The sequence below is a fragment of the Cynocephalus volans genome, chromosome 12 (genome assembly GCF_027409185.1).
Source record: "Cynocephalus volans isolate mCynVol1 chromosome 12, mCynVol1.pri, whole genome shotgun sequence".
Lineage (NCBI taxonomy): Eukaryota > Metazoa > Chordata > Mammalia > Dermoptera > Cynocephalidae > Cynocephalus > Cynocephalus volans.
Genome location: NC_084471.1, coordinates 34,455,141 through 34,743,498, shown reverse-complemented (window position 1 = coordinate 34,743,498; position 288,358 = coordinate 34,455,141). Strand labels below are relative to the sequence as shown.

Sequence of the window (288,358 nt, the reverse complement as noted above, 5' to 3'; positions counted from 1 at the left end):
AAACTAAATACAATAATCCCAAAAGAGTCTGTGCAGCACAAAGAATAGACAGATATGTATTTCTTATGACCAGTTTCTTAAATTCCTGTTAGGCCAAACTAAAATAAGGGTAAATATTAAATAGGCATAAACCAACAAAATACCATTGGCTCAAACTGAGGTGAGAGTGAACTAAAACTTGCAGTCACATTACTACTATTAATTTTGTATTAATATTTTGTATTGTGACAATTCATTTCTATCCCAAAACACCAGTGCTTACCTTCATCCCATTAAATTCCATCTTGTTTGTCTCAGCCTTGTATTCTAAACTGTCAAGATCATTTTGAATCTTTATTTTACCATCCATCATATTTGTTATCTCACCTAGCTTTTTGTCAGCCATAAACTTCAGTAGCACAGTTTCTGTCATGCTTTCAGTTATTGATTAAAATGTAGATGGTTAATCAATATTTCTTTATTGCTAAATTTGCTAGTCCAGCTCCGAATTGATCTTTGATTTGACCACTATATATGTATATTTTTACAATGATAATAAAAAATATTTCATCATATTCCTCACATATCATCAGCTTCGATCTTTTAAGTGAGGTCTTCTATAGTTTTTTCACGGTGAAGTTTTTGTGATAAAAAAGATAGAAACCAAGCAAAACTGAGGTATGAGTCTTAACATAAACGATAATCTGTTTTAACACTTGGAAAATACATTTCTCATATGTATCTAATAAAAATAGAAGTTAACTCCATTTTGACCCAAATAAATATTGATTTTTATTTTTAAATGTCAACATTTCAAATTTAGATCCTAATTTAAATCACTCACACATTTTGCTGTGTCGAAGGAAACAAAGATTTTTTAAAGTTTAGAAAAAAATAAAGAGGAAATTATTTAAATCACAAGTGACTAATTTGAATTACTTTTTATTAGTAAATATGAAAATCTGAAATAAATTGAAAATTTTCTGAGAAAATATGGCTCACCGAAACTGACAATAAAAGGTAGAAAGTTTATAAAGAAAATCCCCCCAAAAATACAATTTTTAAAACTATCAAGAGATAATGCACCCTCCAAAAAAAAGCATAAGTCCAAATACAGTATAAGATTGCTTCACAAGAAAAATCACCTTGCAATTTAATTTATTCAGGATCACAAGAAAGGAGAAAAACTTTCTAATATTTTTGAGTTGTGTCAAAAGTCAATTTTCCTTAAATTTACAAAGAACAACCACTAGCAATAAATAATAGGAGAATGACTGCAATTAAAATACTAGCAATGACTGAGTGCTTAGGAATAATCTTAAGTTATACTACAGTAATAAGTGCCCCCATATCTTACTGGTTTACAAGAACAAAGATTTATTCCTCATTTATATTTCATGTTCTTGGAGACTTGCCTGCTTATATGTTCCACAGTTTGTTTGTTGTTTGTTTGTTTGCTTGTTTTTTTTAATTTTGGGACACAGGTGGAAAGAGCATTACCTATTAAGGACATTTTGCCCTCATGACAGAGGTAAAAGGTTGATGTTTCTTAAATTTTCTGTCAATGAATAGCATATGTCACAACAACCCATACAATCAAAGAAAGTGACAAGACCAAAACTGATGTCAATGGAATGAAGAATTATTATCTTTTCCATGGGTGGATAGTAAATAAAAATAAAGCAACAATAAAATCAATTGTAACTCTGAAAATAAATCTGATTTTAAAAAATATATCTCCATACCAGCCAGCCAACAAAAATATATATATATATACATATATACATATATATGTGGTTGTATCTCACATATAAGTATCAATGCAAATAATTAGGGAGACTATTGAAAGTCTTCTGCTTCATAACCAAGTGGAGTTTGTCCCAGGTCCTATTAATAAAACTCATCTTATTAATATACCTAGAAAAAGTGTGATCAACTGCATAGACACTGAAAAAAGCATTTGACAAACATTTAACACTCATTTTTTAATCTTTAAAAAAAACCTTACAACAGTATGCCAGCATTATATCAAATGGGGAAATACTGGAGGCATGAAGCTAAAAACATTAGTAAGGCAAACAGGCGTCTGACAGCACTGTAATGTAACATTCTACTAGAGGTATTAGACAATGCACTGATATAAAAGAAGAAAATTACATATATTAAAAATTTTAAAGTAGAAGAAATCACTACTTGCAGCTTAAATTATTGTGCACCTGGAAACCAAAGAAAATCAACTATAAAATTTCCACAAAAATAAGAGAATTTAGTTTGGTAGCTGGGTATTTAATTAACATCAGAAAGAAATTGCCTCCAATATATACAAAGAAAACCATTAGGAAGCAAAGCCATAAAGGAAGCAGTGACTGCAAGTATAATGGCAGCAAATGATAAGGTACCTAGAAGTGAACACAACAAGAAATATATAAAACCTATTTGAGAAAAATTAAAAGTTCACAAAAGTAGATTTAAATAAATGATAAGGTTTTTCATATTTGTAACTTGGAAAACTCAATCAACCATATGATGACGTAAATTTTCCTTAAGCTTATAAATTTAATATAATCCCAATAAAAATATCAGTATGTTTTAATGAAACTGGAAGTTTATATGGACAGAAAATTTTAACAAGCAAGAGTAGCAAGAAAAGTCTGAAAAAAGGAGAACAACAAGGTGGGAATAACTGACTAGATATTAAAATACATCATAAAGTCTCAAAATTTAAAAGGGCGTGACACCAGATGAATGGACAGGCAGAAAAGTAGAAAGGCCAGAAAACTTTTCAAATGCATACAGGTGTTTAAGATATTTGAATGATTTGGGGCAATTGATTAGTCATCTGTGAAAAGAAAAAGATAGATTTTTACCTCCCACTAAACAAAAAGAAGCCCTAAATAGATCAAAGATTCAAGAATAAAAATAAAATGATAAACTATTTAGAGGAAAAAATAGAAAATAAAGATTAAAACTTGAAAAAATGCCCTTGTGTAGTCAGGATATGAAGAAGTAGTGACTTTCCAATTTGGGGGATTTGGGTTTTGGCAAGGAACCACTAGAGAAAGAGAACCCAGATGATAGATGACAGATAAGTAAATAGATAGACAGATGATAGGTAGATAGGTGGATGGATGGAAGGATAGAGAGACAGATAGACAGCAAAGAACTGGCTTACACGGTTGTGAAGGGTAGGAGCGCCCCAAATCCAGAAGGCAGTGCATCAGGAAGGGCAGCCTGGAAATGCTCAGGGGAGCTGAAGCTGCAGTTCACAGGTGGCAATTCTTCTTCAGAGAGACCTCATTTCTGTTTCTAATGTCTTTCAACCGATTGCATCAAGTCCACCTAGATTACTGAGCATAATATCCTTTAAAATCAACTGATTATGAACTTTTATCACATCTAAAAAATGTCTTCACAGCAACACCTAGATTAGTGTTTGATGGAATAACTAAGAATGATAGCCTAGCCAAGTTGATAAAAAAAAACTCACCATCACAGCGGGAGAGACAATGTCCTCCTAGGAGGGCTGCTCTGAGAAAGTTCACAACACATCATGTTAAAGTTATTTGAAAAGATTAAGAAATTCTCTTTTTATATCTCTCGATATGCTGTAACATTTATCTCGGGCAAGTAAATAGGACAGAAACTCCAACAACAGAGCCAAACAAGTGATTAAAAAAAAAAAAAAATCTTCCAGTTTAAGATAAGAGACTGGACTCAGTTAACAGCTGCCACTCTTGTATTCTGACTCCATTAAGACTTCCATTAAAGGAATTCTTTAAAACAAACAAACAAACAAGCAAAAAACACTCCTAGTACCCATTAGTAAAACAGAAACAACTCTAGGTATTTCAAACTTAAAGGGAATTAATACTGAAAAAACGAAGCTCACAAAATAACTGGAAGGGCTCCAAAAGCAAATGTCAGGAATAAACAGCTATTAGTTCTTTAGGTCACACAGCAGCAGACTGCAATCACCAAGTCATGAAACTGTCACACAAGTTCACAGAGCCACAGTTGCTTCCAGCCCCCAAGACAAGACTGCAAGTGGAATACGAAGTTCAGCTGGCTGCTGCAGAAGCACTCATATGCCAAAGCCTAATGCAACTACAGAAACAGTGGTTTGTGCTTCATTTTCACTTTACTAATCTTTCATCTGTGCATCTCATTAGAAGAACATAAATTGCATCAAAAACCAAGAAATGTAGTTTTCAGACTTTCAGCCCCTTGAGATAGAGTAAAAAGCATTGGAAACAGTGGAAATAAATGCTGATCACCAAAAAAATATTTCCACAACAGCAAAAAGATTGAGAGAGAAGTCATCATCAAGAGATTTCAACAAATTTATAGAAGACGGAAATAAAATGGAAGGGTAATGGTAAAAGAAAGGAAGTAGAAAAGGCAGAAGTCTAGCATATGCAAATAACTGGGCTACAGTTGATGCTGTAGCACACTTTTTCAGTGTAGTCATGGACAAACACTAGCCTCAGGTTAACCAGGTACAGAAGATAAAGAAAAGGTATAAGTACAGAAGGGACAGAAACGGAAGGAGAGATTAATTGAAGGCTTTTTAATTAACCACTGAGTTAGTTGATCCTATCTGCATAAAATCAATAAAAAACAGTTTAAATTAGGTCAAAAATTAATCTCTTTTCTCTAAATAAATAGAACTATTTATGTGAGGGTAAATTAAGGGAACTCTCATGGGTGTTAACACTCCAGAGCAGGTCGATCATAATATTATTTGGTAGGCAAACAACCTTTAGCATATTAAAAAAAACATGGCTACAATATTTCACAGCTCTTCCTTTTGGAACATAGAATCTCTTTTTCTATTCCTTGAATCTAGACTAACTTGTGGCTTATTTTGATCGATGAAATGTGGCAAAAATTATACTTTGGAAGTTCTAGAAATTTCTGTCTTCATTCTCTTGGAATACTTCTGTCACCAGATGAAGAAGTCCAGCATGTAAGACCACATAAAAAGAGGGGCCCAGGTATGTGAGGCTCAAAACTTGAGACCATCTTCTGTGGATTGATTGAATTGTGTCCCCCAAAGTTCATATATTAGAAGCTTAATTCCCACTGTAACTGTTTAGGGTTGGAAATCCTATTATGGCAATTGAAAGGCAGGGCCTTGAAGAGGTGATTAGATTGTAGGACCATGCCATAGTGAATGGATTAATAATGGTGGTCAGAGGGCAGTTCTGAGGTCTTTAAAAGGAGAGCACATGAGAAATTATCTCTCTGCTCTGCCATTTTCTGCCATGTGAGAACCCCAGGTCACTGCAACCACCACTAAGACCTTCACCACATATGCTTCCTGGACTTTGGACCTCCCAGCCTCCAAAACTGTAAGCAATAAATTTAATTTTTTACAAAGTACCCAGTTCCAGTTATTTGTTATAAGCAACAGAAACAGACTAATGCATCATCCATCACAGCCAAGCTGCCAACTCAATGAATCTACATAATCCAGGCAAGGCTAGCAGAATACCAGAAATATTATGTTGTCATCATTGTCAGCCACTGAGTTTGAGGGTGTTCGTATACAACAAAGGTGAACTTTAACATCACCCAACAAATCCCAGTTTCCTGCACCCTTAATAAAATGGAAGTCTGTCTATAGGTATGACCTGCCCACAAACTCACTACTCTTTGCCTCATTTCCTTTCAATCTTGTGCAAATATACCTACATAGCAAGGTCTTTTCTCACTTCTTTTTAAAATTGTAATTGAAATCCCCACTACTCTCTTACACTCCCTCTCTGTTTCATAGATAGAGATTTCTGTTTGTTTCATTCACAGCTGCTTCCTCAGTACTTTAAACTGCATCTGCCACATAGTAGGCACTCAATGAATATTAGTTAAGGACATTAATAAGATAATTGATGGAGTGTAACTAGTAAAATATCAATTCTAGGAACATTCACCCTTGAATTAAAGGATCATTACTTTGGACCTGGGAGATAGAATTGCAATCCTGGCATCCCTGCAGGGCTCAACAGGGAATAAAATTTGTTTTGTGAATATAATATGACGCTATAGGCTGGTTTTTATATTTTAATTAATTCATAGGTAAAGAATAAACTATGATTATAATTGTAAATGTTATTAGCTTCAACAACATAAAAATAAAATCCTCACTAATAGATATTGGAGAAAAAAGTAGGGGGAAAATGGTGCTAAGATAACTTTATTGTACAAAATGGGGAGAGGAAGAAGCATTGTCTAAAGCCAGTGGAACAAGAATTGGGGTATTTAATAAGGCTTTAAATTACGAAGATGACTTGTAGGAATAGTAAAAATAATAACTATCAAAACCTGGGAAGATAGTAGAGGCCAGGTTGAAATAGAAGAGACAGATTCGGGAGTACAAAGTTAATTTTTATCTTTTCAGAGAGAATTTGATAAGTTGCTAGAAAAGTAGTATAAACATATGCTACCAGCAACCCAAGTTCACCGCTGATTTACTTAATGATTTATAGCTTCATTTTTTTCAGCAGTTTTGCAAAGCTCAAGCAAGCTAGTGAAGAATAAAGACTCAAAATGTTTGTGCTTACATGATAGCCGTTCTTGGTAAGTTGGAAAAGTGATTTGCTTTTGCACGCTATCACATGTTGTTTAGATTTTCAAAGATAGCCACCAGAAGAACCAAAACAGAAATGGGTGAAAGAGTTTACCTCTGGGGGATGTCCTGGGAGGGAGGAGGAGAATCTGTTTTGTTGTTGTTATTTAATGAGTTACATTGTAAAATTTAATTTTGTTTACTGGACACGTAATTTTCTTAGATTTATTGAATTTTTTATTTATTGTTTGAATTGAAACATAATTTGTTATACATATTTATGGGGGATAGATTGACAGGATGTGATGATCAAATCAATATTATTAGCATGTTCATCACTACAATCATAATTATTCTTTGTGTTCTTTACCAAATTACTCTCTAATCCCCCTTTCCCTCTTCCTTTCCTGCCTCTAGTAACCATAGGTCTGTTTTCTCCATCTGTAAGTTCAATGTTTTCTTGTGGTCTTTCCTTCTTTTTCTTTCTTTCTTTTTTAGCTCCTACTTGTGAGTGAGGACATGCAGTATTTCTCTGTCCACGCTCGTCTTGTTTCACTTAGCATAATTTTCTTTAATCTCATACATGTTGCTGTGAATGGCAGAATTTGACTCTTTCCTATGGCAGAGTAGTATTCCACTGTGTGTATATAACACATTTTCCTCATCCGTTCATCCATTGATGGGCATTTAGGTTGGTTCCATATCTTGGCTATTGTAAATAGAGCTGCAATGAATATGGGAATACAGGTATCCCTTTGACCTGATGATTTCCATTCCTTTGGGTAGATACCCATAAGTGGGATTTCTGGATAGTATGGTATTTCTGTCTGTAGTCGTTCAAGAAATCTCCATACTGTTTTCCATAATGGCTGTACTAACTTACTGTCCCACCAATATTGTAGAAGAGTTCCCTTTTCTCCACATCATCACCAGCACTTGTTATTCTCAGTCTTTTTGACAATAGGCAGCCTAGCTGAGGTGAGATGATATCTCAATTTGATTTTGTTTTTTATTTCCCTGATGAGTGATGTTGAATATTTTTTCATGTACCTGTTGGCCATTTGTATGTCTTCCTTTGAAAAATGTCTATTCAGCTTCTTTGCCCATTTTTTAATTGGATTATTTGTTTTTTTTACTGTGAAGTTGTTTTAGTTCCTTTTATGTTCTGGATATTAATCCCTTGACAGATGTGTAGTTTACAAATCTTTTTTCCCATTCTCTAGTTTGTCTTTTCACTATGTCAATTGTTTCCTTTGCTCTGCAGCAGCTTTTTGTTTGATGTAATCCCATTTGTTTATTTTTTTCTTTTGTTGCTTGTGCTTTTGGGGTCTTATTCATAAAATCTTAGCCTAGTCCTACATCCTGAATTGTTTCCCCATGTCTTCTTCTAGGAATTTTATAGTTTAAGGTCTTATACTTAAGTCTTTAATCAATTTTAAGTTGATTTTGGCATCTGGTGAGAGGTATGGGTCTCTTTCTTTCTTCTACACATGGATATACAGTTTTCCCCAAACCATTTACTGAAGAAGCTGTCCTTTCCCCAACGTATGTTCTTGTTGCCTTTGTCAAAGGTCAGTTCGTTGTACATATGTGAGTTGATTTCTGGGTTCTCTATTCTGTTCCATTGGTCTGAGTGTTTTTATGTCAGTACCATGCTATTTTGATTACTATAGCTTTGTGGGATAGTTTGAAGACAGATAGTGTAATGCCTCATTTTATTTGTTTTGCTTAGGATTGTTTTGGCTATTCAGGATCTTTTGTTGTTCCATATGAACATTAGAATTGTTTTTTTCTATGCTAATAAAATGAATGAAGAAAAGTTTTCTTTAAAATATAAGAAAATAAAATGTTTATCCTGGGGAAAGTGAAAATTCATTGAATGTCAATTCACTTTGCTAGACATTATTGTACAGCATAAACCTTCATAGCATAGTAAAATCAAAGGGAATCCCATTTATGAGCTGCTAAAATTACATGAGGCACAAAAAGTTTGGGAAAATAAAAGAGACAGTGCCACTAAACATCTTGCTAATCTTTATGGTGTTTACAAGTCATAAAACTGAAGCAATGTGAGGAGTCCCATGTAAAAAGTTTGCAGTGTTCCTGCTAACATTTGTAACTGTATCCCTTATCTAACTCTGATTTTGTAGTTCTTAAGTTATTTCACTTTGACTTTCTACAAATAAGAAAGATTTCAATCTCTGTAAAGACTGTGAATTTATAGGACAGTCATCAATCAGAGCAATTTACTTCTATCTTGGAATTATAAAACATGTTCCTGGAATTTTAGAGGAAAAGTAAATTTTTTCTCCTAGGTCTTATGATGTTCAATTGTCTTATGAGTTTTAGAAGAATTGATTATCTTATTCTCCCTTCTGAAAGATTTTTTTTCTGATTTTGCATTTCAGTGGAAAGAACCTACGTTCTCAAAAATCAGCAGAGCTGTAAATTTATTTAGTTCAACTGGTATAAAAAATATTTTTTAAATCACAGTAATTTTGTTGAAATGACTAAGAAACAGGAAATAAATAGGAAGAGGGAAAATGGCAAAATCGTATTATCTCTATTTAGTTAGAAGAGTTGATTTAAAATTCAGGAAATCACAAAATGGATGCACCACTAAATGCAAGACAGTATTTTGGGCCAGACCCAGGAAAATGAAAAACACATGAGTGAAAAAATTGGTGAAATCCTAATAAAGTCAGAATTTTAGTTAATAATATGTCAATGTCAGCTTCTTAGTTTTGAAAAATGTACCATGTTTATATAAAATATTAACATCAGAGGAAACTGGATGAAGAGTATAAAGAGACTTTACTATCTTTATCAATACCTGGGGAAGGGGAAAGGGTGCAGGAACTAAGTACTAGCGGGGCTTTGTAAAAAAAATATTTGACACAAGGGCAAAGTGATTTACCTGTCAGATCTAATAGAAACAACAAGCACAAACTTTCTTGGCCAGACAGTTACACCTGTTCCACTTAATGTATACAATAAAAACCTTGAAAAACAAAATCTCTTATGTAGAAACATTTATGTTTTCCCATAGATGATAATCATCATGAAGCTTCAGATCTTGTTCACTGCTTGATATGGGGAACAGAGTAGGATATGTTAATATGTGATAAACAAAGAATAAATTAAATAATTTCTCATTGATTATTGCCTTTGTGTTCATAGTGCATTAAAGTTCTAATATAAACCGTTACCTGGAATGAAGTGACTAAATGGAATTAGCTGGTTCTGATTTGTACAGTCACACCATGGAGACAGAGTTAGTTATTACACATTATAATCACTAGTGAATTCACATCTAGATAGGGTGGTATTATCAGGAGTTGTTAATAGTAACAACAAGCTTACCTGAAAAAAAATTTCTCTACAATCGCTGCTTTCTCCATTGTAAAGTCAGTAGCAAAAAGAGTCTATGTAGCCTTATAAAAATTCTTCCCATGCTAGTAAAAAAAAAATATTAATAATTTTTAAATATGAAAGGATTTAGTTTTGTAGTATACTAATAATTTATTACTTTAGACTGAATATTAGCACATCTATGAAAAGTAACAGTACATGTTATTACCAAATAATATATCTATAATTTGATTACCTTTGTTAAGAAAGCTGACTTTGGATTCTGGAAAATCACTTCTTGACTAGAGTTAGACATTTATATACTTAAAACTACAACATTTAATTTAATGTACCCATTCAGAAAAATAATAGGAAGTATCTAGTTTTGCAACCATTATAACAGTTTAATTATTCAGAAGATTTTTAACAGTGGAATATATTTCAATGAGATGAAGATTATTAAATGTTTTAATGGAGTCATTCATTTGGAAGAGAGACTTTCGTCTTACGATTAATTTCCCAGTTACCAAAATGTTAAATTAATAAAATGATCATATCTTTTTCATGTAATTAATCATGTAACTGAAATTTACAAAGCTCAATGTCTAATAATGCATTTCTTTTTGCATGTTTTACATTCTGATTGGACCAAAAATATACGGCTATGTATGAGAAATTTTTAAAATATACTTTTTACTGGAAAGTGAGGCTCGCTCACTCTCTGTGGTTCTTATTTTCTTGACAGATCAAGTCACCTGTTACAGAATTTATGCCCATTCTCTCTTATCTTATTGCTGTCTTTATAAGTGAAATTCTAAACTATTTGAAATAAAATATTGCTACTACTAGGTACTTGCAGTGTTTGGAACCCCCCCCAAAAATTAGCACATAAAGATTTTTGATAAACATTTTAGAAATGTATCTTTTCATTTCTTTCCTCTAAGTAAAACAATATCCATTTGCAACAGAAATTCTACCTCTGATGAAATGCTTTTAGACAACATTTTAAGTGTTGTTTTTTGTTTTTTAACCAAATAACTAATTTTGATGGCTCAGGTCTTTATCCACTAAAAGTAATACTTAAATACAATCACTCCTAGTCTTTCCTGAATATACTAAAAGAATGAAGTTGTACTCTTAATTACTGGATGTCACAATTACACACTTTATGGTCCAAAAGTTAAAGAACACAGCAGGGTTCCTCACATTTTTAGAAATGTGCAAGTGTGCAATGTAAGATATAAAGACGTGTAGATATCATTGGAGGAAAATAAGTGAGTATGGATCACCTAGGGAGTTTAAATGACTTCAGCATTGATGAAAGGCAGTGAATATAATTTAAATGCAGTATCCTTCTTTAATTCTGAAAATGAAAGCTCTTTCAAATAAGATAAAGATAAATACTGAAAGCCAGAAAGCTTCTAAAGCATCTTAGGGAAAAAGTAATGAAGAAAATTTTAGATCTACGGGTCCTATGTTAGTTTCCTAGGGCTGCCATAAGAAATTACCACAAAATGTATGGCTTGTAAAGCAGAAATTCATTCTCTCACACTTCCAGAAGCTAGAAATAAGAAATTAATGTGTCATCAGGCCATGCTTCCTCCAAAGACCATAGGGAAGGATACTTCTTTGGCTCCTCCTAGTTTCTGGTGATTACCAGCAATCTGTAGCTGCATCTCTCCAATCTCTGTTTCCATGTTTCATGTCATTCTTCCCTGTATCTATGTCTCTGTTTCTCCTTGTCTCTATGTCTCTTTTATAAGGACATCAATGATTGGATTTAGGGCCCACCCTAATCCATTATAACCTTACCTTAACTTACATCTTAATTATGTATATCTGCAAAGACCCCCTTTCCAAGTGAGATCAGATTCACAGGATTAGGACTTGAACACATCTTTTAGGGGGACACAGGCTCTGAGGGAAAGTGACATCCCAGAGCTTTTTCTTAAGAAAAATGCAGTGTACCAAATAAAAATAAACTTACAGATGAGAACCATTCTGTTCAAATCCTTTACAGGAGGTAAGAAGATAATCTAAGGAAATAAATCAAGCCAATGATAAGGTAATAATGGAAGTGTTAGAGACTCGAGAAAACTGGAGTGCCCTGTCTTCAGGGATGGTGTTATTCAACTGTATCCTACTATTGTCATGCAGGAATACAGAGCTAGTGCTACTAGGCAACCCATTTTTTTAAAAAAGAAGTAAGAAATTTTATTTTAACATAAAAAATCCCTGGATATATATTTTTAATTTAATTTTTTTTGTTGTTAGACATACATGTGGGGTACAACGTTGATTTTCAATAATTGTGCACAATGTGTGGTGTTTCGATCAATATAGTTAGCTTATTCGTTATTACAATATGCAATCATTCTTTGTGTCTGTTGACCAATTCCTCATTAGTCCCCTCCCTCTTTCCCTCCCTTGCCCTTTTCCACCTCTCATTTTCCTGATATTTAAATAATAAAAAGTAAATTTTAAAATGCTTAACCTACGACATGATTCCACGTACTAAGTCACTAATTTGCAGTCTCTGATTTGGGCCCACCTGATTCCAGTGCATCTTCCTCACATGATGTGAAGTAGTTTTTTAAGAATTTTGACCTTAAAAAGGGAAAACTGGGAAATCCTTAACCCAAATGATGGCATAAACTATATACCTTCTACATAAGCATGAGCACACACTAGTGACTTGCTTTTTATTTCACTGCAAAAATGAAAGTAATCAGAAGAGAATTCCTCTAGTGCTTACCACAAAACTGCCATCTGTCCCTATTTTTCAATTTCTTCTGCCTTCCCTCCTGGCACAATGGATGACTGATTCATGTTCTTCTCTAAGGCCAACCCTTCCACATGTGTCATGAATCATATCCCCTTCTTACTACTCAAAGGCACTGCCTTTGAGATGTAATGATCTCTCTCTCTCTCTCTCTCTCTCTTCCCGCCTCCCTGCCACTCCCCATACAGCAAAATTCCTTGGAAGTTTTGTTCTTATTCAAAGGTCTTCTCTTCCTCTTCTCCTGTTATCACTTAAACACACTCCAATAAAAATTTTATTTCTAAAACTCACTGAAAATGCTGATATCCAAGGTCAGTGATGGCCTCTACTTTGCCAAGGCAATTCCCTGGCCTCATTTTATTCAGTCTATCAATACATGTGACATAGTTCATCACCCCTTTTTAAACACATTCACTTGATTTCTGTCTTACCACCATCTTTGTTATCTTCCCATCTCTTAGTCTGTGTAGACAGTTTCTCCTTTACATGTCACAGAGTATTTGGGGACACAAATGTTCAGCCACATCCTTGACTTGCTTGGAGCCCAGGACTCCTGTGGGTAAAAAACTTGAACACAGCCCATAAATGAAGAGAGAGTACGTAGAGACCTATCTAATGAACTAGGAACCCCAATGGAGGCTGATTTGGAAGGACTAAAAATTCGGAAAAGAAAGAAAGTGCCATGAATGAAGAAGTCTGGCAAAATGGCTAAGATTAGGCAACAGGGAAAAGAAGGAAGAGTGATTCCAGGTCCAATATGAGGTACTACTTATGTCCTGACCCAGCACCCTCCTGTAACACTCTCCCCACTCCACAATTACAATGAGGAAGAACAGAGAGCTCAGGCATAAAGGGGGAATAGTAGACATGGAGGCTCAACAATTCTGCCAGTGGGGACCTTCTAAATAAACTGAGTAAATTCTCAAGAAGCAGAAGGCCAAAGGCCATGGAGATCAGGGGTTTGGAATAAGTTGGTCATACCAGGGTAGCATTTCAGGCAGCCACCATAGGGGAGAAAGCAGCACCTTTCAGTGGAGCAGAAGAGCTAGAGAAGTAGACACTAGAGAGATAAAAGGCAGAGCAGAAAGTAGCAGCTCTGACTCCTATGGACAATTTCAACTAAGGATTCCTGGAGAGAAGAATTGGAGAACAAGATGTGAAATAAAGCCTGGGCTTCCTATTCACTGACTTTCCTGTAAGTCTGAAATTTTTTCTGTTAAAAAAAGAAAGAAGTCCAAGTAAGATCCACATATTAGATTTGGTTTTTAATCTCTTAAATGTTTTTTATTTATTTTTTTAATCTATGAACAGAAACTTTCATTTAGAGCAATAGTAATAAACAGTCTCACTCCATTTTTGAAGTTTGAACCCTGAAAACTTTTAGGCCCTACCCTTGCCCCTTCCCCTCTTGTTCTACACCTGGGCAAGCCAATAAGAAGGTCCAGGTGCTCCTTCTCTTGGTGACAGTGGGAAGTTCAAATGACACAAACTTTAGGACATGCACGGGAACACTCACAGTGGTCCCACACTCTAACCACAATAGAGACCAGAGCCATCATCCATCTCTCTGCTCCAGCCACTTCAGATTGGCTTGGGTGTCTACTCTGCTCTCCCCAGAAAGTCTCATTATGTGACTAATAAAACCTTTTCCTAATCTCTTGTTATATGTGTGGCATCCTCAGCTTCCACATCAAAACAAATATTGGGTGGGGAGGATCAATCCCACACCCTTTATGGGCAACCACAAAAACATCAGTATTATGATAGAGGGCACCAAGAAGTCCCATAAAATATAATATTCCAAATAACAGGGAAAATACAAAGAAACTGTGACAGAAACTAACAATGTCTGGCAGAAAGTGGAATATAATGGTCAGTCCTCAAAGTCCCCATCTCTTACCATTTCTGAACAATATCTTATGAAACTGTACCCCAGTTACTAGTATTAAAGTCTTGGAAAGTTTTCCAGTGAGCTCTTATAAAAGCATCCTTCAGGAATTCACAGGATATTTTCACTCGTATGCCATCAATGTTCATGAAACATTAAAAAAGAAACAATATGTAATGAAATGAACACATTGAAATATTTTAGTGCCTTAAGAAGCATTTCCCTTTCATCTCTAGCATGTAATCATTTGTCAGGTGCTATTCAACACAAAGCACTCTGATTTCTGAGAATGTTCAGAGACTCTTTGCATATGATCACAATCTATACTTACCAGCTGACAATTGTTGCAGAAATCTTGCTGTCTCTATGGAGGACAGAGCAAGCACGGGGGGAAAAAATAGCAAATCTGATTAAAGGCTCCTCGCCTAAGGGAAGAGAGAAATACATTGACAAATCCTTAGAGATCATTGATTTTTTAGGTGAAAGACCAAACAGAAGAAGAAAAACAAAATTTTAAAAAAACAAATAAATAAAAGAAGGAGAGAGCAAATTAAAGTGTGAAAACAGACATGGAACATTGTGTGTAGAAAATACTCATAAAGTCAATCTCTTGAGGCTAAAATGTCACTGGCTTTGGATGAATTCTTCATTTCTCAGAGACTAAAAATCCAGCATTCTGTTTGTCATGAGCTACATACTGAATTTTATTGACTACTTTAAAGTTCTGACATGGTTTTGATCTTTAATTACTTAGATGTTAAAAGGATGTCTGAACAAATAGCAGGGTGAAATTCACTGTTTAACCTCTGGAACTGAATCGAGATTTGGTAAAACATTAAATCTAGGGCAAAAACAACTTGAAAAGTCATTAACAATAGTCCACTAGTTAAAAGCATCTTTAGAGCTCTGGCAGAATGATACACTGCATCTGGAAGAGAGAAAGTAAGTAAAATAAATAATATCTTCCCTCCAATTTTTATTTTGCACAACTGGAGAATTCTAAGAACTTGAGGACTTTTCTGAGGTAGCATTTCATTCATACAAAAGCACTGAAGTCTTTGCAGCACCATAAATTAGACATGACTTGAGCTCTCAAGTACCTTATATTTAATTAGGGTAATTTATACTAATAGCATATGTATCTCACACACGATGCCTTTATCAGATAAGAAATTACTTTCTAGATGTTCTCAAAGGCCTGGATAGCTCAGTCGGTAGTACATGAGATTCTTAAATGTTCTCAAAGAATAGCAATAATGGGAAAGTGCCTAGCTTAGTATTTTGAAAATAAACAAGTTCTTTATAATAACACGTAATAGATAATAGAATGCTAACAAGCAAAGAGTAATATGGTGGATTAGTTAAATGCTGCACTCCTTTAACAACTCTTGAAAGAACAATACATTGTATGGTATTACAATAAATGCGGCCATTGGAACATCCTTCGGAAAGCTTCCCTCTGGATCTTTTTTCCTACTTGATAGAATCTGGGGATTTGGGAGAAAGCTATTTCAGCTGTCTCTCTTTTTCCTGGTTTAGTACACCACTCTCCATACTTGTGTCAGCAAAACCAAATTGTAGTTGTGGGAATTAAGGAGGAGGAATATAGGCTTTTACCAAGGACTAAAACTAAGATATTTCTGTGTCTCTGGACAACCTTTGATGGGAGAAGAGGTTTGCCTGACATCTCCATCAGCCAGACATGACAAAGAAGAAAGAACGAGAGGGAAAAACAGGAAACTATTACAGAAAAGAAGATCTACTGTTCCAGGGTAAAAGTTGTCTCGCCTATACACAGATATTTCTCAATGTGTTTTGTTTTGTTTACCAATTGAACTACAGAAGCAAGATTAATAAACTTTTCTAGGGTTCTAAAAGGGAAGAAGAGCAGACTAGTTTGAACAACAAATAACATTCGGCTATGGGATTGCTTCAGATCCAAAAGAAGCCAGTGTGTGCCTATTATTGGTCACAAAGCATGACGTTTGTTGGCACCTCACCACCACTTCAAAACTTTCCTTTCCTATTACTTCCCAAATTTTTTTTTAGAAGGGAAGTAGACCCAAGAAAATGGATTACAACCCTTGTTCTAGGCTTAGAAATAAGTTCATTGCCTCCTACAGGGCAAAAGATTTAGTTCAGGAGTAGGCCCATGACCAAACCTAATGCATTAATGAATGATTTTTCTCAGCCATGTCCCAGGAATTCTAGATCCAAACCTGTTCCTTTGGTTTACCAGAATAAAAGAAGGACATCCATAGTTCCAGTAGCTACTGGGAACCATCTGAAAACTGTGGGGGAATCATTACTACAGAAATGTTGACCATGAAGAAAGCTGGGCTGAGAGAGAGAAACTGGTCCTTGGTGATATCTGAAACCTGCTCCACCTCTGGATTTTTCAGTTAAATGAATCAATATGTTTTCATTATCAATTAAGTGTATTTGAGATAAGGTTTCTGCTATTGCCACAGAAGTGTAGTGAGAGACTGTCAACACAACTGTAATCAAGTTTGTCCAAAAAATCTTATTAATTCAGCATTTATTTATTACATGTGCCAAATCCTGTGATAAGTCCAGAGGATGTATTAATGACAAATAAACATGACAAACATAGTCTTTGCCCTTTCAGAATTTAGAAGCCAGTGAAGTGTTTAGAGAATAGGCATGATAATATGGTAAATGCCATAATGAGGGAAGCAAAGAACCATAGAAAAAATTAGAAGGTACATTATAGTGGACATTTGTATTTTGAAGACTCTTCCTTTATTCCCTTCTTAAAGCTCTTGGATGTCCTTTTAGAGAATCAGCTTTCCACAAGAACTGTGGTTACTGGAGGCAGGAAAGGAGAAGCGGGTAGGGAAATAGTGTGAGCTTGGTGAATACACACAAAACTGCTAAATATGAAAAATAAGTTCATTGATACAAAGTTGAGCAAGACATCTATATCAACAATAATCTACTGCATGTTATCAAATGGCTACAAGAGAAGCGACCAAATGTCCACATCACAAGAAATGATTAAGTTTTGCAATGATGAATATGCTAATTACCCTGATTTGATCATCACACATTGTATACATGCATTGAAATATAACTCTGTACCCCACAAATATGTATAATTGATATGTTTCAATAAAAGAGAAAAGATACCTAACTCATACCACAGAAATGAAATAGTTCAAGTTCTTTCTTTTCACAGTCCAATTAATTCAGGGCATGGACGTATTATCTCAGCTCAGCTAATCTGCCACTCTTTCCCAGAGCATACATCTTGAATGACCATCACAAATATAGAAAAAACAATTGAAATTCATTATTCATCCCCATGAAGCAGCCAAAGCAAATGGTGCTCTTGACAAGGTAGTTGAAGAGCTTCCTGCTTTCATACCCTCCAATGCTTTTTTTCTAATGGTCTGTTCTGAGAACCTTAATAGTCATCTCATAAATTCTGCTGTGCTTAAAATAGTCAAACTTAGTTGTTCGTGTTTGCAACTAAGGAACCCTAACCTGTACTTTGGAAGTCAAGGAAGACTCCTGGTGGAAGTGACAACTAGACTGGGACCTTTTTGTTATACAGCCAATGAAGGAGTTCATTAAAGGACTGGCATGGCTAAAATTAATTTGAAGGGAACCAGAAGCAATGTGTAAAACTGTAACTTTAAGAGTTTAAGCAAAAGGAAAGAAGCAAAGGAAAACAGCATCTTACTCAAAGTAAGGAAATGCAATATATACAGAGCTCAAGGATATGTCATATTTGAGAGATTTTTGGGGGGTGGTATTTCAAACTGTAAGCTTCTTTTGTATGTCCTAGCTTTTCATATTTAAATCTCTAGCCATTTACTGAAGATATCATTCATGCAATGCATTACTCCAGGTGCTAAATGACAGTGACTCCCCAATGTGAATCACCAACTTGGTGAAAGCTGACTGCATCTAAATAACCTTGTAAGCCTTTAAAAATACAGATTCCCAGGTCTCTGTGAAGATATTCTGACTCAGAAAGTCTAGGGTAAGTGGGAGAATTTGCATTTTTTAAAAATCTCACAAGAGATTTGAATAATATAAGGCTGTAAGTTAGTCAAGGATGTAGATGACATGGTTTTCTCTTTAGTCTGTTTCTGTGTTGCTGTAACAGAATACCTGAGACTGGGTAATGTATAAAGAAAAGAGCTTTGTTTGGCTCATGATTCTGGGGCAGCTGTGTCTGGCATGGGCCTCAGGCTGCTTCCACTCCTGGCGGAAGGCTGAAGGGCAGTTGGCATGTGCAAGGAGATCACATGGTGAGTGAGGAAGCAAGAGAGAGGAAGGGGAGGTTCCAGGCTCCTTTTAACAACCAGCTCTGGCTGGAACTAAGAGAGAGAGTGCTCACTCATCCTCCTCCCCAAGGGAGGGCATTAATGTATTCATGAAGGATCTGCCCCATGTCTCAAACACTTTAGACTACACCCCACCTGCCAATGCTACCACATTGGGGATGAGATTTCAACATAAGCTTTGGAGGGACAAACATAACCAAATTATATCACTTTTAAGGAATTTACAATCTGTTTATCAAAGTTCACTACATATTTTCATAATCAGATTATGGGAAAACTGTGCTATGCACTTTAAGAGAATTATAACTGTATCTCTGAGTTTGTAATCTTTCATATCAGACTTTTCTTGATTTCCTAAATAAGTGCTCAGGAAGTCCCAAGAAGTTCATGGACATAGTCAGGAGGTTCATTTCAGGAGGGGAAAATAATTGCATCCTTATTTTTGTTAACTTCTGCCTGAAATTGTATTTTCTGCAATTACTAATGTGGGCAAAAAATCCACAGTATTATTAGTAAAGTCTGAAATCACACATAGAGATCTCAAACTATCATTTAGTCTTATCAGGACTCCAAAGTTGCAGTATTTATTATTACATAACGTATTACCAAAAAGCACAAATGTTACTGCACAAATATTTTAGTATTTTAGTAACTACATGCTGATATGACCTTTTTCCTTCAGGATTATTTGAAATATCCATAGGCTTCATGAGATTGCCAAAGAGATAATGGCTGAAAAACGAATAAGAATCTCTGCTCTTTGATAAAAATCACAGAACATTAGAGCTATAAAGGATATTATCAATCATTCAATCCATCTTCTTCATTTTATAATTGGAAAATAAAGTACAGTGAAGACTGTGGTTGACTTCCTAATACTCTCTCTCTTAATGAAAACTAGCAGTGCAGTTTTTGTAATTGACCTCAAATGAAGAGGAAAATCTGATTTCTTAAGGGAAGTATCAACCTTCCTATCAGTGATTCTTCTGGAATAGGTTAGTACCATTTCAGTGGAGAGGAATGCTGTAGTTTTCTGGGAAAATTCTATATTATCCTTTAAATAAGAGAGAAAGTATACCATTTTCTCTCTTCCTCCTTAAAGAGTATGGGGAAATGTTTCTTTACTTTTGCTGGCAATCTTTCAATTATGATAGGAGCCATCTGTGTTAGTTCATTTTCTGTTGCTTATAATGGAATAACTGAAACTGGGTGATTTATGAAGAAACGAAATTTGTTTCTTGCCATTTTAGAGGCTGGAAAGTCCAAAGTTTAGGGAACTCATTTGGTGAGGACCTTCTACTGGGATGCAGGGTGTCACATGGAGACAGCTGTATTGTAGTATGAAGAAAAGGACAGCAATAACATTAATATAAATCTTCTGTCTCTCAAGAAACTTATTATGCTCTCTAGAACCTTGAGGAGTGTCTGTCTTCCTCTCTATTTTGCTCATGCATGTAAATTCCCTGAGAGGAGACTACAATTGAAAGTGAGAATTCTCTTGCATTTACTTAAAATGCAATAAATGTTTTTATATAGTTACAGCATCTGCAATGTTCCCACAGGAATTGCTGTTTTGTGATGCAGGAACACCTGGACATGATATAAATTAGAAAGCCACATTCTGGCAACTGAGAGGTTTCATTGAGATAAGGTTTAATTAGTAGCAAGGGGGGAAGATGAATCAACAGCAAGCAATGGCCAGCTCCCAGATAGGGATGTGGTAGGTCCAAGAGGTAGCAAACAATGTTTCAATGTATGAAAAGTTCTGAGAACTGAGCTGTGGGAAAACAGAAAACCAACTGCTGAGCCGTGGACAAGTCATCAGACCTAGTTCTGGACAATTCCGTCAACAGTGAGTAACTAATGTGGCTCTACAGGCAGACTAAAGTGAGTACATAAAACTCAATCATATGTTATCTGATTAAACCAGTGTTTCCTAACTTATTGAATCATGAGACTTGCAGGGATTATTTGTTAAAATAACAGATTCCTAGGTCCTCCTTTATAGATCTTCACACAATTGGTATCAGAGAGAAACAATTTTTTTTAAATTCAATTTTATTTATATTTGTGAGGTACATTATCCTACTCTATACTTCTTTAAAAAAACAAAACACAAAGATCAACATCCTTACTGCAAAAAGAACTCTTAAAAATGAATTACAAAAATCTAAGCAGAAATTTGATGAAGGACATGAGCAGATAAGTCACACACCCCAAAGAAAGACACATGGTTAATAAGTACATTCTAGGACCTGGCTGCAGCTGGGGTCAGGGCTGGCCCAGGGCTGAGACCCACAGACCCTCTCTCTCAGAAACCCTGGGTGGGCATCAGGCTGGCTTCATTGCTGGCCTGGATGTATAGCAGCGGGGAGAGGGTTGAGACCCATGGCCCCCCAGAAACATTTGTTTTTAAACAAATGCCCATAATAATGGATCTTGAAATCTGGCAATTTTAGGAAGCACTGATTTTAGACTAATCAAATCACAGAAAGGAGATAGTGGTCATAACTATAAAATGAAGGATGCATATAAATCAGTTCAGTGGAGATTTATTCATCACTCCTTTTGCTATAGAAACATAGACAACCTTCATTCACGAGATATTTATTAACAACTTAGTACATGCTAGTCACTGTGCTATGTGTGAAAATTTATTGATGAAGAACTTGTGGCATCTCTCTCCAGAAGTGATTAATCTATAGGAGAGATACACAAGTCAATAGTCAATTATGATATGCTTTGATAAATTCAATGTTAGAGTTAAGCATACAGTTTTACGGTGGCAAATAGAAGAAGCTTGTGACCAAAATTTAGTAAGCCATACCTAAATTGAGAGTGAAAGGCAGATGGGGAATGAATGGATATGTGCAAAGACTGAAGCAGACATCCCATGGGGCAAAACAACACGTGAGTTAGGAGCAAAGTAGCCAGAAGCAAGCAGGAAGCAGATGATGAAGGGTCTTCAGAAGGTATGTAGAGTCACTGGAGAGATTTAAGCAAAGCAATGATATAAGCAGATTTGTGTTTTAGAAGGAACAGCGAATACAGAAAAGAGTGAATGAATCAGAGCAGGGCCAAATTTATAGTCAAAGAGGTCAATTAGAAATCTAGAGCAGTAATTCAGCCTTTGGTAATAGACACCTGTTGAATTATCTTTCTTTTGCTACATAATAATGTTACCACAAACTTAATGGCTGTAAACAACACATCTGTTTCTGTGAGTTAAGAGTCTAAACAGGACTTGACTGGCTTAGGGTCTTATATGGTTGCAATCAAAGTGTCAACAGGTCTGGGTTCTCATCTAGAGGCTACACAAGGGAAGGATCTGCTTCCCCACTTACAGTTATTAACAGCCTTCAGTTCCTTGTGGTTGTAGAAGTAAGAGCTTCAGTTTTTGCCAACTGTTGGCCAGAAGCCACCCTTAGGTCCCAGAAGCTCCCAGTAGTTTTTTGACACATGGAGTTCTCCTATATGGCTGGGATCTTGGTAGGATCCCAATATGGTAGGAGCATCTTAAGATCTGTCACCACACCTGAGTTAAGAAAAAATTAGTAGAGATAGAAAGAAGTGGACAGGTTTGAGCTATGTAAGATGGTCTTGGATATGATTACATTGTTTATATCAATTATCATTACAATTGGGCCACCTATGAACCTGCATCATATTTGTTAAAATGAAAAACAAAAATATCTGAACTTTCTCTTTTGGAGGAATATTTGTTCTGCAAGTTCTGAAATTATAGAGTAATTGTCTTTGCTCCCACCAATGATTATAAATTAGGTATTTTCTCTAAGTAGAGATAGACTTGGGAGGAAAATTTCACCCTATGGACGACGAGTTTGAAGACATTCTTTAATTAGCAAGAAAAGATACCCAAGAATGGCACCCTTTCCAGCAGCACTAACAGCAGGCATTAGTTACAATCTCGGTGCATGAGCAGATGCTAAAGCCCTGGAACTTCACTTGCAACTGGTTAAAACCAAGCACGTCATTTCAACATGTCATAGTTATTTGACATTTCAGGAAAGACATCACCAAATAGTTTAAGAATTTAGCCAAAATCTTAAGAAATTTTTCCAAATTCTTTCCATCTTGCAGCCTTGTCCTGTGTCTCCAATTTTTACTTTTCCTATATATTTCCCAGGTGTGTTATTATTCGGAGAGATCAAAAGCCTGTTCAGATTATTCACAGAAATCTCATTAAGTTCTAGGAGTATCCTGGACAGTTACTAGGTCTAAATTAGGAATTTTTCATTTATCTTCAGTTCTGAAAGTTCAAATTCTCAAGTGTTCATCCAACAATAGATTGCAAAGTATTCCTCAACAGTCATACAGATCAAACTGATCTCCCAAATCATTGCTAATATGTAAGAATACAAATGGTTATTTCATTGGTATTGGCACTGCTGGATGATGTAAATTTGAATTTTAAATGCATTCTTGATCACCAGTGTGTTACATCAGACTGCAAACTGGATTGGCCCACATGAGCGCCACCCCAGCAGGTAAGTGCAAATGGGAGAGAGAATGCTGCCCACTGGCGTGTTGGCACTATACAGAGCAGCTGCCAAATAGCTTTGTGCTTGCTTCCTTTATTAGAGTTTTATTTTCTCCAGATTGCTGCTCCTTCAGGCAAGACACATGGGTGAGGAAAGCAAGTGATACTTTTAGTCTACCAGTGTAAATTAGATTACAAAGAAATAACATATGTAGCTAATAAAATAACTATAACAATGTTTTATATTATTCATTGTAACTTAATGAATGATAAATGTAATATTGTAAATGTAATTGTATGATAATGATAGCTAATAATAATAATAACAGATAATATTTGTTGATATATATGGGCAGGTCAGGGTGTCATGGTCATTAACCACCCTAAGCTTATTCTCATCCCCATTTTAGAAAAGAAACTGAAGTTTGGACATATTCGAATTGTTTTATCCAAAATATCTTATTCATAAGTGTCACAGGCAGAATGCACATTTGGTTGTGTCTTCTTTGAAGTTCCTTGAAGTTCTTTAAGATATACATATGGCCAATTTCATTCCAAGCATGTGAGAATATAAATAAATAAAATGACAATCTGAATAAACTGGTTGAAATAAAAGAGAATTTTTTTTGAAGAAACATGTGTTTAAGTATCAGTTTTTACTGCCCATCATCTTACACTATTACAAAAAATACGGCATTGGTTTACTGGAAATCACAGTAAAACAAGAGTGTGATGCCCCATTCTGTGGTTCTGATAAATGGATCTGGTACACCATAACTAACTCGTTATTCATTCTTTTTATTTTCCTACACTGCATTATTTCCTTTTACATGTTTGAAATGATATATTTCCCAGGGTTTAAAAATAAGTTTGATTTGGTCTATTGGGTTGATTGTACCCTGCTCCTCTTTATTTTCACTCCTAGTACACAGCACACAATAGACTCTTTATTATCTACAGCAAAGAACACTAGCCAATGAAACTGATACCTCCTAATCTCGATAAAATCTAAGGCTACTGCTCTCAGATCCTGATTTCTTTTCTTTTTTTCTTAGCTTGAATTCTGGACACATAATCCTGCCATTATAAATACTGCCTGTGGGAAATAAGAACGCAGAGCCATTTGTGTGCTGCACCAACTGACTTGCCAGATGACAGCCAACTGCATAACATTTAGGCCAATAAAACAAACAGAAACCATGTTGAGGTTTCCATGTGTGGAGGAGAATTGCAAGCATATGCTCGCCATGCTTTTCTTAATCAAAGGTGCTCAGCTTATTTTAGGTATTTTATGTATCATGCTCTACCCGGAGCACTACAGTGGCTGTGAGACACTATATAAATATGGAGAAACTGTATGATGTTTGGGAAGTGGGGTCAACCTGCTTTGTGAAATGACTCCCTTTCTTTTTTCTCTCATTTTCTTCCATTCCCTACATAGTGGGAACATGCCTAACTAACCTGCAATATTGTCTCAAGTTAAAAGTGAAGTCGCTGACTACCACATATCTAAATCTCCCTCCTAAAACCTTTCCTCTTTTCTTACTTTTTCTGTTCTTCACTCTTGGATAATCTAATGGTCCACAGCACAGTTGAGAAATACTGTACACTCCTTAGTACACAATTATCATTTTAATATAATCAATAAAACAGAACAGAGCTTTGCAGGGAAAATAATTGTGCCACTTATTCAGTTATTGTCTCAGCTCTAAACCCACCCTCTCCAACTCTGTTTTATGATGGGACTGTGAACCACTTTTCTTATACACAATCTACTGCCCTGTTAAGCTCTGACAGTGAAGGGGTGCTAAAGGAGACTGCTAGGCTGGATGAGGAGGAAAGGATTTGCTCTTTCCTGTTCTCCCATGGGCTTCTTGATTGCTGTGGTTCCTTACAGTGTCGTATCAACAAGGCTTCTTCACCCGGGCAGAGGCAGTTCCTTCCCATAGGAAGATAGAATACCAGGGAGCTGATGATAGAAAAGGAGACATGCTCCCTTGATATAGGTCCCTTGTGTGCTGCTTCTGGGAATCCTGTTTGCTTTAGTTGCTTGGGAGCATCAACCCAGCAACACATCTCAATCCTGGCAGAGGCACTTCCTTCCCATAGCAGCAACTAAAAACAGTTTTCAGCTTTCCCAGCACTCACAGAATGAGCTTCACTGGTACCAGCACCATATGATTGGCACCGCCTTCTCAAAGGTCTGGGATGCAGCCCCATATGACCCCTCCTCTGAGTTCAAGTATGGCAGCACCAGCTGGGAAGAAGTTCTTCAGAGAGGTGTGGCATGTTAGATCCAATCTTGCCGAGGCCCACAAGAAATATGACCGAATGGCAAATTTTCAGACTCTCTCCATAAACTCTAAAGAACTTCAAGCTTTTGTGGAGTGTGCTATTAGAGCAGATGGGATATGCAGGTCATTGCTTCAGAGGTGGAGAATTAATTTTTCAGATGCTCCTAGTTGAACATTTTCGGACTCTATTTTTAGAGCTCATTATATTGTTGTCTTTGCTAATTTTAACTGCTTTATTTTTCCTAAGAGCTTATATACCTTCAAAGACCAATATTGTAAGCTTGCAGAGGGTAGGAAACTTCTGTTTTGTCTGCTCAGATGACAGCCACAAAAGGATTGGTTGGCTTCTGCAGTTTGTGTGTGGCAAACAGCAGGTTGCCAGAAAGGCTCTACCTCCAGTGTATAGAGAGATAGTGTTGTCACAAAGGAATAGAATGGGAACTTAATAACAACATTAATTCACAGTGTCAGCAGGAAAGAGAATGTAAGTAGCAGCAAGAAATGGCAAATTGCAGCTCTACAGGGCAAAGGGGGAAAAAGCCAAACAAAATAAAAAGCTCAAGAAACTCGAGAGAGTTATGGTAAGATTGCTTCAGTACAGCCTTCTAAAAGCAGCACTCTCTGGGGCTTGCCTATTGGCATCATTAATATCACAGGCTAGGAAAAAATGCTGTGAAACCCTGTGAAGCTACCAAAGAGGGGAGGGAAACTGAAGGGGTGAATAATACAATGAAAGCCCAGAAGTGCTAGGCTTATGAGGCTGTTTATTCTGCAGCAATTTTATCACAGAGCAAGCTGATAGCTTTTCTAATGCCTTAAATCAAACAGCAGGTATCTACAGCCTCAAACGAAGAAATATTAAGCACTAGCCAACTTTCATATTTGAAACATTGCAGAGGCGGAAATGGAAGATTTTTGAAGGTGTTTTCTCTCCCAAAGTTTTCCTTTTTTTTTTTAGCTTCATATTTATTTGTTTATTTATTTTTTTCTTAATATATTTTTTATTTTATTATGTTCTATCCATATACAATGTAGTTGATTTTCATTTCCCTTTACCCATTTCTTCCTCCTGCCTCTCTTTCCCCCTTCCCTCCCACAACATATTTGTTCACTTGTCTTCATTCTGGTTCCATATCCTCCTGTTGTGGATTTCATTGTCATATTTCCTGTACAAAAGAGGACAGTTTTCATATGAGTCATGGCCTACGTTTCAGTCTAAACCAATGTAAGTATTTTGGAAATGTTTACACTCAAAACCACTTATGTTTCTTTGTTATTATTATTAAGGTAAGTATAAAATGGAGATTCAAAATCAAGACAAAAAGGGCTATGGTACTTTTACCTCCTCTTAGAGATAATACATTTTAGGTGGTATTGGCAATAGTTCTGGAGAAGTTTCCAAGAGAAAGTGTCCTAGACGCCAGATTCGTACAGTCATAAAATGCCAGTATTTGAAGGGAACCAAAAGGTCATCTAGACCAGGAGACAGCTAACTTTTTCTGTAAGGAGCCAGATAGTGAATATTTTAGACTTCGTGGGCTATAGTTTCTGTAACACTATCCAACTCTGCCACTGTTGCTTGAAAACATGGTTGTGTTCCAATGAAATTTTATTTACAAATACAGGCAGTAGGCCAGATTTGGCTCATGTGTTATAGTTTGCTAACCCTTGATCTAGACTATCCAGCCATGAGATGAAAAAAGAAAACAGAAAGAAGAGAGTCCTTTAAGCTGGGAAACAAAAGGGGTCCTGCCATTATGAAAAACAGTATGGAGTTTCGGCAAAAAATTAAAATTAAACTACCAAATGATCCAGCAATTCCAAAACTGGTTATATACTCAAAGGACATGAAATCAGTATGCAAAGAGATAAATGCACTCCAATGTTCATTGCAGCATTATTCATAATAGCCACAATATGGAATCAGCCTATAACTGTCCATCAGTGGATGAATTGATAAAGAAAATGTGGTATATATACACAATGGAATACTATTCAGCCTTTAAAAAGAGGGGAATTCTGTCATTTGTGACAACGTGCATGAACCTGAAGGACATTACACTGAGTGAAATAAGCCAGCACAGAAAAATGAATACTGCATGATCTCAATTATACTTACATGTGGAATCTAAAACAGTTGAACTCATAGAAGTAGAGAGCAGAATAGTGCTTATCGGAAGCTGGGGGAGTGTGGGGGTGGGAAGACATTTGTTAAAGAACAGAAAATTTCAGTTGAACAGGAGGAATACGTTCAAGAGGTCTATTGTACAACATGGTGACTATAGTTAATAACAATGTATTATATTTTGAAAACCTCTGAGAGGAGATATTAAGTGTTCTGACCACACAAAAAATAAGTATGTGAGATTATTCATAGTTAATTTGCTTGATTCAACCATTCCACAATTTATACATATTTCAAAACATCATGTTGTAGAGTATAAACATATACAATTTTTATTTGTTGATTAAAAAATAAACAAGAGGTCCTCGAATCTGACCTCCACCTGATTATTCATCATTTTATTTTTAGGCATAATGTTTCAACTGTTAAGAGTATAAGTCTTAAGTGTACAGTTTGATACATTTTTACATAAGTATATGCCACTGTAAACACCACCCAGATCAAAACGTAGAAAATTCCCTACACTCCACTACGGCCGTCTTGTCCCCATCACAATCAGTTACACGCACGGATAACCCCATTCTTACTTCATCAATAAAAGTAAGTGCTGCCTATTTTTGAGCATCCTATAGATGCAGTTGGGCAGTTTATAATTTGTTGCATGAGGTTTCTATTGCTCAACACTATAACTAAGGAATTCTATATCATTTTATAAAACTCTTACATTTTCAAATATGTTTATTATAGCATTATCTATGTCAATACCCTAAATATCTAATGACAGCATAGATTCTTTGCATCCACTGTCCTTATTTATAACTCAAATTATACTACAATTGGCTTGAGCACCCATCTGTCATATTGGCAAAAGATTTATTATCACACTCTTGGGGCTTCCCCTCTTTCCATCATCCCTTGCTCTTTACTCCTCGTCCAAGATCCATAAGGGCTTGGTACAAAAAAAGCGTGAGTCAAACTTCCTTTTCAGAATAGGAAGACATCTAGTGTCACCTGTCTGCAGATGCCATCACTGTAGTTAGTCCTCCCCACCACACGGGTTGTGCTGTGGAGAATCTAGAACCCCAGCCCTGCTAGCCCATGCCACAGTGAAGTCTGTTTCCAGGTCTGTCTAAGTCTGTCTAACCAAGCTCCCTGACCATGACCCTTTGAAAGAGAATCCCTCTACCAGCAACACCATTCTCTCCATTTTAGGCTGGGCCACAAGTGACCCTCATTTAAGGCCCCAAAGCTTTGTAGTGCTAAGTTTTTTAGGCATCCACATGAGTATTTGATTCCTCAGAACACCATCTGAGACTAGAGTCAGGACTCTGACAAGCAGTTGGGTGTAAGAGTTAACATGATTTACTTAGTAGCTGTGTGACCTTTGGAAAGACACTTAACCTCAATGTGCTTATTTTTGCATGTGCAAGATGGAAATTGTAACAGTACCTACCTTATAGGATTGATATGAGGATTAAATGAATTCATGCACATAAAATGCTTGGAATAATGTCTGCCACATAGTAAGCTACACTGTATAGTAATAACAATTAACTCTAAAATGCAAAGCCTTCCTGCACATCAGTCTCCCTTAACAATCTAGATATCATTATCTTAAGCCTCTTAGAAATAACACTTAGTTGCCCAGATAGGTCTAGTCAAAGATTCCAAACTGGACTGACACAGAAATAAACAGACCAAACACAAAATTTAGTATATTGTATAATTTTTAACTGCAAAGAGATATTCATAGAAAACATACTGGAAGGAAAGATATGAACATGTTAACAGTCATTGCTGTAGTTTGAATGTCTCTCCAAAATTCATATTGAAGCTCAATCCCCATTGTAACAGTGTTAAAAGGATGAGAAATCTGACTATGGCATTTGAAAGATGAGGCCTCTGAAGGTGATTGGATCATGAGGGTTCTGCCCTCATGAATACATTTATTCATTCATGGATTAATGGATTAATGGATAAATGGGTTATCACGGGAGTGGCACTGGAAGCTTTATAAGGAGAGCAAGTGAGCAAGTTAACATGTTCTTTCCCTTCTCGCCATGTGATGCCCTGAGCTGCCTCAGGGCTCTGCAGAGAGTTCCCACCAAGAAGAAGGCTCTCACCAGTTGTGCTCCTTAGACCTTGGACTTCCCAGCCTTTACAACTATAAGAAACAACTTTGTTTTCTTTATAAATCACCCAGTTTCAGGTATTCTGTATAAGAGGCAGAAAACTAAGACAGTTGTTATCTCCAAACTATGAGATTATGGATAACTTTAATCTCTTCTTTATATATTTTTATAAATTTCAATATAATAAGCAAAAGTAATTTTTAATTTTAACTTAAAAAATAAAATTGTCTTTGTGTGTAGCTTATTTTAAATAATGATAACACTTGTATTTCAGTGCCAGAACTTCATACAATACAGGTATAACCATGGGATGACTCAACTAACATCCAAATTTTGATTTGCTAGTATCTAAAGTAAGAATAATATCCCTACTTCAATTGGTTGTAGAAATTAAATGAGAAATTATATGAAGAAACTCTTTTATAATGTAATATGCTATACAAATGTAAGAAATTTCATTGATTTTATTATCAGGTTTAAAAAGGAATATAAGGTAATATTTTCAGAAACTCAAGGTGTTCATTTATATTCAAGCCATTAGGGGAAAAAATGAACAAAAATTCCAGCTAAGTAAGTGACTTAAAAGCTCATTAAGCCATTGTCTTTCCACTTCTTTGTGAATGGACATGGCAGGTTGTTGACTGGCTCGTGCCTGCATGAGAGGAAACCCACAGAAAAATACACCAAGAGTGATAAGAAATTTTCAATACCAGAAAAATTGATTGAAAGCCTGATATGAGCCAGCCATTGTACTAGCTATTAGAAATATATAAATGAGTAATACAGATAGATCATTGTCCTCAAGAATTTCAGTGTAAAAAATCAGGAGACAATTTCATGCATTTTTATGTTACCTTGATCTAGGATTGTATATATTAATTCTTGTGCAATGTTATCTTGATTATTGTAATTCCTGTGGCTTTTCACAAATTTTAAAAATTGACTGGGGACTGGACCCCACCCCCTAATCAGGCACACTGCCAGCACCCAGGAGCATGCCAAAAACATCATCTGCATGTGGGCAGCCCACCCCAGCCACCACAATAACCACGGCTGCCACAAAAGCAGCTAGATGCCACAACCACCACGCACATGGTCTGCCAACCACCAGAGTGCATTGACACAAAGAGAGTCACCAGCAGAGACCAAAGAAAAGAAGAAGATGTCTCTCTCCACAAAGCCCATTGACAGAAGAAGCATCTGCTCTATGATAATATTGGGGGACCTGAACACACCTCTCAGCATTGGGCATCATCTAGGCAACAAATCCACAGAGTAACTATTACTCTTTCAGAAGGAGAGAAGAAATCTAGGGTAATTAGTGGGGAAAGGGGGAAGGGAAAGGGGGATGAGGAGAGATTGGACAAGGGGCATAAAGAATAAGTACAATTTGTGACAATATATATGCTAGTAATATTGATTTTATCAACATATGTCATTGTTGAACCCCAAAAATATGTATAATCAATTATGATTCAATAAAAAATTGTTTTTAAATTGACTTGGATATTGTACACTCACACCCACCCTTATTGTTTTTGATTGTTAAAGTTATCAGATCAGCAATTCCGTTCCTTTCATTGTGCAATTTCAGCTCTTAAGAACACCAGTTTGTTCAACAATAAGATGGTGAGTCTAGAAAGTAGTTCATAGGAGTGAGTCAAATAAAATACATTTCTCAATTCCTTTTACTCTAATTTTCTAAACTCTTTAAAGACTTCTCCCTTATTTGGTGTTCTTCTATTTGCCCCACAACCAACTGTGAAGACACTGAAATTTAAGACTAAGGATTTGAGAAGGGATTAAAATAACAACTTTTGTTTGTTTTACTAAACGCCACATTACCTTTTCCCACAAACATGTCATCAACAGAAGTAGATGAGTCTCAGAAAAGTATAGTCAAAATGTAGCTGGAGGACCGCACTTCACCAACTGGGGAGACATCCTGAGTTAGAGGGAATACTTTTGCACACAGAGTCACCAGACATAGGTCCTGTGGTTTCACTTTGATTAGCTTTCACTCACTAGCTGTGTGAATTCAGTGGTCTCTATGTTATCTCTAAGCCTTAATTTCCTTTGCACAAAGTGCGGAGCTTAATAGATACAGTATGCTTTAATGCATTTTTCTTTTTTTGTTTTTTCTCTTTGGCAGCTTGCTGGTATGGGAATCCAAACCCTTGACCTTGGTGTTATAACACTACACTCTAATCAACTGAGCTAACTGACCAGTCCCATAAAGTATTTTTGTCTTAGCCTTATCCAAATCAGTCTTTGGCAGTGTACATAAAATACTCTTGTTCATCCATTTCTCTTATAATGGAGTTAAAAAATTGAAAGGAAGGACTTAAAAGAGCTGGACTGAGATCCATTTACCTCCTTCATGGGGAAACACCTTTTGGGGAAAAGAAAAGGAGCAGGGGATCCAGTCAGTTTGAACTCCTTGTGAATTGAAACTCTGGGTCAATAGAATATTAATATGTGCTAAGAAGAAGAGATTTTATCTCTGAAGTGTCCTTATATTTCATAGATATCCCTGATATTTCTGGATAAGGATTACCTATAGTGTATAGGACCCAGGATCTAGGAGGCATAGCTTCCTGAAGGATGTCATGTAAGCTATGCAATTGTCTGAGGTAGAGAATAAAGATGTTCTGTAATTGCAAGCATTCCTCATTGTGTGAGCAGCCAGCAAACCACACTTAGAGACTCCATCTGTTCTGGGCCAGAGGGGGACATCTGCCTCAGGAAGGAAAGTCTTCCAGAAACATGCTTGATTTCTCAGACCTCTCTCTGCTTTTTCTTTGCTTTTTGATGGACTTCATCCTCATAGTCACATAGCAAACACTGATACTGGGTAAGGTCTCTGATTCCTGTGAATCTGATTTGGCAATCCAGTCAAATATGTGAGCAGAGAAATACTTCAGAACTACTGTATCAATAGCAATAATTGCAATAATGATAAAAACTCAACCATCATTTCCTCTGGGAGAATTCTCTGACTTCACAAATGTTTGACATCATTTCATAACAGTGAAGACATCCCTTCTTTTCATCAGGCTCTATGTTAATTAGTAGAATTATGCTACGGTAACAATTGAGCCCCCCAAAGTTCAATGGTTTGAGTAACAAAGAATATATTTCTTTCTCTTGTAAGGGTCCCAGGGAGATGTCTCCTGTTGGAGTAGTGTGGCTGGTGTGGGGGATGGGGGCTTGCAGGGGCTGCTTCATATAATTATTCAAGGATCCAGACTAACAGAAGTTCTGACATCTTCAAAAAATATGGTTTCCAGTTTCAGCCTGGGGTTTGTTATCCTGTTCAGCCAGGAAGAAGGGAGAGCATAGGGGCAACTTGGAGTACTTTATGTGCCAGGCCTAGAAGCGCATCCATTCTGGTCATGTCTGTGACCTAGAGCTCAGTCACATGACCTCGTGTAGCCGCTGTTAAATGTTGTCTAGTGTTATGCTGGGACAGAAAGGGAAAATAGATTTCAGAGGACAGCTAGCAGTCTCTGCCACAGGACCTAAAGAGAGATTGATCCTATTCTAACGTTGTAAGGCAAATAATCAGACCATTAAGAAAGATCAGGAAAAGGGTTTTTTGATCAGTCTTTCTTATTTTCTATTCAAGATAATATTCAGTAAAATAATATATCCTCTCTACTGATTTCTTAGCTCTCTGTTGATAAGGCTTTTTCACTTTTTTAAGTGGCTGAGGAGTGTAAGCTTCCCCCCTTTACCCCCCACCCATCTTAGACAAAAAGAGAAATACAGCAATAGTCATATTCCTGATATTACCTGGCAGCTGCATCCAAAGAGAGAAAGTATTCTCAGTCCTCCCAATACCCAAGCCTGCCTTTCATAAACTGGTTGATGGGTGATAAGAACCCAAAGCAACTTCTTTTCTATACCCAAAGCACTTGAGAGACAGTACATTGTTTCTGTTCTGTAATGGAAAAATCAAAAACCAGCAAGTAGAAGACACAAATTCTAAAGAGAGAGATATAGGAATTTAAAAGAATATTACTCCTTCCTATTTTCTCCCCTTGTTGCAACATGTAAAAATTATTTCTTCAGATGGAACAGTCAGAACCTATAGTACTTGAGTCAAGGTACAATAGTGACCATTTTTTCAATGCTGGAGATGAAGGAAGAGCTCTCATAAGGCAAAGATACAAAAGGCTTCTTTTTAAAGAAGAAGATCCCATGAGCCGGATCTTCTAAGGGCCCCTTAGAATCCAGAAGTGATTAAATCCTTTAGTTATATGTTATAATTCTGTGTAGCTCTCTTTATGACAACCTCAAAAGTATGATTTATTTGTGGTTCTTTAATTTGTGTCTTTCACATCCCTAAACAATAAGCTATATAAGAGCAGGGACCTGTTTGTTTGGGCTCACTATTTAACCCCCAGTGTCAAGCACAGAACTGGGCATGTAATAGGAGCTCAATAACATTTGGTAATTAAATAAAGGGCAAAACAAGAGATAATAATGGTTAATATTTATTGAAACTTTCCTGTATACCAGACACTGTGTGAGCGGTTCATATACAGGTGCCTTATGACATAGGCACCTCATTATCTCCCTCAGTCAGGTGATGAGACAGGCTCAGTCACTTGCCCAAGTGACCTTCACCCAGCTAGAAAGGTATTTAGCTGGTGGGGTACAAAAGTTAGCCCAGGTTATTCTGGACCCATGTCCTATCTACTCTGTTCTTTGTTCTTATTTTCTTTTCTTCTCACTGATTAGTAGCCCCTTTTCTATTGTAATAGCACAGTAGAGAAAGAACTGATTGTCAGATTTCATAAGAAGTTTTCACATTGAGAAAAGTGATTTCAAGCTGTAATATAGGTTCTTTCCTAACTGTCTATAAATCAGAAACAATCCTGAACAGTGAGACAAAGAACTCAATCCACCTGGCATTCTCTCTGAAAACCTGAGGCAACAGACACATTGCAGAACACTGGTACAAGGAAGTTTTTTCACAAGAAAAGGACATAGTATGCCCATAAGTATCAACACTTAAGTATAAAGAGCAAAAGCAAAATTCTGAAACCAAGGACCATTCCAAAATGAATAAAATTCACAATTATAAAGATGAAACATTTGGAACTTCTGTCTTCTACAGTTTGTTTACCAGGCTCAGTATTTACAGAAATATAGTCATCTAGCAATACTTACATTATAGCTTATATAGCTTATTTTTCCATGCTTAAACAACACTTTGTGATAGGGTTCCTCACCTTCAGTACTGTTGACATTTGAGACTGGATAACTCTGTTGTGAGGTGTCTGTTCTGTGCATTGTAGAATGCCTAGCAGCACCCACTATATGACAGTAGTACTCACCTGATTGCAATAATCAAAATGTTTCCAGACATTGCCAAATATCCCCTGGGGAAGAAAATTCCCCCCAACTGATAATAATTCATTATTGAAGGAGAAGAACAAACTTGGAGGACTGACACTACCAAATTTCAAGACCTGCAATAAAGCTGCAGTAACTGAGATGGCGTGGTACAGGTGAAAAAACAGAAAAATAGATCAATGGAGTAGAATACAGAGCCCAGAAATAGACTTACATAAATATAGTCAACTGATCTTTAACAAAGAAGTACAGGCAATACAATGAAGAAAAGATAGTCTTTTCAACAAATGGTGTAGGAACAACTGGACATCTATGTACAAAAACATGTATCTAGATACAGACCATACAAGCTTCAAAAAATTTAACTCAAAATGGATCACAGACCCAAATGTAGAATGAAAAATTATAAAATTCCTAGAAGATAACATAGGAAAAAATGTAGATGACCTTGGGCATATTCAATGAAAAAAATAATTGATAAGCTGAACTTCATTAAAATTAAAAACTTCTATAAAAGACACTGTTGAGAAAATGAGATGACAAGCCACAGACTGGGAAAAAATGTTTGCAAAAGACGTATCTGATAAAGGACTATTATCCAAAATATACAAAGAACTCATAAAACTCAAGAAAATAAACAACCCAATTAAAAAATGTGCCAAAGACCTGAACAGAAACCTCACCAAAGATGATATACAGATGGAAGTTAAGCATATGAAAAGATGTTCAACATCATATGTCATTAGAAAATTGCAAATTGAAATAACACCAAGTTATAACTACACACCTATTAGAATGACCAAAATTCAGAACACTGACAACACCATATACTGACAAGGTTATGAAACAACAGGAACGCTCATTCACTGTTGGTGGGAATACAAAATGGTAGAGCCACTTTGGAATACAGTTTGGTGGGTTCTTACAAGACTAAACATACTCTTACTATACAATCCAGCAGTTTCACTCCTTGGTATTTACACAAAAGAGTTGAAAACTTATGTTCACATAAAAATCTGCACAGTGATAGATAGAGCAGTTTGATTTATATTTTTCTAAGACTTGGAACCCAACAAGATGTCCTTCAGCAGGTGAAGAGATCAGTAAACTGTGGTATAGCTAGATAATGAAACATAATTCAGTGCTAAAAAGAAATGAGCTATCAAGTCTTGAAAAGACATGGAGGAAACTTAAATGTGTATTACTAAGTGAAAGAAGCCAATCTGAAAAAGCTACATGCTTTATTCCAATCATATGACATTCTAGAAAAAGCAAAACTATAGAAGCAGTAAAATTTGAGTGGTTTCCAGGAACTAGCAGGGAGAGAGTGAGAAATAGAGAATAGAGGATGTTTAGGACAGTGAAACTATTCTGTATGATACTACAATGGTAAATACATGTCATTATGCTTTTGTCAAAACCCAATAGAATGTACCACACCAACAGTGAGCTCTAACATAAACTATGGACTTTGGGTGATAATGATGTGTCAATGTACATTCATCGATTGTAACAAATGTAGCATCTAGATGGGGGATATCATTAGTCGGGGAGGGTGCATGTGTGGGGACAGGAGGTTTATAGAAACTCTCTGTACTTCCTGTTCAATTTTGTTGTGAACATAAAACTGTTCTAATAAATAGTATACCAATTAAAAAATAATATAAGCCATATCGCATCCCTCAAGAGCTAAGATCTAACTTTCAAAGAGACTCAAACTAAGGAGAGATCTGTGGTTACTAGAGGAGGGAAAGAGGGAGCGGGAGGGCGGTTAATGAGAAATTGATTAATGGACACAAAGAATACTTGTGTTTTGTGATGATGAATTTGCTAATCATCCTGATTTGATAATCGCACATTGTACACAGGTATTGATATTCAACTCTGTACCCCACAAATATGTATAATCAATTATGTTTCAATAAAAAAAAGTTTCAAACTAATCAAATAAATTAACTTATACCACTGAAAGCATTCTATATTGCATTGAATAGTTAGAAAATAGTCAGGGGAGGACAGTCAGTCAAATGATTCTTCATTGCAAAAATGAAAAATGCTATATTAGCTATAGGGGTAATAAGAAAATGTTGAGAAAGAGGCCTATCAATGACGGTCACACAAAGGAAAAAGAAGTGAAATAAGAGTCACAAAGAAAAGAAATGAAGTTTCCTATAAATATATATACAAATACATGAAAGAAGATATCATGAGAGGTGAGACTGAAGTGTCAGCAAGGCGATTTTGGAAATAGCAACAGAAATGACTTTATGAAACCTTTCACTATTTGTTTAAAAATTATAAATTTTTACATGTAACATTTGACTTCTCCAATCCTTTTATCATATATGTAAAGAGAGAATAATAAATGTCCTGTCTTTCTGTGTTATGAGCTTTAATATTGAGAAAATACAAATTTCTTTAATTATAGCACTTACTGAACAGCACTGTAATTATTTCTTCTCTTATTTGTCTACCTAATCTACTTGAGTTTCTTGGGGACAAGGGACTACGGTTCTCTTCAGCTCTCTAATTCTACCATCTAACATAGCGTCTGCCATATACATAGTGGGCTTCATAAATATTCATTGAATACTAGAAGACAGGAGAAAGGGAGGGAGAGAGGGAAGAAGAGAGGAAGAAGCAGGAAAGGAGAGAGAACGAGAGAGGGAGAGGGAACAAAAGAGCAAGGAGGAAGAGAAGGGACAGAGGGAGGAAGGATTGATGGAGGAAAGAAGGAAAGCTGGCTTTAATGATCCGAGTAAGAAAGAGTAAGTGGAAGAAAATTCATCAGTATCTTAAAGTCCAAGTCAAAATCCTATGTCTGGAAGTGATAGGGGACTGTGGTTGAAAGGAGCAAGGATATATAATCAATTATACAAATAAATAAAGCAGGAAGAAAAGGGGACCTTCGACTGGGTACAGATAACGAGCTGTATTTATGGTGCTTGGTAAGCACGTGTACTAATTTGCCTTAATACTTTTTGGTTCATTTAGCCCATTGTCTTTCAGGTTTTCAGGACAATAGACGATAACTTCCTGTATTCCTATAAAAAGATTCCTATAAAAAGCAAATATTTATATGTTTCTCTATTCCAGTAATTTTAACACATAATGATGTCATTCTCTGAGCATTATATTTTTAAATAGCATTGTCAAAAAGCATCTTGATTGAATATATTTCTAGCTAAGAATAGCGATTTAACAGAGGATGAAGCTGACGAAAGTCTCTCTCTCACCCACAGACACATACACCTTTTCAAATTGTTTATCAAAATAACTAAATTTCTCCAATAGATGATCCCCTGCACCCCAAATTTTAATCTACTTTGTTAGCCACTGACAGTTTATTTATCCAGGTCAGCACCTGCCCTATTATTTTTTAACAAAAATCATTATATTACGAGTCTTACACAATTCTATGTTCTTTTCACTCCTGTTGAAATATTTGAAGTTTTTCTTATCTTTTTTGCAGATTCTAAAGTTTTATTTGTTTTTCTTTAACTCTGCACTTTCTTCCTTTATGCCCTATTTCTTTTCTCATTTTATTTCTTGCATCCTCCCCTATTCCCTTTCGGAAGGAAGACGATCATCCCCTACTCAAGCACTCCTGACCTACTGGCCCCAACAGCTACAACTGATTTAAGTAGGGCCCCCGGCAGCAATGTCACCTTTTCCAGGAGACACAGAGACCCAAGCTACAGCTTAGACCATGAGAGGAATATCAGAATTGAACTGGGGCAACCTGGACTGCTGTCTTCTCTACCCTGATGCAATTCATCACTGCCAGCCTGATTTCAACAAGGGCAGCAGCAGAGATATGCCTTGGAGTATCCCCTGCTCCAGCTGTCTTTATGCTTTTATTTTCAAATACTATAGAAGCCCCTAGCTACATTATAGTCTCTCTGGATCCTTATAAATTTTTTTAAATGGCCTTTTTCCCTTATAAAATGTCTTCGACGAGAAGGTTATGCTTTGTTTATTTTCATTTCTGAAGACTCCTGCTGCCAGCATCAGTGAGTTAGAAGTAAATGTGCCCATACAAAATATCTTATTGGGAGGGCTTTCTAGATTCATGTTCCATTCCTGTGATAGTGCTGACCTCTAGAGTTCAGAACACTGATATTTTCTTTGACTTTATTCTTATTTATTATTTTCAAATTTTCTTCACGGGGTTGGCTCTTCTATTAGTGAAATCTGATTTTTTTTAAAGTCTCCATTCAGTAGCAAATAAATAATTGCACTTTAAGAACTGAATATGAGAATTAAGGTTTGGGGACTTTTGAAAATGTGAGATTTTTAAAGAGGTATAAACATTTTCAATTGTCATCATTGGCATTCCCTGTGAAGCATCTCAGACTGAATATAGTCCAAAACCTAAACCCATACTCTGTTTACAGTGGCCAGTCTTCCATTTGTTCAGTCTAACAGTCTTGGTGTTAACCTTGACTTCTCTCACTCTACAAATCCATGAGAAAACCTGTGGGTTCTACTACTAACATGTCAAAATCCACATTGTTACCGAAACCCCAAAGGTCCATTTGCTCTCTGCTCTATAGCCAATATTCAGGAGACAAGTGTTGGTGTAAGGAAAGGTAGCCTTTCATTGGGAAGCTGGCAGCCTGGGGAAATGGTGGACTTACGTCTGAAAGACCATCTCCACCTTTCCTAGACTTGCCAGGGTGTTTTATAGGGACAGGCAGTAGGGGCTTAGGGACATGCAGGCATAATCATAAAATTGCAGATAAACATCAAAGAACTTGGGTCTGAGCTGATCCATGGTGACCATTCTCCATGAAGTCACATCACGGATTCAGTTCCTGTTAACCTCAAAAAGATCTAGTTAGTAAGCTAGTAAAGAATGGCCATCTGGGTTAATAATTTCTTCTACAATTATTTTGTGTACAATATAACCAAAAGTCATTATGTTCTAGCAATCAGGTGAACAAAAATTATTGTATTCTAACATCCAGCTGCAAGCTATGTGGTTCAGATTATAAGAGTAAGAAAAAAAAACTTTTTAATTTAGAACTTTAACAAAATAGAGTCACTTCTGTTCAGGCTGTTATAACATGTGAGCCACTTCGCAGCCCCTGCCACCACCATCTTGATCCAAGACACATGGTCTGCCACCAGGATTATGGTGATAGTCTAGCTGGTCCCTCTGAGGCTCCAGCTCTCCACCTACATGGAGTCTATTAGCTTCAGCAGCCACCATAGTCCTTTAGAAAGGGAAAGCAAATCGTGGCATTCTTCTGCTCAGAACCTTCAAGTGATTTCCCACAGCTCTCAGAGAAAAGGCTGAAATCTGGAGATGGCCTACAAATCCCTGTTTGATCTTGCCTCCACATCCCAGCTCTCTAACCTCATCTTTTACAAAAATCCCTCTCTTTCTTCCTAAACAAAAACACTGACCTAGATGGCCTTAAAGTTCCCCTCAGCTTGACTAAACGAGATAGATTTCGTCTTCCCCCTGGGCCCCCGACTTCCCTTTTCTTAGAGCATTTACCTTAGAACACTTGTCTTCCTAAATTCTTTCTCTGCCCCTTTGAGATGTAAATATTCTTATAAGCTTTTGTTGGTTTTAGAATTCAGGAATATCTTTCTTAAGAACCTGGGATTCGTCCCTTTGAAATGTAATCACCAAGGAAAACAGCCCTTATCTCTCAGTTTTAACTTCTTTCTTGTTCCCCATTGTAACACAACCTCCTGTCCTGAGGATCAAGAGAGTTTACTTTCCTTTGGGTAAGTCCAATTAACAGACACAGGTGGTCTATGATTTCCCCTTCATCCTAGTTCTTCAAAATTTCCATCCCTTTGTAAATAGCCCTTTATAAATCTCCCTTATTACAATAGTCTCAAATAAAATCTCCTTGCCTCATTTAACTTTGGTGCAGTATTTCTTTGACAATGCCAGGTACACTAATTCCTCAGGGCCTGGGTATTTGCTGTTTCCTCTCTCTTGGGATGTGCTGACCCCCAGGTATGTCTAGGTACCATGCACTAGTAGGTATATCTGCGTGACTTACTCCCTCACTTTCTTCACAGGCCTTTGTTCAACATGTCACCCTGTCGGTGAGCTCCCCTGCCCTACCTAAAACAGCAAACTTCAAGCCTCTCCTTACCCACTGTCCCCTTAACCTGCTTCATCCTTCCCCACTGAATTTATCACTGTCTAGACTTATTGTATATTCTATATTCATTGTCTGTCTGTATCCCCCTAACTACAATGGTAACTCCATGGGGGCAGAAAACTTTTTTCTTTTTTGCTATTTTGTTCACTGCTATATCCCTGTCATCTTATTTATTTTTTTAATTGACAAATGAAACATTGTATACATTTTATGGTATACAGTGTGATGTTTTGATATATGTATACATTGTGGAATAATCAAATCAAGCTAATTAACATATTTATCACCTCACAGCTTTAGCATTTTTGTGTTGAGAATACTTAAAATCTATTCTCTTAGCAATTTTCAAGTGTACAACATATTATTATTAACTATAGTCATCATGCTGTACAGTAGATTTTCAGAACTTATTCCTCCTGTCTAACTGAAATTTTGAGCCCTTTAACCAATCCTTACACCCTGCACTCCCTGTCCTGGTAACCACGATATGACTCTCTGCTTCTATGAGTTCAGTATTTTTGGATTCCACATGTAAGTGAGGTTATGCAGCATTTGTCTTTCTATGCTTGGCTTATTTCACTTAGCATAATGTCCTCCAGATTTATCTATGTTGTCACAAATCACAGGGCTTCCTTACTTTGAAAGGCTGAATAGTATTCCATTGCATATACATACCATATTTTCTTTATTCATTTATCCACTGATAAACAGTTAGGTTGATTCCTTATCTTGGCTATTGTTAATAATGCTGCAATAAATATGGGAGTGCAGATATCTCTTTGACATACTGATTGTATTTGTCTTGAATATATACCCAGAAGAAGAAATACTGGATCATATGGTGGTTTTATTTTTAATTTTTTGAGGGTCCTCCATACTGTTTTACGTAGTGGCTATACTGATTTACATTCCCATCAATAGTCTATGAGAGTTCCCTTTTCTTCACATTCTCATCAATGCTTGTTACCTTTTGTCTTTTTTATAAAATCCATTCTTACTAGTGTGTAGCGATATTTCATTGTGGTTTTAATTCGCATTTCCCTGATATTAGTGATGTCAAGCACATTTTCATATACCTATTGACTTTTTGTATGTCTTCTTTTGAAAAATGTCTATTCAAGTACTTTGCTCCTTTTTAAATTAGGGTATATGTTTTCTTGCTATTGAGTTGTTTGAGCTCCTTATATATTTTAGAAATTAGCCCTTTATCAGATGTATGGTTTGCAAATATTTCCTCCCATTCCATAGGTGGTCTCTTCAGTCTGTTGGCTGTTTCCTTTGTTGAACAGAAGCTTTTTAGTTTAATGCAATCCTATTTGTCTATTTTTGCTTTTGTTGTCTGTGCTTTTGGGAACATATCTAAGAAATCTTCGTCAAGAAATATTTTCCTTATGTTTTCTTCTAGCATTTTACAGTTTCAGGTCTTATGTTTAAGTCTTTAATCCATTTTGAGTTGATTTTTGTGTACAGGGTGGCATAATGGTGCAATTTTGTTCATCTGCATGGATATTCAGTTTTCCCAACACCACTTATTGAAAAGACCAGCTCTATCAGTCATTTTCTGTTGCTTATAACTAAATACCCAAAACTAGGTAATTTATAAAGAAATGAAATGTATTCCTTACAGTTTTGGAGGTTGGGAAGTGAAAAGTCCAGGGAACACATCTGGTGAGGGTCTTGGCAGTGGCTGTATAGTGATGCAGGGTATCACATGACAAAATGTTTCAATTGCTCTCCTTTTAAAGCCATGAGAACCATGCCCATTACTCCAGATTGGATCAATCCATTCACGAGGACACAGTCCTCACAATCTAATCACTTCTTTAAGGCCCACCATAATAAGATATCCTACCATCTTAACACTGTCACAGTGGGGATTATGTTTCAATGAATTCTGGGGCGACATTGAATCCACATCACTATCCTCTCCCCATTTTGTGATCTTGGCACCTTTGTCAAAGATAAGTTGACTGTAAATGTGTGGATTTATTTCTGGGTTCTTTATTTCAGACCAATGGTCTACGTGTCCATTTTTGTGTCAGTACCATACTGTTTTGATTACCAGAGGTTTGCAGTACATTTTGGGACCAGATAGTGTGATGCCTTCACCTTTGTTCTCTTTTGCTCAAGATCACTTTGTTTATTTGGAGTCTTTTGTGGTTCCATACAAATTTTAGGGTTTTTTTTCCTATTTCCGTGAAAAATGTGACTGGAATTTTGATAAGGATTGTATTAAATCTGTAGATCACCTTGGGTAGTATGGTCATTTTTACAATATTAATTCTTCCAGTCCATCTACACAGAATATATTTCTATTTTTTTGTGTCTTCAGTTTCTTTTACCAGGGTTACAGTTTTCAGTGTCCAGATCTTTTCCTTCCTCGTTTAAGTTTATTTCTAAGTATTTTATTCCTATCATTTTGATAAAGGTAGAATGTACTCAAATATTTGTTGCATGAAAGAACAAAAATGAGTTAAGAAATAAATGGTGATACAGAACCTTTTTCTCTCCATAGAAGCAGAGATTGATTAATAATTGAGTTATCCAAATCAGGATAAGTGCTGACTTAAACAGGCTGAGCACCTTCACTGGTATAATCTATAACATATGTATGTGAATGCATTCCAAATAGGATTTTACCTAGGACTTAGAGAGATATGAGGTAAAACAAGAAAAATCAAAGCTAATAATAAAAAGTATATTCCATTAGAAAAAAACATACACTTGGGTTTATCACTTTTCTTTGCTTCCTCTGAATTTCTGATTCAGCAACTCTGTTGAAGAATCTACTAAATGACATTTTAGAGGACATAGCAATGAATAACATGCAGTTCCTATTATAAAAGATGATGTTCTAATAGAAAGAAAATAATTTCAAAATGAAAATTAGGAAGAGAGCTAACTGCTAATAGTAATTGAAAGGAATAGCTGAAGGATTATTGGAGCTGCATTTTATTTTATTTTATTCTGTTTTATATTTTATTGGTGGGGGAGTATTTTAAAAGAACTTGTGAACTGCTGGCTAATGGGAAGATTTGGGAGAAGATATAATTTTGAGGAGAGAATATTTACTGTGCCTTGTTAAAAAGATTATCTCTTTCACCAAACATTAGTAAGGCTCCTCTGGATCCTCTTCCCAACTAGACCTTGACTTTTGGACTTTCATGTCCTTCTTTGCAACCACCAAATTTCAAAAAAAACTTGTCAAATCAGTTTAGCTTAATTCACCATCCTTGATACCTAATCACCCCCTTATCTGATTGGGTTCCTCATCCTCCACCATCACCAAGAAGTCTGATCACCCTGGGCTGTCTTTAGCAAGAATCTTGTTAGGCCAGTTTAGCCAAAATCCTCCCATACTCCTGATGTTTCCTCTTAGTAATTTTTCATCCACTGACTTTCACCCTACTCCTTGGCTGTAAATTCCCACTTTTTCTTGCTGTATTTGGAGTTGAGCTCAATCTCTCTTTTCTACTGTGAAGCCCCACCACAGTAGTTCCTATACCTATCCTGATAGTCCTGAATAAAGTCTGCCATACTGTTTTAACAAGTCTCAGAAAAGTTTTTTCTTTCACACTTGACCTACACCCCCACCCCCAACCCTATAAAATAATACTATACTTCAGAACAAAATACCATGGTCAGCAACTTGGTAACCAACCTATACAATACTGAAAAATTACTCTCCCTTAACTTAGGTTGCTCCAATATTATTAAAAACAAAAATAATAAAAGCTGGCTTATATAATAGAGTACTTACCATGTGCTACTTACTATTTAAAACATTTTACATGGTTAATCCTATTTACTCTTTTTAATTCTATGAGGCTGTGTTATTAATCTCTCTATTTACTTGCCAAAGGTCATATGGCCACTAAGTGACAGAATCAGAATAGTTATAGGAATCAGGTTATGTTATTGGATAAATTATCACTAAAAATTGTATAGGTACTAAATTATAGAATAAGCAATAGTTAACATTAAAACAAATGGATAATTACACTATTTTCTATCATAAGGCTCCAAAATAACTGTCTAAAGAGAATTATATCGTTAATATCTCCTCACAGCTTGTCAGTGAATTCCTGAGACCCTCAGGAATGAAGATGGTTCACGACTCCCTCCTTTTAAAACTGATAGTCAATTCATTCAAATCCTGTGGACAACTCGCAGCACTTTGTAGAGATCCTGTTGTCAATGGTAGAGTATGCTTTACTTTGAAAAATAATCCTAATTTCTGATCTCACATTTACACATTGCAAAGCATCTAAATGAAAATGTGAACTCTCCAGGACTTGAAACAACAAAAAGGAGAATTAGTGTTTAGAACACCGACTGAGGTTAAGAACATAAATCCTAGAACAGAAAGACTTAGGTTCAAAATGGAGCCTGGCACTTATTAGCTGTTGACTTGAGCGAGTTACTGAACAATTTGGAGCTGCGTTTTCTCAGTTATAAAATGAAGAGGTAAAAATAGTCCATATTTAAAAGAATATTATGAGAGTTAAATTCAGTATTACCTGTAATTAACTTAGCATATTTCTGTCATGGAGCAAGCACTCCATAAATGTTTGCTATTACTGTTGGTGTTGTCATTGCTATTCTCTGCAGAATCTCAATCAATGTATAACATATCAATGAAATATAACTTTTGCTGGAGATACAAATTATTATTAATTATAGGATTGTGGAATTTATTACAGTTTAGTTTTCAATTTTAGAAAAATACTAAGGCTTGTTAATTATAATATGCTGTAGTTTGTTTCCTTAAAAACTATTTTGTTTAATTTTCTAATAGACTGTAAGCTTGTTGAAGTTTGAGTCTCCAACATATGATTCAACAAATTTTTATTCATTGCCTGCTATGTTTCAGCCATCATTCTAGGTTCAGAGAAATCAGTAATGAACTATAAAGAGTTTTTACCTGCATGGGGATATTACTTTTAAAGGTAAAAACTGACAAACAAATATACAATATGTATAAGATATATATAGTTGGAGGGATATGCCCAATATCTTGAATAGAAGCTTGTTCACAATAGGCAATTAATATGAATTAGATTTAGTTTGATCTCTTTAAAGTATGTCATTATAACACGGGGAATATGCAGAGACGTGTTCGAGTAAGCTCTTCCCAATTCAAGTGAGCCAATTGTGTGCATTTCTTCCTAATTTCAAAATCAGTGACTTCATTTTAGTAGCTTTAAATAATCCGCTTTGGGAGTTTTTTCACTATGGAAATCAGCAATGCTACAAACAGTAGCTTTTTCTTTTTTTTGAGAATTAGTTGTTAAGCATTTACTAGCACACCACTGAATAAAGTCTGGCAAAGAGTAAAGCCTGAATTTTACACACTTCTAAAAATAAATAACCCATAACATCTCATATTAATATATTAACATATATTAATATAATAGTGCAATAAAATACTACGTTAATATATTTCAAGGAGCCAAATTTACAAATTATTTAGCACAATGTTAGTCTGAAGATGATTCACAAATACACACCTATGTAGATACAATTATTCTCTTCCAATAATCAACAACCATCTCTTGATTATTTAGGCCCACGGAAGAAGCATAACATGCACAACCCAGACCATCAACCAACTAATAAATGCTTTCTATTTAATTTAAAATATGCCTTTTTGATAAAAACAATTTATGTTTCTATTAGAATTTATTCAGTATCATGTTAAGCAATTTTATATCTTTTAAACATAATAACCCACTAGCTATAAAGAGAAAGAGAAATTTCTGAGTTAAAAGGAAGCACATTTGAAATTATTTCCCCATGGAAAAACCACATAAAAATCATTTAGTTGACTATATGCAGAGCTACAATGCCCTGGGCTAGAAATTTCCCAGAACTGAATGTGTGGGGAGTATAAATTATTAAGTCAGAATTTTAAAAAGAGAAATGAAAACACATTTGAAATTCTGCCACAACATGCGTTTTATTGCTTAATTTTTAGTGGTGTAATGTATCAATTTTATTTTGTTCTTATGTTTTAAAAATGTATTCTCATTCAAATATTAGATATAGATTTGTTTCTGAATCAAAAATGTAAGAAAGGGAAATATTCATGCATCCTGTCTCCAGGGGATCTCATGGACAAGGAGCAAGTGAATGTGAGAATTACATATCTGTTCTCAAAAACATCTTCAAACTGTATTTCTAACCCATGCCACAGCAGAAACGTCCAGATTTTATATTCAGTTGCTGTTTAATACCGTGTAAATTAAATACCAGATTAGGTCCTAAGATTGTGGTCACATTATTTCTCTTATGTTGATCAGTAAGTGGTGATAACTTGTCAGACATTTCTCAATGACAATAAAAGAGCACCGTTTATCAAAAACCACCCCTATCCCAGGCACAACCCTTGACACTTCATATATTATCTCTAATGCTCATAACAACCCTGTCAGGAAGTTATTACTGCAAATGAGGAAATTCATGTTCAGAGAGATTAAGTATTTCCTCCAAGGTCAAACTAGTAAATGGCAAATCCAGGAGCCTAAGAAATCTCCTTCTGGCACCAAAGCTCAGGGGAGTTTATTGAATTTATTGGCAATTATCCAATATTTCTCCTAATCGCCTTTAATCTGTCCTAAGGCAGTCTTTCCCCTAAGGGAAAAGAATGTAAACATCATCCTGGCAATAGAGGCAGCTATCTCCACAAACTCAGCGAAGCCAACTCAAAGCAGATTGAATCAGAACCCAAAGTTCTCCATCCCTTTCTGTGGATGATTAAACTTACAAACAGTACAAATTATCCTTTTGAGCTTATGCTGGGAGATAAGTAGAAGTTGCGGTTTTTATTTTTACTGGGCAGTTTAGACTTCAATTCGTGACAGATAATTATAAGTTAAAAAGAAACTCTTTCATTTCCAGATCAAATGGCAGCCTCTGGTAAAAGGACCTAAACACATTTTCAAAGAAAAGGCTGTCTATAGTAAACTTTTCTTAAAGGTAATATAGCCGTATTCTAAGACTAGAGTTGAAAACAAGCTAGTTGGATTCCTCAAGTTAACCTTAGAGAAGAGAATTTAGGTAAAAATTTTTAATAGTTGTATTGTGAAATAAGTTATTTACAACCAGGAGTAACAAATTAAGAAGGGATATGTCGTGAAAACGGCCCCATTAGTGATAAATGCAAGAGGACTAGTGCCTAATTGCTAATAAATATGCCTTTGTTTATTTGGAAAGTTTATTTAAAGGGTTCTATGTGACTAGGAGTGGGACTTGGTGGCCTGCGTCTCTGTCTGCTTTCCTTCCTTCACCCAAATGTTGGCAAGTGTAACAATAAATTAAGGCTTAAACTTTTCATTCACTGGTACATTTCTAAATTGGCTGTGACTCATATATACATTCACCAAATAGGTTTTGTAAATTTTAAAGTTTTGCCTGTGATATTTAACTGTTCAATTCATCTGAAATTTATATTTTGTGTGAAATTAGGAATTTATTTTTTCCATAATGAATACCCTATTTCATCAACACATTTATTTAATAGTCTCCCTTCCTCAATTTGGCAGCAATGTAGTTTCCCTTTTCTTGCAGTTATCCTAGAAATTTTAACATGCATAATTAATTTAACCATGTCTCAGATAATACTGTATTTTACCCCTTCAGGTTTTCTGTGTACATCTGCACAGGTAGAGCACTGTGTTCAGGTTATGAACTGCACCCTCTTGGATGTGTACAACACATGCTATACACCTTACATGCCTGACAATACAAGGAACTCAAGTTGCCTTAACTCTGGTCACCTGTTGTTACAAATTATATGCAATTGTGGTCAAAGACTTTAGTTCTATCTTGATTTTTTTAAGCTTACAAATTAGAAAGTACTGCTATTGCTTTATATAGTCATTGTTTTCTTAAATGAAACCATGTGTTCATCATGCTCTTTGACAACCATTCTTTGTGCCCCTCAGATTATTTTTGTAAATCACTTTCCTTTTTTCAAAGAATATTATTCAGAAATAACCAGTAATTTTGGCAAAGATGTCAGTTTTGATTTGTCTAAGAGGTTTTTATTTCTCTAAAACTCTTGAAAAATAACTGGATATTTTTTCTAGATTGATGATTATTTTCGTTCAGTGCATTGATTACTCCATCGTCATCTGGCGCTGTTGCTCTTTAGAGTTCAAATACCAACATGATATTTCTTCCTTTGTAGGCAAACAAGACTGTATTTTCTCTCTGACTGCTTTAAAGATGATATTTTTGATGTAGTGCAGTTTAATGATAAAAGGTACAAATGTGGAGGATTTTTTGGTCCAGTTTTGGGGTTTTGTTTGTTTGTTTTGTTTTGTTTTTTGTTTGTTTGTTGGTGTTGTTGTGTTGTTCTTGATCTAATGGGCTTCCTGAATCTGAGGGTTGTGTTTTCAACACTTGGAAAATTTCCAACAATTCTCTTTATTATCTCTACCATTTGTGGTTGGTACCCTTGAGGGAAAGTTTAGAATGTCTTAGGGACTGGTTATGGTGGCGAGCAGAATGCTGAAAGAAACATGGAGTGTAAAGACCATTCTAAGGAGGTCTCAGATAGAAATAATGAGTTTATTGGAAACTGAGGCAAAGATCAGCCTTGATGTGAACTGGCATGGAATCTGGCTGCATTGTGTCCACGCTCTAGGACACTGTGGAAGATGGAACTTAAGAGTTGTGAACCAGAGTATTTGGCAGAAGAAATTTCTAAGCAGCAAAGCATTAAGGAAGCTGCATGGCTACTTGTAACAGCCTACGCTGAGTTATGGCAGCAAAGGAATGACATAAAGTCAGAATTTAAAAGGGAAGCAGAGCATAAAGATCTGGAAAATTTCCAGCCTGGCCATGTGATAGAGAAGAAGAATCTTCAGAAGAAAAATTCAATGGTACTAAAAAGGTTAATACAAAAGAACGGGATTATCAAGAGAAGGGAAAAAAGGCCCTGAAGGCATTGAAGAATCCTCTGGGGCCAACCCTTCCATTTCAGGCCCAAAGACCTAGGAAAACAATATGGTCTTTGGGAACAGGCCTGAGGCACCTTCCATGGGTTCGCTGTCCAGGGCCACCTTGGAATGCTACTCCTCACACCAGCACCGCAGCTGCTTTGGCTGCTCCAGCTGTGGCTAAATTGGCCCCAGGTGTGGCTGTACATCAGCTTTGGAAAATACAAACTTGAAGCCCTGGCAGCATCCATGTGGTGTTAGGTCTGTAGGTATGCAGAATGCCAGAGCTGTGGAGGCTTGAGAGCCTCCACCCCTATTTCAAAGGATGTATGGAAGAGTCTGGGGGCCCAGGAAGAGATCAGTCATAGGAACAGAGTCACCCCAGACAGCCACGACTAGAGCAATGCCAAGCAGAAATGCCTAGTGGAGCCATGTGAGCAGAACCGCCATGGAGACCCCAGACTTGTGGAGCTACCAGAGTGCAACACCAACCCGCAAGAGCTAAAGCATCACCTGAGACCAGGAAAGTCATAGGAGCGAAGCTGCCAGAGGACTTGGGAACCCAACCCCCACAACAGCATGCAAAGGATGTTGAACAGGGAGTCAAAGTACCTGACTTACCAGCTTTGAGATTTAATGCCTGCCCTGCTGGGTTTCAGATTTGTTTGGGACTTGTTACACCTTTCTTTTGGCCTGTTTCTCCCTTTTGGAATGGGCATATGTACCCTATGCTTGTCCCACCATTGTATCTTGGAAGTAGATAACTTGTATTGATTTCACAGATGGGACTTTGAACTTTGGACTCTTGCGTTGAAATAAGTTAAGACTTTGGGGATGAAATGAATGTATCTGCATGTGAAAAGACATGAGTTTTGGGGGGCCAGGGATGGAATGTTGTGGACTGAATTATGACCCCCCCAAAATTAATTGAAGCTTGAATTGTGTCCTCCAAGTTTTATGTATTAGAAACTTAGCGCCCACTGTGACTGTTAAGAGGGTGGGAAATCCTATTACGGTAATTGAAAGGTGGAGCCTTAAAAAGGTGATTGGATTGTAGAACCGTGCAGTACTGAATGGACTAAAAAATGTAGTCAGGGGCGTGATTCTGAGGGCTTTAAAAGAAGAGGAAAGTCTGTCTTTCTCTCTCTCTCTTGCTCTCTTTGCTTCCACCAACTTGCAGTGTGAGACCCCTCAGTCACTGTCGCCACCACCAGATGGACTTTGGATTTCCCAGCCTCAGAAACTGTAAGCAATAAATTTTTTCTTTATAAATCATCCAGTTCCATGTACTTTGTTATAAACAACACAAAAGGAATAATACAGTACCCCTACTCTATCCTCCATCTCTCTTTACCTTTCTTTATATTTTCCATGTTTCAATTTCTTTGTGATACATTATGGACAATTTATCCAAATATATCCTTTAGTATGTACTGTCTCCAGCAGTTTCTAATCTTTCTTTATCCTACCCTTTATTAGTCCACCTATATTATTCCAACTATTTTATTTTCACTTTCATATGTTCTATATGGTTCCTTTTCAAATATTTCTGCTTAACATCAATAGCTTCTTATCAATTCTTCATATTTTCAATGTATTCTTTATGCTTTAAGTATTTTTTGCTTGTCTGATTCTGTCATTTATTGCTACTGTTGACTCAATGGCTGTTTCTATTTAATTTTCTGTATTATTATTAAATCCATTTTAATATAAATTATTATTTAATAATTAATAATTATTAACTATTTAAATAGTTATTAAATAATAATTTATTATTATTAAAATGGAATTTTATCTTTGGTTATTCTTCCAGTTCTGCATTTAGAGACCATACACACCAGAATGATTTACCTTTGCCTCACCCAGTTGCCTGGGGTCACTACCAATTAGAGAATACTTTATACTAAATTTTTGGCTTAAAGTTTGTTGGAACATTTTGACAATGTGGATTCAAGCCTAAATTCACCTGAAAAAATAACTTTAGAAATTCTAAGAGAAGATATATTTTAAAACTATTTCTATCTGCAACGTAAAGTTTCTTTTTCTAGCTTCCTCCTTTTTAGTTCACCCTTAAGGGGTCCTAAATTTTTATAGAGTTTTCACTCCTACGATGGATGCACCCTGTTTACGGCCCAGACTTTGTCTCTTATTCCCCCACTTATGGGCCACCAAAGCTCAAACAAGGCAGGGCTTTGCTTATATCTCAGGGCAGATGCCAGCTCTAATGCTTCCTTGCTCTTCTGGACTCTCTGTCATTTTGGCCTCTGAGGAAATCCCATTATTCCCCATCTGTTCAAACATGTATTAAAATAGATACTTTCGTTGTATATTGTTTTGTTTCAAAGCATGGCATATTCCAGGAAGTATTTCTCTAAATATATAGTTTACCATACTGCTGGAAACTGAAGCCTCATATTTTCACTCTTTACAACCAATTGTTTTTTTCACAGAAGCTTCAATTTATTGGGTAGTTACTATGTGCCAGGCACTAAGTTCTGTCTATCTATCTGTCTGTCTGTCTGTCTATCACCTTATTATTAAAACAAATAGTAACGTGACACCATAGGAAAGTAGCACGGAAATATTTGAGGGAAAAAAAGACCAGTTAAGAGATTCTATTACTGTCCCTAGAAATATACTACAAATATATTCTAGATTTTAGTTTTATTTTGCTTTAGATTTTTTGTATTAGAGATTAGAGGACAGACTAAACACGTTTGACTGACTTGTTCAAATCACTCTTTGGTTAATAGCAATGAACAATGGCATGCATTAGTTTTCATAGAAGAGTGCACAGACCTATTAATTTTGCCCAAGACTTCCTTAACAACCACATCAGTTCCATATTACAATAATCCTCTAAATTACCGAGGCAGTGTAGTATAAAGGAATGGGAAATTACATAGAAATTATACTATCGTCTGGACCATTCTCCATCAGAAATATTCTAAAAATGTAATTAACACTGCTCTTTCCAGTCAGCCTATCCCCTTTATTGTGATGACAAATCCTTGACAAAAGTCCAGACTCATATTAAAGCTGGTACCATCCTTTTTGTTCTGTTCAGTTTGCATAATAAAAGAAACCCCCCAAAAATCCGTGTTAAGATCCCAAGTATTACAGAATTGACAGGAAAAATGAGAACTGGGGAGAAAGTGTTGCTCTTTCGCTTCTGTGTGCTAAATGGACTAGAATCATCCCAAATATTTGCAGAGCCCAGGGCAAGAGTAGATGTGAAGACTTACACACCATATATCTAAATATTTAAAAGTTATAAATCAAGCTGACAAATATACCTGTGAGTTTATATAATGAATATACCTCATGCAAAATAACATAAAACACCAGGTTTGTATTTAGAATTCTGGGACAACTCAGAATTCTAAACTAGAAGCATGAAAACACTCAGGCTCCTGAAATGAAATGTATCCTGCTTCTCTTCCTATTCTCTGCCATGTCCTAAGGCTCAAGAGACCCCATGCACATGTATGGACAGGACAGCCCACGTTCTCCGCCTTCATCAACATCTTGCAGCTTCCCCATCACCACCCTTCTGATAGCAAGATGCACCCTTTGGAAGATTATCCTGGGGGAGAGGTCCATACAGCCCTCGAAATAGCCTCAGGGTTATTTCAACAGCAAAATTTAGCACCCCAGATCCTAAAGCATGCTCCAGGGCCTAGCATGCACTGGCCTTGTAAAGTCCTTGCCCAGGGCAAATCTCTCAAAACACAAGGTTTGCTGCAATAGTCTTGCATTGCTGGTCTGAGAGTTGTACTGATTGATTCAAAGAAAAGAAAGCTCAGTGATTGGCATTAGACCATTCAACAAATATTAAGTACCAAGAGCAAGGGATATAAGGAAGGAAAGACATTGCTTTTTGCTTGAAAACACTCATAACCTAATAGGAGAAGAAATAAGCTAATCATTATGCATAATATAATTGCATGACAGAATGCTGGTGGGTGTCCAAGTAAAAAAGTTCACACTAAAACTAGTATTCTCAGTGACACCTCTCTGGGAAACACATGAGCACAATTTTTCTGTTCTGAAGCAGAAGGAAACTGCTCCTCAACATTGAACAATTCATCTTTCATTCCACAGTGGTGCCAGTGTGGGTGCTAGCCACATGCAGTGCTCTGGATTGGCTCTCCCGCTCATAAGGAGGAATGCTAGCAGTAACAAACTGTTTAAGAAATCTTAGGACCACTCAGTGCCAAGCTAGAATGTCAGTTGAAGCATCTGTGAGGGACACAAGTGAGGAATGCAATTCAAGCTTCAGTGAGTTTTGGGGGGACATAATTCAATCCACTACAGTCATCTCCTATCTTTTCTTATTTGGGGGTTTGCTCTCCCTCCTCAATTAGTAGTTTACCCCCATTTAAACCAATTGCCTTTTCCCTAAATCACAAATATGAAAACACGATGAGCTAATGCCATTGTTTACTTAGTCCTTTAGACAAAGCTCATCATCATAAGAAATTTTCATTTATTCAGGAACAACATGTGTACAGTCACACTCAGGTTTTCCTTCAGATTTTTCTCAATCCTCATGGATTCTTCAGCATTCAACATGCAATAAAGATGCACACTAAGAACCTGTACTTCAAGGAAGATATCTTGGATTGCCTTCTTGGAACCCTTCACTCTTCATCCCTAGTTGAATGTTATAAGGACACAGATCTGTTTGTTAAATTAAATTTATATGATGTCTCCTTATCAGCTTCCATTTAGACAGAGCCCAACTCAACTATTTTCGTACTTCCCTCTCAAATCTATCTCACCAAGATATTTTTCTGGCACAGTTTTCATTTTTATCTGCTCTGCTTGTAAAAACAAAATGACTGTATCCCTATGCTCTTAAAAGGGGTGCACAGAGCACCATTAGAAGCCAGAAACCAGAGTTTATTACTCCAAAAATTGGAATCTCATCTTATAAAATATTTTAAAATAAAGTATTCCTAAGAACCCCGATTCCTTCCTCTTCAATAAATATTGAACAAAAGTCTATCAATGACCACAAGATGCATGGAAATATAAATGAGGGTGTCCCAAAGTCTTAGTGAAGTTCAAAGCATTAGTAAATTCAGAAGTATAAATGCCACAAACTTCAAAAACAGCATTTGAAAGGTCACTTATATGGCTTTCATACTTGTATTTAAGTTTGAAGCATAAATTTTTAGCTTTTTGTTTCACTCTGCAGATGGTTAATTTTGACTGAAATCTTAAAAATTAAAAATGTATGATTTAAAATACACAACTCTAAACAAATGCAAAGGAGATGGAAATAAGTTTTCAAGCGATGTCTCTCTTACATTTGTCACCATTTACTTATAATTCTGGAGCTACTAACACCTTAAAACTTCAGTAAGACTTTTCGGACACCATTGTATTAATTTACTATTTTCTTAAACATGTCTATTTCTCCAATATGATCGTAAAATTTTTTATTTTCATGGTAGGAAAGTGTCTATTTTTCAATTTTGAATGTAGCATATCTCAGCACATAGATTTTGTAGTTGCCAATTAAAAGATATTGTTTAGTAACTGCCCTGCATAATAAACCAATGTTTGTCTTTTTCAAACACACATCAAAGTATATTGAGATTTCTCATCATCAAACTGTAACCTTGGGACTATACTGAATTTGTTTACACTTTATGTGTTATCATTGCTGAGGGCCCAGCTTAAGATCCAGGTGAAGAAAGAAAAAGTGAGGTTTCTTCCATAAAGAATATTGCAAAACAGAGATCAAAGGCGCAATTCTAATCCTCAATCTGTGCAATCTAACTTGGTTTACAATTAAAGAACGATTTTAATCGTTAAACTTTTAAATTTTATTAAATGTTTGTGGTAATGCACCAAATGAATTACAGACGTATATAAATACACAGGCAGCTGTTTGTAATTTGCATTTTTATCAGTTTTGAAAGAGCACAATGTACTTCCTGCATCCTATTTTCAGAATTCGCATTTTTATCATCTTTGACTATCCAGTATGTAGTATGGAGGACTTGAATATCTCTTTCTTTGAATTTTCATTTTTGATTGTAAATCAGATGATGTCTGGCACTTTTCTCTTTTCTAATTTTTCTCTTCTCTCAACTCCGATTTCTTTACTTACTCCCATTTCTTCTTGGCTCTAATAATAAAATACACAAAATACTTCAATTATTTTCTATTTCAGACTTCTTTGGCCACCAGCATTTTGTATTTCTTTTGCTAATTACTTGCCACAAATCTAAAGGCAATACAAAAACTAAGTTTATCATTCTAATTCATATATTTTCAAAATGCCAAACTTAATCCACTTCTTTTTGATGTTTACTGTGTTTTGAATTTAGATGGAGGATTGGAAAGGAATGGAAATGATACTATATATAATGCTGCACTGCAGGACACCCAGAATGAACAAAATGAGCATTTCACTAGATGGGGACAGGAACCTCCATTCACACCAGCTACATCTCTATCAGAAAGGACATGCGGCCTCAAGGGAAAGGCAACAATGAGAATGACCCCTCTAGTCCCTTTAGCTCCTGCCCTCAATTCCCACGGATGCTCGCACTTTCCTCTCCTATTATATTATCTTCAGAGCATCCAGCAACATTTTCCCAAAAGGCTCCTCTCTCCATTAACATTTCTGTGGCCTTGACTGCCAGAGCCCTCGAGGAACAGACTGGCTGCAGCTTGTGCTTTGTGCCTCCATCCCTCCAGCAGTCCATTTGTCCACTGGGAAATGGTGAAACTGCTGTTCTGTGCCCTAGCAGAAATATGTGGGCGGAAAAACACGAGCTAATCTTCCTCTTCCTATTCTGGTGATGACAACAACAATTAGGAAGGATAAGAGTTTCGCTTTGATGTTACAAAGTTTTCAGTCAAAAGCTCAGCAAATAAGAAAACACTTTGTTTTATTATAAAATCGATTTAATTTCTTCACTCTAAGTTTCCATTCTTCCTGGCATAGAAAACTCATTTAGTCCTTTGCACATAAATTCAATCCAATTCGGTGATTTCTTAGTCCCTTCATTTTATATTTCAGTCACATTCGGATTTAAAATTCTTTCTCAGGGTTTTCTCCCTACTACTGATCCTAAATTTCTAAGGTTGGGACAGGAGAATGGTTGCCGCTGAGTGACAGCTAGGAAGAGAATATAATTACAAGTCTTAACACGTCTGGATCTTGTGCTGGGCTCTTATTTCCCTTGAGTGGTGGCCCAGATCACCTAGTCTGTGGTTTCTCAAACTTTAATGTGCATCCTATTCACCAGGGTATGTTGTTAAAATGCAGTCTGACTCAGCAGGTCTGAGATGGAGACTCCACATTTCTAACAAGCTCCCAAGTGATGTCACTGCAGCTGGTCCTCAGACCATTCTTTAATTAAAAAGGGTTTGGTCAGTGGTTTCAACTTGGCTCTCTGGTAGAGGCAATCTATTGAGATTACAGCTAAGTATCCCCTGATACACAACAGGTATCAACAACAAGAGCATCTTTCTGATGCTTATCCCTTCAGTCCCAGCCAGAAGACCCTGTGTCTACCCATTGGTCCTCTCTCCAAGGAACTCTATCCCACTTGAGGTTCACAGGAATGTGTGATACCCACCCATGCAATCTTGGCACTTGGAAATCTTAAGAAGCCGTTTCCAGCCCTCCCCTAATAGATATGGTTTGCCTTCTCCCCAACACAGCTAACACTGACAAAGTCTCTCCAAAGTTTCATTGCATCTGGGAAATGCATTACAGCCATACATGGATGGTACATGCTTTGTGTTCTGGAGTGACCCTTCCTTCCCCAAATCCTTCCGTGATTAATGTTTAGCTATCTGGCATAGAGGAAGAGAAAGCTACTGGAATACAAGAGCAGTCACTGGCACAGGGATGGGGGAGGAACACATCCTTTAATAATCCAAATGTTATCCTGACCATAAGGAAACCATAGGAGTAGAAGCTGTAGCTCAACAATTTCTCGTTTCATCCAGGCTTTTTAGAAACTCCTTACCTCCTTCTCCCCTAAAGTTAAGTACACATAAAGTTAAGAGAAAATATAGTTGTTGGGAAAAGAGAATAATTTAATCAGACCCTCTCTCCTTAGGTCAGGTTGGGGGTGGTTCAGTAAACAAATTGTGTGTGTGTGGGTGGAGTTGGTGCACATGCCCAGTGTCACCACCTTGGCTGGCATCTGCCTCAGGCATCCGTTCCACGCAGCCATGCTTTACAACCTATGGCTTCCAAGGATCTGTTTGCCAGTTACTTAGCTCATGGACCTGCATGTAAGGGGTCTGGTGACCCAGCCTGGTGTGTGAGGGGTTTGTGACCCAGTCTGTGAATGGGCTTGAGGGGTCTGTGAAAACCAGACCCAGCCCTAGCTCGACAACTGGCCCGGCTGGCAGGATTACAGGCAGGTAAAAGTAGCCAGACAACTGGCATGGTTGTGCAGCTTTACAATTGGCAATGTCGACAGGATTAAGAGCTCTACAATTGGTGTCACGAACTGGATAAAGTAGCATGACAATAGTCAATTAAATAGCACTGCATCAGAGTTCTCTTGCAGTACAATATGATCTGGGAAAACATGGGGGGGAAAGAAAAACAGTTGTCTCCACTCGGTTCATTCTGGGAAGCTCTGGTTTAAGAGTTCATGGATTTCAGATTATTCTGATAGTTCTAGGCTACTTATTTAGGTAGGACATTCCTATCTGGAACTTTTTCTGAAAGGTTTAGTTGTCTGAGAAGTAACTGAAACCATTTTATCTTGTGTGGTTTTCCAAACCTACTGAGACGGCCCAGGACATGCAAGGAGAAGACACCAAGCTGTTTAGCAAAAGAACAACTTGAGATCAGGGTTACCGCAAACCTCCCCAGGATCTCCATGCCCTTCCAGAGCACACGGTATAACAGTCACTAGGAACCTCCTGCCTGAGAAACTTCATCTTGGATGCCATGTCAGCCTGCTCCAGCCAATATTTGTCTATGGTAGACATAGTAAGGCTTTAATATTTATGTCAAAATATAGTTTTACATATTTGCATTGTAGTGCAGCAAAGAATGCATCTTAATATATTATACGATGGCTGCAATTACTATGCTTGTTGCTGAGGAGAGAACAATACCAAGAGGTTTTTTGGTAACATAAAAATAGATAGAAAGGAACATAATAAAACAAAGTAAAATTAAATTGCTTGTAGACAGGTATCTACTAAACTAATTCAGTGTGTGTATATACCTTGAAATTTTTATTTATTTTAATGTTTTCTAAAATATGTTCCTTGAACTAAAAAACTTGTCATTCACATTTTCAGAATTGCATGATATATAAAATCACCAGTAAATATTTACCTGTATATATCTTTTCAGTTTTTGAATATGTTTTTGAAAAAGGAATTCTTTTTCGCCAGGCTGAAGCATTATATGATGGGGATGCATATTTGTCTGAGAAAAAAAGAAGACTGGAATTAAATATTTTATAACTTAAAATCATATTCCAAAGGTGTTTCAAAGTTATAAACATCTCAGGGGTGAAGCTACTCTTTAAGTAATTCATTTTACCATTTCAAAGCTAAGGCATCAAGGATACAAGTGAGTTTATTAAGCCATTTAACTTATTAGTGGACATGGTTACAGATCTCTTAACTGGCCATCGCATTCCTCAAATAAGGCTCACTCCCCTGAGGCTAAGACAGAGGAGAGTATGATATCTGAACATAATCAAAATATTTCACTGCCTTGCTTTACTAGGATTTTATGTAGAATTCTGCTAATGTTTATAGAGCTTTAAAAAGAAAGAAAAAAACCTATGAAGTACAGCCCAAGTCTATTTCCTTCCATAAAGTGACTTTCATGATTACTCTGAAACAGTGAGTTCACTGCCCCACAAAACCAAAGCATTTATGTACTGACCTGGTCCTTAAATACTTTTCTCTGACATCTCTACATTTCAACTATTACCGAACAATATTATACTCGTGTTTTCAATTATTACTATGCAGCTGTGGTTCTCAAGGCGTGGTTCTCAAGGCATGGTTCATAACAATACCAAGAATTTGCTTTTTTCCCTGTGTTGACATTTGCACTAAAGTTGTAAAAGCAACATAGGGTATAACCACTGGCACCTTCACACAAATACAGACTTTAGCAAAAACTGTTCTAGTACTCCTTGTATTCTTCACAGCAATCTACTTGCAGTAAAATAAAAACATTAACAATAATAAATAAAAGTAATGGTAAGATATAGAATTAAAAGCCTGTTTCACTAAGAATATCTTTATTTATATACATGATACCTATATATCATTCTATTCTAGAACAAATAGAAAAATAATGTAAATAAAGCTAACTTCTACTCAAATCATAAAAGCAAGAAACGAGGAAAGACATAGAGTCTTTACTTATATTTCCCAAAGTACACAACTGGGAAAATACAAACACACTGTGAACTGGGAAAATACAAACACAGAATTATACAGAATTGAGTAGCATTTTGTTAAGTTGAGAGAACTGAAACCCAACTCCAAAAAAGCTAAATTCTGAGAAGGGAAGAAAAAGAGATTTGGTTTCCTTCTCCCCTGTGGCCTTGTATTTCCTGACAATATACTATGACTTTGCCTATTACATGATGAAATGATTTAAGAGCAATCTGTGCATGGTGGGAGAAATGAGAGGTTGACAAAAATATTGCCATTAACCCCCAAACTAACCCTTTCAGACAGTAATCACAAAGGCCTAAAGAAAAGCCACGGCACTAGACTGACAATAATAATTGAACAATGCAGTTCGTGGAACAAGAAAATGTCAACCATTTAAAAACAATCCTCCACAATGAAATAAAGCTATCTGGGGGGAACAGAGTGCAATGCTCTGAGACAGAACCCTAGGAAGGTACAATGTCAAGTCATCTGCACCCAACATGAGTTTTCTTCCACATCCTTTAAATCATGTGCACTTCTGTACACAGAAGAAATCCTCTCCCTAGCCTCCAAGATGTTATGGTGGTGATGTCCTAGGAAAAGAAGAAGGGGGTGGATAGCAGTGAAGATTAGTCAAGCCATTGGGAAACTCCATGGGAATGCAAATCACAGACAGGAGTAAACCACATCAGTAAAGAGCCTCACCTGGACAGAGGTTGAGTTTGGGTTCCTTGTTTACAACAGCATTATTATAGGACCCATTTGTGGGTCTGCTGCGGGAAGGCGCATTCAATGAGACAGTCCTGACAGCATTTTTCTGAACATGGATATAGGATGCATTTTCAGCATTTCGGTTTTTATTATTGCGATGGTAACTCACTTTATTTTGGGGATTTGAAGCCTGTTCTGCTGCAAAAGAAATCAGGGAGAGAGGGAGGGATAAGACAAACGAGTTTCACACTCATAGATAACATATTGCACTTTAAGTATTTGATAGCACAATGGAAGATAATGTAAGCTAAAAATTAAGTTTGGAGGAGCTGGGTTGACATCTAAAATAACATTTATGCTGCATGACAATGATTTATTTTTCAGGTAAAAAATATTTGCTATTTAATCTCTTTTCAAATTATAATTTAGAAATATCAAATACATGGATGCTTTACCTCTCCGCATTCCAGGACCAGGAAAGTTCTTTGGTTCATCATAAATCCATTTTCTTTTCTTCACACCTTTAAAATGAGGCTTCCTCACTGGCTGGACATTGTTCACTTAGAGAAGATATACATTTTTACAGTTTTTTAAGAAATGCATTCATCTGAAAATTACTGTAGGTGATAATTACATATCTGTGCATTCACATGTCAAACAAGAGAAGAAACTAAATGTACCACCCTAATACTTTATTTTCTAGAACAAAGGGTGATTTATTTTTAAGTGCCAAAAAAAATCAATCTTGGAAATAGATTGATGAGAAAACCTTCAATAAGTAGCTTTCCTCAGAGAAAAATTCTTTTCTCCAAAGGAATGTGTGGATTCTTTTAAAAGAACATAAAATTGCATTCTAAATATAATTATAAATCTCATTATAATGTTATTCTTAAGTAATTTTAGAATTGTTATTTTCAACATAAATCTTTTTGTACTTTTTTTAGGCAAAACTACTTTTCTTAAGATATTGGATTAAGGTAAAATAGTGAATTTTACTTTATATTTTTAAGGTCTTAGGAAGTTGAGTGTACAGATAGTTTGGTCAAACAAGACAGAACAATGAGAATTTGTAAGTGCTAAGATCATTAAGTTTTTTACTTTTTACTTGCAGATTTTTACATCAAAAATTTTATATGCATTCTCAATTTTCCAGGAATTCTAAGGTACATTTCTCCAGAGAATCTTAAAACAATTTGGTAGAGGAGGGCATTCTGTTATTTATCCATGTGGGGCTCCTGAACATTCACCAGTGACTACTGCACAGAGAAAATAAACATCAAGTGCACATTAGCTCTCTACAACGGACTAAGAAATCTGTCTTTACCCTCGCTCCAACCTCAGCTTAAGCTTTAAGCCCTCGATGAAGTGCTAATAATTCACCTCCTCCTCAAACATCATGTGCCACCTCCATTTCCAAGCTCCCAGTTCCAGGATTTGGAAACCGTATTTTTAATAAGCACCACAAAACTGAACTACCTGGGGGCAAGCCGTCATGGTTCCCTTCAGTGCCTGGCTGAGATCCAAGAATATTACAGGTGTTCAATAAGTGAATAAGGACTGAAGAAAGGAGGGAAGGAATCAGGAAGATTCACAAGTCTTAATTGTATTGAGAAGTAGCTCAGAATGTCAAGGACAAGCCAAATCAAGAAAAATAATCCAAAACTAAGCTGTCAATATGTTCCTCTATGGGTGAAGTTTAAAATATTATACTAGTGAAGTTTCCAAGAAGGAAGAATATTATTAATTTTAATAACTAAATTAAACTAGGGGGAAAGCATATAATTTACTAGGACCTACATTTCAATTCATTATCAGAGTTAGTAGAGAAATATTGTGTCTTTAATTCTTAACTCTGAATAATTTTCAAATCATTCTTTTTTCTTTTCTTTTTAAAATTCTATTTTTAATAAGCAAAAGAGATCCATTGATAAGATGAATATATGTAAGGCCAAAAAGTGATAGAGCTAATGTCTCACTTGAAGAAGAGTCCTCTCTGCACTTCATACTGATATTCTCAGTAGCATTTAATACATGGGTTGTAGATACTAGTCGGGTAGTTAGGGAACACTTTGCATGAGGACTGTCCCTGTTATCTTTTAAAGCAAATTAAGAAAATAAAATGTCAATATTAGAAAAAGAAGCATTTCAGTTGGTATTTCACTATTAAACATTACATAATGGGCACACCTCTTTAAAATATATATATGCATATTAATTTTTAAAAATCATCATTAAAATTCCCTAGTTGCCACATTGATCCCCAAATTCATCACTAACAAAACTTAAAAATTTAGAACTACAGCCTTTATCTTCAATATGCAAATGATTTAGTCACAGAAATATTTTTAATATCTCTGTACAAAAGAATTAAAAGGTTATCAATTTTATAACAAATGGATCCATGTAAATTGGGGTTCCGAAAATATTTTAAATATATTAACTTTCATTTGTTCTATGCTTTGTAGCAGGAGTATTCAATAAGGGCTTTCCACAGTGATGGAAATGTTCCAACTCTGTGCTGTCCAATATGGTAGCCACTAGCTACATGTGGCTACTGAGCACTTGGAATGTGGCTAGTGCAACTAAACAATGGAATTTTTAATTTTATTTAATTTTAATTAACTTGAATTTAAACAGTCACACATGGCTGGTGGCTACCATCTTAGTATAGCTTTAGAGTTTCTCCGATGGAGTAGGCAAAAGTTTTCCATCACTGAGTGGCAGAGAGAGAGAAAGAGAGATGTATATAGTATTTTACATAAAAATACTTTAATTTGATCATGAGCTCCTTGTCCTATGCTTGAGAATATTTAACAGTAGGGAAAACGATAAATGAAATGCGTGTGTACTTTGATGGAGAGTATATGAGGCCCTCTAATTACAGGACAGCTATGCTTTTAATCTGTGACTGAGAAAGGTGCCCACAGAGAGGTACCAGCTGAAGTATTCTAAGCACAGTAAGGGCGTAAAACTACAGAGGACGTATTTCATCATATCTATCTCTTGATTATTCATAGATTATATTTAGCAATAATTATAAAATAGGGAAGCCATCACAAGATTAATATTGTTCAATGTGTTCACAATGTTTCTAACGAAATGTAGTCATACTTATATTATTAGTAGAAAATGAGACTGAAAAAGACTTGGTATTACAATGCAAGATAGCCAATGACTTTAGAGCTAGAAAGACTCCTAGAAATTATGTAGTACAACAGGATAATTTTCAGATAAGAAAACTAAGGCTAAAAAGATGAAGTCCCATGGTCAAACAATAAGGGACAGAGCCAGGACTGGAACCTTAGGGCTCTTAACTCCTTTTCAGCGTATACTCATGTTTTGATTTATCACTGTTCTTCTTATATTGGATTCTACAAGACCTAGCTTCATGTTTAACTTATCTGTCCAAATTAAAAATCGATCAAAACTATAGAAAAATTATTTACCTTTAGTATTTGAACATTTTGACTCGGTGATTTCTTTCTCTTCAGTTAAAGCTTCACTTTCATCTACTCTAAGAAATATGATCCTCCGTGGAATGTAACAGTCACCTCCTACGAAAAAACCTTACTGTCAGTGGCAGCAATGGCAAAAAGTGCTACAAAACTGCCTTTCAATACAGGAAGATTCTCTACAATATTTCTTTTGTTCACTTCGGTTTAAACACTTCTCAGTAATACCATTCCCATCTCTCTACATATCATATGTGCTTAGATTAATAAATGTGTGTTAATATATACATGTATGTCAATACCTAGTATGTAAACTAATTGCAAGAATGTTCACATATTCAACAAAATTAATTTTCTTTTAACTTCCAACAATCTTTAGTTCCACTCTTTAGAGATACTCAAGAGTAAATGTAACTTATCTTTCATATAACACCTTCAGATTTCTGAAAGTAGTTTTCATTTTCCTTAAAAAATCTTCTTTTTCTCAGGAAAAATCTTAATAGCTGCTTTAAATATTACTTATGTACAAACTTTCCAGATCCTTCATTATACAAGTTACCCTTTTTTAACATAAAATATTTGTTTCAAATAACCTTCTTTAAAAATGTGAACTAACTTGTGGAGGAATCAGTGGATCTAGTCTAGTAACAGTTGACATTTATGCAGTATTTTTATATGTGCCAAACCCCCTACTGAGTATTTTAATTTTGTTGTTGCTATTGCTGTTGCTGCTGTTTGTTTTTGGTAGCTGGCCAGTAAGGGGATCCAAACCCTTGACCTTGGTGTTATTAGCACCACCCTCTAACCAAGTGAGCTAAGCAACCAGCCCTCTACTAAGTATTTTAAATGGCTTATCACTTTTAATTGTCTTCCTATACAACTAATAATTCAATGTGAGTTTACCTTAACTATTTGGTAGTGAAAACACATTACCGAACTGTTTTGAAACACAGTGGCCAACAAAAAAAACACTTTTTTTCCCTCACAAACTATATCATGTCAGGTTTTTTCCAACTTGAAGAAAAGCCGCCATTACTGTCTTGAACCTAAATGAAGACTTTATGTTCATCACTGACTTTGCCTTGTTATATTTGGCTAGTTGTTCTAACAAATCAATTCCAGACGTCTGTAAATTTTATAAACATGTCTCTATTCACCCATTCAAGAGATTTAGACATGTAATCATTTATTCTACAGTATTTACTGAGTGCACATCATGTGTCAGACATTTTACTACAGAGATTTACTTATAGTAACTGATTATATATGGTTCCTGGCCTCAAGGAGCATACACAAAACCAATGATTAAAATGTCAGAATGAGTTTTGGTTTCAGCCATGACCAAATGGTTTATGTCAGAATAACTTTCCTGCCCAAAACAATTATAAAATACCAAAACAAACTAATAGGAAAATAACCCAATGCATGCATGGGACTGTAATGCTGAGAGCAACGGAGGCGCACAAAGTAATTTCCACATTCACATTCACCCTGGCTTTTTCCCTGACTGATTTACACACACTCACTGCAGATTTTTTTCATGAAACATTTCTAATTCATTGTTCAGGGAAATACGTATATCCCAAGCAGAAAGGGACCAACCAACTAAGCTAAAAGAAACAACCCAAAGTTTGGGTTGCCTAAGTGGCTTGAACTTGAGGGAAAAGTCTGAAAGAGGAAGATAAAACAAGAAAGTTCTCCTGAGATATGTATAAAATTCCCTTTAAATTGTTGCCTGACTCCCACACTTTTCATGCACAAAGTGGGGCCCTCAGAAACTGGCAAAAAGAGCATGTGGACACTAAAGAACTGATCAGAGATTTCAGCAGCAGCATACTGCTGGGGAGTCAAAATTTGGAGTTCAAGCTTCACCAGGGTAAGGAGATCTTAGCAAAAACATCCCGGGCTTTCAGTTGATAATCTGAAAAGGCAAAGTTTTAGGAGTAAGGGCCTTGTCCTAGGAATACGAAATAGACCTGCAATGAAAGGGCAAAAAGCACATTGTCTACTACATCATCCCTTATAAAGCCTAAAATCAGGCCTTGACAGAAAAAAGGTGGCCTGCTGATAGTCTAGCTGCCTGCCAAAATAAAAAGTTTCTTTATAGGAAAACAATAGCTTTCATACACTACATAATTTTTTATTCATAATGTCCAGCATCTAATAAAAAATTAGAAGGCATACTAGGAAACAAAACAACTGATCAAAAACCAGAGGAAAATGAAAGAGATCCAAGGATTATCAAACATGAATTTAGAAAAAATAATGTGACTAATATCAAAATAAAAGACTAAAGGGGACTTTAAGAAGGAAATCCATTAAAAGGTCAAATAGAAATTAAGAATTTAATACATGGATTTAAGAGCAGAGAGGAAGAAATTAGTGAATAGGACAGAGAATTGGCAGAAAGTGTACAGATTTATCCAAACTAACTAATAAAAAGACTATTACAAATGGGCTAGAGACTTAAAAACACACTGGACAAAAATGAAAATATCAAAATGGCCAATAAGTTTATGAAAAGGTGCTCAACATTATCAGTCTTCAGGAAAATATAAATTAAATTACAGTGAGATACCACCAACCACCAACCGGAATGGCTAAACATTTAAAGGACTGAAAATACTAAGTGTTGGTAAAGATACAGAGCAAGATTACCCCAAATAAAATGAATGCATATGTCCTTTAGAAGGCATGTACAAGAATGTTAATTATAGCCCCAAACTGGAAACAATGTCCATCCAAGCCCATATATGCTCATGGTGTTCACAGTCTTTTGTAAACATATGCAGAGTGGTAAAAAACTTGGGTCACTGGACCCACACATTCCTAGCTAGGGTACAAAAAGGTAATATGATTGGGATTCTTGTTTCAGTTTTCATACAGAGATGACCAGAGAATGGAGACAGTAGGGGAAAGCACAGGATAGTACAGAAACTCTGGCTCTGGGGCCAGGTGGATGAAGTTTGAATCCCAGCTCTGACACCTATAAGTGGAACAGCCACAGGAGAGTCACTTTAACACATCTGAAATTTGTTTGTTTTCTCTTTTGTAAAATAAATAAAACCTATCAGGATGAGTAATTTCTAGGATTTAAAATTATAATCTATGTGTGATAAGTATGTGTATTACGTGTGTGTGTTTGCGTACATATTTCCCCTAGGAGCAATAGTTCAGTATTTACTAATTCAGTGCTCATGTCAACTTTACAGAACATAATTATGGGGAAAAATGAGAATCAACTGTGTGTAGATGTGTGTGCATCAACTGTGTGCATGTATATATTTTTTTACATATATAGAAAGAGATGTGTGATATACACACATATACACCATATATCTCTATGTCTCAACATAAAATTATATAGCAATGTAAAAGAGCTACTGCTACAATCAACAACATGGATCAGTCTAATGCTGTTAAGTAAAAGAATCCAAACTAAAACAGTTCAAACTGTAAATTTCCACCTATATAAAGTTCAAGAAATGCAAAATTAACCTATGATAACAGATATCAGAGTAGTGTTTACCATTAGGAAGGGTCTCTTCACTTGGAGAGGAGAAGCCTTCTGTATTACTATAAGTATGGTTATATTGATGCATATGCATGTAAAATTTTATAGAGCTATATACTTCAGATTTGTGTACTTTATTAAAATCAAAGCTCAATAAAACATTGAAATAATATTAAGACTCAAAACAATGCCTCAAGTGTTTTCCTTCAAGTTGAATATTGAGTCATTAATTATAATTTTAATTTTTGATTATCTTCCTTTCAAAAATGTCTTATTAATACAGGGATCTAAATATGTTTATGTTGCTCTCATACACATATATAGGAGATTCTTCTATCCAGTGACTTAGAGAATATTACAGTGCCTGGAAAATCAACAAGCCTGACTATGCCAGAAACACAGTATCCCAGATGATGGAAAATTTTAACATTCTTTTGCTATGGTTCTTCAACCAGCTTATTACTCTAACAAAATTATTTAAGTGTAATAACATTCTTACTTTTTCTAAGTCATAACAAAGTAGGAAATATACTTATTGATGTCACAACGTGAAGGAAAGTTTGTTTTTTATACAATAGCATCGGTTATTAGTGGTTGAAATAGCCTTTTACTAAACAAAAAAGCAATATAATTTAATGATATTTCACCAAAATGTACAATTAGAACTGGCCAGGTGAAGTGTATCACAGTTTTGTTCTCTGCTAGGCTGTACAGACAGTATAAACTCCACTGGGAGAATCTGCCAATGTTTCTGATTTATAGCTCAAACTTACCGCTTCAAGGCAACCAAACAATGACAGCTAGTCTAAAACTGCTGCCAATTCAAGAAAGGAGAGGAAAGAATCAAATTACTTCGGCACCAGAAAAAAAAGAAAAAAGAAAAAAGGTAGACAGAAGAAAATGGCTGAAACTGAATGAAACGGGGATGGCAGAAAGCATCACTGATGAGCCTCAGGCATATTGGAACTTACTGGGACCTGCTGTCAACCTCCTTCTCACACACATTCTTCACATCAGCCACATCTTTTTCCTTCCTCACAAAAATATATTTTTTTCAAACAAAGGCTTAGAATTTTCTGTGAAAGGATAAATGTTCCAAAATGCTTATGCCAAAAAGCAGTTTCAAAATGTTTAAGCTATAATACATAATTAGGATGCGATGCCTTGGCATAACTGATACACATATTTGAACACAACTGCCTTAACGTAGACTTACTCAAAGGATTTCCTAAGCGCCTCCTCTGTTTATAGCTCTATAGCATATAACAGCATATTCCTGATACCTGATTTCATTATAGACTGGAATTGAGCCTAAACATACACACACACACACACACACACACACACAAATCAGATTTTTCATAAAAATATGTGAAATGGAATGTCTTGCACACTGAAAACAATTTTCCACAAGGTGTTTAGTAGAGATACTAGCCTCTGAAAGCATCTGATTTTGTGATGTACCTCCAACCCCCTGAATTAAACATGAAATAGATAAAAAATAATAATGGAACAAAATTAGTTATGAGAGAGAAAATTCAGACTCATTTATTGTATGGTGATATGTTCAGGATCAGCCTGTAATAAATTAACTCACCTCCATTTTCAAAAGCAGCAATGTCAGTTCTCGGTTTCTTATCCAATGATGTTTTTATCTCACCTTGCCTTTCAAATAGGCTTAATTTTGTTGGAACTGTAAGACCATCCCCTAAAAATGAGAGGAAATAAAAGTCATCCCAGGAATCATTAGATGCATAAATAAGACATTTATGATAGAATTCATGATGAAAGCAAACAACTTTTAAAAAGTTAAGGCAAATATTGTTTACGCAGTGATCTGAAGAATAATAAATTTATAAGTACATGAGGTTTAAGCAAATTTTATAATTTTCAACAAAGCATCAAGCAAGTATATCATTCTATTTGGATTATTTATCAAATGACAGTTTTTAAAAAATTAAGCAATCTAAAACTATTGTCCGTTCATAACACATTCAGCTTATTTGATGTTTTTCATGTAATGAATTTTATATTTCTTTTCTTTTTATCTATTCAACATGACAAACTTAATAAAAAGTGTTAAGAGTCACCAATGACTAAAAAATGCTACTTATTCTGTGATAATTAAATTATTCTCTCGGTTTTCCTTATACATCTCTGGATAATTTTCTTCTAAAACAAACCATTAAAAGCAGAATTAAAAAGTCATGACATCCCAAGATGGGCAACTAAAGAGGTCCGGCACTAGTCCCCTCCCCATATAAAGAGACCAAAACAACAGATAAATATATTTTTACTGGAATGACTGAGAAAACATGTTGCATAACACCAGGAGAGTGATGACATCCATGTGAAGCATGGAGGAAGGGAACAGCACCTTAGAGAGCAGAACAGAGCATCCAGGCTTTGCACCCCCACAGGGACTGGCCCAGAACCAGGCAGAGAGAAGAATACTTTTACAAGAAAGTCTCCCCCTTCAAAAGCCACTCCTAGAATTAAAAGAAGTTACTGAACCACCACATGCTCAGACATCAAAGATATGACATCAGAGATATGAGAAGCATGAAAAAACAGGGAAACATGACTCACCCCACAAAAGACTACAGTTTTCTAACACCAGACCCCAAACAATAGGAAACTGATGAATCACCCGAAGAGGAATCCCAAATGCAATACTAAGGAAATTCAAAATGATGGATGAAAAAATAGCTAGAAATCACAATGAAGTTAAAAAGAAATTTCACAACCTGTATGAGAAATTCAACAAAGAGACACAAACAATGAAAAAAAAAAAGGAATTCAGGGAAAAATCCTGGAATTGAAGAATTCATTGAAAAAAATTTTTAAAAACACAACTGAGAGCATAAGCAGCAGGCTAGAACAGCAGAAGAATCTCAAAACTAGAAGGCAGTCTTTTAGAACTAATACAAAGAAAAAGAAAAAAGAATTTTAAAAAAATGAGGAAAACCTACAAAATCTTTCTGATAACCTTAAGTGTACTAACATCCATATTATGGGTGTACCAGAAAGGGAAGAGAAAGGAAAATGCATTGAAAGCTTGTTTAATGAAATAATAGCTGAAAACTTCCCAAATATTGAGAGAGATATGGCCTTACAGATCCAAGAAGCTCAAAGATCCCCAAACAGATTCAACCCAAAAAGGGCATTATACATTATAGTCAAATTATCAAAAGTCAAAGACAAAGAAAGAATTCTAAAAACAGTGAAAGAAAAGCATCAAATCACCTGTAAGGGAATCCTCATCAGGCTAACAGCAGACTTCTCAACAGAAACCATATAGGCCAGGAAAGATTATGATGACATATTCAAAGTACTAAAAGAAAAAAAGCAGCCTACCAAGAATACTATATCCAGCAAAGCTTTCCTTCAGAAATGAAGGAGAAATGATATCTTTCCCAGACAAATAAAAACTACAGGAATTCACCACCACAAGACTGGCCCTTCAACAAATCCTCAAGAGAGTCCTATATCTGGAATCAAAAGATGTATGTCACCATAAATACACAAGAAAGAATAAAAATCATGAGAATATCAGATAGGCAAATGAGAACGAGAAAGAAAATATATTTTATCACTTATGAAAAAATAACAGCAAAGATAAAGAGAAAGAAAGTAACAAAAGAAATATAAAATAACCATAAAGAAATAAATAAAATGGCAGGAATAAGGCAATATCTTTCAATAACAACCTAGAATGTAAGTGGTTTAAATTCACCACTTACATGATATTGACTGACTGAATGGATTAAAAAAATATATCCAATTATATTCTGCCTGCAAGAAACCCACATCATCAATAAAAGACACACATAGACCAACAGTGAAGGAATGGAAAAAGACATTCCATGCAAATGGAAACCAAAAACAAGCAGGGGTTGTTGTACTTATGTCAGATTTCAAACCAAGATAAAATAGATTTCAAACTAAAAGCTATAAAAAGAGACAAAGACACACACTAAATAATGATAGAAGGATCAACGCAGCAAGATGATGTAACAGTCATAAATATACATGCACCTAACATGGGAGCAACCAGATATATAAAGCAACTGTTATTGGATATAAGGAGAGAGATAGACCCCAACACAGAAATAGTTGGAGACTTTAACACTCTGCTCTCAGCACTGGGAAGATCATCTGCACAAAAAATTGGCAGAGAAATATTGGATGTAAACAGTACATTAGACCATATGGACTTGGCAGACATATACAGAACATTTCATCAAACAATAACAAAATATACATTCTTCTCTTCAGCACACAGATCATTTTCCAAGATAGACCACATGTTAGGCCACAAATTATGTCTTAACAAATTTTAAAAGATTGAAATCATACCAAGTATATTTTCAGACCACAATGGAATAAAGTTAGAAATTAACAAAAAAACCATTTGAAACTATACAAATTCATGGAAATTAAACAACATGCTCCTGAATGACCAGTGAGTCAAAGAAGAAATAAAGCAGGAAATCAAAAATTCCTTGAAACAAATGAAAATACAATTACAACTTACCAAAACCTATGGGATACTACAAAAATAGTGCTAAGACATAAGTTTATCGCAGTAAATGCTTACATCGAAAGAATAGCAAGACTTACAATGAACAACCTAAAGTTAAATCTCAAAGAACTAGAAAAACAAGAACAATCTAATCCCAACACAAGTAGACAGAAAGAAATAATTAAGATCAGAGCAGAACTAAATGAAAAAGAGACTAAAAGAACAATACAAAAAAAATCAATGAAGTAAAAAGTTAGTTTTTTGAGAAGATAAACAAAGTAGACTAACCAAAAAAAAAAAAAAAAAAAAGACAGAAGGCCCAAATAACAAAAGTCAGAAAAGAAAAAGGAGACATTACAACTGATATGAAAGAAATACAACGAATCATTAGAGACTATTATGAACAACTATACACCAATAAATTTGAAAATCTGGAGGAAATGGATAAACCTCTGGACACATACGAACTACCAAGACTAAACCAAGAAGAAATACAAAACCTGAACAAACCAATATCAAGCATAAGATTGAAGCAGTAATCAATAGTTTCCCAACAAAGAAAAGCCCAGGAGCAGATAGCTTCACTGCTGAATTCTACCAAACCTTAAAAGAAGAATTAATACCCATCCTTTTCAAAATATTCCAAAAAATTGAAACAGAGGCCATTCTCCTGAACTCATTCTATGAGGCCAGTATCACCCTGAAACCAAAACCAAAGACACAACAAAAAAAGAAAGCTGTAGGCCAATATCCTTGATGAACATACATGTAAAAACCCTCAACAAGATATTAGCAAACAGAATACAACAGCACATCAAAAAGATTATCCACTATGATTGTGATCAAGTGGGAGTCATCCAAGGGATGCAAGGATGGTTCAACATACACAAATCAATAAATGTGATATACCATATCAACAAAAGCAAGGACAAAAACCACATGATTATCTCAATAGACACAGAAAAAGCATTTGACAAAATTCAGCATCCCTTCATGATACAGACCCTCAACAAATTAGGTATAGAAGGAAAGTATCTCAGCACAATTAAAGCCATGTATGACAAACCCACCAACAACATCATCCTGAATGGGGAAAAACTGAAAGCTTTTACTTTAAGAAAGGAAAAAGACAGGGATGCCCACTCTCACCACTCCTATTTAACACAGTATTGGAAGCATTAGCCAGAGCAATCAGGCAAGAGAAAGAAAAAAAGGACATCCAAATTGGAAAAGATGAAGTCAAACTGTATCTGTTCACAGAGGACATGATCCTATATATAGAAAAACCCATAACCTCTACCAAAAGAACTCTTAGAGCTCATATAAGAACTCAGTAAAGTTGCAGGATGCAAAATCAATACACAAAAATCAGTAGCATTCTTATAACCCAACAATGAACAAGCAGAAAAAGAAATCAAGAAAGCAAGCCCATTTACAATAGCTACCAAAAGAATAAAATACCTAGGAATAAATTTAACAAAAGAGGTGAAAGATCTCTATAATGAGAACTACAAAACACTGCTGAAAAATTATAGAGGACACCAAATGATGGAAAGACATTCCAGGTTTATGGATTGGAAGAATTAATGTTGTGAAAATATCCATATTACCTAAAGTGATCTACAGATTCAAATGCAATCCCCATCAAAATACCAAATATGTTCATCACAGAAATAGAAAAAAAATCCTAAAATTCATAGGAAACAACAAAAGACCCTGAATTGCCAAAGAAATCCTGAAGAAAAAACAAAAAACAAAAAGAAACTGGAGGCATTACACTACCTTACTTCAAACTATACTACAAAACTATAGTAACCAAAATAGCATGGTACTGGAATAAAAACAGACACATTGGACCAATGGAACAGGATAGAGAACCCAGAAATCAGCCCAGGTTCCTACAGCCAACTTATCTTCAACAAGGGCAGCAAGAACCTACATTGGAAAAAGAACAGCCTCTTCAGTAAATGGTGCTGGGAAAACTGTAAATCCATGTGTAGAAGAATGAGACTAAACCCATCCTTCTCACCAAATACCAAAATCAACTCAAAATGGATTAAAGACTTAAATATAAGATCTGAAACTATAAAACTTCTAGATGAAAACATAGGGGAAACACTTTGGAATGTAGGACTGGGAAAAGACGTCATAAATAAGACCCCAAAAACACAAGTAACAAAGAAAAAAATAAATGGGATTATATCAAACTAAAAAGCTTCTGTACAGCAAAGGAAGCAATCAATGGAGTGAAAAGGCAACCTATAGAATAGGAGAAAATATTTGCAAACTATGTATGTGACAAGGGATTAACAAATGTCTGAATATATGAGGAACTCAAACAACTTAACGGTAAAAAAAAGAAACCCCAAATAATCCAGTTAAAAAAACAGGCATAGAGCTGAACAGGTATTTCTCAAAGGAAGACATGCAAATGCCCAACAGGTACTTGAAAAAATGTTCTACACCACTAATTATCAGGAAAATGCAAATCAAAACCACATTGAGAAATCATCTCATCAGTTAAACTGGCTATTATCATAAAGACAAAATAACAAATGCTGGTAAAGATGTGGAGAAAAGGGAACTCACTGTTGGTGGGATTGCAAATTAGTACAGACATTACAGAAAATGATATAGAGGTTCCCCAAACAACTACAGATAGGACTATCATACAATCTAGCAATTTCACTTCTGGATTATACCCAAAGGAATGGAAATCATCATGTTGAAGGCATAACTATACTCCTATGTTCACTGCAGCTCTATTTACAATAGCTAAGATATGGAACCAACTGAAATGCCCATCAATAGATTACTAGATAAGGAAAATGTGGTATATATATATGCAATGGAATACTACTCAGGCATAACAAAGAATGAAATTCTGCCATTTGCAGCAACATGGATGAACTCAGAGAAAATTAAGTGAAATAAGCCAGGCACAGACAGGAAAATACTACATGTCCTCACTAATAAGTTGAGCTAAGGAAGCAAGGAAGGCAGGAAGGCAGGAAGGACAACCACAATAATATGTTGAACTTTCAGAAGGAGAGAACAGATCTATGGTCACTTGAGGTGGGAAAGGGGAGCAAAGAGGGGTTAAGGAGAAATTGGGCAACGGATACAAAGAAGAATTATGATTTGTAATGATGAATGTGCTAACAAAACTGATTTAATCATCACATACTGTACACAAATACTGACAGTCAACTCTGTACCCCATGAACATGTATAATGAATTAAGTTTCAATTGCAAAATATTTAAAAATTAAAAAATTTTTAAAAAGACATGACAACCTTTTGCAATGTGTGATTCTAGATTGGATCCTAAACCAGGGGAAAAACTCATTTGCTATATATAAAGGACATGAATGGAATTATTGTTGAGGATGGAAAAGGCTGCAAATAATAACATTTTACCATTGTAATTATTTGATTTTGATATTTATACTGTAGTTATGTAAGAGTAAAGAGGCATCATGTCTGCAATTTACTCTCAAACAATTCAAAGAATAATAAAAAAAAGAAAATTTGGAGAGTGTGTGAAAATTCAAATGTGGTAAAACACTAACATTTGGGGGAAATCTGGATGAAGGGAGTAGAGTAATTCACCGAAACTATTTAAAAATTTAAAAAAGCTTTTAAAGCATAATTCAAAGCAAAAGTACATATAATGATTTTATAATCTGCTATTTTTAATATTCAAGTTTCCTTTTCATGTTTTGTTTTTTCTTGTCTGAGAAGCACAGGCCTGTAATCAGTCCTTCCCTAGATGGCTCCCAAGTCTTTCTGATGGTTCTGCTCTCTAATGGTGTGTTGCTGCCACCTACTGCCATATGTTTCAATAGTTTGCCACATGTGTATTTGCATGACAGGCAGTTCAGATACTCTATCCTTTACTTTATCCTGTACTCATCTTGATCTTGGGAGACGTTCCCAACTATTTCTCTCCTTTTTTTCCCCCAAGGGAGCAGGAAAGGATTCAAACCCATCCTACTGCTGCACACTTTGTTTTTAAGCTCATTCTAAGGGCAAGAAAACTATATAAGCTCATGGCATTCCTGGATTTTCTCTGAGATCCTGGTTTTATATCCAGAATATAATGCTCTTCTTATCTTTGCCTTCGAGGGAAAAATGTTCACCAACAGTAAAATCAGATTCACCAAAGCATAAGTTCTATGACCGGCAGACCTTTGAATTTGTCCATCAGCATCACCCCTGAAACTGCCCGGCTCACAGAAGACACTCATTCAATGAACAAATATATATATATACCTTTGTTCTGCCACTAATGTCATACATTGATCACTCTATTGTCCTTCTTGGGCTAGGTTATCTTTTCTATTCATAAAAACAAACAAAAAACACCTAGACCTATTTCGCAGGGGGATTTATTTCACAAACAAATAAAAAAGTAAAAGCAAATTATTTACAGGATTACTACTGTATGGGGTGTATAGTGTTGCCATATGTTTATGAAGTCTATTTATTCTGCGTCTCCTCTAGGAAAACGTAATTACATTAACAGCAGCTTTTCATATGAAATTTGGGTCATCCAATAAAAATACTTCCTTCTAATTATTCTGATGTATTATTTATCATTTAACTCTATTCTAGTATACACTATACTAAATAGTTCAGTCTATCACACCAAGTGAAATGTTGCCTTCTTATTTCTTACCTTCTTGCAATTCACTGCCATTTTCCAAAGGCTTTTCTAACTCTTTTTCCACTGTAGGAACTATGCCTTTTGATGATGAAATATCCGGAAGAGTATGAAATCTGTAGTATTCACCTAATCTCCCATAAGAAAAGTAATGGTTAGTATATTTATCACATCAAATATTAGAAAATCCACAAATGTTTGATTTCTTACCAGATTTATAACACATCTCCTTTATTGCTCTTTTTTCTTCTATTTCTTCAGGAGTCTTTGTCCATAAACCAGAAGCATCTATAGGATATATTTGTTTTAAATTAAATTCTCCCAAAGCCAAATAATCTGAAAATTTATAAACCAGAAAGAAAAAAAAATCCCGAATATTGTTTTTATGAATGGACTACTCTTCTTTTAATTTTTAAAATCAATAATTTTGTATACTGGTAAATGTTTCTAATTGCTACATTTTAAGTATTAGAAAGAATCAGTGAAGAGAAATGAAATGACTAGTTGTATATTATGTGTCTTCAAATGAGAAGGTGGAGGTATAGACTCAGATATTGGGATGGTGTTTGGAGGAGGATGTAGGCATAAGATTTGTGGGACTACAGCAGACAAAACAAGTAATAACAGTTCTGTGTATTCCTAAGCACAGAAACTATGGTGGCCTATAGCTCACAGAAGGACGTATTTCAGGGCAAAGGTGGAATGAAAGTTTTTCTGCATGTTTGTCTTGCATGTACACACTTGCTGGCACCACTATGCTGTAACAATATGGGAGGAAAAGGATGGACTAAGATGCAGAAGACCTGGGTCCTAATCCTGTTCATACTCTTGCAAGGATTACCTAAGATAATGAAGATGGCACTGCTTTATAAATTATAAATTATAGACCTCTAAAACTTCAAGGATTAAATGTGAGACAGATTAATAGATATGTAGATAAACACACAGAGGCCTATATGTGTCAGTGGGTTTTAGAAACAGTTGTTATACATAAACAAGAGAGGTTATTAGTAACTTTACAAGCACATGTACATATCTGAACATGAGATCTGTCTCCCAACCATCATACAACAAAAACCTTCCAATCTAAATGATCATAAGCATGTGTAGACACAGAACAAATTAGGAATAATGAATTAAGTGTATTTAATAAAATTAAAGCTATTTTCCCAACAAAATCTGTCTTACTTATTACATCATAAACTTCTAATAGTTAAATAAGCAGAAAATATTGTGAAGTTTTTAAATGTGCACTGTAAATTGGAGAAAAGTTCTACTCACCATTTTGCTCATCTCCTTCCCCCTCTTCTTCCTCAAAGTCTGTTTTTACAACTAAAGGATGGTGAATAGGTCGTGATATATTCTCCTGGGGTTTCGGAGGTTCCTGACTCTGGGTCGGGGGTGGAATTCCCTCCTGGCTTTCCTTCTGCAGTGTGATACCTACAAAGAAAATGCAACATTTTGGTCTATTCAAGTTATATAAATAATATGATCTGTATATTCAATGATCAACCATTGCCCTCCTAATTAACTATATATTTTGCTAAAAGGCAAACCTTATTTTTAGAAAGGTTATTAAACCAACTTACAATAAATATCAACATTTTGCTGGAAGACATAGCCATTTGTATATCTCCTTTGAGAAATATTATTCAGAACCCTTAACCATTTTGTAATGAGATTGTCCTTATATTATTGAGTTGTAAGAGCTCTTTATATTTTCTAGATATAGGTCCTTTATCATATACATGATTTACAAATATCTTCTTCCATTCCATGGGTTGTCTTTTCCTTTTCTTGATAATATTATTTGCAACACCAAAGTTTCTAATTTTCAAGTCTAATCTTTTTTTTTTTTTTTTGTCCTTTCGGTGTACTAAGAAATCTTTGTACAACCTAAGATTTCTTTTAACAGTTTTATAGTTTTAGCTCTTATGTTTCATTCTTTAATGCATTGTGAGTTAATTTTTGTATATGATGTGAGGAAGAAGTCCAACTTAATTCTTTTTGCACGTGGCTATTCAGTTGTGTTAACACCATTTGTGGAAAATACTATTCTCTCCCCAAATTAAATGGACTATGCAGACTTGTTAAAAATCAATTGAACACAGTTTATTTCTGATCTCTCCCTTCTATCTCAATGATCTCTCTCTCTCTCTCTCACACACACACACACACACACACACACACACAATGTTAGATAGTCTTGATTACTATAGCTTTGTAGTAATTTGTAGATTTTGAAATCAGGAAGTGTGAGTCTTCCCACTCTGTTCTCCATTTTCAAGATTGTTTTCACTATTCTGGATCCCTTGAATTTCCATATAAATATTAGAATCAGCTTCTCAAAATTTCTGCAAGTCAGTCAGTTGGGATTCTGATAAGTGTCGCACTGAATATGTAGATCAATTTGGAAAATATTGCCATATTATCAATAAAGTCAATTCATGTAAAAGAATATCTTTCCATTTTTTAAGGTTTTCATTAATTTTCTTCAACAGTCTTTTGCAGTTTTCAAAGTTTTGAAATTCTTTTGTTAAATTAATGTCTAAATATTTTGTCCTTTTGATGCTGTTGTAAGCGGTATTTTTTTCATTCATTTTCAGTTTGTCCATTGCTAGTATACAGAAATACAATCAGTTATTGTAAACTGATCTTGTACCCTACAACTTTGCTGAACCTGCTAGTTCTAATAATTTTTAGTGAGTTTTTAGAATTTTCTGAAAAAAGATCCTATTATATGTAAATAGAGATAATTTACTTCTTCCTTTTCAATCTAGCTACCTTTAATTAGGTATTAATTCACAATTTCCCTGCTTGAATACAAATGGCAAAAATGAACAGCCTGTCTTGTTCCTGATCTTAGAGGGAAAGCTTTCACTACTTCATCATTAAGTACGATGTCAGCTGTGAGTTTTTTCATTTATGTCCTTTATCAGGTTGAGGAAGTTCCCTTCTATTTCAAGTTTGTTGAGTATTTTTATCATGAAAGGGTGTTAAACTTTTGTCAACTTCTTTTTCTTCATCCGTTCAAATGATTGTGTGTTTTTGCTTTTTATTCCATTGATACGGTGTATCAGAAATCATTAATTGATTTTCTGAAGTTAAACCAGCCTTGCATTTCTGGGTTAATCCCACTTGATCGTGAACTATACTGCTTTTTTAACGCTGTTGGATTTAGTATGCTAGAATTTTGTGTTTATATTCATAAGTGAAATCACTCTGCAGTTTTCCTTTATTGTAATGTCTTATAATATCTCATAGACAAGGGGTAGAAAGTGTTTCTTCATCTTTTATCTTTTAGAAGAATTTGTGAAGCACTGATATTAATTGCTCTTTAAATGTTTGTTATAATTCAATAATAAAACTACCTGAGTCTGAGCTATTATTTGTGGGAAGGTTTAATCAATCTCTTTAATTACTATAGATCTACCATTAGTTTTGGTAGTTTGTGTCTTTCTAGGAATTGGTCCATTTCATCTATGCTATCTAATTTGTTGGAATACAGCTGTTCATAGTATTCTCTTATAATACTTCTTTTTTCTATAAGGTCAATAGTGATGTCTTGTCTTTCATTCCTAATTTTAGTAATTTTAGTCATCATTTTTTTAAGTAAAGCTAAAAATTTCAATTTTCTTGATCTTATAAAAGAACCAACTTTTGCTTTTATTTTCTATTTGATTTTCTATATTGGTTTTCTATTCTCTATTCCATCCATTTGAGTTTTAATCTTTATAATTTGCTTCCTCCTGTTTGCTTCAGGTTTACTTTTTTTCCCCCCAGTGTATTAAGGCTTAAGGTTAGGTTGTTGATTTGAAATCTTTTTTAATGTAGGCATTTACAAGTATAAATATTTCTCTAAGCTTTTCTTTACCTTCATGCCATGAGTTTTGGTATGATATGTCTTTATTCTCATTCATCTCAAAGTATTTGCTAGTTGTCCGTATAATTCTCTTGCTATCTATCGGTTATTTGTAGGTATTCTGTTTAATTTCCATATCTTTGTGAACTTCCCAAATTTTTTAATCTTATTGATTTTTAATTCCATTGTGTTCAGAGAACACATTCAATCATTTTGAATTTATTTAGGCTTATTTTATGGTCTACTACATGGTCTATCCCAGAAAATATTCCTTGTGCACTAGAAAAATGTGTGTTCTGCTACTGTTGCATGGAGTGTTCTATTGATGTCTGTTAGGTCTAGTTGTTTTAAGTTACTCAAGTCCTCTATTTCCTTGTCGTTGATAGATGTTGTTTGTATGGTTTTTTTTTTTTCTTCATACTTTGACTTTCAACTTTGGAATCTAAATTATAGATAGCATATAGTTGTATCTTCATTTTTATTCTGAGATTCTTTGCCTTTTGATTAGATTTTGAATCCATATACATTTGATGTTATTATTGGTATCTGTATTTGATTTCTGTATGTCATTTTGCTTTTTGTTTTCTATATGTCTCATGCCTTTTATGTTCTCTTTCTCTACTGCTTTCTTTTGCAGTGAGTGAACATTTTCTAGAGTAACATTTTAATTCCTTTAATTATTTTTTCATTTATTTTTGGGGTGTAGAATTTTCTTAGGTGTTGCTCTCTGGCTTACTATATACTTCTTAACTTATCAGAATCCACTTCAGATTTATACTAATTCCAGTGAGATATAAAATGTTACTCCTGCATGGCTCTATTCCCTCTTCCTCCTTTTTGTGCTATTATTATTACATGTTACATTTAGGTATGCTATGAACCCAAAAAGTACATAGTTATGTTTATTACTTTTATATGATTTTATGTCTCTTAAAGGAGCCCAGAGGAGAAAGAACAAGCATATATTTCTAGAGTTTGTTATATCAACCTTCTTATTCATAATTTCTAGTTCTCTACATTTACCATCTGCTAACATTTCTTTACCATAATTCAATTTTTCTCCCACCTGTTCCTTTGTGCTACTACTGTCAAATATACTACATTTCTTAATATTATAAGCTCAAAAATACAATTATATATATATAATACTATAATTTTTTAATCAGATAAGGGAAGGAGAAGAAATATGCAGTTATACGTGTATAATTACACAAGCACCTTTATCAGCACTCTGCCTCTTCATGCGGATTTGAAATACTATCTTGGATTATTTGCTTTAAACCTAAAAATTTTCTCTTAGTGTTTCTTTTAAGGTGTTCTAGCTGGCAACAACTTCTCTCGGCTTTTGTTTTCTGCAAATGTCCTTATTTTTCCTTTATTTTTGAAATAATGGTACTGAGAAACTGCTCTGCTGAATAAAATACTTTCAGCAAAAAACAATTATTGGTTGCCACTTTTTTTTCAGACCCTTGAATACTAACTACGTTGTTTCTGAGAAATTAACTGTTAATTGTATTGAAGTTCCATCATATGTGACAAATCATTTTTATCTTGCTGATTTCCAGAATTTGCCCTTGTCTTTGGTATTTAACATTTTTAGTATAATGTGTCTGGATGCAGAAATATTTGTGTTTATACTACTTAGAGTTTGTTGAGTTTCTTGGACATGTAGATTAATGTTGGTTTTTTAAATCAAATTTGGAGAGTTTTCAGTCATTGTGTCTTTCATTTTGGTACTCCCACTACACACGTCCTATATTTCTCTAAGGCTTTGTTCATTTTTCTTCTTCTTTTTTCCCTCTGTTTCAGACTGAATAATCTCTATTGATCTAACTTCAAGTTTGCTGACTTTTTTCCTCTGCAGTTCTCAAATTTGCTGTTGAGCCCCTATAGTAATTTTTTTCATTTCAGTTCTTGTACTGTTCAACTCCAGAATTCCAATTTGGTTCTTTTTTATAGTTTTTATCTATTTATAATTGCTGTTTGTTGAGATGTTGTCATCATATCTTCCTTTACTACTTTGAGATTTTCTTTAGGTCTTTGAAATATTATAATAACTTCTTTAGATCCGTGTCTGCTAATCTCACATCTGAGCCCTCTCAAAGGCATTCTGTTTCCTCCTTTTTTCCTCAATATAGATTATACTTTTCTGTTTCTTTGCATATATTATAATCTTTTTTTGAACAACAAATATTTTGGATAATATATTATAGCAACTCTGGATATTAACTGCTCAACCCTGGGGCTTATGGCTGTTTGCTTTTAAATTTTTTAGTGACTTTGTTGAACTATTTTATTTCTAATCTTATTTTCTCCCACCACGTGCAGACTCTGATATCACTTCTCAGAAGTTGCAGCCTTGCCATGTTCACAGTTACCCAGGGATGACAATGGTTTTAGCAGGGCTCTCTTTGACTCTTTCCCTGGTTTCTCTGTTAAGCTGTTCACTTCTGTTTCTATCACATCCAGAGGAAGCCTCCACTAATTGGTAACTGATTGCATTATTGGTTTCATCAATACACTGGGACATATATTGCTCTACAGTTTGATTCAATTAAGGTCTGACCCCTTTGCAAACATCATTTTTTTTTTTTAAGATTCATCTTTTTTTAACCTGCAGGTGAAAACATCTATTAACTTTGATTTTAAAACTAATGGTTACGGCTACCTATTAAAACTACTTTGAAACACTTTTTTCAGTGTTCCCAGTTTAGAAAACAGTTTAATTCACTGAAATAAATTACTCTCAAACTTTTTATTTACTTAATGACACATATTGATTGCACATATTTATGGGGTATAGAGTTATATTTGAATACATGTATACAATGTGTGATAATAAAATCAGAATAATTAGCATATTTGTTATCACAGAAATTTATTTTTTAGTTGAAATGTAATTTATTATACATATTTTAGGGGTACGGTGTTGACTATCATTACTGTGTACAATATGTGATGAACACATCATTATTGCTAGCATATTCATTATTATAAATAGTATGATTCTTTGTGCCCCTTACCCAATTTCTCCCTAACCCCCCTCTCCCTCTCCCACCTCTAGTAACCATAGATTTGTTCTTGCCTTTTGATAGTTTAATGTATTATTGTGATCTTTCTGTCTTTCTTTCTTTCTTGCTTCCTTTCTTTCCTTCTTTCCTTCTTTCTTAGCACCCACTTATGAGTGAGGATGTGGTATTTCCCTTTCTGTGTCTGGATTATTTTACTTAGCACAATTTTCTCCAAGCTTAGCCATGTTGCTGCCAATGGCAAAATGTCATTGTTTTTTATGGCTGAGTAGTATTCCATTTTGTATATATACCACATTATCCTTAGCCAGTCGTCTGTCGATGGAAATTTAGGTTGGTTCCATATTTTGACTATTATAAATAGAGCTGAAGTGAACATGGGTGTGGAGGTATCCCTTTGACATGATGAGTTCTATTCCTTTGGGTATATACCCACCAGTGGGATTGGTGAATCGTATGGCAGTTCTATCTGCATTTGTTTGAGGAAACTCCATACTGTCTTCCATAATAGCTACACTAGTTTACAGTCCCACCAACAGTGTAGAAGAGTTATTTTTTCTCCACATCCTCACCAGCATGTGTTATTCTCAGTCTTTCTACTAATGACCAGTCTAGCTGGGGAAAGATGATATCACAATGTGGTTTGATTTGCATTTCCCTGATGATTAGTGATGTTGAGCAGTTTTTCATGTACCTGTTGGCCATTTGTATATCTTCCTTTGAAAAATGTCTATTCAGCTTCTTTGCACATTTTTTAACTGTATTATTGGGGTTTTTTTTTACTGCATAGTTGTTTCAGGTCCTTGTATATTCTGGATATTAAGCCCTTGGAGGATATGTAATTTGCCAATATTTTCTCCCATTCTGTAGGTTGTCTTTTCACTATGATGACTGTTTCTTTTGCTGCACAGAAGGTTTTCAGATTGATATAATCCCATTTGTTTACTTTTTCTTTTGCTGCTGGTGCTTTTGGGGTCTTATTCAAAAAGTCTTTGCCCAATCCTACTTCCTGGGGTGTTTCCTCTATGTTTTCTTTTAGGAGTTTTATGGTTTTGGGTCTTATATTTAAATTTTTAATTCACTTTGAGTTGATTTTGGTATTTGGCAAGAGATACAGGTCTAGTTTCATTCTTCTGCGTACATATATCCAATTTTCCTAGGTAATCTTTTCCCCAATGTATATTATTGGTTCTTTTGTCAAAGATCAATTGACTGTAAGTATGGGAGTTGATTTCTGAGATCTTTATTCTGTTCCATTAATCTCAGTGTCTGTTTTTATGACAGTATCATGCTGTTTTGGTTACTATTGCTTTGTAGTGTAATTTGAAGTCAGGTAGTGTTAAGTCTCTGGCTTTACTTTTTTTGTTTTCAAGATTGCTTTAGCTATTCAGTATCCTTTGTTGTTCCATATGAATGTTAGGATTTTTTTTTTTTTTCTATTTCTGTGAAGAACACCATTGGTATTTTGGTGGGGATTGAACTGAATCTGTAGACAGCTTTGGGTAGTATGGACATTTTCCTGATGTTAATTCTTCCAATCCAAGACCATGGAATGTCTTTCCCCCTTTTTTTGTCCTCTTTAATTTCTTTCAGCAGTGTTTTGTAGTTCTCATTGTAGAGATCTTTTACTTCCTTGGTTAAATTGATTTCACCTCCTTGGTTAAATTAACTATTTTTTGGTGACTTGTAAATGGGCTTGGTTTTTTTATTTTTCTGTTAGTTCATTATTGGAGTATAAAAATGCTGCTGATTTTTGCATATTGATTTTGTATCCTGCAACAGTACTGAAATTGATTATCAGCTCTACATGTTTTTTGGCAGAGTCTAGGGTTTTCTATACATGGATCATGTCATCTGAAAACAGGGACAGTTTGACTTTGTTTTTTTCCAGTCTGGATGCCCTTTATTACTTTCACTTGACTGAATTCTCTGGCTAGTACTTACAATACTATGTTAAATAGGAGTGGTGAGAGTGGGCACCCTTGTCTTGTTCGTGCTCTTAATGGAAAGTATTTAAGTTTTTCCCTATTTGGGATGATATTGGCAATTGGATAGTTGTATATGAACCAGGAATAAATAGAAAACCTGAACAGGCCAATAACAAGCAATGAGATTGAAGGAGTAATCAGCAATCTCCCAAAAAAGAAAACCCCAGGACTAGATGGCTTTACTGCTGAATTCTACCAAACCTTTAAAGAGGAACTAATACCAATTCTCTTCAAACTATTCCAAAAAGTTGAAACAGAGGCCACTTTCTCAAACTCATTCTATGAGGCCAACATCACCCTGATACCAAAGCCAAACAAAGATAAAACAAAAAAAGAAAACTATAGACCACTATGTCTGATGAACACAGATGCAAAACTCCTCAACAAAATATTGGCAATCAGAATACAAGAACACATGAAAAAATATATACACCATGATTAAGTGGGATTCATCCCAGGGATGCAAGGATGGTTCAACATATGCAAGTCAATGAATGTGATACAGCACATCAACAAAATATAGGACAAAAACCACATGATCATCTCAACAGACACAGAAAAGGCATTCAACAAAATTCAACATCCCTTCATCATAAAGGCACTCAGAAAATCAAGAACAGAAGAAAAGTATCACAATACACTAAATGCAAAGATAATTCTTGAGGCCAAACTTTCATGTTTGTTTCAATTCCAGGAGAGCTCTTCTTAATTGTCTCTTTCCCTGGTTGTTATTGGTAAACTTCTAGCTGGCTTACATTTTAGCTTGTTGCTCTCATAAAGATACCAGCCTCCTCTTAATTGCTTACCCCCAATCACCATTTTTTTCCATAGTGTTCATGATCTTAAACTTCCTCACACTCTGTTCTGTTTCAAATAAATTCAGTTCTCTTTCAGAGAGCTTTAGAGTTCTCTGCTCTTACAGCCTGCCTCTCCCTGTGGGAAAAATCTCAGTACCACTGCTAAACATAGGGACAGCCACTTACTTCTCTTGGAGTTACTCTCCTGTTTTACGTAGGACACTGGGAAAGGGACGTAATAGGTCTTTATGGCTTTCACCTCCACCCGATGCTCAAACTGAGGCAAGGGCAATTTGTATCCCATTATTCTCAGCCTATTACATCTGGGAGAAAACTTCTGATCTATCAGTGGGGCTGGGTGAAAGAAAGATCCAGACCTCTCTGCCCTCCTTGCCTAATAAATAGAGCTCTGTCACCATGAAGTTGGAAGTCAGGGAGAATAAGGAATGTTAGCAGCCTGCTCCTCCCAGAAAGATATTATAGTCCTTGACTGGGAGCTGAAGGTAGAGAGCTCTATATTCTGTGTGGCATCCACTTAGAGAGGAGTTTCTGTCACACTAAACTGGGAGGTGGTGAAAGGAATGAGCGGTGGCTCAAATACCACAGACTAGCTATTCTTACTGAGATTTAGTAGATTTTCTTGAATAAGCATTACTTCATTTGCTACATGCCCTTAGGATAATTTCTAGAGATTTAAAGTGTTTTTTAAATATATAATTTTCAACAACTATGCTTATTTCACTAGGGAGCACATTCATGGAACTCTTTAAAACATCAGCAAGTGGAATTACTTATAAGCTTGCCAAATTATTCATAATACCTTAAATAAAACTCATGGATAACATTTTGAAATGATTTTCTTCCAATTAAGCATTATTCCATGAGACAGTTAAAACCTATTTTACCAAGTAATATTATTAAATCTTCTAATTAAGGTGAATCCTCATCTTACTTCAGCTTATACAATATTTACTATCTTCTGTCTAAGCAAATATAAGAATAACATGCTAGCTCTGGACATCAATTTTTAGCAATTGTCTTAGTTTATTTGTACTGCTATAACAAAATATCTGAGGCTGGGTAATTTATAAACAAAACTTTAAATGAAAAGCCATAAAAAGAGACAAAAAAGGGCACTATATAACGATAAAGAATGGTTCAACATATGCCAGGTCACTAAATGTAATACAGCACATCAACAAAATCAAGGACAAAAACCATATGATCTTCTCAATACACACATTTTAGTATTTGACAAAATTCAACATCCCATCATGATAGAGACCCTCGGTAAATTAGGTATAGAAGTATCTCAACACAATAAAAGCCATATATGAGAAACCCACCACCAGTATCATCCTGAATGGGGAAAAACTAAAAGCTTTTTTCCCTTAAGAACAAGACAAGGATGCCCACTCTCACCACTCCTGTCTACCTTAGTATTGGAAATACTAGCCAGAGCAAACAGGTGAGAGAAAGAAGGGCATCCAGATTGGAAAAGACAAAGTCAAATTGTCCCTGTTTGCGGATGACATGATCCTATATATAGAAAAACCTAAAGCCTCCACCAAAAAACTCTTGAGTTGATAAATGATTTCAGCAAAGTTGTTAAACTTCACTATAAAGTTTTCAGTGAAGTTCAGGATACAAAATCAACACACAATAATCAGTAGCATTTTTGTACTCCAATAACAAACTAGCAAAAAAAGAAATCAAGAAAGCAAACTCATTTACCATAGTCATCAAAAAAATAAAATACCTAGAAATAAATTTAACCAAGGAGGCAAAAGACCCCTACCATGAGAACTACAAAGCACTGCTGAAAGAGTTACAGAGGACATTAATGGAAAGACATTCCATGCTTTTGGATTGGAAGATTTAACATTGTGAAAATGTACATATTAGTCAGAGATCTATAAGTTCAAATGCAATCCCCATCAAAATACCAATGACATTCTTCGCAGAAATAGAAAAAACAATCCTAATGTTCATAGAGAACAACAAAAGATACCAAAGAACCAAAACAATCCTGAGCAATAAATAAATAAATAAATAAATAAAGCCAGACTTCAAATTATACTACAAAACAATAGTAACCAAACAGCATGGTACTGGCTTGAAAACAGACTCTTCAACCAATGGAACAGAATAAGCAAACTAGAATTCAACCCATATTCTTACAGCCAACTGATCTTTGACAAAGGCAACAAGAATAGACATTGGGGAAAAGACTGCCTCTTCAACAAATGGTGCTGGGAGAACTAGACATCCACATGTAGAAGAATGAAACTAGACCCATACATCTTGCCATATACCAAAATCAACTTATAATGGATTAAAGATTTAAATATAAGGCCTGAAACTATAAAACTCCTAAAAGAAAACATAGGGGAAACACTTCAGGATGTAGGATTGGGCAAAGACATTATAAATATTACCCCAAAAGCATAGGCAATAAGAGAAAAAATAAGCGAATGGGATTATATCAAAACTAAAAAGCTTCTGCACACCAAAAGAAACAATTAACAGAGAAAAAAGGCACCCTAAAGAATGGGAGAAAATATTTTCAAAGTATGCATCCAACAGGGGATTAATATCTAGAATATACAAAGAACTCAAACAGCTTCACAGAAAAAAAAAATAATTAACCCAGTTAAAAAATGGGCAAGCAAGCTGAATAGATATCCTTCAAAAGAAGATACACAAATGGACAACAGGTACATGAAAAAATGCTCAGCATCACTAACCATCAGGGAAATGCAAATCAAAATCACAATGAGGTATAATTTCACCGTAGTTTATCTGGGTAATACCAAAAAGACAGAGAATAATAAATGTTGGTGTGAATGAGCAGAAAGGGAAACCCTTCTACGCTGTTGATGGAACTGTAAATTAGTGCAACCATTATGGAAAACAGTATGGAGGTTCTTCCCACAACTACAGGTGGAACTGCCATACAATCCAGCAATCCCACTGCTAAGTATATACCCAAAGGAATGGAAATCATCATGTTTAATGGATACCTGCACTCCTATGTTTTTTGCCAAGAGTTGGAACCAATCTAAACGTCCATCGACAGAGGACTGGCTAAGGAAAATGTGTATATATATATATACAATTGAATACTGCTCTGCCATAAAAAAGAATGAAATTCTCCCCTTTTGCAGCAAATGGATGAACTTAGAGAAAATTATATTAAGTGAAATAAGCCAGGCACAGAAAGGGAAATACTGCATGTCCTCACTCATAAGTGAGAGCTAGAAAAATAAACAAATAAAAAAAGAAAGATACAACAATCACAATAATTCATTGAACTTTCAAAAGGTGAGAGCAGAACTGAGGACACTAGAGATGGGAAAAAGGGAGGGGGAAGAGGGGTTAGTAGGAAATTGGTAAAGGGCCAGAAAAAATGATTACAAAGTATAATGTTGAATATATTAATTATCCTGATTTGAGCATCACATATTGCAAACAGGTATTGATATTCAATGCTGTATCCCACAGGTATGTACAATCAATTATCTTTTAATAAAAATAAAACAAAAGAAACAAAAAATACAAAAACAGTCATTGGATAAATTTAAAAGTGATTAAATTTTATTTCTAAATGTAAGTATTGATTAAATATTGGAAATTACATTCTTTGCAATTATTTAAACTTATAATGACAAAGACTAATCAAAAATATTTTAGGGATAGTTCATCAAAAATAAAGACCACTCCTCATTACGCCTTTCCATTTAATTTATTAAAATATACATCAGAAGGAGAAAAAAGATGGGAAAGAGCACATTTAGTGATCAGAAACTACCCAATTAAAAATATGGAATAAATAATTCAAGTGAATTACTTGGTAATCAAGTAATGCAATAAAACTTCAGACACTGGTTAAGTTTATCTCTCTACAATGGTTAAAACCATTAGTTCGATGCATATTATTATACCTCTGTTGATTTGCAGTAACTTTCTTGTGAGACCCCAAATACAAATGGTCTTTGCATTTTAAGAAACTACTATAATGCACTTTCCATGTATTTACACAAACAGATCATTTGTGTCACCTTGACTTTTCTACCTAAAACATAGTTTAATGTAACTAAGATCAATTTTGGGGTAATCAGATATACTTTATACAACCTTTCTGAAAAAAAGCATATTTTAAAAATACTATTTAGTAAGCATCTATTATTTTTGCTTGTCCCATAGTCATTCCTTTCCTCATTTTAGGTAAAGGACATCACTTTTCCTTTGGGGAATCTCCTTTTTCTCATTTTAAATTCATCTAGTTAGTGAGGATGAACTCCCGGCCCCAAAGATTAGCTATTCCCCTGGCCTGAACAGTTGTTAGGGGTGAGCTTTTTTCCCATACCATTAGATGAGATTTGATGTTAAGGCTTTAGCTGGAAAAGGATTTCTTTCTTCTGAGATTTTAATTAGAATGATGATGATAATACTGAGTACTTACTCTTTTCCAGTAGTTCTAAAATATTAGGTACTAATCCATTAAATACCTAAAACAACACTGTGATATAGGTACTATGACTATCTCTATCATACAGGTGAAGAAACAGCCACAGAGATATTAAGTTGCCCAAAGTTACAGAGGCAGGTATTTGACAGTTTGAAATTTTAACCCAGTCTGAGTTATAGTCAGTGTTCTTAATCTTTGCTTATTCTTCCTCCAGGATCTAAGTCTGGAACTTCTGGGGCAATTGCAGTACATGGAAAAAGCCAATAAGTGCAGAGCCAAGAATTGGTAAAGAAAACCCTGGATTTGGCCAGGTCTGAGGTCAGCTCTGTCCCTAACATCTTTAATTACATGAGCCAATAATTTCCAGTTGTCCCTTAAATTATGCTGTTTGGTTTCTTAAAACCAGTGGTGTGATGGAATGGGCTCAGATGAGCATGTGTGAACCAAATGTTAAATTTTCAGGAATTTTGCAAGCCAACAGATGTCACATTTGTTTCCTGAAATTGGCCATAGTGGGGATATTTGCTCCACGATAATTGGCAAATGTTACAAACCAGGGCTATGTTCCCCCACCCCCCATTTGCTTTTGAGGGTGGGGGGAAGCAGGGTGGGAGAGAACAGCCAGTTGTTAAGCATTTAGCAGTACACTTCCACTTACAAGCAAGAGTGTCTCAATTAATACATGTGACAGACTACTATATCTTGCTCAGACATTTCAAAGATGGCCAACTACTTTCAAGCTATGTTAATTTTCAAAACAAATTCAGTTATTTTAACATAGATGTCACATGCACTGTCACCATAATGCAAGATTTTCTGCTGTAAATCCCTTCCATAGCTAGAACACAAATGCAATATAAAACATGTAGGTTTTAAGAACCTTCTGCATGAACCATTTAATTATTTATAATCAAATATGTTGTTTTCATTCAGACTCTCTGGGAATATGCCACTATTTTTCCTTTGTGCTTGAAAGAGTAAAAAAGGTGCTAATTTTTGTAAAATTTCACAGAGTGACTAATTCATTTCATCTCTTTTTCACTAATTCTTTAAGAGCACCTACATGGAATCGTTTGGCTAGGACATTAGAAACACTTGTATAGCTTTTAAAATCCACTGATTGATCGTCTTAGTAGTATTCTTGAAAATTTGTTTAAACTAAATCTAATTAGAGGGAAACAAATTTCCATTTAAGGGATATTCTGCAAAGCAACTGGCCTGACATGACATGAAAGGAAAAAAACCTGGGATGTTTTTTTTTTTTTTTTTTTTAACAGAGACAAGAGATTTTAAAAGAGATTTTTAAAGAGATGAAAGAGACATGACAACTAGCTGCAATGAATGATGTCTGATTGGATATTGTATTAGAAAAAGCAAAACAAAACAAACAATTTTAAGACTATACTAGTCAATACTTGGTCTCAAGAACCTGGTAGCTTGTTAGAAATTTAGAACTTTAGGCCCGAGCCCAAACAAAATTAACTGGGCTACAATTTAAGAGAGCGCTTCAGGTGATTCTTATGCATATCAAATTTTGAGAAACACTGCTTTCATGAGTATTATCGAACAATTACGGAAATCTGAAATTTGACATAGATTAAATATTGAACATTGGTGTTGTACCAATGTTAAATTTTCTGTATGTGATAGTCATGTGTAGTGCGGTTATGTAGGAGAATGCCCTTAAACTTAGGAGGTATATGCTCAAGTATGTAGGGATGAAGTTTCAGGATATTTGCTACTAACTCTCAAAAGCCTCCAAAAAGAAAGAGGGTAAATATGTGTTTGTATATTATATGCATATATATAAGTACAATAAAGGGAAAAGAGAATGTAGATGTGCAAAATATTAACTGCTGAATACAGGTGAAGAAGTATTAGAATAGGTTCTCATCGAACTATTCATGTAACTTTTCTGTAGGTTAAAACATTTCTAAAAAAAAAAAGTTGGGGGAGAAACAAAGTACACAGAAAGCATCTGTTTAATTGGTGATCTAGGTGGTGACGGAGAGCTCTTTTGCTTTTTGGTGGTAGTGGTGGTGGTGGTTGTTGCTTTAAGCTCCCCAGGTAATTTTAATGTGGAGCCAGAGGTGAGAACCTCTGGGTGAGTCAAACTCCAGATGGGGTGCCTGGGCTTCAAAGCACCAGATGATTAAGGGAACAGGTTTCAGAAATAAGAGGAGAAAATAAATTGAGAAAGAGAAAGAAGAAACCTTATTTAGTGGAAATAGACATAACTCGGAAATGCTAGAAGTAGCCCACTCTTTACGAGAGGTTAAAGAGAAAATGGGAGTCTTCTACTAAACGTAAGGAACTTTTATTTTAAATAGCTTTGAAAGGAAGCCTATGGGATAGGGTGGAATAGAATTAGCCTTCAAAGGCAGAAGCCAGAACAGGAGGTTTTATGGATATATCCATTCAAATAACAAACAGGTTTAGAGTATACTTTACAGGCCATGTCTAGTTTTTTTGTGAGATAGTTTTCGAGTCAAACAGAACTATGTCTGAATTCAGCATCTATCACTTATGAGACATGTTATCTTGCCTAAGACATTTAGCCTGTCTAGGCTTCAGTTTCCTTGTTTGTAAAAGGAGGATACTCACTTTATCTATTTTGCAAGTTTTTGTGAGGATTAAATAAAATGGGGCATGAAAAGTGCTCACTATAGTGTGCCACATAGAAAATACTTAAGAGATTATTCAAAAACACTGGGTATGAGATTTTCTAATTTCTTATGACCCCACTTCATGTTTTTAAAATCATAATTAAACTTGCAGTTTATCAAGTCCTAAGAAGCAAGTCTGTTGAGGTCTCAGACACAACTAACAAAATATTGAGCCTGGAGCACCTGTCTTTATGTTTTATATTTTTAAACTTGGAGAGAATAACCAAAGGGATTAGGCCATCTTCGTAAAAATCTATGGTTTAAAACTTTTAAATAAAATATCTTCCAAAAGAGCCCAAAACCTTTTTTAATTCACTAGCAGGTTAAGTTTAAATATCAAAAAGACTAACTGGCAGTTTTATACCCACAGACAAAAATTGCAGTACTCCTAATAATTGCACTCAGTGCTTAAAGATAACATACAATGGCAAATCAACTAATGAAAAATTGCTTTTGGTAAGTACCTCATACTGTAAGAGAACAGCTGGTGCTTTAGATAGCACTGCTGTGGTGCCAGCTCACCTGCTTAATATGGACTATGTGATGGTTCTCAATTCATCAAGCAGAGCGGGCTTAGAAATTTTCACAGATTGTGCATTTAAAATCTAAATTTTATCTTATATTAATCCAAGAGACATGTTCTGTATGAAATGACATTTAGCTAGTTATATTTTGCTGCCAAATAATTTGGAATATCCCACTCTGAATTTATCAATTAATCATATACACTTAGTCATACACAAAAAGGTGGATTTTTGTAAAGGTACTACTTTATAACCTTTGTCTAAGATGCAAAGACTTAGAGTTCCAGTTTTAGTCAATACGGGCTTTGGTGGACAAGTGCTCCTGGAAATACTGAAGGAAATACCAAGTCTACCAAGGATTAAATTACACCTTCTGAGATATTGAAATATTTCCAAAATGAATAGGTGATGTGGTAGTTCAATACATATTTCAACTGAGCTTGATTTCCATACCTACAGTATGGAAATCGAATCTTCTTTTGTAGAATACAGAAATGTGTCTAGGTAGAGGGAAAACAGTTACCGGTTTACCATGAGTAAACACTATTCAGGATTTCCTGGGTAGAACTGGTTACTATGTGAGACGCAACACTATGTACCCACGTTAGGTGCCTGGGATTCATCAGTGAACAAAATAAAGATTCTTGTATTAAGGAACTTTTATTGTATAGAGAGGAGCCAGACAACAAACAGTAGACATAATAAACAAGAAAATGATAGGGGATATGACAAAAAGCAAGAATGGCAAGACAAGGAAGACCAGAAGCATATAGGGAGGAGGTGGGAAGGTTGACTACATTTCAGATAGAGTGTTCAGGACAGATCTTCTGAAAAGATAATAGTTGAGCGAGGCTTGCAAGAGGTAAAGCGGCTAGCCATGAAGATATTGAGGAAAGGGTATTTGGTGAAAAACCCCTAAAACAGGAGTGTGCTAACATGCTCTAAGAAAAGCAAGTAAACTTGGTGTGGTTGGAGTAAAGAAAGCAACTACATGAGTGTGGAAAATAAATTCAGAGAGCTAAAAAGGCACCAAACCAGATAGTTCCTCAGTTAAGCCCTTGTTAGGACTCTGACTTCTCTAAATGAAAGAAAAGGCACTGAAGGATTTTGAGTGAAGGAGTAACATCTGCTATGTGTAAGTATCACTCTGGCTGCCATGCTTTGAACAGACATAGAACAGCAAGAGTTGAAACAAGGAAACCAGTTAGGAGGTTACTGTAGTAATCCAGTTATGAGATGATGATGGTGGTTCGGCCCATCAAAGAATAGTAGACATGATGAGAAAAGTCACATACTGAATACATTAGTATGGAAGACCTAACAAGACTTCTGTATAAATTAGATGTGAAATATGAGAGAAACAGAGAATTTGAGGATGATTTAGATGACCTGAGCAACTAGAGGAATAGAACTGCCTTCAAAATGAGATAGGAAGAGCTATGGATATAGCAGGTTTGAGAGTATGAAGGTAAAATCATGAGTTCAGTTTTGAATGTTAAGTGTGAAATGTCTATTAGTCATCCAAATTAAGAGTTCAGGTCAGAAGTTGAATATAGGGATCTGAAGTTCAAGAGAGCAGGGCCTGGATCGGATGTATAAATTTGGGAGTCTTTGACATGTGAATCATATTCAAAGCCTTAAGGCTAGATGAGATTACCAAGGGAGGAGACAGTGAAAAAGAGAACCACAAAGTAACTTCCGAACACTCCACATGTAAGATGTTGGAGAAAAGAGGAAAAACCAGCAAGGGAGGGTGGTAGCAGAGCATTAGAAGGTAGAAGAAAAATGTAGACAGTATAGAGTCCTGGAAGCTAGATAAGAAAATTACATCAAGGAGGAAGGGACGATCAGATGTATCAAATCCTGCTGATGGTTCAAGTTACATAAGGACTGAGAATTGACCATTGGATTTAACAATTTGTGTATCACTGGTGAAAGGGGTTAAAAAGCTTGATTAGCATGGGATTAAGAAAGAATGGGAGGGGAGGATTTGGTGACAGCAAGAATAAATAACCACTTTGAGGAATACAACTGCAAAGGGGAAAAAGATGGATGGTAGCCTATGAGAGAAAGGATCAAGAGAAGAAGGAATTTTTAATAATAAATGCATGGCTATATGCTGATAGAAATGACCCAATAAGAGTAAAAAATAATTATGTACAATTGAGAGAGAAGAATTGTTGAATCAGCGTCCTGGAGTAGACAAGAGAAGGTAGGCTTCAGAAAAGAGTATGGACAGTTCATCTATGGGAAGAGTGGGGAAGAGGCTTGGTACAGATGCTGATAGGTGGGCAGATGCAGTGATGGAAATCTGTGGAAGTTCTCCTCTCATTACCTAAAAGTTTCTCAGTAAGGCATAAGGTCATCTGAGAGGAAGTGGAGATATTGAAGGTTTAAGGAGAAGGAAGGAAGTGTAAAACAAGTCTAGGGAAATAGGGATAAAGTGGGGGAGTACCATTCAGTATGATTGGCAGTCAGCGTTAAGGGCTCATTTGAAGTTTGTGGTCATGAATTTAACCCAATCAGCATTGGTTGTGTACTTTTGGGCAGCCACGTTCAGCTGTAATGAACGCAGGCACAGAGTAGGTAGGGAGTTGTACTTAACCAGTATCATAGTTGCCAAGAGACTGTGGTGACGCCAGAGAGTGGTGAGAGAGTGCAGGATGTGTTCAAGGGACAGATTACAAGATAATGGTGGGGAAGATATCAAGGGGGTGAGGGACTGTTTAAAGATGGTAGAATCAATTAGTTGGAGGTGGAGGTCCCAGTGGTTTTGAAACATTGTATAAGTGAGGATTCTAGAAGCACAAACATAGGAAAATAGGCCAGAGGATGAGATGCATGAAATTGAGATCATGGCGTGGGGGTGGTAATCAGCATTTCGAGGGTGATGAAGAGTGAGTGACTGAAATGGGGGGAGGATAAGATCAATGGAGGAGTTGAGTTCAAGAAACTGAGAGGCTAGGATGATGGATAGGTCATATATTTATATATTTAAATCACCAAGAATTACACAAGTGTTCTGTTAAGAGTGACAATGAGTTGGGAATTTATATTGCTGAAACACAGGGAGGAAGGACCTAGATGGATGTAGACAAAAGCAAACAGGAACACTAAGGAGTAAAAATGATATCATCTGTTGACATTAGATTCAAGCTGGACGGTTTTAGGGGGAAGTGCCAGAAAACAGTCTGAAATTGGCAGTAAGGACAAAGGAAACCTCCCATTTCACCTCCAGGTCCACTGGTGCTTGAGGGCTGGGAGAAAAAAAGCCACCACTGAGAGTGCTACCAGAGAAGCAGGCTACTCAGGGGGACACTACTCACATTAGAGATGAAGATGAAGGGAAAATTCACAGATGAACTAGACAAAGAATTCTGTTGATAATGGAAGGTTGAGGAGGGGTGAGTGAAAAGGACAGAACAGAAATAGGAGTGGGTTACCTGAGAGATGGGGTTCTTGTATTGACTGACATAAACGGGAACAAAAGACAGAATGCAATTAACCCTGGTGAATAAGTGGATATGATGAGGCTGTTTTAGGAAGGTGTGAGTATGAGGCCCCCTCTTGTGCCTTAGAGACAGAGACAAAGAGGTTTCAGGAAGCATGGTGTTAACAGCCTATGAACCCTTATCCCTGCTCTCAGGATGGAGGCAGAATGATTAGCCGAAGGATTTGGTCTCAGTGCAAGGATCTAGATTTGACCCTATTGAAAGGAAAGCTCACTCCAAGCGTCAAGCTCAGCCTTGACACCTGTTGAGGAAATTGAGACTTCCAGAAAAGCCCAAAGTTATTTATCTTCAACCCTCAGATTCTATTTCTAGTAAACAGGAATAATAAAATGTATCCCTTACAGCACTTAGCCCAGGGCATGTCTTAAAGTGGGGAATCCAATACTTGTCAGACACACAGATATGGCACCCTTCCTTTGCCCAGAGATGCTGTTTTTGTTTTCCTCTAGTCCTGAAAGAGCTAGTTAGAAAGATAATAATTTTACCCATAGACCACTAGGGAGCAAACTACTAACTAGATATTAAGAATTTAGTACAACATTTCTCACGAAATAAAATCACATTACCTGTTAACTAATGGGTCAAGTTAATCACTTAAGTAGTTGCAATAACTTTCATCCCAGTAGGTTACCTTTCAGTAGTCATCTATCTATCCCCTATCCATCTGTCCATAATCCAGTTTTACTGAGCATCTGTGAACCAGACACTGTGCAAAGCAGAGTAAGGAAATTATTTATGATCCCCATTCTCCTGGTGTTTACAGTCCAGTGAGGAAGTGAAACATTGGCCAAGGTATTACATGCAGGATGTGTACTATGAGGCCAGAGTTTTCCAGGAAATACCAGGGAACCTAATTTTTAGTTATCTATTTGCTGAGATTACCTATAGCCAAATTTTCAACTCCCAAAAGACCATAAGCTCATTTCGAGAGTGATGCCATCAGAGAAATGTGGTGGCTATAGCAGGAGAGTGGAGTAGCTACAGCACCAGGGAACCTGACAGCCCCAATTTCTTCGGCAAGATTCTTGCTGTTCACTGCTTTAAGGTATGGTGTCTTCTGTTTCCCCTTCCCAGAACCTACCTTAATTTTCACTACATAGTAGCCTCAGTATTATTCAGCTGGATTGAATTGTGCCAGGGCATTTGAAGCAATGGAATTGCATTTTCTTCACAATTGAAGCTTTAGAAAGAACCATAACATATAGCTGCTCTTGTAGAGGAGAAGTGCGTGACCCAGAACATGACCATGTTCTCCCCACCTGTGACATAGGTTTCTGCACATTCATGGGGAGCATCAGTGAGGCCATGACCTCATAGCTTGGCTCCAGTGTGTGATGCTTTGCTGAGACACAATCTCCTTCTACTTAGTGAGGTAAGTAGCCATCTAACTTTTCAGATGAATAAAAGCCCTTTTAGACACACAGAGAAGGATTAACTTGTTCTTTGTTGACTTGACCTTGTTAGCTACCTGATGGCTCATTCTAAGCTTCATCTCATGATTCTTCATAGAATCATCCCAAATCATCCATTGGCTATTAAACTGCATTGCTCACCTTGTCATACTTTATTGAATGCACCATTCTATGCCACTACTCCAAAACCAGGTTATAATATGGTATGTCCATGTTATTCAAAAATATACTCACTGCTACTTGGTGGCAAAAATAATCCATTGATATTTCGAGGTTTGCTGTGATAAAAGATACAACTGATCTTCACACAACCAAGAGGCTGAGTTTCCCAGAAGCATGAAATGCTGCAGTTTTGCTAGACAAAGGAGGTGGGAGGAAACGTAATGATTAGATGCCACATTCACAATAAATACAATGTGCTACAACACAACACAGCGAGACAAAAACAATTGCCATTACTGATTTAGGTTCATGTGTGTTTCCTGGCTTTCAGTGTTTCCGAGCCTGCTATTTAAAAGATGCAATGGAGGGCCGAGCCCGTGGTGCACTTGGGAGAGTGCGGCGCTGGGAGCGCAGCGACGCTCCCGCCACGGGTTCGGATCCTATATAGGAATGGCCGGTGCACTCACTGGCTGAGTGCCAGTCACGAAAAAGACAAAAATAAATAAATAAATAAAAACAAATAAAATAAAAAGTTACTTCTTAAATTTATTTAAAAAAAAAAAAAAAAAGATGCAATGGATATTTCCAATACATTTTCCTTCATTTTTCTAAGAATTTAAGTTCAACAAAGTGCAAAATGCCTGAAATTAAGTACTGGATAGAAGAATCATTTCTTCCCCATTGTGTGTTGCAAAAGTATAAATCAGTATTATTGAAAGGAGATGCCTTTAACAAAAATGATGATGCTGAGTAATTCTACCTGCATTTCCATGTGTCTAAATCTGCAGAGCGGATCTAAACATTTTCTCTCTCTCCATAATGAGCACACAGTGACACTGCCAAGAGCCTCTTCACAGTGTCGGAATCGGCACTGGGAACCCTAAAAGAAGGTAAACAGTGTAGAAAACTCAATACATTAACATTAGTGCTCAACAACAATAAGTTGTCATGAACAGATCAAATTAGAATCACAAAAATACACACTATCAATATAAGACCATAGTCTAAACTTTAACAGATTACTCTTACTAAAATAACTTTAGTGAGAAAGTGATAAGATAGTCTAATGATTAAATAGTACAACGCCACAAGTCACTGATAAACTGCTACTTTTTGTTATCAGTTAACCCATATGGTTCACTAAGAATAAAGATATGAGACCAGTGATATCTTTGATTACAATCTAATAACAGAACAACCTAATTTCTCTTTCTGAAGAAAGCCGGACAGAATTTTTAGAAATCACTAGTCATATTCTAATTGTGAAGATGATCTTAATCAACCTTAGTATTAGACAATCTGTTTTCTTAATCAGTCTATGGAGATACTGTTAAGTGTGTTTATGTTGGGATAGTGAATGGAGGTTAAACTTTAAATTAGTGTGGAATTTTAAGTAATTACCACATTATGCTACATTACATTAAATATATATACTTTATGCTCTTGATTTACAAAGATAAACAATTGCTTATCCATACACACACTGACATCTTTATATAACAACAAAAGTAGGTGTGGATTATTTCAATAGGCTGCTATTGCTTTTTTTAATTTTATGTTCTTTTACACATAGACCCATAGTTGGAAAAACTGCAGGCCACTGTCTTGTGGACAGAGAGGTGGATAACATAAAATAAAAATATTCCATTAAATTATTTCCTCTTTTGACGCATGCTCTACGGTTGTTTCTCATCTTTTATCTCCCTCCTACTTCTGTCTTTACACTCTCTCCCTTTTAAAAGTGGATCTGGGGCTGTCTGGTTAGCACGTGTAGCTGCTAACACCAATGTCCAGGGTTCCATCTCTGTACCAGCTGGTCACCAAAAAAAAAAAAAAAAAAAGGTGGATCTGTGTACCCTCTCAGTACAGGGTAGTCAGCAGGGGCTTTGAAGCCAAATAAACCAGTATTTGAACCCCCACTCCATTACTTGTCCATAGTCACAAAGTTAATACTTAACTCATTCTCTCGATGACTCAGTTTTCTAATCTGTAAAAAGGTAATAATATCCACAGAACAGTTGTAAAAATTATGTGATAAGATATTATGATAGCTATTATTCTTCTTTTTATTTATTCATTTAATTATTTATTGAGAACTTAGTACCCATCAGTCAGTGTGCTAAGTACTGGCGATACAGCTGTGAAATAGACAAAACTCTCTGCCCACATGGGACGTGAATTCTATGTATCACCCCAAGGTTTAATCTAAAGGTAACAGATAACAGAAGCGGATCTAATTCCTATGGTCAAAGACGTTAACTCCATTCAGGTTTCCTAACAGAGATGAAACAAGTTAAACCAGACACATGACCTCTTTCTTCGTGTTTGTTCTGGTATGACCATTAAGCTCCAAATATCAAGTTTCTACATGTATTTGGTTCTGTTGAGATTCATTAATCTTAATCCCTTACATTAAATTTTTTTCCCATTTAACTTTATAAACTTTGATTCATATTTCACCAATTTTTTGTTTATATTACTTTTGTTTTTTTCTCCATAATATTTGAATATTTGTTTTTCCTTAGATAGATATTTGACAGGGGAAATTCAGTAACTGGATTAATGAATTTCAAATAAGAAACGTAGATTTATTACACTAAATCTGATAGTGAACTGAATTCAACTATTTGAATTCATATGATTGGAATCACATTAACCAAAACAAATGAAGTATTAAATAATGTTTCAATATTAGGAATTTGATGTCTCAGGGAGCCATAATATACACAAGAAGATTAAAAAACCATAGGCATGTAAGGGGTATAAATGGGTAGTTTCAAACAAATCATAATAAAAAATTTTCCCAGATTTCCTCACAGAAATTCAGTATATTTAAAGTATATGATAAGCTTTTTATTTCAGATTTTAAGTATATAAAATATCTTGCAGGAAAATAGTAAATTTTGATTCAACAATGCTAATTATTGCCATATCTTCCTTCATTCTACTAAAAAGCTTAAGTATGTGAAGGGCTATAAATTGTACAATATTTACCTTTATGCATGTGGAATTAAAAAAGAAATAGCAGTCATTCCCAACTTCTGCCATTTTCAACTCTCTTGCTGCTAATCCAATATTTTTTTCTTTAAAAAAAAAAAAAAATATATATATATATGTATATATATATAAGAACTGCAGGAATGCAAATAGAAGAACTATCAATGTGTAAGGGGGAAAAATTTCTTTTCCACAGTCTTTCAGGCTATCAGTAGTATTCCTTTAAAACTGACCTCCTGTTGACAGTTTATTACACAATAGATAATTCTTAAATAAATTTAAATTAGAAGATACCTTCTCTACCTTTGCAGATATGTTGAAAGTGGTTGCTAGTAAGCACACAAACTCAAACTTCCAGAATTTTCCTCATTGTTACCTAAGTCATTGTTTGCTCATCATAAATGACCTCACATGTAACTGTAGGCTAGTCTACCTTAGTGAATACTGTATTTCCCTTACTAAATTCTAGTATATTAGCCAAAAAAGACTAGTAAAAATAAAATAGTATATTTTATCTTTCAATGTTCTGATTGGATATGGAACATAAACTAGTTCATTTTTTCATAATTAAAAATATGTTTTACAAGTAAATAGCTGTTCTCTAAACCTACTTGTTTCTATATATGGTTTGAAAACAAAACTAAAATATTTAAATATAATAGGCAAATATGCTACCCATATTCCAAGATAATATATACAATTATTTAAATATGTATTCACAGTTATCCACTGATTTGGGGGAAAAATCATATTCAAATTGTAATATATTATTAGGTACCTGAAAATAAATCATACTACCTATTCATCAAGCAGTTATATTCATTTTTTATCCACCGTAAAAACAGTTATTAAGGTCTTCATCTTAGTATTTTTAATAAAAGAATTAGAACCTAGCAGAAATTAATAAAAATATTCATTGTAGGTTACTTAGATGCCACGGAGATGGCAGATTACACTAGACCAAAATGTATTTCTAAATTGCCATGTACTTTTAATTGGAAATTTAAAGACAAATATGAATTCCCACCTTGTTGTAGTAAAATGGTATAAGTTGGTATGAACTTTTTAAATACAGCGCTTTAGGATAAAATTCTAGGAAATAAAATAAGAAACTAAAATTTAGGAAAGAGTTCTCTGTAACTTTAAATGAGAAAGTAATTAAAAAGAACTGGGCATTATGAGAAATTAAAGAAGTAGAAAATAATGATTTGGCTAAACATTTGAAAAGATTAGCAAAGACATATAAAAAATCTATCTTGACTTTTGTTTTGCCCTACCTTCTAAATCTAGAACAACAAACTACCCATCTTAGGTACATATGCTACTGGGAGAAACACCCCTAAACATATCTTTAAGTGATCTTTGCCTCCAGATAAATTCCCTCTCCACCTGTGAACTTGTAGCTTTATCAGACTGTTTTCAAAACTGTTACCAAACACTATTATTACATGATTGCCTGTAACATCATGATTAAAGCCATTATGAGAATCCACATTTTACATAGGAGAAACCCTGAAAAAATGTTTTTACCTCTTGAAGTTAGGTGTGAACAGCAACATTCCATTTGACACAGCAAAAACAGGTCAAATCCAAATGGGGATTTTTTTGTCATTGCAGATCACGTGAAATAGATCTGTACATTTTGGTAGTCCTTGGAATGCCTGAGTAGAATATTAAATTCTCTCTTTTTTTCTTTTTTCCTTATTCCTTTCTTCTATTTTTTTCCTGTTGTGAATTTTATTCTAGTCTCTCTTGGAAAGCTATGACGCTACCCAGGAGTATTTTTACTCCTTGAAATGAATAGTAAAAAAAAGAAATTTGTCTAGATAGATGGGAGTAGGACTGGAAATTCTGTAAGCATTTTGAATTGGTCAAAGCAGACCCACATCGAGTGTCTTTCAACTTTGGTGCACATTATAGCACAAACACATCAGTCAGAGAAGAAGATTTTTCTTTCAGTTTGTAATCCTTTAATGCCACTTTAAATACAGTGGTTGGAAGCAACTCTTTGCCGGCTCTTCTGGATTATGAGTCAGGCAAAGCTGATGACTGCTACTCCTCAGAGTAGTTCACAGATGTAAATTGATCCTGTGGCTCTCCCTTAACTTTGGGCCCTTGTGTTTCTGCCAGAGGCTTTGCTCCAGGCACTGACGAGCCCATAATATTGGAAACAGAGAGTGCTTCCTGAGAAATGATTGGTCTTGCTGCTACTATTCAATGAGCAAGTGGAATGTTTTAGAAGACGGTCCTTTCTCAGAAATGACAGAATGTTGGTCTTAGAAGATTCTGTGGCAGTTTGGAAAATGACAGTTGATAGGATAGTCGTGAAGGTTATTTAATGTCTCTTTGAGATTCATAAGTGGCTTTTGAGGTGTCTTCTGGAGGAACAAAGAAATAATTGGCGCTTGACTGTAAAATGCTAAGAAGTTTCTGGTTCCGATACCACACAGCCAACATTAGGTGTTTCATTTTTCCTTTTTCTGGTAAATTGGTGGGGGCTTTTTGTGTTTTCCTATGAGAAAATTAAAGATAGCAGAACAAAATAAACAATTTGAAATGGCAAATCTTTTCCTCCCTCCCTCTCCTCTAAATATGGCAATCAAACAGTGAACTGTTTCTTTTAGTGGTATTTTATTCTTTAGGACCTCCTCTCCACCCCACCTGCCTTACTATATAGATACCACCAAGTGAGATACAGTTGGTTGATTTGTTCAAGGGTTAAGTCAGCAACGTGCTGGATAGCTGGGTACACACAGATAAGAGAAATATAAAAATGAGAACTGGGCCTTGCCCGAGCACATAAAGGATGACAGTAAAGTCAAAATTCCCCTACAACTTTAGGCTAAGGACTACTAGCTGCAATGAGATAGAAAAGCTATTACTACTAAATACTTAAATTTTATTTTATTCAGTCATTGACTGGCTTATCACCTACTAGCTTATGTTCTTTTGAGCAATACTCAAATAAAGCTGTTTTTAGCTCTGCAGTTGATTGACTACAACTACTCAAGCCATTTGGACTCTGTTGGAACTCATTAGTTAAGATTTTTATGAAAAACTTGAGATTGAATCTGGTTGTTGGTATTCCTGTGGTTTGGATTTGTCTAAGGCTTCACTTCTCACTCTGGAGAGGATATTGTCAGTGAACAAGACTGAAGCCATGTTGGGACCTAAAAAGCGCTTAGGCTTTAGAACATTTTTAAAGACTATGTTTTCCTTCTCTCTTTCCTCCCATCCTGGGTGTTCCTGTGGTTTTGGATTAGTCTAAGCCTTAATTTCTCACTCCGGAAAGAAGATCCCAACCAATTTCAACCTTTTTTTCCCCTAACATTCTTCCTGGGAAATCAGTTTTCATTCTGCCTGGGAACCTGGGGATATCTCTAGGTATTTTTAAACTTCTATAGTACTTGCCCCATGAACTCACTAAAAAGAACAGGCAAGTAGATTTCGTTAGAAAGGTCTTAAACCACCATCTGAGATGATTCATCACCTACATATTGCTTAATTTTCAAAATTATCATCGGTTACTCGAGTGTGGCTAAGTACACACATCAGGAAACCGGATCTTTTTTTACATAGTCATTAAAACCCGGGGGACGCACATGGGAGCGCACCGGACGCACTACAATTCCCAGAAGGCGTCGCGGCCAAAAGGCCGCTTCCGGGTGTGCGTCCCCGCTCCTCGGTCTGGGTTTGGCGTCGTCGGGCCGCTGCTGCTGTCCCTGCACGCGGAGCGTTAGCGGCCGGAACGCCGGGGCCGACTGCTGCGTGACTTTTTCCCGGCCAGGACCGGGCGCCGTTTGAAGGCGCGCTCTCCACTCGCACTGCCTGGTAGGCCCACCATGAGGCGCCTGGGCTCCGTGCAGCGAAAAATGCCGTGTGTGTTTGTGACAGAGGTGAAAGAAGAGCCGTCCGCCAAGAGGGAGCAGCAGGTACGGAGGGGCTCGGGCGGCTGGGTGGCTGCGCGTGGGCATCTCCCCGCGGCGCTGGCTCTGTTTGGATCTGGCGAGGGCTGCACCGCGCGTTGGAGCTGCCCTGCAGGCCTGCAGCTTTTTGTATGTTTCTCTGGGCAAGTTTGGAGTGGAAGTCCCTTGCTGTGAGCTCCAGGTTCTAGGACTCAGTTGTAAGGGAGGGAATCTGCGAGAGAATTTTTCTGATCGGGCGATTCAGACTTGCCCTCGCAGGGGAATTGAAAACCCACATCCTAAATAATGTTCCTTTCTGCTCAGGCTAGCACCTTTGGGGGAAGCTTACCTGATAATCACCGCAGTCCAAGCTTTACTCTTTTCAAGAGTGTGGTGAGAAAGTGGAGCTATTAGAAGACCTGCTTTACCTGTTCTAACCTGGGATCCCATGGCGGTGTTGATGGCTTGCCTAATTAGGTCACTAAAAACCAGACCTCGTGTATTGTCACCTCGTGTATTTGCCTACTTGATTCTAACTTTGGTGTTCCCATTTCAAGGTTATCTACACTCCTAGCAACGTGTTTTACACTCAGTGGGCCCTCAGTAAATGCTAGTGAATGCATACTAAGTAACCTATAGCAGTATTAATTCTTTAATATTCTACTGATCAAGGACTTTGTTGTAAGGTCCTTGAAAAGTAGAATCCTCAGTTGTCAGTTGGGTGTTCCAACTCATACAAAATCATCATGTCCGTTTGAAATCGACCTCCATTTCATCATTGGCACTGGCCTCTTTGTCTTCTAGACTAAAAGGTCTTTAAGGCAGACACTGCCCTGTTATTTTTAGTCCCAGCTTCTAGAACCTGACACTTGGTAGGCACTGTATAAATATTTGTTGAACTAAAGAACCCCGGAGTCATTTTATGCCAGTTCTCCATTCACCTTGATGCATTTATACCTTACAACATCTGATTATTCCATACTCCCTTTCATTGCTATCATTGTTGTTACAGTTCTTAATATTTTATGTCTTCTTACTGCATTACCTAATTGGTCTTACTTAACACCCAGAATGATCTTCATCATGTTTTTGCCGGGTCAAAACCCCACAGTTATTTCTCAGTGTCTGTAGCAGTACTTGTCAACCTTCCCCTCACCCCACCCCCCTTTTTAATAAGCTTTAACAGATCTAATCCATATGAAACATTGTCATCATCAGTGGTAGTGGTTCACTCTAGTTATGGTTCTCAACTTTGTATGCTAGGAGGAAGTGGTTTGTAAAGGTATCCTCCACCAGGAAAAATAAGCCCCTCCTCTTATCTCTCTACAATTAAGAATAGCTTCTAGTATTGTTTATAGCATAGCATCCAAATTCTTAATTGTAATTCAAAGCCTTCCATTAATCAGGCCCAATCTACTCTAACCTTTTCTAATGAAGTCTCTATTTTTAGCAAAGTCTCTCATCCTGTGAACATACCAAGCACAAGCCTGTCTTTATATTTTTGCTCAGGCTGTACACTCTACCTGGATCATCTCCAGACTGTTTTTAGTTTTTCAAGTCAGACCTTCTCCATAAAATCTTTGACCATCATAGTCATCTTCGTGATTTCCCCACCCCAGAAATTGTAGAGGACCACCCAATTGATACATGCTATTACATTTTATATGCACATACTTGTTTTTCTAGTAATAAAGTCTTTGGACAGGTGGAGGAGGAGAACTTAGTGGTTTGGATTAGTGTCTTATGTTATGCTTTGGATACGTCAATAACAAAGAGTGGTAAATAAATTGATTCTTATGGAAGGAACATTTATATTCTTCAAGAGCTCCAGGGGCATAGTCATCTCCTCCCTAAGATCTTTGATAAATTTAAGTACACTCTGCTGTTGCACCAGGCCCTGGTTTAAATTGCTAACCTCTGATACCAATGTCATAAGTTAGTGATAAATCCCCATTCAGATATATCTTGAAAGTACTAAATCAGTACTAGAATGGGGCCAATTTTGGCTTACCTGACTCTGTTTGAAATAGTACTTCCACTTTATTAGTCTTTCACTTATACACAACAGTATGTTTATATTTTGCAGTGTTTTTTTCACATTGTAGGATGAATGAATATTACTTCAGATTAAGACTATAAAACAGTGGAATAAATCCTCCTCAGAGATGAAAGTAAATAACAGATAAAAAGTTGGTAGGAAGCTTATAGACTCTTTTCCTCCATCCTTGATGCTGTTTAGACTAGCCTTCTTGATAGTAGAAAAACCATAAAATATGTAAACAGTTTACTAATGATAAAGCTGAAAGGAACAAAAAAAATGAGTACTCTCAAAGCAAACAAAATCTAAGGAAAAACAAAAAAATGATTCTTGGTAATTTTAACAGTGAAACTTTTAGGGGAAAAACATGAATGAACTAAAATCAGTCTCAAATATTGAGTACTCATTGAACAAAGAATTAGAACTGAAGTGGTACTGCAGTACGCAGTATAACACATCTAAAATGGCACAGTGAACCAGGTTGGGCCATCAGTGAGACTATTTACTGGAGTACTCATTTGAGTTCTCACCCAAGAGGAGATGCCAGCAAGTCTTATTCGTTCTTTATATTCTACCTGCATACTTTAGGACAATTCCTTTCGCAAACTATATGCTCAAACTTTGTCATATGAGTATTTTAATACAGAGTATTTTAATACAGAGATTGTTGGATCTACATTATAGTAAGACTCCCGAGTACAACATTCAAAGTAAAAGATTCATGAGACTACGTGGGGAAATCAGGTATCTGTGAAAGAAACTATTTTCAAAGTGAAGCCTACCTCAGAATCAAGAAAGAGATTTGTTTTATAGAGGCAATTTTTCTTTTGCCTTATTGGACATTTCGCAAGTAAATAAATGTAAACAACCATAGTTGATATAGCTTATAAATTTAAGTTTTAATACTGTAATATCTATCTGATATAAGAATTCAGTGTTAATGGTGAGAAACCATCAAGAGTTACTTTTTCTTTTAGGCAAATAATATATTTTCCAAAAGAGAACTGGTTGAATTTTGTAACACATCTAAACATTTTGGGGATATAAAACTGAATCAAGGATAAAATCGTGCTATAAATTAAGATGCTTTTAAAGTCTGTGATCTGAAATGTTTAGACAGAGATGCAAGCTCCATCACAATGGAGGTATGCTGATAACAATTGCTTTATAAGAAGAATGAAAATGATTATAGCTAAGGAAACCATGCTTATTATGATAGCATTTAACATTTTTCAGAGATGAAATATTAAGAAAAATGTATTGTTTTTATGTTTTTTATGAAGTTGAGGAAAAGCATGAAACAAGTAAATCCAGAAAGCATTTTGACTTTGGCTTTTTTAGAAACTGTTCTGTAGAAAATAGCAATTGATGTCAATTATATTAAGGAGGAAAAATGCACTGAAAAACAGATAGGAGTTATGCCAAAATGTTCTTGGTGATTACACCTGGATGGGAATATTATGGATGATTTCTTGTTTATGCTTTTGTATATTTGATTTTACATATACATATTCTTGGAAAACTGAAAACTATGGTTGGAAAATACTTGTATTGAACCACGAGAAGTACCTATGAAATTATTTATTTAATTAAACACATGATCTGGTTTTACCTTCACTCAGCTCCAAACACAATGGCTGCCTTTCATTCTTCAGACACATCAGGATACTTAGGGCCTTTTTCCCCCCAGATATTTACATGGCATATTCCCTCACTTGAAATCTGCTCAAATATTGTCTCCTAAAATAGGGCTTCCCTATCCACTGTATCTAAAACTGCATCTCATCGCTCTCTTCCCTTTACCCCATTTGTTTTTCTCTGTAGCATTGAGATCTAACATTCACCAGAAGCAGGTACTCTGCATTTCCTTTGCTGAGGACAGTGCTTAATCAATAGTAGGAATTTAGTAAATAATTGTCAAGTACGTGATTGAACATACTGAACACTTGTGCTAGGGGTGCAGCGTTGCATAGGATGTGGGTCCTGGTGTTAAGTCATCATGGATAAAAAAGAAACATATAAATAATTACCAATCTGTGGAAAATCAAGTGTTGCTGTTATAGCATATAAGGGAGCAGTGATTCAGAACTTTTACAGAACAAGTACTTTTAAATTGTTTTGAAGGATGAACAGGAGATCATTCCCTAAAACTAATGAAATTAAGAACATTTCAAATGAGAGTGTGGAAGGCATGGAGTTTGTCAATCTTAAACCAGTTTTCTCTCTTTTTCTTTTAAGCCATTTAAAGTTTTGGCAACTGAAACTATAAGTCACAAGGCATTAGATGCAGATATATGCAGTGCAATTCCAACAGAAAAAGTGGATGGAACATGTTGTTATGTTACTACCTACAAAGGTAAAATAAAGCTATAATATTTACTACAAATGTTATTTTTCTTCATCACTTTACAAACTATGTAAATCTGAAATGGGGCATTTGAACGTCATAAACCCTTGGAAACCTATGTATAGTAGCAAGATTACAAAGGTCACAATTGTTATATTATACTTATTTATTATATTATTGTATTTTTTCTCTTAGGGGAGGAAAGGAACGTAATTAACATTTAATACACATTAAGGGCCAGGCAGTGTGATAAATGCTTCATACATATTGTCTTTAATTTGCACAGTAAGCCTCTCCATTTCACAAATAAGGAAACTGAGGCTCAGTGAACTTAAATAATTTGCTCAAGACCATATAGTTAATGAATGGCTGAACTGGTACTAGAACCTAGGTTTGTCTGACTCTAAAGCTTGTTCTACTTGCATTGATACCAGTGATTTTATTACTACTGGCATTGTTTCTAATTAATTTCATTTTAATTACTTTAAAAGAGGTAGAAACTCAAATAAAAATTGTCAATTATGTTAAGAAGAAAAATGCATTGAAAAGAGAAGTCTTTGTGATTACTTCTGGATGGTAAGATTACCTCTCAATTCTAGCAAAAGAAATAGAACATTTAAATGTGCATCCAGACACATTCCCTGTATCAGGAAATCTCTTCTGAAATGCATTTTTTGAAAAAAATTTTAACTGTGCTAAAATATGCGTAATATTTACCATCTTAACCATGTTTAAGTGTATAGTTCTGTGGTGCTAAGTACATTCACATTGTGCTACTGGCACCACACCATCTCTAGAAATGGTCTCTTGCAAAACTGAAACTCTATACGCATTAAACAACTTGCCATTCCACCCCCCAACCCCCCCACCCCACCCCGCTCCTGTAACCAGCATTCTACTTTCTGTTTCAATGAATTTGACTACTCTAGGGACCTCATATAAGTGGAATCATACAGTATTTGTCTTTTTGCAACTGACTTATTTCACTTAACATGATGTCCTCAAGATTCATCCACATTGTTATTAGCATGTATGGAATTTTATTCCTTTTTAAGGCTGAATAGTTTCCCATTTATGTATATACCAAATTTTGTTTATCCATTCAACCATTGATGGACGCTCGGGTTTCTTCCACCTTTTGATTATTGTGAACAATGCTGCTATAAACAAGGGTGAACAAATATCTCTTTGAGGCCCTACTTCCAGTTCTTTTGGGCATATATCCGGAAGTGGAGTTACTGGATCATATGGTAATTCTAGTTTTAGTTTTTTGAGGAACAACCATACCATTTTCCATAGTGGCTATACCATTTTAGCGTCCCACCAACAGTGCACAACGGTTCGTTTCTCCATATCCTCACCAGCATTTATTTTTTATTTTCTATTTTTTTGTGTGATAGTAGCCATCCTAGTAGGTGTGAATAAAATGCATTTTTTATTTTTACTGGTAAAAAAAACAAAAGTTCTGTTGACCAAACTGGCAGAATATAATTTTAATCTGGTTCTTTATTTGGATACCTAATACGTAGTAACAGAATATCTGAACCTTAGCATAATTAATATTTTTTATTTTTTTGTATAAACCTCTGATTTATATATTTGAAGAAACTGTAAAATATTTTCCAGGCTTTTATATTTATGTTAAGAAAGTTCAGTGTGCATGATTATATGTGATTATGCATGATAGTGGCAGTTAAACAAGGTTGGAGTTTAACTGTTAAAGAAGACTCACAGGACCCAAAATGACAACGTTTCCAAATCCAAATTTTATTATTGGTAAAGGGTACATGCTATATAGCAAGGACATTAAAAGTAAGGATGTATATCATAGCTAAAGTGTGTCTCACAGCAGGGAGTCTAGGGAGGTCAGATTAACGTTCTCTCCTTTAAGGCCCTGTCAGGACACATTTTATCAGATCAGGAACCGCTAATGTGTGCAGGCAACACCTCAGAACCAGGGAGTCCAAAATGGAGTCTCAGCTGAGGATTTTTATGTTTGCTGGTCATGTAAAAGTCTTCCTGCTAAGTAACCAGCCTTAACAGCAGAGCCTTCCTGGGGGTCTCACTGAGACCAGGTGCAATTCATCAGTCTCACTCTGATGAAGAATGCTGGCACATTGCCCTGAATTTCCTCAGACCCATGGTTACAAAGCAACACGGTTAATCAGTGTGTTTCATACCATGCAGAACTGCTCAGCCTAATTAACCCTCAGCAGTGTGATGTTCGGGGAGATGTGAATACAATTATCTGGTTATGTTTCCATTTTGTATACAGGTAGCTTCAGTTTCTCACAAATGCTAGTTATTAATAAAATATGACTATGGAATGTCCTTATAAAAGGATCATATACTTACTTTTTACCTTATCCCCATCATGCTTTAACCAAAGAAGTCTTCTCATAATATCAGGTATTACTAGGTGGCATGTATCTTAGACTGGCCATTTCTCTTTGTCTTCTAGGGTTGCTTCAGGTGATCTTACTGTTTACTGAAAAATTCTATTCTGAAATGTCTTTCAAGATAAGTTTTATTTGCCTTATTTATCTTTTCCTGTTATTGTTACTTTTTTAGATCAGCCATACCTTTGGGCTCGACTAGATAGAAGACCCAACAAACAGGCTGATAAAAGATTTAAAAATTTTCTACATTCAAAAGAAAACTCAAAAGGTTAGTTTTTTTTGTTTTTTTAACTTTTTATGATTTAAATAGCTGAAATTTGTGGCTATTGCTATGGTATTTCTATACATTATATACTTATGTATAATTTAAGCAATTTAGGGAAAAATTATAAAAGCATGTTTCTGAAAAATATTTTAAAATATTTACCTAATATTTCTGTTACCATTATAGTATGAGTCTATTTTATTAAAACATACAAAGTACCACAAATATAATGAGTGACATTTAGATTTTGTCTGGTTAAGAGACAAATATATAACTTTATAAATAATGCACATATCTCAAAAGAAAACTAAAATAAAAGAAAAGAAATAAAAGAAAATTAAAATAATTTTTAATTATTACATTAAAATTCCTATAAATATATGTAGTAAATATATACACTGATTATTGTATATAATGTATATGAATGTTTATTCATAGTGCATTAAAAATTCATAAATCTATACATAATGGAATATTGGCTACTTTAGTTAGACTGTTACACACTATATCAAATGGGTGTATTCAAAATTGAAAATTTAAAGTGTTAGTAACCTAATGCTGAGAAGTACAGTCACACTGTAGCGATGATGAATGGAGAATAATTGTATCATATGTGATATGAGGTTTTATTAACTGTTCCCATTATGAATCTGTTCGGTATTTTACATTTTGAAAAGTATCGCCACATATAAGATTATCTCTTTTTAGAATTTTTTTGGAATGTTGAGGAGGACTTCAGACCTGTTCCAGAGTCCTGGATACCAGCAAAGGAAATAGAACAATTAAATGGGAATCCAGTACCTGATGAAAATGGACACATTCCTGGTATCATGAAATCTCTTCTTAAATGCGATTTTATGTTTAGTAGTATAAAGAACAAAAGGTCCATTCAATCAGAAATTACAAAATTTAATTTTAATCTCTTTATTTTATTTATATGTATAGTGTAAAATTTCTGAATCAAATTTATGTAAAATCTAACAATTTGTATCAAAGATATTTCATATTAAGAAAGTCCTCTCAGGTTTAGAATCTTTTCTAAGATGGATATTTTACTAGCTGTAGTCTCGATAATTAAGTATTGAATGAGAATAGCCTTGAAGTTCTTGTCAAGATAGATGACTATGATTGATCTGGTCTGAAATGGGATTTCAGGAAGTCTTTCCTTTAGACTGGGGGATAATATAGAGTATATGTGTATATTTTTTGTGACAGTCCCAGAAGGGAGTTGAAAATAGGTGTCTCTCAAGTAGTTTTTCTGGGGATGGGAAAATTTTTGCAAAGGTAGGCTGAGTAGGAAATTTCCCCAGATAAAGGTTATGGGCTTACTCTTGAATCCCTTTTATGTGCAAAGTACTTTTATATGCAAAGGCATTATGGAGTTCATTGTTGACAGTTTCTGGTAATACAAAAACCAAGGTCAGAAACCTTGACCCTGATGATCTTGTTTTAGATATTAGGAGAAACTGACCAATAATAGTATGATTTAAGAATAGGAATGAATACACAGGTACAATTGGAGAAAAGAGGAGGAATTCCTAGATCAACTTGTGCTGTTAGAGGAGTTAACATCTGTACTGAAGCTTAAGAATCAGGAAGTTAGCTGGCAAGGAAGAGGGAAGGTCAGCTTGGGCATACTCCCAGGAAGAGAGAACATGGAGTATTTTGGACATTTTATGTAACACTTTGCAGCTTGTTTAGGATATACAACATTTTGAGGAGATTATAAAAGTTGAGGCTGGAGGTGTAGTATGGGCTCAGATCTTAAAGGTCTTTGTATTCCATCTAAAGGAGTTTTAAGTTCATCCTGAAGATAATGAATAATTAGGGGTACAGTGGAAATTAATTTAAATTTTAGAAATAGAACTATGATTGTCGGGTCAGCCGCCGGCCGACCCGAACAGCCCTAGCCTTGTTATCAGTCTTTCCCTAGGTGTCCCTTTTGGTGGGTGGGCAGATGGCCCGGATTCCTCTTTCCCTCCAGTCCCCGTTGAGAGGAGACGGGGGAAGAGAGCACCGCCGGCCCCAACCAGCCCGTTAAAGGACACTCAAATGTGGCAGGGGTTCTGTCGAGCAGTTCTGTTTATTATCACACAAGCACTTGCTTTTAAAGGCAAATGGGGAAGGGAGGTTTTTACATCCTCCAATCAGCTTAAAGGTTACGAGAGCATGCATCCTGTCTCAATGCCTAGCTATTGCAATCACACAGTGTTCGCAAGCACGGAAGTGCGTATTTGGCCAATAAGGGCTAAGGCAAGGTTCCTGCAGACACTCCCACCCTACTTCCTCCCCGGCGCCGTCTTAGGCTGCCACGTTAATACGCCCTTGTGGGCCCATAATGGCGCCACTTGTAATGTCACTTAAGGTGGTGTTAGTTTTTAAGGCCCGACATATGATAAAAGTGGAGTGGGTTTCACTGGAGGCTAGCAGACCAGAAAGAAGTTATTACAGCAATCCAGAGTGAGTAATGAAGGCCAAATATATGGTGGTCACAATGGCATGCATGTCCTAATTTGTCTTTTTTTTTTTTTTTTGTAATGAGTTCTCCACGATGAGGGGACACGATATTCTCTACGATTCTGGCAACAAGAGTGAGAAGAGGAATAGCAATAACGTTCAGTAAATGTGGAATCAATAAATTGTTCAATATATATTGGAACAATTCAATAAATTGTGGAATAGTTACTGCATGTATATGTCCATTGTCCCTGAAACTGGAAATAAAGTAGAAAGAAACTTCTTATAAAAAATACTTTAATGCTATGGCTTAGAATGGTGTTCACTTCTTACTGACTCAGGTCGAATTTTGTAGTAAGAATACTGGGTGCTCTGTGGTGAATAATCAAATGGGTTAATTCCTCAACAAAATAAAAAAGTAAATCCTGTGATTAAAAAAAAGTAGTGAAACTGTTAACTTTCTCACTAATTTTAAAAGTGTTATTTCTGTGATAGAACATCCAGGAAATATGGAAAATTCATGGCAAAAATAAAAATTATCTGTAATTTCAATCCAAAGAAAAACAATGTAATTAAAAACAATTTTTTTTCTTAAAATGACAGGTTGGGTACCAGTAGAGAAAAACAACAAACAGTACTGCTGGCATTCCTCTGTAGTTAATTATGAGTTTGAAATTGCCCTGGTACTAAAGCATCATCCTGATGATCCTGGACTTTTGGAAATTTGTGCAGTGCCACTATCAGATCTCTTAGAACAAACACTGGAGCTTATAGGAACAAATATCAATGGAAACCCCTATGGTGAGTGAAGACTTTTTCTTGTTCAGCTATAGTAACTTTATGAAGAGAATTTCCTAGGGTCAACTTAAAAAACACATCTACACACTAAAGAAATGACACATTAAAAAAATAACAAATTTGAGTTAAATGGTTTTCTAGGACTATATCCATTTCTGTTATTAATTTTATGCTCATGGAAAATTTCATGCATGACTGATTTAATCCAAAAGGTTGGTTTTATCCTCTCATTCTTTGCTGTGATAACATTACATAACTATGTATGAAAAGTAATTACTCAGGTGTAACTGTTGCTTTTTAAAATTTGGATGAGCTGATTTGATTGAAAATGCACTTTTCATGACTAGGTAATAATTTTAGCATTAAAATAGCCAAGAGTAAAGGAAATAAAGAATTGGCGATGAATACTGTATCAAGCATAAAGATATATATCGTGATGACTTGAGTACAAGTCCCAAATCAATACACTGTGGACAGGGGCATGAATAGATAGTGCTAAGAACATTAAAGCTGTAATAACAAAATCCTATATAGAGATCAAAAGTAGATTGGTAGATGTGAAGAATAACTTTATACAAGTTATCAGAGATATGGTGTGGCTGTTTAGCAAATACTGAATGATAGTTGGAATGTGGCTAAAGGTGTAGAGCAGGAGTTGGCAGACTTTTTCTGCAGAATACCAGAGAGTAGGTATTTTAACCTTTGTGAGCCACACAAGCTATAGACAGTACTTAACAGAATGGGTGTGGTCTGTGTTCCATTGAAACTATTTATAAAAACAGGTGTCTTGTCTAGACTTGTCCTACGTGTCATAGGTTGTGGATCCCGGTGTAGATTACACAAAGAGGGAATTTAGATTTATAAGATGCCACACTTGAGTGAGAACAAAACTAATCTACTGTGATTATACTCTCTTCAAGGAAACCAACTGAACTTCTTGTTAACTTTATTCCTAAATGTTTTAAAAAATTTATTTAGAGAGGTACATTTTCTCATTCTTCCTGAAAAGTTTCTTTGAATGAGTATGGCTAATAGCAAATTTTACCATTTAGGGTTAGGAAGCAAGAAGCATCCCATACATCTTCTTATACCACATGGAGCATTTCAAATAAGAAATCTGCCTTCATTGAAGCACAATGATCTGTTATCCTGGTTTGAAGGTTGCAGAGAGGGTAAAATTGAAGGAATAGTATGGCATTGCAGTGATGGCTGTTTAATTAAGGTAATGGCAAAAAACAGCTTGTGTGGGGTTATGAAATCTTATGTTCCTACAACAAAATATAACTGGCACTAAAATTCTCTGCAAATTGCAGTAATTATGATTTGTAGTAAAGAAATTTAATTTTCTCATCTTATATGCCCCATTCTTTATATGCTAAAACAGTGTCTACCAATGTGTATTTTGTGGGATGTTGGTTATCCCAGATGTGCTTCAGAATTAAGGTATAGTCTATATCCTCTTCTTGGAAATTCATGTTGCACATTAGTGCTTTCTGAGCTATCCTACACTTAGTTTAACTTAGCATCTCCCAAATTTACTTGATTATAGAATTTGTTGAGTAAAAAGAGTGCCAGGGTGACAGTTGATATGTATGGAATTAATTATCTTCTGCCTGTCCCCTTTCTGTCTGTCTCCTGGACTTGTCTATCTGATTTCTTACAGTTACCTGAAATTCATAATGTTCAAAACTAGACTTAGTCTTACCAACCATCTAAGTCTACACAATTCCCTAAAGTAAAAAATTTGGATATTATTTTTAATATTTCCTTTACTTCATACATCCAGTTATCAGTTCTTAAAGATTATTATCTGTTAAATCTGTGTACTTCTCCCAACCAGTTGGTTGTTAATTTTAATTTAGGCCAAGATCTTATTATGTCACACTCCTAAACAGTATCTTTCAGTCTTATCCCTGTCGTGTCCATTCTTCACAAATAATGAGAAAATTACTTTCCTGCATAAAACTGTTCGGTTACATTAAGGTTTTTCATGATCTGGCCCCTGCTTAACTCTGCATAACTGCTCTCCACACCCTGCAGCATACTCACATTGTGTTCTAACCATATTTAACTTATTGTGATTACAGCAAAACACACTATTTTATTACATAATATTCCCTTTGGTTAGAAGACCTCCTTGCCCACATTTTTCATGTCATATTCATAACAGACGCTATTATACATTAAATTTTTATGGAGCTCCTGATTATGTTCCTGGCATGTTTCCAGGTGCTGGAAGTACAGAGTCAACAAAATAATGTCTCTGCCTTCACGAAGCTCACATTCTAATGAGGAAGATAGACAATAAACAAGTAAATATGTAATACATCAGAAGAACAACTATGGGGGAGGGAAAAAAAAACAGGGTAATATAAGGTAGAGCCTTACATAGTGCCTGGCAGATAGTAGGCACTCAAAATTAAGTATTTCTAAGTGGATGAAGATAAAATCTGTAGGCTAAAGCTAATACCCCTTTTCTCTTTCCAGGTCCATCGCCATCATCTTGGTTTATGCTGGCCAATTCCAGATACTTATATGAATTCAAAACCAGTTATTATCAACATGAACCTGAACAAATATGACTACGTCTTTGATACTAAGAGTTTATTTAATTATTTTTCAAAAATAGATAATCAGAAATTTGGTAGGCTTAAAGATATAATACTTGATGTATAAATGGAAATGCAATTAAGATAAGCTTTATTACTGTTTATTTGAATCTTGACTATTCTGCCATGTTTAAAAATATCTCAAGGTTTGTTGTGAGACATACCAGCGTCTTCCAGCATCTGAAGAAATGAATACCCAGTTGCAAATACCTTTTCAAAATTTTATTTAGAATCAACAAATTAAGTTCTTGACACAGAAATCTAAGTTATAGTAAGCTCCCAAGCATGTACAAAGGCTGGATTCTGTCCACTGTAACTGGGTGGTAATTTAAAGAATAATTACCAACAGTTTTATATCATTTACTTTTAAAATTAAACAGTTTAAGCTCAATTTAATTTTGCTAGACATTTAACAAAACGTATGGCACAACATTGTAACCTGGGTGTGTCTGTGTGTATACCAGGGTAATTCAAAAAGTTCGTAGAAATGTAGAATTAAAAGATAACACAAATATTTCCATGAACTTTTTGAAGTACTCTTGTGTGTATATATTGTAGTTAGTATTTGAGAATCTTAACACACAAAATAAGTACATACAAAACCACAATTTTAAATGTTAAAAGCTTACCTGCATACTCTTTAAAAACTTAATCAAAACATTATGAATGTAGAGACATTCATCATAGCTCACTACCTATTACATAGTCATTCTAAAAATCTTCAAAAATATACTTCTCCAGTAAGATTAAAATTTCATATAATTTTATTTACTAAAAATTCCAATTTAAGTAAACGTACAAGGTAGTGAGAAGGAAATTCTTCTAGTTCAGAGGTTTGCTTGACTTCCAAATAGAATTTTAACTTATAAAGTTAATAAATAGTTAAACAAAACTACAGTTACAGATGGTCCTTAATAAATGGGGAAATTAACAGGACTTTCTTCATCTTCAAACTGTTCAGAAGCAGCAACAGGGCTAGTCAATTCAACTCCCAGTTGTTCAGAAAATTTTTTAAATTTCTCCTCTAAGAGAATATTTTTTTTCACTTCTTCCTTGTAATTATACTTCAGATCTTCAATTTCTTCAAAAAATGAAGGATCAAAATTTTCCAGTTCTTTTTTCAGTTTTTTTATTTCCTCCTAGAGGAAACATATTATCTTTAAAATTCCCACATAGGAATATAATACATGTTTTAGGTTTGAACTAATTTAATCACAAACATGAAAGCCAAAGTAAATAGTCAAATGTGGTTAGCAAGGCAGAAGTATTCTCTTAAGATTTTGTTAATAACGTTTCATTGTACAATATAAATAACTTGTTAACTGTCCCATCAGGTTATCATCTATTCTCTAAGTTATGTTCTAGTTTTGACTAAAATTTATCAACTTAGATTATGTTAGGATTTAATCTTTCTCTGAAAGCACATCAAATACTCTCAATGAAGAAATTAAAAAGACTTTGCTATTCACAACATTGAAATTACTCCGGTTAAGAATTTTTGGTTTAGGCTTCATTTATATTGTCTTTATAATATCTAATTTTTAATGAATGATGATCAACTTTTTATAAATATACTTATGATCAGGGAAACCCTATAACTTCTGCCTGGCTAAGTTAGGCCACTGGTGGAAGAGAGAGAATTTGAGCTTTATTGACTATTTAGAATAGCCAGTAATCACTAGCTAATTCTCATATTGATGCCCTTGTTCTGTTTATGGAGTCTTAAAAGAGGTAAAGCATATTATTTTTTTTTTAAGGGAACTATAACTTTAAGGGAAGATTCCTGAAAAGAATTTCAAAAGGAACTAAAAGACACTGTTCCCAATATGACCCAAAACATAAAATATTGTAATAATGATCTATATTTGTTACAATTAAAAAATAAACTTACTCTTTAGTTCTTTCTATTTGTTTTATCTGAATTTTTTGTTAGCTCTTGTTTAATAAATATTTTTAACATAGATGAACATAATGAATTTTGTAACATCAACATCAAATATAACTATAAAATGTAATTTCAGGAATTTTTAAGGTACAAACGTAAAGATGGTAGTCAAAATAGTTTTCATGAATATTTGCAATACTAAAATTAGATATAATTAAAATAATTACCTTCAAATGCTGCTTTTCTAGATCTGAGGTTTTGAGCTGTGTCTCTAGATCTTTTACCTTTTCCTTTAGTTTATCAGCATCTGACAAAAATGTTATAATAATTAGACTCAGCTTTCTTCCACTTTGAATAAGTTTAGGATAAGGATTTGTTTCGAGAATAAGCAGAAAACTTAGGAAACCTATAGCCTGGGAAATATGTCATTTTATGACTGAAACACTTCAGGCTGTGAACACCATATGCTCCTTCTATCAAAAATTGTAATTCCTTAGTAGCAAAAAGAAAAGAGGCATGTGCTAGCTATTAGAAGTGTAGAGTCAGGTTAAGTTTTTACGTGGAAGAAATTATAAGAAAAATCATAGAACCAGGAAAATTTGTTAGGTACTAAAAGTACAACAGCAGAAAAGTAGGCTATTATGTAAGGGTCTACAACCATAAACTGGTCAAATGCTCCTACTACTATTCCATGTAGGTCAATAAACATTTATAGTACAATTACTATGTGCAAAATGTCCCAGGCAGGGTGTATAATTCAAAGATACATAAGGCATAGCTCTGCTGGGAACATGTGGATTGGGTTATTCAAATTTTTCAGTGTTCTGTGTATATCCACAAAGGCTCCATGAGTGTTGATTTTGGGGTTACAAATACAATTTAGTGAGGAGAATTCACAAATTCAGAATTCACAAGTAATGATTCAATTTTACATTGTGTACATAAGTATATACATTATACATGTATGTGTGTGTGATATATATAATGTGTGTTTATATACACAGATACATGCACATAGGAAGAGGGGAATGATTAGTAATCACAGTCACTTCTGAATGGGAATGGAAGCCTTTTTGCTTTGTAAAAGGAAAAATGAAAAAATATAGGCAGTGTTTATTTATTTGTAGTATTTAAATTAATAACAAAAAAATTAGTAGTAGCATTGAGATGAAAATGCTCAGAGAGATGGAAAAGGCCTATACTTAGAAACTGGAAGCAACAGACCTTGTATTCATTGCTTAGCACTGTATTGTGATTACATTTATAACACCCAGATGGAACACAAGGAGAAAAACATTTGGGTACTTGCTACTCTGTAGTACAAAGAACTCAAAGGACTAAATGAGAATATTTTTATAGCATGGAGGGACAACAGCTCTAATACTTTATATCAGGGCTTTAATTGTATATGGAGATGATCAGAAATCTGAACAAACAAAAAAGGCAAACCCTAATTTAAAAACTTATGGTAACTAAGATTTTATAAAATACATTACCAGGGATGGTGCTTTCGGCTCCATTTTGGTCCTTGTTAACTTCTATCTGATGGATTAATTCTGCTTTTTCTTTATCCAGCTGACTATTAGCTAATCTAGAACACAATGATAATGTATTTAAAAGAAAAGAAAAACAAAAAGACATTGCTTTACAAAACACATGGGCATTTCTTATGAATTAGTCATGTACAGTCCTCAGAACATACTAGTATTTATCAAGGTAAAATTTACTTTATTTACTCTCAATGCTGCAATGCTACCATTCTCTAACAAAGCATAGAATCAAGTCTTCATGTTTTTCTTAATATCTGACATGATGTCATTTTCAAGAGTGGTTTTCTTATAAGAGGAGCCTAATGAAAATAGGTTGTGGACACCTGGAAGTAAAGCATTATTTCTACTCTCTTTCATTAATATTTGCCTGTGGGTAGCTAAGTTTTAATTCATTCTATGCTTAGGAAAGTTTAAACTAAATTACAAACTGGGAAGTTATATTAGGATTGGGTTTACCCTTTTTTTCAGTATCTGTTATGTAAATGAGTATTTGTCATTAGAGGGATGAAATAAAGACCTGAGGAGCCTATTCAGCAGCAACGTTGGAAAATCCTAGTCTCTAGCTGTACTAAACCTGATTATATAAAAAATAATAATTTTAAAAAAGAAAAAGGTAGTCATTTGAACATATAATGTACCTAAGAACTTGAATTTCACGTTTAAGGCCTTGCTCTGTCCCAGCACCTTCAGGAACATGTTTGAGAATTTCAATCTTTGGGCACAAAGAAGAGTTAGAAGATAAAGTCTGACATGGAAATATGAAGTTTTACAAAGATACATATTTTTAATAAAGCATAATATTAAAAGTTGGGTTTTCAAAAGCACACATAAGCACATTTCTCTATTCTCTATTCATTCACTCAATAATTACTGAGCAACCAACCACTGCATGCCAGGCAATGTCCTGTGTACAGAGGATATATCAGTGAATGAAACCGGCAAAATCTCTTCTTGCATGGTCCTTACATGTAATGTGATATGAAGTGATAATAGTGCCAATGGTAAGAAGAGCTATCAAGAAAAATAAGGTAAAAGGATAGAGAGTGATGGAAGTTGGTATATAGGGTTAGGGTTAGAGTTAGGGGTTCAGGAAGGTCTCTGAGGAGCCTCCATTTAAGCAGAAACGTGGAGTACGGAAGTAAGCTATGAGCGTATTTGGGTGAATAATAACCTAAATGAAATAAGTGCAAGGATTTGAAGCTTGAATTTGGTTTGTTCAAGGATGGAAAAAAGGTTAATGTGGCTAAAACATTGTGGATGAAGGGAAAAGTGGTGGAAGATGAGACTGGAGAGAAAACTAAGTATCAGACCATGTATGTCCTTATAGGCTAAGAAAAGAACTAAGTTTTATTCTAGGGTGAGGGAGAACCATTGGTAAACTCTGAGGATGAGACTGCTATGATTTGCTTCATGCTGTAAAGGATTGTTTGGCAAATGTATGGAGAACAGGCCAGGGAGAAGGTGAAATGATATAAGAGTAGAAGCTGACAGACTAGTTAGGAGATGACTGCAACTGTTCAGGTATGAGATGATAGCTTGGACAAGAATGGTTGTGATGGATACGCTGAGAAGTGGTCAGATTTGGGATGTATTTTGAAAATATATCAATTTAGTAATGAAAAAGATATGGGGAATGACAAAGAATGAAGTCAATGGTAGAAGTTTTTGACTTAAACAAATGGGTGAATGTTGATGCCATTCAGTTAGATGGGCCTTCCAGGGAAAGAATTAATCAAAAGTTCATTTTTATCTACACTAAGATAATGCACAGAGTGTCTTGAGATATAAAGCATTTTATTATGTAAAAAAAAAAATTACATGCCTGTTGTTCGAGGTCTTCAGTGTATTTCTTAACTTTTTGTTCTCTCTCTGTTGCTTCTTTTACAAGCTGCTTAAGGTCAGTAATGCTTTGATTTTTTTTGGCAATATCAGTTTCCAAATCTTTCAACTTATTTTCATACATTCTAAAAGTATAAAGGAAAAAAAAAAAAAGCATGACAAATAATTTCACTAATTTAAGTCAGTTTAAATAATCACACTAAAAATAAGCAAGAATATCCTATTATACTGTTTCTTCTAGTCAAACCTTCAGCTATATATTTATTTAGCATCAAACGGTGATGGCATTCCTTCTTGGCCTTTTGGCTAAGATCAAGTGTAACAGGTGATGGCAGTTTTCCAAGATTATAAACACAAATAGAGCCTAAATTTGACCACTGTAAAAGTTTAAAATTAATACCTTTTTTCAGTCACATAATGAGAAAATACAAAGTAAAATTCATCAGATTATCCAATTCTGTGTTACTAGATATACTTAGGAATATAAAGGTGGCAAAGTAAAAGTTTTTACACACACAAAAAACATACACACATACACACACAGGAGGTATCCAAATAGAAAAAAAAAACAAAGAGTGCAAGGCAGGCAGAAGGAAAAAATTGTGCAAAAGCATGGGTAGAGAAACAGTGTATGATGGGGGAGGGATGAAGCTTGTTAAAATCTGAATAGATTGGCGGCAGCGCCGAGAACACGGAAGGCAACAAACCAGAGACAGAGCGAGCGCCCGACCTGGCACAGCACTGTGAGTGATCCCTGGCCCAGCTCTGTTCGGGGGGTGGATGCCCACGCGGCTCCCGCCTGCACCACCAGGCCACTCACTGCCCCGGTGCTGCCTCCATTTTCCCAGGTGCGGGCAGCTCCGCCCTGCTCGGCCATCACTGAGCCCATTTGCTTGGCCTGGCGCGGGGCTTTCCGGACCCTGCGGGCCGACCTCCTCTCCCACTCCCTCCGCGGTTCTCTGGCAGGACTGGGGGTGTGGGGCGTCCCGACCAGTTTTGGGAGGGCTAGGAAGTACGGGCGGGCCGACTGTCACTCCACCACACCCTGGACTCCGGCCCCGGTAAACTTCCTGTTACTGGGAGGCAGATACCATCTCTGCGACCACCAGTTTGGAAAAAAGCCTAACGAATTTCTGGTTGGGAATAGTGTGGTAGGAGAGTTCCCAGGTCCGCTTGAACCTGCCGGAGAGCAGGCTGCAGGCGGGCACTAGACTCGGTTTATACCGGGGGGATACAAAGGTGAACAAGACCCGAGAAAGATCTACACAGTGCTACAAAGGCACCCAGAGAGACCGGTCGTCTGTGCCTAGCAGAAACCTGGTAGACTTCCTGGGCGAGGCGGTGCTGAGCAGGGTCTTGAAGGCCCAGCTGATAGACGAGGGGTGCAGAAGACACGCCCCAGCCCAGCACAGTGTGCACAGAGGGGGGAGACGTGCGGCCAGGGAGGCAGAGTCTCGACAGAAACCACACACCCGGTGGGGTCGCCACTGCACGATCTAACAGCCTGGGCCAGAGCACACGGAACGGGGAGAAGTCCTGTACAGAAAGTGAAAGCTCAACAGAGATCACACACCCTGTGGTACGTGATCCACCAGCCCAGCAGAGTACAAGCTGACCAGAAAGGTGGATCCCCGGAGAAGCCCAAAACCCGAGGCAACCACACACACAAGACACTAGAGGCCAACTGAGCAGTCACGGTGGGAGCCATACCAAATTGGCAACCACAGCAACATCCTATTAGTCATTAGTCTTAAACCGGTGGACTGTGAAACCCCCTGCAACAATGAATAAACACCAAAAAAAAGACACCAGAAATACAAAAAATCAAGAAAGTACACCACCAAAAGTTAATAAATCTCATACTCTAGATCCTATAGAACAAGAAGCCCTTGAAATAACTGACAAGGAATTTCGAGTGATAATTCTAAGGAAACTGAATGAGATACAAGAAAACTCAGCTAGACATCATGATGAAATGAGGAAAAGTATACAGGATCTGAAAGAGGAAATATACAAGGAAATCAATGTCCTGAAAAAAAATGTAGCAGAACTTGCTGAACTGAAGAAGTTATTCAGCGAAATAAAAAACACAACGGAGAGTTTAACCAGCAGGCTTGTCGAAGTTGAAAAGAGAACCTCTGAACTTGAAGATGGGCTGTTTGAAATAACACAAGCAGACAAAAAGAAAGCAAAAAGAATCAAGGACATGGAAGAAAATCTGAGAGAGATATCAGACAACCTCAAGCGCTCAAATATCCGAGTCATGGGTATTCCAGAAGGGGAGGAAAATGGAGATTCCATTGAAAACATATTCAAAAAAATAGTGGCAGAAAACTTCCCAGGTATAGGAAAAATCACAGATCTTCAGATCCAGGAAGCTCAACGATCTCCAAACGTATTCAACCCAAAAAGGCCTTCTCCAAGACATGTCATAGTCAAATTGGCAAAACTCAGAGACAAAGAGAGAATCTTAAAAGCTGCAAGAGAGAAGCGTCAAATCACCTATAAGGGAGCCCCAATCAGGTTAACATCAGACTTTTCATCACAAACCCTAAAAGCTAGAAAGGAATGGGATGATATTTTCAAAATACTAAAAGACAAAGATTGCCAGCCAAGAATACTCTACCCTGCAAGGCTATCCTTCCGAAATGAGGGGCAAATAGTATATTTCTCAGACAAACAAAAACTGCGGGAGTTCACTACCACAAGACCACCCTTACAAGAAATCCTCAAGGGAGTACTGGGTTTGGTTCCTGAAAAATAACTACCACTGCCATAAAAACCTAAGAAAAATCTAAACCCGCTAGTACAATAAAAATGGCATTCATGAAGAGAAAACAAGCTAACAAAAACACTATCTACAACCTAAGGAACCAACAAACAAAGAAACCGAACAGTAAATCAGAAAGCAAGGAACAAAAGACACCTAAGACAACCAAACAACCAATAAAATGCTAGGAATAAATCAACACCTTTCAATAACAACTCTTAATGTTAAAGGCTTAAATTCCCCAATTAAAAGACACAGACTGGCTGACTGGATCAAAAAGCAGGACCCAACTATATGCTGCCTACAAGAAACCCACCTCACCCATAAAGATTCACACAGACTAAGAGTGAAAGGATGGAAAAAGATTTACCATGCAAACAGAAAAGAAAAACGAGCTGGAGTGGCTATTCTTATATCTGACAAAATAGACTTTAAACTAAAAACCATAAAAAGAGACAATGAGGGACACTACTTAATGATAAAAGGACTGATCCATCAAGAAGACATAACAATCATAAATATGTACGCACCCAATGTTGGAGCAGCCAGATTTATAAAACAAACTCTATTAGACCTAAAGAAGGAAATAGACACTAATACCATAATAGCAGGGGACCTGAACACTCCACTGTCAATATTAGACAGATCATCTAGGCAAAGAATCAGTAGAGAAACACAAGATCTAAACAAGACTCTAGACCAATTGGAATTGGCAGATATCTACAGAACATTCCACCCAACAACCTCAGAATATTCATTCTTCTCATCAGCACATGGATCATTCTCCAGGATAGATCACATATTAGGTCACAAATCAAGTCTCAGTAAATTCAAAAAAATTGGAATTATCCCATGTATCTTCTCAGACCACAATGGATTAAAACTAGAAATTAATAACAAACAAAACTCTGGAAACTATACAAACACATGGAAATTAAACAGCATTCTACTTAATGACATATGGGTCCAAGAAGAAATCAAGCAGGAAATCAAAAAGTTTATTGAAACTAATGAAAACAATGATACATCATACCAAAACCTGTGGGATACTGCAAAAGCAGTATTGAGGGGAAAATTTATTGCATTAAATGCTCACTTCAGAAGAATGGAAAGATGGCAAGTGAACAACCTAACACTTCACCTTAAAGAACTAGAAAAACAAGAACAATCCAATCCTAAAGTTAGCAGACGGAAAGAAATCATTAAGATCAGAGCAGAACTGAATGAAATTGAAAACCAAAAAACAATTCAAAAGATCAACGAATCAAAAAGTTGGTTTTTTGAAAAGATAAATAAAATTGACAAACCATTAGCATGGCTAACAAAAAAAAGAAGAGAGAAGACTCAAATAACAAAAATTAGAAATGAAAAAGGCGATATTACAACTGATTCATCTGAAATACAAGGAATCATTCGAGACTACTATAAACAACTGTACGCCAACAAATTTGAAAATCTGGAGGAAATGGATAAATTTCTGGACACACACAAGCTCCCAAAACTGAACCGTGAAGACGTAGAAAATCTGAACAGACCAATAACAATAAAGGAGATTGAAGCTGTTATCAGAAGGCTCCCAACAAAGAAAAGCCCAGGACCAGATGGATTCACAGCAGAATTTTACCAAACATTCAAAGAGGAATTGACACCGATTCTTTACAAACTATTCCAAAAGATTGAAACGGACGCAAATCTCCCAAACTCATTCTATGAAGCAAACATCATCCTGATACCAAAACCAGGTAAAGATATAACCAAAAAAGAAAACTACAGGCCGATATCCTTGATGAATATAGATGCAAAAATCCTCACTAAAATACTAGCAAACAGAATACAGCAACACATACGAAAAATTATTCATCACGATCAAGTGGGATTCATCCCAGGGATGCAAGGTTGGTTCAACATACGTAAATCAATAAATGTGATACACCATATTAATAAACTCAAACACAAGGACCATATGATCATCTCTATAGATGCTGAAAAAGCATTTGATAAAGTTCAGCACTCATTCATGACAAAGACCCTCTATAAGTTAGGTATAGAGGGAAAGTATCTCAACATAATTAAAGCCATATATGCCAAACCCACTGCCAATATCATCCTGAATGGGGAAAAGCTGAAAGCTTTTCCTTTAAGAACAGGCACTAGACAAGGATGCCCACTCTCACCACTCCTATTCAACATAGTGTTGGAAGTACTAGCCAGAGCAATCAGAGAAGAGAAGGAAATAAAGGGCATCCAGATTGGAAAAGATGAAGTCAAACTGTCCCTGTTTGCAGATGACATGATCCTATATATCGAACAGCCTAAAACCTCTACAAAAAAACTGTTGGAATTGATAAATGATTTCAGCACAGTAGAAGGATACAAAATCAACACACAAAAATCAGTAGCATTTCTTTTCTCCAATAGTGAACATGCAGAAGGAGAAATCAAGAAAGCCTGCCCATTTACAATAGCCACCAAAAAAATAAAATACTTAGGAATTGAGTTAACCAAGGAGGTGAAAAATCTCTATAATGAGAACTACAAACCACTGCTGAGAGAAATTAGAGAGGATACAAGAAGATGGAAAGATATTCCATGCTCTTGGATTGGAAGAATCAACATAGTGAAAATGTCCATACTACCCAAAGTGATATACAAATTCAATGCAATCCCCATCAAAATTCCAAAGACATTTTTCTCAGAAATGGAAAAAACTATTCAGACATTTATATGGAACAATAAAAGACCACGAATAGCCAAAGCAATGCTCAGCAAAAAACATAAAGCTGGAGGCATAACACTACCTGACTTTAAGCTATACTACAAAGCTATAATAACCAAAACAGTATGGTACTGGCATAAAAACAGACACACTGACCAATGGAATAGAATAGAGAATCCAGAAATCAACCCACACACTTACTGCCATCTGATCTTTGACAAAGGCACCAAACCTATTCACTGGGGAAGGGACTGCCTCTTCAGCAAGTGGTGCTGGGATAACTGGATATCGATATGCAGGAGAATGAAACTAGATCCATACCTCTCACCGTATACTAAAATCAACTCAAAATGGATTAAGGATTTAAATATACACCCTGAGACAATAAAACTTCTTAAAGAAAACATAGGGGAAACACTTCAGGAAATAGGACTGGGCACAGACTTCATGAATACGACCCCAAAAGCACGGGCAACCAAAGGAAAAATAAACAAATGGGATTATATCAAACTAAAAAGCTTCTGCACAGCAAAAGAAACAATTAAAAGAGTTAAAAGACAACCAACAGAGTGGGAGAAAATATTTGCAAAATATACATCTGACAAAGGATTAATATCCAGAATATATAAGGAACTCAAACAACTTTACAAGAAGAAAACAAGCAACCCAATTAAAAAATGGGCAAAAGAGCTAAGTAGGCATTTCTCTAAGGAAGATATACAAATGGCCAACAGACATATGAAAAAATGCTCAACATCACTCAGCATCCGGGAAATGCAAATCAAAACCACATTGAGATACCATCTAACCCCAGTTAGGATGGCTAAAATCCAAAAGAGTATGAACGATAAATGCTGGCGAGGCTGCGGAGAAAAAGGAACTCTCATCCATTGTTGGTGGGACTGCAAAATGGTGCAGCCTCTATGGAAAATGGTATGGAGGTTCCTTAAACAATTGCAAATAGATCTACCATACGACCCAGCCATCCCACTGTTGGGAATATACCCAGAGGAATGGAAATCATCAAGTCGAAGGTATACCTGTTCCCCAATGTTCATCGCAGCACTCTTTACAATAGCCAAGAGTTGGAACCAGCCCAAATGCCCATCATCAGATGAGTGGATACGGAAAATGTGGTACATCTACACAATGGAATACTACTCAGCTATAAAAACGAATGAAATACTGCCATTTGCAACAACATGGATGGACCTTGAGAGAATTATATTAAGTGAAACAAGTCAGGCACAGAAAGAGAAATACCACATGTTCTCACTTATTGGAGGGAGCTAAAAATTAATATATAAATTCACACACACACATACACACATACACACACAAACCGGGGGGCGGGGAGGAAGAAGATATAACAACCACAATTATTTGAAGTTGATACAACAAACAAACAGAAAGGACATTGTTGGGAGGGAGGGGGGGGGAGGGAGAAGGGAGGGAGGTTTTGGTGATGGGGAGCATTAATCAGCTACAATGTATATCGACAAAATAAAATTAAAAAAAAAAAAAAAAAAAAAAATCTGAATAGATTTGTAACCATTAAAGAAATGATGAATAACTTAAAAATATCCAGATTCCAAATGAAATTTTTTCAAGATTGAGCCAGTTTTACAGACACATCATACTTAAAAGAAGACAAAACTTAACAATAATCAAACTTTTCCAGAGACAGAAAAAAATGGAATGCCTTCTAGCTAAGTTGAAAAGACTAGCTAGTAAATCTTTGGCAACAAAATCTGGTAAGGACAGTACGAGGAAGAAAAATTATGATTGTCCAAATACATTCAAATAGCTTTTGATAGATCTTAGAAACTTAGATTAGAAAAGAATGTTCTTAATCTGACAGACTACCAAAGATCTACCAAAGGTTAAAGGTCAAATAAAAGAACCTCACTCCTTCACTTCATCGAATTCTCTGTTCAAAAGCCACTCAAGCAGAGATACTTTCTCTGATCACCCTATCTAAAACAGTCCCCACATCACCCTGGCCTGTCCCAGAAGTCAGCATAGGACCTGACACAGAATGTGTTAATAAGTTTGCTGAGAAGATAACAGAGCCAACTATAACAATTTCATCATGAGCAAAACCTGTGTCATGGGTCCCAAAAGAGGTATCTCCACACTGCTTTATTGAGCTGGGTGTAGAATCTTTTTTGTGGAGTGGATTTTAGAAACCTGGAGGTCAAGGATGGGAATCAGCCTTCTCTCTGTCAAGATGTTTCTATTTGGACTATGTCTTGAAAATGGTTTACTGAAGGCCTACTCAATGCTCAGTTCCCTGTACAATTCTCAGATTAAATATAAATGATCTAAAATGCAAAGTTATCTTCAAGTATAGTAAAATATCATCACCCCTTCCAGCTGTATATAAACCTTAGAAACCCTTTTCACATTAACAAGTTCTTTTGCAGTCTCACAGAGCTCTTTTAGAAATAGGAAGACAGGGATCATTATCTCCACAGATAAAAAAACTTGACCCCACAGACAGGCTATAATTTACATCCCCACAGAAAGGATATAAGTTACTTAGGGTCACAGTAAGAATTATGTTCCTCTAAGCCGTAGAAGCTACCTGGCTCTCTGAAGGAACCTAAGCAAGGTAAGCCTTTTAGAAATAACATCCAATGTGAAGCACAGAGTCTGGCAGTAGCAAGTACTGAGGAAATATATGGAAAATAAATAAATCTCAAAGTAACTCAAAATTCTTTCTGGGTCCATATGTGATTGTAGAAGGAAATAAAGGAACAAGCAAGAAATCAACTGATAGGGTTACTGGCTGAGTGCCACTGTTGTGGTCCAAGAAGACAAAAGAAGAGACCCCTCCCTCCTCCATCATACTCATTATTTCATTTAACCTTGATGCTAGCCTTCTGACAGAATAACTGGTCCCAGTTTTAAGATGGTAAAAGTGAGGGAGAAGAGTGGATTCTGACTACTCTAGGTATAGTGTTAGGACAAGAACCAAGGACTCCTTCTCCAGGACTGCAAGGCTGTGCTGCCCTCTAATGTACCTGCTTAATCTTTCTCTTTTCTCCTTAGACTTGGCTGACGGGCAAATGCAGTGCAGCAAGCCTACTGTGGGACTTGCTGTAGCCTCACAGTGCTAAGACTTCCTAGTTGTAGTGATAGTGGTTGCCATCTTGCCCCTCATCAAGGCCATTCCAAATAGCAGGTAGGGTAGATGAAGCTCTGAAAAACATCAAAGCAGAAACTGGATGCATGGACATAAGGAACTCTATGAAGAAGATGGTAAGATAAAGAGGAGTTTTGTCTTTTGAAATAGGGGCAGCAGATGCGCTGGAGAGTAAAGAACACAACTTCACACAGGATGGCTTTGATGGGAAAGGACATGGGCAGGATCCCATTGGTCACTGGCTTCCAGACTCCTTGAAGCAGCTGCTTAAAACTGGAAAGGAGAACGACACCAGAGCCCTTTACCACTTCTTCACAGTCATGACAGACCAACTGTGCTGACAGTGGCAACGAGAATATGAACGTTTACTCAACTCCTATGACCTCTTTCGTAGCTACAAAGATTAGTTTCACAGGCAGAAATCCCACGTACTTACAGAAAAGGTTCATGGGGTGGGACAAAATAAAGTACCAGAAAGCAGAAGCCAGTAAGACACTAAAGCTGCTGCTGAATTCATCTACCGGGGTTATCTGAAGGGAAAGTTGCCCAGGATATAACTCCAGAAGCATTGCTGCACAGCCCAGGCCCACTATGCCATAGGTTATGACAGGACAGCTCAATTGTTCCTGTTATCCTTAAGGTAGAAAATGAACTCAATCACGAAACTAACATTGCAGTTGGAGAAAAGCAGAACCCAGGAGAAGCCAGGCAGCATCAGCCCAGGCTAATGGTAGGTTCATGGATGCACACCCAGCTTCATGATGGGGTACCTGAGCCCAGCCCCAGCTCTGCTCTGCTCTGCTCCATGTCATAACACCCAAACTAGTCAAACATTTTAAGGAAGAAAAATAATCTTTGGCATGCTAGGACAGAAAAAAAGTGAATATGTTAATACAAACAACCAAATAAACTGTTCATGAGGAAGAAACTAGGTTATGCAGAATAGTGTCATCATTTGTAAAACAATGATGCCAAAATTAGAACTGATTAAACTTTATCTAAGTATTAAGCTATTTATTCCTACCTTGTAACAACAATTGATTTCCAGCTCTTGCTGTCAGCACCTTCGAGCTGTGGACCTCTACTTTCTGCAATCTGTAATCTCTTAGCAGTTTCTTCTAGTTGAACTGTCATCTTCTCATTTAATATCTCTAAATTATTCTTGGCTATCCGCAGTTTCTCTGCAGCTTCAGTTTCCTATCATCAAAAGCTACTTAGTATTTTATGACAATACATAATGTTTTTCTCATAATGTAATCAAAATTATCACTACAAATTGAAAAACAAAACATAATCTGGAGTTCTAAAAGCTGATTAAAATTTCAATAAAAATTCTGTATTTCCCTCCTCTAAAACAGCAAAATGATTATAATAAAAAGATTACATAAATGAGGTCATAGAAATATGTTTCCAAGCATTAGTGGTCACTTTAAATTTGTCATTTTGTTTCTCTGCAATATTTTTAGAATAATGAGATAGTTTATGTCTTTACACATTTAAAAGATGCTTTGTTTTGATTCCCTAATATTTAAGAGACCTGACTATAAGTGCAAACTATGTGTAAGTAACATAGATTATTTCCAATACTAAACATCCACCTTCAAAGCACAGTATACATCACTCTGGCCTCATAATACATTCAGGTGCTACTCTAACTAGTTTAAAAATATTAATTTCTATTTATTCACTAGATCCTCCCTATAAATAACAATACCTATTTGTCTGGAGCAAGGAATTCATTCTGCCACTTAAACAGAAATAAATCTTATTGTTTAACGAAACAATTTCATATATTCCTTACTGTGTATCAGGCATTGTTCTAAGTCATGTGCACAGACATTAATTCATTTAAACCCCTCAGAAGCTCTGTGAGATAGGTATACTTATTATTCCCAATTTTATAGATGAGGAAATTGAGGAATAGAGAGGAGTTAAATGGCTTGCCCAAATTCCCATGACTAAAAAGTAATAGAGCTAGGAACTGAATCAAGACCAAGTAGCCTCTACATTTATTAATATTTTATATCAATGTCCCTCATGGTGAAAGGATATGATGACAGCAGGCATAAAAATACAATTCCCAAATCTCTTAATGTCTACTTTGAACAGATGCTCTAATGAAGAATCCACTTTCGGTCTTTTCAAGATGTATTAATTAAAATAAAAATTAATAATTATAATTGGTCATAAAGGTCATACTTTTTTAAGTTCTTTACGAAGCCTTTCATTTTCAGCAACAACTTTTTCTGTGCCTTTTGTCTTGGATTCATAGTGCATGCTCAACTGACGTCCAAGATGAGCTTTAAGTTTTTCTAATTCAGCCTAGTAATTAAAAAACACTATACATTATCAAAACAAGGAAATAAAATAAGAGATGATCTTCTAAACTCATATAACTTAATTCATTATAGTTTTAGAGACTATAAGCTGATGACTTAAAAGAAAAAAACAAAACAAAACACTCCAACACAATACCTATGTTAGGATCCACCCCAAAATAATCAAATCAATCTCAGGGACGGGGGCTTGGGCATCTGTCTTTTAAAAAATAGACACAGGTAGTTAATCTATGACCCCACAGTGAGAAGCTTTGGTCTTGAAATAATAAGGAAGATCACACTGAGCTACTCTGTAACTACCCTTAGCTTTGTCTCCAATAAGTTTTTTCTGTATTTGTAAAATATGTACTGTATCCACTAAAGCTATTTTATATACTGTGATTATATTTAAAATTTTCCTAAAAAATTAATAAAAATTAAAATAGTAAAACATTCCCATAAAAATGATCATATTTAAAAAATTACCTTCAACTTTTCATTTTCCAGCTCAATATTAGCCATTTTTTCACTGGTCAATATTCCTGATGCTTTTTTCAACTGTTCATTTTCTCTTTGGACTTTTTCAACTACTTTTTTCATTAAACCAATGGTTTTTTCTAGTTCTGGAATTGTCTTTCCACTTCTACCAGACTACAAAAGAATATGTTAACTTTTTAATCAAACATTATAGAGAATATAATATAAATTACCAACAACATAATAGGCTCATTATTATACTCATTATTAGTAATTCCTGACATTTAATGCCAAAGCTTGTGTTAATTCAATTTACCCTTAAAACAACCCTATGAGACAGAAATTATAATTCTCACTTTAAAAAATATAAGAAAACCAAGACTTACAGAATTTGGTATTTCTAAAGTCATTCAGCTTAAGTAGTTTAGTCCTAATGTCTGATCCAAATAAATAAATATAAATATTCTATCTAGTTAATGCTCTCCCAGTATACCAGAGTTTTCTTTTCATAGAATAAAACCACAAAAATGAAACTGTGTCTTTAAAGAGATCTGAGTAATAAAACTTTAATTGCAGCACAACAGAGGCAATTTTCTCTAAGAATAGACACCACTAAGAAATTCAGTTTCTGTCTAAAATAAATAGGAGAGACATCCAAAATAAAAAACCTTGTATAAAGATATCAACAAAGATGGGTTATCAATTAATAAGTTTAACTTCTTATATTTTAAAATAAAAATAGTTTTTAACAGTTGAGTAAAACAGTATGCTTAAAATTTTTTGCTTTTTCATTAGTATTCATACTGTGCAATGAATGACCCTGAAATACAAGCTTTTACAAAATTTTAATATATTTTCATAATTAGACAAAAAAGGTCAAATTAGCACATATATTTTCATTTATAAAACAAATATTGCTGTCAGCAAGACACTTGTTCTGAATATTTTTCTAATAATACTCTTAGTATTTCAATGAATCTATTATGTATTTAATATTATTACCTGAATGAGTTTCTGCATTATGATTGCTTCCATTTGTGCCACTCACCAATGTAAAATCAACAGAGACTTAAATCACTGGCCTTGGCCTCATAAGCAACATTTGTTCATTACAAAAAGTGAATACAAAATAACATGGGAAGAAAAATACAAGAGTACAAAAAAAAGGGAAACATATTTATAGTACGTTATTCCAAGAAGTTGCTGTGGATATCATAAAAAACAGTTTAAAATGTTAGAACTGGACCAAGGAACAGGTGTAGTTATCTCAATGAACAGGATTCCTGGAAGTTAAACGTTTTCAAGGTGTGACAGGATTCTTGGAAGTTAAATGTTTTCAAGGTGTGCAATGAAGAGAGAGTTGATATGGAGTATGAGTGAAATAAAGAGCATGTAAGGTGTACCAAATGAAACATAAATATTAAAATACATTAACTGAAACACAGAGGAGAGCTTACTGATGTTTTACATTATAGATGCAGCAAAATAAAAACTCAAACTAGAGGCACTAGTAAAGGAATATCACTACTGTTACAACATATATAAACTTTTCATTTCCAGCTTACCTATCACTTCTGAAACCAAAAAAATAAAACAAATTAAAAAAAAAGTATAGCATATTCTCACATACTCACCCCTCTAACATGGCCAAGTTTCCGCTCAACTTCTGCTTTTTCTTTCTTAAGAAATTCACACATTTCCTTCAAATCTCTTACTTGATTCTAAGAGATAAAAGCAAACATAAACATTTAACATAGGTATAGCCACTGAAAAGGAAAGGCAAAATCAGAACTATCAATCTCTTCAACTGAATAGTTTAACTAAACAACTAGGTCTCTACACCAACAAAAAAGATATTGAACTAAGACATGTTCAATTTATACAAGAGTATTTTGTATATGAACTGTCAAGAAATATTTTCCACTTTATTGCTTTAGCATACAATATAAATTTGAGTTTAGAACTCTGATTTTAAATGTCCCATAAATTATACATGTAGCTCCTTATCCATGTGGTATAGAGAAAAAGACAACTGAACTTCTAATACTGGTATTATCAGTGTAAAAATCAGTCTGAGAAGCAGGATATAGCTGTAATATCATCAGCAGTGGAATTAACAGACTGCCAAATTTTAAGTTAGAAAACAGAATTTAAACAATTAGCCAAGAGAAAAAAGATTCCCATAAAATAGGATAAGATTTGAAAAATCAAAGATAAAAAACTTATTAATACCAGAATAAAGTAAAATTTCTAAAAGAAAAAATTATCTTTATATTTTAAGGTATGATAATTGTTAATGAAATATGCCAAGTATCCTCCCACCTCAGGACATTTGAATTTGCTATTTCTGCTGTCTGGAACTCTTTTTCTAGTATCTGTATGACCCGTATCCTTACCTCTCTCCCCTAGCTCTCTGTTCATAATCATCTTAAGGAAGCCCTCCTGACTACCCTATTTTAAATCTCATTCCTCCTCCCCCCTAAAATCGTGCTTTACTTTTCTCTCTAGGACTTAACATCAGCTGACATACTATATATTAATTTTTTACTTGTTTATTGTCAGTCTTCCCCACTAGAATGTAAGTTCTATGAGTGCAAGAATTTTTTTACTGCTGTTTCCCAGCACCTAGAACAATGTTTGATACAAAGTAGGCTCTCAACAAATAACCGTTTATTTTATTTCATCAAATATACAATGTAGTTGATTTTAAATGAGTAAATGTATAAAGTATAATACCAATATGATATTTTACGAATATGTATTTTTGACTTCTTTTCTTTATAAGATAATATTAGGAAATATAATAACTAAGTGGGGTAAAGGGGGTTTTCAAGCATTAGATTTCCTAACTATATAAAGAACATTATGTTTACCTTTAATCTTGGAAAATCTTTATTTGCTTGTTCAAGCTGAAATTTCAGTTCAATATTTTCAGATGACAACTTCAAGTTTTCCCTTTGAAGCTCATACTCTTTCTGACAGTGATCATCTGACTCTATTCCTGAAGTCTTTGGAAAACAAAATTAGAAATATTTTTAAAGTTTAATAAATAAAAGCCACAAAAAATACTGAATAAGAAAATACTACATCAAAAAGAAATTTTCATCAAAGGAATATGAGAAAATTGGAGAGCACTAGAGCAAAACAAAAATGAATAAGTTAGAATATAAAACTTGCTTGAGAAAAGGTAAATGTGGTTTGCTTTAATTAAAATAGAAAACAAAGTCAAGTATAAAGTCCACACATGTAATGCCTTCATATATACTCTCATAATGGTTATACTAATTTTTGGTGGTTAGACCAAAATAAAGTATTATTGTTATCCACCTGTTACGGGTTGAATTGTGTTGCTCCAAATTCATATGTTAAAGTCATAACTTCCAGTACCTCAGAATGTGTCCTTATTCGGAGACAGGGTCTTTACAGAAGTACTCAAGTTAAAATGAGGTCATTAGGGTGGACCCTAATCCAGTATGACTGGTGTCACTATGAAAAGAGGAAATTTGAGAATGTGGACATAGAGACATGCACAGAGGGAAGAAGACGTGAAGAGACAGGGAGAATATGGCCATCTATAAGCCAAGGAGAGAGACTTGGAACTGATCTTTCCCTCACAGTCATCAGAAGGAACCAATCTGCCAACACCTTGATTTTGGATTTCTAGCCTCCAGAACTGAGAGACCATAAATTTCTGTTGTTTAAGCCACCACATCTACAATATTCCATTACAGCAGCCCTAGCAAACTAATACACAAGGCTATGAAAAGAACTGCCTCAATTCCTTCCTCATTCAGAAAGCTTTTCCTAATTCCTTAAGCCAAAGCAATCCCTGCTTTCCTCTGAAATCCATTAACAGTATCTAGTACTTGCATTTCTTTTGGCATAAATCTACCTTGGGTTATAATTTATGCTCATTACATCTCAATCTAAACTCTAAGTTATTTGAAAGAGATGTCGGTGCTTTATTATTTTTACTATAAATTTAGTAGAATACCACCTATCTCATAGGATTATTATAAACATCATATGAAATAATTTTGTGAAAGTACTCAGGACAGCTTTAGTTTTTCCTCCTCCGTCCCTTTCTCTCTCTACTTATTTCATGGGCTATAAAGTCAGTAACTCTGTCGACATTACAGTTCTTAAAATATATTATTATTATAAATATACCTATTACACATCTCTATAACATCTTTCTACGTAGTAGTAGGTTAAATACTTTGTATTACTGTTCTGATATAATCAAGCTTAGGTTAAAAAAGGTAAAGAAATACAAATACACATTTTCTTAGGTAAAATGTAGTAAAAGTAAAGAAATCACAAAGTAGGACACAAAAGTAAAGAAATTCTGGACAGACGTTTGACTTTGATCTGAGGCATGTAACAGAACACTGGCAGAAAGACTGCAATGTCCACCTGATTTTTGTTTGAGAAAATATATACACATATGAACAATATGTAGGGGTTAGAAAAAAAAAGACAGACATTTTTGTTGATGTCTGTAAACCACAGGAATGTGTTCTCATTTATTCAAGAAACCCAAGTATAATTACGATTCTACTACTGTTAAGACTAGGCAAATCCTGCCATATACAAGATTGTCAATTTTTGCATCTTATGAATAAAGGTATAGGATAATTTTTAAGGTCTCTTCAGACATGGAAATCTATAATTCCCTGTCCCTGAGTTCTTCTGTCTCCCTAACTTCCTCTCTTCTGTCTGTGATAGCTATTTGATTCAATGAATGATAATCACATTAGTACCACTGATTGAATAGATGTAAAACAAATTAAATATCGCTCACAAAAGAGAATATTCTATTTGGTGAAGATCTCACATGAGAGTATTTTTAACAGACTTTTCCTCACTAACATATAGCATAACACATGGCAAAAACACTACGAAAGGCCCCCACTGTTGTGACTCACATCTGCAGCTATGTGTCCCTTTCCTTCGTCATTCTTGCCTATCTTTTTCTATTCCTTGTTCTTATGTTCCTGTTTATCATTTCTCACAACATTTTTGATTAATTTTCTCAACAGTAGGATTTGGTTCATTTTCAAAATTGGAGTTAAAATCTGCCAAGGTATCATTTGTTGACCTAAATGGACTTGATTTATTGTTTGGTCTTGCCTCAGATTTATTTAAGTCAGTAGGATCTACAACATCTGCTTTGTGGTCTTCACTACTATAATACCAGAGAATATTTCTAGGTACTCAATGATGTAGGTTGTCACTGGCATCTATTCCTTTCCTACTTTTAATTCTGAGTACTGTTCTAGGTTTTGTTTCTCCTTGAATAAAGAATTTTTGTGAAAAACATTACACCTGTATTTATTAACACTGGTAACAAGGGTTACCAGATTCAGTTGTGTCATATACCAGATTCTGCTTGAAGTAGAAGAGAAAAAACATGAAAGAGAAAAAATATGAAAACTATATACACTGAGTATTTAAAATGAGATCCAAGAGTTCCAGTCAAGATGGCGGAATACACAGTCCCCAGCGTCACTCTGTCCCACAAATCAACCAATTTACAATTATAAAAAGGTAACATCAGCCAAACTGGGGCCACTGGAGCTCAGGGGAAGAGGAGAGACCTATGGAGTTCATGAAGGGGGAGAAACCATGATGAGAGAAAGAAAAAACTGCTCTGAGTGTTTCGGACCACAGCCGCTTTAAGGCTGGAGCTGCTGAGCACATGGAGCAGGAGCCAGCAGAAGCCCCAGCTGTGCCCTTCAGATGGAGTTACTTGGAGACAGCAGGAGAGAAGAGGGCCTTGGCGGCCCCCAGGCCAGCAAGACCACTGATAGGGTTCCTGTGGACCCACATAGGAGTGAGGAGACAGAACAGCTGTACAAGGGGAGCCATGCAGAGGCTGGTGAGTCATTGCAAGAGACCAGTGCAGGGCCTGTCCCATGGGAAATGTTTAGAGCACGGGCAGTGGGGGAGACAGGCCCACTGAGAGAACACTGGGACACAGCAAAGACAACCGACCCACCCCCAAATCAGTGCAGGGCCACTCAGAGGAGACTGGTCAGGAATGAAGAATTGGATGGGGTGCAGTTTGATGAAAAAACTCAGGCCCAGATCAGAGTTTCTACACAACCAGATCCACTATGTCTCTGGAGAACCAGAAGTACCTATAAGGTCAACCATTAAACCCTGAGCTGAACAAATAGCCTTCCCTAGGGAAACAGCAGCAAAGCAGCAATTTAGCTCAACCACACAGCTCAAGTACTGGTCCCCACAGAAAGTTCCCCCATTTTAGAAGTAAGCAAAGGACAAAAAATTAGTTCCGGCCCAGGCACAACACCAGCGCCTTGGGGCCTGGGACTGGACCCCACTCCCACATCCAGGCACACTGCCAGAGCCAAGGAGCATGCCTAAAACATCACCTCCATATGGGTGGCCCACCACAGCCACCACAAGAACCGTGGCTGCTGCAAAAGTGGCTAGACACCACAACCACCAGGCAGATGGTCTAGCAACCACTGGAGTGCACTGATACAAGAAGGGTCACCAGCAGAGATAAAGAAAAGAAGAGGATGTCTCTCTCCACATTTCAGAGTGACAGAAGAAGCATCTGCTCTATGATAATATTGGTGCTGATCACACTTCTCAGCATTGGACAGATCATCTAGGCAACAAATCAACAGAGTAACCATTATTCTTTCAGAAGGAGAGAAGAAATCTAGGGTAATTAGAGGGGGGAGGGGGAAGGAGAGGGGGATGGAGAGAGATTGGACAAGGGGCATAAAGAATAATTAACAATTTATAACAATATATATGCTAGTAATATTGATTTGATCAACATATTTCAATGTTGATCCCCCAAAATATGTATAATCAATTTTGATTCAATAAATAAAATAAAAATTTTAAAAACATTAGATCCAACAAACAATTCTACATTAATGATAAATGAGTTTTTGTAAACTAGAAATATACATATTTTAATGAAAATAGTGCTGCAACATATTTTCCTATTTTATTTAATTGTATGCTCCTGCCAAAGCAAAATTTATAATTATCCCTACATATACATATATATAAAATTTCCAGAAATCATTTGTAATAAAGTTTTATGCGAAGCTTAAGAATCTTAAATTTACTGTTATTATGTGAGAAAGGATTACAGAAGTTATTACATTTCACTCTCTAGTAAAAATAAAAGCTGAATTTACTATATTAATATTGAGAGAGATCCAATGTTTCTGACCAGATAAAGTAAGAAGTTGATTTCACGTTTATACATTTAAAAATAGGAAAAGGAAAAGAAAGAAAAGGTAAACACTTACTGAAGTCCTAGAATATGCATCCTTTGAAAACTGTTTTTCTAAAGCATGAAGTTTTTCTTGGAGGTATCTATTTTGTAAACGTAAATCTTCTACAACAGAATCTCGAGGAAGAGCTTCATGGGTCCTACGAACAACAACCACAGATACTTTAGTATTCAAACTTCAACTTTTCCCTGTTTTACTATATTAAAGTGCAGAAAAGAAAGAAAGAAAGAAAAATGCAACGTGTTTATTAATACTGTATTAATTTCAAATTCTTCAAAACTTCCAAACTTTACAAAAAATAAACTAAAACCATCACGATTTTATATTATAAAATAATCTTGCACTTTTCACAGGATTCACTAAAGGGCTCCCTTAAAAGCATGAGTTAAAAAGTGTGTTTTGATTTCTAGAAATACATCAACATTTTTAAAGAACATGCATCTATTTATATGGAATTATATAAGACAGTTAAATTAAAATACCCACTGTTTTTAAAACATTATATAATAATTGCATAATATCCATGTCCTTTTCAAGATGCAAGTACCTAAAAACGCTCTTAGTGGTTCCAGATAATAATCTGTTACTTCAAGTCTAAACTCATCTGGCCTAGGCCAAAACCCTCCCTAATCTGGCACATCCACATCTATCCAACCTTATTGTCCAGAAGTTTATCTTTATTTAGGCAAATAAATCCACTCATAAAACATATCCACACATAAAACATTATTCACTCTTGCCTCTATGTCTCTACTAGGGTTCTCCTTTCTTGAAATGTCCTTCCTCCTTTTAATATCTGAATCTGATGAATAAAATTCAGAAATTCAAGCTTCTTGAATTCGGAAAGAAGACAAGTTCAATCTCTTATCAAGTCTTCTCCAATTACTTTGGCCCACACTGATTCACATTTTTTTAAAAAGCCTCTGAAACTATTAGAAGCTTTCAAAACTAAAATGATGTGATCCTTGAGAAAAATGCAAAGGAGAATAAAAGGGTTTTGCTTTGAACATATGTTTAGATGAAGAAAAACAAGGAAGGGAAAGATGCACTGCTCGTACCAGACAGTAACCATAAAGAGATGTTAAGAGAAAGAATTCCTCAATCATTTTTCTTTTCCCTATAAAGGAACATTCTGAAGGATTTAAAAAACATTAACTTAGAAGGAAAGGAGATGGAATGTAGGTTAGAAGCTCGTGAGTGTTCCTTTAAGGGAGTTCAACTTCGTAAGTTCACATCACATCCATACTGTCGCAATAGTAGAAATTAATAAAGAAGCATTAACGGTAACTTCTGAAGATTAATTAAAAAGAGTATGATAAGTGTACAAAGGGTAAATATCCTTACATCAAAATATTACAGGTAAGTACCAGACATTAACAATGATTATTAGCATGATTACATATTGTTTGTAAGCGCTTAAAAGAAATAACAAATTACGTAAAACTAACCTAAGTTCATCTTGAGAGAAATATGTGAAACAGATAATTAGAAATAATTTTAGTTATTGTTAAGACATTCTATTTTACTTTTCATGAGCATGACTATATCAAAATACGTAGCTTGGAAAGAGACAGCGAAACAAACAAACAAAATCTCAAAGGCTCTGCTAAAAAATGACACTGGGAGTAAGGGATTTGGTTCCAGGTACAATGCAGTAAACAGTCAATCTCATTTCTCCCAAACGCAATGAACAGCTATTTGAGGACTTTGAAAAGTAAATAGTACAAGGCAGATTGGGATAAAATACCAGAAACTGAAGTTAACAGCAAATAGGTGATGAGTTTAGCCTCTAACTTCTGTTACTGCCTGGCCTGAACACATTATTTGAAACCTAAAGGTGGGTGTCAGCACCGAGGGAGAAAGTTCCAAGGAAGGTTTCCAGTTCCAGTTCATGTAAGGAGAAAGGGAACTTCGAACACTCACAGATAGTACAAAAATACCTCATTATTTTTCTCTTATATCCATTCTCTCATGTCCCAGCCCTCATGCAATCCCATGGTGGTGGTTGCAGAGGCTGCAATGGGAACCCACAGGAGCTAAAACTTTTAGAAAGGGGAAACTTCTTCTGCAATTAGTAGAGCTAGAGCTGTGATACTAAGGAGTAGGGAGAAAGTAGAAATTTTTTGTTGTTTTTTTTTTCTGTCCCCCTTTCTGCCTTCCTGTTGCTTTCTTGGCTGCAGGTGTGTGCAACTGCTTAAGTGCACTGTATAACTGCATAAATAAAGCCTCAGATTTCTGTAGGAAGTGCCAAAATGGGGAGCCCTAGGGAACCCAAGTATCAGAGATTGCAGAAAGGTAAGAGCTCAAGAAAGGGACCCTATAAAGTTGTTTATGAACTTCTGAACTCACTCTTGAGCTGCACATGAATAGATCTCATCCTAATCAGAATACCAAAGATTCTAAGAACTGAACTAATATAGAACATAGACCACATACCAGACTGTCAACCAGGAGGTGCACAGGCAGAACAGATCCAAATAGCACTGTAAAGGCTTTGAAAATGGAACTGATATCGGAACCACAGCCCACAGAAAGAGGGTTGAAACTTGTGACCTGAACCTAACCAGACGGATTACATGCTAAAACAAAAATATCAATATTTTCCACTGAATTTAAACAAGATCCAGAGTCTCACAACATAATATTTAAAAGTTCAAGAATACAATAAAAAATGATGTGGTATACAACCAGGAATATCTCAATTCACATGAAAAAAGACAATCAACACAACCTAAGCTTAAAATAACACACATTTATTATTTCCATTTCTTGGGTCAAACAGTTTTTGTTCATTATAATGGGTGGTACATTTCCATGTAATAGCTTACCTCATATACAATATGTCATTTTCTAAGTCACGATTTCTCTTTTTTAATTCTTCCAACTCTTTTTCTGACTCTAAAGCTCGCACTCCTATAACTTGATCAACTGTCATACCGGTTGTTTTTAGTTTCTTCTGCAAAGTAAGTTTCTCTTTATCAGCTCTGTGGAATTTAATATAGAATCATGAAAATATATCATTCACTGTTTGGTTTGTTCAATATAACTACTATGTTCAATATAACTATATGGTAATATATTCAATATAACTACAAACTACATAACTTCCAGGTCAATAAAATATTTTACACATAATTAGTTTTACAATGAAGTTTAAACTTACTTGGCAAAAAGATCCTTCAAAGTATTCAACTGCTTTGTTAGAGTACAGACTTCCCCCTCTTTCTCTTTTAACTTGTTTCGAATTCCCTCTATTTTGGTTTGCCATTTTTTACCTTCTTCCCACCTAATTAATTCTTCTCTAGCACTCTGTAAACAATAACAATGGAGGTAGAAAATTACTGATATTATTGCAAATTTCATTGTCAGATTTACCAATTACAATTTACCTAGAAAAATAGCAAACCAATAATACATCCTAGAAATTATGTAAATAGGTTCGTTTTGCTTTGTAATTTCTAGAATCTTTACACGTGCCAAACTATTAGCAAAAATGCCCTTCAGTCTAAGTATGCTTTATTCTATCACTTGACAGATCGAATTCTGGGTGACAATTTTGACTAAAGCCAACACTCTTAAAGCAGTCTTTAAATGAAGATTCCAATACATAAAATCATGACTAAAGTAAGCTTCTAACAAAGAACCTTATGCATAAATGACCAACCCAATCTTGTTACCCTATGACAATCTTCTAGCATCAGAGATCCTTCAAGTCAGTCTTCAATGCACATTACTTCATTCATTCAACAGATTTTTATTTATTCCTAACCACAAGCCAGGTACTACTCTAGGCACTAGGAATAGAAACTGAATAAACCAGACGAAAAGCTATATCTTCATTAATTTTACAATCTAGTTTATATAGATTGGTTGGGTAGATTGGGGACAATGAAACAAAATATAGATAACAAAACAAGAAAAAATCTAAGTATATTTTGTAATAAGTTAGTTGGTAAGTGCTTAAAAAAAGACGGGAAGGAAATTAGGGCATTTCAGGGGTAGGTGTCGTGGTTTGTTTTTATTGAGATAAAGGAGCCAAAGAAAGCCTATGTAATGCAGAGTAGTTCCATGTACTAAACAATGCCCAAATGTTCTACTGGATATTCATATAGTTAAATAGCATGCTCATAACTGTCTAAGCTAGGAATTTATCTACATTTCACATATTAACACCAAGAAAATTTTTAGTGGTTTTACTAGACACTGAATTTTCTAAGAATACAATGGCCTTATAAAGAAAGAAAGAATGTAGACACTGTTTTGCTGAGAACTGTACCAACAATTGTTTACCATTTTGGAAATCAAATTACAAATGGCAATGCAATCCTGACATATGAGCTGCCAACAGAACACATTTGTATCAGTCAGTATTTGTAGCTTTGAAGTCATACTAATGCCGTGTAAAGGTACCCTTAAGAGTATGAGTACTTCATTATGTTTTCTAGTGTACATATTGAAATATGATAATATGCATATTATTATTTTTATGTTATTTTCCTCTTATGTTTCTCCTATATATTTAACTTAGGACACTTATACTATTTTTTAAATTATGCAAGTAGAGTTTTACTTGGAATAGTAAAGGGGGCATTATGAAACATATTTACGATAGATAAAAAGGAACGTTGGGTTTGAGAAGGTTGAGAGCTATGGTTTAAAGCCAAATTCCCAACTAAGATGAGTTGTCCTATCAAAACTATCTTCTCCAATACTCTTTTCCAGTGCTGATCAATGTTTTAGCTTATTTATTTCAGCTAACAAGTTTCCTTTAAAAAGTGCAAAAATTTTCGTAAATGGTTGAGAGTTATTAATTTATTTTTTTTCTGAAATATGTACAAGAAATTACCTGTACTCCCAGAAATGCAAATACTAGTTGGGGGCATAAAGTATGTTAAATAAATAATTCTGTAGCATGAACTGTTTTGTTAGGATCTGGCAATTCTATCCACCTGACATTACTCCCTAAATTAAGATCAAGGGAAGCAAAGCTAAGAGAAGAATTTTAAAATGAACAGAAAAACAGCAAAGGCTAATGTCATCAAGAGTCTGTTCTTGCCCAAGGGAAAAATGGGGGAAGAGAGGATGGGAGAGAAGTTCTGTTTTCATATTTTCTGTACCAAAAGCCTCTTATGCAAACATTTTAGAATATTACAGTATTTAAGATTTTTCATTCATTTAACAAATATTGAAAATCTACTATGTGCCAGGGACTGCTCTAGGTGCTGGGAATGCAACAATGAACAAAACAGGCAAAGCTCCCCATCAAAGCTTACAGCCTAGCAAGGATAGTAAGGATAAACAAAAGATGAACACACAGGTAATAAATATCTAGTATGTTCAGACAGTAATAAATGCTTTGAAGAAAGAAATGCAAGGCATGGGGGTGGTTTTTGTTTTTACTTAGACAGGCTACAAACACTGTTTATGGAGAAAAAGGTACTGAAATTTCCACTCAGTATAAAAGCATTCACTGAATATAAAGTCGAAACTCCAAGCGCTATAGAATCTGAAAGAATATTCTTACTAGATTCCTGGATATAGTTTTTAATACTGGTATTGCCCTCTGTGTTCTCTTTCTAGTTAGTAATAATATCTTACACTGGTATGGACTTGATGGCTTATATAAGACTTTCATGTATTATTTTACTCGATTGTAAAATAATTTTGAGAAATTGGTGATGCAGATTATTATTTCCATTTTAAGGAGGAAGAAACTGAAGCACAGATGTTAAGAGTCCAGGCAAAGCCACAGGCTATTGAGGTATTCTGATAGGAATCAGGTTAGGACCTAAAATCCAAGGATTAGACCTATCTATCTCCAATTAGGGAGGTAGTGAAGACAGCAATCCAGATGAGTAAAGACATTTTGAAATTCTAGTTTTCACCAGCAAAGCTTCCGACAGCAAGCACGTTGTTGCTCCATGCATACAAATGCAAAACTTTTCAATAAAATTATACTGACACTGATGAATTTTCATAGAGAAAATATTTTTTGGAGTATACTCTATTAAAATATTTTAATTCCATTACATACTTTCTATTCAGTGCCATTAAAGACAATTTTCTATTTTTGTTACTGAAATTATTTTATAGATATTGCATATTTTCTGGGTAAATATTACAATAAACTTTTTTCTAACCATAGCTCCTCCACAGTGGTGTTCTTCATGGGCAAATTACTATACTGTACTAACACTAACATTTCCCAGGTCACATGTGATATTTTCAATATAACTAACAATGTATCTCCAGTTTATTGTTCATAACAAGTTTTAATTATATGCATTTTAGCCAATTTTAGTTTTTCTTTGAATTGATTATTTCTATCAGTAATTTTTATGACAAAACACTTTACTAGTTAACCTGTTAGAAAATATTACGCAATTTTTTTCACATTACAGAATCTATGAGCACATTGGTTATTGAATTTTACTGCAAATACTGAATATATTCCAAATCACTTTGTTTACCCTGAAATAATAGTCCAGTCTACTAAAGAACAAAAAAGACACAGTTGGGTCAAAGTAGAGGTCTTAAAATACCCAGCTTTCTGTCCCAAAGGTCAAAAGCACCAACAGAAATAAACAATCACACTGAGGAGAAATAATAAATACAGTTGGATATATACATAAGGTGCAAAGAAAGTACTCTGGAGATGCTCTAATGTCAGGAAGATGACATGCAGATGAGGTAGTAATTTCCAAATAAGAGTTACATATAGGTGTCTCCTCAAATAGACCATAAATTCCTAAAGGACAGAAACTTGTCTTAGACTTCTCTCTGTTATATAGTACTACTTACAGTATGTATTGGGTCCTCAAATTAATATGGTATATTATCTGTTCATCAACTACATGTTTAACTTACTCTATTACAAACTTAAACATATTAATCATTATGTTTCTTCACATACCTTTTCTTTCACAGGTTTTATGTCTACTTCATCCACCTTTCTTTCTACTTGGCTTTCTAGTTTTTTAACTTTCTTTTGGAGTTCTTCAATTAGACTTTGTTTGTTATCAATTAGAGGTTTACCCTGAAAAAATAAGATGTATGTTTATATTCTACAAATAAATATCAAACAAAATACACAATAAATATTCCAATTATAGAAACTTTTTGAAACTACTGCTGACCAGGCATTCTAAATGACACTCAATATGTAACATGCTAGGGGCTTCTGTATTTTAATAAGATATGCTACTTGAAGAACTATAAATATACTACAGGTCACTAAAAGAATTAGTTACATTAATCAAAGTGATTTAAAAGCCAGTTTTAGGAAATGTTATAGACAAAATAATAAAGTAAGAATAAACTACTACTTATATATTTTAAGTCAAAGACATATATCCTAAGAACCACAAAAACAGATATACTACTACAAAGACATATGTACTACTCACATATTGTAAATCAAATTATCAGAATTAAATATGAAATTACCTGTAGTCCACTGGCTAGTCTTTTAATTTGCCTTTTCAGTTCATCATTCTCTTGATCAATTCCTTCTTTCTCTCTAAGTATTTTATTATAGGCTTTTTGCTTTTTTTGCAGTTCATTGTTTAAGTCATTCAAATTATCCGCTAGTGCGTTCTCTCTGTTTTTACTTATTTTCAGAGATTCTTTGAATTTTAAAAGATTTTCATTTAAATCTTCAATTTGTGACTAATAAGAGATAAAGATTAAGATTTTATTCATGAATTTTCATAAAGTATCATTGATAAAAGCAACATAAAACATAAAGTATATCATTAATACTTATTAAAAAGAAAACTTCAATCTAAAATTTTAAGTATACAAAAAAAAAAACAAACCCACAAAGTACATATATTTTTTCATGTTTATGTTAAATCAACCAAGTCTACTTGGGGGGAAAAAAAACCCCCAAAATAGTCTAAAGCAATTCACTTTCAACAAACACCAGAAACAAAATTTTATCAAATAAGCAAATGTTTCATTATGGCTGAATTAATTAAAGAAACAAGTATACATCAATGTACACGGCAATGTTGTAAACACTATGAAGCATGAGTATTACAAAACAAAATTTCTGACTTCAACTAGTGTCTAATCTAGTTTATAAAGACATTACACAGAAGAATAACTTACAATACCAGACAGTATATATAAGCCACCAGAAAGGAGTTCCAAGCAGTCCTCTACAGTGACAGTGAAAGAAACTAGGCCAAATATTATTACTAATAATACTAACAGGAGGGCCGGCCCGTGGCTCACTCGGGAGAGTGCGGTGCTGATAACACCAAGGCCCCGGGTTCGGATCCCATATACGGATGGCCGGTTCGCTCACTGGCTGAGCGTGGTGCTGACAATACTAACAGTAAATTAGCATTATTACTTATGTGGTTAGAAGAAAAACATAATCTGTCCTGGAGAAGTCAAAAAGGCTTCAAGAAAAAGAACTTGAAGAATGTGAAGAATTCAGAGAAGACATTTCAGGCAAAGAGAAGGTATTGAAAAAGACATTAATAAAGAATTATTCCTGTTTATTTATTTATTTAATACATTTTTACTGTCTATTATGTCTATAATCTTGGCAGGTACAATGCAAGATTTTAAAAATTTGAGTAAAATCTAGTCCTTACACAGTTTGATGGTGGAGAAGGGAAGGTACAAATAAACCGAAAGTAAATCAAAATTACAAACAAAATAAAACAAGCAGAATTTTTATTTTACTCTTAATATATTATATTAAACTTTGTGTAAAAAATTTGAAAATCATTATGAAATATATATGTTTTGGAAAAAAAGTTTAAATCAAAAACCTAATAATCAAGTAAGAGAAAAAAATATGTTATCAAAATATAAATAGAGGGAAAAAAAAATGCTTCGAGGTCAGGCAGCTATATCAATTAAATGTCTCAAAGACTTCATGCATGATTGTCATGAACTTTTTCAGAGGAAAAAAAGGAAGCTAAATAACTCATATTATGAACTAAAAAAATCTAGACAGAAAATTCTGATAAGGCAAGAAGTAAAACAAACAAAAAGATCTACACACCTTTCTTACTTATCAATACAGATGTAAAAATAACAGTTTTATTCATAATTGCCAGAGCTTGGAAGCAACCAAGATGTCCCTCTGAAACTGAATGGATAAATAAACTGTGATACATCCCTACAAAGAAACATAATTCAGTGCTAAAAAGAAATGAGCTATCAAGTCGTGAAAAGACATGAAGGAATCTTAAATATATACTACTAAGTGAAACAAGCCAATCTGAAAAGGTTACACAATATATGATTCCAACTAAAAGACATTCTGGAAAAGACAAAACTATGCAGACAGTAAAAAAACAAAACAAAACAGTGGTTTCCAGGGAAAGGAAGGGGATAAATAGAAGATTTTTAGGGCAGTGAAAATATTCTTTATGACACTATAATGATGGATACACATCATTATGCATTTATCTAAACCTACAGAATATACAATACTAACAGCAAATGTAAAGTTGGACTTTGGGTGATATGATGTATCAATGTAGGTTCATCAGTTGTAACAAATGGCCACTCTGGTAGTGGGTATTGATAATGGAAGAAGTTATGCATATGGAGGCAGGGGACAGACAGGAAATCTCTGAACATTCTTCTCAATTTTGCCATAAACCTAAAACTGCCCTAAAAAAAATAAAGTCTTAAAAAAATCCTAAGTAAAATGTTTCTTAAATTTAATTCTTTTAGGAAGAGTGATAAAGCCTATCCTTTCCTAATCCCCAAGATGATAATCAGTACATGAGTATTATAAAGAGACTTATTATCAAAAATATATGAATGTATGTATATCTATCCACCAATAATTCATATAAATTCTCTATTCATTATCAAAATTACTATACATCAAAGTGGATTCTCTTCCAATGGGAATTATCAGAAATTTTGTTATATTAGTATATGTGCTGATGTTCACCTTTAGCTCTTTAGTATGTCGATCAACAATTTGTTGAACATTGAGATGTGCCTCTTTCTGAGAAGTTGCAGAAATAATACGTTCTTCAGCCGTTGCTGTCATTTCTGCCCGGAGTTCCAAAAGTGCTCGACTAAGTGCCTAAAAATTACAACATATACAAACTTTTTTAAAGGAAAATTGTTATTTTACATGAGCAATATATAATATAAAAAATAAACAAGTTTATTACTTTCTACAATTTTCCTAAAATACCATGTATTTAATCAAACATACTTTACAAACAACCCAAATTCCTCAAGTGAATTTCCTCTAGTAATTACACTGAAATCTTTCCAAATTAAGTATGAGTTCAAAATCTTGACAGTGATTTTGAGAAGCCAGCATTAAATCAAGCACTTTGTATTACAAAAACCAGATATGTTTTGTTTTCAAGTATCCAATTTACACACCAGCTAAATTATTCACTTAGAATGTACACCCTTCCACATGAAACTAATTGAAATTTAAGCAAACAAGGAAAGTTATAGGAATAGAAAAGGGTTAAAATTTCATAAATTAGCATAGAAAAACACCCAGCACCTTCTAAAACAATTTGAATATATCAATTCTAAGATAAATTTTTTAAAAACCCTAATAAATCAGATAATCCACTAACCAACTCCTTTCCACAAAACCATCTCTGTGACTTGATTAATCTCTCCTCCTCACTATCATAGTTCTCTCTTAATCCCCCACATTATTTAAAACTGCTCAATTGTTCAAAATAGCTTCCGTAATATAAAATCCTAGTACAAAAGAAAATAATGTAATTAAGGCTTCCCCTCATTTCCAATAGATAATCCACAAATGAAATTGTCAACAACATAAAAAGATAAATTGGAACATGTTTGCAAGGAAACAGCATTCAATAAGGCTTAATTAAAGAACTGTCTTGAAAGCCCCGGTTTAAAAGCATAAGATAAAGCTCACAGTTTTCATTTCAACAAAGATCTATACTACTATCTTTTACAAATTTATAAACCTTCTCTTAAAGCAATCTACCACATGTTTTTCCTAAATGTTGATAATTTTCTGCAACTTACTTTTTGTTGTTTCTCCTTCAAAGCTAGTTGGCTCTTTAGCCGTTCTACTAGATTTCTCATTGAAGTTGTTGGAGCTCTAGAATTGGCTTCTTTTTGAGCATGAAGTTCAGATTTTAAACTCTGTGACTCCTTTTGTGACTGGGCCAGAAGACACCTTAAATCTTCTACTTCTGCTTTCATTTTTTTCACTTCATCTTCATGGTTTTCTCGGAGCCTGATGTAAACAAATATATGTACTTTAAAGAGTGGTTGCTGCCATTAACACCTTGATTTTTACAAATTTCACAAAGAGCAAATGTTGAGTCCTAAACAGTCTAACGATCTAAATCTTGATGCAGACATTTAATCCAAAAGAAGAAAATGTTTTTATTCCACTTTACTCTTAAACTTAACATAGAATAGACTTATTTCTCTAGTTTTTGTCTACTATTTTTGGCAACAATCTCATAAAGTTATTTCATGGTTCTAGTCAAATAATACAGAGAATGACAAAATAGGACTTTAAATGTTATGGCTCCTGCAAGATGTGACTGCTTCCTCTATGTCCAGGTTTCTCAACTACAACACTATTAACGTTTCTGCCTGGATGCAGTGGATTGAATTATGTTTCCCCAAAAGTCACTGAAGCTTGAATTGTGTCCCCCAAGTTTTATGTATTAAAAACTTGCCCTCACTGTGACTGTTAAGAGGGGGGTAAATCCTATTATGGTAATTGAAAGGTGAGGCCTTAAAGAGGTGATTAGATTGTAGGGCCGAGTCATAGTGAATAGATTAAAAATTGTGGTCACAGGCGTGGTTATGAGGGCTTTAGAAAGAGAGTGAATGAGGAGGTTAGTCTCTGCTTTCTCTGCTCCACCATTTCACAATGTGATACCCTGTGACACTGAAGTCAGATGTGTTACCTGGACTTTGGACATTCCAGCCTCAGAAACTGTAAGCAATAAATTAGAGCATAATGTCTTAAAAGTGGCAGCTCCTTTAACAAAGTAAAAATAGTGTTAATTTTGTCAGAGGCACCTTGGATAAGTGAGCAAAGAATCAATGGGTTCAGAGCTGGAATTATAAGTCAAATAGTTCAACTTTCTCATTTTTTCAGGGAAGAAAATTGAGGCCCAAAGAAATAGTTCAATGATTACAAACTACATATCTATAAATCTATTTTAGTTTTAAAATTTATATTCTCACAAATTGGTTGAACAATGCTTAGAATCTCTAACATAGAGAATGTTATGAACACTCTACTGTCACTATAATTAATACAAAAAATTACCTTTTTAGTTAACATTTATTGAGCATCTATTATGTGGCAGACACCATTATAGGTGTATAAACAAAAGTTTAATGTTTATACGTTATTTTACAATTTTCAAATTATTTTCATATACGGTACCAGTTGGCCTTCATTCATATAACGACCCTGAAAGAATTAGGGTAAGTACTGTCATTTCCATTTCATAGATAATAAAACTGAAGCTTGAAGAGGTTAAAAACAAGATTCTGGAGAAAAATCTGAATTGGCTTTTGAGTCAGACTGACTAGTTTCAAATTATGGCTTTCCCACCTCCTTCTAAGTATGTTACGAGGCTTCCGAGGCACAGTTTCCTAACTGAAAAATGGAGAAAATAACATCATATGTCATAAGTAGACCTGAGGATAAAATGAGATAATATACATAAAGGTCTTAGAACAGTACCTGGCACAGCAAATGCTTACGTTTATCTTCATTATATAATTATTACCATTTGCCTATTTCTAAAATACACTTCCAAGACTTACCGTAATTTGATAATTTCAAATTCTTTAACTTTTAATTCAGTGATTTCTCTTTGTCTCTCTAAATCTTGAGATACTTTCTTTAGTTTGATCAAAAGAGAGGAGAGAGAGTCATCTTGTTCTGCTACCGTCTGTTCCATTTCAGCCAGACGGACAAAGTGCTTGGTGGTAGGAACTGGAGTAGGAGACTGTTTTATTAAGTCCTATAAAATATGAATATATTAGCCATGGCATGTATAATTTAATGCCATACTTATTCCATAATTTTAATTTGGTTCCTCAGATGATTAAAAGATATTATCTAATCTAAAACTTAATGATTTAGCAGGCAATAAAGGCTTAAAGAAGACAGGAAATAGAGACCTTACACTTTGTACTCTCAGCATCTAGCAAAGTGTCTATACTTTTATGGTAGAGGATCAATAAATGTCGATTGAATTAAGGATGTAAGGCTTAAAGATGCTACGGTTGCACATTAAGAGATGAAAGGTCATTTCACCCGAACAGAAAGAATGATCAAAAGAGGCAAGTATGAACTGAATTCAGAAGATGAAAAGCAGGAGATACAGGAAAACTTACCATGATTGAATTTTAAAAAGACAGGTAGGTTCATGGAAGGTTTTGAGTACACAGCTAAGAATTATAAACATGATTTTGTGAGCAGTGGTTAGTTACTGAAGAATTTGGGTTTAGGGAGAGGAATGATCAGAGCTCTACTTTCAGAAGATTATTTTGGCAACAAAAAGGTAGGGTGACTCATAATCTGGAATACAGAAAAGCTAAATTTTTAATTATATGATCTCAAAAATCAATAAAAAATAGGACAAAGTTCTTAGACTCTTACCAAAGCTGTTTGTTTGAATTTACTGAGTGAACTATCAGCTTGTAGTTCTAATTTATGATGAAGAATATGAAGGTCTTCCTCATGTTTCTTAACAATTTCCCTTTGCTCCTGTTTTACAGAATATCAAAACTATATTTTAAATTGTGATTCAAATAAATTCACTTCCAAAAATCTTAAATATTTTAATATCTTTAATATTCTAAAATCCCTTTGAGATAGGGAACAATATCCACATGTATCTATTTAGACCAGTACGTACCTCCCCTAGCACGTGTTCAAGTTACAAGCCCAGCCTCAGACCATTAATTTATTCTGAATGTTAAAATAACATGTATCTATCAGCTCTTACCTTATTTCTAAATTTTTTTCAAAAATGTTAGATTTCCCCCCCAAAATCTGATTTCCACTGGTACCAGAGTGACAGATTTCATTCTAACTTACTGCCTTAATTTTTACCTATAAACTCAATTGATATTTTTGAAAATCATATAGTTTCACCATGACAGCTATTCCTGTTTTTGCTAGTCCACAGGAGAAGGATATGCATACATAAACTGCCAGTTTTACTGTCAGGTCGGTAATCCAATCACACAAAAATAACGATTTCTAAATAGAATCATTTGAAGGTAAGAAATGAACTACCACTTTAGAGAAAGATAATATCTGGCATTTGACTAAAAAACATGATAATAAATAAAATAGCATAACATGATATAATAAAATACCTCTCTGGCTTTCTCTAGAAGATGTTGATATTTCTTTAACACTTCTTCCTTTTGATTTAACCTTGCTTGCATATTTGCAATGGTCTGATGAGCAATTTTCAATGTGTGATGAGATTTTGGTTCCACCTCTTTTCTGACTAGCTCAGCTATCAGCTTTTCTTGTTCTGCAGTGGCAGGCAATCGAAGCCTCAGTTCATTGATTACTTTGTCTCTTGACAGAATATTTTGCTCTGCTAACCACAGGGCAGATTCTTTTTCTTTTAGCTTCTGAAATGATCAAATCACAATAAATTATTAAAGTATATTTTTTTCCTTTAAAATGTTCCATCTGAATTTTATTTATATGAGTTATAAGCAAAAAAAGGAGTTTCACTTTATTTTTCACATCATATTTACAACACCCATCTGGTATTTAATAAGGTTAAATTGAGTGTATTTATATGACAGCACAGTTAGCTGCATGCATACTTTAACTTATTTATAAGATTATCTTGTGTTAAATACTTCATTGTTATAATAAAATGAAATTTAATTAAGGTGCTTTATTTAGATGTTGCAGTTTAGAACTAGAAATGTGGGTGGTGCTAGATTTAATAAGAAAATGTAACAAAGCATTCTTTTTATTTAGGTCCATTAACTATTAGAACACTAGAAGACTAATCCATAAAACTCTGCTGAATACAAAACAGGAATTTTAGTGGCCCAAAATGATGAATACCTATGTTAATATCTGCAATTTATTAAAACAGAACAGAAAAAAGTTTATACTCTTCAAGAGGATTAACAGATATTTTAAACCTAGTAACTAAGGGGCAATTCACATAAATACAAATCTTACAACTACTGAAGAAAACCTAACTTTCCTGAATTAATTGAAAACATATAATTTTACTTGAAAAATTGTTTTTAAATGAACTTAAAGCTAAAATGTTTAGACGGAATCTAAAATGAAAATAATATTCACTTTATATTATTTTCTGAATAATTTAATAAAAACAGTTGTGATCACCTATCAATCAAATTTAAGACCTAGATTAAACTAATAAGTAAATTACAGTTCACCTTCCAACCTTTAACCACCCATTAAAGGAATGACCTGAAAACGGATTCATAGCATACTCAACACACACTTTAAAATAAAACATTAAAATAAATAAAAGTAAAAAGATCATACAGGGGAAGGAAACATACTGCTCATAAAGTTACAATTAAATGATCTTTCACGATCACTATTATTGATCAGTCTGCTCAAAAGTAACAAGTAATTATTACATGAATAGTGAATTCATAGAATCATTGTTTTCACTTTAAATTAAAAAATAAAAAGTTTACTATGGGAATTAATCACCACTAGAACAACCTTAAAAGAAATGCTCAAGGGAGTTCTACAGCTGGAAGTGAAAGGAAAATAACCACATTAAGATAACAAATGAAGGAATAAAATTCACTAGTAAAGCAGGTACACAACTGGGAAAGAAAAAGGAATAAAACTTTATCACTACAGAAAAATACCAAACTCCAATGATAAAAATAAGTGAGGAAGAAAGGAACAGAGATACACAAAACAACCAAAAATGTATATACAAAGTGGCAGGACTAAGTCCTCACCAATCAATAATAACCTTAAATGTAAGTGGACCGAATTCTCCAATTTAAAGATATAGACTGGCCAAATGGATAAGAAAATAAGATCCAACAATATGCTGCCTTCGAGAAACTCACTTCACCTATAAACACACATAGACTTAAAGGGAAGGGATTGGAAAAGATTCCATGCCAATGGAAACCAAAAGCAAGCAGGAGTAGCTATACTTATATCAGATAAAAGAGACTTTAAGTCAAAAACTGTAAAAACGGAAAAAGAAGGTCATTATATAATGTTAAAGTGGTCAATTAAACAATATAATAAATATATATGCACCCAACATTGGAGCACCCAGATATATAAAGCAAATATTGTCAGACTTAAAGGGAGAGATAGACCTCACTACAATAATAGTTTGGAACATCACACCCCACTCTCAGCATTGGACAGATCGTCTAGACAGAATGTCAACAAAGAAACATTGGATTTAAACTGCACCACAGACCAAATGGACTATACTGATATTTATAAAACATTCCATCGAACAGCTGTAGAATACACATTCTTTTCACTAGCACATGGGACATTCTCCAGGAATGACCATATGTTAAGCCACACAATAAGACTCAACAAATATAAAAAACCTGAAATCATATCAAGCATCTTCTCTGACCACAATGAAATAAAACTGTAAATCTTTAACAAGAGATACCCCCAAAACTATAGAAATACTTGGAGACTAAACAACATACTCTGAGTGACCTCTGGGTCAAAGAAGAAATTTTTTAAAAATTTAAAAGTTTCTTGAAACAAATGAAAACAGAAATATGACATACCCAATACCCAAGCCCATGGGAAACAGTCAAAGCAGTACCAAAAGAGAAGTTTATAGCAATAAATGCCCACATCAAAAGAAGAAAGATTTCAAATAACAATGTATCCTAAGAAATTAAAAGAGCAAGAACAAACCAAACCCAAGATTAGCAAAAGAAATAATAAAGATCAGAGCAGAAATAAACAAAATTGAGAACCCCCACCCCCAAAATACAAGATTGACAAAACAAATTATTGTTTTTTTTAAAAGATAATCAAAACTGACAAGCCATTAGCTAGCCTAACCAAGAAAAAAAAAGTCTTAAATAAATAGAAATGAAAAAGGAGACATCACAACTGATATTACAGAAATACAAAGAATCATAAGAGATTATTATGAACAACTACGTGCCAACAAATTGGGAAACCTAGAGAAAATAAATAAATTCCTGGACATATACAATCTGCCAAGAATAAACCAAGAATAAATAGAAAACCTGAATAGACCAATTATAAGTAATGAGATTGAATCAGTAATAAAAAGCCTCCCATTAAAGAAGAGCTCAGGACTAGATACTTTACAGCTGAATTCTACCAAACATTTAAAAAAGCATTAATACCAACTTTTCTCAAACTCTTCTAAAACACTGAAGAGGAGAGAACTCTTCCAAACTCATTCTATTTGAGGCCAGCATTACCCTGATACCAAAACCAGACAACGATGCAACAAAAAAAGAAAACTACAGTCAATATCCCTGATGAACACCGATGCAAAAATCCTCAACAAAATATGAGCAACTGAATCCAATAGCTTGTTGAAAAGATAACTCACCATGGTCAAATAGGATTTATCCCAGGGATGTAAAGGTTGGTTCAACATACAGAAATCAATAAACATGATACATCACATCAACAGAATAAAGGACAAAAACCATGTGATCATCTCACTTATGCAGAAAAAACATTTGATAAAATTCAAAATCCCTTCATGATAAAAACCTCAACAAATTAGGCACAGAGAGAATGTACGTCAACACAATAAAGGCTATATATATCACAAACCAAGAGCTAACATCATTCTGAAGAGGGAAAAGCTGAAAGCTCTTTCTCTAAGAACTGTAATAAGGCAAGGATGCCCACTCTCTCCACTCTTATTCAATGTAGTACCAGAAGTCCTAGCCAGAGCAATTAGGCAAGAGAATGAAATAAAGGGCATCCAAACTGGAAAAGAGCAAGTCAAATGTCCCTATGCTTTGGATTGAATGTCCCTCTGTCACTCTTAAGGGTAGGAGATCCTATTATGGTAATTGAAAGGTGGAGCCTTGAAGAAGTGATTAAGTTGATGGTTTAATAGTGGTTGTGAGCATGGTTCTGAAGACTTTAAAAGGAGAGTGCATTAGAGCTATCTCTCTCTGCTTTTATTATCTTGCAATATGATACCCTGTGTCACTAAAGCCACCACCAAGGAAAACCCTCACCAGATGTGTTCTCTGGATTTTGGACTTCCCAGCCTCAGAAACTGTAAGCAATAAATCTCATTTTCTTATAAATTATTCAGTACCAGGTATTTTGTTATAAGCAACAGAAATGGACTAATACACCCTGTTTGCAGATGACACAATGTTATATATAGAAAAACCCAAAAATTCCACCAAAAAACTTTTAGAACTGCTAAACAAATTGACTAAAGTTGCAGTATACACAATCAACATACAAAAATCAGTAGCATTTCTATACACCAATGAGCAAGATGAAAAGAAATCAATAAAGCAATCCCATTTATAATAGTTACAAAAAATTAAAATACCTAGAAAATAATTTAATCAAGGAGATGAAAGATCTCCACAACAAAAACTATGAAACACTGATGAAAGAAATTGAAGAGGACACAAAAAAATAGAAAAACATTCCATATTCATGGGTTGGAAGCATTAATATTGTCAAAATGACCATATTACCGAAAGCAATTTACAGATTCAATGCAATTTCTATCAAAGTACCATGACATACTTTACAGAAATAGAAAAAACAATCCTAAAATTCATATGGAACCACGAAAGACCCCAAATAGCCAAAGCAATCCTGAGCAAAAAGAACAAAGTTGGAGGCATCACACTACCTGACTTCAAAAAGCTATAGTAACTATATATTTTTACATTTAGTATATAGTAACTATTATGTATACTATAAAGCTATAGTAACCAAATAGCATAGTACTGGCATAAAAACAGGCACACAGACCGATGGAACAGTATAGAGAACCAAGAAATAAAGCCATGTATTTACAGTGAACTGATTTTCGATAAAGATGTCAATTGGGGAAAGGACAGTCTCTTCAATAAATGGTGCGGGGAAAACTGGTTAGCCATATGCGGAAGAATGAAACTAGATTCCTATCTTTCACCATACACAAAAATCAACTCAAAATGGTTTAAAGACTTAAATGTAAGACCTGAAACTATGAAACTTCCATAAGAAAATACAAGGGAAATGATCTAGGACACTGGTCTGAGCACAGACTTTATGAAGAGGACCTCAAAAGCACAGGCAAAATAGACAAATGAGATTATATCAAACTAAAACGCTTCTGGACAGCAAGGGAAACAATTAACGGAGCGAAGAGACCATCTACACAATGGGAGAAAATATTTGCAAACTATGCATCTGACAAGGGATTAATATCCAGAATATACAAGGAATTCAATATACAAACAATTCAATAGCAAGAAAACAAATAATCTGATTTAAAAATAGGCAAATGAAGTAAATAGACATTTCTGAAAAGAAGACATACAAATGGCCAACAAGAGTATTAAAAAAAAGCTCAACATAACTAATCATCAGGGAAATGCAAATCAAAACCATGAGATATCATCTTACTCCACTCAGAATGGCTATCATCAAAAAGACAGAAAATAACAAATGCTGGCGAGGATTCACAGAAATGAGAACTCTTACACACTGTTGGTGGGAACGTAAATTAGTATAACCATTATGGAAAACAGTCTGAAGGTTCCTCAGAGAACTACAAGTAGAACTACCATATGATCCAGCAATCTCATTACTGGGTAAATATCCACAGGAAAGTAAATCAGTAAATCAGTAAATCGGAGACAGATTTGCACTCCCACATTTATTGCAGCACTATTCACAATAGCCAAGATATGGAATCAACTGGTGTCCATCAATGAGTGGATAAATAAATGTGGTATATATACACAATAGAATATCACTCAGCCATAGAAAAAGAATGAAATGCTATCATTTGCAGCAACATGGATGAGTTTGGAGGACATTACGTTAAGGGAAGTAGGTCAGGAACAGAAAGAGAAATGGTGCATGTTCTCACTCATAAGTGTAAGCTAAGAAAGTTGATCACAAAGAAGTAGAGAATGGAATGGTGGTTACCAGAGGCTGAAAAGGGTGTGGGTAGGGGCAATAGTGAGCGGTTGATTAAGAGATACAAAGTACAGCTATATAGGAGGAATAATATGTGGTGTTCCATAGCATTGTAGGGTGACTATAATTAATTTATTGTATAGTTACAATTAGCAAGAAGAGGGGATTCTGAAAGAAGAGAGGATTTTGAACATTCCCAACATAATGAAATGTTGAATGCCCGAGATAAGGAAAAAAAATAAAAAATCAGTGGTTTCCAGGATTTCAGGGAATGAGGAAAGGAAGGAGAGAGGGATGAATAGGTGTAGTACAGAGGACTTTAGGGCAGTAAAACTATTCTGTGTGATACTGTAATGGTGAATACACAACATTATGCATTAGGCAAAACCCACAGAACTATACAATACAAAAAGGGGAACTCTAATATAAAATTAAGTTAATAACAATAGATCAATATTCATTCGTAATTATAACAAATGTACCACATGAATGCAATAAGTCAATAATAGAAGAAACTGTATATGTGGGTGAGAGGAGGGTATGGTAAACAATCTGTAGTTTCTGCTCTATTTCTCTATACAGCTGAAACTGCTATAAAAATAAAGAAATCAAACAAAATTATAATGTTTAAACATTAAGCAGTTATCCCTAGGCAGGGCTGGGGTAGGCAAAAGGGTAGGCAAGGTACACACAGGAACTTAGAAATGTACTTGTTATGTTCGTATCTTAAACTGGTTTAAACTGGTTGGTAGAGACACAATGCTATTTTATTCTTATAAATTTACACGTTATAATTATCTTGTCTACAACCAATACACAATAAAACAAAATTATTATATCTCAAATAAATAAAAGAATAGACTGATATACAGTTAATTTAAATTAGCCGTATCAGGTATTCATTATTATTTATTGGAAACACAGGACAGTAGAGAGTGGAATTAGCAATAGATTAATCATTCTATGCTTCATTCTCATTAATAAATGTTATTTAGAAAATTCCACAAACATACCCGATAATATACTAAACGAAATGCAAATTCATCTAATTACCTCTTGTAGTGATTTGCAAGCTGCCTGTGTTTGTAGGATTATGCGAACATTCTCCTTAATTTTTCTTAGAGCAATCTCAAGTTGATTTGGAATGGGCATACTAGGGTCTGGCACTGATCCTGAAGCCTCTTCAAACTATTAAGAAATAGCATGTTTTAAAAAAAATCAATTGTAGCATTGAGAATATTAATTTTTACGACTGTATGACAAAACATAGTTTAAACCCCAGTTGTGTTTTAAATATAAAAAGATAACATCAATTCAAATCAAAACAGATTTAGAAAATATATCTATCGATTAACACTCTAGGCTGTGCTACACAGTAGCAAACAGTATCAATCACACATACCTTTTGTGCTGCATTTAGTATTTCATTTTGTTGACGGTCAAAAATGTCTATTTGACGTTCCAGCTCAACTTCTCTTTCATCCCAGGCCATTTGTCTTTCTTCATGAAACTGAAAAAAGACAATTTATATCAAATATGCATACAGAGATACCACATATATAACAGATGTTTTACATGTATTTTCTTACTTAATCCTCATAACAACCCATTGAGGTCACTATGATTATTCTCATTTTAAGGAAAAGGATATAAACTCAAAGAGCGTGGAGTAACTGGCCTACGATCACAGAGACAGGCAGATGTGAAGTCAGGATTTCAATCCATCCATCCATCCATCTATCCATCCAGCCAGCCATACAAAGCATATTTAACAATATACTATGTGCCAAGAACTATTCTAGGAAGTGAAAAAAACCCCAGTGAACAAAACAAAGTTCCTGTAACCATGTGTTGGGAAAAACAGGAAAATGTCAGGGCCCCTCCATGTTTAGAATCCTGCCAAGCATTTGCTGTAAATATCCTCAGGTGTTCCTTGTTACTACTTAATGTAAATTGTGTATGGGCACCCAGGTGTCCAGGGTTGTGGACTTAAGTATAAAAGACTAACAGCTCTGATCCACAGTGCTTCTCAGAACTCTCAGAGATAGTTGCTCCTAGATCTGAATAAAACCCATTCATGTTTCTATACCCATGGCTCCCAGAAACTTTTTTTTTTCTACTACCTAGCTCACAGACTTCCATGTGGAGAGTTTGTAAACCAGTCTGTGCAACAGACTCGAGGGGTCTGTAAGCCCTAGCTTTACACCATGGAATTTATATTCTAGTAAAGGGGAGACAGCCTATAATAAACAAATAAGTATGTAATGTTAAACTGTGAGAAGTGTTATAGAGAAAAATGAAGATAAGTAATATCTATTTAGGGAATCTTGATGGTAGGATTTACCAATCTGGATGGCTGGTGAAGGCTGCACTGAGAAGGTAGGACATTTGAGCTAAGACCTGAAGGTAGTGAAAGCATAAACACCACAGGCTTCTAGGGTAAGAACAATCTAAGCAGAGGGGACAACAAAATCTCTGAGGCAAGCATGTGCTTGATGAATTTCACCTGCCTCCAAAGCATGTCTTTTATTCTACACCAAGCTGTCTTCTACTCCGATCAGTGAGAGCCAGTAGAAACTTATAACTGTGAAAAGTCAAGTAACCAATATTGCAATAAAAATTAACTTACCAAGTAAGTTTGCTTATTGCTCCTTTCAAGTTTAAGACTACTGTTACAACAACTAAATAAATAAATATGCATTTTCCAACGGGCCCATGAAAAAATTCATCAGGGAAATCCAAGTTAAAAACCACATGACATATCATCTCATGCCAGTTAGAATGGCTATTATCAACAAGCCAAAAAATAACAAATGCTGACAAGGATATTGCTAGTGGGAGTGTAAACTGGTATAGCCACTGTGGAAAACAGTATGGAGGTTAATTAGAGAACTAAAAATAGATCTACACTATTACCAAGCTATCCCACTACTGGTTATATACCCAAAGGAAAAGAAACCAATGTATCAAAGAGACATCTGGTACTCCCATGTTCATTGCAGCACTATTTACAACAGCCAAGAGATGGAATCAACCTAAATGTACATCAATGAATAAATGGATAAAACTGTGGTATATATACACAATGGAATACTACTCAGCTATCGAAAAAAAAAAAAAAAATCCTGTCATTTGCAGCAACATGGATGGAACTGGAAACCATCATCTTAAGTAAAGTCAGTCAGGCACAGAAAGACAAATACTGCATGATATCACTCGTATGTGGAATCTAAAAAAATTTTAAAAAGTGGTTCTCATAGAAATAGAGCTTAGAATAACAGTTGTGGGGGAGGAGGGAGGAGGAGAAGTGGTGGACTAATGGGTACAAAACTATGCTACCTACCCCAATGCAGTGTATCAACATACTATAATCCACAAATATGTACAAATAAATGTTAAAATATTTTGTATAAAAGAAAAAAAAAGGAAACAGATTCTTTTATAAACCCATTACGAATCGGAGCTTTATTCAATTACAATAATCGAGTCACTCAAGCAATGTTCTTATGTTTAAAATCTTAGCAAAGTCACCAAAAGAAATATAAAATGAAACCTTGTTCTGCTGCACAATTTCTTCCTCCAGACTGCTGATTGTATGCTCATATTCAGAAATTATATTATTCAAATATTTTATTTCTTCTTTATCCTTAACTAATTCTCGATTTAGTTTAAGCTCTTGAAGACGAAGTTCTTCTATTTTCATATGCCAATTGATTACCTAAGATTTACAAATTATATATACAAATGTAAATGCTGTATAAGTAAATAATATATTTCTCCATTGATAATAACGATTTTCATTGAAATTAATGGACATTCTATAATAAAATAAGACATAAAGTTATTCTTGGTAGAGTCACATGGCAAAGTTTATTTAGTATTTCCACAGACTTTTTTAAGAATATGTGAGATCTTACAATAAAACATTCTTCAAATTATGTTAGAATAGATACCGTTAACGATCGTTTTCAGTTTTTCATTATTACATATTTACTGAGCACTTACTGTGAGCATATACTGAACTATTGGTACTACTTTCAAAAATGGAAATCTGAAGTATTTCTAGCCTAGAGAATAGGCTAGAGAACTGCAAGATAATTATTTTTCATTTAATTCTTTCCAAAGGGGGATAAAAACCAAATCATATTTAAAAATAAATAAGGGTCTACTACTTCTAAATAATTTTAAACAGATAATAATTAGGAAAAGTAGAATTCAACTGATAACCACTACAATGTTTAAGAACATCTATAATGAGCATTTAATAAATATATACAAACTTTTTAAAGTGTTTAAAATTCTTCACTATTATACAAGCATTTCTACTAAAATTTTTGCTTAGAAAAGTCTCATTTTATTTTTACAAATAATAGACATTCAAATAGCTATAATTCCAAATTTACAAAATCTAAATTAATAAATTATAATTGGAATTTTGGTTGTATATCAGGCATTTTTCATATAGGACATACTAAGAACTTAAAATCAATGTTTACCTTTTGGGCTCCCCTGGCATCCTTTAAAGTGCTTATTAATTCTTCTAAGCCCTTTAATTTTAATTCCATCTCCAATGTTTTGTTCTCCATATTTCTACGTTCTTGTTGAGAATTTTTCAATTCTTGCATTACCTTAAGTTTGTCATTTTGTAATTGAATCATTGTTTTAGAGAATTTTTCTTGTTGTGCCAAGGGTAAAGCTCCACTGAACTGTCGTCGTAGAGACTGAATTGTTTGGCGCAGATGTTTTGCTCTATTTCTCCCCTCCAAACGAGCGTAATATAGAGCCTGTTCTTTTTCATCGAGTTTCTGCTCTAAGCGCAAATTGTAGGCCTCCATCTTCTGCACTTTAAATGCAACTGACTCCAACTTACCAAGAGCAGTAGCCTCACTAATTTGAAGAGAGACAATATGTTGGTGCAACTTGGCAATTAGTGCCTTTTCATCAGACTGTGCCTAATATTAAAAAATACATATTTGTAGTAAGTTTCAAGTTTTCCCAATGAAACATCATGGATTTAAAAATCATACTTTACTAAATAAAATTTTAAAGCAGTGTGGTACAGAGATCCTATAATAATCTAATTTTGCTTTAATATAAATAATTACCAAAGAATTATAAAAGAAAAAACTCAGAATCAAATATACTTAAAATACAAATCTAACTAAATAACAGAATAGTACTGTATTTTTTTAACTTCCATATTCATATTTCAATATTAGTATAATTCTGATGTAGACAATGTGTATTTTTTTATCCCCCCCAAAAAGACAGTACTTCTCAGTGTCTTAACTTTGATCAGCAGCCAGCATGATACATCTGAAGGCACTTAAATGCTTTTCTGAATTATGAATGGTATTTCAAATTTCAAAAGAATTTTTCTAATCAGGTTCCAACTAACAAGAATAGGAGCCTCTTGATGACATATCTTCTGATTAAAACTATAAAATCATCCCAATATTTCATGTGAATTTAGGAAAAAAGTGGATTATATATAGAAGAGCTAATACTGCACATACCTGATACTCTAGCAACTGCATTCTGAGAGACTCTACTTCCTTTTCCCTGGACTGTTGCTGTGCATTCAAAATTTCAACTTGCCTTTTGGCAATATCAGAAATCTCTCTCAGTCTAGAAAGTGATATTTCAGAAAAAATTCTCTAAGTAAATACCAAAATTCCAAATTTCTAGACCCCTTTCTAGAACAGCCATTAGTTTTCAGCATCTCTTCTTTGTATAAAATAGTAAAGCAGTGTTTCCTGAACTGTTTCATGAAATATAATTCATGAGAGATTAACAAAGTCCTACAAAAAAACTCCATTCCCAACATCTCTCCCCTTTGAAAATTTATAATATATAATATCATATTAAATGTTCTGAGAAGTTCTAATATAAATAATTATCTTGAATTGTTCTTAATAAATGTATATGGCCAAAGAACCCCTTCTCTCACACTTTTTTTCACAAGATATTTATAATTTGGGATCTACTAGAATAGGGTATTAAGTAGGTTTATCTGACACCATCACATAGTTAAGAATACAGAAATTTAAAAAATTTCTAGGTGCCATAGGTAGATTAATGTAGGTTTTCATTTGTTTTACCTTAATTCACAAGTCATCAGAAATGTGAAAAAAAACAAAGTATGCATTTACTACAATTACAAAAAGTGGGGGGGAGCTGATGATAAGCCCTTCAATTTCCCTTATGATTACTATGATAAGACAATACAGACAAAGTAAAATGTAAAGTTTCTTTGCTTTGGGCTGAATAATTTTAGCCATGTGTGACAGATAAGCCAGATATCCTCACACTGATCAGAAGCTCTCATTGCCAGTTATATAAGTTTTAATTAATAAAATATGATAAAATGAATAATTATAAATTAGTTTATTTCAAAGGTGAGGTCCATGAGAAGAGAGGAAGAATGAAAAAAAGGAGTCCTTCATAGTGAAAAAGGCTGGCAAGACTGATATTCACAAGAGGACTATCAAGGCTCCAAAGGAATGGCTATAACTTTAGGTGTAAGCCATAAAAACATCTTTACTAATTTATTCATGCTTGACAGATTAACTCAGTGCTCCTCATACTTTTCTTCTGAAGTAGCACTTAATTACAAAATAGTGAATAAACAGCGTCTGTCTGTCATACAGGACTTACTCCTTATATTTTGTATTCTAAAGTAGCTGGTCTGTTTCCTCATGTAAAATAAAAATAACAATGTTACCTCAGGGTTATTAAGCATAACTGTACAACTTAATATATGTTTAATACCTTGCACAGTACCTAATATATGTAAATTAAATGAAAATCTGGATTTTTCATTATTTTTTTACAACAACTTTAAAAAACATGTAGAAGAGGTAATATAACTCCTTCATTAAAGTGAAGAAATTAACCATTCCTTCTCCATCTCCGCCTCCCAAGAAAAATTAGAAGATGAACTGGATCTCATAGGGTCTTGATTCACTGCTTTCTGCAATAATATTACTGGACTCTAAAAAATGAAAATCTTGAGAGGTCATTTTGTCTTCAATATTATTATTAACACTTTTAAAAAATCAACCTTAATAACATAAGAATAATACTATTCTTATAGACAGAAACCAGTATCGATTGCCACTGAGAATATTACCCCTGTATATTTGTAATTAGGTTTCTTAAAGTCAAGTTAGAGGACACACATCTATTCAAATGACTAAGATGTTTGTATGCACTTACTTTGACACTTCAACTTTCAGTTCCATTTCATTCTTCTCTAATTCTAGAATCCGTTGCCTATCAGCATCACTTACTGCTTTGCTCACACTATCAGCTAATTCATCTCTTAACATCTGTTCCACCTTCTGTGCATCCAAGTTGATTTTAGTAAGCTAAGAAAAAGTAACATTAAAAAAAAAGTTCAGATATACCAGTTTTTGGCAAGGTTGTCCTCGTAATTTGGCTTTCAGAGTACTGCAGTCCTCTACTTTGCCTTACTACAGATACTAAATTGGATATAAAGTGTTAAGAACAGATTGGAGAAGGTAAAGAGAGAAAAGAGTCAGGAACAAATTATGAAAATTCTGGTTATATTCCAATACACCAAAAGTCATTTGTAATCAGACAACTTACTGACTAATAATATCTGAACTCCTGATATTCTTAATTTACTTGGAATGCAGTAAACTCATTATATTTTACTTCAATTATATCATCCATAAATAAATTCAAATTAGTTAATAAAATCTTATTAATATAGATTTAGTGACTCAGTTAAAATAAACAAAAATGACATATATGCTTTGAAAAATATATTAATTCCAAGGTAAGCAAACACTGTAAGAGTGTTGTTTTATCACAAACTGTCAACTATATGCAATCTATGTTTACTGCAAGGCAGTTTGACGATTCTGACATCAAAAAATCTAAAATCTCCTTTTAGAATGCAAAGTCTCTGAAAGCAGAGATAACTATGCATTTTGCTTCTTGCTATAGTCCCAGCCTCCATACAGGGTCTGACATGTAGCAATGAATAAGTATTTGTTAAATGAAAGGATGGTGGTGGCAGGCAATTCCATTATTAAGTAAATAACATCTTTTTGCATATTAAATGTAATAATGTAACATTGGTGAAAAACAAGACCTCATTCACAGAAATATCAGCAGATACTCTTTTTAAACAATTCAGATTTAAAAATAAATCTTTTATTCATTATATGAAACACAACATTATATTAATATGTTACTTCGGAGATACAAACCTCTTAACAATAATACAATGTCTACCAAGACTAATTCTTTACTAATTGCATGATAAAAATTGTAACATCAAACCTCAGCAAATTTGGTTTCCAATTCAAAATTACGTTCTTCCATTTGCTTTAATGAAGTCCTTAAGTGTTCATACATTTTTTGACAATGTTCAGCCCGCTGCCTTTCGTTTAATTCCTTCATTTCCAACATAGTAATTTTTTTTGAAATAGAAATAATGTCACTGTTGGTTATTGATTTCTTTGCCTTATCCATGTTAGATTCATTTCCTATATGCAATAATACTTAAGTCAATCATGTTGTTTATATCAAAATTATATCCCAGATATTTCAGATATTGAATATAAAGGGGACAATATAGTTACATGGAAAGCAGGTGAGCTTTTGAATTATGACCAACCTGGATTCTATTCTTAGCTGCTACTTCCTGCCTATATGATGCCTGTACCACTTAATCTCTCTGGAACTTACGTTCTTCATTAATCAAATAATAAAAAACTGTTTCTCATGGGATTATTGAAATAACAGTGGAAAGGTCTTAAACCTGAAGCCACATGATTGAGAAATCTTATCAAATATGATCTTCTCGAACCATAAGCATTATCTGGCCTTTGTACACATCTAATATCAAATATTTTACATTCTTTTATTAGTTGTATGCGCTAATCTTATATATGTAGTTATATGGCTTGTCTTCAGACAAGAAAGTCTGTGGTTCAGTGAAAAGAGAACAAAAACCTCCAATTTACCATAAAATGATATCACATAAAAGTGTCATTAGTTACTTAGTCATTGTTGGGGAGGAGGAAAGAACTTATTACTTTTGTTTTGCATAACAGACACAGTACAGGAAAAAACCCACAAAATTTGGTAGAGTGTTTTGATTTTTGCTGACTCAATTAAAACTCATGTTTAGGGTAGCCAGTTATTTAAAAGAACTAAGCAGTGACTTACTTTGTAAATAGTCTTTCATAATACCAATAATGCCCCCTCCTATTTTAGCAGCTTCATAAATTCAAGTTTTATAATTGAGCTTTCTCAAAGTAACATATCTTTTCTGAAAGGAAAAAACTGGTGTCTGTCTCAGTTTTAAAAAGGACTTCATTAAAATATATGATTTTAGAATAGCTGATGCAAGCAGTGATCAACTAACAATAAGAGATTATTAAAAGAAGTTAAACATGTTAGTAAATCAATTCATTATGAAATAGAGACTCATTCGGGCAACCCTAAACACCATGAATGAAACAAAAAAACTGCACTAAATATAAATATATAAAGAATATAAAACCCCTTTTCCATTCTGTATTGTGTAATCTCCCTGATAACAAAAAGAAGCATGTCACAGAGACTGAAGCAGATGAGCCATCTGATGTTCCTGGGTTGGGGGTTTTCTTAAAGAAAGGGTAGAGCACAACAGCTCAACACCAACAAATTCCTGGATAAAAAACGCTGAGGAAGTGATACTTTCAAACAGAGACATAAGGGCAACAGGAAATAGGAAAAAGTTCTGAAATCTTCAGTGATATAAAGCCATGTTTGAAAGAGATTAAGGTACTTGAAAATTAAGAAACTTCTATGGAGAATACGGCACTTATTAAAGAGAGAGAATGAAATGAACCGAGAACTTACTAAAATTGTATGTAATGCTCTTTTATATCTTAGTTTAAATGGTATCTTCTTTAATGTAGGAGCTATAAGAAAACTAATTCGTATTTAATCTCTTATTGAATTAAAAATTACATTTCTAAAAATAGCTTATTTTAGATTTCCCAATGTGGGCCTCTGTAAACCAAATGTCTTCGTTACCAATTTAATAAAACAGCTCTACTGACAGAAACCTTGAATAGCATTAGAGCTCTAAGATCTAGGAAAAAAATTTTAAAAACACCTTATCCAAAGCAGCAAACTTATTTGAAAATTATAAAGCACAATGCTATGAGATAAAATTATTAAAATTCTGTAAACTAGGATAATCATTTGAGAAACTAATACAGAAAACCCTAGCAGAAAACATAAAGATTTCAGTACTTTTGAAACAGTAATATCTGTTAGATATACATGAAGGTGTTCATGATAGCACTATAAGCAATAGCAAAAATAAGAAAAGCTAGTGATTTAATCACTCAAACACAGTAGGATATTTCATGAATATTTACATTTATAAGTATGATGAATAAAACAGAAATATTTTTGATATCTACTAAATGAATACAGAATATAACAAATAATGTTTATTATAATTTATAGTACATAAAATATGTAAGCATATATAAGCAAAAAATGTGACTATATAGTAGTGAAACTATGAGTAATAAAAATTTTCAAATTATTTTTGATGTTTTATGGTGATCTTTTAACTTGAAAGTATCAAATGATGTATATCTAATATAACTTTACACTCAGTGGAAGAATTCATAATTCTACTATTAAAATACAGGTATTTCAAAATTATCACCTGTTTTGATTGTTAAATAGTTCAAAATAGCTATATTTAGTCATAAATTTTTAACATATATGATCTTATTAGGAACAAATGTAATTTAAGAACTGAAAGCCACATTTTGATGGGGATTAGTAATATTATTCATCAACTGCCTGCTAAGTTAAACTGTTAGGCAGAGAGTTCATTTTTTTAACCAAAATACTTCCTTTTCACCTAGTATAGGAAAGGAATTTTAAATGAAAAATATTCACTATTAGATCTTAATCATTTTACATTACTGGAGTTATAAAACTTACTTACCTAATTTACTTTCTTGTTCCCAGGCTTGTTCAACAGTGTGAAGTTTCTCCTTGGTAATCTCCAATTCTTTATTTATAGATTCCACTTGTTCTTTTAAGGATGTATTTTCACACTAAATAAGAGAAGCATCACTAAAAAATTGCACTGTAATTCAGATCATTGTCTTTTAACTTTATGTAATATCTCTCAAAACTCACAATCCATATTTTTACAAAATTAGAATCTCCCCATATTTAATATGTATATACACTTGTACATATTCTTATATAATGCAAAATATTATTTAAAAATAATCATTAAAATCCTGTGTATCTAATATGGGTCCCTAAATCTCTAAGTATTAGCTTCTACCATGAAAGCTATATGTTCACTTTAGCAAAGCTGGAATACTCCAAGAGTTTTACAACCTTCACAAACTAGTATTTACTTCCCTCATTCATACATACAATTACTAAGCATCCCTAGCATGCCATCAGTGACAGGTGCTGGATGTTCACGGTGAAAAGAGACAAAATTCTGACCTTCATAGGCCTCACAATTTAGTGTCTGTGTGTATGTGTGTGGGTTAGGAGTTGCAGAGGGTGAGGAAGCCAGACAATAAACAGGTAAACACACAAAAAAATCCATTAAAAATGTCAAGATCTAGAAAGAAAAAACAAAACAAAACAAAACAGGAAAACAGGGTGCAGAGCCAGAGAATAATAAAAGGAGGTACATAGATAGAGTGATTCGAGAAGTTCTTAACCACCAAAGAGGTAGTACTTTAAGCTGAAACTTAAGGTATGAGAATGAGCCAGTATTGACAAGAAATTAGTCATGGAAAGAGCTGATGTACAGGTAAACCCAGATGCTCTAAAGCAAGTAAGGGTTTGGAGTAGTAGAAAACCAAGAAGAAAAAAAGGTCTGAAGCAGGAAAAGATTTGGAGTATTAGAGGACCAGAGCAGACTTAGCAAAAATGAGAATAAGGAGTGGTATAAGATAAAGCTGGAGAGGCAATCACAGGCCATACCACGGAGTTAATGGTATATACCAAGATAAGGAACTGGAATTTCATATTTAATGTATAATAGGAAATCATTTAAAGACTTTAAGGAGGAAGTTCTAAACAATCATTCTGGCGGCAATGTGAAGAAAAAATAAAGGAGCAAGTAGAGAAATCAGGGAAACTAGTCAGGAAGATACTGTAGAAGACCACATGAGTGATGATGCTGTAGCAATGAGAATGGAGAAAAGAGAACACATGTAAATTCCATTTGAAGCATAAAATGAGAGGGGAAAGGAATGGCTAGAGAACAACTCTAAGGTATTTGCCTTGACAAACTGGATAGACAACAGTAGCATAATATATTGAAACAGGAACATTCGACTGTGAGAGAAACAAGAATCAGGAGCTCATTGTGAATATGTTAAATTTGCGATCCCCTTAAAACATCTAAGTTGTCAAGTAGTAATTCTGTATAATGGAATAGAGCTCTGAGAAAAAGTGAGGCTAGAGACATACATGTAAGAGTTAGCAAAGTAAATACAATATTTTAAGTTCCTTTTTTCTTTCTTTTAACAAACAGAATGGCTACTATGTGCCAGGTACTCTAAGCAATGGCTTTCAATGGTAAACAAATTACAACTGACAATTTATATTTTAGTGAAGAAGATGAAAAATAAGCCAATGTCTAATACAATGTCAGGTAATAAGTATTATGAAGAAAAATAAAAACAGGGTAATGAGATTTTTAAAACGGAATGTTATGATGAAATAAGCAGAATATGGGACTAAAATATGATTTTCTAGTAAAGTGCACAATTACAGTTTTAGATACTGTGAATACATAGAAGGAAATAAAAGATGGATGAGGGGGTTTTAAATATCTTTCTATGCATTTTTTTTTCTTCTTTCCATCATCTTTCACAGGATAATCTTACTCTTGGTCCAGATCCCATTTTCTCATATTTCATTCTCACTTAATGCCACTCTCATCTCTAATCGCCATCATTCTCTCCCTATTAGCTCTAAATTTTCTTTCCCTCTTTTCTCAAACTTCATTGGTCTCATTTATTAAAAAAAAAATAAATTCCCTCCTTGATTCTACCTCAATCCACATCTTTCTTTTCTTCTTCTACTATCAAATTTCCAATTTTTGAATTGCCTTATTACCCCATCCAGTTTTTATAACTCCTTATCATCCACTTTGTTCTTTATATTCCGAAATCTGATCTTTATCATGTCTATTCTCATAAAATTTTACTGTCAAAAGGCATCAATGATTTTCTAATCACCATATTTGATGACCTTTGCACTATGGCTCTATACCACTAATCACTCTCTCAGGTCAACATGTATTAGATATAACTCTGTGCCAAACAGGAGATACTAACTAAACATGTAAAAATGCATTAAATAGAGCTCCTCATATCACAAGGCTTATATTCCAGTAAGGGAGGCAGACACATAAACATATATAATATGATGTAATATAAATAGCGGAACTGTATACAAGACATAGAACTAGTACTGACAGAAGAGTGAATTTTTTCCATAAAGACAGATGTTCCAAGAAAAACATAATGCCTGAACAAAGCATTGAAACATGAATAGAAATTCATTGAACAGATAAACTGGAAGAGGGAAAGGATTTTCTAGACAGAGGAAACAGCATTTACAAAAAAACTTATGTAAGAGAAAATACTGTTGCAGAAAATTGGTAGTTCAATTTCTAAAACATAAATTGTGAAACTCCTTAGAGCAGGAGATGACATGAGGTAAGTATAGGGAACTAATTACAAGAGGAACTTGATTTTTACCTTTCAGGTGACTGGCAGCTTTTGATGGTTTTAAATAAGAAAGTGACATGGTCAGATTCATGCTTAGAATGATCATTCTAGTGGCAGTAAGGAGTACGTAAGGCTGGAGATAGGGATACAAGTAATGGCTACCACAATAAAGAAAATAAAGAATAAAAATAAGACATTACCAACAGGAAAAGGTATAAGATATTTAAAGTTATAACTAAAATACAGGAAGTACAGGAGAGAAAGGAATATAGACCCAACTAATGGGTCTCTTAACTGGCTGATGGCTCTTGGATAAAAAGTATAGAAAAGAGTCTTCCACGTGTTGAGTTTTGGGAAACTGTCAATAAGCCAGGTGGAAATTTCCTTGAAAATAGCAGGCTGTGACATTTAAAAAAAAAAAAAAGAGCCACAATTTTTTGACACTCCTTACATTGAGAGGTAGGGGCTATGTTCCCTTTCATTATATCTCAGCAGCTTTGCACTACTTTAAGCAATAGAGACAGAGGAAGATGACACTATGTCACTTCCAAAGTTAAGTCACAGAAGACAACATGGTTTCCACCTTGTTCATTAGAACACTAGTACTGAAATCCTGAGTAGTCATATAATCTGAGACTGCCATGTTGTGAGGAAGCTAAAGTGTGTGGAGAAATCACATGGAGAGACACTGATAAACAGGCCCAGCTCAGAATCAGCCTTAAGAGTCACTCCAGCCCAGGGATCAGATATGCAGGTGAAGGAGCATTCATATGATTCCACTCCCCCAGTGTTGAGTCACCCTTAGTATTTAAAATCTTCTCTGCTGAGGAACCAGGTATTACAGACCAGAAACGAGCCATCCTCACTGTCTGAATTCTGGCCCACAAAATCTATGAGCAGAATAAAATAGTTGTTTTATGCACTGAGTTTTGGGAAAAGGAGTGGTTTTGTTATGTTGCTATAACATCTGGGACACAGGCATTTAACACATTTTATTGAACTGAAGTAATTAGTATGTAAATGCATATATGAAAAGATAAAGATTAAATTACAAGAAATATCAATTTTTTTTAAATTTTGAGAAAAGATAGAAAAATATTGTATGGGAAAATGATAAAATAAAGCTAAAAATTACTTATTGACATGTTATCTCCAGAAGATTTCTTACCTAGGGTTTTCTAATGCTAGAGAGGATAGAAGAGGGGACATACAGAATGGGAAAAAAGAAATTATTACCACACCTAAATATTCAGAATTTTCTATAAAAATTAACATAATTATCTCTCTTCGGCAAAAGCAGTAAGAAGTAAACTTGTCATGATTACTCCTAGATACTATTAATAAATAACAACAGCAGTGGATTGAATTATATACCTCCAAAACTCCCTGAAGCTTGAATTGTGTCCCCCAAGTTTTATGTGTTAGAAACTTAGTCTCCACTGTGACTGTTAAGAGGGTGGGAAATCCTATTACGGTAATTGAAAGGTGGAGCTTTAAAGAGATTGGATTGTGGGACCTTGCACAGTGAATGGATTAACAATGGTGGTCAAGGACATGGTTCTGAGGGCTTTAAAAAGAAGAGGAGAGTCTGTCTTTCTGTCTCTCTGTTCTCTCTGTTTCCACCATCTTGCAGGGTGAGACCCCTGGGTCACTGCTGCCACCACCAGATGGACTTTGGTCTTCCCAGCCTCAGAAACTGTAAGCAATAAATTTTGTTTTCTTTATAAATCACCCAGTTTCAGGTATTTTGTCATAAGCAACATAAATGGACTAATACAGAAAATTGGCACCAGAGAAGTGGGGTGTTGCTTATAACAAATACTTGAAAATGTGGAAGCAGCTTTGGAACCGGGTGTTGAGGAGAAGCTAGAGGAATTTGGGGGAACAGGCTAGAAAAAGCCTAGATGCTGGTGAAAGTTTAGAAGACAAGAAAACCAAGGAAAGTTTTAGAGACTGGTTAAATGGTGGTGAACAGAATGCTTATGGAAATACAGACTGTAAAGACCCTCCTAAGGAGGTCTTAGATAGAATTAAGAAGGAGTTTATCAGAAACTGGGGCAAAAATCACCCTTGCCGTGAACTGGCAAGGAATCTGTCCACATGCAGTACATGCCCTAGGACTTTGTGGAAGTTGGAACTTAAGAATTGTGGACCAGAATGTTTGGTGGAAGAAATTCCTAAGCTGCAAAACATTAAGAAAGCTGCTTGGCTACTTGCAACAGCCTACACTGAGTTATGGCAGCAAAGGCATGACATAAAGCCAGAATTTAAAAGGGAGGCAGAGCATAAAGATGTGGAAAATTTGCAGCCTGGCCACGTGGTAGATAAGCAGAGCGCATTTTCAGAAGAAAATTTCAATGGTACTAAGAAGATTTATACACAAAAGAATGGGATTATCAGAAGGGGAAAAAGGCGCTGAAGGTATTGCAGGAGCCTCTGGGACCAACCCTTCCATTTCAGGCCCAGAGGCCTAGGGAGACAGAATTGTCTTGGGGAACAGGCCTGAAGCACCCTCCATGGGCTTGCTGCTCAGGGCCACCTCAAGAAGCTGCTTCCAGCACCAGCATCCCAGCTGCTTTGGCTGCTCCAGCTGTGGGTAAATTGGCCCCAAGTGTGGCTGGATATGCAGCTTTGGAAAATACAAGCAGAAAGCCTTGGCGGCATCCATGTGCTGTTAGGTCTGGAGGCTTGCAGAATACTAGAGCTGTGGAGGCTTGGGAGCCTCCACCCTAATTTCAAAGGATGTATGGAAAAGTCTGGGGGCCCAAGAAGAGATCTCTCACAGGGGCAGAATCATCACAGACAGCCTTTGCTGAGCAATGTGAAGCAGAAATGTGGGTTCAGAATTGCAGCAGAGAAACCCCAACAGCACCATGCCTAGTGGAGCTGAGAGAGTGGGACCACCATGGAGACCCCAGACCTGTGGAGCTACCAGAGTGGAACACCAGCCTGGGAGAGGTGAAGTATGGCCTGAGACCAGGAAAGCCATAGGAGTGGAGCTGCCCAAAAACCTGGGGACCCAACCCCCACACCAGCATGTAGAGGAGGTCTAACATGGAGTCAAGGTACCTGATTCACCAGCTTTGAGATTTAATGCCTGCCCTGCTGGGTTTCAAACTTGTTTGGGATCTGTTTCTCCTTTCTTTTCACCTATTTCTCCCTTTTGGAATGGGAATATATACCCTATGTTTGTCCCACCATTGTATCTTGGAAATAGATAACATATTGATTTCACAGATGGGACTTTGAACTTTGGACTTTTGAGTTGAAACAGGTTGACTTTGGGGATGAAATGAATTTATTTGCACGTGAAAAGGACATAAGTTTTGGAGGGCCAGGGGTGGAATACAGTGGATTGAATTATGTCCCTCCAAAACTCTCTGAAGCTTGATTTGTGCCCCCCAAGTTTTATGTATTAGAAACAGCCCCCATTGTGACTGTTAAGAGGGTGGGAAATCGTATTATGGTAATTGAAAGGTGGAGCCTTAAAGAGATTGTATTGTAGGACCCTGCAGTAGTGAATGGATTAAAAATGGTGGTCAAGGGCACAGTTCTGAGGGCTTTAAAAGAAGAGGAGAGTCTATCTTTCTGTCTCTCTGTTCTCTCTGCTTCCACCATTTTGCAATGTGAGTCCCTTGGGTCACTGTTGCCACTAGCAGATGGACTTTGAACTTCCCAGCCTCAGAAACTGTAAGCAATAAATTTTGTTTTCTTTATAAATCACCCAGTTTCAGGTATTTTGTCATAAGCAGCAGTAACAGACTAATACAATGACTCAGATGATTCTGTAGGAGTCATTGAAAATTATTCAGAAGAATGTTTCAGTTTATTGAATGTGCCCCCCTAAGCAACTAAAAGCTTTTGAGCTAACAGAAATTAGAACTTATTCCACTCCTGTGAGAGGATCTTAAAAGAGAATAAGCCAAAAGACATAAGCCTCTATTTCCAATGAGGAAGATGAAAAAATCAGAAGCTTGTTTTGACTACTATAAAAGATAGGCAGGTCAAAAGGCTATAAGAGAAGTATAAAGGGCGTGGGCCATATTCACAGATTGTTTGAATGGAATTTATGATACTACACCTTACTCTTTTGTATCTTTACAATAAAAAAGAATGGGGACTTGTAGAGCTCATCCATGGCCCACTAAGAACCATTAATATGTCATCCACTATTGGCTACACCCATCACAAGGAAGAGAATCCAGAGACCATGACAGAATATAGTTTGCTCTGGGAATAGTTGTAAGAGAAAGGGATGGGTATTTAATGACATTTCTTTCTTTGATTGCAATATTCTATCTGTTCCATACTCCTTTTTTCTTTTTTAAGTGCCTAGTTGAAGGAGGTTTGATTCAGCTAAATGATTGCAAGTGATCTAAAGAGAATGACCCGGATAAAGTCATCCATAAGTCATTCTGAAACTATAAATAGATAGTACATTATATACAGTGTGTACTGATATTCAGAAACACAATATTTAGGATAAATTAATATCTGCAAAATCTCCCCAAACAGAAAGATATCATTCAAAGAAAAATGGCTAGTATCACAAAGTTCAAGGATCACACAAATTTACCTCCAGGTGTTCCAAGTTATTTGTTCTCTGAACAAGCATATTATCCTTTTGCAAGATGTCTCTGTACTTCGCAGTCAGTTCATTGTATTGTTTATTGGCTAATTCTAGTTCAGATGAAGAGACACTATTATCTATAACTTTTTGGAGAGCCGCAATCTTGAAAATGGACATTTCCTATGTAAATAAAAACACACTGAGTTATGTTAGTGTATTTTTTTTTCGGTGAAGCACTAACCACTTTTGAGCAGGATAACACAAGATAATACAACTGAAAGCAACACAGATTCATTTTTTAACCATTTAAAAAGTATATGATTTCCCATGTAAGAGAAAATTTGCAATAATATTAATCTCTTTCATATAAGAAATAATACTTATTTGGAAATTCTAAATCATAATAAAAATAAATATAAAGTGAATCCTTTTATAACTCCTGTCATAGTAAAATGAAATTCAATTAATTTGAGAAAGTATAACAGTAGCAAGAAAATATATCGCTCAGAATATATCTCTGAATGGCTTTTCTAAATTTCATAAGATCAAAATACAACTTGCCTTTTGACAGATGAATGGCAAAATTAGCATTATCTCAGGTACAGCTTAGCTATTTCTGCTTATTACAATTTACACAGCCTAGCTTTGTAACAAAAGAAAACTTTCTGCTCACATGAAGGAAACATTATTTAGGGGAAAACACCTCTCATAGTTATCTATGTTTATGTTACTTTATGTCACTTGGTTCATGTTCTACTTGCCAACTATAAAACTATAAAAAGTCACTACTCAAAGATATCTTATAATTAACATGAAAAAGAAATGTCTGAACTTTGTTTCTCTACAGTAAATTGCTCTGTGATAAGCAAAAACTATATAGAAAAGTAAAATGAAGAGTGATGGAAGCTGATTAAGAAGTGGTGCAAGGAATAATCAAATTTGTGAAGTGAGAGATAAAGAATTTATGCTTATAATTCATTCTGTTTTGTTTTTTTTTTAAAGATGACTGGTAAGGGGATCTTAACCCCCGACTTGGTGTTGTCAGCACCACACTCTCCCAAGTGAGCCACAGGCCGGACCATTAGTGAGATATATTCTAAAGAAAATAAGAACTGTAAGAAAATGTGAAACTATGTTTGGTAGCACTGCTGTTATTGTTAATACCAATACAAGTTATTATTATTTCCAAATGTACATTGTGGGATAAAACAATTATTTTACTATTAATAATCAAGATTCTCTATGTAAGAAAAAGAAATACAAGTACAAAAGATCAAAGAGGGGTAATAAAAACCCCATATGATTTACTTACCCCATAATGTTAAATTTGAATTGAAAATAACAATATGAACTCATGATTTAAATATACACATATTTTCCTAACTTGTCCACTGAAAGGAACTAGTAGCAATGACACCCAGTGACCAGTTTTTGGTATCCAAATTACTTACTCCCTAAAAAGAACCAGGGCTCTTTAGATAAAAAGCTTATTCCAAATCCAAATAGGAAATATATAAGGTAAGTTTAACACATCTTGTGTCAGAAAACAAACCAAGCTTTGAAGTTCGGTTCAGGGACTTATAGATTCTTGTCAAAAAGACATAGAGTCAGCTTTAAAGGGCTCCCACTGGCAAAAGTTGAGACAGAAGAATAATGACAACTGAGTAACACACAATGAATATTTAAAATTCTGTGAGTCTGTTATACTGTAAGAGAAAGTGGAGGGGGAAAAACAGGAAGAAGGAGAGCACAACAATTCTGTATTCTGAAAACTGGCAATTAAAAGGAAAGAACGAATTATTTATTTATCCTGCTTTTGTAGTAGGAACTATACATCAAGATAACCAAATTGCCTAGGCTAATGAGGGAAAGCTCTTTATTTTACAAAAGAATGCCTGTAAATAAATATAAAAGTATAATGTAACTAGAAAATCATGATTTTTGCAACTCCTAATGAAATAATTAAGTCAGGCAACAATCAGTGGGTACTAAAACTATTAGGAGGACTGAAGAAGAATTTGTTATTTGCATGTTACCAAAATATCACCAAATAGTTAACTCAATCACTCAGTACTGGAAGTATACGGCTGTCCTCCCATTAACACGGTAAACAATCACAAAACGAGAAAACCAGACATATTCTCTCTTGAAGTGATGCAATATAAAGTACAGAGCATTACTTATGAAGAATTCTTGCCAAAAATATTTAACCTGAATCTAATAAGGCTTCAGAGCTAACTTTTAATAAATACAAGGGGTAGAGGAACAAGTAAAATGACACACAGAAAAATCAGATAAACCTTTAAACATTTTTAGAGGAAAAAAAAAACAAAACAAAACAGGGAGATCCTAGATCCTTGATTGAAACATGGGACAAATGATGAAATGTGAACACAGTCTAGGCATTAGGAATATCAGGGAATTATTGTCAGTTTTGCTGGGTATAATCAAGTTACTGTGGTTATGTAAATTTTAAAAAAGGTTTGGTTTTTAGAGATGCCCACTAATATATTTAGGGGAGAAATGTCTGCAATTTAAATATTCCTACAAAAAAGAAGAAGCCCTCACAGCAAATGTTGATAAAAGTTAACTACTAATCCAGGTGATGGGTGTTCATGATGCTATCCTATCTTTTGCATATTTAAATATCTTCACAGAGTCAAAAAAACAAAATAAAAATCAGATGTACCTTAAATCTTTGCAAACTTCCAATTTTTTCAGAAATTTCATCCTCCATTGATAACAATTCATTCTTTAGTTTCCCATTTTCTTTTCTAAGTTGTCGCTCCATTTCTACTAAGGTTGTAAATTGCCTTATGAGTGACTTTTCATTCACTTGCAAGACAGTGATTTTTCTACTATTTTCTGAAAGTGTTTTTTTCATTTCATCTGAATTCATTTGAAGAGTACTGAGCAAATTCTGCACAAAGACACACTGATATTACTTGTTGAATCTAGCTATCCTACTTTATATAATACTGTACACTGATGTTAAAAGTGTCTTACGTTATATTCTTTTACTTTTATAGCATCTTGTTGAATTTGATCCTCAAGTTTTTTCTTTTCCTCTTTTATTGTTTCGGTTTCTGTTTTCCAGGTTTCCTTTTCACTGAAAAACAAAACAAAACAAAACAAAAAGACTGTTTGGTAAACCTGATAAAATGATTAACTTTAGGAAGAGCTAACTTTAGATTATGAAAATTTAAAGTTTTCTGAAAACAAGAGACATATAGTTACTCAGTACCTGATAACAAAGAAATTAAAATTTCATTCAAAAAGAATTTAGCCTGGAATTAAAATTTTTTGAAAATAAATGCAAGGTAACAAAGTTATTTTATAAAATTATTTTCATTCTTCCCTGATTCATCTTTCTAAAGGGATTACAATATAACAATTAAAGCTGAATCTTATAAACATTTTATTGAAAATTGAAAAGAATTACAAAAATAGTCAATATCTCAAACTAATTCTGGAAATCAAGTCTTCACATTCTGACCCTACTCTTAAATTTGAGTGTTAAATACTTGCAATATAGAATATGAACAACATTAGAAATTATGAGACTTACAAGAAGGTGTATAAAGAACACAAAATTTCACTTACACTGAGGGAATAAGTTTAAGAATACATCTGGTAACTATAATGAACAATAGACTATATACTTGAAAATTGCTGAGACTAGATTTTAAGTGTTCTCACCACAAAAAAATAATAATTATGTGAGGTAATACATTACGTCAAATAGCTTAATTTAGCCATTTCACAATGTGTACATATATCAAAACAATTTTTACTTGTCAATTTAAAAAATATATGTAGATAAATTTTTTAAAAAGGTTTATAAGACACTGTTGCCTATACAAGAGACATTCCACAATTCCCTATAATCTGCTTGGCATAAACCAGTTATGGTGACATCACTCTCTTTGCCATTGAATGGTTCATACTTGAACATGTGACCCAATTCAGGCTAATGAGATCTGAGACAAAAGGTGCCAGATGCCTCTGGAAAAAATTTATTTTACAATAAAAAGTTAGAAAAAAATGTTCCTCTTCTTCAATGGGCATGGCTCCATCTTCCTCGAACTCTTGCAGTTATTTTACAACCACAGTAGAGACAATGACAACCCCTAACTATGACCAATCCTATAACTAGATCAGGGTTTCTTAGATCAGATAACAATCACCCTTAGTTGTTTAAATCACCTTTGATTAGGTACTCTAATTCCTACTACAGAAATCATTCTGATATAGATAAGGTGGCAAAGATGAAGAGAAATATTTTATGCCCCATGAATATGTATAAATGATGATGAAAGTGATGATGATGAACAATGCTAACAGGTGACATTTACAAAGTGTCCATATGTGCTATGCATTAGTCTGACATGTTCATGTAATAACTCACTTCAGTTTCACAACAATCTTATAAAAAAGGTATTACTATCACAGATAAGGAAACTGAGACACAGAAAGGTAAAAAGCAATTTGCTCAAGACCTTATAACTAGCAAATGTTAAAGTCTGGATTAAACCCAGGTAGAACAATCCAAGGCTATGGATGGGCTTTTAATCATGAAGCTACACTGTCTTTCTAAAAACATGGCCTTGGGCCGAGCCCGTGGCGCACTCGTGAGAGTGCAGCACTGGGAGCGCAGCGACACTCCCGCGATGGGTTCGGATCCTATATAGGAATGGCTGGTGCGCTCACTGGCTGAGTGCCGGTCACGAAAAAGACCAAAAAAAAAAAAAACATGGCCTTGATAGCAGTTATGAGTGTAAAACACACACACAAAAAAAAATGTGGAGGGGAAGAGGCAGGAGGGAATGGCAAAATAAAATATCTAATTTTTTTTATGTTACTTTCATTATAAAGAAGAATATATTGCAATTGTATTTATAAAGTTTTGTTAATACCTATACCTTAGATATTCTTTATATAATAAGCTTTGCTGATGACGAATTACTGCAAATTTTCTGTTATAGTCTTCAAGAGAATTTTCTAAATTCTTTAACTTCTTTTCTTTATTTTCTAGTTCCTAAAAATTGGGTTAGAAATAGGAATGAACAAAGCATCAAAATACATTTTGAATTCAAAGGTATAAATTCATATTCTGACATTACAGAAAACTATATAAAAGAGAAAAACCACCAAATCCATTAACAGCACAGATCATTTCTAATGATATTTCTAATGATATTTTGAACATTTTAGTTTTAGGCATAAAGAATAGAGCAATATGTATAAGAAAGAAATACTATACAACAGGTAAAAATTATTTCTATCACATGATAGTTACAGTAAGCACAAATTATCAGACAGAATAGTTACCATAGCACAAACTTTTATCAAACACAATACTTACAAACTCACTGCTAGTTGCTCAGCCACATAGCCTTTTTTCAACATACACTTTCATGACTCCAATCAAATTATCCTTTCCAATTATTTCATTTTAAAGATGAAAAAATTGAGACTTAAAAAGATTAACTTACTCAACACTGAAAAACTCATTAGCCCTACACTCAGGCATTTACCAAGCACATAAGCCAGGCTTGACACCAGGTGTTTTCCATATATGCAGATCCAACATTTGAGGTCAGGTCTGTCTGACTCCAAAGATCTTGCCATTTCCATCACTCTACACTGCCTTAGGATTGAGAGTCCAGGTATTTGTTTTGCTACTTTGGACAGGTTTTCAGGCTCCCAACAGACGCTCTCTAATCTACGACAACACTTCTGATATGTTTTTCATATAAAGATGCAAAACATGAATTGTATCTCAAACAACATAATAATGCCATACTGCCATTACTTGCTGACAGTGTCCCTATATTGGAGGAGAATAAGAGAACTCCTAAAGAATACTAATATTATAAATGTAAAAGTAATGATATAACATGAATTATAATGTTCTGACAAATAGTTAGGTTTGGATAACATACAAATTCTAATATTCAGAAAAAGATTAATTAGTGTAATTTCCAAATACAAAATTGAATATTCGATAACCATAATTCAAGCCCATTCACAAATAGATCATCTAGCAGACTGAAACAGTGGTGCTTATAATCAAAAACATATTTTCTTTGATTCTGAACACATTTTTGTAATTATACTCATATTTGTAGTGTATGTGATGTTATGGGAATTCAAATTTCAAATGAAATAATAAAAAGCATGTCTCATTAGACCATTCACAATGACCAAGATTTAGACAGCAAAACTGAGAAACAAACACCAGTCAAGCAGTATAGTAGAATAACCTTTCTAATTTGCTAATGGATTAACTTATACTTTCTAGGGTAAAGAGAAGAAAAAGATAAAAGATAATTTGGCTTAAAAGCTTTTTCTTATGGTTAACACAAAATTATTCCAATCATGACACTAAAAAGCTTTGTTAAGACTTTACTTTCTTGAATTGTTTGTCCAACCAGCAATCAATAAAAGTGCTCATCTTATTTATACATTTTTTATTTTATACACTTTATAGTAGGTGCTGCTTGTTCTACATGTCAATCATATATTTCATATGAATGACAGGCATGTGAGGATATGTGCACATGCTTCTCACGCAGATGAGTCTGATGAATTGCTTTTATTTATAATATACCATGTAACATCAAAATTCATTAGGAATATATCACTGTAATATTTGGAAAACTCAAGGAAGACTAAATTAAGAAACATACTATCAATGATTTCTATTATTTACATGTAAAATTTTCAGTACCTGTAAGAGATGTATTAAATATTCATTCTGAGAATTAATAATATTGGCACTAGATGGTGCTATCCCATCAGGTAGCTCTACTCCTTTAAAAACAACATTTGATCCTTCTGATTTTCGTAAAAGACTGGTTTCTTTTTCAAGATGATCTATCTGGAAACAAATAATCCAAGGATGAGAATCACATCTCTTACACCCAAAGAAAGACAAATGGAAAAGCAGTTACTTATACTTCATGCTTTGTCTAATGAATATTTTTAAAAAACAGATTGTGAATGCCCTTCCAGGAATTAATTAAACCATACCTTAATTTCTATTTAGAAATTCTTAGGTATAATACTTAGAATTTTTGTTTTTATATTATAGGGCACTTATTTGTCCACTTAATTTTATTTAAAAAATCCAAACAGATTTTTAATGTTGAAAGAATTAATTCAAGGGGCATTTTCTTATAAAGCAGTCTTTCAAAAAATTAGAAGTTTCCTATTAAATTTATGTTGTTATGCTCAGCATTTTCTTTTATTTAATAAAATTCTCACCTTTAAATTTGCTTTTGCCAACTGCTCTGAATAATTTATAGCCTCCTTCCGAGATTCTCTGAGCTCTTGTCTTAATTCTTCATTCCTTCCAGTAAGTTGATCAACTTGGGCTTTCAAATGCAGACTGGCATCAAAGATTCCTTCTGCATTCTTTGATTCTATAGCCTAGTATATTTATATTATATATTGGAAATATGGATGAAAACAGTAAAATCATAGTAAAAAAAATCTACCTTTCAATAAAATTGACATTTAAGCATTTTTCCTATTCCCATTACCATGCAGAAAAACAAAATACATCAATTCAATTTCCTATTTATGAATTTATAAAACTTTTGTTTAACTTACATTAACAAGCATAGTAATTACTTCATTATAACAATTAACAAACATCTAGTTAATCTTAGTAGACTGGTAGAGTAGAAAAATAACTGAACAGGAATAAGATAACTAGGGTTCAAACCTTAACCAGTCTCTTACTAGCTGGGCAAGTGACTTTAATTCTTTAGACCTTAGTTTCCTTGTCTCTAAAGAAGGGGAAATAAGGTTACCTCTGCCCATTTCACAGGGTTTTTGTATAGTCAAAATGAGGTAATTTATATATAAATGGCTTGAAGTTATGCAGCACCTAAGTATAAAGCATAAGTAAAGGAATGGAATAGCTACTACATTCAACTATGTGAATTTTTCAGTGCTTCCTCTTCACACAGTTGAAGCATAAGAGAGTACTTCAAAAAAGTTCATGTAAAGATTCTTATTATCTTTTAATTCTATTTTTCCATGACTTTTTGAAATACCCTTCTACATGATAACAAAGGTAGACACCAGAGAAGGAAAGTCAGAATGAGAAAGATATAAAGGAAATCAAATGGTTCTCATAAATTTTGTCAAATGATTTTCTTGCTTAGTAAGTTTTTAACATACCAGTATCACTCTGTCTGCTAACAATTATAGTGTTAAGTATCCAACTATTGATTAAATGTGATTAAAAAAAAATTCAATAAATAAGAATTTTTTCTATTTAAATCAAGCACAAATTTGGGAAACAATATAATATTGGACAGTAAATATGTCTTGATAATGTAAATAACATATACTTAAATATTAAGAATCTAAAATGTGTATTTTATTCAGGTTTATATAACAGACATTCATTAATACTGTGGAACGCTTAAGTCCCTGTATGGTAGATACAAATAGAATATTATTTGATGGCTAAAATCTTTCCTGTAGCAATGGGTAAGTCTTTAAACATTTAAAGTGGAGCTATACGATTACATCTCCAGATTTGTGGCATTAGTTCCCAACAGAACTGTAGGAACCACATATAACCAATGAATACAAAAAACAAATACCTAAAGGTTTTAGAAAATGAACAAAATAAGCAAAAATAAGCATATTTTGGAGGGAACTTGAAACATGGGAGATAGGACCAGCAAGAATTGAGTTTTCCATTTTTAAGACTTTAGTCTTAGGGCATGCTGTTGCAGTGACCTATCATCTTTCTGGTCTAGAAAACCAGAGGATAGAGCCCAAGCCACAGGAAAGTGGGGAGGGAATACCAATAAGAAGAAAGCCAGCAAAAAGGAGCTCCAGATTCTGTGTATAAAACTCTGCCAGGTCTTGGGTTGACCCTTGAACCAGAAGAATGGAGATAACAGAGGGAAGTGTGAGTGAACTTGAAGATAGACCAATAGCATTATCCAAATGGCAGAAAAAAAAGAAAAAAGATAAGGGGGAAAAGAAATGAATAGAGCCTGAGGACCTGTGTGACAATATCAAAAGGTTTAATACATGTGTCACTGGTGTCCCAGAGAGAATGGGACAAAAAAATAATTGAAGAAATAATGGTAGAAAACTTCCCAATTGTGGTGAATAGCATAAGTGAACAGATTCAAGATGCTCAGCAAACTCCAGACAAGATACACATATATGCTCATTCACACACACACACCCCTAGGTACTTTATAGTCAAACTGATGAAAACCAAGTATAAAGAGAAAGTATTAAAAGCAGCCTGAGGGCCGAGCCTGTGGCGCACTCGGGAGAGTGAGGCGCTGGGAGCGCAGCGACGCTCCCGCCGCGGGTTCAGATCCTATATAGGAATGGCCGGTGCACTCACTGGCTGAGTGCCGATCACGACAAAGACAAATAAATAAATAAATAAATAAATACATAAATAAAAATAAAAGCAGCCTGAGAAAAACTACACATTACATACAGGGAAACTATGATTCAAATGACTGTAAGTATCTAGACATCAGAAAATATGGAGATCAGTACACAGTGAAACAACATCTTTAAATGGCTGGGGGAAAAAAACATTAACATGAAAAATAACTTACATTAACTAGTCTTTCAAGACTAGGGATAATTAGAGATGTTTCTCCTCCTTTAACATCAGGATCTTTCTGCATTTCCTTAATAGCTTGCAATATTTCTTTCATACCTTCTTCAAGCTGCTTATTTTCTTCAACTAATTCTTTTACTGTAATTACATATTTTTCTCATTAAATGAATAGATCTTTTTCACAATTTACCCTATTCTACACAGATGAAAATATTTCACATATAGAAAAAAATAACCACTGGGAAAAGGCCAATGTAAATAAATACAAAAAAAATTAACTATAAGTCCAGCATGAATACTTGAGTTAAATGGTAGGGTAGAACTGTTAAATCATGTGCATATACACATATATCTTATAGCTGAGAAAAATGAATCCCCAGTATACTTTTGCCTTAACTTAAACTATGCTTTAAATTAAACATCTTTCAAATTCAGTTTTCTATTACTTCACTTTGACTAGAGAACACAAAAGGAAAACTAGACATATAACCTCACAAAAAATCCAGATTAATAACATTCTTTAACAATGAAATAGCAAGGCAAACCAACTGGATGAGTGAAAGAGACTGAAGTATATAAATTGCAGAGGTAGTTAAGGGTAAAAAAGATTAGAAAACAGAGACTATATTAAAGTCATTTCAGACCCATGATTTTAAGTATAGAAAAATAAGAAATAATAGTAACTTAGTAACTTACACTTATTCTGATATTTGGTTATCACTGTCCTACTTCTTTCTAAATCTCTTTCCTTTTCAATAAGTTCTCGTGAAAGAAATTCATTCTGAACAAAAAAAGAAACTAAAATTGATATTTTTTTTTTAGAAAATATCACAATAGTCTATAGTTTTCAAGTTAAAAAATTTAACCAACAGAGGTATAACACAAGTTATAGAGACATAGCAGCAATCGTAAAATAAAGTCTAAAGAGTAAAACAGATGATGCAGGCAATGAACCTCTTCCCACCTTCTCCCTCCTCTAACTCCCACGACAAAAGGCAAAGAGATATAATGAAAGTTATTGTCTTTAGTACCACAATTATCTCTTTTAATGTTCTGCCTTTACACTACCTTTTCTGCCTGGCTTCTATGACGTTCAAGCTCTATTTCTGCATTTCTATTCTGTGCTTCTTTGATCAATAAATCCTGTGCTATGACTTCATTCTAAAGAAACATTTAATAAATTAGACAAGACAATAAGTCCATATTAAATGTATGGCATTTTTAGATTTTTAAAAATAGAATGTGTATAAATTAGTGTTATTGTGCAAACAAAAAAAATTATTATATAAAAAAAAAATTATTGTAACTGTAGAGAACTTTGTTAGAGAAGTCATAAAAAAGTCATCCCAGGAATACAATTTGAAAGAAAGCTCACCTGAGATCTAAGAAATACTAGTTCTCTCCGTAGCTGCTCTATAAGATTTTCAAGTGGCTCTATCTGAGATAATTGTGATTGTGCAGTAACAGGCATAGGATCTGGAAGATTAACTTCAGGCTTACTTTTCAAAATCTCTGTCTGTAAGGGTACTTCACTTTTTCTTGTATCTTCTTTCAAATTGTTATCAGTATACTTTATTTGGGTGTGAATCTGTTCATCTTCTGATGCTACTATGTGAAATTTATCCACATCAGCTCTATTACCATGAATTTGTTGAAAAAATATCGCAGATTTGTGCCTAAGTGATAACTTCTGCATTAAGTCTGAAGCTGTTGATAAGGCTTGAAAAGATGAATCACTTTTTTGCATGGAACTAGTCTTCTCTAGTGCTTGATGGCTTCTTGACACTTTTTTCATACAATCATCAGAAAGACAGCATAAGTAGTCATTTATGTCTTCATGGTTCTCCCTACTAAAGGTACTGACTAATGATTCTAGATTTCTTAAAGATTGTAGACATGGTGCTTTAAAAATCTCTCTTATTGTAATAGTTTCTGGAGTTGAATTATCTTTTACTTGCAAGGATGAAGAATATTTAGTATTAGAGACAAAAGGATCCACTCCACTTTCTAAACTATGATGAATTTCAGATAACGTTTTTGATAATGGTCCTATAGTCATATTCTCTTCTGACTCATTCTGATCTGATTGTGGAATACTGAATGATGGTCTCCTGCGCAGCAGCTTTATTTTATCTGAACTCCTAATCTGTATTCAGAGTAAATAACGTCTCATTAATCAATCTTTGGATCAACAGGTTATTTACATAAGAAAACATTTTTCTCTACTTATTTAACAACTATAAAAAGAAATGAATATTCAAAATGAGATAATAGAGGAAGAAATGAAACAATGATAACATTTTCCTTTATTCTTTTTGCCATAGTAGTAGTTTACTGTTTACCTTTGATTGTGCTTCACTCGTATTTTTCAGTCTCACTAAATCCAATTTTCTTTCTCTTATTTTATCTCCTTGAGAAAAGTTTTCAGATAGGTTCAGGTCCTCAATAGTTAATCCTACATATAAAAAAATTAACAAATTAAAAACATAAAAATAACTTTCCTACTATTCCAATACTTTAATTCTTAAGAACTAAAATCAAGTTTTAACCAAAACAAAAGGTAGAATAATTGTTTCTAAAATCTCTGACTCACATGTAGCCAATACAACTTTCTGATCTAGCTCACTTTTAATAAATTATCGATAATATGAGAAACCAATCTGAATTTTATCTTCTCTTCCATTCTTTGCCCATTCCATATTAAAAGTGCTAATTAATAAGTACTAAAATAGGATAGACACATATAAAGAAAGTAAACAAGAATCATGAGTAATTAATAAGCTGGTTATTACACTAATAAATTACAATGTTTCACTTCTCTAGAAAATTTTTGATGTAATACACAAACCATAATGCTAAAAAAATCTCTCTGCTATTATTCATAAATTTGCTTGTGGGCTTGGGCTGAGATAAAAAAATTCTTTCTCTTAAAAAAACACATGCAATGGCTATTATAAAACTTAACCAACTGTTCTCTTTACATCAAGTAAGACAAACCACAAAAAGATGTTAATTTACATTCAATAAAACATTACATTCAATTACATTCACTTAGTAAAGAATAATTTACAAAGAAGGTTTTCAATGCATAGCCCTTAAGGAAGGGGAAAATATTAAGTATAACATATATTAACATAAAAATTACTAAGTTTTCTCATTATTAATCACAACATATTGGGGCTGTCTAGAAATTAAAAGACTACACTATAAACTTTTCAAAAGTCCACTATTCCTTGTATTTTGTTCACTTGTTTGGTTTTATTTTATTCAGGACTGAACCCAGTGACACTCACTTATCTCTTACTCAGGCCATAATTTTCATTTATTAAACTTGTAGCAGAACCACAGTAATATAACAATAGTATTTCTAACATCCAGAAAATTTCAGATCTAAAAACTGAATTCCCAATAATTTTTTTTAAAGGTTCGGAATAACTGAGTATACCTGAAGTTGCACTTCGTTTTCCTCTTTCTTGAGCCATTTGACGAATTTTTTTTTTCAGATCAAGTCGCTCTTCCTCTAGACTTTCAATCTGCAAAGTATGAATTATTAGTATTTCTCTTCAGTTCAGCCAAGAAAATAATCAATTGACCACCACACTTGCCTCTTTCAAAAGAATCTGGTTTTCAGCTCTGTACTGCTGCTGTTTTAAGCATTTGCTATTTCTAAATTCAGTTAAATCAATCATTGTCTTCGGCTCAAGGCCTAAAATAGAAACAAATACAATTAAAAACTTTAAAGCATTCACATGAACTATTAAAAGTTCATATATCATCAAGCAACTGGTTATAATTCATTTGACAGTATTATTAAATAATAGAGTACTTTTTGTGCAACAATTTTGGATACGTTCTTGAACTGTACCACAAACATTTTACTACAATTATTAATGGAAATCCTGACAAAAACCTGAAGTAAATTATAGACCAAGATTTGGAGCCTTCTAAACACAGAAAACATGGTGTTTGTGACAGCTATCTACACTGGCAGAAGCCATCTTAGGAACTTCCAGATTCCTGGCTGTGATCTGATAGGTCAGGTTGATCAGAAGTCTAACTTGAGGTCCTAGCAAACCCCAGGACCCTAGTTAGAACAGACACTTTTCACAAACAAATAATCTGTACAAAATATTTATTTTTCCTTCCCTAGAGAAAAGTTAAGTCATTAAACTCTAAGAAAGCATTAACTGATATATAGCAAGTATAATAAAATCAATATATAGATCTTTATTTTCATTTTAAAGAAGCAACTTAGACTGTCATAACATTCAAATTACTAATATTCACTAATGAACTATTTATTGAAATCAATATATAAACTCTCAAGCTACATATACTAATTACTTCATAGAATCAATAGAAACTTTAAAATACTCAACCAAAGCAAAACATAAGCAGTCTAAATTGTAAATGTCAAGTACTTAAAAAGTCTTTAAAAGGTTTAAACAGTATATCTGAATGTCCTCATGAATTCACCTGAAACGAGAACATTTTGCAAATGAACATAGGTCATACAGATCCTACTTTGGTTGAAAAACAAAAAAAAGGATAAGTTCTGATATGTAGTATTAACATAATAGACTTCCATTTTTTAAACAAGTGGTTATTTCTGAGATAATAGACTAAATAAAGCAATGCTCCAGGCCTGCACAACCACCATTCCAAACCCATCAAATCCCCAATCCTACTTCAGAGTAGCTCCATTTTAATTTGTTTTAAATGTTTTTATGGAAGTATTTATTTGAAAGAAAGCATTCAACTACTTAATAATAATAAACAAAACATAACGCAAAAAATACTTGAAAATCAGAGTTCAGTAAAGCACTTATCTGATGGCTTACCCACACGCTCTCTAAGTGCCTCATTTTCATCGAGAAAATCATTGATCTTCAACTCAAGTTTATTGATTTCCTTTGTCAATACTTCAATCTCTCGATCTCTTATTTTAATTTGGTTTTTACAATTTTTTATTTCAACAACAGCATCTTCTAAACCATATACTCCCTGAAAAATAGCCAATCTAAATTAAATACTGTCAGCGCTCTGCATCCACAGCTTCTGCATCCATGGATTCAAGCAACCATGGATTAAAAAATATTCAGGAAAAAAAAACAATAAGAAATAACAATACAACAATAAAAAATAATACACATTTTTTAAAAAATGCAGTATAACAATTATTTACATAGTATTTACATTGTATTAGGTATTATAAGTAACCCGGAGAATCTAGAGATGATTTAAAGTATATAGGAGGATGTGTGTAGGTTATATGCAAATATCACAACATTTTTTATAAATGACTTGAGCATCCTCAAATTTCAGTATCTTGGTGTGGTCCTGGGGCCAAGCTCCCCTAGATACTAAGGGATGACTATATAGCATGGTTTATTTGAATAGTTTTACCAAATTCATTAATTTATTTCTTATGTCTAAGGGGAAATGCATATATACCTATAATTTATATCACTAACCTAGGTTTTTATTGTGTTTTTATAAACCAAGACCAGTAATAATAATGATGGAATACTGAACAGTTGAACTTTCCCAGTACAACATCCTAATGGCAAAGTAACTCAGAATACTACCCATAAAACACTTAACAAAATACAAAAAAAGAGTAAATGTGAATCAGCAATACCAACAGAATATGTAAGTTATTAGTTGCCTGACTTAATTGTAGGCAGATTAAAAAAATATAGAAAGTACAAAGTATGATGTGCTGACATAGTAGGTGACAAAACCTCCTGTCATAAATTTTATCACAATAGTCAGTGGTGTCACATCTACATGGTTGCTCAATGAACATAGATAACAACGAATGTAATCTTGTTGCCTCACCAAAGCTGATTATCTGGGCAAAATGCTTTGATCAAAAGGTTTGAAAACAATTCTCCTGCCAAAAAAATTAATGCTCAAAATTTGAAAAATATAAATTAATTAGGATAACCTTTATCAAAAGACACTTACAGAATGTTTTTTAAACGGTACGCAGTAAATGGCATGGAATAGTCTTTGAGTGGCAAGAATAATTCTAAGTTCCTTGATTGGCAAGATAAAAATACATACCGATTCATAATCTTTTAATCGCTTCAGAGCCTCAACTAATTCTTTATCCTTTTCCCTAGCATCTGCCTCAGCCAGTTCCGCTGTTCTCTCAGCTTCCTTTGTTTTCTCTTCTAAAAGTTGTACCTTTGCCTGAATTTGCATATAATGAGTCTGTTGAGAAAGGGTTGAAGCCCCTGCCAGGAAAAAACAAAAATCATGAATTAACTGAACCAACTATTCTTTCCTTAAAATCAGTGGTTCCAATATGAGGTCAGGAGAAGTGATGTATCATTTTTAAAAAAGCTCCCTTAATGTAATAATTTTATACCTGTAAAAGTTTTGTTTTGACTTTATTAATAAAATTAACCAAAAAAAATAAAGTTCAGTAAAATCTTCTTAGCTGAAGGGGTATGGATTATAAAAGGTCACAAACACTGCTTTACAAACAATGACCAATGTGGCAGAGACTGTTAGCTATTCCTAATATTCAACCTCCTTTTTTGTCCACTGTACTAAAATTACAAATTTTTAGCTGGACACATGGCCACTTGAAATAAAGACTAAATTTCCACATACATTCTAGCAGCTAGGTGTGGTCATTTACAAATGGGATGTAAATACCCAAGTCGTGCAAATTTCAAAAAAACGTTTTTAAGGGAGAGAAGTGAATCATTCTTTTCTTTCCTCCTTCTCGCTAGCTGGAATATGGATATGAGGCTGGAACTCAAACAGTCTTCTTAGAACACAAGATGGAAACCACTTATAGAGATAGGCAGAGCAACAAGATACAGGGTCCTTGATACCGGAGATCTGTGTAGCTGTCACACCAATCCTGAACTAATTGCTTCAACTTTGTTTTTATCACAGAGAAATAAATTTCTATCTTGTTTAAACAATTGTTTATGCTTGATTTTAATGTCACATGCAGCTAAATTTAATCCTAAACTAAAAAATCCCTAAACCCACCCTACTTGTGTTATCTTACTAAACTGTTTTTAGACCAAAATATAATATTCCTTTTGTTCTAAAATTTACTGACACAGATCATTCTCCTATTCACCCATAATAAACATTTACTAATATATAGGGCATATACTTACACTGGACTTGTATTATGCATTGGACTAGTATGGGGGATCACATAAGTTTGTAAGAAATGAGCCCTGCTCTGTGGAGCTAACAGACTAGTTATAGAATGTGACAGAGGTTGAATTGTCCCCTGATATCTATTCCCCCTTTCTTCCACACAACCCTCCACATTAAACACTATATTTACCAGACTATCTTTCTACATGTGCCCCTTCTTTCTCTATCTTGCTGTTTGGAATACAGACATGAAGTAAAGCTCCATTTTGGATGGGGCAAGTGAAGGCAACACCTTGTACTGCCTAATTCTAGACTGTTAGACAAGTGAGAAATAAACTTCTATCTTAATTTTTGCCACTATTCTTCAGATATCTGTTTCTGATAGCTAAATCTAATCCTAACCAATGAAGGAAAAACACCATTAGCCATCATGGTTTACAAGTTAAACTGAAGATATATAGTCTAGTACACTTTCTATGAGCTTTGGGGATTATATGACTATTGACTGTCTTAAGTGTCAGATAAGACCCCTTCATTATTTGATAGACAAGATCAAACATCACTTTTCTCCTGGTGATTGGAATATGCAGAATCTATACCATTAATCATCGTTTTAAAGCAGTTTATATTACTGTCAAAGAATTCCAATACAAACATAACACACACACACATATAGAAATATGTATCTCAAGTGGGCTCTTGATGCTGCTCAACAGTCATACTACATTTCCCAAGTCTTCATTCTTCCAGATGACCATTTTATACCTTCTCTTCTCTTCAAATATATAATACATTTTTCCTATCCTCACTTTCAGCTGAGAACCTTGCTTCTTTGTTCAATGAGAAAAAAGAAGTAATCAGCTAAGAACTTCTACCACCACTAGGAAGTCTACTTAGCCACTTGCATCTGCATCTATACGCTCTACCTTTCTTCCTGTAATTATGGATGAACTCTCTCCATGTTCCTACTTAAGGCCAGCCTCTCCACTGGTGCACTAGATCCCATTCCATTGTCTTCTCAAGGATATTTTCCATAACTGTTTCTCTCCTTCTTCTGCTTCATCAATTCATCAATTGTTTCTTCTTAATGTAACTCTCCCATTAACCTTGAAACATGAGTTATTTCTTCCATCTTAAAGACAGAAAGACTTTCTTAATTCCTCTCTCCCCTCAAGCTACCACCTCCATTTTCTCCTTCCCTCTATAAAAACAGTCCTGAAAACAATTCCTGTATTTCTTCTCTCCATTTTCTTTCTACCCTCTTTTAAACAAAAATGACTATTGCTAAGCCCAATGGTCAATTTTCAGTGCTCATCCTGACCTACCAGCAGCAATGAAAACAGCTCTGAATGCAGTTGTTTATTCTTCCTTGATGACATTTCTCATGTAGTTTTCAGGACTCTCCACCCTCCTGGTTTTCCTCCCATCTCTCTGGCCATTCCTTTTCAGTCTCCTTTGGTTGTTTCTTTCATCTCCCATCCTCTAAAGTAGAAGTATCCCAGGACTCAGTCTTTAGGTTTTCTTCTTAACCTACATTCACTCCCTTGATGATCCTGGCCAGCCTCATGACTTCAAATACCACTTGTATGGAGAGGGTTCCCAAACTGCTATCTTTAGCCTAGATTATTCTCCTAAACCTTGGACTTTTATATACAAGTGCCTACTTAACATTTTCACTTGGATGTCTAATAAGCATCTCAAACTTAACATGTCTAAACCTAAGTACTTGATAATCTCTAAATATGCTCTTCCCACAATCTTCCTCAGCGTTCATTCCAAATGTCCTGATAACTCCTTCTTTCACATCCTACATCTGCTCTGTCAGCAAATTCTATTTCTATCACCTCCAAAATACATTCAGAACTGACTACATCTAATAACTCCACTGCTACCACCATGCACCTCCCTCACCTCAAACCATCACCTCCCTCCATATCATTGCAATACTCTTGTAACAGGTCTCCCTGCTTCTGTGTTTACCACAGTCTACAGTCTACTACAGACACAGCCTGAGTCAAATTATATTACTGCTGTCTTTAAAAACTTTCTTTGATGTCCCTTCCCATTTAAACAAAAGCCAAAGTCTTTACAATGAATTATAAGGCCCCATATGACATGGCCTCTTGTTACCTCTGATTTTATTTCCTACTAATGCCCCACTTGCTCACTGTACTCCAGCCACAAAGACTTTGTTGTTCTTTGAACACATTTGGTATACTCCTGTTTTTGTGCCTTTAAACTTATTCCCACTGTTTAGAGCCATCTGCACAGCTCACTCCTTTACTTCCTTCAAGTCTTTGTTCAATTATCTTCTCAGTGAGGCTTTTGCCTCACTATCTAAATTACAACCTACCCCAAACACCAACACCAGCATTATACTTATACACACACAGAGACTTGCTATTTCGCCTTCATGTTATTTTTTTTATCTTTAGCAATTATAATAAACATGACTATGAATTTATCTTGAACAGTTTGTACCAATGTGCCTTGGCATAACTACAGTATGTAGTGCTATAGAAATATAACAACACTGATATTATGAGGGCTATATTCACAGGATGTGATATGCTAGGCTAGGTAGTATGACTCAGCATAAGCCGAATATGATAAGAAATTAATTTGGGAAAGATTAATTCAAATGCTTACACATCAAATTACTTCTGAAAGCTATCTGTAATAGTGATAAGCTGATCAAAACTTTATTCTCCATTCTTTGTTAATTATAAAAAGCATGTTCAATAAAAAATAATTATATCACCATTTTTCACCTTCCAGCCAATCTGGTAATAGAGGTTAATGTAATTTTCATCAAAGGAGAAAAATGACAGAAAATACATTTATCATTTACAAATTTAAGCACTAGTAATCTGTATATAGTAATTAATAATAACCTGTACAATTAAAAAAATATGATAAAATTCAAATGAAGAAAACTCAATAATATGTGAATATTTACATGACATAATTTTATTTTAATAAAAATAAAATGCTTTAAAACATAATAACTTTATATACTTATAAAATACTGAATTACCTTTGTTTCTTTGGAGCTCATTTTTCAAGTCTTCAATAATAAAAGTATTTTTTTCCATTTCTTTTGTATATTGTTCTACTTGTTCAGTGAGCATCTTAATTTGACTGTCTCGTTCCTGTATACCCTATAAAATATTTTAAAATACTACACATCCCTTCATGATTATTAACATGCATCTTAAAGCTAAGAAAAAATGTAGGTCTTGTTTTTTTCAACAAGACTGTAGAATATATTTTCTTGTGGGTAAAACTTTGCCTTTTACTATCATGAACACCTCAACTACACTACACTACACAGTATTAGGTATACTGCTGTCACTAAAAGGTGAATATAATGGTTAACACTCTGGCAAATAAGAATTCCAGAACGCTGTAATATTTGTTACTTTTGCTTATCATCTATCCAATTCAATCTTTCTACCATTTTGTATGTTTGCGTTTTGCCCTGTGCTTTCTTATACTAAACCTAGCTTTTACCCCTTTGGTCCTTCATTCAAAAATATTGTCCACTGTAATTGTTCTTATTCTCCAAACACTTCTCAGATTTTCTTCTTTCTTTTGGAATATGACTACAGCACAAATGATGAAAATGTGACTTCTTTCTATATAAATATATTTTACTGTAAATTAAGTCTTTAGTAGCACAGACAAATTATAACCATTCTTTTAGCTTATTTCTCATTGCATAGGGCATATCAGGAGTAAGATACTTGGGCCGGCCTGTGGCTCACTCGGGAGAGTGTGGTGCTGATAACACCAAGGCCACTGGTTCAGATCCCATATAGGGATAACCGGTTAGCTCATTGGGTGAGTGTGGTGCTGACAACACCAAGTCAAGGGTTAAGATCCCCTTACCAGTCATCTTTAAAATTAAAAAAAAAAAAAGATACAATATAATAAACCTTAATAATAGAGTATTAAGATAGTCTAAGATTTCTAAAAGTTTTTAATAGTTCTTTATTAAATAATTCCTAACCAAAACAGTGTGTGTATTATCCACATCAACATTAAAAAAAAATGAACAAAATAATTCTATTTCTAACTCTAACCCTAACTATAAACTTAATTCTAATTTTTTTCTTGGAACTGGATGATGTAGGAATATCTCAGAAGATTTTATTATACAACCAATAGTGCAAGTCACTAGATTAGAAACAGGTAATATAATAAAGCATAGTTCAGCATTCCAACTTTAATAAAACAGGTTGATAAACCAAATTTTGAGAAGGTTTTACCTGTTGTAGAGCCATAACATTACTTTTGTCAGCATCAAGCTGAGCATTTTTAAGTTTCTCCCTCAGGTTATGTAACATTTGCTGATACTCAATAATTTCATCATCTTTAGAAGACAAAATTAACTAGAAATAAACAAAATAAGATTTTTTACACAAAGGAAAATTAATAAACCATTCCTCATTTATAGTAAATAATATATACCTTTAGTAGATTTAAGAAAATACAGTAAATAAAATTCTTTGAAATGACAAAGTATCAGCAACTACAAGTACAATCTTTTTCCTTTTGTATATACAACCTTAAGTTTAAATAAGAAACAATCCAAAAATACTCATTATAATTTCTCTTTTAAAATTCAATCTTTCACTTGGGAGAGCATGGTGCTGATAACACAAAGGTCAAGGGTTTGGATACCTGCACTGTCCAGCCACCGAAAAAAAAGAAAAAGAATTCAATCTTTTAAAAAATTTCAAGCTTTCAAAATCCATTTCTAAACAAGAAGTTATAAGTACCTCCATACAACTGCAAAAATTTTATACAACTGATCTTTTGAAGTAAACATTAAAATGTCACTGAGGCATAAAATATCTTCAATGAATAAAAGGAAAGATAATCTTGTGTTCTTAGAAGGACCAAATATCATAAAGATGTTTATCCTAAATCAATGTGTAAATCAATTTATAACTTTAACAAACATCCAATAAAATGATCAACAAAATATTTTTTAAGAAGTGGACAAGCTATTCCTAAAATTCATGTGAAAATGTTCGTAAGAGTCTAAAAACAAAAAATAATAATAGCTTTTTCAGTATATACATGATTAGAAAATAGATCAATCAATTTAATAACAAAAGAGTCCAAAAATAAATTCAGATTCAACGGGAGTTTTGTATGTGATAAAAATAGAACTGTATTTCAGTAGAAGAAAGATGAAATATTCATTAAATTATGTTTGGACAACAGATTAGCTCTACTGCATCCATATTACACTCTTGTACCAAAATGAATTATATATGCATCAAAGATTTAAATGTTAAAGATCAAGGTCAAGAGTTCGGATCCCTGTACAGCAACCCTCAAAAATAAAAATAAATAAATAAAAATAAAGGTAAAAAAATGGAACCAGAAGATACTAGGAGAAAAGATGAGAAAGAAGTTTATACTCAGAATCCTTTCTAGTTATAACAGAAAACTCAAAAGCCATCAAAAAATAATAAATTTAACTACACAATATAAAAATAAATACTTTATAGCAAAAAATACCATAAAGCCAAAATGACAAACTGGAGAAATATATTTGCAACATGTATCACAATTACTCTTGTAGCAATTTATTCTACAGATGTATATTTGCAAATTAATACATATACAAGGATATTCAATAAAACGTTGTTTCTAACAGCAAAGATTAGAAACCTCCTAAATGTCACACAATAGGAAATCAATTATCAAATAGCATACATATCCACAAAGAAAAATTACACAGCCAATAAAAGGAACAAAGTAATACTACATGTACTAAAATAAAATAATCACCAAAAAATACTAAGTCAAAACAAAGTAAAGTGCGGAATATAAGTGGTATCATTCTACCATTCTCATTTTACCCCTCAAATTAAAGTGGTAAAAGCAACTCTTTTTTTCAAAGGATGGTAAACTATGGACGACTGATCAAATCTGTCCTGCCACTTGTTTTGTAAATAAACTTGTACTGGAAAACAACCTTGTTCATTCATTTATGTATTGTCTATGGCTGCTTTCATGCTATAGAAGCAGAGTTGAGTAGTTACAGGAGAGACCAGATGGTCTAAAATATTTACTCTCTGGCTCTCTACGTAAAGTTTATTGACCCCTGGTTGATTATATAGGTCTCATTTTATTGCTACTATTTTTGTTTATAATACAGGTTATCTGAGCTTCCTAGATGATAATCAATTCCAAATTGCCAACAAAATTTACATGAACCCTGCTACAAACAATGACTCTAGAAGTGATAGCTTTGAAATTAGAATTATTCATTCAGAATCATCTTAGATGCTTACAAATATACAACCATCATAATCCCAGCTTCTGATACAGGAAGGCCAGGGAATTAGGTTGGGGTTAAAGAGAGGTGAGAAGGAAAAAAAGAATATTTTGAAAAGGCTTCTGAAGTAATTCTGATAGATCTTTCCTCACTCTCATTCCCACTGATTAATCTGACATGAAAAACAGAGTTGGAAAAACTAAAATTAAACCTGAAACTATAAAACTAATGTATACAAGGTAGCTATGAGTTAAGTGAAAAAATTTAAATTTTATTTAGAATTACATATTTTAGATGATATATTATCAACTAAGACTTCCATCAATAAGTTTAGTTTAAAGTTTAACTCATTCATTTGCAAGAGATCATTTAATAACAAAAGAGCTAGAGGACACACAGAATACTTTTAGAGGTTTTCTACTTAAGACATATAATAAACTTTTAAAAAAAACCCTAATCAAAATGTTCTTAACTTGTATGAGACCTTTAAACAAAAATAAGACTAAAATTTAAATCTAAAATACAAAATAAAAAAGCTATTATATCAATTAAGAAAAGCACCTTCCATTCTTCTACTTTTGCATTGACAGCTAGCATGACTGGATCATCGTCTTCATTTTTTGCTTTCAGAAGATCTGTAAGCTCCTGCACCTAAAAGGCAACAATTACTTCAAGAACTGTTGTGAATTGGTGCAATCTAAATATATTTATTAATATGCGTATTTACATATACACTACATATACACGTTCATATACACATATATAGATATGCATACTTATTATATATGTAATGTATCTACATATGCATACTCATATATATACATATACATTACATATGCATTTTTACTATCACAGTGGTTCTGTAGTTAAAGGTGACATCTAATGGTTTCTGCATCTTTATAGTTGCATAATTATTTCATTACGGGAGAATTATATTTTTAAACATTATTCTACTTTTTAAACAAGTTTAATCCCATGTAAATGGTAAATAATGTATTGGTTTCTAATATATTTATAGTGTATTTATTTTAAAATATAAAATTAAATTTTATAATCCACAGGAGTTTCAAGAGTTGTTAGTAGAAAATCATTATTATGAGCTTTGCAGCACTGCTCTCTACACATTTTCTTCAGGTTATCATTTATATACCCCATATGACAAGAATTACAAGGTGTTTGGGAGGGGCTTACAGAAACACAGACAAATATGTCAGCATGACAACATATTATAGTATTAAGACAAAAGACAAAAATTCACACCCTAGAAAGTTAAAGTACTTTCTAGCTTTGAATAAATAGCAATAAAAAAATATGAAGTCTATGTAAATAAGTTATTCTAACAGTAATTCTTGGGCCGGCCTGTGGCTCACTCGGGAGAGTGCGGTGCTGATAACACCAAGGCCACGGGTTCGGATCCCATATAGGGATGGCCGGTTTGCTCTCTGGGTGAGCGTGGTGCTGACAACACCAAGTCAAGGGTTAAGATCCCCTTACCGGTCATCTTTTAAAAACAACAACAACAACAAAAAAAAAAACAGTAATTCTTACTTGAAGTCGATAGTGACCATTTTCTTTTTTTAATTGGTCCATTATATTATCTGTCTGATGCAAAATAGCTTTCATCCTATTATACTCATCAGTCATCTTCTCCATTTCCTGTACAGACTCTTCTAAATTTTTTCTCATTTCTTGATTCTGAACTTCAATTTTCTCATTAGCTTCTGTTAAAGTCTAAAGAAGTTAAAGACACCATGGTGAAAAAATAATTTTTTTTAAGAAACTAAAACTTAAGCTAAATTAAAATAAAATGGAGTCTTAAGTTTCCACTGATGAAAAGAGAATTCTTTACAGACTTTTAGTTTGCATTGGTGTTGACCGAGTAAATCAAATTAAACATCAAGAAAATTGTACATACAGATCTTAGTTGTTCTTAATGTTCAAGATAGCATACATAAAAAGAATGAATAAAGAATTACAACTTCAAAGATACAATTTATTTCACGTTTTACAAGTACATAGTTCCAGATTTATACTAAAGAATTTACATGTACAGCTAAATACTTGATTTACACTATAATGAAATTAAAGTTTTATAAGAATCATCGCTCTGAGATGACTTCTATCCATTTTACCTGAATTTCATCCAGATACTGGACAAGTTCATGGTTTTTTTTAGACAACTGTGATCGGTAGTCACTGTCTTCTCCTCTTCTTGATAAAAGTGTTTCTTTTTGTGAATCTATTTGTTTCTGATAGTCAATAATATCCTGACGAAGCTGTTCATTCTGAAGGTAGACCAAACACAACATTCCATTAAGAAACTATCCAGAATAGCAAAATTACATCCTCTAAACAGCACTCTCAGAATAGATCTTTAAATTCCCAAGGTTTCACTACCCTTACAAGCCTCACCTTTTTCTTTAGACGTTTGTTCTCCAGAAAAGGACAGGAAAAAGGCAATTAGAAATGAGAAAGCAATACATAATTAAAAATAATAATCAGAAATTAAAGAAAGCAAAAAAGAGAAATTTCAGGAGAATGAGGTACATTATTCGGAATAACAAAAGAAAGAACATTAATTATCAACCAAAACAAAGAACATTTTGATTAGGTTAAAAAGATAAGAACTCCTATCAGAATAAACGATGTACAAATATTATTTGGCTCAGAAGAACCAAATAATAAGAATTTATAAGATTACATGAGAAACAAAACTTTTAAAAGAACACTGGATAAAATAAGAGAAATAAGAACAGAAATCCAGTCACATATTCAGTTAGCAAACCAGCAAGATTCACCCGCCAGATCTAAGATCAATGAATGACCTCATGTTTTGATTTATTTCCTACTTCCCTGAGATAAAGTCATATAATAAAATGAGCCTTTTTGAAAACATCAGTTACTTAGAAGATTACAGCTCTGGCTACAATGTAAATTTACGTAATTTTAAACAAGTATCTTTGTTGAACCACCACAACTACTAAAACTTTTTACCAACCTCTCTTCTTAACTTGCTGTTTTCATTTTCTGCCTCCTCATTTCGAAGCGCCAACTAAAACAGTAAAAAACTAAATAAGATAAAATTCAGCCATAATTCAATATAAAGCCAGATTTTCAGCTTATTGATTTAAGTTCTAAATCCTCTCCTATAAAGTAGAGAATGTAGTTATACTAAGGACTTCATATCAACCTAAGACAGAATTAATATGCCAAAATTTTTGAAAACTGAGGCTTAGTAAGTATAAAACAGGTTGTTTAAAAGATTAAAAAAAAATACAGACACAACTCTCAAAAAGCCTACCCCCCAAACCCAAAGGACACAGAAGATACGGCAAACAAAATATTCCCCTCCCCACCCGGAAAAAACCCTAATAAAATGAATATTTTCTGTCCAAGATCTTTATATTTCATTGTTCTTCTATGTCATGACTAGAATATTCTTGGCTCTCAGTGAGCACTAAATAACTTAGAAATACAAGGCAGTACAACATAATGGCTAAAAGCAGCAATCTGAATTCAGACTGGTCTAAGTTTATATATCCCTTGTCCACCAATTTCTAGTCAAGTGTGAACAAGTCATTTAACTTCTCTTAAATTCAGTTTTTTCATCTCACATGTTGACATAAGAATTAAATAAGATGTAAATAAAGTCCTTAGCACAATGCTCAGTAAACAGCAAAAAATTTTAAAGTGTTTTCTTCTCCACATATAAAAGATTTCATTTGTGACTCTTTTGTTCCACCAAACACACAAATATTATTCTAACCATTATGATAATTTTTTCACCTATTCTCCAAATCCCATCCCTCTTATGACCTTTCACTTCCCTGATTTTCCGCCTTATTCAAGGAGAAGATAGAATCACAATGGTATGCAACAGTGGCCCAACCCATAAAATTAGGCCGACTCTCCATTCTTCCCTCTTCTTTGATAACCAATCATTCACCTCATCTAACTATACCTACTTCCCTCAAACATATCTATGTCTCTTAATCCCTTCTGTCATTACATTAATTAGCCTATTAGCAGCAGTTGCCTGAATTAACACAAATGTTTCCTTGCTACTTCCGTCCCCCTTCAATCCACTCCCCACAAAGCAGAGTAAACTTTAGAAGTATAGATCTGATGAGAATATTCTTTTGTTCAAAATTCTTCATTAGCTCCTTTCAGGAAAAGTACCAAATTCCTCAGGAACTGGCCCTTGCTTACTTCTCCAGAGGATCATGAATATTAAAACTGGAAAGGCAGGATAGTACAGTGGTTAAGAACACAGACTCCTGACTAAGACTGTTTCAATTCAAAGTCTGGCTTTTCCACTTATTAGCTGTGTGACTATGGGTAATTACTTACCCTTTCTGTGTTTCAATTTCTTCATCTGTAGTATGGTTGAAATGACACTTACATAAGTATCAAATGAGGAACAATGAATTAATGCATATAAAGTACCTAACACATAGTAAGGACTTTACGGAAGCTAATTCTATATATATTCTAGATCTACCCAGAATGCTCTTTTCTTAACCATCTTGTACACATCCTCATTCCCCTTACCAAACTAACTCCTACTTCAGGTCTCAGTTTACAGATCATTTGCCAAACCTCAAGAATGATTTCGGTACCCCTTCCCAGAATATACCAGTGTTCTTATATCCTTATGTATCCACAAGGTATCATGTTATCCCTATGTTATGCATATCATTGATGTTATGCATATTAATATCCTTGAGAACCAGGATATAGTTTCCCACTGTATCCCTAGAAACTAGCATAGTTGCTGGCATGCTGTAAATTCTCAATGAAATTAAATGACTGGTTAATAAGGGCAAAGAAGAAATTGCAAAAGCAACCCACACCCATATTCCATCTCAAGGAACCTAGCAGCTAGAAGGGTACGCAGGCCACATATTCAAGTTTTCTGTGTGTGTGCCTATGAATAAAGATAGTAGTCTAAGTTATGAATGGACATGCTAGTTCTGATTAGCTAAGGGTGTATGGTATGAATGATGATAGGTCGATTGATATATAGGCTAGAAAGAAGAACAAAAGTCTGACAAACCACATAGTCAGACATCCCCTAAACAATTCTATTAGTGAATATCACAGGTTGAATCCTTTATGATTACTTAAAAAGTCCACGGGTCTGTTATGTTTTGCTGAGTCAACTAAACCAATAATCATCTAAGAGTACATTCCTAACCTTTAGGTGGCAACAATCCATACTTTCTTCACCACAAAAACTGTATTAACAACTAACTTTTATATGATTTTTTATATTATAGAGTAAATTAGTTACATCAAGAATGGTGATCCTTTTTCTCACACATCCATTTATGATATATTCTCTTTAAATAGCAACATCATCTCATAATCATTGTTTACTTAATTTATAACCTTCTATTTCTGAGAGAATAACAGACAAAATAAGATTATAAGGATATAAAACAACAGTGACTTTCTACAGGACACAAAGGTAGAAAAAGCTTCTGGGCACCAGCAATGGGACAGTTACCACACTTAGGCACCAAATTTATATTAAGTTTATCAACAGCAGAGGTAAAACAGGAAACGTCATTTTCTGCTAGGAAATACAAATTTATCTGCAAAAAGCAACTTTTTCCTAAAACTAATAAGTAAACATTGTATGAATTACTTTATAATTAACAAGGAATAACATAAGAGGTAATAACAAACTATGCTTGTATTAAAAAAATAATGATTTTAAATATGAATTGATTTACAAAATGCTGACATTAACACAACTTTTTTAGAACCTATGTATTACATAAAGATACACTCAAAAACAAGGAATTAAATTAACCCTTACTGAATACATCATTAAAAGATTAATTTCCAAATCTACTACTAATCTAAATACATACAAATAATTATAACTTTGTACCCAAAATAAACTATGGCAGTAAGAAAAACACTTGTTCATAAATGCCTATTAATTTCTCCATACCAATATTCAAGACAAAGCATGAATTTTATGTATGTAATTCTAATGTCCTGAGAAAAATGTACCTCCAAACATAAAGAATTAATCTCCAAGTCATATTCACAAGAAGTACCTGATCCATTACACTTTAAAGATGTGATGACAAAATGAATGGTGACATAAAACCTTAAAGATAACTGTACATCATTCCTCAAATGTAACATACAACATAAAAATTGACATTGTTACCATTAATTATAAAAAGTAAAAACAGGTGTTATAGAGAGGTAACTTGAATAGTTGATTCATTAAAATGTGCCTTACTTGTTCATTAACTTTCTTCTCTTTTTCCAATTCCTTTTCCATGTCCTCCAATTCTCTATCTTTTTGTTCCAATTGCTTTTCAAGTTGGCGAATTTCATCACGTAAAAACCTAGTGTCCCGTCCACCTGCAGACTGCTGAGCCATCTGAAAGTAATAAAACAAAAGTATATATTATTCTCATTATATGTAAAGGTTCCAATGAATAAACAACAAGCAAGTAATTACTTTGACTTTACACTTTAATTATACTTCAATACCAAAGGTCAAAACTGTAGTAGCTTAAGGACCATTTTTTAAAAAAATTTTACTTATTTAAGCTTTAGTTCACAGGCTGAAGTCCTTAAGCTTCTCCTGAGCTACCCAAAGCTACAAAGAATTGACTGTTAATCACTTAGGGTCCGTAGCCACCAAGCCACAGGTACCAGACTAGACTGCAAAGACATATAATGTAAGTGATTAACTACTTAGACTTCTCCTAAACCTCAAGCTCTGAAACCAGGCTACAAACCAACAGAGCCTCTGCTCTAGTCACTGAATCTTGGTGCTCTTATCTGGTCCTTTTCATCATACCACGGACGATTTAGGCTAGTGCCATCCAATAGGACTTTCTACGCTAACGGAAACATTCTCTGTGCTGTTCAGTTCAATAGTCACTATCTATATGTGTTTATTACGCATTTGAAATGTGACTAGCAGAAGTGAAGAACTGAATTTTTAATTTTAACAAATATAAATGCAAACAGCCACAAGTGGTTAGTGTTACAATATTAGACAGCCCAGATTCAGGTTATATTTAAAATCTTGCAGCCAACTAAATCCATTTTGCTTCATATTCCTGTTAATTTAGGTCATGGCTCAAAACAGCAAATCATCTGGTCATCTAACCTGTCTCACATTCACCTCTTCACCATACAGTTGTTCTTACTCCTCTAACTTAACCAAATTGTTCTCACTCTTCCCCTCCTCCAAAAAGCTTTCCACTGCACTTTCTAAAATCCTCTCCTAAGATAAACTAATATTTTATATCCTCAACTTCTTTATTGAATCCTCCTTTCCATCTCCTTGCCTTAGCTACAATTTGGTTCCTTTAGGACATTAAGTTCCCTTGTAATTCTTTCAATTGGAAGCAGCTCATTTTTTCACATTCCCTATGCAGCAGGGTCAAGAGAAGGTCTTAGTATTCTCCTACATTTATTTTACCTTGCAACTTCCATGTTATTATTCGTATCATTCCTCCACCATTCTGTAAAAACTCCAGCTGCTTTGAATCTCACATGATATCTAGATCTCACATTCCTACCTACCATGGTAGCAAGCCACCAGCTTCCCAGTCACACTGTCTCAAAATTCATTGGGAACTTAGGCTCAGAGCCTTCCCTCAAAATCCTGCCTAAGCAATTTCCATATCCACTTAACTTTCATTCTAGTCTCTCCCTCTCTTTTTTTGTTACTTGTTTCTTGAATTCAGTAGTGTCATACTCCAACACCAGATCCTTGTCCAAAAAAGAACATTCTCTCAATTATTCCCACTGTACCTGCTCTTTGACCCTTTGACCTCCCTTGACTTCTCTTCTCCCTCCCTATCTGTATCCTTCTCCCAACCCAACCCCAATCCTAAGATCCTCACCTATTCAGTTAAGATTTCATAATCATCACTTCAACCACTTTCCTAACAATATCTTCAACTGTCCTATCCTATTCTACAGCAGCTTCCTGGCTAAACACTAACACAGAAGCAATTCAATTTCATTTAATAAATGTTTCTTAAAAGTGCTTGGCATTTTCCCAGGAGCTGGATATACAGAAAGATAAGAAATAATTCATCCAAGTTCAAAGAGTTAACATAACAAGTAAAAGAATCAGGACTGGAACTTTAATTGGTCTGACTCCATATTCTCTACATTCCAGCCCTTTCTCTCTTATATTTCAAGCTTCATCTCACTTCCTTAAAATTTGACCAAATTATCTGCCTCTCTCATTTTTAGCAGATGACCTTGTCTCCAACTTCTCAACTTCCAGGCACTAAACCTACAAATAAAAGCTTTTGTACACATACACTCTTCCTCCCCTCCATTATACAAAGAAAGAGGGCCTTCCTTTTTTCAAAGCCTAATACGTTTGTATTCCTTCCTACATTCTTAGGAATCTCAATGTATTTAGTTCTTCAACAATACATTCATATTTTAGCCCTTGAGTTTGTCAAAAGCAACTTCTTCTACCATACGCTTCAGTCATTATTCCTCAAATGCCTTCCGTCCCCTACCACCTCAGTTACTAGTAAACCTTTCCTATACTTTTCTGGACTTTAAGCTCCACCCAGCTATTAACTGTTTTTATTTTGCTCACAATCAGACGCTCAATCCTTAGAAGAATTTAAGGAACATAATAGGCATGTAAAATACATACTGAATAAACAAAAAACTATGAGCACAATGTCTTCCTTGTGATTTTTCCAGCCAATAATAATCAAAAAATTTGAAAATAATTCAAAATAATAAAATTAATAACAACGAAATCCCAGGGAATACAAAAGGACATACCTCCAGTTCATTTTCCAGTTTCATTACTTTAGTTTTTAATTGATTCTCTATTAAAACAAAAAGACAATTGGTTAGATTTACCTCAAAACAAACTTTTAAATGAATTTTAATAAAACAAAATTAATTCTTTTAAAAGATTCCATCATGACTATAATAAGATAACAGAGAAAGTAACTATTATATACCAGACCCATGAAATACGAGTTCTAGAAATATTTTTCAAAACAAACTGAATACATACATTTTATAGAATATGTTAAATTTAATTTTCTACCACTTAATGAATAAGTGAAATTTGTTATTTGATACCATAATAAACTTTTTTCAAGGCAGTTACCAAATTTTGCTTGTTCTTCTCCAGCTTTTTCAACTTCTTCCAAAGCTAGCTCTACTTCTTGAGCTTTCATCTAAACATTAAAATAATAATAAGTTATTTCAACATGCCTTTACAGTGGATTGCAAGCACTGAAAATAAGGATTTTGTTTTATTTGCTATCCCCAACCTCAGTGCCTGCAATAGCTGGCACAAGGAGACATTCAGTAAATATGTGTCAAATAAATGATTTTCTTACTTAAGGCTATAATTTCTAGATATTTAACAGTGTGAAATATCTTTGATTCTTCCTTTGCCCTCAAGTCTTACAACCAGTATTGCCACTTCTCCCTTTGTAATGTTTTTCACTACCTCTTTTTTCTGTTCCTATTGTTCTTACTCTAGTCCATACTTTTATGTCTAATCTCCTTCATAATGTTATGTCTAAACAGCTCCAATTCCCTTCAATTTGTCCGATATAACATACCCAGTTTCTCCTTCCTAAGCCATATTTTTGTATCAATTGCGGTTTAAAATCTTTTATTGGCTCCTCAATTGCAGATAAAATTAAGGCCTTCAACAGCCTATCCAAACATCTATCTAACATTTGTTTTCTGTGCAATCTGCTACAAACTTTCTGCACTTGTTTCCTCAAATGTAAAGATGAGCATATTTCCTATTCCCAGTATTTATTTATGGTAACCACCAACTCTAGAATCCCCTTACCATCTTATCACTGCCTGACACTTACCTAAAAGTACTCCTTGGTTTCATCCTTTATGAAGTCTTCTGCCACCTCTCAAATCACTTCACCCTAACAAATCCCTATATTAGTCATTGCCTGCATTTTTCATTTAGACTTCAGAATATATCTTTCTGTTATTTTTAAACGTACCCATTATGGTTCCCCTACACATTTTAGGAAATTTAGGGCAGAAACTAGCAATGTTTTACACGCTAAAATTATCAATCCACATTTGAAGATATCTCATTTTTGAGTGGTGATTTAGATATTACCAAGTATTTTCACAGAGATTATCTTATATAAGAACAGATCCTTAAATTTCCTCTAATAGTTCAAAGCTACTACAATACAAACCTACTACAAAACCTACTACATACAAACCTTCATTAGTGACTGAGTAATTCTGAAAAGGTGTATCACATTTTCTTGATTTTCATTTTTTAGCTCATTTACTTCCACCTAAGTAAACAAAAAAGCAACTATTTTATATTTTATAACCTTTAAGCAAAATATAAGAACTCTTCCAGTTTCATCATTTGATGATTTCAGGGACAACTTAATCACAGGTTGCGTGTACATATCTATGCATTATTTATCAATTAAGCACCTTGGATAAGGAAATCAATAAATTATCTGCCAGTTCTTCTTGACGAGGCAGGTCATCTGGGTCAACTTTCATTATTTCTTTCCAGTTTATGTTAGGCGGCATCTTGAATTCTTTCACTGTGCTCCACCCTCTGGAACAAAACAAGTGGGTATTAGCATTCTCAAGGTAAACAGCATTACTGTTTTTACAGTACTATATTTTTTACAGGTTACAACAACTTCGATGGTGTTAGCAAAGAGCTCTGGCTCCTCAATCGCAAAACAGAGAAATGGGCTTTTAAAAAAGCCTTGATCAAAATTAAAGCAATCAGCACAAACCGTCAGATATTTTATAGGCTAAATAAATCAGGAAGGCTTCCTTGCTAAAACTATCCTAGGGCAGGAGTAAGATTCTGGGTCCCCTCTCCGTCCCCTACTACCAACGCGCGCTAAGACCTTATGGTGCCAAGCGTGGGGGTGTTTGGAAGGCTGCAAATGACCACTGATTCGGACAAACAGGAACTAGGGGGTTAAAAAAATTGCGGAAATAAACGACTGAAGAGTGAAGTTGTGCGGGCGAAACCAGGGCTGAGGCAAAGAGACGGCAGAAGGATTGCGGACCACAGGTTACAACGGGCGGGGTAGATAGGCTGTTGCACACCGGCCCTGAGGCTTAAGAACCCGGTAGTGAAGAGACTGACCGCTCCCGCCTGCAAGGATCCACCCACCTAGACCAAGCCTGGCAACCAGCGGCGGTCCCTCCTCTACAGCATCCGCCAAGCTTGGCCTTGCTGCGGCTCCTGACCGCTCCCTAGCACGGTTACACACAGTCTCTGCGTCCTGCCAACTGATGCCGAGCAAGCTAAAGCGGCAGCGGCTGCTAAGCGACACCATTCCCCACCCCGCCAAGGCCGAATGAGGCCCCGGATGCAAGAGGAGCCTACATTTCACGACCGTAGGCGATGCTTTACGTGTAGACTGCCCGCCACGGTCCCTGGACTCGAGGTTAAAGACGAGGAGAAGGCGTGGGATGAAGACTCCAAATCCCAGAATGCAGTGTGCTACGAGTCTTGTGCATGCGGGAACTGAAGGCTCCGAGAGGGGAGGAAGGGCGTTCCCGGCGTGCAGTGCGGGAAGCTGCGACGGTAGTGGGGCGGCTGAGGAAAGGCCAGGAGGCGGGAGGCGCGGTGGATGAGGTGCGAATGCGCTGGTGGCCTGAATTAGAGAGACCATGATTGTGGTTTCGGTGGCGTCACTCGTTGGGCCGTTCTTCCTGAGATTTCCTTAAGCCATCTCCCAGTGGAACCACTCCCAGGTGAGATCGGGCTGTCGGTCAGCGGCTGAGGAGGAGTTGAGGGGAACAGTCCGGGCTTATAGAAGCTCCCACCATTTGGGCCCGAAGGGCCTGGCCGGGGTCTGAAGAGGTGGGAAAACCTCGCCTTCTCGGGCGTTCGCCAGCAGTGTGTGGGGTAGTGCCTTCTGTAAGAAGGGTTTTGGGAGGAAAGTTTTATCCTTCTGTGGTATCAGACTGTGTCTCGGAACTGTGGAGCGGGGCCGCACAGCCGAGGTCATAGTTTCGGGGCGCGTACAGTATTGAGAAGAGGGTCTGGCCACGCCCAGCGTACCTTAGCACTATTGCCTTCACGGATGGAAGGGTGAAGGTTGAGGAGCTAGTTGAGAGTGAAGGCAATGAGAGGGGAGGTTAGTACTTGTCCGGGCCACTGCGGGGGGTGGAGAGAGAAAGGACCGCATGACTCACCGGTGCTGCGGCTGTCGCTTGCTTGGTTACCGAGGGTGCCCTTCTGTGAAAGCGCCTTGTCAGGTGTTTACCTCTCTTACTCGTGCGAGTTTGGCTCATTCCACTGTTCTCAGCCGTTCTGGAGTATGATACACCACTAGGTAACTTGCTTCAGAAGCTGTAGACTTGAAATCTGAAGTGGCATTCCAACTATTTGGACCAGTACCTGTCAACTTTACCTTTTTTTAAGTGCCTCTTTTTTTTCTTTTTTAACTATAACTGATAGTAAATTTTTCTTCTGAAGATAGTTTTTTTTTTTTTTTTTTTTTCAAACCACATGTTTGGGTAAAACAAGAAATAACTCAGTAGCAAACAAAAAACATGCTGATTTTTGTGAGATAAATTTTAGAGACATTGATTAGATGTGTAGGAATGATCGTTTTGCTTACTCCTTTTCTGAAAGATTATATGCCAAATACTGCTCATTATCTCCTCTAATCTTCATAACAGTCCAGTAAAATACATGCTTACGTTGTCCTCATTTTCCACCTAAGTTAAGAAATAGGCTTGTAGAGATTAAGTATTGTGCTCTGACTTATTTAGTGCTATTGAACACAGATCTTTCTAGCTAGAGGACATGTTCTTAACCGCTGCACTGCCTCTGCAGGCATTCTGGGAACCAGTATTTGTAAAGCGCTTGTTCTTCAATCTTTTTATTAATCTTTTTATTAAATTTTATTCCTTTTTATTTTGTTTTTATTTTTATTTGTTTTTTTAAAGAAAATGTAATTTCTTTAATATTATTTTTTATATTCTAGGATGTAGGGGAGCAGTTGGGAGGGAGGGGGAGAGGGGAAAGGGAAAGGATATGGGATAGAAGAAGGAGGGAGGAGGGGCAGGATTGAGGCCTGTGGCATCCCCCTCATTCCCACAGGGGAGACCAGGGGCTTCCAGCGGTGGTTTGTTCATTGCCAGGCTGGGTGCAGATGTCAGAGGAGTTTGGCAAAAGCCCTCGCCCCCCACCATCCCAGCTCAGGAACCTGGGGCCCTTCTTGCTGAGGCTTGGTGGGCTGGTTGCACTTGTCAGGGGGGTGTGGCTATGGCCTGAGGCCCCCCACTGCCCCAGCTTGGGAGAGCCCAGGGCGCTTCCTGCGGCAGCTCTGCAGTCACCACTGGGCAGGCTACAAGTGTCAGGGAGGCATGGCCAAGGCCCTTGGCCCCCCACCGCCCACGCTTGGGAGAGCCCGGGGAGCTTCCTGCAGCAGTGCAGTGGTCACTGCAGGGCTGGCCGGGGGGGGGGGGGGGGGGGTGACAGAAGCCCTCATCCCCCACCCTTGGGATTGGTTGTAGTGTTGAGGGGCATTGCTGAGGCCCCTGGCCCTCTCCCCTTCCTGGCTTGGTAGCTGAGGGGCCTTCCAGTCCTTCTCGGTGTTGTAGGTATTCTTTAGTGAAATGAGACCTATAGTAGATAATATGAACTTTTGTCTCTGGTTGTGGGTACTTTGTTTTTTCTTTTAGATCTGTGTTGAATTATTTGCTGTTCCCAGCATTCAAATTCTGCAAGATAACTAATTTGTTGTCATCTGCTTACTTCTAACATGGGGGAACTTCCTGTGGGGACCACTACTTGATCTCTGTGTTTGAGCTTAATTGCTGCTTTGTTGCTGATTCCCTAAGGAAGCCTTTTTGTGCAGCTCAGGTTTTAATGGTTGATTTTATAGGTACTTCTGGCTCCGGAGAGATCCAGTGCACCTGGGTTGTATAGAAATTCTGGTCTGGGCCTGAGTCTCTGATATTCCTGATCAATCTCCTCTGAGTGGTCCTTAGCTGATTGGGGTGCAGATCAGCTGTCCTTGCTGTGCCCCAGTGTTCCCCTGGTGGGCCCGTCTCCCCCACCGCCCATGCTGCAAGCACTTCCAATGGGACTGGCCATGCGCCAGTCCCTTGCAATGACTCACCGGCCTCTGAGTGGCCCCTTTTTTTAAGCTGTTGTGGCTCCTCGCTCCTATGTGGGTCCACAGGAACCTCATTAGTGGTCTTGCTGCCTGGGGGCCACCAAGGCCCTCTTCTCCCCTGCCGCCTCGAGCAACTTCATCCAAAGGGCACAGCTGCGGCTTTTGCTGGCTCCAGCTCTGTGCACTCAGCAGCTCTAGCCTTAAAGCTGTTGGGGCTCGAAATGGTCAGAGCGGTTTTTTTCTTTCTCTCGTGGTGGCTTCTCCAACCTTCATGCATTCTGTAGGTCTCTCTTCCTCTTCCCCTGAGCTCTAGAGGCCCCAGGTTGGCTGTCATTGTTTTTTTATAGTTGTAAATTGGTTATTTGTGGGACAGTGACACTGGGGACTGTCTATTGACCATCTTGACCGGAAATCTCTTATTAAAATTTAAATATTATCACATTCTAATTTTATAACCTTGTTTACTCAGGAATTTGAATTAAAATTTCTTCATGTTCAATGCTTTCAATTCATAATTTAATAGGAAGTGGTAGGGATTAAATTTAATATTTATTGAGCACATATTATGTTATATATGTTTACTACTGCATATTTATTTTTACTGTAGTGCCTTGTTTTGCTTTTTGTTTTTTCATTCATTATAACTGTTATTATCTATTTATTCACTTGTTTTGTTTTGTTTGTCTGTATTGGTCTTTTCTATCCTTATTTTCTTCACCTTCTTGTTCACATTTATATTGCTAGCCAGTCAAGGTGCCTGGTCTAATGGTAAATTTTATTCTCATTTTTCAGAACTGAGAGTGGGTTCAGAGAAGTTAAGTAATTTCCTAATAATTAATGAAGGTAAGATCTCAATGACAATCTTGATTAAAAACACAATCTTGCATAAATTTCATTTTTTAACTTAATGTAACTATATTTTTACACTTGTACACTGTGCTAGACACTGAGAATACAGCAGGGAACAAGTTAGCTATGCTTGGTCTAGGTCCTTATGCACTGTAGTCTGTTTGTACCTAACTGTGAGTCAGGAAATTTAACCAAAGTTCTATTTTAATAACTCACTGTGTAATTTTGAGGAAAATTAGGAAAACTCTCAGTATTTTTTACCACATTTTCTGCATCAGTCAGTTTTCACCAAAAGGTGGGATTTGTGTGACAGTTTTGTAAATGGACTTGTGACAGAATACTTGCCAGGACTTACCATCTTTTTTCCCTTGAGTTTTATGAACAATTTTATGAGACCAGATTCACTTCAGAAGAGAACTTTGCCTTTTGTGATTGCTGCCTCTTTTCTCTGTACCAGTCAACCTATGTTTCTTAGATATACCTTCCATTTCTTTTTTGCTTACTTATCAAGAAAATGATTGATAGCTTACTTTTCCAGTGTCTAAAATAAAGCATGGCCATAAGAAATTTAGTAGCCACTGTGTACAGTAAAGGTTTTGTTTTGCCTTGTTTTCTTGGAGAGCAATGAGTGTGTGACAAGCAGGCACTTGTATCTCTTCAACATGAGACTTGAAAGATTAGTAGGAGTCAGTGTTCACAGTCAGAGTGAGTACAGACTTTGCAAACAATGCCGGCCAAATAAAGTTTACAAACTTTAAAAATAGTAATACAATATAGTAGATTACTCTTCTTGTACAAGATACCATAATGATAATGAAATTAGGAGGACTTTTCTAGTTTTCCAGGAAATTGAATTGTGAGGACTCTCCTTTTCAGGCTAAATATTCCCAAATTAATGTAAAATTTTCCTATAGCCTTATTTGTTCCAAAATTGTACTGTTGGATTATAACAAAGTGAGCACGGAATACAGTTTTGTTGAAGGAATTGGATTTTGTGTCTCTATAATGTAGCTCATGAGTAGTCTTCATTTGTGGTTGGATTTTGAATACATATATAGTGACATCCCGTTTTTGTAAGAAAACATAAATCAGTCATCCCATCTATTTAGACTATATTTGAGTATGCTTGTTTGCCTAGAAAAAAACTATAAGTTCCCACAACTAACAACTGCAGTGTGTTACTTTGTTATAGTAACTGCCCCCAGTGAATCATGTCTGCCACCATCTGTGCTCTTGTGTAACTCTCTACCTTTCCCTCATCCTCTACCTTGAAGGTAACTCTTGAACAGAGCTTAAGATGACTCCAAAACTGTGCTTGTGACATGCACTAGAACGAGCTCTCTCTCCCTTTCTCTCATATTACACTCCCTTGGGGAATCTTTAAAAATTCTATTATCTTGACCCTTTTATAACTTCTCTCACATTGAATTCTCTTCCACATTGCTTGATTAATATATACATGTACATTATATTTTACTATATTTACTATATAATATTTAATATACTTTATTATATTTTTATATTATATTTATTACATACATATATGATATATAATATATATTTTAATGTAGTAAACAGAGGCTTGTAAAGATCTTGTCTATTAGGACTTGCCCTTCTACCATTGAAAGAAGTCCAAGGTAAGCTACTAAAGGTTGTGACCATAAGTAGCAGAGACTAGCTTTCAAAGCTGAGACTCTTACCCTTTAAACTATGTAACCCTAGTCAAGCTATGGGATAACTATAATCACATGAGGGACCTCAGGGACAGCTAACAAAAGAAATATGTACTCCGTGAGAGAGAGAGAGAGAGAGAGAGAGAGAGAGAGAGAGAGAGAGAGAGAGAGAGAGAGAGAGAGAGAGAGTGTGTGTGTGTGTGTGTGTGTGTGTGTGTGTGTGTGTGTGTGTGTGTGTGTGTGTGTGTGTGTGTTTTAAATGAAGATATTTTTAGCAAAGAACTGACCTAAAGGACTATGGGGCTAACAAGTCCAAATCCAAAATGTAGTCTGGCAGACTGGAAACTGTCCAGCAAGAACTAATGCTGCAGTCTTGGCAGAATTTCTCCTCAGCAAAACTTTAGTTTTGCTCTTGAGGAGATTCAAATGATTGGATGAAGTCCATTTACATCACGGATGGCAATCTCCTTAAGGTCAACTAATTATAGATGTTGACCACATCTACAAAATACCTTCATAGTAACACCTAGATTACTGTTTGATTGGATACTACTGTAGCCTAGTCAAATTGGCACACGCAGAACTAACCATTACAGTAATCATCATGAATAGTAAACATCTTGCAATGCCATTCACTCAGTGAAGATTACCATCTCTTTGATAAACCCTCTTGATGCTTCTTAAGCCCCTCACCCAAACAGTTTATAAAGGGGCAAGATGACAGAATTTTAAAAGATTCTCCAAAGGAGCTTTAACATAAGAAAAAGAGAGAGAGCGCTGTTTTTTAGTGCATGCTCAAGAGTTCAGTTGAATCATCTGAAGTTCTGCCTAAAGAACCCCTTTGAGAGTAAAGATTGGAAATAGGGGTGATAGTTGCAAATAGACCTTGGCAAAGAAAAGCAGGATATCACCAGGAGTAAGGAGGGAGTAAGCATCTTCTCATGAAGGAGAATGAACTAGAGATAATGGGAACTTCAGATGATAGTCCCCGGTGATGTGGGTTTTGTTCCCCAGAGAACCCTCAAACATCCTTCAGAGGGTCATCTTTAAATATAGCAGTCAAGTAAGCACTTTTTTTTGCCCTGCTTTCTTTCTTTTCTCTTCATTCTGCTCTAATGCTATGGTATTCAAAAACTATGTTTAACAAGAATATAAAGTACTATCTCTAGGTGAAGAAAGAGAATAGATGATATCCCGATTCCATGACAACAAGCTTCTCATTTGCAATGAGCCCAAACCTGCCGCAGCAGGCAATTCCGCAAGTTAAATCAAGTTCAGAGTTTTAATTATTTATGAAACTGTTCCTCAACTTAAAGTAACTGTATAATTTTTCATTACCTTATTATATTTAGAAATCATGGGATCCATCCAAATTTATTAAACTAACATTTTATAACATTGTGTTCTTTAAGCCTTTAAATTCAATCTAAAAATGACACTTTATAAAGCAACATGTCACTTTTTTTATAACAAATAACTGAAGTTGAAAGGACTAAACTGCCTTAATCAGCTGCGTTTAAAATTTCATTAAATTGCATTAATTTAAAACTGCCTTTATAATTTGAATATATTCAAGTACTTCAGTTGGCTGACTTAAACAAAACTTTCTCTATACTTAAATAACTTTTATAAAGCTAGTAAATTAAACTTAGAACTATAGAATTCTCCAAATTCTTATAAAAATTCCAACTTAGCTAAATTCTTATACTTTTCAATTAAAAATCCCAAATCGAGAAATTGTATAGTCAATAATTTAACATCACGTGTATTATACGTATTATTATATAATATAATATTGTGTTTTAAATTACAATTTTGAAGCTAACGTATCAAAGTCTCTAGTATGTCAAATTCTCTTAAACGTTACAATTACCCTAAAAATCATATGCATAAGTTATTCCCAAATATAACTTCAAAGTGTTAAAACCACAGATTTAATTTACTTCTTTGTCCTCTATTAATTTTAAACTTTCCTGTGGTCAGAACATTTAACCAAACAGCAGTTTGTCACTTCAAGTGAATTGGTGTTACCAGGTCAGGGATCTGAGGTTATTTATAGGACAGAGATTTCTGACCTGTACACAAAACTTGATTTTTACCTCCCAACAAGGAATATGCCCTGAGTTGTTTTGTTTTTCTAAATTATAACTTATTTATATGTGTATGTATACATGTATATATATATATGTATGTATATATGTATATGTGTATGTATAACTATTTTTAAAATAAAATAGTTCTTCATTTCAGTATGTTTAAACACGTCAGGTGTTTTATTGGCTATATCTTCTTGGGACCATCATTCAGGAACCTTCTGACCTGCTCCAGGGTGGACTGGTTGATAGACCCGCTTGCATGCCTGTGATTCTGGAGATTTCCTTTGTTGGATTCCGTTTCCTGATTTCCCTCTGTCTTTCTGGTTCTTAGTATACTCCCTCATTTTATGGGAGTATTTTTTCTAGTTTCCTGGGAAGGGACATCAGAGGTAAATATTGAATGACTTAAAATGTTTTTATTCTATTTTCCCCACTTGGGAAATTTGGGTTTATTAATATAAAATTTTAGTTCAGAAAGCACTCTCTTTCAGAAATTTGAAGCATTACTCCCTCTTTTTTTTTTTTTTTCCCCTAGCTTCCAACGTTGTTGAAAAAAGTGATTTCTTTTGATTCCTGTTTTTGGTATGGAACCTGCTTAATTTCTGGAAGCTTTTAGAATCTTCTCTGTTTCCTGTCTTGCAAAATTGTACAGGATTCTGTATCCATTTGGGGAAGAGAGCTGGAGGGTCTCAACATGAAATATATAGACAGACTTTTACTTAATCCTCATTTTTAATATGCTGTCTTTGTTCCTTTGTTCTCATTTTTGCCCCCTATATCAGAGACCCAGTGTTTTAAGTATTCCACAGAGGAAATCTTTCGTCTTTTGCCTTGGTGTAGAAGGGATGGTTCCTTGGCTAAACCCAGTGAGAGAGGGATCTAAACTTTAACAAATCTATCAGTCCCTAGGCCAATTTCTGAAGATCTTTGGCACCAGTTTTTGAGATTAATGGTAGCAAGGGTGCTGGGAATCAAAAAACTTTTCAGCTTTCCCCTTTGGGTTTAGGATTCACATTCCTGGGCTCCACTCCATTGAGTCACTTATTAATATATCCCTTTATTTTCCCAGCTTGCAGAAATTTGTGATTTCCTCTCCAGATGTCTTTAAACTTGTGAATTTATATACTCCCTTTTTTTAAATGCCTTGACGTTGACTGTCATTTTAGTGAGGGGTTGGGAAGAAGCTGAGGCAAATGTCTGTTCAGTCTCTTCAGCCTTTAAACAGAAGCACCATGAGCTTCTTTGTGTGTTAGTAAGGGTGTACAAGCCAATACCCTTTAGAGATAGTAAGTCACTTCTAGACTCAAGATAAGCTCTTGCATAATTTTTCTTTTAATTGAAAACTATACTTCTGAAAGGGTGCAACTAATTTTCTGCTTTGTTGGATTTGATCTTGCATTTCTTTAAGTCTAATACACTCTAAGATCTTCCTATCTGATTTTAAAAATACTTTAATGCTTTCCCATTTTTCCCTTGTATGCGAGGATACTTGAAAAAGTTCGTGGAAAAACAGAATTAAAAGATAATATGAATGTTTCCATGAACTTTTTGAAGACACTTCATATATATCCTTATATAAATTTTACATCTGATTTTAATTCTGTACCCACCCACTCTACCTCAGGTAGGACTGTTAGCTGCTGGATGGAATTTTGATTTTATTTCATATTCTTGCTCTCTGGTCTGGCCAAGAACTCCTACAGTTAGGTAACTAAGATCTCAGATGTTCTGGCTCTGTTAATAATATATTAGTTTCCTATTGCTGCTGTAACAAATTGTCACAAATGTAGTAGATTATATAACACAAATTTATTATCTTATGGTCAGAAGTCCAAAATAGGTCCAGTAGACTAAAACAAAGATGTCGATGGGGCTGTGTTTCTTTTTAGAGACTTTATTGAAGAATCTTTTCTTTGCCTTTTCTAGCTTCTAGCAATCATATCAGTCTGACCTGCTTTTCTGACTCTCCTACCTCCCTCTCACTTGTAAGGACCCAACCGGATAATTCAGGATAATCATCTGACATCAAAATTTTCAATTTCATCCCACCTGTAAAGTCTTTTTTGTCATGTATGACAACATATTCAGGGGATTAGGACATGGACATGGCAGGGGCAGGAGGATATTATTATTCTTTCCACAAATGATAACACTAGGTACTAATGGCACTACTCAAGCCTAGAAATTATATTATCAGCTTGTTTTTTAAGAGTATTTTCCAACTTTATTTTTATTGTGGGGCTGATTTTTCCATATCCTCCACTTAATGTAATTCTTTCTACTCTTAGTCATCCCCTCACTGAATCCTTTCTAAAGCAATAATTTTTACATTGTCTTTTCACTTAATTATGAATTGTCATACATGAAGCCCATTCTCTAGGCTGTAATGAGGAATTGAAAAACCATGATTTAGATCTAGGTCATAAATTTATATACCCCAAGGGCCAAGGAGATAACATAAGTCAAATAAATCAATCTGGGTGAAAGATAATAGAGAATGGTACGACTATAGTTAACTAAGTCTCTCTCTCTTCCCCTCTCCCTCCTCCTCCCCCCTCCATCTCCCTCTCTCCCCCACATCTCCCCCCCCCCTCTCCTTTAGCAAGGATAAATTACGCTTACATTCACACATTACACATTCCATCCCAGTCCCAAAAGTCTTTAGTTTGCAGCACCAACTTAAAAGTCCAAAGTCAAAAGTCTCCTCTAAGACCAAAAGCAAAAGTCTTTCCAGCTGTGAACCTGTAAAAGTCAAAACCAGATTTATCTACTGCCAAGATACAATGGTGGAACAGGCATTGGGTATACAGTTGCATTCCAAAAGTGAGGAATAGGCCAGAAGAAAGGAAAAACAGGTCCCAAACAAGTCCAAAACCCAGCAGGGCAGGCATTAAATCTCAAGGCTTGTGAATCAGGTACCTTGATTCCATGTTTGACTGCCTCTGCATACTGGTGTGGGGGTTGGGTCACCAAGTCCTTGGGGAGCTCCGCTCCTATGGCTTTCCTGTTCTCAGACCACACTTCACCTCTCCCAGGATGGTGTTCCATTCTGGTAGCTCCACAGGCCTGAGGTCTCCATGATGGTCCCACTCTCATGGTTCCACTAGGCATGGCACTGTTGGGGTTTCTCTGCTGCAACTCTGACCCCACATTTCTGCTCCACATCGCTTCATAGATGACCTTCGCAGCGGCTCCACCCCTGCAGCAGGTCTCCGTCTGAGTTCCCCAGCTTTTTCATACATCTTCCAAAATCTAGGTGGAGGCTGCCACACCTCCATTGTTCTCACATACTGCTGGCCTACAAACTTAACACAACGTGAACGCCACCAAGGTTTTCAGATTTTTTTCTTCAGAGGTGCTGAGGCAGGATTGCTCCAGCCAGAGTGGCTGGGATGCAGGGAGCAGTTTGTTGAGGCCATGAGTGACACGTCAGGTCTGCCCTCCAGGACAACTCAGTCCTCCTAGGATGGGAGGGGCACTCTCCCAGACTTCTCAAACACACTCAGGGCCTGTAATGGGTGGGGTACCCATCCAGACTTCTCAAATGCCTTTAGGACATTTTCCCCCATTGTCCTAGTTTTTAGCATCTGGCTGCCTCACCCCAAGATAATGTCTTTCACAAACAGTTTATCTGCTTCACCCCTTGCGGTTTTTCTCCTGCTCTCTGCTTTTCTACCTCATGGCCAGGCTGCAAATTTTCCAAATCTTTATGCTCTGCTTTTACATCCTGGCTTTTGAATTACTTCAATCAGCTCAGCTTACACCGGCTACTCACTCAGTCTCATATCTGTGACTCTTTCTGTAACCCCTGCCTCAGAGACAGGTACATAGTAATGGAGACTAACTTTTCTACCTTTTCACCAGGTGAAAGCATACTTGAAATTCTGCAGTGGCACCCGTCCTTGGGTCATCTGCCCATCTTCATGTGGCACTCTTTTCTTGGGTTTTACGGCACCCGGCTGGCCATCAGGTTTAAGTGGCACCCTCCAAGACTTTGCCTTCAGACAAACGCAATGTGCGTTTACTACATAGTATCTAGAGCACGTTACACCATCCACCCCTAGATCTCATAGTTGGAGCCGCCAGGGGCTCTCCCTGTTTCTACTGCTTTACTGTCCCAATTTCTCGTGCACAGCAGGTCATTCCTGGAGATGGATAGTCTTCCCCAGCTCACCACTGGGTTGGTTGTCTTCCCTGGTGTGAGAGGCAGGAGTGGCCAGTCACTGCATGTCATCCTGCAGGACATTTATCCATGCATCCAACAACTCTGCTTTGTGCCGCAAATCTCAATCAGTTTGCAGCATAATGAGCAATAGCCAGGCCCTGATCAGCAGAAAAGTGGCCACAGGGCACCACATGCTCTAGGATAGCCACGTTTCCTCCTTCCGAGGGCTTTTGGCTCCTGTACCTGCTCAGAATCCTGTCGCAGACTACGCCAATTGTGGCATAATCCTGCCGACTACGCCAATTTGTCTGGCTAGGCTAAGGCCTGGAATCCTCACAGCACCTATTGTCTAGCTCTTTTTTGTGACGCCAGTTGTAAAGGTACTCGACCACACTAGTTGTCAGGCTCTTTTACCTGCCAGTAATCCTGCACCGACTGGGCTGATTGTTGAGCTTGGGCTGGGTCTGGAGCTCCCAGACCCCTCAAGCCCATTCACAGACTGGGTCACAAAGCCTTCATACACCAGGCTGGGTCACCAGACCCCTTCGCACCGGACTATGAGCTAGGCAACCAGCCAAAAGGTCCTTGGAGCCATAGGTTGGAAAGTATGGTTGCATGGGGCAGATGCCCAAGGCCAACAGCTGCTCACCTGCTTCATTCAAACTCCTCTCTCTCTCTCTCTCTCTCCCCCCCCTCTCCCCCTCCCCCCTCCCTCTCTCCCTCTCTCCCTCTCTCCCTCTCTCCCTCTCTCCCCCTCCCTCTCTCCCTCTCTCCCCATCCCTCTCTCCCCCTCTCCCCCCTCCCCATCCCTCTCTCCCCCTCTCCCCCATCCTTCTCTCCCCCTCTCCCCCAGCCCTCTCTCCCCCTCTCCCCCATCCCTCTCTCCCCCTCTCCCCCCTCCCTCTCTCTCTCCCTCTCTCTCTCTATCTCTCCCCCCCTCTATTCCTCTCTGTCTGTCTCCTTCTCTCTGTCTCTCTCCCTGAAGAACACAAGAATAGCAACAAAACTAAAAAGATATATTGGCACACATTTGCACCAACTACACACACACACACACACACACACACACACACACACACACACACACACACACACACACACACACACACACACACACACACACACACACACACACACACACACACACACACACAATTTTCTTACAAAGGGTGCTGAACCACACCCAACTGGACCTGAGTTGAGGGCCCTGACCAAACTATTCTATTTTCCCAACAGCAGGGTATAACATTGGGAAAATGGTGGAGCAAAGAAAGCAGGAGAGACTAACCTCCTCATTTACTCTCTTTTTAAAGCCCTCTAAATCATGCCCATGATGACCATTTTTAATCCATTCATTATGGCATGGTCCTGCAATCTCATCACCTCTTCAAGGACCCACCTTTTAATTACCATAATAGAATTTCCCACCCTCAACAGTTACAGTGGGGATTAAACTTTGGGGGGGACAAGGCAACTGGCTAGTGTATAACTGGCATAAAGGCACTCAAGAAAAATATTTTTCAAGGCTTTTGATCTGACTAAACAAGGCTGCCACCTTACAAGTTTGGACCCTTGATTTAGATTGGTATTTACATACATAAAGTACTAAAAATTAAGCTCCATCTTACAGTTTGAAAAACCCATGCTCAGTGTCTATTCAACTACTGTATTTGCCTAAAGAGATTCATTTAGATGCTCCTGGAGCACATATCTGGTTTTTAGAGTTAACTTGTATTCCTCTTCTTCCCAGGTAGCCTGACCTGTGACAGTTGATAAGGTGTTCACTAGAGAGATAGGGCCAAAGATTAAGTGTTGTAATAAAGACTGTAATAGAGGTAGGGAAACACTTATAGAGGAGCAATTGATTATGCCTCAGGTCAGGGATATGGAGAGGTGGTCAGCTAATGCTTCTTGGAGGTGGATGGCATTTGAGCTGTGCTTTTCCTTGGAAGAATTACAAAGCAATCTTGATTTTACTTATCTATCTACTAAAGTTGTATTTATTTGGAAAAAAACACGTTGCTTATTTTATGTTCCTGATTTTTATTTCCAGTTTTTTTCCACAAGCACTTGTGGAAAAGATGGCTGATATTAACGTCAAAGAAGTAACCTTGATATTAGGTGTGGTTACTGCCTGCTATTGGAACAGTCTCTTCTGTGGTTTTGTTTTTGATGATGTTTCAGCAATACTGGATAATAAAGACCTGCATCCATCTACACCTTTAAAAACTTTATTTCAGAATGACTTCTGGGGAACCCCCATGTCTGAGGTAAATAATTATTTATATATTACTTATATGTATCTCTGATTTTAAGATAGTCTGGTAGTTTATAACTCCTGATTCTTTCTTTATCAACATTGTCATCATAACAAGTTTTTTTTTTTTTTTTTTCCTCCAGAGCTTTATATGAGACATAATTTGTTTGGAATAAATTGGACAGGAAGTTGAAGATGTGATTATTTTCTTTACAGCCGTGTTTGATTCTTTTCCTTGGCTGTGTACCTTGGCTTACTGTTTAAAAAATATGTGTATGTGAAAATCAAATATGTAGGGAAAGCACCAGGTGTTCTATAGTTCTGTTTTTTGCCAACTGACTATTTCTTTTTTCTGTTTTGTGAGTCAGGCAAAAGAGATGACTCTGATATACTTAATTGTTTAAAAATATCGTAACCTCAATGTAAATAGATTAGACTTTAAAGGTTAAAATTAGTAAGTACACGTATTGCCAATTTTTCTGTGTGAAAAAAAGTGATTTATTAAAAATGTAAAATCTGTGTCATATCTCTTACCTAATTTTGTTTTCTTATATTGACAATCTGAAAGTTTTGTTTGTTTTCATGAGGATGTCTTTACTCTGCCTACAACTTTATTCTAATGGTCAGTGTTAAACTGAGATTAAACCCTTGTCATCTTGTGATTATATAGATTGGGTTCAAATTTTAGTTCTGTCATATATTAGCTGTGTGAAATAGGTGGGAATACAGCTTTTAAAAGGCAAGTAATTTTTCTGAGGTATAAAAGGGAATAATACCTTGAGGATTAACAAATAAACTGATTTATCTAGCTAGTGGTTCCTAGCACATAGATGTTGAATAAATTGTTGTTGGAACATAGCATGTAACAGTCTGCAGTAGTTTGTTTCTCAGTCATCATTTGTGGCATCTTTCCCCATTGACCAAATTTGGAAGATTCTCAAGGGTTGGGATTGAATCTTTCATTTCTCTAGTGTTTGTGACTAATAAAACATAATAGATATGTTTTCTTATTAAATAAGCAGAACTTATTTTCCTGCAGCCTTCCTATTCTCACTCAATTCTAGCCCTAAAAAAAAAAAAGAAAAAGTTTTAATAATGAAGGAAAGATATGGCCCTATTATAATACATATTATTTCTAGACTGCTTATTCCCCTTAACCCCACCCTTGATCTCCAGAGACCCTTAGTGATATGTGTCCATTCCCCCAACTTAAAATAGTATCTGTTGTGATTTTAGTCATAATGTTGAAATTTTGAACTAAAAGTTTAGCTGACCAGATTAAAGGGCCTCTTAAAAGTCAGTCATGGTGTCAATGCTCTGTTTTGTGATTTTCTCAGTTTTGCAGATTGAAAATTTGATTTTGTTAAGAGTATACATAAGCAGGCAGTCTAAGAAAAAGATTTATAATAATATACTTAGACAGAATGTTTGGACAGACTTGAATAACCATTTACTTTTAGTGAAGAGTATAGTTCCCTTCTATTTTCCGATGGGCACATTCTTTCTTTGTAGGCAAAGGGGATACTAGGGAAAAATTATTCTAAGTAATATTTAGATGTCATAAGGTTTCATGATAAGCCTGGAATTGGCACATTCAAAGATGTAGTCGTTGATGTCAAGTAATGATAGCTTGGAAACGTCTGTGTGTGTGTGTGTGTGTGTGTGTGTGTGTGTGTGTGTGTGTGTGTGTGTGTGTGTGTGTGTGTGTGTGTGTACATGTACACGCATGTGCATGGCATGCTACCTTATAAGGATTTTTGCACCAGTGTTCATCTTAAAGACACCTTATTGGGCTTATGACATTCTCCTGAGCCATATAAATACTGCCATATTTGGGGTCTTTGGACTGTGAGGGGACTGTCAGTGTTTAGATTATCTCTTTAGTAGGCCCATTCTGTAGATATGTATACTCTGTTTTTTGATAGTTCAGGGGATCACAACCTTGGCTGCCCAGTAGAATCTGCCTGGTGCATTTAAAAAAACTCATATTTAAGGCTCCACAGAAACCTGTTATTTCAGATAATCTCTTAGAGTGGGATGTGGGCATCAATATTTTTTGTTTTATTTTGTGTGTCTTCTTTTGTTTGTGTGTATGTGTATTTTTTGTTGTATTTAGTGGGGAGCAGGGGAATTAAATAATCCAGGTGATTCTGTGGTACCACCATGGCTGAGAACCACTGAGCTCTAATGAGTCACACTCTTCTGGCATTTGGCCTATAAAGCACCTTGTGTTAAGGGTAACTTTTGTTAAGGTAACTTCTGCGTATATACTATCTCACTATGTTTTTGCCATTCCTGTATTGAGATTCACATTAACAGGGAACTGTTAGCTTATTTATTCATTATATTTGTGCTTGTTTCTGTTGCTAATTAATATCATGAGTAATTAAGTTTTTCTTTATGTCTGAGTGTAATAATGATCTGAATTGTTTTGTTTCCTTTGAAGATCTAGCCAGCAGTTACATAAACTTTTTTATTGGTGATAGATAGGAAGTCAGGCTTTGGATAAAATACAGTGCCCCAGCTTGACCAATGCCACCATTGTCCTTTTTTTTTTTTTTTTTTTTTTTTAATTAATCTGTGTATTGAAAAGAAGTTATTATTCTTCACCTACTGTTAATTCTCTGACCACTATATAACAGGGAGGAAATTACCTTGTTTTGGGACTAAGGAAATAGAAAAACACAGATTATAAAGCTGTCTTTTATGTTTGTGTTACTTTTGGGGCATTTCATTATTTTATTGTTATTTCTCAGCCAAATGTAGATTTCTTCAGTAGTAAATGAAGTGATTAATTTTTGTACTCTGAAGGACCAAGGTATTTTAGTAATCAATGATTTTTTTTCCTTTCAGGAGAGAAGCCACAAGTCTTATCGTCCCTTAACAGTATTGACATTTCGCTTAAATTATCTGTTTAGTGAACTAAAACCAATGTCATATCATCTCCTAAATATGATTTTTCATGCTATGGTTAGTGTGATATTTCTTAAAGTTTGCAAACTTTTTCTGGACAACAGGAGTAGTATGATTGCTGCTCTGCTTTTTGTAGTGCACCCAGTACACACAGAAGCAGTAAGTAAAACTATAAATTGAATTTTGTTTAATTTTTTTTTTTTTAGCAGATCTTAAACAATAATTATAATGGTATATATTTTTAAGAAAAAAAATTTAGCCATGACTTTAAGTATTTGAAGAAACTTCTGAGTTAATACAAATCTTAACTTTCTAGTACACAAAGTCTAACTTCCTACTGCATAAAATTTTTAGTTTAAAAGTTTTGGAAACATAGATGTTTATCTATTCAAGAACATAAGTTATCTATAATAACTTCAGTAATATAAAATATATATGAACATAGTCTTTTCTTTGATTGTTTTTAATCAATACAGATATTAAATATTATTTGTCAACTGATCAGGGTTTGTGTTTCACAGGACAGAACATAGTAAGGCAGATTTAAGTAAAGGGTGAAGATATATCAAAATATATGCAGATTGTACAGACATCTTAACAAATGATAATACTCAGTGGTTTCATATTGCCTATTACCATGTGATTCAAAATTGTGAGCTATCTCTGCTATTGCCAATATGTTCCTCAACACCTACCTACCAAAACATTCCCAATCTATTATTTCAATTTTCTTGGTAACCTTGAAACTCCAAAATTGCCTGCCAGCAAGAGCAGAGTACTCTGTTCAGTTGCTTTGTTACAAGCTTTCTGTTGTAAGCAAAAGTCTCTGTGTGTATGCATGTGGTTGAGGATAGGGGGGATGTGTATCTCTCCCACTGTTTTGAACCCTTTGGTTTCTAGCTGAAAAATAACCATACATTTTCAAAAATGATAGGTTGTTTTAAATTTTACAGTGAGTTAAAAATGCTTCAAAGGAGGGGTTTAAGGATTTTTTATTTAAATTTTTATAATTTAAAAGGACTTTTTAAAATTTATCGTCTATTTAAACTTCAGCTTGTGAATTTATTATGAGGTATAACTTACTAATGACACCTTTGTATTTTAAAAACACTCAAATTTTAGTGATATGTAAGAAGTACTTAGCTTTTTGCTCTTTTTTTTTTTTTAAGTTAAGGACTGTTCTAGGTATTGTCCCATAATTATGTAAGATGTTATCATTAAACCTAGGACCTCTGTACTATTTTTGGATTTCCTGTGAATCTATAATTATTTCAAATTATGTTAAAATAATAATAAAAGAACTGTTATAAAGAGTCACTGATAAATTTCATTTATGGAAGATATATAGATTCACCACATGAGGGCAGTCAAAAAATGTTTAAGAAACAAATGTGTACTTAAAAAGTTATAGAATTTAGTTTGTAAAGTGCAGTTGCTATCATATACAGTAAGTGTTCAAGATACTCTTCACTAGTATGAACCTCCCCCTTCCTTTTCCTTTGTAGGTAACCGGTGTTGTAGGAAGAGCAGAACTTTTGTCATCTATCTTTTTTCTAGCTGCATTTTTGTCATATACCAAATCAAAAGGACCAGATAATTCCATAGGTAAATGTCTAACATTTGATATTTTTTCTATAGCTATAAAACTTGATCAAGCAATTTTTATGTACTCCAAGTGCTTCTTACAAAACATTATATGCCACACTTGGGGTTTATCTTTATATATTATTCTACTTTAGCATGTGTTGAAATATGAAAGTATGTAACATTGCCAATATTAAAAAATTTTGTGTGTAGTTTATATTTTTTGTCATGAACTAATATATTCTGTATGATGTGATTTTAAAAACCAAATAACCGTAGTATAGCGGAGTTTAGAGTCAGTCCTATTTTCATCTGCTTTTATCTATAAATGATATAGGTACTAATGTTTCAACTGTCTTTTGATGAATAACACCTGGTAGGCTGTCAAATTTAGGCAAGGTTTAAAACCTGTTAGAGTCTAACTATTAATATGTGTGTGACTTTTATTAACTTTTAGTATATGAACTATGATCATAATTCAACTATTTGTTGAGCCCCTACCATGTGGCCTACCCTGGAAGTGCTTTTTCCACATTAGATCACTAATCCTAATGATGCCTGCAATGTCAGAAAACAAGTTCAGGCAATAAGAATGATTTCTTTTAGAGTGTGGGCACAGTGGGCACAAAGGGGGCTTTACATGATATTTTTAACCTTTATTCAGTTAGTCTTAAAGTTTAACTCTGTGGGGGCTGGCCACTTAGCTCAATTGGTTAGAACTCAGTGTTGTAACACCAGGTTCAAGGTTTTGGATCCCTGTACCGGCCAGCCACCAAAAAAAGAAAAAAAAAAAAAAAAAGTTTAATTCTAAGTTTTTTCCTGAGTTCTTGGGGGGATTTTCTCACTATAAACCCAAGGTACTGATGGTAAGAATCCTAATTTTGTATGTGTGGAAACAGGTTCATTAAATACAAGTACTTCAAAAAGTTTGTAGAAAAATAGAATTGAAAGATAACATGAATCTTTCCATGAACTTTCTGAAGTACCCTTGTAAGTGATTCAGCAAAACATCCTAGTGTCTCTTAGATTTGTAATATGAGTTGGTTTGCTTCTGGCTGCTATGCATAATGCCTTCTTAAAACAGTTTGAGTGGCAGTAGAGCTTCCTAATTAAGAGCATGTATTTGAGAGTGTTTTTAAATTCCAGCTCTACCATTTATTTGCTAGCTCCATTTAGTACCTTGGGCAAATTACTTAACCTTTCTGTGCTTTAGTACCTTTATCTATAAAATGTGGATAATAATAGGCCCTACCTATGCAGTCCATCATGCAGTAAGTAACTAATTTGGAATTGCAAACCAATATCATCTTTAAGTACCATCCTAAGCAAAGCATAAGTGATAAAGTTAGAAAATTCCATGACCTGCAAGACCACCATCAATGGTGGTGTTCTGCCTACCTCTCTAACTATATCTCCTGCCACTCTTGCCTTAATTTGCTTCACTATCACCAGGTAGACCTTCCTGCTTTTTTCAGATAGGTGGAGAATCTGACTTTATACTTTGTTTCCCTTTTTCTTGAATTTTTTTCCCTAAGAGCTTCACATAGTTGTCTCCTTTATATTCTTCTTTGTATCATCGTACTTCAGCTCAAGTATTTCCCTCTTAGAGAAGCCTTCTGTGTTCTAACTGAAATAGCTTTTCACCTTACTTTATTTTTTTATTCCTAATAATTTTACTTGGTTCTTTTTAGTGATTTCTTATTCTTCATAATTCTAATATCTTCCCTTATTTCCTTAAAAATTACTCATTTTAAATGCTTTGTCTATCTTTTCAACTAATTCCACTTTAGTAGTATGTTACGATATTTGTATGTTAACGATATTTACTCTCTTTATGATCATTGTGTCCTTCAGTTATTTTGTGCCCTTTATTTTAGCTTGTGAATTCAAGACACATGCTCTCCTAAAATTAACAACTACTGTGTCTGTTGAGGGGAAGGGCCAAGGCCATTCCATGTTCTTCCTGTGACTCTGAAGAGATGAGAGTAATTACAACCCAGGGTGGAGAATTCGAGGTTCCCCAAGGCACCAGTGATCACTGTTGCTGTTACCAATTCTACCAAGCACCCCGTCTAATCTTTTAAAGAGAATCAGTGTTGAGAAGAGGCCAGTTTACCATCCCTCTGCATTTAGATGAGAGCTGTATGGAAGTTACTGCCTAAGACCAATTGGTCAGTTGGCACCTTTTTTTAAAAAAAACTTGTGCCTTACCCCATCAAAACTTCTAAAGAGCTCTGATTTTACCTCAGGACCATTAACTAGCCAGTGTAGCTGCAGGTTTCTACAGTAATGGAGCAGACAATGGTCTACCCAAAGCAGTCAGGAGAGTCTAGAACAGAAGTTAAAAAATGTTTTCTCACTCTTGTCTTCTTTTTGAAGTACCCTTGTATTTGTTGAGGAAATTAGGTTGAATGAATATAATATATTTTAAATTCTAATTGAAAATAGAAACCTGTTTTGACCTCTCTCTATTCTCCTAATCCCTGTTATACTTTGTACTCTACATTAAATAATTTTAGCTTTGAGACCACAGTTTCATCATCACCTTGTATTCCCATCGTATCTAGTATACTAGTATGTTGACCTATGTAAAGGTTTTCAGTCTGTAATTATTTAATCACTTTAAATTCTGGATTATTTGTGCTCCGTGGTTTTTTTGTAAGCATGATCCAATCTCAGGCCTTTGTATTTGCTTAAATGTCAATTTATCTAGCAGGTGTTCTTGTTTTGGACAAAATCACATTTGATAACTTTAGTCACAGAGATCTGATTATAAAATCTAAGTGTCTATGTTTATGTAGTAATATAGTCACTAAAGTTTGAAGAACTGAAGTGACTGGTTTCAATAAAGTTTTTGTCTTAATTGGAGCTGTTAGTTGGTAAGATTGAATCCAAGCTTATGAAAAGCATTTCCTTTGAGTGGAAATGCAAATTAGGGAGAAGCTCTGAATTTAATGGCAGAAGAACCAGGTTAAAGTCATGGTCTCTTTATTGTGGGTGGCTTTTTTAAAACCTCCAAAATTCTTTCCTCATCTTAAAAAATGGGCATGATTATATCTACCCTCTTATCCCATAGAGTGATTTTGAGATTCAGGGAAATATATGCTAAACTGGTTATATGAACTGTTCAATATATTTTTTTAAATATCTGCTTTCAAGTCCATTATTTCTCATTAATTTTTAACATCTTTCATTTGCCAAACTTATTCCTTTATTCATACATCTCCCTTTCCCAATTTTTTTCATGTCCTGTATACCTATTTTGTGAATAACCATCTACCGATTTCTTGATTTCTTTCCTCTATGAATTTCTGTTGAATTTAGTACTGTAGTGAGTACACCTCTTGATATACTCTATGACATTAGTATGCATGGTTTTGATCTAACTAAAATATGAGATTTTTTTAAGGAAGGAATATTGTTATACTTAGTATCCCCAACAGTTTTGGGGATTTTGGTTGGTTGGTTTGGCGTTTTTCCCTTTAATTTTAAACTGCGAAATAATTGGAGGTCATATTTTTCCATTAGAAAACTGAAGCTCAGAAAAGTTGCCCAAATTCACAAAGTAAGTTGGTAGTAGATCCAGAATTACTCTCACGTTCATTGTTCTTTAATCAAATTAATACTAAGTAGTAGACATTTACTTAAAGCTGATGAAGTTCGTTTTCCATTTTATGGAACTTCTGAATACTCTTGCGTGAATTTTTTAAAGAGTAGTAGTGATTTACGTGCTTATTGATAACCTGTTTCATTGTAATTTTTATAGTCTTTTTTTTTAAGTAAGAATTGCCCAATAGTTTTAAATTTCAAATTTTTAATAAATTTCAGATATAGTGAAGTACAGTTATGTGTCACACAATGATGGGGATTCTGAGAAATGTGTCATTAGGCAATTTTGTTGGTATGTGAACATCATAGAGTATATTTGCACAAATCTTTTTTTTTTTTTTTTAAGTTTTTATTTATTTATTTATTTATTTATTTAACTTTTTTTTTTTTTTTTAATTTGTCGATATACATTGTGGCTGATTATTGCTCCCCATCACCAAAACCTCCCTCCCTTCTCCCTCCCCCACTCCCCCCCAACAATGTCCTTTCTGTTTGCTTGTCGTATCAACTTCAAGTAATTGTGGTTGTTATATCTTCTCCCCCCCCCCCCCCGGTTTTGTGTGTGTGTGTGTGTGTGTGTGTGAGAATTTATATATTAATTTTTAGCTCCCACCAATAAGTGAGAACATGTGGTATTTCTCTTTCTGTGCCTGACTTGTTTCACTTAATATAATTCTCTCAAGGTCCATCCATGTTGTTGCAAATGGCAGTATTTCATTCGTTTTTATAGCTGAGTAGTATTCCATTGTGTAGATGTACCACATTTTCCGTATCCACTCATCTGATGATGGACATTTGGGCTGGTTCCAACTCTTGGCTATTGTAAAGAGTTGCACAAATCTTAATGGTATAGCCTACTACACACCTAAGTTACTTATAAAATTCAAATATATTTTAAAGTATAGAGTATTTGTCAATGGAAAATAACACAAATGTGGATATGGAATCAGAAGTGAAGTTTAAATTTTTTTTTATGATATTATAAAATTGTTTTACCACTAGACCACCAGGGACTACAAATCAAATGAGAATCAAACTTTCTAACACTCTACACAAATAATTAAAATATAAGGAAATTGAGGAAAATATAAGGAAATCGAGGTTAATAGGGTGGAAGAAGGTTTGATCCCGGAGAGGTTAAGGTGTAATAAGAAGGGAAGAATTTAGGGAGAAAGGCAGTTTGTTATTGGAGGTTATATGGTGTGGTGCCTGCGATTTGCGTGTTGCCTCTTAACTTTTCGTTTTCAGACGGAAACTCTTAAGTTTAATTTCTCAGAAAGTCATGCGCCTATATAAAAAGCTACTGATTTCCACAAAAATAAAAAATAAAAAAATAAAATTGTTTTGTGTTGTTTAATTTTTTGTATTCTTAAATTGCAGTGTGGACTCCGATTGCATTAACAGTGTTTTTAGTGGCTATTGCAACATTGTGTAAAGAACAAGGAATAACAGTTGTGGGAATTTGCTGTGTATATGAAGTATTTATTGCCCAGGGGGTAAGGAAAAATACAAATTTTGTTTTGCGATCTTTTGTCCCCGTTGAATCAGATTTCAATAGCCTTATTTCCTAAATATGTCATCACTTAAATCAGTCTGTTTACTAATAACAATAACAAAATTTTCAAGAGACAAGCATGTTTTGTGCTCATACCCACTGAAAATTACTTAACATTTTATGATACCTTCAGTTTTTTAAGCACTGCTTTTTAAGTTTCCATAATGGAATTGTTGAGCAATTTGGAAAAGTATGCAATAATACTGTTCAAGTATACAGTTGACCCTTGATCAGTGCAGAGGTTAGGGGTTCTAGGTGTTAAGGGCACTGACCCCCTGTGCGTTTGAAAATTAGCATAGAATTTTTGACTTCCCGAAAATTTAATAGCCGACTGTTGACTGAAATCATTACAAGTAACATAAACAGTTGATTAACACATACTTTGTATCTTAAATGTGTTATATACTGTATTCTTGCAATAAAGTAAGCTACAGGGGGGATAAAAGTGAGCTAAAGAAAAGAAATCTTCCCCCAATTTTTTAATACATTTATTGAAAAAAAAATCCATTTGTAAGTGGATACACACAGTTGAAATCCATGTTGTTTAAGAGTCAACTATAATTCATTATTGGGTAAGATTAGTGAGCTCTATTTTACTCATGATCAGTTCTACAGATTGTTCCACATTGATTTTATAATTGTACTCAATTTGTGTATAATGTTGTATTTAGAAAGTACATTATTGAAAACATTGTAGTATATTGTTATTTGCTGTTTAAAACCTTTTTCTTTACTTTTTTAGTATACTGTGCCATTATTGTGTTCAACTGCTGGACAGTTTCTTCGTGGAAAGGGTACTATTCCATTTTCTATGCTGCAGACACTAATAAAACTCATTGTCTTGATGTTCAGTACATTATTACTTGTTGTGATTAGAGTCCAGATTATTCAGTCTCAACTTCCAGTATTCACCAGGTATGAAATTCTGGTTCTTTTTTGTTTTTTTCATTCTGTTTTTTTAACTTTGCATTTTCAGTGATTGTAAATGTTCTAGAAAGTCTTTAATTTACACTGAGTTTTTCCAACAGCTTTACTGAGGAATAATTAACATATTTTTAAAACTGCGTATAATTAAAACATACTAATTGATAAGTTTAAGCGTATGTGTACACCCAGGAAACCACCATAAAAAAGATAATGACCATAATAAAGATAATGATAAGTGTTAAGGTTGGTGATAAGTCTTCTATATCCTTAGTGATTTTTGTCTACTTGTTCTATCAGTTATTGACAGAGGGATGTTGAAGTCTCGACTATAATTGTAGATTTGTCTATTTCTCTTTGAAGTTGAATTTCTGCTTCATGTGTTTTTGAAGCTGTTATTTTTGTTATTTTTTAAAACTTTTTATTAGCATATTCATTCTTACAAATCATGATATTTCTTTATGCCCTTTGCCCGACCTGTCACTTCCCAAACCGCCTCCCTCTCTCCCTCCCATCTCTAGTATCCTTAGGTTTATTCTATCCTTCTGAAAGTTCAACATATTATTGTGGTCTTTTCTTTCTTTTTTTCCTTCATTCCTTTGTTTTTCCCTCCATCCCTCCCTTCCTCCCTTCCCTTCTTCCTAGCAACAAGTTATGAGTGAGAACATTTGGTATTTCTGTTTCTTTGTCTGGCTTATTTCACTTAACATAATTTTCTCCAAACTCACCCATGTTGCTGCAAATAGCAGAATTTCATTATTTTTTATGGTTGAGTAGTATTCCATTGTGTATATATTCCACCTTTTCTTTATCCAGCCATCCATTGATGGACACTTAGGTTGGTTCCATATTTTGACTATTGTAAATAGAGCTGCAGTGACCATTGGGAGTGTAGGTATCCCTTTAACATGATGATGTCCATTCCTTTGGATATATACCCAAACACACGCATGGCTGACAGGTACATGAAAAAATGCTCAGCATCAAAAGTCATCAGAGAAATGCAGATCAAAACCACATTAAGATATCATCCCACCCCAGTTAGACTGGCCATTATTAAAAAGACTGAGAATAAAAAATGCTGGTGAAGATGCTGTAGAATAACTCTTCTACACTGTTAGTGGGACTGTAAATTAGTGCAGCCATTATGGAAAACAGTATGGAGATTTCACAAGCAACTACAGATAGAACTACCATATGATTCAGGAGTCCCACTACTGAGTCTATATCCAAAGGAATGAAGCTGTTATTAAGTGTAAAAACATCTGGGATTGTCACATCTTGATGAATTAATCTCTTTTTCATTACTAAATGAGCTTCTAAATTGAGCTTGTCTTATTTAGGTATCCCAGCTATCTTTTGTTAGTGTTACATGGTATTTCTTTTTCCATCTTTTTACTTTTTATTTATCTATGTCTTTATATTCAAAGAAGATTTCTTTTAGGTTGCTTACAGTTGAGTTTTCCTTTTTTGTGTGGTTGGATAATCTGATTATTGATATATTTGATGTAAATCTACTATCTTGCTAATTTTCTTTTTCCCATCTGTTTGTTCCTTCTTTTCTTTTCCTTTTCCTTTCTTTTCTTTTCCTTTCCTTTCTTTTCTTTTCTTTTCTTTTCTTTTCTTTTCTTTTCTTTTCTTCTGTCTTCTTTTGGATTAATTATATTTTATTATTTCATTTTATCTCCTTGTTGGCTTGTTAAAGTATAAATCTTTATTTTGTTTTAGTGATTGCTTTAGAGTTTTTAGTATACATCATTTCCTTATTACAGTTTACTTTCAAGGGATATTATAATTTCAAGTATATATAGTATAAATATCAATATATAATGTAAACATCACATATAATATGTATTTATATATATATATATTTAAAAAAATAACTTAACCCCCTCCTTGAAGAAAAAGAACTTAGCTTTTGTGCAATTTGCACAACTTTTCCTTGTAGATACCTTGTAAATCCCACAATCCATTGTTGTTATTTTTTGCTTTAAACAATTATCTTTGAAAGAATTTAAATAATAATTTTTAAAAAGTCTTGTATATGAACCCATGGAGTTGCCATATCCAATGTTCTGCATTCCTTTGTTAGATCAAGATTTTCATCTGGTGCCATTTTTTCCTTGTGTCTGAAGGACTTTCTTCAACATTTCTTAATATGCAGGTCTATTGTGGATTAATTCTTTTAGCTTTTGTGTCTAAAAATATATTTATTTTTACCTTTGGTTTTGAAACATATTTTGCCTGGGTGGAGAATTCTGCATTGACTGTTTTTCATTCAATAGTCTACAATTGTTCTACTGTCTTCCGGCTCACATTGTTTTCAGTGAGATAATCTGTCATCCTTATCTTTGTGCTTTTGCATGTATTGTGCTTTTTTTTAATGCCTGCTTTTAATATTTTCTATCATTATTTCTTTTATCTTCATATTTCTTGTGCTTAGGTTAATTGAGCTTCTTAGAATCTATAAGTTATGCTTTATATAAAACTTTGAATTTTTTTAACCATTATTTTTTTCAAATATTTTTGCTGTCTAGTCTTTCTACTCCTTTTGGGACTTTACTTATCCATATTTAAGCTTTTTGAAGTTGTTGCACTGATGCTCTGCTTATTTTTTTGTACTCAATCTTTTTTTTCCACCTCTGTTTTTATTTTACATATTTTATTTTGCTGTGTCTCTACCTTCTCTAATCTTTTTTCTGCAATGTCTGATCTGCCCTTAATTTCATCTAGTTATTTCTCATTCCAGAAGCTGTTTTCATCTCTAAAGGGAAGTCTGATTTGAGTCTTTTTTTATATCTTTTTTTATATCTTCCATCTCTCTACATGTTCTACTCTTTTATTGTTTTTGTCTACTAATTCTATCATCTCTGTCATTTCTTGGTCATTTCAATTTATGTTGAATAAATTTTTTCATCATTATGGATTCCATTTTTCTGCTTCTTCACATGCCTGGTAATTTATTAATGGATGCCATACATGAATTCTGCATTAATGTATTTCTATGAATATTTTTGAGTTTTGCTCTGAGATGCATTTAAGTTATTTGGAAACTGTTTTACCTTCTTTTTTTTTTTTTTTTTTTTGGCAGCTGGCCAGTATGTGGATGCAAAGGAAATGTTTTATCTTCTAGGCTTATGTTTAAACTTTTTGTTTTGTTTAGTGGGATCATAGCAAGATTTAGTATAGAGCTAATTTGGCTCCACTACTGACACTGGACATTTCTGACTACTCTATTTGATGGACTGTGAATTATGAAGATTTCTACTATGACTGCTGAGGAACTGTTCCTGGCTCTATATGTATTTGGAGATTTTAAATCTCTAATCTTTTCAGTGGTCTTTCCTAACTGTTAGTTTTCCTAATACTGCTCTACCAGATAACCACAGACTAGATGGGTGGTTAAAACAACAGAAACTTATTTCCCTACAGTTCAGTAAGCCAAGTCCAAAATCAGGATGTCAGCTCAATGGGTTCGTTCTGGAGGCTCTGAGGAAAAATATGTTCCATGCCTCTCTCTAGCTGCTGGTGGTTGCTGGCAATCTTTGGCATTCCTTGGCTTGTGACTGCATCACTTCAGTCTGTTTTGTCTCTATGTTACTTTCTCGGTGTGTCTCTCTGTTTGTCCTCTCCTCTTTGTATAAGGACACCATTCATTGGATTTAGGGTCCACCGTAATCTAGTATGACCTCATCTTAACTAATTACATTTGGGAAAACCCTTTTTACAAATAAGACCACATTCTGATGTTCTGGGTAGATGTGAATTTGGGAGAAACGTGAATCAACTCAATGCACTGACCTTGGGGCATTTCCTCACATATACTTGCTGATTACAACTCATCAATACTGGAAACTGGAGAGAGACCCTCTGTAGATCTCTCAAGTTCTCTCTCTCAGCAGCTTTCTTCTCTCTGGTATTGTGTCCCACCAACTCTAGCCACCTGGGCTCCTAGGGCTCCCAGCTCCGTCTTCACAATTCAGGTATACCACTGGGCTAAGCCTGAGTTTACCCTGCAGTTCCACTGACTAGAAACCCTATCCAGCTACGATTTCTCCAGGTAGGGCTCCCCTCATTTCTTTTTCTACTCTCAGGTATCATTATGTCTAATGCTCAGTGTGTTTAAAGAAATGTTCTGTACCTCTTGTCCAGTTTTTTAGTTGTTTAAGGCTAGAAGCAGAAATTATACTGGATTTTAACAGTCAACATACCATGTTTTTCTACTCTAACATTTTGCCTTTCTCCATTTCACCTTACTGAGCTAAAATTTAAAATAAAATATATACTAGTTCCCTATTCAGTTTTAAGTTATTAGCATTACATGCAAGAACTTTATTTTAAGAAAGGACATGTTCATGTTGCTATCCATGATAGTGCATTACTGGAACTGGTTCGAATAAATTTTATTCAGATAATTTTCTAAGCCCAAAGCTTTGTGATATTTCACGTAATTATACTTCTCAGCATTTTTTTTTCTTTAAAGAATAATTTTCAACTTCCTGAATTTTTACCTCTGAGTCTAGGCAAGCTAAACTGATCTCATTCAGGAGTTAAGTATTGGAAATAGATTTAATTGTAGATATACATTTTATATTTCCTTCTTCACCTCTTAGTTTTAGTGTTTGTTCTGTTTATCATTTCTAATTTTAGAGAATTTAAGTGAACTATTTTTCATCTCCACATTTTCATCTACATTCTGAAAATGTGTTTTATATAGATGTGAATCTATTTGTTTTGTGTATGAGTGAATGGGTATATGTAGCATATAAATATGTATTTTCTAAATGTAAGCATTTTAAAATGTGTGTGTTTATATATGTGTGTGTATATAAACTTTATTACATTACCCTGTGAAGTTGATTATAATATGATTTGATACGTTTTGACATTAACTTTTTTATTAAATCAGCTATCCTAAATAAACTTAGTTTTAAAAAGGTGAACTCTGAATAGTATATTATAGGAGAAAAAGAGAGATTTGTATTTAGTTCTGATGGTTATTTTGAGAATTTAAGTCTTGACTCAAGATTTATTATTTTACATATATATGGAGATTCAAATATGAAAGTTTTTAAATATTATTTGTTCAAATAGTATTTAGTTTTTCTTAACAAAAATATCAAAAATTTGATATTTTTAAGAAAACCAAGTCAAATGAGTGGTAGAGTTTGACTTTTCATTAACATTAATTTTAAAATGACAAATTGGATTTTTTAGGACTATGTATTAATATAGTCAGTAAAATCTAGAACATAGACTAAAAAATAAAAATCTAAAGCTATTCATTTGAAATGTACTTCTTTTTAAAAATGATTTGAATTAGTTTACAGAAAGTAGACTAAGCTAATAAAATGTATATGTAATATATTGTGGTCTAGGGAAAGATAAACTAGGATATAAGCTTACGTTAACATGTACTAGGAGACAAAGTAGAACACACATAAAATGTTACATAGGCTTACACATTTACTACTCTGTACTAATTTGGTTTTTAGCTACCTAGGAGTCAAAGCAAAGAGGGAAATTTTGCTCCTAGGTGATACTGTTTCCTGTGTTTATGACAGGTGAAAAACATAGTAATTATTTCTAAGAAGCATAATTTTTATTAGCATTCAGCTCTAAAAGAAATGTCTCATGTAGGAAAACATTGGTAAGTGTTCTCAAAAGCATCATACAACACATACAACAATGAATCTTATGTAACTTTTGTTATTACTTTTAATCAAGAAGTCATAATTTAATGAAAGCACTTCTGCAAGTATCATAATATTATAGTATGTATAAATTATTCTAATAATAAATTACAAATAGATGATCTGCTTGCCCTTCAAATGGTTCTTAAATTATCAGTTTTCTCAACAAGACTTTTCATAAAGTTTAGATAGTTTGAACTCTGGCAAGAATCTGAGGTACCCGTAAAATATATTTGTGTCTTCAGCTTGACTAGATTATGTGTAAAATATTACTTCTGCTATGTTCGGTATTTTGCTTATTTGTGTTATATATTATTTTGTGTTTAAAAAATGTTTTATTTTGAATAACTTTTTTTTTTTTTCATTCTTCATACAGGTTTGATAATCCAGCTGCTGTAAGCCCAACTCCTATAAGGCAGCTAACTTTTAACTACCTCCTTCCTGTGAATGCTTGGCTTCTATTAAATCCTTCAGAGCTCTGCTGTGATTGGACCATGGGAACAATACCACTTATAGAGTCATATCTAGATATTCGAAATCTTGCCACATTTACTTTCTTTTGCTTTCTGGGGACTTTGGGAGTATTTAGTCTTCGATACCCTGGTGATTCCTCCAAGACTGTTTTAATGGTAAGAAACTTTCTTAACTTTGCAGATGATGTTACATTCAGTTGATTAAATAAGAGACTTCCTTTAAGGCATCAAAAGCATCTTTTTGAAGCACTGTCTGCCTTTGTTCAACATCATCTCAATTTATGAACTAAATTTATCCTAAAATTATGTATCAGAATTTAATTTGCAAGCATAATTTGATGTATACATTCAGCATGTAAAATGAAAACTGATTATGAATTTTCCTAATCTGAAATCATGAAGCATTCCTTTTTGATTTATTTTCTTATATTTATCTTTATCCAAGTATATTTTGCACTTTTTGAAGAAATGGATAATATTATATATTTACTTGTTTACTTGGCACAGAGAAGAGTATCATATGAGATATGCAGCTAAAAATATATAGCTCTTTAGTTCTCATTAGTAAGTTTTTAATTACTCCCTGAGATAGTTCTTAGTATGTTTAGAGAACTCTGATTATTTGAAGCCTTTTGTTGTTGTTTTTCCGAACTCTGTTTTCTTGTAATTTTCTTACTGTGCTTTCAGTGCTTATTCATAAGTGTTCTGTTTCCTCTTCCTTATTGAAGACAATAGTAATCTTTAACATTTTCTCAAGCAAAAGTGTTTAATGCTTTGCAGATGTATCATTTCTAGCTACAGCCGCTAGATTTATTTATTCACTCAATAAAAAGTTAAAAATTGGAGCCTACATACCAGGCAGCATTTTTGGCACTGAGGATAGGATAATGAAAGGAAATACAAGGTCCCCATTTCCAGAGAGCTTGCATTTTAGAGAAATTTGAAGTCAATGTCTGAGAGAGAAGATTGAAAGAATGTTAGAGTTTGCGAGGAAGATTGTGTTTGTTATTATCCTTGGACATGAAGAGTTTGAGGTGTCTTTGAAACATCCTAGTGAAGATTTTGAATAGCACTTGTGTGTGGAGTTCAGAGGAGATGCCTAAGCTGCACATAAAAATTTTATTCATTGGCAAAAATGTGGATGTAGATAAGGTAGCCTATGGAGAAATTATACAGCAACCTTTTTCAGTTTTGTCAGTTCTCTCAAAGATGGTAACTAGCTAGTACATTCTAGATGCACAGAATAGAAGTTAATTCATACTCATAACGGATGCTTTAGAGTTTTTGGTATTAATTGTCCCCCAGAAAATAGTTCAGGGAGCCAAACAGAGTGAAAAGAGAAGCCTACAACTAGGTCTTCAGAAACTTCCATGTTTAGATGTTGAATAGAGTAAAATGAACTTAAATAAGAGACAGACTGAACAGAAAAGTAGGAAAGTATTTTAAGAAAGACTTAATGGTTAACACCAACATATATTGTTGAGTAGAAAAGTGAGATTTAGTTGAAAAGTGATATCTGTTGGGTTTGATCTCTTTTAGATTAGTTACTTAAATGAAATTTATTTCTGTGGAGTGATTTGATTGGGAGATTAAAAAAAAGTGAAGGCAGCTAGTGTAGATAACCTGTAGAGATAATGTAACTTGGAGTATTTTAAAGGATGAGATAAACTTGAATGTATTGCCTCCCTAAGAAAGAAAAGGCTAGGCTGTTCAGGCAGTGGCTTTAAGCATAGCAGACTGCTGGCCTTATGTAGGATGTAGGGGAAGCATGGAGATCTGGGATTGGTAGACTTCCAGAGGCAGAAGTGAGTTGATTTCAGAGAGAGACTGTTGATTAGTTGGCATTTAGAAGCATTTTTATTAGCGTACTCAGTTGGTTGACTTTCAGAACCAAGGAGATATCACTAATGGGTTGGCTTGCAAAAACATATTTATTAAGTCAAAATGTTGATTAAATAGCTACTTGTTCCCATGACTACAAAAGTCTTTTCCTAAAATTTTGGGAAATTGTTTTATATCTGAGAGATGTAATGAATGGTGAAGGTAGATCAAAGATGTACTGTCAAAGGAGAAAAAGTTTAAGGTTTCAGAGGCAAGAGCATGTTTAAATATAGGTTGGAAGAATACAGTTGATTAGAAAGTGGTTGAATAAATGAGAGAAGAGATAATTGATAGTGAGATTTGTGAGGAGTAGATGGATACAGAGCACAGGTTTAATCTGAGGTAGAAGGAAGCACCTATGTTACCGGAAGGAAGGAATTGAGCATGAATGTGAATGTCGGTACGTTTAGTAGCAGGGAGTTGAAGAAATTATTGTTTTATGGCTTCAGCTTTCTCTGAATTAGAAAGTATGGTTGCCTCCTGAAAGTGATATAAATCGGAAGTTTTGAGAAAAATAGGCAAGACTCAAAACAGTCAAGAGTGGGATTGAACCTACCAGAGAAACCTAGAAATCCTGAACAGTCTTAAAGATTAATTTGAAATTGGTGATCATGAATTTATGATGATTTTAATCTGTTCAGTTTGAGACTTACTCTAACAGTGCATTGCTGCTCAGGTAAATAAAGACAAAACAGATAAATGGTAGAATACATCCAAAACTGAGGTTCTATTAAAGATTAAAAAAAGGAGAGATAGGGGAATTAAAATTTTGGCAAATAAAATAATCATATATATAATGTAAGCTAAGTAAGAAATAAAATAGAGAATAATGCCAATGAAATAAATATAGATTTATATAAACTGTATTTTATGTATATGAAAAAGGAATAGTTGTGACCTTGAGTATAACTCTGCTTTAAGTATAGTCTCAAACAAGCTAATTATTTATAGTGGTATTTTCTGAAGATCTCTGGAAGGTCTAAGTAGAGCAAAGAAGTAGCAACCAAGGATCAGATACCATGTTAAGCACTTATTTAAATAAGATTACATACATACCAACAACATAATGTAAGTGGTTTTACTTTTAAAGAGAGTCTTGGGGTGATTGAGTAGTTTACCTCATTTTACATAGAAAGTAAGACGTGAAACATTTCTCTCAAACTCTGCTTTTTCCACTAACATCCTTCTTTTTAAAGATAATTTATATTACTGGAAGAAGGAAATTATAAGTTAGTCATAGTTAACTAGGTTGGTATATATTAATAGAGAGCAGATATTCCTTATCCCAGAACTAATAGGTTTTTTCCTGAGTATGGTTTTTCTTTCTTTATGTAGCTTATGCATCAGCCTGGGATAAATCTTTGAATGAATTTAACACTTAATTTCTTCAAATAAAATTGCTTTAGGGCAGCCATGAATTAATAGGGACTTTTTTTTTTTAATTAACTGCTAAAATACTTAGGAACATCTGTGTTTCACATCTAACTGGTTATTTTTATCAAGCATTTCTGGGAAAGAGAGGGTGAACTACCAGTACGTTCACTCTTTAAATTTTACCTTTTTGATTTTAAAACAATACTGAAGTTTCAAATATACAAATTGGTATGATACTGAGCTGTTCAATGGTAGTGCTTTTTCTCAGATTTGTTGTTGCCTCAGTACTGATCATAAACGTGAATATTCATGGAGAAAGTATTCTTTTCAATGTATATACATCTTTACTTCTATATTTCACTAATAAAGTATAATAAAGAAAAGACGTTCTCTCCCCTTAAGCCCTTAGAAGAGTCTCAAACTTCTGAAGCTGAAAGATTAATTTATTTATTAAGTTAGGTACTAGAAAATAAGTCATGGGAACAGATGTCCATAGGAACAGATGTCCTAAAGACAAACTTATTTACTTATTTCCTTCCACAAGTTATTTGTGTGCTAGTTATTTGTGGCTTTATAATCTGGAAACCACATGTCAATCCCATTTTCAAAATGGCAAGAAATCTAAGCACTTTTGTGTTGTTTTATTTCAGTGTGTTTTAAGTGTTATAATTTTAGAAATTCTTTTTTTTTTTTTATTATAACATTTACTTGTACATATTTACAGGGTACAGTATGTTATACTGCACAATGATTCACTTAGGGTAGATAGTATAGTACCCATTAGTCTGCCTCTTCTCCTCTCCCCCAGCATCTGGTAACCAGTATTCTACTCTCTACTTTTGTGAGAACCACTTTATTTATTTATTTATTTTTAGGTTCCATGTATGAGTGAGATCATGCAGTATTTGTCTTTCCGTACCTGACTTACTTAACATGATGGTTTCCATTTCCATACAAGTTACTGCAAATGATAGGATATCATTTCTTTTTTATAACTGAATAGTATTCCATTGTGTATATATACCACAGTTTTTTTTATCCATTCATCTGTTGAAGGGCATTTAGGTTGATTCCATGTCTTGGCTATTGTAAACAGCTTTCTGATGAACATGGGAATGCAGGTATCTTTTGGATATATTGATTTCATTTCCTTTGGGTATATATCCAGTAGCAGGGTAGCTGGCTCATAAGGTAGATATACTTTTAGTTCTTTGAGGAAGCTCTGTACTGTTTTCCATAATGGCTGTACCAATTTATATCCCACCAAAAATGTAAGAGGGTTCCCTTTTCTCCACATCCTCTCCAACATTTGTTATTTTCTGTCTTACTGGTTGGTAATAGCCATTCTAACTGGGGTTAGATGAAATCTCATTGTGGTTTCAATTGGCAATTCCTTGATGATTAGTGATTTCGAGCATTTTCTCATGTGCTTGTTGGCTTTGTGTGTGTCTTCTTCATTTGAGAAATGTCTGTTCAGGTCCTTTGCCCATTTTTAAATTGGCTTATTTGGTTTTTTGATGTTGAGTTGTTTGAGTTCCTTATATATTCTGGCTGTTTACCCCTTGTCTGGTGTATAGTTTGCAAACACGTTTTTCCATTCTATAGGTTTTCTGTTCATTTTGTTAATAGTATCTGTTGCTGTGCAGAAGCTTTTCAGTTTGATATTGATATAGTCCCATATTTTTGCTTTAGTTTCCTGTACCTTTTTAGTCTTGCTCAGAAAGGCACTGCCTGCTCCCATTTTGTGTAGCACTTCTCCTGTGTTTTCTGCTAGTAGTTTCGTAGTTTCAGGTCTTAAATTTAGGTCTTTAATCCATTTTGAGTTTATTTTTGTGTGTGGTAAGAGACAGGGATCTAGTTTCCATCTTTTGCATGTAGATATCCAGATTTCCCAATTCCATTAATTAAAAAGACTGTACTTTCCCCATTTTATGTCAAAAATCTTGGCACCTTTGTGAAAACTCAGTTGGCTATAAGTGTGTGGGTTTATTTCTGGTCTCCCTATTCTGTTCCAGTTGTCTTTTTGGCTGTTTTAATTCCAGTAACATCCTATTTGGGTTGCTATTGCTTTATAATAAGTTTTGAAGTCAGGAAGTGCGATGCCTCCAACTTTGTTCTTTTTGTTCAAGATTGCTTTATCTATATGGGATCTTTTGTGGTTCCACACAAATTTTAAAACTTTTTTTTTTCTGTTTCTGTGAAGAATGTCATTGGTATTTTGATAGGGGTTGAGTTGAACTTGTAGATTGCTTTGGGTAAAATGGACATTTTGATTATATTGTTCCAATCCAAAAACATGGCTTACCATCCATTTATTTCTGTTCTCCTCAGTTTTATTCACCAGTTTTTTATAGTTTTAATTGTAGAAGTAAATTTATTCCTAGGTATTTCTTTTTTTTTTTTTTTTTTTTTTTTGTAGCCCTTGTGAATGGGATTACTTTTTTGATTTCTTCATCTATTTGATTATTGGCATACAGGAGGAAGGCTGTTGATTTTTGTGTGTTGATTTTGCATCCTGCTGCTTTACTGAATTCATTTATTAGTTCTAGTAGTTTTTTGGTGGAGTTTTTAAGGTTTTCTATGTATAGGATTATGTCATCTGCATATAGCGATGGTTTGACTTCCTCCTTTCCAATTTGGATGTCTTTTATTGCTTTCTCTTGCCTTATCATGCTGGCTAGAACTTCCAGTACTATGTCGAATAAGAGTGGGGAAAATGGGCATCATTGTCTTGTTTAAGATCTTAGAGGAAAAGCCTTCAAGTTTTGTTCATTCAGTGATGATACTAGCTGGGTGTTTGTCATGTATGGTCTTTAGTGTGTTGAGGTACATTCCTTCTATACCTAATTTGTTGAATGTTTTTATCATGAAGTGGTGTTGGATTGTATTAAATGCTTTTTCTGCATCTGTTGAAATGATCATGTTTTTTTCCCTTCATTCTTTTGATGTGACATATCATGTTTATTGATTTGTTATATTGACCCATCCTTTTATCCCTTGGATTAATCCCACTTGATCATGGTGAATGATCTTTTTAATGTGTTGCTGGATTCTGTTTGCTAGTATTTTATTGAGGATCTTCTCGTCTGTGTTCATTAGGGATATTGGTCTATAGTTTTCTTTTTTTTTGTTGTGTCTTTTCCCTGATTTGGTATAAAGCTAGTACTAGCCTTGTAGACTGAGTATGGAAGCATTCCCTCCTCTTCAATTTTTGGAAGAGTCTCAAAAGAATTGGTATTAGTTCTTTAAATGTTTGATAGAATTCAGTAGTAAAGCCATCTGGTTCTGGGGTTTTATTTGCTGTGAGACTATATTACTGCTTCAATCTCATTACTTCTTATTGGCCTGTTTAGGTTTTCTAGTTCTTCGTGGTTCACCCTTGGTGACTTGTATGTCTCCAGGAATTTATCCATTTCTCCTAGGTTCTTACAGTTTTTTCTCATATAGTTCTTCATATTAGTCTCTTATAGTCTTTTGTATTTCTGTGGTATCAGTTGTAATGTCTTTGTTTTCATTTTGATTTTATTTACTTGAGTCTTCTCTCTTTTTTCCCCATTAGTCCAGCGAGAGATTTATCTGTTTATCTGTTCGAAAAACCAAGTCTTTGTTTCATCGATCTTTTGTATTTTTTTTAATCTCTACTTCATTTATTTTTGCTCTAATATTTGTTATTTCTCTCCTCCTGATTTGGGGTTTAGTTTGTTCTTGTCTTTCCAACTCCTTGAGGTGTATTGGTGGGTGATTTGAAGTCTTTCTTCTCTTTCAATGTAGGGTTTTATTGCTAAAAACTTCCCTCTTAGAACTACTTTTGCTGGACTCTTCAAGATGGCGGTAGCTGCGGCAGTTGGCGCGGAGTAGCTGAGGTGGAAAAGGCGGCCACTGGGCCTTAGGCAGCCGGGAAACTTGTGGACCTTCCTCTTGCTGTCTCTTAAGGGAAGACCGCTGCTGGTGGCCGGTCATGGGGGCTGACCGCCACTTTGCCCTTGGCAGGAGAGGCTGCCTCGTTTACAGGCAACAGCTTTGAAGTATGGAGCAGGAAAAGAACTGTTTCTTAGCTGCAAAAGCGAGTCTCTAAACAGGGAACAGGGCGCCGGGGCTGCTGTGGATGCAGCCAGGATCCCGGAGGGCGGGGCTGTGCTGAAGGCAGCCAGCTGCCCTATTCAGGATTCGAGGTTTCAGGCTGGCATAAAAGAAGATTCCTGGGAGCGCCCGAGCTGCGCCGCGGGACCGACTGAGCAGCCCGAGGCAGCGGCGGCCAAGAATGGGACGGCAACAAAGCAGAGGCAGAGAGGGAGCCGCCCAACCTGGCACAGCCCTGTGAGTGACCCCCGACCCGGCCCTGCTCGGGGGGCAGACGCCCGCCCGGCTTCCGCCTGCGTCACCGGGCCACTCACCGCCCCCAGGGCTGCCTCCATTTTCTCAGGTGGTGGCAGCTCCGGCCTGGCTCAGCCAAGCCTGTCCTCCTCGCCCGGCTCAGCTGCTCACTGAGCCTTCCCACTTGCTTTCCCCGGCGCGGGGCTTCCCGGGGCCTGCGGGCCGGCCTCCCCTCCCACTCCCTCTGCGGTTCTCTGGCGGGGCTGGTGGCGTGAGGTATCCCCGGCCAGTGTCGGGAGGGCAAGGAAGTACAGGCTGGGCCGACTGTTACTCCACCGCACCCTGGGCTCAGGCCCCCGGTAAACTTCCTGTTACTGGGAGGCAGATACCATCTCTGCGGCCACCAGTTCGGAAAAACGCCTAACCAGTTTTGGGTTAGGAATAGTGTGGTTGGAGAGTTCCCAAGTCCGCTTGAACCTGCCGGAGAGCTGACTGCGGGCGGGCACCGGACTTGGTCCGTGCCGGGGGGATACAAAGGTGAACCGTGTGCTGCGGGCTCCTCCCCCGAGGAGCTCACGCTCTGGTGTGGGAGATAAGACAATTACACAAATAACCGCGATACCAGGAGAAAGGTGATAAGTCCCGAGAAAGATCTACACAGTGCTACAAAGGCACCCAGAGCAACCGGTAGTCTGCGCCTAGCAGAAACCTGGTAGACTTCCTGGGCGAGGCAGTGCCGAGCAGGGTCTTGAAGGCCGAGCTGATAGACGAGGGTTGCAGAAGACACATCCCAGCCCAGCCCAGTGTGCACAGAGCAGGGAGACGTCTGGCTAGGGAGGCGGAGACTGGACAGAAACCACACACCCTGTGGGGTCGCCACTGCACGATCCAACAGCCCAGGCCAGAGCGCACAGAACCAGGGAGAAGTCCTGCATAGGAAGTGAAAGCTCAGCAGCGACCACACACCCTGCGGTACCACCCCGTGAACCAGCAGCCCAGCAGAGTCCAAACTGACCAGAGAGGTGGCTCCCCAGAGAGGCCCAAGACCCTAGGCAACCACACACACAAGGCACTAGATGCCAACTGAGCAGTCACTGAGGTAGCCATACCAAATTGGCAACCACAGCAACATCTTAGTTAGTCAGTAGTCTCAAAATGGTGGACTGTGAAACCCCCTGCCACAATGAATAAACATCAAAAAAAAGATACCAGAAATACAAAAAATCAAGAAAGTACACCACCAAAAGTTAATAAATGTCAAACTCTAGATCCAATAGAACAAGAAGCCCTTGAAATGACTGACAAGGAATTTCGAGTGATAATTCTAAGGAAACTGAATGAGATACAAGAAAACTCAGCTAGACATCATGATGAAATGAGGAAAAGTGTACAGGACCTGAAAGGGGAAATGTACAAGGAAATCAATGTCCTGAAAAAAAATGTAGCAGAACTTGCTGAACTGAAGAAGTTATTCAGCGAAATAAAAAACACAACGGAGAGTTTAACCAGCAGGCTTGTCGAAGTTGAAGAGAGAACCTCTGAACTTGAAGATGGGCTGTTTGAAATAACACAAGCAGACAAAAGGAAAAAGAATCAAAGACATTGAAGAAAATCTGAGATATCAGACAACCTTAAGCGCTCAAATATCCAAGTCATGGGTATTCCAGAAGGGGAGGAAAAATGAGATTGCATTGAAAACATATTCAACAAAATAGTGGCAGAAAACTTCCCAGGTATAGGAAAAATCACAGATCTTCAGATCCAGGAAGCTCAACGATCTCCAAATGTATTCAACGCAAAAAGGCCTTCTCCAAGACATGTTATAGTCAAATTGGCAAAACTCAGAGACAAAGAGAGAAGCGTCAAATCACCTATAAGGGAGCCCCAATCAGGCTAACATCAGACTTTTCATCACAAACCCTAAGACCTAGAAAGGAATGCGATGATATTTTCAAAATACTAAAAGACAAAGATTGCCACCCAAGAATACTCTACCCTGCAAGGCTATCCTTCCGAAATGAAGGGCAAATAGTATATTTCTCAGACAAACAAAAACTGCGGGAGTTCACTACCACATGACCACCCTTACAAGAAATCCTCAAGGGAGTACTGGGTTTGGTTCCTGAAAAATAGCTACCACTGCCATAAAAACCCAAGAAAAATCAAAACCCACTATTATAATAAAAATGGCATTCATGAAGAGAAAACAAACAAAAACGCTATCTACAACCTAAGGAACCAACAAAAACAGAAACCAAACAGTAAATCAGAAAGCAAGCAACAAAAGACACCTAAGACAAACAACCAATAAAATGCTAGGAATAAATCAACACCTTTCAATAACAACTCTTAATGTAAAAGGCTGAAATTCCCCAATCAAAAAACACAGACTGGCTGACTGGATCAAAAAGGAGGACTCAACTATATGCTGCCTACAAGAGACCCACCTCACCCATAAAGATTCACATAGACTAAGAGTGAAAGGATGGAAAAAGATTTACCATGCAAACAGAAAACAAAAACGAACTGGAGTAGCTATTCTTATATCTGACAAAATAGACTTTAAACTAAAAACCATAAAAAGAGACAATGAGGGACACTACTTAATGATAAAAGGACTGATCCATCAAGAAGACATAACAATCATAAATATGTACGCACCCAATGTTGGAGCAGCCAGATTTATAAAACAAACTCTATTAGACCTAAAGAAGGAAATAGACACTAATACCATAATAGCAGGGGACCTGACCACCCCACTGTCAATATTAGACAGATCATCTAGGCAACGTATCAGCAGAGAAACACAAGATCTAAACAATACTCTAGACCAGTTGGAATTGGCAGATATCTACAGAACATTCCATCCAACAACCTCAGAATATTCATTCTTCTCATCAGCACGTGGACCATTCTCCAGGATAGATCACATATTAGGTCACAAATCAAGTCTCAATAAATTCAAAAAAATTGGAGTTATCTCATGTATTTTCTCAGACCACAATGGATTAAAACTAGAAATTAATAACAAACGAAACTCTGGAAACTATACAAACACATGGAAATTAAAAAGCATTCTACTTAATGACATATGGGTCCAAGAAGAAATCAAGCAGGAAATCAAAAAACTTATTGAAACTAATGAAAATAATGGTACATCATACCAAAACCTGTGGGATACAGCAAAAGCAGTATTAGGGGGAAATATATTGCATTAAATGCTCACTTCAGAAGAATGGAAAGATGGCAAGTGAACAACCTAACACTTCACCTTAAAGATCTAGAAAAACAAAAGCAATCCAAACCTAAAGTTAGCAGACGGAAAGAAATCATTAAGATCAGAGCAGAACTGAATGAAATTGAAACCCAAAAAACAATACAAAAGATCAATGAATCAAAAATTTAGTTTTTTGAAAAGATAAATAAAATTGACAAACCATTAGCATGGCTAGCAAAAAAAAGGAGAGAGAAGACTCAGATAACAAAAATTAGAAATGAAAAAGGCGATATTACAACGGATTCATCTGAAATACAAGGAATCGTTCGAGACTACTATAAACAACTATACGCCAACAAATTTGAAAATCTGGAGGAAATGGATAAATTTCTGGACACACACAAGCTCCCAAAACTGAACCATGAAGACGTAGAAAATTTGAACAGACCAATAACAATAAAGGAGATTGAAGCTGTTATCAGAAGGCTCCCAACAAAGAAAAGCCCAGGACCAGACAGATTCACAGCAGAATTTTACCAAACATTCAAAGAGGAATTGACACCGATTCTTTACAAACTATTCCAAAAGATTAAAACAGATGCAAATCTCCCAAACTCATTCTATGAAGCAAACATAACCCTGATACCAAAACCAGGTAAAGATATAACCAAAAAAGAAAACTACAGGCCGATATCCTTGATGAATATAGATGCAAAAATCCTCACTAAAATACTAGCAAACAGAATACAGCAACACATACATAAAATTATTCTCCACAATCAAGTGGGATTCATCCCAGGGATGCAAGGTTGGTTCAACATATGCAAATCAATAAATGTGATACACCATATTAATAAAGTCAAACACGAGGACCATATGATCATCTCTATAGATGCTGAAAAAGCGTTTGATAAAATTCAACACTGATTCATGACAAAGACCCTGTATAAGTTAGGCATAGAGGGAAAGTATCTCAACATAATTAAAGCCATATATGACAAACCCACTGCCAATATCATCCTGAATGGGGAAAAGCTGAAAGCTTTTCCTTTAAGAACAGGAACTAGACAAGGATGCCCACTCTCACCACTCCTAATCAACATAGTGTTGGAAGTACTAGCCAGAGCAATCAGAGAAGAGAAGGAAATAAAGGGCATCCAGATTGGAAAAGATGAAGTCAAACTGTCCCTGTTTGTAGATGACATGATCCTATATATCGAACAGCCTAAAACCTCTACAAAAAAACTCTTGGAATAGATGAATGATTTCAGCACAGTAGCAGGATACAAAATCAACACACAAAAATCAGTAGCATTTCTTTTCTCCAGTAGTGAACATGCAGAACGAGAAATCAAGAAAGCCTGCCCATTTACAATAGCCACCAAAAAAATAAAATGCTTAGGAATTGAGTTAACCAAGGATGTGAAAAATCTCTATAATGAGAACTACAAACCACTGCTGGGAGAAATTAGAGAGGATACAAGAAGATGGAAAGATATCCCATGCTCTTGGATTGGAAGAATCAACATAGTGAAAATGTCCATACTACCCAAAGTGATATACAAATTCAATGCAATCTCCATTAAAATTCCAAAGACATTTATCTCAGAAATGGAAAGAACTATCCAGACATTTATATGGAATAATAGAAGACCACGCATAGCCTAAGCAATGCTGAGCAAAAAAAATGAATCTGGAGGCATAATACTACCTGACTTTAAGCTATACTACAAAGCTATAATAACCAAAACAGTATGGTACTGGCATAAAAACAGACACACTGATCAATGGAATAGAATAGAGAATCCAGAAATCAACCCACACACTTATTGCCATCTGATCTTTGACAAAGGCATCAAGCCTATTCACTGGGGAAGGGACTGCCTCTTCAGCAAATGGTGCTGGGATAACTGGACATCCATATGCAGGAGAATGAAACTAGATCCATACCTCTCTCCGTATACTAAAATCAACTCAAAATGGATTAAAGATTTAAATATACACCCTGAAACAATAAAACTTCTTAAAGAAAACATAGGAGAAACACTTCAGGAAATAGGACTGGACACAGACTTCATGAATACGACCCCAAAAGCACGGGCAACCAAAGGAAAAATAAACAAATGGGATTATATCAAACTAAAAAGCTGCTGCACAGCAAAAGAAACAATTAACAGAGTTAATAGACAACCTACAGAGTGGGAGAAAATATTTGCAAAATGTACATCTGACAAAGGATTAATATCCAGAATATATAAGGAACTCCAACAACTTTACAAGAAAAAAACAAGCAACCCAATTAAAAAATAGGCAAAAGAACTAAGTAGGCATTTCTCTAAGGAAGATTTACAAATGGCCAACAGACATATGAAAAAATGCTCAACATCACTCAGCATCCGGGAAATGCAAATCAAAACCACACTGAGGTTCCATCTAACCCCAGTTAGGATGGCTAAAATCCAAAAGACCCTGAACGATAAATGTTGGCGAGGTTGCGGACAAAAAGGACTCTCATACATTGTTGTTGGGACTGCAAAATGGTGCAGCCTCTATGGAAAATGGTATGGAGGTTCCTCAAACAATTGCAGATAGATCTACCATACGACCCAGCTATCCCACTGCTGGGAATATACCCAGAGGAATGGAAATCATCAAGTTGAAGGTATACCTGTTCCTCAATGTTCATTGCAGCACTCTTTACAATAGCCAAGAGTTGGAACCAGCCCAAATGTCCATCATCAGATGAGTGGATACGGAAAATGTGGTACATCTACACAATGGAATACTACTCAGCTATAAAAACGAATGAAATACTGCCATTTGCAACAACATGGATGGACCTTGAGAGAATTATATTAAGTGAAACAAGTCAGGCACAGAAAGAGAAATACCACATGTTCTCACTTATTGGTGGGAGCTAAAAGTTAATATATAAATTCACACACACACACACACACACACACACACACACACACACAATAAAAAAACCAGGGGGTGGGGGGGAAGAAGATATTACAACCACAATTACTTGAAGTTGTAAGGACAAGCAAACAGAGGGGACATTGATGGGGGGGAGGGAGAAGGGAGGGAGGTTTTGGTGATGGGCAACAATATTTACCCACAATGTATATCGACAAAATAAAATTAAAATTAAAAATAAAATAAAATAAAAATAAAAAATAAAAAAAATAAAGAAGTACTTTTGCTGTATCCCATAGGTTCTGATATGTTGTGTTTTGTTGTATAATATGTTTTCATTTTCATTTGTCTCCAGAAATTTTTTAGTTTCTTTTTTGATTTCTTCTTTCACCCGCTCATTGTTTAGGAGCATGGTATTTAATTTCCATGTATTTGTACAGTTTCTAATGTCCCTGTTGTTATTGATTTCTATTTTAATTCCATTGTGGTCAGACAAGGTAGTTGATATGATTTCAGTTCTTTAAAATTTGTTGAGAATTATTTTGTTACCTAACATATGGCCTGTTCTAGAGACTGTGCCATGTGCTGCTGAGAAGAATAGCTGTTGGTTGAAATGTTCTGTATATGTCCATTAGGTACAATCAACCTATAGTAGAGATTAATTCTGATGTTTCCTGGTTACTTTTCTGTCTGTATCATCTGTCCTTTGCTGAAAGTGGGATATTAAAGTCCTTTATTATTATTGTGTTTGAGTCGATTTCTTCCATTAGATCTAGTAGTATTTGCTTTATATAACTGTGTGGTCTGAAGTCAGGTGCATATATATTTAGAATTGGTATAGCCTCTTGTTGAATTGGTCCCTTTATCAATCATTATATAATGACCTTCCTTTTCTTACTTTACTTGACCTTCCTTTTTTTTTTTTTTTTTTTTTACTTGACTTTGCTTGAAGTCTATTTTATCTAATATAAGTATAGCTACTCCTGCTCTTTCTTGGTTTCCATTTGCATGAAATAACATTTTCCATCCCTTCACTTTCAGGCAGTGTGTGTCTTTATAGGTGAAGTGAATTTCTTATTGGCTGCATATTGTTGGTTCTTGTTTCATAATCCATTTAGCCACTCTGTGTCTTTTAATTGGGGCATTTAATTCATTTACATTTAGAATTATTATTGACATTTTGGGACTTGTTACTACCGTTTTGTTCCTTTTATTCTGGTTGTATCATTGATCATTTTTCCCTTTTTCCAATCTTATTGTCTTCCTTTGTGATTGATGGTGTTTTCTAGCAGTGTATTTTGATTTTTCTTGCTATATACTTTTACTATGTTTCTTATATGTTTTTGTGTTATGGTTACCATGAGGCTTACAAAAACATGTTATAACAGATTATTTTAGACTAATAACAACTTTGGTATCTAAGAAAATAGAAAAAAATCAAAGCCAACTCTCTGCTTTGGTGTCTTTCACGCCCACTTTTTGACAATTTGTTGTTTCAAGGTATATCTTTCAATATTGCCTGTCTTTTACATGGTTATTGTATATGTTAGTGTCTTGTTAGGTTTGTGCTTTAGTCTTCATACTAAGGATTAAGTGGTTTATTCACTACCCTTAAAACATTGGAGTATTCTGAGGTTTTCTATGAACTTTACTAATGAATTCTGTACCTTCAAATGTTTTCTTGCTGCTCCTTAGCTTCATCTTTTTTCAGATTAAAGAACTCCTTTTAGCATTTCTTGTATTGCAGGTCTGGTATTCATGAATTCCCTTAGCTTTTGTTTGTCTGGAAAAGACTTTATTTCTCCTTCATATTTGAAGGTTAATTTTGCTGGATAGAGAATTCTTGGTTGACAGTCCTTTTTCTTCAGCATCCTGAATATATTGTCCCGTTCTCTTCTGTCCTGTAGGGTTTCTGCTGAGAAATCCACTTAGAGACATATTTGGGCTACATTGAATGTTATGTATTTCTTTACTTTTGCCACTTTCCACATTCTTTTTTTCTCTCTGGTTTTTGATAATTTGATTATGATGTACCTTTGGGTGTTCCTCTTTGGATTCAATTTGAGGGGCAACATCTGAGCTTCCTGGATGCTGTCATCTTTCTCCATACTTGGGAAATTTTCAGCCATTATGTCCTTAAATGTGCTTTCTACATCTCTTTCTTTTTCTTCTTCGGGTATGCCAATTAAGTGGAGGTCATTTCATTTGAAGATGTTCCATATTTGCTATTTTTCTGTCTCATTTTTTCTTATTCTTTGTTTCTTTTTGCTCCTCTGACTTGATAATTTCATATGTTCTACCTTCAGAGCTCACTAATTCTTTCCTTAGTGTGATTAAGTCTGCTTTTGGAGCTTTCTATATCAAGTTTTGCAGTTCAGGTAGTGTACTTTTTATTTCTAGAATTCCTATTTGTTTGGGGGGGGGTTTAATTGATTCAGTTTCTTCATCAAGTTTCTCATTCTGCTCCTGGATTGTTTTCCAGATACCATTTAATTTTCTGTCTGTATTTTCTTGTGATTCCCTGAACATCCCTAAGGGGGTTATTCTGAATTCTCTGTCAGACATTTCATTCTGCTATTTGGGTCCATTGTTGGTGTCTTATTTCTCTGTTCTTTCTCAGTCTTTGTGTCTTTACGTTGATGTCTAGATATTTGAAGAGATTGTTAACTCTCCTAGGTTTTATACCTATTCTTTGGTAGGGTTAGACCTTTACTGATTAATATCAGAGCTTTGTCTGTGTTCTGCAGTTTTGATTAATTCTAAAATTGGAGGAATTTCCTCTAGGAACCAGAACTTGAGATCTGTGCTTGCGCTAAATTGCTGCTTTGCAGCTGATTCTCTGGAAAAGGCTTTTTGTGCATACCAGATTTTAATTGTTTGCCTTTTAGTCACTCCCAGGTCTTGTGAGGTCAGTTACACCTGGGCTGTATGGAAATTCTGGCCCAGGACTGAGTCTTTCAAGCAAACCGCCCCCTGTAGTTCTTTTGCCCTGACCAGTTTCCACCAAGTGGGCCTGTACTTGTTGGAAAGCACATCAGCTACCCACGCTGTACTCCAATGTTCCCCCCACCCCTGCCGGCAGGTCCATGCTTGGGTTCCTTGTGATGACTCATGGCCTCTAAGTGGTTCCTTTAGTCAGCTGCAACCCTCGCTCTTGTGTGGGTGCCTGGGAACCCTGTGAGTGGTCTCATTGGCCTGGGGGCTAGTAGGGTGCACTCCAACACCTTACCCTCTTCTCCCCTGTAGACTCCAGTCAACTTCATGCAAAGGGCTTGGCTGTGCTTTTTGCAGGCTCCTGCTCCCTGTGCTGCAGCTTACTCCTGCCTCTCAGGGGTAGCCCTGACACATCCACAGCTTGAAAAGGTCGAAGTGGTTTCTTCTTCCTCTAGCATGGCTTCTCCTGCCTTTGTGAGCTCTGCGGGTCTCTCCTCCTCTTCCCCTGAACTCCAGTAGTCCCAGGTTGGCAGTCTTTGCTTTTTAGTAGTTGTAAATTGGTCTGTTATAGGGTAGAGTGACTCTGGGGACTGTCTATTCTGCCATCTTGATGACATCTCCCAATTTTAGAAATTCTTATGAAAAAAAAGACTATTGATTTAAAAGGAGCATTTTTATTTTTATACATTTTAAGCCTCTAATTAAATATATGTGAACTATTCAGAATATTATGTAAAGTAATGCCAAGGTACAAAGGCAGTCATCTTGTCTGAACCACATCTTTCTTCGTTCCTTCAATTTCCAATATTGTGTGGTTTCTTATTGTACTTAGGCTATAAAAACTGACATGTTTGGCTGTTTTATCAACCTTCATAGTTTTGTTTTGTTGAAAAACCTATTAACGTCTTTCTCTGTCAATTTATTTTTACCATATGCACGTTAGATGTGTAAAAAATTTATTTTTTAATTTGTTTTATTCCTCCTAACTGAAATTTTATATCTTTTTACTAGCATCTCCCCAACTCTTTCTTTTCCCTGAAGCACTTGGTAACCACCATTCTATTTTTCGCTTTTATGAGATTGGGTGTTTTAGATCCCTCATATAAGTGAGATCATGCAGTATTTGCCTTTCTGTGCCTAGCTTATTTTATTTAACATAAGGTCCTTTAGGTTTATCCATGATGTTGCAAATGACAGGATTTCCTTTTTTTTTTTTTTAAGGCTGAGTAGTATTCCATTGTGTATATATATACCACATTTTCTTTATCTATTCATCCGTTGATGGACAGTTAAGTTGATTCCATATCTTGGCTATTACGAATAACGATGCAGTGAATGTGGGAGTACAGATAACTCTGACGTGCCGATTTTCATTTCCTTTGGATATGGTTGGAATGGTAGTTCTATTTTTTACTTTTTTTAAAGAACCTCCGTACTATTTCTAGAATGGCTGTACTAATTTACATTTCCACCAACAGTGTGCATCAACCCTTTTTTCCACATCCTTGTCAACACTTGTTATCTTTTGTCTTTTTGTTAATAGCCATTCTGACAGATGTGAAGTGATATCTCATATTGTGGTTTTAATTTGTATTTTCCTTATGATTAGTGATTTTGAACATTTTTTCATATACCTGCTGGTCATTTGTATGTCTTCTTTTGAGAAGTACCTATTCAGATCCTTTACTCATTTTTTAATTGGATTATTTGTTTTCTTACTATTGAGTTGAGTGTGTTATTTTAGATATATTTTCAAAAAACATTTCTACTTTTTTATTTAACTGGATGAACCTTTATTATTAAATTTTTGCTTAAAGATGTAAATATTTACCTTTATTAATTAAAGTTTTTATATTTTACCATGCAAGCACATTTCATTCCTCATAGAAAACCAGTCAAGTATGGCTAATTGTGTTTTTCAAATTTAAAATGCTGTAATGGTTCAAATTTTAATTTCAAGAAGAAATCATTCCTAAGCATACTTAAGAATCTTGTTCTCAAAGAAATCCCATAGATATCCTGTAATTATAAGTTCTAGAATTCACAAAGACTTTCATCTCACCTTGTTGATATGCATCCTATTGTTTGTTATTAACATCCCTAAGTTACCTTCTTTATGTTTAAATTAGTTTTCTTTATAGTACTATTGAAAGTTGTCTACCAATACATTATCCAAATTAAATGTTAAAATATTTAGATTTGAGTTTTGAGTGTCCACATATTTTCTAATTCAACGAACTATCTTTTTTTTTTTTCTAGGCGCTTTGTTTAATGGCATTACCGTTCATTCCTGCATCAAACCTTTTTTTTCCAGTTGGATTTGTTATTGCTGAGCGAGTATTGTATGTTCCCAGCATGGGGTTCTGTATTTTGATAGCCCATGGGTGGCAGAAAATATCAAACAAAAGGTGAATTAAAGTGTTAGTTTATTTAATGCTTATTACCTATACAGTTAAATGTGATACATTCAAATATTTTACATATGTATTTAGTTCAGCTTTATAAGTTATACTTTTATATCTTTTAATTTTTCATCTCAATACTTTCCTCATTTATATTTTCCTCTATAATTCTGGTTAAGAAAACTCCATAATTCCTACTTATCTTGTCTTCTTTCCCATATTTATATAATTTTATTTTATAGGTGAACAAACTTTGAGTCAGATCCAAATGAAAACAAGGATATTATTGAGACTAAAGTCACAAATGACCATTATCACTTCCATATGCAATGAGCTAAGATATAGTCATCCTACTTAAGTGAGTTGTATTAAGTTAATATAAGTAAAATGCGTATAGTAAAAAACTGGAATTTCTTGATATCTTCACTGTCTTCATCATAATCTTCATGTTCTACTTGCCTTAATCTGACAGTTAAGGAACAGAACAGTAACAATGTGTATGCTTAGAAACTTTAATTGTAATAGGTATTATCTTGTTGCATACATATTCTGTGGCACTAAAATTACTAAATCAAGGTAATTGTTAATGGTCAAATAACTCTAATATATAATATTAAATTTAGATTTGCAACTTGAAAAAGAAATGGTCATTTTTCTCATTTTCCAGTCATCCCTCAACCCACTGAATTCTGATTTCTTTCTACATCACTACACTAACACATGTGTAACAAATTGCCTCCTACTAGCTAAATCCAGTCAACACTTTAATTTAAAATTTATTTCTTTGGTGTCTGTAAAAGTCTCTCACCTGGTTCTCTTCCATATCTATTTATTTCTGCTCAGGTTTTTCCTGCTATACCTGCTCCAGCAAGTACTTGTATTTTTGAGTTTTATTCATAGTCACTTCTCTCACACTGCATATGCTTGGTAGATTATCTCATCCGTGTCTACAATTTTCACTGCCATCTACCAATCTTTTTCTCTTAGCTTCTATCCATATATTTAATGATAATCACTACCAATTTTTGAGTGCCTACCATGTACCAATGGCCATGATGAAAGAACCTTTACATTTGTTTTCTCATTATATCTTAACACTCCCTAATTTTATTTTGCAGATGTGAAAATTGGAGCTCATACATGCTATCTAAGATCACAAAGCTAGTAAACAGCAAAATCTTAATTCAGATTTATGTCTGACTGCTTCCGATGACCATGTTCTTTCTGATCCATACTCTATTGTTCCAGTTAAGTGGATCTATCAAAATGAAAGAAATTAATCCATGTTATAGGAGCAAAAACAAAGACTCAAAGAATGTTAATACTAAATGAGATCATTGAGATTATTGAAATATAACCATCTTTTTATAAGTGAAAAATTGAGTCTCAAATAGCCTAAAGTTGTATGAATAATTTACATCTATTTTATGAAGACTTAATTTTACTATGCCTTTAACTTTAAAGTGCAAAATTACTACAAGAATGTCCTGTTAGTCAATGGTATAAATTGTAAGCAAAATCATTTTTAAATATAGTCAGTAATAAGATCGACCCTTTATAAACTCAATTAAGAATACTCAAGTTATAGGTAATGGCACAAAGGACTTTAGATGTAAAAAGTCCAATTAAAAACTGGTTTTATCAATTTTTGTTATTTAATCTAAACAAAGCTTTATTGTCATTTAATCTAAACAAAGTAGAGACAAATATTAGATATGTAATGTAATTGAAGACTAGATTGGAAAATCATACTCATAATATTTAAATTTTTTGGTGGTGTTCCCTCTAAAGTTAGATGATTATTAGAATGAATTAGAATAAATTCAAACATGCTATTTATGAACATTTAACATATTTCTTACCTACTGTAAAAGGTAAAATGCTTTTGATCATATAGACAGTGTCTTTTTGTTTTGCTTTTTTTTCTCTCAACAGTGTATTAAAAAAGCTATCCTGGGTTTGTCTTTCTATCGTGGTACTTACTCATGCCTTAAAAACACTCCACAGAAATTGGGATTGGGAGTCTGAATATACATTGTTTATGTCTGCCTTGAAGGTAAAGTATTGTTCAAAGTGACAAGAAAGTATGTTATCAATGATTTCTTATAGCCATTTTAAGGTGTTTTAACTTTACTTCTAACTAGACATTTATCTGTCAATATTAAGTACTTCATCAAAAGATTAATGAAAATAATATGTTCTTTATATAATATATGCCATAACCAGATGTTCTGAATAGTACTTAGCTATATGTCCAAGGCATGTTTGAATAATTCCCTAAATGTTATACAGTTGTTAGAAGCTCAAATGATAAAATGTTTAAATCAGAGTACTATATTTTATTGGTTCTGAAGATGCACTTTTTTTTAACCTTTTAATATCTCTGAAATCAGAATAAGTCTTATAGTGAAAGGCACTTAAATTAATGGCCTTTTTTCTTTAATAGTACATAAAATAATGGTGAGTCTATAACTGATGGCATTTTAGATTCAGTGAAATAAAATACACAGCAAAAAATGGCACCCTACTGGGTAGAAGATAACCAATGTTTACAATACTATAGGAAAGGTAAGAGCTGGCAGAAAAGAGTGACAGCATTTCTGTAGAATGGATGACATAAATCAGAAAAAGGTGTTTTAAAAAACCCAGACTTGTTTTCTGTAAAGGTTATCAGCAAAGATTTTTTTTCAGGCCCTTCTTTACCAATGCCCCTGTTCAGGTCTCTAAATTTTTACTTCCTTTTGGCTTTTTCCTTACTCTCTGTTGCCTAGCTTTATTGAATTGCTGCCTCATTCCAGTAGTCAGTGTGACTCCTTGAGTTGACATCCACTTAAGACTGGATGCCTCTTCCTCTTATACTACTCCATGGCTCCACTCTCTCCCCTAGCTCATAAGTCTGTGGACAAATGAGACCTCATTACCATGCTTATTAATCTACACTTCAGGGATGTCAGTGGGGCCCCATAATTTTCAGGAATCTTGCTTATTGTCATTCCCAGGACAGTGGTTGAAACCTACATATGTCAGGCCTAAAAATTAAGTCATCAATGCAATGTTTAAATATATTCTCATGTTCCGATACCTTCTCTTCTAAGAGAATACAAATAGTAGAGCAGGAGTTTTCAAATAGCACTATGCTTTGATCAGATAAAATTTTTAGTAAAATTCTAATATACGAGGATGAAACAGACTGCTGTGGTTTTAACATGTTGTTGTTGTGAGGAAAGGGAAAGGAAATTAGGTGAAGAAGTCTTCATTTGGCTCTTTCCTCATCCCTAGGGACATCTGCATGGAACATTTCATTCCTAATAGTATACCAAACAAATATTGTGTGAACTGTAGTCATTTTTTTTTAGTTGTAACTTATTTCTATCTGTACTTTGTATTTAAGGTAAATAAAAATAATGCCAAGTTATGGAATAATGTGGGTCATGCTCTAGAAAATGAAAAAAACTTTGAGAGAGCTTTGAAATACTTTTTACAGGCTACCCACGTTCAGCCAGGTAAGCATTATTTAACAAACTGATGTGAATCGTTTTACTTTCCTTAAAAAACTTGGTTATGTGAGGGTACTTCAAAAAGTTTGTGGAAAAACAGAATTGAAAGATAGTACATGTTATAACACCAAGGTAATGGGTTCAGATCCCCATACTGGCCAGCCACAAAAAGAAAAAAAAAAAAAATACAGATCTTTCCATGAGCTTTTTGAAGACTCCTCGTATTTGGGGGAAAAAAGGTAGAGTTTATTTCCAGGTTTTGTTCCAAGTTACTTGAATACTAGTGTTCCATACTGGCTTCTTTTGAATTTGTTTATATATAAGAGCCACTTATATCAGACATTTAAGGAATTTTGTTTACACGTAGTTATTGGATGGCACAGATGAACAATTTTGGTGAAGTGACGGAGGCACTGATAGGAGTGAGGTAATAGAGTAAGAGAAAAATTTTGGAGACAATTGGTATAGAACACTTAAAGGGTATTGATAAGAAATGGTGGTGGTACTGGGTACGGGGTCAAAAGAGGGTGGTAGGGTGATATGGTTTTGTTTTTGTTGTTTGTTTTATGGTGGGAGAAACAAAGCATGTAATGGGACTAATCTAGTAAAGTTGGGAAAAGCAGTAACATAAGGTGAGGTGATGAATTATTGAATCGATGTCCTTGAAATAGATGAGAGAATAGATAGGATCTGGTGCACAGGGTGAGGACTTCATTCAGTCATAGAATTGATAACCTGTGGTAGCAGGAAAGGCACATTATATGGACATGACTATAGGCAGGTGAGTAGACAACGTAGAGGAAGCTTCTGGGAGCTGTCTTTTGTTTGCTTCTGTTTTCCCAGTGAAACAAAAAGCAAAATCATCAGTAGAGAGTAAAAGGGAGGAAGTATTGGAAATCTAAGAATGGGAGAGGGTACAAAATAGTCATCGAAAACATTGCTTCACAAAAATGTGCAGGTGAATCACCTGGGGATCTTGTTATATAGTGTATATTCTGGTGTAGGTTGAGAGTAGGGCATGAAATTCTACATACGCTCCCAGATGATGCTTAGTCCACAGATCATACTCTGAGAAGCAAAGATCTAGGAAAGTGTATAGACTAGGAATATGTAGTGTAATTGCCAGGCAGCTCTGCCACTCTACTTGAGATTAGTAACACTTAATTTAAAATTAAGCCTCTTAGTGTGGTTACATGTTTTTTTCCTACTACTTTTCAGATGAGATGGTGATGGTGTAAGCATGGAGAATTCAGTTAAACAGGGTTAGTATTTTGTCAGATGTGTATTACCAAGCAAGAAAGGGATAAGGGAGTGACTGTGATGATGCGACAAAGAATCTAAGCTGGTTAAGAAGGGATGCGAGAGAGGATAAGGGATGGAGGAAAGATTACAGGACCGGTGGACTGTATATATAAAGAATTATTCTTATCTGAATAGGGTGTAGCAAGAGCAGCAGTATTCTTTAATAAGAGTGCTGTTGGCATTTTGAGTGTACAGAACTGTATTACAGGGTATGTACCAAATGTGGGTTCCCACCCACCAAATGCCATTATAACTTTCCATTCAGAGTGACAACCAAAACGTTAAGGGATGTGGAGTGGCAGGTACCCATTTTTTTCTAGTGGGTATGACTATGACCTTTGAACTAACTAGTTAAGGTTGGAGAGAGGTAGCAATCATTGGAAGAAAGGACATCAAGGCCACAGTATTAGAAAATTAATCTATGTGGATTTTTAAATCACTAAGAATTTTGACAGATGTGATGTTGGAAAGTGCAAAAGGGAGCCAGGATCTGTGATCCAAGGATTGATAATTGCAACAAGGAGAGATAGTAGATAATAGTTTATTGACCTGAGATTCAGAGATGAGTGATTTTAACAAGGAGTTAGAATTGTCTGAAATTGACAACAGAGATCAGATAGGACACCTGCTTTTCCTCCAGGCCCAATGCTGCGAAGAATGAGAAAAAGGACACAGTCACCACTTGGAAGAGCTCCAGGGTAACCATGTCTCTAAGACAAAGCCAAGTTTCAATTGGAGAAAGCTGAAGAGAAGGTTATAGAAATATAGCTGATGGTCAAGCCTTCCAGTTTTGTCTCCCATATCCCTTCGTGCAGTTTAGTTTTTCTTGGAATATGGGGTACATGTCCTGTGCTTCCTCACCCCTTTGCTTTTGTTTTTATTCTTCCTTGACCCTAGAATTTCTCCCTTTCCAACCCATTTCACATGGCTTTTCTTCTTAAAAAAAAAAAAAATCCTTTCTATCTTTCCAGTTAGAAGCAAATATTTTTTATCCATAAAACCCCTTACAACTTCCTTTTTGTTTTTCCTGTGGTATTTGTAATTTTCTATTTAGTGCTATACTGTATTTATTTAAATGCTAATTTATTAAAAATATTTAGGGCCGCCCCCGTGGCGCACTCGGGAGAATGCGGCGCTGGGAGCACAGTGGAGCTCCCGCCACGGGTTCGGATCCTATATGGGGATGGCCGGTGCGCTCACTGGCCGAGTATGGTGCGGGCAACACCAAGCCAAGTGCTGTGATCCCCTTACCAGTCACAAAAAAAAAAAAAAAAAAAAAAAAGACAAAAAAAATATATATATATTTATTTAAACTGTGGAGCCCCCTGGGGGCAGCCTGAGCATTGATTTATCTTTGTACCCCTGAATCGTTTAGTAGAGTCCTATACATAGCAGTCACTAAATGTGGTAGTTTTAACTCATTATTTTCTAAAATCTTTTAGATTTGTTTTAGGAGTTTATAGAGAAGCCAAGTCGTCCTTGATGTCAGACACACAAGGGCTTTGCGATTTAAAAGATGTTATTCAGGCCACTTCAGCCTTATCTTTCTCCTTTCTAAATTAGGATAGTAATTTCCATCTCACAGCATTGTTGTAAAAGACTAAATTAAATGTGTGCAGGGGTGTGTGCATTTTCAATTTTGTTGAGTGAATATGTGCCTATCACAGGATGTTGCAGGAATGGGCAGTCAGTTTTTTAATAATTTTCCCTTCATTGGCAATTTTCACTTATTGCTATTTTTGAGAAACTTGCTGAACCTATCTCCTTCAGTATGACTTCACTATCCACTTTTAAAATTGCTGTTTTTGAATACAGGTAAACCAGTTTATTAGAATTTATTACGAGTAAAGTACATAAATTTAGAAACATTGTATGTGGCATTCAGAGGGTTCTTGGCTTATTCCTTGTTTTTTAAAAACTGTGTTCTTCATAGATGGGTGTGACAGATGAAATGACGTTATTTTACTGGACTCATTATTAGGGCTAGATATAAGTATTGGAGATGGGGACAGACAGTGACCAGGATAGGACTAATACGGACAGGTACCTTAAAAGGTTGGACTCTGGAGTCGGACAGACCTTTTATCAAATTTAGTTCAATCACCTTAAGTTTTCTATCTATAAATTTGGAATAAGGGGCTGGCTGGTTAGCTCAGTTGGTTAGAGCGCAGTGCTATAACACCAAGGTCAAGGGTTTGTATCCCCATACTGGCCAGCTGCCAAAAAAAATTTTTTGGGGAATAACAACAATATTGCCATTCTTTTGTATGGATTAAATTAAATACTGGATATCAAAGACTTAGGCCAGCTTCTAGCCCATACATAGTGTATACTCAAAAGATGTGAGCTGGTAAGTATTAATAGTAATATTTTCACTGGAACTAGGGAAGGAGAAGGCAAATAAAAAATGTAGGATGCAGGGAGAAGGCAGAAAAGAGAATGAATAGCAAATGACTCTATAGGATTGTTTATTCGTTGGGCATTTATTTGAAAATATACCTTGTGTCAGACAGTCTTCTGTTTCAGACACTGTTTTAAGTGCTGGAGATCCAGTGGTGAATAAAACAAATTTCTTGCCATCATGGAGCTCCCATTCTAAATAAGAGTATAGACAATAAGTAAACAAATACATATAAATATATACTGTGTACATTTTTATATATGCACAGAAAATATTTACATGCATATACACTCGCGTGTATTTATTTATAAGAAAATGATGAAAGCAATAAAAATAAGAGTAGATTAGAAACAGTGGTCAGAGAAAGGCTCCCTGAGAAATTTGTATTTGACAGAGAGGAGAATAAAGTGAAAGATCATGTCTTGCAAATACACTTTGGTGAAGTTAATTTTTAGGATCACTGGCTGTGCAGAGAATAGTGAAGAAAAGCAGGAATACCATTTAGAAGGCTTTGCAAAGGAATAATTATAGTTTTTAATAGCTATCATGAAGTACAATTAATACATAATAAAGTATATTCATAAGTTTTGTCATATATATACACCCTAAGACCATCAGCACAGTCAAGATATTGAAAATATCCATCAGCCCCCCAAATTCCTTGGATCCTTTTGTAATGCCTTCCTCTCACCCCTTTTCACCTCACCCATCTGCAGGCAAACTAGATCTGCTTTCTGTCACTGTAGATTACTTTGCTTTTTCTAGTTTTTTATGTGAATGAAATCATATTCCATGTTCTTTTTTTTTTCACCCCTGGCTTTTTCACTCTGTACAATTATTTTGATACTCAACCATGTTATTGTAAGCATAAAAAAAAAATCATACCTTTGGCTAGTATTCCATCATGTGGCTATACCACAGTTTCTTTATCCATTTACCTGTTGATGGACAATTGGATTATTTGCAGTTTGGGGCTGTTACAGATAAAGCTGTTATGAATATTCATGTACTGGTCTGTATGGACATGTGTTTCGTCTGTCTTGGATAAATACCTAGGAGGGGAATGGCATGGTCATATGATTTGTGGATGTTTAACTTTTTAAAAGACTGCCAAGTTGTTTTCCAGAGAATGTATTTTAATTTACATTCCCACCAGCAATATAGGAGAGCTCCGAGCCCTTTCTTATTCTTTGCTGAGAATTTTTATCACAAATGGATGTTGGATTTTGTCAAATGCTTTTCCTGTATCTATTGAGATGATGATAAGTTTTTTATTTTTTAGTCTGTTAATGGAGTAGATTACATTGATTGATTTTTATAATGTTAAAACAATCTTACATTCCTTCAGTAAAACACCACTTGATCATGCAGTCTTATCCTTATATATTGTTTGATTGATTTGCTAAAATACTTTTAATAATTTTACATCTACATTTATGTAGGGTATTGGTCTTATTTTTCTATTTTGTAATGTCTTTGTCTAGTTTTGACATCAGCTAATGCTAGCCCCATAGAATTACATGAAAAGTATTCTCTTTTCTTCAGTTTTCTGGAAGAGTTTATGTAGAATTCATGTAATTTTTTACCTGAAAAGTTTGGTGGAAGTCACTAGTTTTCTTATGCAATGTCTAATCTGCCAATAATTCCATCCATTGTATTTTCTATCCGAGATTTTTGTTTTTATCACAAGAAGTTCTAGATTTTTGTAGCTGACAAGATATACCAATGTAGGATTAGATGTAGGATATGAGAGACAGTGAGGCATAAAGGATGACTCTTAGGTTCATATCCTGAAAAACTGGATGAATGACAATGCTTTGTCTTGCTTTGTGGAGTAACATCAAGTGAGGGGATTCAGTAATCCCCTTTTGTCCCTGTTAGATATCATGAAGATAGATTTATAAATCTTGAGATAAGAAGAGTAGTCAGGAGTAGATATAAAAATGTGGAGTAACAAGCACATAGATGATATTTAAGCCCTATAACAGCACAGGACCCATACTGTAGGGATTTATAACATTTTCAAGTTCATTTTTTTAAAAAACAATAACAATAGAAAAGAGTATGAAGGCTTTTGTTGCTTAGCTAGAATAAGAATATAAACTATAAAGTGGTCTTTGACCAGGGAACATGCATCCAATTTATTTTTATTTACTTATTTTTTTGATGGTTACAAGTATTTAAAAAAAACTCAATTTACAAAGATAAAATTTTTGCAAATGGAATTATAGTTTCCATAAACACCTTTAAAAGTCAAGGGTAGGCTTTTCTCAAGAAACACCAGAATTTTTCAAGGGCATTTTTGCCTTAAGAGCAATAATTTCATTTTTACCTAAGTCAGAATCTTTGAAATTGTTTATATCAGAAAAGGATGATGTATCTGTACTTCAACTTTGATGCCATCAAGATGGGAATGATTTTTAAAGAGTTCTTAGGAGTTTTCAGATGTTTATAAATTTATCTTTTTAAGTAAATTGACAGATAATTTTGTGGATAGGAAATACCGGAAAACAGCATAGATGCCTGGGCCATCAGTGTGAGCATACTTAACATGACTGGTGGCTGAAGCAAAATTAGGCATGCACAGTTACCTGTTACTTTCCAGCTACATCACATGTGCGTCTGTAGACACATGACCAAGATCACATGTGAGCCAGTGGTGTATCTAATAACTGCTGTCGTTTCAAAGTGTCATTTCAAGTATAAACTAAATTTCAAGGTATCTGCAACAATTGCAATGTGATATGAAAAATCTGTGATTTCTTTTGATGATAAAGTCAAAGTACTACTAATACTACTGAAATTTGATGCCTGTATTTCTAATTGAATGAAATTCTAACTTTTTAGTAGAGGTTACTGAGAATTGAAATGCATATGTTTTCCTTCCCACTTTCAAAGATCTCCTGGATTCTGTCTATGACTCACTTGGAAATGAGGAAGTAGAAACAGAATAAATCTAAACTGTTCTTTCAAAGAGACTTGCTAGAGGAAGAACAGATTTTAGCATTAGGAGGATGTATTGCAGGATAGATTTGCACTTTTTTCTTGCTGCTGTTGGACTGCCAGTATGGGGGTCTGAACCCATAAAATATACATGGTAAGATTAGTTTTTACTAGGAATTGTAGGAAGTTTTTTTTTTTTTTTTTTAATAGAGGTTTGCAGGTAAGTAGATGGTGTTACAAAACCGTACCAAACTAGCCAGCCCTAGGCAGAATAGATAATACTAGGGTACTTCAAAAAGTTCATGGAAAGATTTGTAGGATCTTTTAGTTCTATTTTTCCATGAGCTTTTTGAAGTACCCTCCTAGCATGAACAAAGTCCTTAAGTGGGGAAAGGGAATGTGATCCAATGCATAAATAGATTGGTTGGCATTAGATCAGAGAGGAGGTATAGGAGGGAAAGTAGACTGTGCATGTGCAAGTGCACACAGGTGTGTGTTAGTATTATAAACACACACACATTCATACAGCTAAGTTGATAGCTTTGGCAGTGAGATGACAAGCAAATTCCCTTCTGATCTCATTTCCCTGATAAGAGAAACGGTATTGACAGATTAAGAGAACATTTGAGATTTGGGAGGTCCTCGTTTACATTGAATTAAAGGCAGACTGCTTGACTCATGTTGCTGTTCCTTGGTTTGGATAGTGTACTCAAAAGAGCAAGCTTGTTTGAAATTCTCTTTGGCTTCTTAGTCATTTAAATGTCATTGATTTTTGCATTTTGCCTTTTTTTCTTACCTTATTTTTCAAATTTAAATTTACCTTAGGAGTAATAGTATTTACCCCACTGGAATCTTAAAACTTTGTAACTTATGAAGACTTGATTAGAAATGGTCTTTGATTTTTGGGGGGTTGTATTGAGTAGCCCTTTTAATGCTAAAGGGTATCTGCTATCTTTTTTCTTTGAGAAAGTAGGGATGCTTTGCTGCAGTGTCTGAAGTCTGCATTGAGGACAGTATCTTTTTGCCATAATTCTGAGAACCTGATTCTAGAGGGTAGTAATTTGCCTTGTCTTTTATCTAAGTAGATAACCTGTTTCTTTTCTAAGATTGGTTGAGACTGATTTCAGTAACATTTTAAATATTCAGCTAACATAATTACATTTTTTTAATCCAAATTTTGTTTGCTTTTAGATTAAATTCTTACTGTATAATTAATTGTTTCATGTTTTACATATCCTTAGTTTTTCCTAAATAACTTTCTGATCTCTGTAACAAATGGTATGGATTTATCTGATGTGGAAAAAAAAAATCAGCTTTATAAAAGCAAAGACTACCTACTGTATATTTTTATATACACTTGATAATACAGTGATTTTCAGTCCTGCTCTATCAAAATTGCATTTGAGACTTTTTAAAAACACGTTTTTGCAGATCCCATTTCTGAAGATTCAGTTTTGGAGAGGGCTGGGTGGGGCTAAGATGTCTGAATTTTTAAGTACTACACAGGTATCCTCATTTGCAGCCAGGACTGTGAATGGCTAGCCCAAGCATTTTTCTGTTTGACACCTTCTTGGCTCCATGAGACTCAGCAATATATCTAAAAAGAAAAATCAACTTTCTTACCCCCAATTTTGTCTCCCAATTCTCTAACCAAACCTGTACTGCATCTGCCAGTTTTTGTGCAGTGCACACAATCACCAACTTGATATATAATATAGCGAGACCTTAGGACTGTTACTCTCCTCCTAGGGGAATTCCCAAGATATATATGCTTGGCCCCTATGTGTCCTGGGAGTTGCAGGCAGAGAAGTATTCCACAATTGCAAAATCATCGATGTCACAGGCAAGTAGTAATCATAATTTGAAACCTTGTCATGTCTGTTAGAAATTTATGTTGAGTAAAAATTGTCTAATTTAAGATCATCTCCCTTCCTTCTATCTTTATTCCAAACTTTTGAAATATTTGTTGGCATATGTATCTTTTTAAAAAAACTGGTGTGCAATGAGTTCTCATATCTTTCTTTTATAAACTGAATTTTTTTTTCTACCCCTGAATAAATTTGCTGGAAATTTTATTTTTCACATCAAAAATGATATATAAGTTCCTGACATTGTGATATTAGCACAAGCTCTTATACAGTTTTAAATAAATTATATAGGAAGTTATTATTTAAGAGAGACAGCCCACTGCATCTTAAGTAATACTGTTATACTGTTATTCCATTTTATTCACTCCAACCACATTTATAAAAATTTTTAAAAACTAAATTACAGTGTTTTTTCACAGTCTCTTTGCCCCTGTCCCACAATGGTACATATCCAGGAATCATGATGATCCTTTTCTCTTGTAAAGTTAAGGCATACATTTTGAGTGAATTCCAAAGCTATAGGATTATGGATATAGAAGCAAGCCTTAGCATAGCATAGTAGAATATCGGGAAGAGAGGTGATGTACTTATTCTATCTCTCTTCTCTTATGTCTTAACCCTTCAAAGATCCATTCATGTAGTTTTTATGATTTCCTGTGTATTTTCTGTCCTTACAATGCTTTAAGTAATTTTGCAGTGTATCATGGGTCATAAGTTCTAACAAGTTGTGTTAGGAGAACTTTAAGGAGGAAGCAGGACCTGTTGCCTACATTTGCATTTTTGGCTTAGTATATTTGTTTCTAGAAACTTGTCTTCTCAGTAGTTTACATTGAATACTGTTTAGCATATTTGCCAAGTGATTTTTTTTTTAATTTTAGATGATATTGGTGCCCACATGAATGTAGGAAGAACTTATAAAAATTTAAATAGAACCAAAGAAGCTGAAGAATCTTACATGATGGCTAAATCACTGATGCCTCAAGTAAGTTGTTTTATCTATTGTGTCATGTGTACTAGATGTCCTTACTGAACAGAATTATCTAGATGGAAAATCCTCATCTTTTCTTCAATTTATTGATATAAAAGTAAGGTCCAATGAATTATCTATTCCTACAAGTTTTATAAAGAATTACATTTACTTTTCTAGCTCACTTGATTTTTAAGAAATTATTTTTATATTCCATTTGTAAAAACTGAATTCGTAAAGTATAAATTTTAGCTATTTTTGATTATAAGTTATTGGTGAGTTAAAGAGCTTTAAATGAAGAGGATTTTATTTATGTACATAAGGCACTAAATTCAACATTATTCCTATCAAAAAAATAAAAGGGATAAAATCAGTAGATACATCTTTGTTGCTCTATTGTGTCCATCAGTTGTTGTAGTGACCCAAGTACAAGTTTTATTGGATATAACAATACAGTATCCAAGTTGAAAGATTTGATCCTGCCATTGACCAGTTATGTGTCATCAGAAAAGATAGTTTGACTGGGCTGCACTTTTCTCACTTGTAGTAGTATTGATAATATTAGCAGTATTAGTAACAATTGGGTAGTTTAATAAATTTTTAAAAAACAAAGTTGGACCATATGATATCCTAAAGATTATTTCAGTCCTAAAATGCTATAGTTAAATTATTTGTTATAGGTTTTTATCAGATACAATTTACTGTGTTCTCTGAAAATTTAGATCCATATATGTTATATGTAGTAACCTTTACTTACCATAACTAATCAGTTAATTAGAGCATTTTATTTCTCGTAACTAGACAAGTGAGTTTTTAGTGTCATTCTGAAATAGTATTGACTATCTTATTGTCACACCAGAAAATATTTTGCTAACAACATGAAAGTTGACATAGTATAAAAAGTACACTGGACTGAGTCAGGAGATCTGGGTTCTATTCTTATTCTGATGTAAACTAAGAGACCTTGATGTCTAAAAGTTCTGATTTATCTGACTTTATAAAAAGATAGATATAAATAACAAGTTAACAATAGTCCATCAAGTTGGCATAAATGAAAAAAATGTCTTTCAGTGCCACAAAATATTATTTTATTTACATTTTGTGAATATTACGGATGCTTTCTTTCACATTTTTATAATTTATTGTAATACAGTAGTAAAACTGTCAGCATAATCTTATGTTCTGTATTATTTTTTAAAAGCAGTAAGAATACTTATTTTTTATTTTTATTTGGTTCTGAAATATCAAATTATGAGAATGCCCTTTCTTCTAAACAGATTATTCCTGGTAAAAAATATGCAGCCAGAATTGCCCCTAACCATCTAAATGTTTATATCAATCTGGCCAACCTGATCCGAGCAAATGAGTCCAGACTGGAAGAAGCAGATCAGCTGTACCGACAAGCCATAAGCATGAGGCCCGACTTCAAGCAGGCTTACATTAGCAGGTATCATAGTTTAGAGCTATGAGCTACCATTATAGTAGATTGAAACTGCATCAGCATGTACATTTTGACTTAATTAGCATGCTTTTCTTTTAGTAATCTTACTGGACAACCAAGTGCATAGAAGGGGCATAGCTTATTTTAGACTGAGAATCAACTATAAGTGATGTTAAATTGACAACTTAGGTTTTACATGAAAGAAAGAGTAGAAGAAGCTCCTTCTTAGTTTCATTTTCTTCGCATCACTGAAATTATTTTTTTCCTATTTAAAACACCTAAAACTTACATTTTATAATAGTTACTTTTCATATCCAACTCTCAGAAGCTTTCTTAAATGAATTTTGAGATTTAAATGGTTATTGATGTATCTGTCACAAAACCTCTGGGTTGTCAGTGGTTTTTCTGGCATCACATGTTAAAATTTGAAATGCTTTTTTCATGTAAGTGTTATTGTTTGTATTATACTTGAAGAAAAATGTATGTTAAGCTTTGTTTTATAGCCTGGCCCAGAAACTTAATCACAGTTTATAGCATAGTTTCTATGGGCAAGTGCACTCAAAACTTAAGATTTTGAGATTAAAATCTGTTCTTACATTGGGGATTATCTTACTAGTTCAGCTCTATCCAGTATTTGTTGAAATTCACTAAGTTTAGCAGGTTGTATCTATATATAAAAACTGTCATGTTAATTCATAAAAAATTAATAATCTCTGCATTAAGAAAAATTACATTTTGGACAAATATTCATTCTAGAAATTGCTTTAATGAGGATATTAATAGTTCGTTTTATTTCATTCCTATGCTGATACTATAGGAAAGAATAGTATCATAACAAGAGTAACTCTCATTAGATCGCTTGAACGTATTTTGTACTTATGTCAAAATATTTTTTAAGCAAAATGACTTCTTTTAAGTTCTCTAACAGAAAATAAAATCATATTGGAAAGATTATGCGGTGGTTTTCAAACTGATCTTTGATTCTGGATGTATTTCTCAAAACTGTCTGCAGGTGACACTAGTACCCTCTAACCCTACCTGATCAGCTTTATAATTTTTAATTTTTTTTTTTATGGTCATTTTATAATACATTGAAGAAGACTAAATCAATACAAGAAGGAGTTACAAATTTCAAATGCTCTGCTTTTTTTGCACAGTGAGACTTCTATCATAGATTAGAATTTCCCTGTCACTACTGTAATATTTTTCTGCTTCAGATGCTGTTACTTCATCACCTAACAAATTCGTTGTTCTCCCATTCTGATTAGCAGTCATTTTTCTGATGCAGTCCATCTTTTTGAGATATATTCAAAGAATATGCAAGGGATCTTCAAAAAGTTCATAGGGGGATTCATATTATCTTTTAATTCTATTTTTCTGTGAACTTTTTGAAGTACCCCTAGTATTTCTCTGTCCTCCTTTCTGGGATACCGTTCCACATCTTACCCTCTAAAGTCAGGCTGCTTTTTCTTCTTTAATAATATTTGAATATATATAAAGCAAAATTTGCTGAAAGAAAGAGTTCAGATTTGAGAACAGTTTTAAAGAGTTATTTTTGAAAGAACTTGTAAGAGCCTAAGTTAAAAGGAAAAAAAGAAAGCTATATGTGCAAAGGCTTAAAACTCACCAAAAATGCTATCTACAAAGTGACATAGTAATGTTGTAAGTAAAGCTGTGTTTGATTTTTCCACAGAGGAGAATTGCTCTTAAAAATGAATAAACCTCTCAAAGCAAAGGAAGCATATCTTAAAGCACTAGAGCTGGACAGAAATAATGCAGATCTTTGGTACAACTTGGCAATTGTACACATTGAACTTAAAGAACCAAATGAAGCCCTAAAAAACTTTAATCATGCTTTAGAACTCAATCCAAAGCATAAGCTAGCATTATTCAATTCTGCTATATTAATGCAAGAATCAGGTATGTTTTCTCAGAATATTTCTACATTTAAACAATTATAGTTTAGAATATAGAAAACCTTAACTTAAACTTTATTTCCCATAGCAAACATTTTATGGATGAATAGTTTATAACAAAACTGTGTATAAATATAGAAAGAATATTTAAAATATTTGAAGTAAACTCTGTTCAAGTAACATGCACTAACATTTATGAAAATACTAATTGTTAATTCTTCTGGTATGTATTTTTCAGGAAAATAGCATTTTATTTTTCTTTGATTTACACGATCTAATAGTTATCAATCACAATAAATCTTGATTTTTGATTCATATTTTATGTAGGAATTTTAGTTCTCTCAGGGCAGTGTATATGGTATATAGTCTTTTAAATTTTTATGTTGGAAAAGTCTATTTACAATTTTTAGTTTTTCTTAGATACATTTCTTAAAATTCTTGCAAAAAAAATGGAAGAATCATAAAATCATTGTATTATAGAGCTAAAAAAGACCTTTCATTTAATTTTGCCAGTCTTCTACTTAGTAGATTAGAGTGAGGACCAAATAGATCTTATGATTAACCCTCCATCATATGGCCACTTTCATAGCTAGTCCAAGATAAGAACTGAAGCCTACTGATTTATTTTCAAATTGTCTTTATCACCCTGTCAAATAAAAGAATAGAGGGAGATCTTTATGCCTGATATTCAAAAAAGTAAAAATTTGGAGAAAAGCTAATATTTTTGTAAGGTTATCTAACATTGATAATCATGAAAGATGCTTATTATCCAACACAAGATTGTACTGTAAGGTTTGTGGCTGTAGAATATGAAAAAAAAAAATTTTATTTGTAATAGAAATTACCTCAAATATTTATTTCCGTAATCCTAATTTTATTGCTTTATATTTAATGGTATAATTTTGTCATTGAAACTTTCTAAAACTTTGAGGTAACATACAAAAACATCTAATTTAGTAATTCTGAAAAAAAAATTTTATTCAGTAATAGTTACTATTTGCTGAGCATTTTTACATCTATCTTATGAAATTCTTAGAAAATTCAGTAAGTTAACCTGGAGAAGTTAAGTAACTTGTTCAGTGTTTAATGTAAACAAAATTGAGATTAAATACTTGTCTTTGTTGGCAAATCCCATGCCTCTTCCTCTTAATTTTCTGTTCTTCCTCTGCTACTTCCAATAAGATCCTAAACTATAAGAAGGTATTTCTCTCCTTTTGGTTTCTAAAGCATTCTTATTGCTTTATAAGAAGAAATGAGCTATTATTTCAGTGTTTCAAACACATTGTCTTTCCTGTGAAGACTTTGTGGTTTTTGCTTTCTGCTTTTTTACTAGGTACAGAAATTAGTTGTTTTGATGCTGTCTTTCTGTGATGTAATGAAATACTTGAAAATGGCTTTGTTCCTCAGACTCAATTCATTTACTAACAGTATAATTTTTTTCTTTTAAAAAAACTGTTCTTTAGGTGAGGCTAAACTCAGACCTGAAGCTAGAAAAAGACTTTTAAGCTATGTAAATGAAGAGCCACAAGATGCTAATGGCTATTTCAATTTGGGAATGCTTGCCATGGATGATAGAAAGGATGCTGAAGCAGAGATTTGGATGAAGAAAGCCATAAAATTACAAGCGGACTTTAGAAGTGCTTTGTTTAATCTGGCTCTCCTGTATTCTCAGACTGCAAAGGAATTAAAGGCTTTGCCAATTTTGGAAGAGTTACTTAGATACTACCCTGATCATATCAAGGGTCTCATTTTAAAAGGAGACATTCTGATGAATCAAAAGAAAGATATACTTGGAGCAAAAAAATGTTTTGAAAAGATTTTGGAGATGGATCCAACTAATGTGCAAGGAAAACACAATCTTTGTGTTGTTTATTTTGAAGAGAAGGACTTATTAAAAGCTGAAAGATGCCTGGTTGAAACATTGGCATTAGCACCACATGAGGAATATATTCAGCGCCATTTGAGTATAGTCAGGGATAAAATTTCCTCATCTAGTTTTGTAGAACAGCCAATATTCCCAGCTGATAAGACTTCAAAAGTAGAAGAAGGAGACAAAATTCCAACTGAAAATGTAAAAGAAATCAGAAGTGAATCCAGACCAGCAAAGATAATAAAAACAAGTGATGATAAAACTTCATCTAAGTCCAGCAAACAATTAGGAAAAAATACAGAAAAAGAGACCTCCCACAAGACAACAAAAGATATCAAAGAAATTGAGAAGAAAAGAGTTGCTGCTTTAAAAAGACTAGAAGAGATTGAACGTATTTTAAATGGTGAATAGCATTATTCTTTATCATGTGACAATGGTATCGAAGAACTTCAATTTATATCATGTGATTGCTTGTTCTGGGAGCTTTGAAAAATATCAAGGATACATATAATCTATCGTGAGGTGCCTCTACGTAGGATCCAAATAAGGTTTTCATTAAAGACCTGTCTTACCCCAGGTGTATTATATAAGATACGGTAAAAATTTTCAGAGTTTTGGTGAATATAACAGAAATATTCAATTACAGGTGAAAAATTTACAATTTTTATTATGGAAGAAAAGTTTTTTCTGGCACAATAATCTTTGCTACTTTTAATCAGTTAAAAATAATTTGAAGCTTGAATGATAACCCCTTGAGAACAAATGCAACATCTGGTTTATTCTGTGAATTCCCATTTATTAGCCTACTTCATTTTTCTTGTACCTCTTAAAACCTGGCTATGGATTGAAAACATTTACTGAACACGTTCTTTTTTCTTCAGTAATTCTGTTTAACCAAGGAACTTTGCACTACAAAAGAATGCTGGTTTTCTTTATGTTGAGTTTTTGGTTTGATTTTTAGAAGGAATTCTGGATGAAATATTTTTAAATAAGTCATATAACATGTTAGCTAAGGAAGTATTTTCATAATTGCGTTCTCGTCCTTAACTTCATTCTAAAATGCAATTTTTAGGCAGGTAAAGTTTTACACACACATAAACATACACACACACACACATTTCTTATGGTGCTCATATATACTGTATTTTTTTTAAAACATTTAGAGTATTACAACATGAACCACATAGTGATGATATATTCTTTGACTTATACTCCCCAAACTATTCATGTTTCTTAGGGTCATAGTCATGTTGAGAAGTCCCAATAACCCTAACTTTAAACTTTTGAGTTATAGTAAATTTCTCTTTCATTTTAGTATTAGCTCTCTGGTCTTATTTGAGTTTTAACTTTCTGTTTCCAAAGTCACACCTTTATCATGCTAGATATGTTAAGTCACTAAATTCAGTTCTGTTTAACTGAAGGCAAAACAGTGTGACATAGTTTATTTTTAAAACACTAAATTGTTAATATCTTGTTATGGTGTATATTTTTATTAAATATTTATTTTGACTACTGAGCTTTCATAAAAATTTAAGGCTGTTTTAATTCTATCAAGTATGGGAAACATATTGCTGTTGCATTTACTATATGTGCATACATTATGGTTTATCCAAAATTGCATCAATTTTGGCTCCCTGTTCAGCTATAGAAGATAACTAGCATAATACAGGACTAATAAATTTGTTAGTTGATTTTGGCAAATCTGAATATAAAATACATGTTAGGTTAAAAAGTAGATACGAATGACACATTCATTTAAATAATTATTTTCTTGAATTAAACTACATTTCAAATGAGTTTTATAATACCTAATAAAGTTGGTTTTAATTTAAAATGTTAAAGCTCAAGCTATCATCTAGGGATAGTAGTTAATTTCTAATTATGTCATTATTTCAAAAACTATGTATTTTTTAGTTCCTTTGAGGTAACTGATTTCTAATTATATGTTTCAAAAATCATATTCCTGTAATTTTTAAAAGAAATATTTTATAAATAGGTCACAAGAAACGTGGTATGTGTTAAAGACCTACTCTTACTAGGTTCCCTGAGGATCTGTCATAGATTTTTTCTTTAAGGCAATTTAAAGCAAGCACTGATACCAGTGGGAATTAATTCCTGATCTAGGAAATTCTGTTAAGCATCAAAGCAATATCTAATTTCAGTTCTTATTTTATGTCTTTGCGACTCCAGATATAAGGTGGAGAATACCTCATATACTATGACTTGAAAAATGAAATCTATATTATTCTTATGTTCTCTCCATGTATCTTGAGGAAAAGTCTCTGAGTGTGATCTCTTATGCTATATTATAAAGTGGAGGATAGTTCAGGGAAGCAGAAGGAAATCTTTTTGTGACAGGAGACCATAATAAAAGTTTGAGTAATATTTTGATAAAGTTATATAACTATTCAAATGATAAAAGGTATATATTAGTATTATCCAATGATTTTTATAGAAAAGAGAATTATCTTCCTTTTTAGCACTTGGAACAGTGCCTAGCATATAGTAAGTGCTCATATATTTGAATTTTAAATAGTTTAAAGCAAATTCACCAAGTAATAATAATTATTCTGTATCAATGGTTCTCAACCCTTACTTCATGTTAGATCATGTGGAGTGCTTTTAATATGGACCCCACCCTATAACAAATATTAATTGCTGGCAGGTGGAGCCGTGCTTCTGTTTTTGTAAAAGCTCTCTAAAGCTCTCTGAGAGATTCTGATATGTAATGAAGGTTAAGGACTCTCTGCTCTAAATTAGTTCAGGAAAATGTTTTTCTCTCTCCTGTGTTAACTTTTTTAAGTTAGTAATACAAGTCAGAGTTCCACTAAGGAATGTGTTCTTCTGATAACTAGTATTTATTTTTTGAAATTTAAGATCTTAAGTTCCATCAAACTTGCTTATCTGTATGATTATTTCTTTTATAATAGAAATCCTATTCAAACTGTTCAAGTGAGAAATGGAAATGGATTTTTTTTTCCCCCTCTGGAGCTACCTTTTTGGGAAAATGGATGTGGGGACATTTAAACCCAGTTCACTAACTTATGGTTCAGAGTTGTGAGCATCTGTAAGTTTGGAAAAAGCCTAGCACACTTCTGTGCACTGATGAAAGGAAGGAATTTTAATTTTCACTGTTTTATAAAAGAATCTACGCCCCAGGAATTCTGGAAAAGCTTTGACAATCCCCAAAGGGCAATGTTGTATTACTCCTTCACTGCTTCTCAGAAGGTTTCTCAAATTGCTCCTATATATGTTTCCTATTAACATTTGGAATTGGGAATTTTATCTTATAATTATTACAGTGAGTAGTTTCTGAAATTGATGACTTGAAGAGTAAAATAATGAAAAATGTAATTTTATTTTGCAGTTTTGTGTTTACTTTTATGTAAATATTTAGTATGTGAATTACACAATTCTAATAAAACCTCATGCCTTTTCATTACATCTAATTTGAGCTCTCAACTTCATATAGAGTGCTTCTTTAAAGATGCTTCAATGAAAAATATTAAAATGTATAGATTTGTATGTCAATTTATACTTCAGAAATTCGTATATTTGTCATATTTATTTTTTTAAAAAACTTCCTAACTGCATGACTAAATGGTATTTTAAATGAAATCCAAAAAACATCTGGTATCTTTGTCCAAAATTTTACCCATTCAAGCCATCAGCCATCCATGTTAAGGGTTCATAAAAAAAAGTTTAAAATCGTATGCATTTTATGTTACTGTGGTGTCTGTGTGTACCATATTTCTAAGTATTCAGTATTAAATTG

The 288,358-nt window shown here is 34.9% G+C and overlaps 4 protein-coding genes across 12 annotated transcripts; 2 read left to right on the top strand and 2 right to left on the bottom strand.

The window, feature by feature from the left end:
- Window positions 1–56,489: 56,489 nt before the first annotated feature.
- On the bottom strand, window positions 56,490–103,116 carry C12H12orf50 (chromosome 12 C12orf50 homolog). 2 transcript variants are annotated; one of them, XM_063115523.1, is made up of 13 exons: window positions 103,063–103,116; window positions 100,829–100,948; window positions 100,141–100,261; window positions 78,927–79,085; window positions 77,856–77,933; window positions 77,661–77,774; window positions 70,052–70,162; window positions 64,935–65,042; window positions 63,465–63,581; window positions 61,944–62,048; window positions 61,483–61,686; window positions 59,711–59,803; window positions 56,490–56,515 (listed from the first exon to the last, which is right to left on the bottom strand). In XM_063115523.1, exons 1-13 carry the CDS (start codon window positions 103,114–103,116, stop codon window positions 56,490–56,492), a joined length of 1,410 nt encoding a protein of 469 aa, XP_062971593.1. The 2 variants fall into 2 exon arrangements, with proteins under 2 accessions (XP_062971593.1, XP_062971594.1); XM_063115524.1 differs by lacking the exons at window positions 63,465–63,581; window positions 103,063–103,116 and having other exon boundaries at window positions 100,829–100,840.
- Window positions 103,117–106,727: 3,611 nt separating this feature from the next.
- RLIG1 (RNA 5'-phosphate and 3'-OH ligase 1) lies at window positions 106,728–121,753 on the top strand. The gene is made up of 7 exons (XM_063075170.1): window positions 106,728–106,997; window positions 111,247–111,364; window positions 113,927–114,022; window positions 114,728–114,844; window positions 117,080–117,277; window positions 118,327–118,496; window positions 119,762–121,753. The coding sequence occupies exons 1-7, from the start codon at window positions 106,908–106,910 to the stop codon at window positions 119,948–119,950; spliced, it is 978 nt and encodes a 325-aa protein (XP_062931240.1). The 5' UTR covers window positions 106,728–106,907; the 3' UTR covers window positions 119,951–121,753.
- On the bottom strand, window positions 120,670–216,744 carry CEP290 (centrosomal protein 290). 5 transcript variants are annotated; one of them, XM_063075168.1, is made up of 54 exons: window positions 216,582–216,744; window positions 215,876–216,005; window positions 215,650–215,727; window positions 214,548–214,617; window positions 214,211–214,257; window positions 211,671–211,814; window positions 208,407–208,460; window positions 207,821–207,841; window positions 207,541–207,693; window positions 206,957–207,139; window positions 205,970–206,059; window positions 203,382–203,504; window positions 202,148–202,271; window positions 198,046–198,218; window positions 196,818–196,980; window positions 195,582–195,682; window positions 195,422–195,509; window positions 194,319–194,431; window positions 192,673–192,757; window positions 191,972–192,114; window positions 189,627–189,791; window positions 189,091–189,240; window positions 187,280–187,395; window positions 185,364–185,466; window positions 185,047–185,277; window positions 182,364–182,537; window positions 175,018–175,129; window positions 172,335–172,540; window positions 171,240–171,391; window positions 169,538–169,649; window positions 168,518–168,973; window positions 167,575–167,739; window positions 165,424–165,531; window positions 165,075–165,209; window positions 158,225–158,491; window positions 157,500–157,607; window positions 156,659–156,858; window positions 154,883–155,096; window positions 153,801–153,938; window positions 151,319–151,540; window positions 150,786–150,908; window positions 147,036–147,181; window positions 146,701–146,856; window positions 143,888–144,011; window positions 139,460–139,594; window positions 138,221–138,307; window positions 136,596–136,760; window positions 135,991–136,113; window positions 134,816–134,988; window positions 125,141–125,282; window positions 123,957–124,030; window positions 123,265–123,359; window positions 121,996–122,075; window positions 120,670–121,022 (listed from the first exon to the last, which is right to left on the bottom strand). In XM_063075168.1, the coding sequence occupies exons 2-54, from the start codon at window positions 215,975–215,977 to the stop codon at window positions 120,795–120,797; spliced, it is 7,440 nt and encodes a 2,479-aa protein (XP_062931238.1). In that variant the 5' UTR covers window positions 215,978–216,005; window positions 216,582–216,744; the 3' UTR covers window positions 120,670–120,794. The 5 variants fall into 5 exon arrangements, with proteins under 5 accessions (XP_062931238.1, XP_062931234.1, XP_062931236.1 ...); XM_063075164.1 differs by lacking the exon at window positions 215,650–215,727; XM_063075166.1 differs by lacking the exons at window positions 135,991–136,113; window positions 215,650–215,727.
- A 248-nt stretch (window positions 216,745–216,992) lies between these two features.
- TMTC3 (transmembrane O-mannosyltransferase targeting cadherins 3) lies at window positions 216,993–286,063 on the top strand. Of its 4 annotated transcripts, XM_063074948.1 has the most exons (15): window positions 216,993–217,168; window positions 220,339–220,389; window positions 230,383–230,599; window positions 233,440–233,658; window positions 235,005–235,104; window positions 240,073–240,188; window positions 240,990–241,162; window positions 247,241–247,493; window positions 266,236–266,384; window positions 268,314–268,434; window positions 269,770–269,881; window positions 279,268–279,371; window positions 280,634–280,803; window positions 282,491–282,717; window positions 284,177–286,063. In XM_063074948.1, exons 3-15 carry the CDS (start codon window positions 230,411–230,413, stop codon window positions 284,992–284,994), a joined length of 2,751 nt encoding a protein of 916 aa, XP_062931018.1. In that variant the 5' UTR covers window positions 216,993–217,168; window positions 220,339–220,389; window positions 230,383–230,410; the 3' UTR covers window positions 284,995–286,063. The 4 variants fall into 4 exon arrangements, with proteins under 4 accessions (XP_062931018.1, XP_062931019.1, XP_062931020.1 ...); XM_063074949.1 differs by lacking the exon at window positions 220,339–220,389; XM_063074950.1 differs by lacking the exons at window positions 216,993–217,168; window positions 220,339–220,389 and adding an exon at window positions 217,267–217,334.
- Window positions 286,064–288,358: the final 2,295 nt, after the last annotated feature.

Excerpts from the sequence above, each read along its gene's own strand:
- CEP290 (XM_063075168.1), bottom strand. The coding sequence starts at position 215,977 with ATGCCGCCTAACATAAACTGGAAAGAAATAATGAAAGTTGACCCAGAT. Across the intron at positions 147,182-150,785 it reads TAAAACCTGTGAAAGAAAAG|AGTGCTAGAGAAGAATTAAT; the intron begins GTATGTGAAGAA and ends TATTGTTTACAG. Across the intron at positions 136,114-136,595 it reads TGGAAAATGAAAAGTTGAAG|GCTGAATTAGAAAAACTTAA; the intron begins GTAATTTTTTAA and ends TTTAATTACTAG.
- RLIG1 (XM_063075170.1), top strand. The coding sequence starts at position 106,908 with ATGAGGCGCCTGGGCTCCGTGCAGCGAAAAATGCCGTGTGTGTTTGTG. Across the intron at positions 114,023-114,727 it reads TTCAAAAGAAAACTCAAAAG|AATTTTTTTGGAATGTTGAG; the intron begins GTTAGTTTTTTT and ends ATCTCTTTTTAG. Across the intron at positions 114,845-117,079 it reads TGAAAATGGACACATTCCTG|GTTGGGTACCAGTAGAGAAA; the intron begins GTATCATGAAAT and ends TTAAAATGACAG.
- C12H12orf50 (XM_063115523.1), bottom strand. The coding sequence starts at position 103,116 with ATGGCAGAAGTTGGGAATGACTGCTATTTCTTTTTTAATTCCACATGC. Across the intron at positions 70,163-77,660 it reads TGGCAGTGAATTGCAAGAAG|GGGATGGTCTTACAGTTCCA; the intron begins GTAAGAAATAAG and ends TCTCATTTTTAG. Across the intron at positions 59,804-61,482 it reads CAAACTCAACCTCTGTCCAG|ACAAATATGCATCCCCATCA; the intron begins GTGAGGCTCTTT and ends TTTTTTTCTCAG.
- TMTC3 (XM_063074949.1), top strand. The coding sequence starts at position 230,411 with ATGGCTGATATTAACGTCAAAGAAGTAACCTTGATATTAGGTGTGGTT. Across the intron at positions 266,385-268,313 it reads CAGAAAATATCAAACAAAAG|TGTATTAAAAAAGCTATCCT; the intron begins GTGAATTAAAGT and ends TTCTCTCAACAG. Across the intron at positions 280,804-282,490 it reads AAGCAGGCTTACATTAGCAG|AGGAGAATTGCTCTTAAAAA; the intron begins GTATCATAGTTT and ends ATTTTTCCACAG.